Source organism: Notolabrus celidotus, chromosome 5 (genome assembly GCF_009762535.1).
Source record: "Notolabrus celidotus isolate fNotCel1 chromosome 5, fNotCel1.pri, whole genome shotgun sequence".
Taxonomy (NCBI): domain Eukaryota; kingdom Metazoa; phylum Chordata; class Actinopteri; order Labriformes; family Labridae; genus Notolabrus; species Notolabrus celidotus.
In genome coordinates this window covers 8,335,847-8,582,688 of record NC_048276.1, presented here as the reverse complement: position 1 = coordinate 8,582,688, position 246,842 = coordinate 8,335,847, and the positions used below count along the sequence as shown (strand labels likewise).

The 246,842-nt window shown below is 40.0% G+C and overlaps 6 protein-coding genes, 1 long non-coding RNA gene and 1 other non-coding gene across 22 annotated transcripts; 4 read left to right on the top strand and 4 right to left on the bottom strand.

Moving 5' to 3' along the window:
• Positions 1–5,218: 5,218 nt before the first annotated feature.
• Positions 5,219–27,258, top strand: arfip2b (ADP-ribosylation factor interacting protein 2b). 8 transcript variants are annotated; one of them, XM_034684088.1, is made up of 10 exons: positions 5,221–5,557; positions 11,504–11,614; positions 16,225–16,281; positions 18,773–18,881; positions 20,459–20,515; positions 22,082–22,197; positions 22,302–22,523; positions 22,623–22,780; positions 24,161–24,335; positions 24,435–27,258. In XM_034684088.1, exons 2-10 carry the CDS (start codon positions 11,516–11,518, stop codon positions 24,588–24,590), a joined length of 1,149 nt encoding a protein of 382 aa, XP_034539979.1. In that variant the 5' UTR covers positions 5,221–5,557; positions 11,504–11,515; the 3' UTR covers positions 24,591–27,258. The 8 variants fall into 8 exon arrangements, with proteins under 8 accessions (XP_034539982.1, XP_034539983.1, XP_034539979.1 ...); XM_034684087.1 differs by having other exon boundaries at positions 5,223–5,557; positions 16,225–16,257; XM_034684086.1 differs by having other exon boundaries at positions 5,224–5,557; positions 18,782–18,881.
• A 1,514-nt stretch (positions 27,259–28,772) lies between these two features.
• On the top strand, positions 28,773–38,657 carry fhdc3 (FH2 domain containing 3). 2 transcript variants are annotated; one of them, XM_034683099.1, is made up of 12 exons: positions 28,773–28,937; positions 30,467–30,995; positions 31,306–31,367; positions 34,760–34,862; positions 35,006–35,091; positions 35,183–35,283; positions 35,373–35,443; positions 35,579–35,686; positions 35,834–35,904; positions 36,003–36,120; positions 36,227–36,391; positions 37,398–38,657. In XM_034683099.1, exons 2-12 carry the CDS (start codon positions 30,525–30,527, stop codon positions 38,439–38,441), a joined length of 2,400 nt encoding a protein of 799 aa, XP_034538990.1. In that variant the 5' UTR covers positions 28,773–28,937; positions 30,467–30,524; the 3' UTR covers positions 38,442–38,657. The 2 variants fall into 2 exon arrangements, with proteins under 2 accessions (XP_034538990.1, XP_034538989.1); XM_034683098.1 differs by lacking the exon at positions 28,773–28,937 and adding an exon at positions 28,951–29,115 and having other exon boundaries at positions 37,398–38,656.
• Positions 38,658–38,777: 120 nt separating this feature from the next.
• On the top strand, positions 38,778–93,831 carry trim3b (tripartite motif containing 3b). 5 transcript variants are annotated; one of them, XM_034683100.1, is made up of 18 exons: positions 38,778–41,285; positions 43,592–43,676; positions 75,335–75,510; positions 80,257–80,386; positions 81,005–81,115; positions 81,274–81,425; positions 81,693–81,873; positions 82,026–82,127; positions 82,314–82,412; positions 83,585–83,737; positions 83,984–84,362; positions 85,939–86,042; positions 86,158–86,325; positions 86,417–86,585; positions 89,068–89,109; positions 89,728–89,798; positions 89,927–90,067; positions 91,655–93,831. In XM_034683100.1, exons 3-18 carry the CDS (start codon positions 75,365–75,367, stop codon positions 91,805–91,807), a joined length of 2,301 nt encoding a protein of 766 aa, XP_034538991.1. In that variant the 5' UTR covers positions 38,778–41,285; positions 43,592–43,676; positions 75,335–75,364; the 3' UTR covers positions 91,808–93,831. The 5 variants fall into 5 exon arrangements, with proteins under 5 accessions (XP_034538991.1, XP_034538993.1, XP_034538995.1 ...); XM_034683104.1 differs by lacking the exons at positions 38,778–41,285; positions 89,068–89,109 and adding exons at positions 43,125–43,165; positions 43,304–43,372; XM_034683102.1 differs by lacking the exon at positions 89,068–89,109.
• On the bottom strand, positions 42,920–42,991 carry trnaw-cca. The gene has a single exon. It is a non-coding gene; the product is annotated as a tRNA-Trp (tRNA).
• Positions 93,832–97,470: 3,639 nt separating the features above from the next.
• Positions 97,471–106,380, bottom strand: trim47 (tripartite motif containing 47). Of its 2 annotated transcripts, none has more exons than XM_034683227.1 (8): positions 106,138–106,380; positions 105,589–105,800; positions 104,300–104,345; positions 103,560–103,655; positions 103,192–103,416; positions 99,943–99,965; positions 99,719–99,840; positions 97,471–99,443 (listed from the first exon to the last, which is right to left on the bottom strand). In XM_034683227.1, exons 1-8 carry the CDS (start codon positions 106,318–106,320, stop codon positions 98,914–98,916), a joined length of 1,437 nt encoding a protein of 478 aa, XP_034539118.1. In that variant the 5' UTR covers positions 106,321–106,380; the 3' UTR covers positions 97,471–98,913. The 2 variants fall into 2 exon arrangements, with proteins under 2 accessions (XP_034539118.1, XP_034539119.1); XM_034683228.1 differs by lacking the exon at positions 106,138–106,380 and adding an exon at positions 105,932–106,036.
• A 2,116-nt stretch (positions 106,381–108,496) lies between these two features.
• Positions 108,497–198,753, bottom strand: frem2a (FRAS1 related extracellular matrix 2a). The gene is made up of 24 exons (XM_034682840.1): positions 193,588–198,753; positions 190,512–190,601; positions 166,019–166,165; positions 146,154–146,384; positions 140,082–140,207; positions 137,731–137,982; positions 129,350–129,499; positions 129,052–129,261; positions 126,613–126,810; positions 126,051–126,215; positions 125,592–125,774; positions 124,471–124,601; positions 123,860–124,018; positions 121,020–121,323; positions 116,975–117,106; positions 116,319–116,650; positions 113,729–113,921; positions 113,515–113,637; positions 113,302–113,429; positions 113,065–113,199; positions 112,829–112,955; positions 111,955–112,142; positions 111,690–111,836; positions 108,497–111,439 (listed from the first exon to the last, which is right to left on the bottom strand). Exons 1-24 carry the CDS (start codon positions 198,557–198,559, stop codon positions 110,891–110,893), a joined length of 9,372 nt encoding a protein of 3,123 aa, XP_034538731.1. The 5' UTR covers positions 198,560–198,753; the 3' UTR covers positions 108,497–110,890.
• Positions 119,184–124,130, top strand: LOC117812207. 2 transcript variants are annotated; one of them, XR_004631160.1, is made up of 3 exons: positions 119,184–119,306; positions 121,089–121,246; positions 123,850–124,130. It is a non-coding gene; the product is annotated as an uncharacterized LOC117812207 (long non-coding RNA). The 2 variants fall into 2 exon arrangements; XR_004631161.1 differs by having other exon boundaries at positions 119,190–119,306; positions 121,047–121,246.
• A 19,906-nt stretch (positions 198,754–218,659) lies between the features above and the next one.
• On the bottom strand, positions 218,660–235,301 carry ufm1 (ubiquitin-fold modifier 1). Its single transcript, XM_034684587.1, has 6 exons — positions 235,174–235,301; positions 235,016–235,072; positions 228,930–228,987; positions 225,979–226,018; positions 224,240–224,272; positions 218,660–219,143 (listed from the first exon to the last, which is right to left on the bottom strand). Coding segments are annotated over exons 1-6 (264 nt in total). The 5' UTR covers positions 235,176–235,301; the 3' UTR covers positions 218,660–219,069.
• Between the last annotated feature and the right edge of the window lie 11,541 nt (positions 235,302–246,842).

The window sequence follows — 246,842 nt, the reverse complement described above, 5'->3', positions numbered from 1 at the left end:
CTCTGCATATGTTAGTACCCAAGCTCTGCCACCTAAGTCTAAAAAGTCTGGCTTTACCCTTTATGTTATGTTCACACCAGACCCGAATACAATTATTTGCTCGCTTAATCAGTATTTGATTGCCTGAATATTCAAAAAGTCCATATTCAGCACCCACCTTGAAGTGTCTGTGTTTAGAACTCGATTGGTTGTTTTATTTAGATGATTTTCTATTTACTCATGGCTGATGTTGGAGCAGGTTTAGTACAAACAAAAAAAGCCATCACTTTTCTGTTGAAGTTTTGTTTTAGCTGGAGAAACTCTGTAACCAAGGCTTTGCTCGGCAAAATGGCTTTGAACAGGATTTGATGTTTATCCCGGTGTGTGTGGATGCTTCACTGCTCTTTGAGGACTGAAGAGTTACATCATGTGCATATTTTCATTATTTGGACATTCATTGGGACACCGGAGCACATATCATGACACTTGGCCTGTGACGGGTAACGCTAAACCAGCACATCTGATCGCCTTTTGTAAGCTTACTAACAGTTATTGATTTGGAGTTTGCAAAGTTTTGTTGTTATGTTACAGTTGATATTTTTATGTAGCTACAAATCAGTACATTATCTCATCACCCTGCATCCTGCAAAAAGTTGTATTGTGATAGGCAAGGCAAGGCAAGGCAGCTTTATTTGTATAGCGCATTTCATACACGAGGGCAACTCAATGTGCTTTACATTAAAACATTAAAAGCATTGGAGACATTCAGACAAGCATAAAAGAACACAATTAAAATGACAAATATGATAAAACAAAAAAGAAAAGGAAAATTAGAAATATAGTAAAAATGACATTAAATTTTTAATTTAAAGTGAGTTAAAATAAGCTAAGATAGGAAGGCAGTGGCAAATAAAAAAGTCTTAATCTTGGATTTAAAAGAGGTGAGAGTTGGAACAGACCTGCAGTTTTCAGGGAGTGTGTTCCAGATATGTGATGCATAATGACTAAATGCTGCTTCACCATGTTTCGTTCTGACTCTAGGGACTGAAAGCAGACCAGTACCTGATGACCTCAGAGGTCGAGGTGGTTCATAAAGTAGTAGCAGATCAGCAATGTATTTTGGGCCTAAACCATTCAATGCTTTAGAAACCATCAGCAGGATTTTAAAGTCTATTCTCTGACAGACAGGAAGCCAGTGTAGAGATCTAAGAACTGGAGGGATGTGGTCTACTTTTTTGGTCCTTGTTAGGACTCGAGCAGCAGCATTCTGTATGAGCTGCAGCCGTCTGATGGACTTTTTAGGGAGTCCTGTAAAGACCCCGTTACAGTAGTCTAGTCTGCTAAAGATAAATGCATGGACAAGTTTTTCTGCATCCTGCTGAGACATGATAGTCTAAAGTACTGTTAAAAAGAAGATCTTTATTCCATTTATTTGTCTCAATGAGAAATGCTCGCTTTGGCAAGAGCCACATTTTTAGACAGGGGTGATGGTCCTTATGGGAAATACAGTTTTCATCCCAGAAAAGCCCTACCAATTTCATCCAAAAGGGGTCACCAGAATCAACACAACATGAACGTTCCTCACAATGCCTGGAACCTTTAATTTTTAAGTAATATCCCCATTACCACCCCATAAAGTAGAAAAAAATATTTTTAGGCAATGTTATGCAAAATAGACACAGTGACTGATTTTAGTGACTTCTATGGATGGTATCTGTGGTATGACTGCAGCCGGCTAATCAGAGTGGACAGCCCTATACAAACACACATATCTGCAGTAGCAGCAGCTGTGGTTAATTATATTGAATTTGATTATGATGTCCATGTGTCCACAAGCTATAATCATTTCTTGAAAAAGTTGTACACATTGCAAAAAACTCTGCACAGTAAGAAAAAAAAGACTGGCACAGAAGAAACGCATCGACAGCTGGAAAATTTGTACAGCATGCACACACTTCCATTAGTAATAAAAAAAAAACTCCCATCAGGCATTTCACACTCCTTCCAAAAACTCTACCATGAGTTTCTTTTGGCTCTACACTTTTTCTGTGTCCAATCTGTCCATTAATAAAAATGTTCACTCTTTCCCCGGCTTCACTTCCCACCTCCTCTCTCAGACCCTGACAGACTACAGAAGCTGTTTGAGTTTCCTCAGCTTGTTAGTGAGTGTAGGAACTCATCCAGCACTGCAAACACTGCTCACAATGCTGCAGTGATTGCTTAAAGTATGAGAAGTTGATGCTTAAAAAGCTCATACTTTGCTCAAACATTTGTTCACTTGGGCGTATCTAATTTGGAGCCATTTAAATGCATGGTTTTCTGTTGGGATTACCATACTGTTACGGTGTATGTCTCATAGTCTGCCTATCAGCTGACATTGTACTTTCATTCAAATGTGACAAATTAATTCTAAAGCCAAATGAAATGTTGAAGTTGATACTCTTAAATGACATACTGCAGACTTTTCCTACTATTTGATATGCTTGTCATCTCCATCTCTATTTTTTGTGGTTTCTGCTTGTAAATTTCCAGATCCCAGACTGTGACAAAAGGCAAATAAGCACCTCAACACTGCCCTCTGTGGGTAACTTCAAGTATGTGATCTCATGAGAACTTAACTCACTTCAAATTTTCTAATTTCTATTTATATAGCACCTTTCTTACATTCAAGCATGCAGCCCAAAGTGCTTCACAAAAGAACAGAGACAGAAAATAACAGCAATAGGTAAAAGTGGAAAGGAAAGGGATATAAAATACTTAAAAATAAAATCAAGACGATCAAATCAATAAAATCAAATCAGAAGTATCAGGAAAAAAAAAGGAAAATAAAACATAATATTAAAAAATAAATATATAAATAAATACAAATAGATACATACCAGAAAAAAATACAAATAAAATAAAATAAAATAAAATAAGATAGAATAAAATAAAATAAATTAAAATTAAGGAGAGAGAAGAGTGTTATTGTCTTGAGGTTTTTCTTAGTGTAGGGAATATAAGGTTTCACAATGGGAACGTGTTAGAAACCTGAAAACACACTGGAGATGTGCAATCAAGGGAAAAGAAAATAGTTTTTACTTTACAGTAAAATAATGTCATGCATGTTTAGAATACCAAAAGATATGCAAAAGCATTTCTTGTGCAATTACACAAGAGCCCAATGGTGTCAAGTGTCTGTATGTGAATGAAAGCTTACTGTTTGGAATTAAGGTGGAGTGTTGACATGTTTGTTACCATACAGTAGATGTTCTTTTCTCACACACTACTAATTGTCCTCTGTTTAAAAGGACCATTGTTGCTTCTAACATGGATTTACGACTTTTTAAGACACCTGCAAATAAAGCATAAGTCTAACCTTCACATATTTGCATATTAATGACAAAAGAAAAAAGCAGTGTAGTTTATTTTCTCATGAAAACAACTGCAATTTGATGACAAATGGCATGGTTTTAAATTATCTTTTGCACTTTACAATATGTATTAAAGCTTCACAGTTAATTTGCAGTCTCAGCCACAGGAGGGCAGAGTTTCCTCTGATAATGGATTTTGACATCCAACCTTTGGATGCACAGCTGTCATTAGCTCCGGCATTCCTTAAAGCACAGGTAAAATCTACACATCATGAGTTAATGTGTAACCACCAGCAGATGCTTCGTGGAAGCTGTACAGCACATCACCTGCAGGATCCTTCCAGGGCTGAGCTGTGGATACTCAGATACAAATGTTAAGAACTCTCACTCCGTCACATTTTCTGGGTACAATTTAACCATACAAATTGTGTCAACTGTTTTGTATCTCTATAGTCTGTCAAACGCATTAAACAGTGATTATTAATTTAAATAAACACATTGCAATCATTTAAAACTACTATAGCTTGTATGCACATGAATCGTTATCACATAGAGAACTTGTGGATTCTTCTGAGAGGAGCTGGAGATATTGAGACTTTTAAAAGGAAACAAAAAACTTAATTCAGTCTTTTTTTAATGTAGGGTTTAAAAATTGTATTACTTTAATGTTTTATATTGATTTTAATGTTGTTTCATTAATTTTAACTATTTGTTTTTTTTTATTATTTATCTACTCAGTTTTATGCATATTTTTAGCCTTTATTCTTCTTCAACTCTTGTCCTTAACCTTTGTTTGTATTTATTTTGACTATTTTAAAATACATTTTTATTTTTTTATATTTCTTGCCATTATTTTATGTCTGCTTCTTTCTTGTTTTTAATCGCTGCCTGTAAAGCACTTTGAATTGCATTTGATTTGTATGAAATGTGCCATATAAATGAAGCTTGATTGATTGATTGAATGATTCTTTACATTGTTATCTGTGTTAGAAATCAGAAGTTAAATGCAGTTTTTGTTGAAACGTTTTTTTTTTATTAATAACCACATGTGAAATAATAAAAGTGAACACTATGTCAGTACAAGCAGTGATCAATTATTTATTGCAATACAGACTGAAATATCAATAAATCAATCAATCAAGCTTTTTGTATATAGCACCTTTCATACAAATCAAATGCAACACAACGTGCTTTACAGCGATTGAAAACAAGAAAGAAGCAAAATAATGGCAAGACATGTTAAAACAAACAAATAAAATAGAGACTAATGCACACCAACAACAATAAAATATGTGTAATTAAAATAAGTTAAAGCGTCAAATTAATTTTAAGAATATAAATAGTTAAAGTAAATACATTTAAAAAGGGGTAAGGATAAGAGATGAAAATAAAATTAAGGCTAAAAATGAGTAGATAAATTAAAATAAATAAATGAATGAATAAATGAAAAAAGAAAATAAGATAAACAGATAAAATTTGTGCAAATATTTTATATATGCTCATTCTAAATACACATGTAAATATACACTGTAACAATTCTCCAAGCAGAATTCACATAATTCTATTTATTTTATTATATAACTATCACCTATATATACTTTTTTTAATGTAAAAACTACCTCTGCACTATTATCATATTATTTTAGCCAACATATGAGTAATGCCTACTTGTTTTTCTTTTTGTGTTTACAGTTGTTGTTATTATTATTATTTTATTTTTATTTTTATTTTTATTTTTATTTTTATTTTTATTTTTCTTCTTGTACAAAGAGAGCACAGCTTACCTAGTCAAATTAACTAATCCATACTTCAACATTCTGCATCATTAAAGCAGTCCTGGTGTTTGTAACAAGAGATCCCTCATCCTCTTCGCCATAGACGATCTTTGAACTGAAGCGCGTCTGCAGGATGAATTGGTCGGTGTCGTCAGTTCCGTAACGCGTTGCTCCTCCTGTCTTCATTAAGAACAGGATAGAGGATTATTCACGCAGGGACAGACGGGACAGAAGGGACGCGCTGTTAGAACCAGTCTCTACCTGGATATGTCATTCAAACACACGTAGACAGGAGCGCTGCGTGGGTTCCTTCTCCTTCCTTCTCCTCGGACGGACGGACAGACTTCAGTCTCCTCTGCGGTGGGATCATTGGGATGCTCTGCCGCTAGCCTGTTATTAGCTCAGCTAGCTTCCCAAACACCTCTGTTTATACGACGGAACCAACACACTGTAAGTCTAACCTTCTTAAAACCACAGCAGAGGATTGTGTCTAGGGATAGGAATGCAGTTAAACACCATTGCACATCAGCTGTGTTACTACAGTGAACTTAGAATGCTGATATTGTACATTTTAAATACCTCAGAAGAGAATCTAGAAGCAGGCCTTTACTAAAGAATGAATATCTTTCCACTTGAAATAGTATTTAAAATCATTGCTTATGCTTTTATTATCTGCCCTGAATAAACCCCCAGTATGTTGGGCAGATTGAACCCACCACAGGCCTGCAGGGAGTCACACCCACTGAGGAGCGCACCTGTGCAGGTGCACCTGCTCTGACGACAGGGTCATTTTTCATAGAATATTTAAAGCTCCTTTGAGGAGTTTTTGAGTGGTCATGAAATGGACTGAAAAGAACAGTGATCAGGGTTCCCACGCGTCCTGGAAAACCTGGAAAACAGTTGACCAGTTTTCCAGTACTGGAAAACACCTGGAAAATGGGAGAACAAGTAAAATGTCCTGGAAAATTATTCCAACATGACTGCATGCGACCTGACAAGGTTAAAAAAAAAACACATCCCCATTCAACATTTGTGGTCATTTTTGTCATTCAGTTCTATTTAGGTCAATTTATGCACTGATCCTCTGATTATTATTATTATTATTATTATTATTATTATTATTATTTATTTATTTATTTATTTCAGTAAGGCAGCTTCCAGAGTCCTTTGCTGGCTCTTTTGTTTTTCACTTAGCTCATTTAATATTTTTTGAGAAAAGAGAAAGCTGAGATGAGAGTTGGCCATCATTGTTACTTGGTTGCACTAATAAAGTGAAGTGCTGGACATCTGTGGTTGCATTGTTCTGTAATTAATTTGCCACAATTTTTAAGAGATTCAAGATTCAAAGGTTTTTATTGTCAATTTTCACTGTATATATGAGACATACAGGAAAAACGAGATGCTGTTTCTCTCTTCCAGCTTTTAAATATTTAAAATTTAAATAGAAAATACAATTAAATATAACAAAATACAGTTATATAAAAACAGCCTATGTACACAGTGCAGGTAGTGCAATGACAGTTTAAAAATGGACAATGAAAATGAAAATAAGCATGTAAGAGATGATTTCATGGATAGCCATAGACTGCACATCTTTCAATGTTGACTCCCACTGAGAGGAACATATTAGACTATTTAGGAACTAAATTAGGAACTAAATTTAGAATGTCATACCAGCTTGATCATCACTGAAAATGTCCTGGAAAAGAGTGGGAACCCTGTACAGGGTCATTCTTTATAGAATATATAAAGCTCCTGTGAGGAGTTTTTGAGTGGTCATGAAATGGACTGAAAAGAACAGTGATGCCTCATTATGACCTAGAAAAGCAAACAAGATTGTTAGAAAGGGTATTGATAATTTCCGTTTTGTTATTTTAAAGCCTGAAATCACTGTGAGAGGGTAGGTGTCAGATGAGGTGATGGACAGCACGTCACGAAAAACCCTTTTTCTGCAGTGAAAATTCTTAATGAGTGAAATAGTTGACTGTTAGTTGAAAGCAGGAGGAGATAACATCATTTACACATGCACAGGACAAAATAAGCAAGATCACTTAGTGCACAGGGGGGGCACCAAAATCAACACAAACAGAAAGTTCCTCACAGGAGCTTTAACTGTACATTTTTAGTTTCTGACAACAAAACTACAACTTGTGTTTTAAGATCATACACTGATGACTTTAAATGATGCTAATGTATATTTTTTAAGTATCTAGAAGCTGCCTTACTCACTAATAGACCTTTAGTAACTTATATTTAACCAACCTCATGCTGTTTCCATTTCACATTTACACAGTTGTGCATGAGAGACAGTGGGATGCCAATATAAGCAGACTTTTTTAGTTGCATTGGATTCAATTTGTAATACTGTATAAACCAAAATTCAATGAAGGTGTGAAGCAGCTCTTCCAGTCACAAAGCTGTGACACAGGAGCTTTAAGAGCTGTTTCTGTGTTGATCTTTGTTGGATAAGAGAAGCCAAACTTCTCTTGCCCTAAGTCAACAGAGATGAGAGAGATGTGTCATTCCTCAGGAACAGGGCATGGCTAAGTGTGTATATAAAGTGTAAAAGCGCTCTCAGCAAATGTAAACAAGCAGTTCCTCCCATCAAATAAGACTGGTGATATTTGTGCCAGCAGGTGATCTGTCTGTGATACACCTGCTATGTCCAAGTTAAAAGAAACACATGGAAATGTATAATTATTTATGCATTTGTTTGTTTTGACAGGGACAGTGTTTACATGTGTAGTCCCTGGGGAGGTGACAGAGACAATGACTCTGTTAAAAACAAAGAGTACATGATTCAAACAGCTACACAATACACAACCACTCTACAACAACAAGGGTACCTTCACACTAAAATGATCATTACAATGTTAGAATATTAAAAATCAAGAGCACTACACTATAAAAACAACTACACAATAAAGCATAATCACTAAGAAGCACACATCTCTAATAATGACTTTACAATAGAGCTGGGCGATATTGAAAATATTGTTATCAGGATAAATATCAAATCATTAATCCATTTAAATTTAAAGGCAGATTTTTGGTCCTGAGTGAAAGTTGAAGAAACCAGACCGTTTGTTGGTTTGTGTCTGGATTTAGTTCTCTGATAAGCTTCCTGAATCCATCATTTCTGACAGTGCTAAGAGGAAGCAGGTCTTTTGTGTAAGTTGAGAATTATCGCCCAGCCCTACATTACAATATAAAAAGCTGAATGCACTTTGCTGTAGAAGCTACACCCCAGCGTCCCATAAGTCAGGAAATCAGGAAATGCTACCAAGTCTTAAGAAGCTTACATACAGATTTGAAAATGATTGATTTATACAGATTTTAAAATAGTCCCTTAGTTTTGATCGTTGGTAGCGCTTTCATTGCAAAGGTATTCATATCAGCCAGCTTATGGATCAATGTAACATTAGACATTTTGATTCCTGGTGAAGTCAAAACACTTTCCCATTGGCAGTCTTAACAGATTCAGAAGATAACAGCAGCACCTGTCGAGCCTCTTCCCTGTACCTCTTCTCACTCAACCAGTCCTGTAACATTGCCAAAGCCTGTTCTGAGTTGCAGTTTGTTTGGTCGACATCTTTCTGACATCGGATGTCATCAGCTCCACGTGTTCGTTAACACCCTTATCCCTATCATTTCTGCCCTGTTTCAACACTTCTTGCCTTATTGTCTCTGCTGGTGACTGGTCAGCCAATAACCAATAAGCTAAAGTTTGTTGTCTACCGAGGGGATAGGAAAGAAACGTTTTTATCAAGGTGCATCATTGTTTGAAATTATAAACACTACACTAGATGTGCCGTAACACCTTTCCATACATTGATTTCTTCCGACATTCGTGATCAGGTTATCCATAGCTTTGCCTTTGATATTTAACTGTACTCAATACAGTTTGATCAATCAGAATCCAGTATTTAACACAGCCGGTTGATCAAATAATCGAACTGTTGATCAAAACAGTTTTACGAACAGTTCTTCGGTTGATCTTTTTTTTTTTTTTTTTAACAAAGTTTATTTATGAATTTTTTAATACAACAGTAATAATTCACAGTGATGAAATATACTGATTAATAGAATCCCCCACCAACCCCACCCATGGTAACATTAGGTCGGTTGATCTTTTAGCAGCTATTATTTGAGCCCACTTCTTTTTAATGGAAACTCATTGATCCCTACCCTAAACTGTTGAAACAAATCAATATACCTTTCCTAAAAGTAGGGCTGGGCGATAAAACGATAACGGTAATTGTCGTGATATTATTTTTTTCAATATAGATATTACAAATGTACACAAACATTGGGTACGGTTACATGATGTTTTTTAATTCTGAATTAATAATTCCGAAGTATTCTCCTTCGTGTTTACATGGAAATAGTAATTCCGAATTGAGGTTTACATGGAAAACACGTTTAATTGTTTTTATTTAATTCCTCTTAACGTCTGGGGGTTGGGAAGGGTTCTGATTGGACAGGGTCGGGCGTGACGTATTTACGTTTACCGGAAGAGAACAGACTCCAGTTCCTGCTTCTTTCATTTTGGGTTACAACATGGAAGACCACACAATAAGGACAACTTTCACTTTGATTTTGATTATAGTTTTTAAAAAGCAGCTCGACACAAACGTACTGCTTCACTTTCGTCAGCTGAGGAGGAGAAGAGAGATAGACGACCGGAGAAGGGAGGCGGAAGACCGGACTGTGGCGATTCAAAGCCGGTTAGTGCAACGGCTGCTCTACCTCAGCCTGAAATATGTGCCCGCCAGCGCGGAGTATGTGCGTCATCGCGACAGGACAAGGGAACGAGCATGCGCAGAACGACCGGAATTAATTTAAAGCGGAATGAACGTATACATGATAGAGGAATTATTCAATTCGGATTTAAAATCAGAAAAAAACAGCTACTTGCATCGGATTTAACTTTAATTCGTAATTATCATTTTCATTCGGAATTAGGTGTTTACATGGTAATTTTAAATCTTTTTAAAGAGGATTTAATCTTAATTCGGAATTAAAGAGGAATTAAAAGTCTCATGTAAACGTAGCCATTGATGTATATTCAAACATGTAAGTACAACCCCCAACCACTGGACAGGAAGGGTTGCTAACGTGTCTTAAACGCTAGTTCCCACCCAACATTAAACAGAAGAAGAAGTCGGCATGAAACAGCCAATCATGTCGCAGGGTGAGAGGTAGGCGGGGCTTAAAGACGTTTGGAGCAGAATGTAAACACTGCTGAAAACTGAAGAAAATGCAAATGAACGACCTCAAAACAGTGAAAACAAGGCCACTAAACTTCATTAGTTAAGATATTTTTGCTTCTTACTAGACTACTAAATCCCAGAAACAAGCTATCAAACCGTCTGGTTTCTTCAACTTTCACTCAGGAGAAAAAAATCTGCCTTTAAAATGATATGGATGAATGATTCGATACTTGCTGTGAAAATTATCGATATGGACTGATGTGAAAAACGTTATTGTGATAACATCTTTTTCAATATCGCCCAGCTCTACCTCAAAGCACACTTTCCAGACCTATTTTTAAATTGGCTGAAAGAACAAAAAGGCCTCACCAGTCCTGAATCAGGAGCTGTGCTGTTGGCTTTGTATATCTCTTTGCATAGAGCTCATGCATAGGCTAAATCTTCCAGGTGTTTTGTTTACCTGGCAGGTGGATTGTCTGAACTGCAGAGTTAAAATCAAGCATTATGTGCTATAGACTCTCCAAGTGGTCTTAATTTTTCACCACCATCTGTGGCGATGTCTCTCACACACACCGTACACCCATTAGAGATTGTGGGAGTGAATTAAGTAGGATGTGAATTCATTATTTTTGTTGAAGCCAAAAATAGGAGCATCATTGCTGCTTGTCAGTGATAGTCTTTGTCTATGCGATCATAGATAGTGACTGTAAACATAGTGAACATGTGCAGCAGACTACATCACTCTGACCTATAACTCTGACTGGACAGTGATGATGTGGAACATGTTGCTGCCTCCTCTCTCGTCTGGGTTTTTCTAAAAGTGGGTGCTACCACAGTACAGTCCTGTAATCGAGCTGCAGAGCTGAGTGGCCACTTCAGCACGACAGCTCATTGTAGTGGCGGCTCTTGTGTGCGCGAGGCTTTCATACGTTTTTTTTTCCGTATCAATCCAGAGCGGTAGCCTTGCCCTTTGAAAATCACCTCCTCGCTTGTTTGTGGCAATTATACTCCCATCTGTGTAATGATCTGGCTGTTTGGACTATGCTCTTTGGTCTCTCCTGTTCAAAGCAGCGTTTAGACGACAGTGTTTTTCCATCAATGCCTTTTTTCACTTTATTTACCTGCAGCTGCTTCTGTTAAATCCATGCTCTCTCTCTCTTGGTGTCTTTGCTTTCTCTAACAGGCACGGTGCATTATGACAGACAGCATTATGAGTAAAGCTGCCACTATGGAGATTCCCATCAACAGTAATGGTGACACAGGAACACTACCAGAAGACGACAGCCTTGAACAGGTGGGTCAGTCTACAGCGTGTGATAATGTGAGACGACCTTGTGTAGTTGTTCTTCATTTATCTCAGGTGATTTCACAAGAGAACAAAGCTGCAGAGTGTGAAGTGTGTGAAGTGTGTGAACCCCTGACCCCTAAAGATAAGGGTCGTTTATAAAGAACAGCAGACTACAGAGAACAGTTTCTATCTTTTCTACAGTTTCTATACATTTTATGACTACCTCAGTAAAGAAAGGCTCTCTGTGCTGCTACACTTTAGTTTGCCCTTGCCATTTGTTTTTGAGCTCAGAGACTTTTCTTCTAAAGTCAGTGATGATATGATTTTCCCTCCATTCGTTTAAAGTTATACTCAATTTTGTAAAACTACAAATTTTCTATTACTTTTACAAATTAATTTTTCATCAGTTTTATTGAAAACTGATAAAAAATTGTGGTATTTAATTTGTCAGTTATTCAGCCACCTGCTTATTATTATTATTATTATTATTATTATTATTATTATTATTATCATTCTCATTATTGTTATACTTTGACTATTTTTTGTTATTATCATTATTATTTTACTATACATTTTATTATTATATTATTTTTTATTATCATTATACTTTTACTGTTAATATTATTATATTATTACTATTATTATTATTATTATTGTTACCATTTCAATTGTACTATTACTACTATTATTATTACTATTATTATTATTATTATTATTTTTTTTTTTTTATTATAATTTATGATCATTGTATTTGTATTATTTTTATTGTTATCATTTTACTATTATTATTATTATTATTATTATCAGCATTTCAAATCATTATCATTATTAATTATTATTATTATTATTATTATTATTATTATTTTAAATCATTATTATAATTATAATTATTTTAAATCATTAATATAATTAGTATTTTTTTTAATTTGCATTAGTTTCTCATTGGAAAATACTAATTGAAGTATGAGAATGAATTCAGCCTTGCAGTCTCATCATTGAAGGTCATATCATTCCCATGAGAGCCCACAAAGCAAACAAAACCTACAAACTTAAGCTAACTGATGCCTGAAGTGTTATTTATAAAGATTAACTAACGATGCTGTGTGTGTATTATGTTCTCAGCTTTACATTCTGTCTGTATTCACACTGTTTTAAGACCTTTAGCTGTAAAAGAAGGAATCACTATGTTTCTATCTGTCCTTTGAGTATCTCTGGAGCCAATCATCTGCTTGACTTCATACTTGGTGGTTGTTTTGCTGAGGACCTGAGGGTCTTACTGTGTCCAAGAAACAAGGCCTTCTCTTAACTGACACTCTCCTGTCAGCTGCTGCACTAGCTCTTCTTGTTTAGCTGACAGTCCTGGACACAGACTGTTTGACTGTAGCCACTTATTTTTAACCTCCTACCTCACTTTAGTCTGTCTGTTTTGATCTCTTTCTGTGGATTTTATTTTTTTTCTGCCTTGAGTGAACTTATCGTATTACTTGACTGTCAGAGGTCCTGTGTGTCTGCTTGGTTACAGCTGTGGGGAGATTTCCTCCTGGGAAATCAGGTGTCGGAAACCAGCTGTCTCCTTGGGAACCAGTTGTTCCCATTAACAGCCCCTGTGGCCTCGTGTTCACGGTTTCAGACCCCCCTCCAGAGTATTTCATTAACCTGAGCACCACTGTGTTTGGTTAAAAGGCTAAGCTCTTAGATTTAGTTATGCCCTTCTCATTTACAGAGGTTTTAAAGGCAGAAGAGTCTTCTTTCCATCACTTTCAGGAGTGTCTGAGTGAGAGACAGACAGAGCAACATTGTGTCTGCAGAGTAAACTAGGCGGAACAGGTTCCTATGTCCCAGAGGCACACCTTGTTGGACAAACAGACTGAAGATCCTGGAGGGAGTCTTGGCAGTTAAGGTCTTATTTGCTCACCAAACTATGAGTGGCTCTTTCACGGCAGTAAAGAAAACCCTGCCCTCTCACGAAGCTATCAAGGAGAAGCGAGCGTCTCTGCTTCCTCTGCTCAAAGTGATCATGTATGAGAAGTGTTTATCTGCACCGCGGAGAGCTGGATATTAACCAGTTGTCATAGCAACTCCACAATTAATCTAGAAACTGGCGGTGCTTTGTCCTTGGGTGAAAGCCCTGTGAATCAGATGAGATCTGCCGAGCAGTGCTCTGAGTTCAAGCTGCAGCAGTCTGTGGTTGTTGTAGGGATGAGGATTGGTAGGTGAAGGTAGAGCAGAGGAGCAGAAGTATTGTTCTAGATAGAGCTGGGCGATATTGAAAATTATGTTATCATGATAAAATGTTTCATATTGATAATTATCAGGTTAAATATCAAATCATTATTTCTAGGGATGCACCGAAATGAAAATTCTTGCCCGAAACCGAAAATGAGGAAACCAAGGCCGAAAACCGAAACACCGAAACAAATTATTATGCCAATTATTAGTAGGTAGACCGGAGACAGTTGTAACATTTCACTCCTTGGATTTGAGATTACGCCATACATTTTCTGTTTGTGTTGCACAGGCATTTTCTAGGCCATTTATTAGCAGATACTTGAAGCTAGTTTGTATAGCAGTTTCAACACACTGGGTTAAAGGAGCTCAAAGTTAGACAGAAATGTCAAAAATGTTACAACTGTCCCCGGTCTCCCCTACTATTGCATTTATGGCTAAGACCGTGTACTAACCTCACTAAAATCAAGGATCTCATTGAACCTATCAGACAACGAGGGTGCATGCCCCTCATCTGGTTCAGAGAGACGAGCCCTTTTTTCTGTGCTCTGTTATCCTTCTCCAAGCGGGTTCTCCTCATCCATCGCGGCCTGGATCATTTCTTGTGCGCGCTGCTTTATTCCCACATCCAAGTAATGATCTTTATAACGGGGATCAAGTACAGTTGTGATGAAGTGCAGAGGATCCGAATAGATCTCAGTGAAACGTGTGCTGACAGACTCTCCAGACAAGTGCGTACTGGCCACGTTTTATGCTTGCATCATCACAACATTCTGTTTTGGGCGTGTTGTGTCGGTGATAAAAGTCTTTCGGCCGAAAATGGCCCAAAAGTGCATTTTTCGTTTTTTGGCTGAAAATTTTCAGTGGCCAAATTTTTGGTACATCCCTAATTTTTCATTTAAATTTAAAGGCAGGTTTTTTTCTCCTGATTTGAAAGTTAAAGAAACCAGAAAGTTTATCATTTCTGACAGTGCTAACAGGAAGCAGGTCTTCAGTTTAAGATGAGATTTTTGTTAAGTTTTAGTTTGTTTCTTAATTTTCTCAGGTTGAGATTATTTGCATAATTTGATTTAAATTTACAACAAATATATATATAAAATTGAGTATCAGTTTATATAGTATTGTTTTGAGTTGTGCATTCCCCTTTAAGATTACTAAGGGTTAAATAAAATACAATATTATTATTATATTTATATTGAGAAATATGATTTCATGCTAATTATTGTTATCAAATTATTGCCCAGCCCTAGTTCTGGATGTTGCAGCATTGCTCTTGAGTCATAGCAGGGATGGTGAGTGACAGACGGAGCACTGACAGCTGGCAGGATCCTGGCAAAGACCACATGTATCACAGCGGCTTCCTCATGACTACTTAGTCATTCAGCAGCATTTTAAGATGCCTATGCTGTCATTCACAGTTCCTCAGAGGTGATTTAACCCCAGCTGTGTTTTAAAATGACAAAACTGCCCATGTATTTGGTAAAACAGTGTCTCTTTTTTTAACATTTTAAAGCCTCAGCTTCTGTTCCTGGTGTCATATCTCTGCATAGACAGACACAACTATTCCATAAGCTGCTTACACCTCACTGCAAAGATTTGACAGCCACGTTATTTAATGAAGACTTAAAGGTACTGTGGTTTGCAGTATCTCCGGGAACAGACACTGTGTCAACAAAGTATCTAAGGAGGGATCAGCGTCTGCGTCACTCTTCTCCCACTCTGAACAGATGCCACAACACAAGGCAGAAGTTATATATAGACCGACCGAAGGAAGGAAGAATTGAGTTAAACAGGCCGTGTCCTTTTCTTTTCAGCTCCTGTGCGGTCAAATGATCGTCTATGGGTGATGTCAGTAGCTGCAGAAACTAGCACTGCTGGGCTTTTACAAAGATGACCTGAAGTAACCGCTCATGTGGAGAGTTGTCTTCTATGGCTGATGTGTGTGTGTGTGTGTGTTCACAGTCCCTTCTTTATTTATTTTCTTTAATATTTATGCCACTTTTGATGTCTTGTAAAATAATCATTTTATTTTAGTTTTGAATGAGCATCAGTTATTTCTTTGTGCAGACAGTGTTGGAGTAATATCACAGCAAAGGTTCCCCAGATATGGACCAATTGATCCACTTGAAACTTAATATATACAACCAGGCCTGCTGTGATATCAGCCATCACTGCTCTCCATGCCACATCCCCGCTGTCTGCAGACATGAGGATGATGTCTCCGGGTTTTCTTTTGCATCATTCTGTCCTGTTTCATGATTTCCTGATTTCAGTCATGGATATTTTTTTGTTTCTTTTTTGTCTCCTTTCCCTTTTTTTCTTGTCTTTTTGTTCCTTTTTTGTCGTTGTTTTTGTGTTCGTCGATATCCCCCTCCTCCATCTCTGTGCAGGCTGCAAAACTGCAGTGGAGCTTAGATGAGAAGGTAGGGAGCTCCAGAGGCAACAGGGTGAGCAGGCCATTTGTGGATTTCTGTGTGTGTGTGGGTTAATGTTGGTGTGTAGTGCTGCTCAGTGTTTTGACTTTAAAATGCCTTGTTTCACTTTGTCATTTGCTACGATTAGTAGGGATGTAACGATACACTCAACCCACGATACGATTCACTTACGATTCTCCAACGATTTTCAAGAAAACTGGATTGAACTCAAAATTTGATTTACTATCATTTTATTTCAATTCTGAGATACAGACAGTTGCAATATATATTTTTTTCTCTTATATTCCTTTGTAAACAAAGTAATCCTTTGTCATTTTTAAGGTGTGTTGTAACTCAAATAAAACCACTGAACACTTTTTTTCAGTACCTTGCAAAAAATCTAAAAATGACCGTACAAAAATACCTTGTTGGAAAATTTTAGAACAATTATAGAGAAATGGAAAGTGAACGATTCCCAAATGAGGGTATTAAATATTAAAACAAATAAGTTAAATCTCTTTAAATTAAGGATGTAAATTTCAAGTATTTTCCGTGATCGATTTTTGAAAATGTTAACGATCAATTATCGATGCCCATGTCAAAACAATGCCAAATGCATTTTTTTCCCCTGAATCAGATTTTCCTTCTCGACACAATGTATATAACTAATGGTATTGAATAGCTAAAGATTGTATTGAGGTGTTCAAAACGTTAAGCACACTGAATATCAACATGTGGAGCAGGCTCATAATCTTCGTGGACGTACAGTCATAAAAGTGAAGGCTCAGACTTCAACAAGGGAACTGAACACAAACATATTTCAGACTCTCAGTGTCCAGTTTTCTGTCTGCTCGTTCTTATTGAGGAAAAATATGCATGTGAACGCGGTCAGGTGTCAGCCGGGAGCGCAACCGGGTCAGAATCAGTCCGGTAGCGGAGAAAAAAAGCGCTCATGGAGACCTGTCACTCAGCTGCAGCCCCCAGCTGAGCATCTCCACTGTGCAAAACACCTTTAGTCAGCTGATTCACATCAAAACATGCTTTAAACTTAAAACACCTCCCTGATAGCTGAGTGTAATATGAGACCACATGATGTTTGTTCCACGTGATATAAAAGCCAAACAAAAAAAATGTGTTCGAGTAAGTTCTTAACAATCAATTAATCTATACTCAATTCATTGTTGACATCCCTACTTGTATCACTTTGATATTTACTCCATGAAATGTCAGATATTTCTTTTTTTAATGGCAAACCACTGTGCAGCATGAGTCGTGCTCTCTGTTAACTCGCCTCCTACTAACTTTCGATGGAAGGAGTCTTTCAAACCTAAAATGTTTGGAGGATTTCCTTCAAAGAGAGTTCCCTTTGAGTCGTTTCAACAAATTAACAGATGGCTAACAATCAGGTCTTAACATTAGCGTCTGTTTCAACTGTATTAACAGATTCATAGCTTAGATTCTGTGTGCTCTTCTTAACATGTGAGTGTTTAATTGAAATACCAACACTGTCGTACTAATTGTCATCATCTAATACATCCACAGAGTTCTCCTCCTTAATGCTGTTTTACTCCTAAATCATACCAGATGTATTTTTACTTCCCTTTCTCTAAGTGTCACACACACTCTCTTTGTATTTGCTCTCACAAAGGAAACAGCTCCCTCCCTTCCATAGCTTTGACTTTCCTTATCACATCCTTAAAAAGAGTCCAAGCCCAAGCTTCCAGGAAGCTAAATATCATGCTGCTGTTTACATTTTACAACGGGCGATACGGATCTCTGCTCAGAGTTAAGTCACAGTGTGTGTGCAGCGTCTGAAATAAGAGGCTTTCTCACAGCACAGGCAGGAGTTGAATTTAAACTTGTTTGTCACGTAACACGTATTATTACACAGTAAAAAAAATAAGATATATATTCAGGCCAGAGTTTCCTTTTCCATGAATCCCTCCTGAATGTTTCTTTTCCTAACTTGCTGATACTTGAGAAGGAAAGCAAACAAAAGAAAACGGTGAGCTAAATTAAGGAAAAACACACAAGATGGATCGAGTGTCCCGTAGCACAGTTCCCCTCATGATTCAGAGCTCGACTTAAGCTTGTGATTATTTTGGCAGGAAAAAATAGTTTGCTTAAGCATTTCCTGCTGCATAGATCATTCAAAGTCACTGCTCAAGTTAGACTTCAGGTCGCTCACAGCTGTGCTGCTGCAGTCCTCCTGCCCTCTCCCAGTGGTGGCATTTAAAGTCATTAGTTTGGTTGTTGATTAACTGAGCTCTTAGGTTCTGTGTTTGCTGTATAGTCTCCCCCCCCTGTTGACTCCCAGATAAGAAGCTGTAGTTAGATGCTGCTTGAAGATTGTGTACACACTAACCTTCCTAACATAGTGGCGTTTGTCTCCCTCTTGTGCCTACACTTTAACCTACATTGTTTACATTGCAACACTCACTTATCCACACGTCTCCATCCAAACATCCTCTATGCTTTCCTTTGTTTGTTCTGTTTTATTATTTCTGCACTTTTAACTTTGCAGGATTTACAGCAGGTGATGGTATCGGGGCCCAATCTCAACGAGACGAGCATCGTATCTGGAGGATATGGAGGAACCGCAGAAGGTATCATCCCCACCAGCTCGATTAAAGGTACAGTCACATCTTCTCTGCAGTCACTGTGTTTCATTTTGACTTCTTCTGTGAGTTAATTCAAAGGATGATGAGGTATTTGACCTCTATTTTCTCTATCATTTTTTCCATGAGACTGCGGTGCAATTAATTTGCTGTGCTTTGGGGCTCTATTTGCTCTGATTAATACCTACCCTAGGCCCTTTGCTGTAAAATAAAAAGGTGCCTTAGTGGTCTGTATAACTCAGTGCTGATGGCTGTATCTGGAGACATGGAAGAAAGCAGGGTTGCAGGGTGAACTTGATTAGTTTACAAAGAACATTCATGGGCGGTTGAGTGTTTACTCTTGTAGAAATGCAACATCTGGATTAATTCCCAAACTGCATCTTAGAAAAAATCAGTCTTTAAGGACATTTCTTTCAATCAATCAATCAATCAATCAATCAATCTTTATTTATAAACGCCAAACCACCACAAACATTATCTCAAGACTCTTTACAAACAGATGAGCAGGTCTAGACCGTACTCTATGTTATATTATTAACAAAGACCCGACATCAAGACAGGATGAGATCCAGTCCCATCTTACAGACAGGACTCAGTCTGATCTCATCTTAATCCACCATGAGCAGAGCACTTTGCAGCATTTAGCAAGTTACAGCGGCAAGGACAAACTTCCTTTAACAGGCAGAAACCTCCAGCAGGACCAGACTCATGTTAGACACACATCTGCTGAGACCGAGTTGGGGTTTGAAAGAGGGATCTAGGAGATTAAGAGAGAGAGAGATGATAGTAGTGAGACGGATAGTAGTAGTTGTAGGAGCTGGAGTCTGTCTATGTCTACGGCAGCGACTCAGAGGAATCTACGAGACAAGGGAGCTCAGGGACTCCAGAAATCTATGGTTCTCAACTTTAATAAGACAGGGAGAATTAAAGTAAGATCTGGTCCAAGCCTGAGCCAGCTCTAACTATAAGCTTTATCACAAAGGAATGTTTTAAGCCTACTCTTAAAAGTAGAGAGCGTGTCTGCCTTTCTTAAACCTTGTGTGATGATGAAAGCAGACACAGTTGGGAGTTAGAGAGTGGATGACGTGCCATAAAGGACCTGTGTTGAAATCAAACCAGGGTCCCTGTGATAAAGACACCCTGGGGTGAGCCACCAGAGCACCCAAAAACATGATATAGAAAAGCAACAATGACAATAGCAATGACCAGACTTCATGGACTATTGAGTTCATTTTCAGTCCACTGGTCATTCAGACGTGTGGATGCATTACTGAGAGGACCTGGCTTTAATTGTCTCAGTGGTACAAGAAACAGCTCTCTCCAAACAATACGACCGTCTCTTTGTTTGAGCTCAGTGCTCCCAATTAATTCTCACAATACTTCTTGTAGCTCTTAAGGAGTAAACACTAAGCTGTTAAACCCTCTAAAACAACTTTATACTGCATAAGAAATAGAGTTTCTTCACATGATACTGACACTGATGGTGTACTAAGGTACTAACTCATTCCTGGTTCAAGGCGTTGACTTCAACCCTCTCCTCAGAATTGATGCTAATACTAACATCTTTGTCCCACTCCCTGTCTCTCTCCCAGGCCCTGCTGTGCGCTACAATGCAGAGTTTAACAAAAGGATCCCAGTTCAAGCATTAGGTGGATTATTAGACTTAAGTATTGTTAATACTGGAGAGCCTGTTTCCAAAATGTGATGTCATTATTTGTTTGTTTTTTTGTACTCCTGTACATCAAGTCTTTAAATGACATTAAGTAAGCAATCAGTAAGCAGTGGACTTTTTAAAGCTGGATAGTTGGTAATCTTCAGTTTTAAGTTCTCATCCTCTCATGATGGATATCACATTTTGTAAGGAAGCTTGTCACACTCAGTTTGTCTTTTTTTAGACACTTGGGAAGCAGCTTTTCTGTCCCCTTTTTATCAAATCTGTATTTAATCAGCAGAGAGATTCGCATTACTCTTATTTCTGGGTGCTTCTCTGCTTTTTTGGACATTTTGTGGCTTTTCTCTCTTTTAACAAGTGTTTCCGTCACACATCATTCCCTGGTTGGTGTCTCTCAGAGAGGGGTCTATGTTTCTTTTTCCTTGAATAACTATCTAAACTGAACTCTCAATGTATGTGCAGCAAAGCAGAAACCACCTTCATGCCTATCTGTGTGTGTATTTGTATAAAACCTGAGTAGCATTGATTCCAGAAGTGAAATATTACCTCTGTAAACTTGTTGTGTTTATGAATTTCTCTCTTGTTAATCATTCCCATTTATCATCTTTAATAAAAGCCTGATTTAGTTTATGTACTATAAATAAACTGCTGCAGTTCAGAAGCCCCCTGTCTTCATCATCATCACTCATTTGTCCGCATTGTTCACTAAATGTCATGCACTAAATCTTGTCTTTTCATCTTTGTCCTCCGCTGTCTTTTCACCATTCCCTCCCACACATTTCCGATCCCTCTCTCATCCATTTTAACGACCTGCTTTTCTGTTCTTTCTGCACCTCCAACAATCTTCCTCCTACTTTGGCATGAATTATAACTTCATGTTTGAATTATTTTGGAATCCTCAACCTGTTATAAAAAAAAAAAAATCCCATTATTCAAAAATAACACAACGCAAAAACCACCCAACACCCTTCCCTGTTTCATCACCACCCTGAACCATTGTTGATCCAAACCCTCCCATCCAAACCCCCATCCACTGTCACAGACCTGCGTATGAAGGCCAGGCGAAGTAGCGTACCCTCATCCAGTACTTTCCTCTGCCGCATATCAAGTGAATCAAATGAATACAAAGGTACTGGGGAGACGGGGTGTAGCTGATGCTCTAAAGTAGGGTTAGAGTTAGCAGTGACACAAAATATCTCTACAGTGTTGCAGCTTTTGTAACCGCTCAGTTTAAAGAAGTCTAAAACATTAAGGCTGTTTCACTTCATCTTTCTCACTTCCTGCTCTTTACTAACTCCTGAACTCTGTCTCACTCCTGTGCATATTTAACTGTGGTGTGTTGGCTCATGGTGCAAGGCATGGGTTAGAGTATAGACAGATTTTCTAACATGCTTAGTTCTGCAGCACAGATACAATGAAGTCTAGAATTCTTCATTTGGTCTAATCTTTGCTGGGGTTTATCTTTGGTGCACCTGAATGTCTGTTTGCTCATGTTTTTTCTTTGCCATGTTGTTTATTTATACGTTCTGGTAATATCTATCAGGTTCCAACATGCATCACAGCAGCAGCAGCTCGTCAGGGATGGCTGAAGAGGCAACCCGTGGTGTGGCCGTGGAGAAAATTGAAAATATGAAGAAGTGGGGTCTGAACACTTATAAGGTATGTCAAATTCTGCTACAATAAATAAGAAAACCTTTCCCCCCATGCCTTTATACAGTATAATAATCAATTACAAATGACTCTGTTGGCCTTCATCTCTCTAGTGCACAAAACAAATGATCTCAGAGCGTTTCGGGCGGGGTTCCCGGACTGTCGACCTGGAACTGGAGGCCCAGATCGAGGTCCTGAGAGACACTAAGAGGAAATATGAGAATGTGCTGCGATTGGCCAGAGCGCTGACCAACCACTTCTACAACATGGTGCAGACGCAGCACGCTCTGGGCGACACCTTCGCTGATCTCAGCCAGAAATCTCCAGAGCTAAGGGTGAGGCCTCGAGAGTCTTGAACTTCAGATCTCATTTTAAAAGCACCGATGCTGTCCCTGCTGTGATGTCAGCGTTAATCTCTTGGTTTGCCTCCACAGGATGAGTTTGGCTACAACGCAGAGACTCAGAAGTTGCTGTGCAAGAACGGGGAGACGCTTCTCGGTGCCGTGAACTTCTTCGTGTCGAGCATTAACACATTAGTCAACAAGACCATGGAGGACACCCTGATGACTATCAAGATGTATGAAAATGCAAGGTAAGGGCATGAGGCACATGTTATATTGTTTTCATCCAAGAGACTAAATGGAAGCTCTTTTAAAAGAGGGTTGGCTGAGGGATGTGGACAAAACTGAAATATGAATATTTTAATGATACACGCTTTGACACTTTTTAAATTAGGTGCTCTTATTGAACCAAAAGATGCAAGGAATTTAAAAACACTGATTTGAGACTAAGCAGTAGTTCAAAAAAGAAAGTAATTAATGCAAACATATGACAAGATCATTGAGCCTTGGGGCGCCGGTTTGACCTTGTGGTTTAATCACATGCCCCATGTCCAGAGGCTACATTCCTCAACAATTCCCAGGTTTAGACTTAGCCTGCAGACCTTTTCCACATATCGTTCTTTCTCCCAGTGTCCTGCTCCACTGTCCTTTCTCTCCTAATAAAGGCATAAAACAACAAAAACAAACTTAAAAAACAAACACAAACATGGATTCTCTTACATTAAAAGAGGTGCTAAAAACTATTCAGTTCACAATGTGCAAGAAGAAGAAGGTGTCATGGTAGTGTTCTTCTGAAAACATACTTTAATCGTAGAGCTTTTCCGGATTTAATCTAATTTTTATTTCTATTTAATTTTAACCGACTTAAGAAAATAATTTATTTTAGTTATTTTAGGGGAATTTTATGTCTTTTAAAAACGTTTTATTTCTTTATCTTGACTTGTGTTATTCTAGGAACTGCCTGTTTTATTTTGCTGCCCATGTGAAGCACTTTGTAACTTGGTTTTTGAAAAGTGCTCTACAAATAATTATTATTAGATTATTATTATTAGTGTTGATGTGCTCTACATGCACACATTTAATTCCGAAATTGAAAGGGTAAAGTTACAATTTTTTTATGTTGTGTTTTTGGGTCATTTTTGCCATTATTGATAGGAAAGCTGGAGAGAGACAGGGAATGTTGGGAGTAGAGAGAGGGGGAGGACATGCAGCAAATGGTAGAGGGCCAGGAGTCAAACATGTGACCGCTGGCACAAGAACTATAGCCTCTGTATATGGGGCTTAGACTGCTAGACCAACGGCACCCCATAAAGTTACTACTTATTAAGAGAAATATAAATCAAGCAGTTGTTTCTTAGAACTGTAAATACATCTAGAAATATATTTTAAAATCTTGAAATTTGTTAAAATACCAAAGGATGTTTAGAATAGCATAAGTGTTGATCCGTTAATTTGATTTAATTTGATCAGTTAATTGACAGTGATCAAGAAGTCTGAGCCTTTTGTTGATGCTGTATAAAATGAGTGATGGGAAGAAACTCAAGCAGTTACAAAAACTGTAATCTTTTGTGAAACCACAAACTGGATCTCCAGGGCCTTTAAACTCTATTTTTCATGTCCTTTGTGAACAGACTGGAGTTTGATGCCTACCGGTCAGACCTTGAGGAGTTGAGTTTGGGTCCGAGGGATGCCGTAGCCATGGCCCGCATAGACGCTGCTCAGCAAACATACCAGGTCCAGAAGGACAAGTATGAACGCCTCCGCTCAGATGTCATCATTAAACTCAAGTTCTTGGAGGAGAACAAGGTAAGTCAGCAGGGTGGGCCTGAATCCTCATGACCTCTAATTGGACTAACTCTGTGTCAAAGTTTGACTCTTTTTTTCCTTCCTCGTTCCCCCTCTAAGGTGAAGGTGATGCACAAGCAGCTCCTCCTCTTCCATAACGCCATCTCAGCATACTTTGCCGGCAACCAGCAGCAGCTGGAGCAGACGCTGAAGCAGTTCAACATAAAGCTGAGGCCTCCAGGGGCCGACAAGCCATCCTGGTTAGAGGAGCAGTGAGAGGGTCTGCTGCTGCCTCCTTCTCGACCACCTCCACCTGTTGAAACCCCCTAACTTACAGAGGACCACTACGGAGGGAAACACATGCAGATCAATGGGTGGATGAAGATAAAGATATAAGACGAACGTGTGGCTGGATGAATGGACAGTTGACGGAGGAACTGACTGATGAAAAGCAGGGTATTATTGATGAATGGGCGAGATGCAGCAGGAAACCAAGTGGCCAGTTTCATGAACAGTCTGGGGGCTTTTAGTGCCTCTCCCCAGCTTCCTTTTTTGTCACTCTAACCTCTTTGTGCTTTGTTCCCAGAGAAACTCTACCTTCCCTCCCCTCTTATTTGACATAACCCCCCTCCCTCTATCTTAACACTATTATGCTGTGTGAGCTTGTTTCAGTCATGTTCACAGCTATTACTGTACTCCTCAAGTGCTCCAAAACTCCAAATCTTCTTATTCCCACAGTTAGTCCAGAAAAAGGAAGAACGACATGATTAAAACATACTCAGATGTTCCCAAAACACTACATCAAACCTCTTCCAGACATTATCACTCTTTCTCGTGTGCCTCCTCATGTATGAGCTAGTCGACTTAAATTGCAGGAAGGAACGTTTTTTCCAGAAACCACAGATGAAGGGGATTTGTACGATACACTGGAAAGGAATCTCCAGTCATTACAAATCAATGTACATTTCAAATTCAGTACTGTTTCACTTTGAAATAACTATTACATGATTGTGTTTAATTACAAAGAACACAATGTTATGTTTTAACATGAGTTCTTTGTATGTTAGCTTGACTGTCATCTCTTTAGGTTTGTATTATAGCTCTAGTTAGCTGTATGTCCTCTGTGCTGAAGACTGAAGGACAGTTTACTGTGCCAGTGTTTAACACTACAAGTACTGCAGTGTTTAGTCTGTAACTATCAGAAATACAACAGTTACTAAACTGTCACCTGAAAACTCTTCAGCTCTATATGCAACGATCATATAGGAACACTGCCACGGCTCCCAAGGGTTACACTGGTTTGGGGTTTGTAGTAGATTTGTACTTCATTTACCCAAAGAATATCGAAGAAGATGTTCAAAAGGAAGATTAGTAGGAGGATGAGCTTAATTTCACTGTGGACTGAGACAGTTAATCTACTTAAGATGGGTTTTGTCTATCAGTTAAGATCCAACAAACTTGAATCGATTTCAAACCAATTCATTATATGATATAATCGCCGAGTGACAAAATCAACGTGTTGTTTGTCTTTTTAAAGCTAATAATGATAATCCACTGACATCCAGGCTCACATCTTTCAGTCCTCCTTAAAACAAAATGCTTGTCTAAGATTATCTTTCTTCACACTGAAGATTACCGTTGTTGTCTAATATTACTAATCTCAATAATTCAACATGAAATCTTGTAAATGAGTCGTTTGGAAATGGAGTAACACTACTGATATTTGTTTGGTCGTCTGAAATGTCATCTTGTTAAAAACTGGAAGTAAACAATCACTCATAGCTGACAATTACCACAAAATATCAGCATGGTACTACATATATATGTTAAATTGTATCATCACTGTATTTATTATGCTCATTCTGTGTGTGGAATCAATACATTGTTTACTGAAAATTCAAGTTTCACAAATTGCTAAATTAAGTATGACATTCATGGAGGTGCAGAAGACACTCTCAGGATGACTGAATCGGTGATACATACTTTACCCCCAAAAAGATAGATAAAAAATTAACTAGTTTTTGGTGCTTCAGTTTTCTAGTGAAGTCAAATGAAGATAAGTCAATGTACTGAGTGTTTGATTGTGCTGACATGAACTCACAGGAGCCTCTAGCATCACATGGTAGAGCTTTATCACTCTGTGAGTTAGTCCTCCAGCTTCTTGTCTCCTCTGTATTTGCATGGCAGGCAGCAATCCAAAGTAATGTGCAGATATGTTTGACAGCTGTTCGCCCGGCTCGCACTACAAGCTTAAAGGTTGTTGATTTAAATTTTAAGGCTGGCTGAAGCAAAATCCTTACATTTACTTTGCCATTTTGCTGCACTTTGAAAGACAATGAGGACAGAAAATAGATCTCCAATACTGAGTCTGATTCGTCTGACTTGTGTTTTCTGAACTCATGCATCAGTGTGTCAAATGGGTGTAGTTTTTTTCTAAATGGAAAAAGTCACTCAGCAAAACTTTGGGCTTTACATACAGAAAAACAGCAGTTATTCGCCAGTTTTTGGTCTGTTTGACTGTCACACAGCAATATTAAAAAAACAAATATGTGACTCCCCTTTTCCAAAACCTGACCCTCTGAAAATCCCGACCCAAGCACCAAATTGAATGGCAATAGGATTTTTTGTTCCATAGACGTGAACCCTCCAGTAAATGAAAAACGTGTGGTATTAAAAGCCACTCCTTCTAGCCTAGTCTTTACATTGTTGCCTAGAGAGAACTAAGATTTATAAAATGAGATATTTTATTTGTGTACAATCAATGTTTTCTAGGCTGAGCTGGTGTATTGTATCGTATGAATGATTGCACATAATGATATTTGAGATGATAAATGAAGTTGTGTCAAGGGTTGGTATGATTCTCTGCCTTCATTCCTCACTCAGACCTGAAAGTCCCACCCCGACCCCCAAGGGAACAAGATTAAAAGTACACATTTTCAAATGCTCTGGTTGTTTTTCTTCTTTTTGTCATTTCATCTCATTTATATATATATATATATATATCATTTATATTTCTATACATTTATGTAAGTTACACTTTAACTTTGGGAATACAACAGGTGTATTTAAGATGTAATTTGGTAGTATCGGTGTTGTCACTTCCTGGAGCTTGCATGTGCGGAGCATGAGTCTGTTGAACGTAGAAGTACTGTATGGGGTACTGTATATTAAATTGGAGTGTTCTGCTGGTGGATATGATGGACACTAGGAGATGGCACAGATGGGGGTCACTCTGGGACACCAGAGTTAACTGTTTAGCCTCTCTGAGGTGTCGTGGGCCTAACTAAATGAAACATCAGTGAATGGAGGAGCCCACTTGATAACCCCAGTGATGTGCTGCCTCTCGCAGCCCATCTGTACTTTCTATCTCAGGCTTTGGGGGGCATCAGGAGCCATGGGATAGGCTACTAAACTTATCAATAAAGGGCATAGTGGGGAAAACAGTCTGTTTCCTCAAGATCTCAACTTATTTTTCTCATTATCTCAAGACAACAAGCTGTGTTTTTTCAAGAGCTCGAGAAAATCAAAAGTGTTTAATCATATTCCTTTAGGGTTTCTGTACTAATCACACTTATACATATAGTTACCAAGTAACTTCGGGTAATAGGAATTTAATCGTTTTGTTTTTTGTTTCTTTCACAAACAATGTTTTGAGAATTTTGCCCCAGTAAAGAATGAACAGACATTTTGTTATGAGACGTTTATCTTATAGGTTGAAGTTCAAAACACAAAAAAAAGCGCTTCGTTCTCTTGATAAAAAGAGATAAATTATCCCATTATCAAGAGAAAAATAAGTCAAGATCACGAGCTTTGATTTCTCGAGATAATGACAAAATTAACTTGTTATCTCGAGAAAACTGAGAAAAATAAAATTAATTTAATCATGTCCTTTTAGGGCTTCCGTAGGTTTCTAGTTTCTAGTTCCTAGTTTCTAAATAAATTCTGTGCTATTTGATACTTGCTGCAGAGAAGTTTGAGAGAAAGATAATTTGACAACATACAGCATTATCTATTTATTTATTGTATTGCACATTTAAAAGAACAAAACAAAACATTGCTGCTCAATAACAAGCGCCAATTTTTTAGAGATTTCAAGTAGTGATTTCTAAATAAGCATAATGTAACAGAATTTACTCCTATGTATTCTTGCCTGCCATCATGCTTTGTGAAAATACAAAATTTTGAGATATTTTAAAAAGTACTTTGAATCCTTAAGTATTTTTAAAAACAAGTACTTCAGGACTTTAACTCAAGTAATAATTTGACAGAGCAACTTTTGAATTGTAATGGAGTAATATTTGACCAGGAGGATCTATACTTTGACTTAAGTAATGAAGCTGTGTACTTTGTCCACCACTAATTATAATTAATTTAACCTTCTCTTTTCTAAAGTAAAACTATCGATACCCACTTTAATTTGAAGAGTATTCACTCATGTTTTGGGGGCGTGGCCTCTCATCACGAGGGCGTCCCCCTTACCTGGAAGAGACTTTTGATTGGTGATGGCGCGCGCTGCACCTGTGCCTGCTGTTCGCGAGACACAGCAGTGACATTAGCACCCAGCTGGAGCACGAGGCAGAATCAGAGCGGGGATTTAAATGACAGCTTCAGTTTAAAAGCACGGTGAGTAGATTTAATGTGATACTGTTTGACATCTGTTAAGCCACCACAACCATCTATTTCTACTGAGTTTGATTCATCAAATGGGGAATATGTTTGAGTGTGTCAGCACTTTATGGAGAACTGACAGCGAAACTTGGTTTAAACTGTTTGAATTAAGTCCTAATGATGACTGTTTGAGGTAAGAGGAAATGATACAGAAACTAACAACACTTCTGTGTAGGGGCTTGTGTCAATTTTGATATTCGGGATGACAATATCTCACCAAACATGACATGTTTCAGGTCAATTACATCTGATAATTGTTGGTTCACCTGTTAATCTACCAGCTTCCTGTCTCTAAACTGAGCAGTGGACGCTGGGCGAATATATTCAGGTATAATTGAATTTGTGAGACTTGTAAATGATTAATTTCTCTAACCATATTTCGTTTTGCATTGATCAGTTATTTAAATAAATTCTGTGCTATTTGATACTTGCTGCAGAGAAGTTTAAGAGAAAGATAATTCGACAACATACAGCATTATTTATGTATTTATTTATTGTATTGCACATATATAAAAACAAAAAAATACTGCTCATTAACAAGAGCAAAGATATAACATGTAAATTGAATAATAAAACTTACCACTAACTTTAGTGGCATGTAATGTGCAGGAGGAGCCAAAAAAACCTTCACTAGTTTTTCTTTTCTTTTTCTTTTTCTTTTATATTATTATTTAGTCTGTTTTCTTTTAATTATGTTTTAATGATGAATGTTTTTTATTTTATTTTATGCCCTGTAAGGTGAGTTTGGGTGACTTGAAAGGCACCTCCAAATGAAATGTATTATTATTATTATTATTACAGGCTTGTGGAGTGGCCCTCCAAATAAAAACACTTAACATAAAGACAACGCATTAATGTAGTACAGAACCTCTAGATACAAATAAAAACAAAACCAAAAAGGATCAATATTTAAAACAATGGTAAAAAGGAAAAAAACAATATATATATGTTAGGAAAGTAGGGAGAGGAATCAGTATCTTGTTGTATTGCTTAACTCACCTAATAGGAAGTGTATGGTTTGTTTCTTGAAGGACATGAAGTTTGTGCTACTATATGACCCCATAAAATGTTCCAAAAGTAGGGTCCTCTGTATCTGATGGAAAACTGACAAAAGGTCATCCTAAAGGGTCAGCTGGATGACATTTGTTTGCAGACCTTGTTTGATGAAGACAGATCTGAGAGTTAAAGTGAAATACATTTTGAAAGATTGCTGGGAGAAGTTGTGAATATATTGGCAGACAAAGAGTATTATACTTCTTGGGTTTTCTACTTCACTGGGCACCCAAAATAGCTTAGAATAAACAAATGAAACTCTGACTCCAAATATGTTGAATTCACCATCAAACAATTGAGACAACTGGTCTGAAAGGCGGTCATTGAATAAGCAATTGCAGAAAAATTAACCCCACGATTTCTCTTATTTGATTGTTTTTGTCCATCTTACATCATTCAACTTTCATGTGTCTGTTTCTGTATCTCCTCAGATCCGAGTGGCCAACAGAAGGACTCTTCCTCCTGTCATCTTTGGATCTGACAGATCAGATGGAGGGGGTCCTGATTATAAGATCTGCCTCCGAACCAAACTGTCTCTCTCAACACGCTTCATCGTCCTTTTTACCCAATGCTCAAGAAGATTCAGACCTCCAATCATCTCCTTCAATCATGTGTGTGCCCTCTATACCTCCTGCTCCTCCTCCACCACCCCCACCACCACCACCACCACCACCTCCTCCTCCTCCTCCTCTTCTTCCTCCACCTCCTGGTCCTTTTGGCTCTCGTAATGTTGAGCGTCGTTCCATGAAGAAGCTGAACTGGGACACCATCCCAAGTCAGCGTGTGTTGGGTAAACGTAACGTCTGGACAACGAATGCGACGCAGAGGGACCTGGTGCTGGATATCCAGAGCATGGAGGAGCTGTTCAGTCATGTTGACAAACGGGCCTCGATACGCAAGTCAAGGGTCATGGGTTTGAAGAACAGTGATGGCTTGGACCTCTTTCCACAGGAGCCTCAGGTGAATACACTCAGGGGGAAACTATTGTAGCGTTCATTTCCAGTTAATGTTGCTACGTTTTTATTAGCATGTAAACACACCAAGAATGGGCTCGCTAGGGAAGTGATGAACAAAAAAATAGGAACTACTTTTTAAATGTTCCACGCTAGTTTACTCATGGATGAGGAACTGCTGTATTTAAACAGTATTTCTTCCTCAAAGTTTATGTGAGTTATTCTATTTGGTGTAGTCATCTCCTGTAGAAAGATGTGTTCCAAAGAAGAAAACTTTCATTCAACGCTAATAATAATTTCTGTTCTTCTTCCTTTAGGTCACAATCCTTGACTCTAAGAAGAGTATGAACATTGGGATCTTCTTGAGACAATTCAAGAGGTAAGGAAAGCTCCATCTGAGACAGAAAGAGAGTGGTATATCAGTGGAATACGTTCCTAAAACGGATCATTATGTGCGTAAGAGCACATCAGTGTCACAGATGGACAATGGACACACAATTACAACCACTGAGCTAATCATTACCCAGTCATCTGGCTCTTTATCCCAGCTGACGGCGCCGACCATATTCAAATAGAAGAAAGTGATCTGATGTATAATTCAAGAGGGAAGTCAGTATCACATTTAAAATAAGTCTCTTTAAACAATTATGACTCAAATTACTGATACTTGTAACAATAATAAATTATAGTGCTGACCTGACATAAGAGCCTGAGTCAAGTCAAGTGAAGCTTTATTTATAAAGCACATTTAAAACAATGTCAGTTGACCAAAGTGCTGTACAGTTGTTGAAATACAATATAATCATACACAAATATAACAATAAATAAAAACAATAAAAGAATAGTAAGAGCTCAATTTAGGAAATAAGAAGAGTAAAAAAGTAAAAAGCCAAGGATTCTTGTTTAGCTGGGACTGAACGCCAAGGAGAAAAGATGGGTTTTCAGCAGTGTTTTAAAGTGCTCAACAGACTGTGAAGCTCTAACCTGGAAAGGTAGGCTGTTCCACAGCTTTGGAGCCGCCACTAAGAAGGCTCTATCCCCACAAGTAGAGAGTCTGGACCGAGGTACTGCCAGGAGCAGCTGGTTTGATTGTGATGGAATTCAGCAACAAACTGGACACTGGACACAGAAGACTCAGGAGACTCGATGGCTTACGTTGAAATAGTTTATGTAGAACTTGGCCAAGGAGAAATAACATAACAGTACACAGGCAGGAGAGTGCAGTGCAATGCCAAGTCAGTTCTGCCAGACAAAACCCTTGGCATGGTATTTATTCCCTCTGAAGACGACACTAAAGTAAGATAACCATGTTTGGACAATAGGAACACAACAAGTGGGAAGAAGACCTGTGCTCTAGTTCTGGAGACAGTAAGTCGGCCATAACACATAGATAAAGACAGGAGCAGGGGGAGAGACCTTGACTACTACCCTGACACGATCTTGCCCGTCACAGACGACATAGGAAACAAGTTACTCTAAACATGACATTTAGACTGAAAGAATACAATAATTAAACATTCTTACATACACATATATAAGACTATGAAAATTCCACGACATTGATGACCTAAGTGCTCTGGAAGTACTGTGAGGCTGTACAAGGTCTGATAAATAGAGAGGATACATCCAGCAAGTTTGCTTAAAACTCTAATACTGCTGTGTATTTTATTCTCTATCTAACTGACCTTTTATCTATTTCAGTAGTTTTTGTGTTGCAACAGGGACCTGATAGCTTGTTGGCTCCACTCAATGGCAAATCACACTTGCATGGGCCCACAGTTATCCTAGCATTTCCTTTACATCTAACTTTTGCCTCTGTGTACTTATACGATATTCTAAGTGCTTCCAACAATTTTCACATCCAAGACTAACTGATGTTTCATTGGTCACATGTATTCCAGGGAAACAAGGCACACACACACAGAGTCTATGTCACTGAGTGAGGAAGGAAGTCAGTTTTGTTGGCTTACGTTAGAGTAATGTGACCCGAAATGAAACACATGGGTGAATTTATTGCCTGAGTCAGGTCAAAACAACTTCCATCTGCTATGGTTGTTTATGACAACAACTCACATGATCCTCTGCTTGTTATTTGAGTCTTCAAATTACATCTTTTGTCAATGTGTTTGATTGTTTATCTATTGCACAAAATATAACTCTATACTAATAACTGTAAATGTGATGAAGATGCAGAGAGATGTTTTAAAACTATTGTGAATTCAAAGAATGTCAGATTATTTGTCTTAAAACAAACTTTTGCCACTGTAAAAGTATTTTATTATTTGCAAAACTGTGATTTGGGTGGGGTTGCGGCCCGTTTTGTGCGTTGAAATTTAAATACCACAAAACATAGAGACGTGTAAACATGGGAGGAAACTTATTTCAGTGTTAAAAAGAGTGTTATTGTTTTTCTTAGCAACAGAAACAAGTCAAACAATTTGCCATTATTCCGCATACCACTATTTGGGAAAGTAATTAAACCTCATAATAATAAAATTAATATGATACAACATTTAAACATATATATATGTATTAAAAAATAAAAATAATGATAAAAATAACAATAGTAAAAGGAAAAAAAATCAACAAATAATGCAAAATAATAAAATAAAATAGATTAAAAAATGCCTTTCTTCAGTCTGAAATCCACCCTTCTCACTTAAGTATTGCCCACAGAAACTGGCCTACAAATAAGACACCATGGTGATCATTCTATATTATTGTCCCAACAACTTAACATTATAGTATTATACTCTCAGGAGTCTGAACTCCTTGTGATAACTATTTCCTTTATTTTTAAGATCTACCTCCACTTACATTTGACAGTTGAACAGACCGCACTGATAAATTGACTCTTCAGCACTTGATCCAGTGTCCGTGTCTGAGCCTTATCGAGATGATTTCACTTTCAGCCTAACGTTCACTCAGCGCTCACTTTGAATACCAAATTATCTCTAAATGACTGTCAGCAGCTAAGTGCTGCAATAATGTCTGCTTCGTGTCATCGAAGTCAAATTGCATAAACTTCAGTGTGTTCCTAACAAAAGTGCATTTGATGATCCTATTTGAGGTCATATAGTGTGTGCATAGTAAAATACCAGTGTTTCATACAGAGCTTTAAGATGCAGAGATGTTCACTCATCTACTGCAGCTGATCGAGGTAATGATATGTCATGTTTCCATCAATGTGTCTGAGCATGTCTTTGTCGGTGCACAGAAATGACATAAAGCAGATCAGGAAACTCACTGTGACTGACAACCTCAATCAGATTTCTGAAATATTTTTTACACACAGTTTTTTTCACAATTCATGAAAACCTATGTGGGTCTGAAAAGCAGAAAAAAAGTAGCATGACTCAGCAGAAAAGGCAAAGTGTAACTGCATTGAGCCAAGCACTTTTTATAGAAGGCCATATCTGACCATAACATTAGTCTTGTTTATGTCACTGCTTTTTACTCTTTCTCATCACTCTGAATATTTGAGAGCTTACATTTAGACATTTTTTTTCATTAAACTTGATGGCTGAAACTAACAATCATGTACAGCTGAAACTATTACTTGATGAATCAATAGTAGTGTGACTGTGACAGGCATCTTTTATCAATATTACAGTGCTCGGCTTGAACTTCAATATTTCAAAAGGATCTAAATACTTCCTCAGATACGACCTAGCAAGATTAGTTATGTACGATAAACCAGGTTGATACTGACAAGACTCAAGCCAGCACAAACACCTTTCCTTTGCTGTTGTTCGTTGTCTCCCTCTGCAGGCCAGTGGCAGACATGGTGCAGGACATTCGACAAGGGAACTGGCTCAGATTTGGAACAGGAAAACTGAAGGAGTTTTGTAAACTGCTGCCAGAAGACAGCGAGGTAACAACATTGCATCGTCCTTTTTTCATTCTCACTTTGGATGCATTTTCTGGTGCACTGCAATCTTATTTTTCTCTAATGTATCGGCATGATTAAGAGTCAGCTATATCATAAATGTCACACCTCTTTGTGTCCATGCACAGGTGAAGCAGCTTCTGTCATTCAGTGGGAACCTCTCTGTGTTACCTGAGGCGGACCAGTTCATGGTGCAGCTGGTTAAAGTTCCAGGGTGAGTCTGGAGGGTAGTTTTAGTTTGCATATGAAACATTTTAACAGCTGATGTATTAAACAGTAGTTTTGTTGATGTTTCCTATCTGCAGCTATGAGGAACGCCTGAAAGCGATGGTGCTGAGGGAGGAATTCTTCCCTCTCATGGAGGAGGTGAAAAACTCAGTTGTTGTCATGACAAAGGGAGCGAATGGTAACATTAAACAAATACACACATACTGAAGAAACCACTCTTTATTCATTCATTTATTAACTCATTGCTTCCATGTTTTTTGTCTGTAGAGCTGTTGGACTGTGATGACCTCCACTCAGTCATTCGGCTGGTATTAAAAGCTGGGAATTACATGAACGCTGTTGGTATTTTTCTTCAACAAATATAGCTTATTACCTACACTTTTGTAATATTTCCAACTTTAAGTCCTCCTTTGCCTCTACACTCAGCCCTAATTTCACTCCTGTATCGCCAATTCATATAATTTACTCCTCAGGGTGGGTACAGCGCCAATGCTATTGGCTTCAGGATGACATCTCTGCTCAAGCTGGCAGACACCAAGGCCAACAAGCCGGGGATGAACCTCATGCACTACGTTGCCAAGGTGAGAAGGGGCCCTGTGTTTGGACATGATCGATGAATAAAGTATCATTCTGTCATGCTTTTGTCTTTAACAGTTGTGTAACTGATTTACCCTCGTGTCCCCTCTCTTTACTCACCACTGCTCCCCTTCTTCACCCACAAACAACAGCAAGCAGAGGACATTGACGCAGAGTTGCTGACTTTTCCAAGCCAGCTTGAACATGTCAGCATGGCATCAAGGTGACGAAGCACACAGTTAGATCTGTTTAATTAGTTTTTTGTGTCATGAAGTTTAGCCTGTGTTACATTATGTTGGTGTTTTCATGTTGCTGGTGCAGAATTTGCAAAGAGGATGTAATCTCAGATTTTGAGAGAGAAGTCAAGAAGATCAAAGAAGTGAAATTGTACAGCAGCAGACATCCTGGTCTCTTACAGCAAATGGAGACATTTTTTCTGGTAACATTTCAGCTTATTTATTGACCTGTAGCAAAAGCTTTAAGAAATGACTTTACAAATGTTTGATTATTCATCTTTCTATCATTTTTATTTCATCATTTCTCAGAGGGTTGATGCCAAGCTGTCGGATGTGGAGTTCTGTCTCCAGGAGCTCAAAACTGTGAATGACCATGTTGCGGAGTATTACTGTGAGGACCCTGCTGCCTTCAAACTGGATGAGTGCTGCTCCATCTTTCATTCTTTTTGCAAGCGGTTTGAAGCAGCTGTACGGGTAAGAGAAAGAAAAAGCTAAGATGACCTGCATCACAGAGTAAAACAAAATAATTACTTTGGATTCAAGCAACACTTTTCAAAGAATAACACTTAAAGGTGACATATCATGCAAAATCGACTTTTTAATGGTTCTCTACCTGAAATATGTTTCCCTGGCATGTCTACAAACCCCCCGAAAAAAAAATCCATTCTGCCCCTGTTCTGATTTCTCCATCTTTCTGTAAATGTGTGCTGAAACAAGCCGTTTCAGTTTTCCATACGTCACAACGACATCCGGTCTGTAACGGAGTCAGAGCTCGGAGCTTGTTCAGCCCATAGACTGTATAAAATACAACTCAACTCCTCCTCCGTTTTTCCATTACCTGCACACGTGTGCTAACAAGGAGCTTAGGAGGGAGGCATGCTAGTTGTAGGCTGTCTTAATAAATACAAAGGTCGGTTTTACTCCCCACGTCTGCAGATTTGAACATCTAGTGGATGATTTTTATTTTTCATGGAAAAGTGCTCACGCTAGTTAGCATAGCCACATAGCTACATGTTCGTAGCTGTACACCAAGACACACGTCTACATACTGACAAATAAAACAACAAGAAACACTAAATCTGTGACCAATCCTTCAGAAAGGTCCTGCTGCAGGCGCCTCTCCGTCAGGATCAGATTCTGGATCAAATTCAGAGGGTTGAAGTAACGCGGGTCTGTGAGCAGCCGTGTATATTCAGCCAACATGTAAACATTAGATCAACGTGCTGGAGAGCCAAGGCCACATCCACTTCCTGAGGGGGCGTGGTCAGAGAGCTCATTCTCATTTAAAGGCACAGACACAGAAAACAGCTTGTTCTGAGCAGGGCTGAAAAAGAGGGCTTTACAGGCATGCCAAAATCTGATTTCAAAGTGTTTTTTTGAGCAATAAACTTTAAAGACATGTTTTGGGGACCTCTTAGACCAATATATTTTGATGAAAAAGAGCGTAATATGTCACCTTTAACTCCATGCATTGCTGTAGGAGAACCAAGAGCGCGAGGCAGCAGAGGAGAGGCGCAAGCGGCGGGAGAGCATACGTTTGTCAACCAAACGGCGCTCCACCGTGTCCTGTCCCAGACGTGAGCCTCATCAGGATGACGCCAGCCTGGAGTCGGTCTTACACAACTTCCTCTCAACTGTTCCAGAGGGTCTATCCAGATGCAAGAAGAACACGCTACCTACAATCAAAGGGTCCCCTTCTGTGTGTACTTTAAAAAAGGTTCCCTCAGCAGGAAAAATTGATGCTTCTCCTCGTACCCGACAAGATTGGCCCGAGAAGAAACAAGCTAAGCTTCAGAAAGAGGGGGAGGAGCCACTTCTGGAAAACAAGGATGAAGCTGAGAAGATGCGTGAGACGACTCGGAAGGTGCTTCAGTACCAAAACACCCGTGATGGGGACAAAGTTGATGGCACTCCTCAACAGCCAGGGAGGACCAAAGACAAACAAGTGTCCCCCAGAACCCCTCAGTCCAGAACCAGAGACTACTTCTTTGCCAACAACTCAAACTCCCCGTGGACTATCCTGAGCCCTTTGACCTGCCCCCAAGGAAGCCCAATCCTACGAAATAGAAGAGCACATCATTGCAGTCGACCCTTGTCATCAGCGGGAGAGGACCTGGACGATGGAGTCTGGGAGCATTTTCCCTCCAACCAGAGCACTCAAACATCTCCGTCTTGTGGTTCCTCGTCTCTTCCTGAGTGCCCCAGTAAGAGAGCTGCATCCCGGGGTCCGATCAACAGATCAGTTTCTGTAGATGAAGCCAGGCGATCTCCAGCGACCCTGTCCCGACTGGGAGAACTGTTCCACAGAAGCATTTCTCAGAGGTCGCACTCCTCTGGATCGAGGACAGAATTAGTGAAAGAAGCAGCAGAAAGGGACGGTCTGCTGCTCGGCAGTAAGCTGGAGAATCATGTGGAGGGGCAGGTTAGCACTTCAGGAGGGTTCAAGTCCTTTTTTAGACGCATCGGAGGCAGAAATAAGCCGGGAGACGTGGACGAAAAGCACTTCAAAGGATGTTATACTTGATTACGATTTTTTACCTAGAGACAGAGAGCAAGCTTTTTTTCCTCTAAACTATTTTGTCCGTCTTTTTTACTTTACACTTTTACCTTTCAGTGGAACCAAAGCAAATGGGAACTTGCTTTGGGTCTTGTGTGGGTCTTGATTTTGAACCAAAATCATAATATTTTTCTTCATTTTTTTGTCTTTTGTCTGTGTACAATAAAGGGTAATTACCTTTTTTTCCTTTTACTTGTTTATGAATCACGCACTAAACATTTCTTATTTGATGTTTAGTCACAAATCTCTTCTCTTTCATCCTTTTTGTGAGATCCTGGAAAGTCTGACTGTAGTGAACATCTCTTTAGGCCATGCTCAGACTGCAGGACGATTCTTTCTTTCTGACGAGTGGGAGAGGAATCCTGTTAAAACTCTTTCTTGGTTTCATTAATGGGACCTCCACCTCCTCCTGCCCTGCAAAACTGAAGCTAAAAAAACCCTGAGACAGGTGCTGATGTATTGTGCTGGTGATGTCATTTGAAGCCAATCTGCCCAGTAGAGCCATGACCTGCTACTTTCTCTAACCAAGACACTCATTCAATTTACAGACAAAACTGCAAAGAGTTTCACACAGTATGCAGCAGAAAAGATACATGAGTTGAAAGTTCAGTGACTCTTGAGTTACTGTTGGTTACATTTCCTCTCATCATTTCACTTCTACTCTGATAATCCAGAGCACACATTCCAGCATCAGTCTCTTTCATCGAGAGAGCTGTCAATCAAACCTCTCTTCCCTTTTTAACAGCATTCTATTTCCAATTAAAATTAACATTCTCAGCAGAAAGAATTTCTGGACATAAGAGCCAACTATTATGACGGAAACCATGTTTGAGAAAAATTAACTTGACACATGTTTTGATTTTACAGTTTTACTCATGTCCATTTTATTAGTATGGAGGAGGAGGCGGGCTTTATGATCTACACTACTGCCATTGCCGGGGGAACTCTTAGATGTTTTGGCCTTGCTTTCTGTGAGCTGTCATGCCATCCATATTGCTACAGTCTGAAGTTGGTAGGAAATCATCATTGGCCAGAATTTTAGATAATTACACAGCCAATTTAAAGGACTAATCTATGCTCTTCTGATAACTTTAAACAAACTTGATATCCAAAATTTTAAATCTGTCTGATTATGCGAAAACAAAACAGGGAAGTGATGAAAAAAGATGAAATAAAGGTCTGAAAATGCCAAAACTTTTAAAGCATGACTGTGAAAGCCAATGGGATAGAGAATGAGCCTGAGCTACTGATGTTTTTGATAAGGAACAGTAAACATTCTAGCTATGAGGCTAAAATTTGCTAGCATACTTCTCTTCATAGAGAGAGAGAGAACATGAACAATCTGACTCCCAGTTCTTACTAACGAATTGACAACCCTCACCTCTTTCAAAAAGCTGCTTGCAAATCATCATAGCAGGTTGTAGTCTGTGTCCATGTTATTTACGTCTGCTTCACCATGAGGTCACACAATGACATGAGATGGATCTTAATACTACCCTGAAGTGTGTAACTTGCCATTATTTTCCAATCTTGTAGTGTGTGTACATTTAAGATAAGAGGGAAGAAAATCTGTGAAGTTTCTTCTTCACAAGGACGATTTGAAAACTTCTGTAGTCTGAGCCTGGCCTTGGCAAAGACTGCTCAGTTTCCAGTTCTTGCATTTCACTTCATCTATTATTTCTTCTCCCCGTCAGTCTGCCTGGAAGGCATTTGTTCTGGTAACAGAGGGGTTACCTTTAAGGTCTTTTTCTACCTCTAAGATACTTGAACCAAGACAGGAACAGCCGGATTCGTCAGCTAAACCTTTGTTATATTCTTTCAAAATGTCAAATGCTCTGCCAGTTCTGATATCACCCCAAAACAATGTGAACTGAGCACATTGCTGTGAGGCAAAGCCAGCCCCGGAACCACCACTGTGCGCCACCCTCATGCCTCCGCTCAGCAGTCGCTTGGATTTGGGGCAGAAAGAGAGAAAGAGACATTCAGCTGTGTTACTTGGGCAACAGGATTTGTTTACAGCTATTTTATTTGAGCTCACAGTGTAATAATACTCCTCTTGAACAAACTGTTCAATACAGCCTCCTGTCTGACTGTTCTGTTGTCCTCCCACATCCATCCCTCCCACTGGCCAGCACTGAATGGGGACATTTTAGCCTGGCATTTAAAATCAAGAGGCACAAGAGGGAGTTTGGAAAAAATATGGTTGGCCTTTAAAAGAACTTCACTACTTTGCCACCCTGGAAATCAAGGCCTCTCTCTGTCTTTGTTTAAAGCATTCAAGCTCAAACAGAAACTTAAAGAAAGGCCTTGTACAAAAACAGAGATAACAATGTGATACGAGGAGCAGCAGCAGCCTGTTTGATGTAAAATGAGAGTGCCGGAGCACAATCAGGCCGTTGTTCTAGAAAGTAGAGTGCTGGTAAGGAGCATCACATGTGAGTCAGCTCCTGAGGACTCGACATGACCTGCTGTCTCTCACCAGGGTTGTGCTAATCAACTGTGTGTTCAGAGTTTCTGTGTGTACGTGTGTGTGGGTGTTTGTGTCAGTGAAAGATGAGAAACAGGCTTGAATAGGGAAGAGAAAGGAGGTGGGTTGGGGGGGAAACTTGGACTAAGGGAGAGAGGGAGGGTGGACTACAAGTTGTATTGTGAGGAGGCATTTAAGCAGAGAGGCGAGAGGAGGCAAACATCTTAAAGACAGCAAAAACAAGAAATGTGCAGGAGCAGAGTCAGAACTATTTACAGATGAAAGAAACCCTGCACTGTGAAAACCCTGGATTATTTTCTTACCTGGCTGCTGGACCAAAAAAGGTAGATACATATTCAACATGTCTCCAAAATGCATACTAACATATTGGTTATGCATATTTTGTTAGGTTATCTCAATGTTTGAAGCTTAACAGCATTAAGCACTGAGGCTAAATACCTTGCAGAGGTCATGTTTGAGGAGGAATTCTTCCTGAAATATGATTCCTCGCTCTAAACTATCATGACTGAAATTCACACTGTGGGAACTGAGGTGGCTGTTTGCTCTAAACTTAATCCACCATGGCAGCTCTGAGCATTAGACTGTTTACAAGTGTTGTAATAAGATTTGTATGGAAAGGAAAACTGAGATATACTTCTAAAGTTGCATGTCTAATAAAATTTTAGGGTATTAGCTGACACTTGTTGGTCCTTTTTTCTCTGGTACACCTGTTTAGGAAACTGAATGTGCATCCTGTAGACAACATCTGCTATGTCACAAGGCTTATGATAATAGATCACTATCTAGTTTTTTTCCAGCATTTCATAGTAATTGTGTTTCCTGCACTGGTAGGACATCATTTGGAAAACTGGGAAACCTTTCACAGAGAATCAGATTTAACTCTCAACTTATTTTTTATTAATATAGCGCCTTCAATACATTCAAGCATGCAGCCCAAAGTGCTTCATGAAAGAACAGAGACAGAAAACAACAGTGATAGGTAAACGTGGGAAGGAAAGGGATTTAAATATTTAAAAATAAAACAATGACGAAAAAATTAATTAAAAAAAATCAGAGATGTAACAGAAAATTAAATAAAATCATTATAATAAAATCAAATAAATAAAATCAGATAAATAACAGAAAAATAAATACAAAAATAATATATTATATAATAAGATAGATTGAAATGAAATAAAATAAATTAAAATTATGTTAAAAAAAAGGTCACAATGGTAATAATGCAGTCCAGGGGAAAGTAATTTGAAATGCTTGAAATAAAAATAAAATCAATAAAATAAAATCGATTAAGTAAAATTAGATACATACCAGAAAAATAAAATATAAATATGATAACATAAAATATTATAGAATAAAATAGAGATAAAAATGATGTTAAAAAAAACGGTAATGATGATAATAATCAGCCTGTATAAATAAATAACAATGCAGTCCAGGGCTAAGAAGAAAGGACTCCAAGTTAAAAACCAGATTAAAAAGCTAAGACTTAAGTTTACTTTTAAAACACTCAGAGAGCTCACCATTTTAATGTCTAGAGGACGAGTTCCAGAGTTTTGGTGCATACAAAACAGAAAGCTCTCTCTCTTTGTGAGGGACACATGAGGAACATTTGACCAGGGATTGTGGTGGAACATAAATGGCAGGAGATCAGTGATGTATGGAGGAACAAGGCTGTTAAGAGCTTTAAAATAAATTTAAAGAACTTTAAAATCAATTCTAAAAGAGACAGGTAACCAGTGCAGAGTTTTAAAAAGAGGAGTTTATGTGATCTAGTGTCTTTTTTTAAACTCTGGCAGTAGAATGAGTTGTAGTTTTTTTCAGAGACTTTGAAGGAAGTATTTGGACATACTGTTATAACTGCAGAAGCATTATCAAATCTTGTTATGACATATGAATTGATGCTATCAGGTTGCAGCTATACGATTCTTTAAATAACTAACGGGACAGCACCAAGAAATGACCCCGACGTGATTTGAACACGCAACCTTCTGATCTGGAGTCAGACGCGCTACCGTTGCGCCACGAGGTCCTATGAGATGTATCGCATGAAACATCACTCATGACTTTAAAAACAAACTTCACATGGCGCATTTGGTAACTCTCAGTTATAAATGTGTTGGCTGAAAGAGTTCTGGCTTTTTTCTTCCCCCTTGAGATATTGTTTGTGAGTCGCGCTCTCGCGGTAGCACGTGCGTCCCGAGAGGTGAGATGACAGTTATATTTAGTCATTTTATTCTGAATGATTTCAACTCTGTCTCATACAGTCTATGCTCTGTCTCTGTAGTAACATCCAGTAAATATCAGGCTGATGTAAGTTACTTTGTCCACAATCACCCACTAGATGGAGCAAGTAAACAGAGGTTAGTTTTCTGCAAGTTTCCAGAGACAGGAAGGCCTCTGAAACACACAGGTGAGCCTCCAAACCATGTAGGGAAGATAATACATTCAAACTTAAGTAATTGGTCTACAATTATACAAGAACGATTATTCTATGTTTAGTAAAAGTCTGCTGCTATATTGTAACAAAGGAGACAAACAGGAGTATCCCTGTGATTTCCTTCCATGTCCTAAATGTGATGTTGAGATGTGTTCAGGGGGTGTTTGTTAATCCCAGCTGTTTCCTTCACAGGAGGGAACAGAAGCATCTGGAGAATCTAGGACACTTACCTGCTGAACTGCATTAGTGACCAGCCGGTTCATTTCAAAATGGATGGGTAAGTGCACATTTAGCTGTATGAAATGTTACCCGGCTGTTCAAATCTTGATCCGTAAGGAAACTGGACTTGGTAGAAATTATGTTTCCTTTGTATTTATTTATTTATTTATTTTATTGCAAAACAGTGCACAGACAAACATAGTTATAGACAACAACAGACATTAACATAAAAGTGAGAGAATTACAAAGACTACAGGTCTCGAAATGGGTGTATCTTGTGTTTGCAGGGTGTTATAGATGTTAGTGAATGTATTGTGTGTGTGTGTGTGTGTGTGTGTGTGTGTGTGTGTGTGTGTGTGTGTGTGTGTGCGGGTTGACATTCTCAGTTACTCTCTGATGATGGGGCTTATAAGGTTGAAATATGGAGAGAAAGATGAAAGTGAGAAAAATAAAAGATAAGAAAAATAAATTAAAAATAAACAATTAATAAAACAATAACAGAAGTTTACTGGGAGGATTTGTTTTATCATTAGTATTAGTGTTATTTTTATTATTATTATTATTATTATTTTATTTGTATTATTATTATCCCAATTACTATTTATACAATTATTTATATTTATTGTTATTATTATTATTACTAATAATAATTTTTATTTTAGTGTTAATCTTTACAATCTTAATATTATTATTATTTTGTACATTTGTTTACTTATTTTTAATTGTGTACTATCTATTTATTTATTTATTCATTTATCTTTACTTTCGGACTACTTTACTTTGGACTAGGTGTTTTTTGCCTCTGAGCCTGATGGCTGCATTGCTGTTTTATGCTGTTGGCTGAGTCTTATAAAAACGTTAAAAAAATAATAATAAAACAATACTACTACTACTACTACTACTACTACTACTACTACTACTACTGCTGCTAATAATAATAATAATAATAATAATGATAATAATAATACCAAATAATAATACCAAATAAAAAATAAACCAAAGAAAAAGCCTAACAACCATACTTGGGACCCTTTGGGACCCAGGACAATTAGAGGCTCATATTTTCTAGTTCTGGTCAGAACTGAAGAATCCTTTCGGAGGAGAGATGAAACGTCTCCCAATAATTTCTACCCAGTCCAGTTGCCTCATGGATCAAGCTTTGAATTACCATGACCTGGATGACTGCGAACCTTCACAGACACGTTACTCAGCTGTACATCTCAATACTGTTACAGTATTCTTCAGTTCTCTCATGTAATCTGGCATTGTTGCCATGTCTGTAACACAAAACTGTGATTGTATTCAGCAGTCACCTTTAAATAGCATTGATCAGTGCTGATATTAATGTCCTTCCTGCTCACTCTGATTAGGATGCATGCTGTTTTCTCTCTGCACTGATGAGCTGGGCTTAAACATCAGGGAGCAGGAGCGGTGAGGGGCACATTGATTGGCTGGATAAATGTCACACAGTTGCCAGCAAGGTGAACAATGGCACTGCTGTCAGTAATTTTGTCCTTCTCATACATTTGATATATTATATGCCAAAGACATATTTCCCCCTCCTCCAAAATATTAAGTTTGACACAGACGTGACGGTCTGGGTTTAGTCTGAGCGATGACTCTCTGCGCTGAAGGCGGCCATCTTATTAGGTTTACAGGGGTCGGCCTGTGATGTTTGTGGTTTATCATCTGTGGTTCAGTCAACTGTTTAAGGTCACAGGAGCCTGACTGTAATAGCCTTACTTAGAAGGGACGTATGTGTGTGTATGTGTGTTTGTGCTCCTGTCAGTGTGTTTGTTTAGCTACAGGAGTACACGACACTAGCTTGAGAACACTGAGAATCGGGTGCTGTGCAGATGCTTTCGTCTTTTATTGAGTCTTCTGTTGCCCCAGTCTGTGTATATTTAGCCTCAGATTTACAGAGACAGCAGCTCATTACACAGTCAGCTCCCGAACTGAGTCTGGTACTGCCCTCCAGGCACACATTGCAAGTGAAGGTGAGCTCATGGGCACGGTCTGGAGGAAGGATTTTGAGAGATAATCAAACTTAGACTTGAAATACACCCAGGAATGTGTCTCTAAGTTTCAAGTAAACTACTCATTGCTATTTGTACCACTTTAGCAGGAAATTACACAATAAAATACACTTAAAATACTGTGAAAGAACAGCATCTCAATATTGAACTGTGATTGAAATACACAGCTACAGTCAGATAGCAGCGTTTTGCTGCAATGTTACTTTAATGAACTCTGACTTTATGGTAGAATACACAGAAGATTACTCTAGTATAGGAATACGTAGCTTTTGATTCACATGAGATGTTAACACTTATGACACAGAGGATATATAGGGGTGAGTCATGAGGGGTTGCCAGTGCTGGCTTGAAATCTGTTTGGTCACTCCTGTTGCCACTGCAAAATCCTTAACTGTGATTGGCTGCAGGTTGAGTGTTACAATCAACTAGTTTACTCTATGCAACCATACACTGTATTTTTAAAGTGATGTGTCAAGTGTTTACAGACTGTGAAGCCATAACATTGCGAGCTCCCACTACTAACTGACTGCAATATATAACTCACACTTTCTTCATGGTAACAGATGTAACATGGGTCTAACTATTCAAATACACATCAAATTAATTCCTAACAAACATGGTCTCTGTAATTATAGTTAGTTATTCTCATGCTGATTCATCATTTTTCTGAGAAGTGTATTTTTAAATAGTTATTTGTAGGGTCCTGCAGCTCCTTAACAACAACAACAATAATAATAATACTTTATATAGCACTTTTCCAGAAAAGTAACAAAGTGTTTTACAGTGGGCAATAAAAACAAGAAGAATTGCAAAGCAAAATGAAGCTTAAAAAACATACAAACTTATAAAACAGACCCTTAAAATCAGAGCTAAAATTAAATAAAATAACACAATAAAAGCTTTCCTGTAAAAATGTGTCTTGAGTGATCACATAAAACAAGGGACTGACTCTGCAAGTCTGATCTTCTCTGGCAGGCTGTTCCAAAAGCCCTGTCCCCTTTGGTTTTCAGTCGGGTCCTTTACTAGATTAGCAGAGTAGAGGAGAAACAGTCAGAGAAAGCATAGTGGACACTAACACAGGACTAATTTCTCTGTCTGTAGTCATACCTGTCTGTTTCAGACCAACACAAAAATCTGTTCTGCATTGGATTGAACACGCAGCAACCTCCAGCCGGGAGAATTGAAGCCAATACGGAAGTGTTAAAAACTGCAGTTCCTCGAGTGTCCACTTGAGGCTGGCTCCAGAAGTACCAGAAACCACATACACACTAATTCAAAAAAGACAATCTTTACAGCAGAGATAAACATGTTTACAGCCTGGTAAAAAAAAAAAGGTGTGTAATCTGGATAGCTCATTGCTCGATCGGCATTTTTTCAGCAGTTTTGAAGATGTTAATGTTTTGAGTTTTCCATTATGAGAGGCACAGCTGACTTGACTGACAGGCTGAAACACTGTAGCTGTTGGCAAGGAGGCTCAAAGCCAGCCTCTTTACCTCACACTCAATCAACAGCAGTTATGTTGAGTTCAGCATTTCCAATATGACTCACGCTGACGATTGGCGCTTCAGAAACAGATGTGTGATGTCACGGATACTACATCTATTATTCATACAGTCTATGGTATTGAACCAACCTGAGGGATCTTTAATGTTTTATGAGTAAGTTGAATGAGTGTTTCAGTTAGTGGAAAGTGTTTGATGTCAGTCCCCTGGGCTCCACTCACAAGATTGCTTCTATTCATGCTTTGGCTCCCCTCCAATATGACAGTGCCCATCAGATGATATTATGGCACCACAGAGGAGCATGGAGGCATAGTGTACATATCAATATATAGTCAATGGTTGCCACAGGCGTAGTATTCATTGCATTAGGGTAGCACGTTTCCTTCTGTTAGTGCTTAAGATTGTCCTCTTTCTGATTCCTGAAAAACAGGTTTAAAATGTTGCTTTGTTATTACACTTTTTAAAGACACAATATACACCAAAATAACATATATGATATTTTGGTGTAAGTAGTTCAAGGGAAAATAAATGTTATTAATTAATGTGCACACATACTTTATTCCATCTCTTGTAAGTCGGTGCCTGAGCTGGGGCACCCCAGTCAAAAAAGCCTGGATACGCCCCTGGTTATATAGTGGTTTAATGCTGAATCACTTTTTTTAAATGTAACTTTTAATGCACAGTACATAGAAGATTACTGTATTAAAGTGTTAGATTGTTGTTACAAATTGCCTCAACAATTATGTAACAGTTATTTTAGAATGAGAGGCAGAAGAGAAGTGTGATATGTGAGTAGATTTCTGTAGAGCTACTTTGACACATAATTGAAGAGTAAGCTTCATAGAAGATTACCGGGCTATGATAGTAGACTACTTACTGTTTTGAACTGTGATTTTAAAGTAATTACAATGCATTACTTTATTTAACTGCAATCACACAATAAAAACAGAGCAAATTACTGTGATGCAGCAGAGAAACAAAAGCCTTTGTGAATCCAGCCCTCAATTTGAAATGAGTCAAAACTTCCATTGTTGCTGTTTTTGAAGAGAGAATAAGAAGTGTATTACACCCAGCTTAAACAGCCTCCCCCACACACACACACACCTCACTGCTGTACTAACCAAAGCTCCATTACTGCCTAACTCTCTCTCTCTCTTTCTGCTAATACCCATCTGACCACATTCACAAGGGTTTAGCCCCATTTAAAAATCCATCTAAGACATGATCTACCAGTTAGCTGAAAGGGTGCGCTCATAAGTAGAGCAGCTAATGAAGGATTTTTGGAGCTGAGATTTTGGGACGGAGTGAAAGAACAGAGCAGTTTTATATGTATGATCACAAAGATGAGAGAGTGGAAGCAAGGTAATGACATACGAGTAACTGAAGTGCTGGTCTTTATTGTTATGACATCCCTGAGGATGATTTATTTATAGTAACACAGCTTTAGTCATATATTGTGCAGAGTAAAGCTGTTGAAAGAGCTGATGTGGGACAAGAGTGTACCGAAAAATAATCTGGATTCAGTTTAGGCCTCTCCTGCGTGTTAATATCGTGATATGCTGGTGTGAACTTAATCACTTAGACAGAACATTTCATCTGGGAAGAGAAGCTTTACAAAAAGGTGAACCAGCCAGTAAAGTGTTGAAATATTGATTGAACTACCAGTGTCTTCATCACCTTATCATCTCCAGCCATTGCATTATAAAGTCATCCACACAGTGTGTATTCAATTGCCCACCATGTACTCTTCACATGAGCTGTAATCTGAAAGAAGAAGCACGTGATGTGACTGTTCTGGGACAAAAATTACGTAATGTTCCTTTACTGAAACAGAACTTTGATGTGTAACAATCTTTTAAAATAACCTTGATGATACCCTTTTAGTTGAACAAACCCTCACATGCCATTTCCCGAAAACAGGCGATGGATCACTCCAACCCCGTCTTGTCAAAAACAGGTTGCATGCTGGGTGAAAAGCTTGTTTCTACCTGGAACAGTTTTTTGTTTTTTTTCAAACATGATCAGAGACCAGCTTTTATGATTTACCCATCAGGGATGAAGAGCTAACTGGACTGTCTCAGAGAGAGAGAGAGAGAGAGAGAGAGAGAGAGAGAGAGAGAGAGAGAGAGAGAGAGAGAGAGAGAGAGAGAGAGAGAGAGAGAGAGAGCAGCCATCTGTGTGTTCTGCTGCACTGGATGCAGTCTCCATGGCAACATGGTGCTCCCGCAGCAAAAAAAAAAAAAAATCCTGGGAAGATGGTTTCGGTCCCCACCCCCATGCGCATGCACACAAGCGCTGGACACATACACACACATGCATGAGGACACTGCTCGTGCATGTGCTGTCCTTCCAAACACACACATTGACACAGAGATCTTACAACCTTACAAACACCATCACAGTTTTCCACTCATTATATATTAATTCTCTTTCTACCACTTTATTCTAATCCTTTCCTCTCAGCTGTTCTGCGAAGACACAAACTTTAAAAAAAAAAGCAAAGTAATCCTTTGTAAGCACTTGAACCCTGCATCCTCTAACACTGTTTTATCTCCTAAAGTAATCATTATCTGTCACTCACTTCCTCCTCTTTGCCTCTGTTTATTTTTACACCATCCATCAGCCGTGACATCCCCCTTTTAACCTCCAAATTCCCTCCATCCCCAGCCATCAGTTGTTAAAGTTCCCAGCAGGATTTAGTCATATATCTCTATTGTTCCTCCTATCAGCTGTCTTGCATCCTCAACCTGTGTGTGCTCTGATGACAGAGAGAGTGGTAGACTTGTTCTCTTCACCACTCTGACACCCATTTTCTGTGTGATAGTTTTGCCTTTTTTTCCCCTTACACATGCAATCATAAAAAAAAAAGAAGAGAGTGATAGAGGAGGCAAGAGAGAGTGAGGACAGGAGTCATAAAAAAAAAGAAAAACCCTGTCTCTTTGTTGCCATCTCCTCTTCGCTCCGCTCATCTCACACACGATTGGTTCATCCAGCCCCCTCCCATTTTCACACCAGCCACTCAGGTTGTACAATCTCTCTGTATCTCTTGCCTCCAAAAAGCCCCCCCCTCTTTCTCTCTCTCTCTTTCTATTTCTCCCTCAGTGCTTTCCCTCCCACTAGCATACACATACATGCCAGATCCTGATCACACACACACACACACTCACACTCACGCCCTGCTCCTGCTCCTGCTCCTGCCTCCCTCTGACTGTGAGTGAGGTGCTTTTTTCGCTCTGGTGATGTCAGGTTTTGCCGACATGTTTCGCTCCATGTGGAGGAGGAGAGTGCGCTGAAACTTCCTTGTACCTCCCTCTCTTATCTGTCAGGATCCCGCTGTAAGTAAGTCTCTCTTCTCTCTCTCATCCTTTGCTTTTTCATGCCTTCCCTGCCTCATTCCTTCATCCTCCACTATCTTCATCTCACCCTGTTCTCCCCTTGGCAGAGGATCCTTCTGTCACGTCTCTCCCACTCCATCTCTCTCTCCTGGCTCCCCTCCCCTCCCCTCCTCTCCCACATACAGTCTATGTTGTCTGTATGCAAACTAATGCCGCAGGCCAATTGCTGGCCTATGATTGGTTTGGACTGTGCAGCATAACCTGTAAATATTTGCTGCCTGGGTACACGAGGCAGACCTGACTGTAATTATGAGTGTAGAGACAGGCTGCAGTTATCTTTGCTGGATGACATGATGATATTCTGTTGTGATTGCAGACTGTCTGACACTCAGAATCATGGTTTGAAGCTTGATGCATGATGTTTCTAAAAAGCTTTATTCCAATACTTCTTGCATGGATTCACTGTGAGCTTATTCATGGAACAGATTTTGCACATTTAACAGATGACTTGAACTGATGGACTATACTTTATTATGAAATTAACCGCATAATTACAGGCCGCACTAAAACCTCCAGAAGCTCATAGTTTTGGTAATTTTTACAGTTTCAGATCACATGCATTACAGAGTTTGAGTGAGCCTTTTAGTCTTGGAAAACCTCTTCAAACTCCTTGGATAGTATCAATAATGCAGCGACGTTAAGCTTTAAGGAACACTGGTTTAACTTAGTAGAGTTGCCTGAACTCAGGCAGAGAGGTCAGACAGATTAAACCAAACCTCATGTCGTAATGTACCAAGAAACAGTTGAGCAGTACTTAGAGCTCCTGTGAGAAGTTTTTGTGGTTTCATATCAGACTGAAATGTATTCAGATGTTTCTATATGACCTAAAGAAGCAAACAAGACCATCAGAATAGTTATTTCAAAGTCTGAAAGTGCTGTAGAGGGTAGGTGCCAGACCAAGTGGATGACAGCAGGTTGTGGAAACAGCTTATGTCTGCATTTTTCATGGCAGAAATGTCTTGATAAATGGTAAATGGACTGTGTTTATATAGTGCTTTCTATAGTTTTCTTACCACTCAGTGTGCTTTTACATTACTAGCCACATTCAACAATTATAGAGGCTGCTATGAAAAGCGCCATTCAGTATTAACTAATACCATTCACACACTGATGGCACAGCCCAGTTCGGGGTTAAGTGTCTTACCCAAGGGCCCTTTGGTGTGTGGACAGTGGGAATTGGGATCGAACCCCAAAACTTCCACTTGTGAGATGACCAAAGGCGTTTTTCGACCGCAGGAACTTTACCCCCCGAACTAGGGACTTAACCCCTGAACTACATGCATTTCAACCGCAGGAACCAGGGTCTAAGTTTAGTTCAGTGGTAGTTAATGTCCCCCTGAAAAGCCCCTGCTTTGGGGGTAGTACTTTTCAAAGATCCTGGTATGCAGTTGTTGAAACACAGAGGGAGTTCCTGGGAATGCATACTAGTTTAGTTTTTTTATTAAGATTTCAAAATATTGTTCAATTTTTTTTTCTTATCCATGTCACTGGCCTGATTTACACAATCTACCTGGGACTTCAGCCCGCGGTCGAAACACAGACAACAATGGGGGTACAGGAACCTTTTAGTTCCGGGAAGCATTTCTGGGGGCTAAAAGACCCAGGAACTCTCAGTTGAAATGCACCTCAACTTCACCACTGAGCTACAGCCGCCCCACAACTGATATATTTGACTCTTACAAGAAAGAAGAATGTTAACACTCTTTACATGTAAGACCAGCAAAGAAAGAAGACAGACTACTTTGTCTACAAGGGTCACCAACATTGACCCAAACTGCACGCTTCTCACAGGAGCTTTAACTTCATCCATAAGAGTCTGTTTTGAATAAACCACATTCTTGAGAGACCAGAACAGAAACTCTGTGTATGGACTGTATGTAAAAAAGTTGGGATGTTGTACCAGAGCATTTTCCTGACGTTGTGACAGCGATCCAGGGGCACCTCTGGGTGCTGTGGGGGGGGAACTGGAGGCTGGAATGTCAAGCTGGCATGAGAGGAATGTCACTGGAGCTGCAGGGAGGGAGTGAGTGTAAGGCGAGCAGAGATGTGAACCTGATCACATGCTATATGATTCAATGAACTGTCGTCAGTACTGTATTTGCAGCTCATTTGTAAATGCTGTCATATACGTCCTCGCTGCATTGTTCCCTTAAGGGTGATGATGTTTTGATTGTCAGGGGACTGTCACTGTGCTATGACAGTGAGATCATTTGACAGTTTGATGAAGCTGGTACACAAAGAGGGACATGGGGATCAAATGTTTCCTCATGTATACAATTTGCTGCAGTTTTCCTCTGACGTCAAGCTCTGGATGGGAAACTCAAATGGTGTAATAACGTCTTTCTATTGTGTTCCAGGTTCCTCATCATATAAACGTAGGAAATCTTGCTTCACTAACCATGAGTCAGCAATAAGTAAAAACGACAAAGGACATTTTGGCATGTTTCAGGCAAAAAACACTTTCAAAAAGTTAGCTACCTTCACTCAACAGCTCAATTAGCTTGTCATTAAGGGTTAGCATCATTTTTGAACAGACAGTTAAGTCACAACAGCTGACATTAGCATTGCATCCTGCTAGCTTACTTTGCATCACCTAGCTATCTTGATCCTGAGCTAGCTTAACTCCTTGTTAGCTAGTAATTTAAGCCCTTATATCAAGCAGTAATATTAGCTGGTAGGAGGTTGAATGCTAATGAAGCTGTCATCTGAAAGTAGCTAATGAATACAGTGTTTCTACTTGAAGTATGCTTAAATGTCCCTCATAACGTTCAGGTTTATCTTATTGTTTGTTGCTGAATCCAGTAGCAGCAAAATGACAGCGCTCTGTCAGATTTCTTCTTTTGGAACACAGTAGCTAGGGTTGCCAACTGTCCCGTATTAGCCGGGACATCCCATATATTGGGCTAAATTGGTTTGTTTCATACAGGACCTCAATTGTTCCGTATATTGACTATTAACTCTTGTAAATACAGCAGACTGCACTCTCCAGATCCTAGATCAGATAAAACAGCAGTGGCAGATCATGTGCCAATCACACCGCCTGTCATCCAATCACAGGCCCCCTCAAGGGCATCAGCTGTATACAGCGCAAATGTGCCAAGTCCTGCAAAAAAGTGTGGAGAGGATTTTCTCTCTGATGGCCATTAAATAGTCAGACTCAAGAAACAGATGCAGCACAGAGCTGATCAAAAATGAAATTCAAATATCTGTAAACTGTGACTTGTCATGTAGGGACTTCTCTCTGGTTGTGCAAAAGGACAAAAGACTGTTTGAGTCAGTCAAAGAGCAGCAAAAAGTATCCATGGAAAAAGTACATTTGGTGAGTCATACTTCTCTTTTGCATTTAATTTTTCTTTTGCCAAATTGGGGTTTCTTTGAGGTTTATTCATATGAGGTTATATAATGACACAGTAAGGATTAAAGGGAATATACACACTTTCTGCATTTCCAGTTGAATCAGAATATGAATATACGCTGAATTCACACATCATGCTTACACCACTATGGCACCATGCACCTGTCCCTTATTTAGTAGTGAGAAAGTTGGCAACCCTAACAGTAGCACAACATTATAACCGCACTTTAGCTTCTCACCCTGAGCATGAGGTCAGAGGTAAATAATACAGGGACTTAGCTTTGTTGTGTTTCTTGTACACACAAAGAGATAGTTAGCCTTTAAGTTGTTATTTTTGCATCGAGCACTGTAAGTAAAGACGTTGCACCAGCAGCAATAACTTAATCAGGCTAGAGTTATAACCTGTGTTCATGTTGGTCTGCTCTCACTTTAAGGTGATTTCTTTTGCCATGGTCTAACAAGTATTTCTGCGTATTGTCATAACCCGGCTCGGGAGCCATAACAAAAAGATAAGAATTAAAGAAACTAAGTTATTTATTTTAAAAGTAGGCTAAATGAAATAAACAGCAGATAACAACGGATACGGGGTGTGTAGAGTCTGTAACATCAGTAGTGTGCATGTGGGTGTGTGTGATTATGAGAGTAACAATGAGAGGTGTTGACGAGTGCACTAACACAAAAGTCTAACTAAAGCAAGTTGGTCTGGCATGGGGAGAGTGAGAGAGGGAGGTAGCAGGAAGCCAGCCTTTTATCAGGGAGGGCGCACTGGGCTCAGGTGTGCCAAATCTGAGGGGATGCAGCCAATCAGCATCACTCCAGGCACATAATGCAAATTAGTATAACCACCAGCAAAGCCAACCAACCCTAATGTTGTTTTTTTAAATGCTGCCTTGATGTAAGATCATTAACAACTACAGAACAGTCTTCATGACATACTTGAACTGTGGGTTAAAAATCATAAAGGAGAGAAAGCCCTCTGAGTGATGAAACAGCTCATCTGGGACCTTTGTAACAGCCTGGTCAGGTTGAATGTTATTACCCTCTACTTTGATGGCTAATAAAGCTTTAATGACTTTTTAAATTATGTTTTATTGATTCCCCCCAATACTCAAACCTCCTCTTTCCAACACCATCCAGTTTGATTAGGATAATAATTCTTTATTGTCTGACTCAGTCACATTTTTCTTGCTCCCTTTGCAACATAAGACCATCCAGAAAGATACCTCCATCTAATGTAACATTACAGTGACAGAAAAGCAGTAGTTAAGGTTCTTTACAGGATGTTTAAAGTTAGATAAAGCTCTATGTTTAATAGTAGGATCATCTTGTGTTCAAAAGAGTCTAACTTTAATAGAATGTGGAGCCCGGCCTTCTTGTTTGATGGTAACAACTTGTAGTTATTGTTCAGAGCCTTGTTTGCTGTTGAGCAGCCACAAGATGTTTTTATCACATGTTGTTGACGTTTCCCAAGCAGTTGACCTTCACGCTTTGAACAGATTTTTATTTAATGAAGAAGTTTCGACTTTGGAGTAGTGGCCACACACATTTCTTCTTTCCCCAAAGAATTTAGACGGTGGAGGAAATCAATGATTTGTTCTTTCTGTTTTCATTAAATGTCACTTAACTATTGCTTTGTCTCCAGATCTGCCAAACAGAGACCGCGTATAAAGCCAGTAGATCATTGTGTTTACCTGGCTGAAGTGACGAGGTAAAGGTCACGTAGGAGTCACTGTAATTATGACAGGCGTATTTGTTCTGTGCTACAATCTCACGCTGGTTTCTATTTGGATTAAATTTGTTTTTATGTCTAAGTAAACACAGTGTCCGCTGTATGTGTTCATATTTAGGTGTATCTGCATTCCTAATGTAGCATGCTAAACCTTGAGTTGAATTTAAGAACATGTCTTGAAGCCTGATAATAATAGACACCGCAGGCACAGCTGTTGTCTGTTCTTGTTTGATTAAAAAATATGTGTGTCTGCATTTGCACGCACATTTTTGTACTTGAGGAATAAACAGATTAATTTGTGATGGCATGGCTGTACTTTGGCTGTGGGCAGTGAGGTCTCCAAAGCATATTCAACTCTATTTACTGTGGATTGTTGGGAGGAGTGCCATGTGGTGAAAGCTCAGAGACAGAGCTGAGAGATGCCGTCATGTCATGTTGGATATATTTAGACGGATCCCTCAGGGGGGGGGGATTCAGTAATAGCACGGGCCATATTGTGCCATATTTTGAGCATTCAGCAACACATCTGCAATAAAGAAGCCTTGTTTTACACAACTTGATCAGCCTTGTAATTCAGTCTAATGTGCTCTTATCCCCTGAGAGATAAAACACTTTGGGAATTATTTAAAAAATACAAAAAAGACTAAATGCACTTACTGAATGAGACACAACATGTTTTTATTTGCAAACCCAAAGGTAGCTAGGTGTATTTTTTTTTAGTGTAGTGCATGTTTATCTGTCACATTAGTGTTACAGAGACTTAAGTGTTTCAAGTGTTGCAAGAAATGAGCATCAAAGGTCATTTAGGTGTAGCCTTTTCACTTCAAACTTTCCCTTTGCCATCAAGCTCTGCAGTTCTGACCTTTACAGTGATGCAGAGATTTGTGTTATGATGCTTCATCATAAGCTCTGATCCAAAGGTCCAGTGAAGAAGGTGTTCAGAATAACAATGGGTGCCATGTTAGGGTCAATGTAGAGTGAGCAGGTGGATCCTGACAGGGTGAGCAGGACCCCGACATGAAGTGGTATGCTAACAGAAAAGACAGTTTTGCCACAGTGTCAACAGAAAGAGGCTAGATGTTCTGGAACTGCCTCCTGCAGATTGATTTGATTTAATCTCTCTCTCTCTTCATCTCCTCTAACCGTCTTTCCAACCCCAACTCAGTCTCAGTAGATTTCTGTCTAACATGAGTCTGGTCCTGCTGGAGGTTTCTGCCTGTTAAAGGAAGTTTGTCCTTGCTGCTGTAACTTGCTAAATGCTGCAAAGTGTTCTGCTCATGGTGGCATAAGATGAGATCAGACTTACAGTCCTGTCTGTAAGACGGGACAGGATCTTATCCTGTCTTGATGTTGGGTCTTTGTTAATAATTTAACATAGAGTACTGTCTATCCCTGCTCTGTTTGTATAGAGTCTTGAGATAACATTTGCTGTGATTTGGCGCTATATAAATAAAGATTGATTTTCGACCAATCAGAATCAAGTATTCAACTCAGCCGTGTTATAAACGGCCCTTATAGATTTCCCTGGTTAAAAGAAGTAAACCTCTTGCTCTGCACAAACACAACAAAAGGATTAGTTACAGTCCCTGACCTGTGAAAACAATGCTCTATTGATGTTCCTGTGTTCACTGTCTTTGATTGTAATCCTTGAAGCAGTCATGCATCGGTTCATTACTTCTTCAAGGACGGATACTATCCCTCGGATGTGAGGTTGGAGTTACTCTACGGTAGTTAAAGCAACAGTGTAGTGTTGGAAGTTGGTCTTTTTTTTTCCCAGAATGAAAATACATTTTATATTTTTGGCCAAAATTGTGCTGAATACATTGTGTTCATCAAATGTAATGTAGCAGTGTGGTGATGTCGAAACAGAGAACATGTTATTTGGCTGGTAAATATGGATTTAGGTTGATGTGTGAGAGCACTTTGTGTTGGAATGCTGCTCTGGGATCAAATTAAAACCACTTCTAATCAGCTTTATTTGAACCTCAGTAAATAAAATTGCAAAATAAACCCTTTGCACCATGCTGTTAAAGTACAGATAAATAAAAGACAAGGGCAACATATTCAGTACCTCTGTGTTTGGAAGCATCCTGATTGTGTTTTCCCACCAACATGCTTCTACGCAGCTAGCTCTGTGTGCACCTGTGTGTCTCTGTGTGCTTGCGTGTCAGAGTGTGAGCCGTGTGTTAATATGTTGATTCAGGCGGTTCCTGTGACACATTCCTGCCCGGCTTGGCTCAGATCAGGCAAGCTGATAATTTTAGCCCTGCTTATGTCAGTCAGGCCTGCTGTGTGTGGACAGCAGAGAGAGGGTACCACTCCACGGACATTTGTCATCCACTACATCATCATCTCTGCCACAGGACTGTACAGGATCAACGTGTATTAGTCAGCAGGAAGGCCTCTTTGTTTTCCTGCAGCAGCAGCCTTGAAAAGTGGCATCATAAATATGTGAAGAGATCCTCCTGCCAAAATAAAAGCGTCTGCAAAACAGTGCTTTTATTCTGTCCGAGTGGAATGTGCTAAAGGTCGCACTACCAGCTCGCCTGCATGTGCAGAGGTCTGCAAATGTTGAAATCATAAATCTGCTGACCAATCAGCAGGAGCAACAGTTGATAGAATTTGTAATCCCCTTAAGTAAATGAATTTCCACCCCGAGCTGTAATGCTCATTGATGCTTCAATGCCATGTTTTTTTTAAGAAGAGGTCATGTTGCATAAAAAAAACATCTCTAGCATCCTACACTGTGTTTGATCTTCTGTGTTTTTGTGATATTAAGGGCATGTGAGCAAAGCGCCCATGGCTAAGTGCTTTTATTCCGCTGCTGTTGTGCTTATTTTCTGGATATTTGGCTCTTACATAACACACTTTTTGACCTTTTTTTTTTCTACAAGCACCCAAATGATAAAAAAACATCAAACTTCCCACGTACCTGGATGAATAAACACTCACACAAATCCATGGAAGAAGAACTCGCCATCGCTGTGGCCTGAGCTCTGTTACGCCATGTGTCATGGAGCTGTTTATGTTAATATATGTTTAGCTCCAGGCGTCTATTCGCTCAGTTATTTAAAGAAACAAATTATTTCAGGATCAGGTTGTCTACCCCGTGGCACATGCTCCTCTCTCACTGAAGTATTCTCACTGCTGGAGAGAGAGAGACAGTGAGAGAGAGAGAGAGGGTCGTTGAGGATAGAAAAGAAGGTGAGGAATCTGTGCATCATGTAATATTCCCTTTGAATTTACTTAGCTGAAAAATATTTAAATATAAGCTTTAAAATAAGGATCCATGTCTTCTGCTCAGACTGTTGTTTTGAAGGATTAGAACTGTCCATGCAAATTCTTTGATGTTCTGGTGATGCAAAAAGAATGGATGTCATTGTCAAGTGGGTTTGTTTGGTGTTCATGTAAATCCAGATGAGATTAAATAGAAAAAAAGGTTGCATTTTCTCCAAATGTCTTCAGACTTTAAGAGGTTGTGACAGGATGGGAGTGTTTGCTCACACAGGCTGTGCAGAGATGTGAAGGAATCTCTATCTGAGCTACTCATGAATCAGTATCTGAGGGCTCGCTGGAGCTGAGCTGCTGCTCTGATGTCTGCCTTGATGTTTGTCATGTCACGAATCTCTTGATGAAGTTGCGTCTGTAACGGAGTCGATGTGAGGCCGGGAAAGGGTTTGATGGCTGCACATGGTCACAGACACACATTGTTTGTCAGACCTGGGGGTAAAAAATCAGGTCTTGACATAGTTCTTGGTCTGTTGTGAGGCACTACTTAATAGTATTACTACTGCAGTTACAGCTAAGGAAGTAAGAACTTTCTACTGGATTGGATTAAAAAGTCTTTATAGTCCCTGATGAGAACTTTTGTTTTACAACAGAAATCCATGCATGCAATACAAAAAAATCACAGACATATACATACATATAATGTGCAAGGTGGTTATGCAAATTAGAGTCCGTACAGGGTGAGCAGGGCTTTGCATCATAGGGGTTCAAGCCAAGCAGCAACCTCGGGTCTCAAATGCAAATATGAAGCCCATGTGAAAGTGTTATAAACTGCAATTCATCAAGCATCCACTTGAGGCTGGCTGCAGAAACACCGGAAACCACATCCACACCCATTCAAAGAAGACGATCTTTGCAACAATAATAAACATGTTTACAGCCTGTTTCAAAAAACGGCTTGGGTCGAAGTAGCTCATTTCTCTATCGACACATACTTTACTGTGTGTGGATTGGACGGTTCAGAAGATATTAATATTCTGAGTTTTGCCCAAATAAGGACATGACTGACTTGACTGACAAGCGGGAACACATAGCTGTTGGCTAGGAGGCTCAAAGCCTGCCTCTTTACGTCACACTCTGCCTGGTTGAGTTCTGCATTTCCAATATGGCTACCGCCGCCGATTGGCTTCAGGAACAGATGGGTGACGTCACGGATGCTACGTCCATTATTTATACAGTCTATGGTTCAAGCAAATACATGAAGCTCTGCGTTAGTTCATGAAGGACACGGAAGTCATACGCCTCAGCTGCTGTCACGCAGTTTGAGTCATTGTTTCTTTTCCATATAACCAATCACAACTCATTCTAACGATAAGGCGGTCTATTTAAACACTCCTTCCCTCTCGCTTATCCCTGCAACACCTTTGTTGCCCACACTCTGCTGTTGGTTAAACTTTGCCTCCTCTTGTTTAGTCTAAATGTATGTTTTACCCTTTTTGGGGATTTTGCAATGCACTCCCAGGAAAGCCAAAGCAGGCTGACCCGGGGGAGCGCTAAAGCTGAGCCTATAGTGCCAAGCATAACTGTGTTTCCATTTGGCAATAAATGGTTAAACCTATGACGAGAGGGTTCCTGACTGAACTTTCATTATTTCCAGACTCTCAAGACCAGTCTGTGATGCAAACTAGTGTTTTGCCAGTGTCCACAGGCAGAGGTGAAACGTGTTGGACTGCTGTTCACAGATTGATTTGGTATGAAGTGTGGTCAGGTTTTCCTTGGTTGTCCCTTTTGCTGTTGAGATGTAAGAACTCTTATTGTGGGGTTTTAACCAATCAGAATCAAGTATTTCACACAGCCAGGTTTTATTTAAGATGAACAGCTGTGATTTGACAATGGCAGCACTTCTCTTGAGCACCATTCATACATTCAGGTTAACAAAGAACTAACACCTTAGTTCGTCAGGCCATGAGAGTTGTAGTAGTAGTGTATCAATGTTTAGACTTTGTAACAGACACAGGAGATCTGTCCAGGACAAATTTCTCGTTTAGTTTTGAATAATTTGAGTGTCCCCTGTCCCACTGTATTCATCCTGACCCTGGTAGTACGTGCATGCATTTGCAGTATCCTCCAAAGAAAGATTTACTTCTTTTTTCCTTCAAGTGTCTAAAGTACTTCTCACTTCACATTTTTGCCCAGGAAATTGTGAAGTGTGGCTTCTCCGGCCAGTGTGCAGTTTCATCTAATTTCACAGGAAATTGGACCGATGACAGGCATAAAGAGTAACCATATTGAAACTGCCAATCTGCACACTGAGGGGCTGCACTGCTTATCTCGGCCGCAGTATGAAAATGTGACTATTTCATTACCAGTCTAAAAGTTCCCCAACAGTTTCAGTTGAAAGTGATGGAAGGCCTTTTTTATATTTGTTGAAATTGATAAATCAAATTCTTTCACAAAAGATCTATTGTGTGTTGCTTTTGTAGTTAGTTCTTTGAATCCTTTCATGCACTGAATGAAGAGATTGGACGTCTATTGAAAAGGTACAATTCAGCTTGTAAGAAGAGAGCATTAAGTTCCACACTCAGCAGACTTCATTTTCCATTCTTACTTTATAAGTCCCTAGCAGGTGTAAATGAGAAATGACGTTGAGTAGTCTAAATAAATGACTAAAACGTTAAACCAAAAGTGAACACCAGATTTATTTCAAATATCTTGCATACATTTTACAGGAAATTAGAAAAAACTTGACTGAAATGTTAAACAGAGAGTTAAACCCAGTTTTATTTTGAAACTTTTTGTGTGTGTTTCCGGTCTTGAGTGTGGGGGTGCTTCACAGGGGAGGTCTGCAGAAGTAGAAGCCTGAGGTCTGCAGCTCCACCTGGGAACTAGCTTGTGAGCTTGCATAAGAAGGAAAGAGAAAGGAAGTTAGTGTCAGTGTGCCTCACTCTGTCAGTGCTCTCATAGACTCATCCTGCCCCACAAGTGAGCTAGTGCATGTTCATGTTAATGTGTGTGGAGGTGGCTCTGGTATTTTTACAAGGGGATACTTTCAAAATGTCAAACACACTCTGAAGTTTCTCCAAAGTTTCTTGGTTTTGCACTTATCTGCAGAGATGTTTGCATAGACGTTTTAATTTACGCTGGTCTTTCTGTTAATGTACAAGCTCAATTTGTAACAATCTTTTCTTTCAAAGATCTATTCATTTAAATTTTTTTCACAAGGATCAACTTGAAAAATTCAGGAAAGTGATGTTCTTTTTTTTAAAGAAAACAAGAAAATGTGATAAATCAGGGAGTAAAAATAAATTATAGAAGCAAAAATGTACATTAAGGCAATTGAGATTGTCCATACAATATTGCAAGGTTTAGATATGCAGATGTATATTTATTGTAGAAGGCAAACAATACTCAGACATATACAGAATTACTTGAAAGCAGAAATAAGTAAGTAGATAAGTGAATAAAAATTAAATGAATATATATAGAAAAATAAATAATAATAGTAATAATAATAATAATGATTTGATATTGAAAATAAAAAATAAAGAATAAAAAAGACAATAGTAAAAAAGGACCTAATAATAAAATAAATGAAATAAAATAAAGAGTAAAAAGCCAGTTCAGTGAGTAAGGATGACTTGATACCTGAATAATTTAACAGCGTGAGAACCATGTTTTTGCACAGCTCTGCTTCAACGTAAAAACCACAAGATATTAGTGTTGAAGTGTTCACTCTGCATGCAATTTAAAGCTCACACACCTGTGTTCCCTGAGGCCAACTGTGGTGTAAAGACAGCTGTGTGGCTTCCAGAGCATTTGAAAGGAAGCGTCAGTATTTTCATCTCAACCCATCAATCAACCGGTGATCTGCGTGCACAGTAGACCTATGTGTTTACTATGAACGGCTAACAGGAAGCCTCCATCTTTGAACAATACATGCAGCCTTAAACAGAGTGTGACGCGTCTGTATGATGCATCTACGACAGACTGAGCACATGCCAGTAATTCACCATTATACTAGTTATATTATGCCATACTTATGTGGGTTAAATTTCATGTTTTTCATCAGTGATTTTATTCCTAATCCAAAGCTGGCAAACATTAAAAGACACAGAATCTCCCTGAGGACATGCTGGCATTCTTTGGTGTGCTAATGCAGAAATAAACACATGAATGAGTGTACACAAAATCCCAGCATTATCCATCATATTGAGTATCTGATGTAGTTGGAGAGTCATGAAAAATGGTGAAGCATGTGGCTCCTTCTTGTGTGTTTCTGACTCATTACTATGCTGGTCATCTGAGGATGCCTGTGCTTCCTTTCGCAGTGTGTGCAGCGCGGAGCACGTGCCCGCCAGTGGTGTGAAGGGGATGAGAAGTGATAGCTCTATATATAGACGTATATGTATGTGCAGGCTTAAGGGTGGACTGTGCATGCAGGAGAATGGAGGCCTGCAGAGCATACTAACAAGGGTTATACAGGCTGCTCTGCACACGCTATGCATGCTGTGTGTTCTTAACTTTGGGTCTTTGTGGGGACTTTTTGAGGTTGGAACCTGCAGAGTGTTGCATGTTTGTGTTTCTACATGCTTGGTGAGCAGCTAAGGAGGTAGTGTGACTCATGTGACTACATGTGTATACATTGATGTGTATGTGAGTGAGTGTGTCATGCCTGAAGCGGACTCTAACACTATCATGGTCGCCCTAAGATACCAGGATAGCGCTCGGTTATGCAACAACCCTCTCATTTTATATCTTTGTGTATGCATGCGTGTGAATGTCTTGTTCTTTAGTCCTTTTTCTTCTCTCCCTCTCCACATTTTAACTTTTATATCACATCCATATCATATCATGCATCCATCGTTTGAAGTGACCAAGCACAAGATCCTGCAAAAGAGCTAACAAGGCATCAGGTGTGCAACAACACAGCTGCAAGCAAAAGCTGCAGCACCCTCACAGAAACTTTTCCCGTCACATTATTTGTCGTGTGACATCCACGAGTTGCAGAGTAAAAAATGTAACACCAGCCCGAGGAGCGTGTGGATTTTGTGCATAACATCACTATCATCACTATCATAATTGATAGTGTCCCGCCTCCTTTCAGGCCCCGGGGCAAAACAGTTACTTTAGGGTTGGTGTTGCACAAGATGCAGAGTGAATTGCTGCAGTGTTTGTAACATTATGCTCACACTTAAAGACTCTGGAAGTAGGGCTTGAAATTAAGTGTGAATTAGATATGATCATATTGGAATGGAGTGTTTCATTGAGCAGCCACAAAAAACTGACTGGAAACAAACTGTGGACTTAACACACATAGGGATGCACTGATCCGATCCTGATATCGGCTAGATCGGACTCAAAAAGCTAGATCGGATATCGGTGACAAAGGGCCGATATATAGCACTGATCCATATGGCAGATCTATTCATCTCAGTTCTATGCTTTTCTGTGTTTACAACAGCCATGTTCGTCTCCTACGCCATCACAGCCGGCCAGTCTGTGCATTTTTGCCCAGTGGAGCATGATGGAGGATAACAGAGGCTCCTTGGTTTAGGTGCATTTCATACTTCTTTTGCTAACAACTCCGCTGGAACCTTGCAACATGTGCAGCGCTAATGTTTCGACGGATGGCAGCCGTGCTGAATAAAATAATGGAAGCCCAAAGGAGGAAGTTTACGTCAGCTGTAGCTTACTGCAAAGAAGCAAATAAGCAAGAAACCTTCTTTAAATTGATTCAAAGTGTGAATAAACAGGTTATTGGATTTAATTTTTCCGGATACTTGAAGTAAAGGGATTCCAGCCTCTGGTTTAGCACTTGGAACCCAGGTACAGTTCACCAGCAAGTCAGAAAAGCCTGAAGTTGCCAAAACATGATTTTATCCTCACATTAAAGCTAGGGTTGGTAATCAGATTTAGATACACTTTTTGTTAAACTGGTTAAAATTATCTTTATGTCCTGATGGCAATCAATACATAATGTGTTCTTAAAAAAGAGTGAAAAAAGCTGCTATCTACAGCCAGAGTAAATCTAGGAAAACACCAACCAATCACCGTTTTTGTGTCCCAAAATTTTAAACCAATCAAATCCCGTCCTGCTGTTCTGCCCGCCTCCTGAGCGTACATTTCCCTGGCGTGCACTCCCTGTCCCCTGCTTCTATTTACTGCCCCTCTCGCTCGACCTCAGGCCTGTCCCCTCTGACCCGATGAGGTGCTTTGCTCAGGACTGTAGTCCGGATCAGAGTCTAAAAAGCTCTCACCATGGGGGCTCTTACAAGCAAAAGAATGAATGACATTTAGTAAGTCCTACAGAAAATGAAGATGTACTGTAGCGTCCGTCCGGACGATGGTCCAGACGCTGTAGTGATGACGAGCCGATTCGTGAACACGTTGATCTTTAATAACCGGTCACTGTCGGCTGTGATCACGCCAACCAACAAAGCAACAATCAATGTTTGAATGAATGAAAAACTTCTCCTCTTGTCTCTCCTCTCTCCCGCTCACACTCTCTAACACCCCCGCCCCCTTCTTGATGCCTTCACTGTCTGTCAACACTGTAGGAATTAATAACCTCTACACTGAACACATTTAACAAACAGTAGAGTTGTTACAGTTTTATATGTGTTATAACTTTTCTCCTGATATTGTGTCACCAGTACAACTGGATAATGCTAGCATGACAGTTGTGAGTACTAACAGAAGCCATGTTTGTTTGTGTTTTTAACTTTCACTTTGAGAATGTTTTGGTGAGGACCGGTTTTGAATCAGTCACGATCATATGGTAGTGAATCAGCAGCGCTCGTGCATGTGAGTGGGGGGGGTTGTTTTGGAGGAGCTCCGAGGGGAAGGGGGGGGGGGGGGGTTTAGACGAAGTCCCGAAGACATGCTACATTCAAATTCATGCTAGTTTTCCGAGACTACCAACCCCAGCTTTAAGGAATAGAGGTTGTTAAATCAATACCAGGATCGGATCGGCTAGTATCGGTATCAGAAGATACCAAAGCCCAGGTATCGAAATCGGTATCGGGACCTAAAAAGTAGGATCGGTGCATCCCTAAACACACACTCAGAAATTCATTTAGCAAACCCAGAAATATGCATCGTAACTCTTCCCTTGACTTTCCAATGTCTCCTACAATTCCTCCCAGATACTGTACTCCTGTATAATTGTCTTCACTGGTTCTGGAGACTCATTGCGGATGCCGCTGGTGTTTAATCTTCCTCTCGTTTAATAACTGCAGGAGTCGTATATTTTGATAAAACTGTTGTTTCAGCAGAAAGCGCAGCAGTTAACCAATAATGCTGTGGGGTGCTCTCTGCAGGGAAGACAAAAGCCAGTTTTGAAGGGCTTCCCACGCTGGAGAATTTCATTGGTGTGTAAATCATGTCAGATAACATCCCTTCTTATTAGTGCAGCATGAAAGAAGACATCCCATCAGACAGTTTTCTCTAAATGCACAGCGTTTATGACGATCTGGAAACTTAACCAGGCCTAACTTTTTGGGTTATCGTGTGTGAAATGTTTCATAGCTCCAGCAGTTTGCTGCAGCTGTTGATATTTTATTGTGTGACTGATATTTTCATCCTCTTATCTTTTACCTCCTGTTCCACCCACCACAGCAGTCTGGCCTGTGAATTTAGGATGATGTGATTTGGGAAAAGGTGTGCGTGGGTAGCGAGGAAACGGAGCCGGAAGCTGGGGTTCAATCTGCTCAGATTAACTGTAGATTGATGATTTTGTCAGAGAGTCGTCACCTCTTGCTCCAGATTAAACTCTTCAGTTGAAGGGATTGGGTTTAACATCAGTTTGTGACAAGATATTAGACTTGAAGTTGAAATGATATCCCATATTTTAGGGTTTAAGGGTCTTTCTAAGTCCCTACGTGTGTGTGTGATTGGAGACTGTAAAGCTCCATTTAGAGGAAAGGCCTAATTTTAACGTCTTCAAACGTGAAGTCATAACTTATGTAACTATGTTTTGTTTGGCTTCCCTGCATGGTGTGTGTGTGTGTGTGTGACCCTGTGTGTGTGTATTTGGCAGGCTAAATCATGACGTAACTCTTCATAACTGTAACTTGAGGCCAGATGATCCAAATGTTTAAAGCTCTTCTCTGTGGGCTGATAGATGCGTGGAGCTAATCATTGCAGTCGTTTTAATATTTCCCAGATTAAAGCCTCGAACGCAACATGTTCCAGGATCTGAGGTAAAAGTTAGTCTCACTTCTCTTCTTCTCTGTCTACTCTCTACTCCTTGTCCTTCTTCTCATTTCTTCTCTTCCATTCCCTATTCTTCTTCTGCCTGTCTTCTTGTCCTTGTTTCTTCTCCCTCTTCTTCTGTGCCTCTCCTTTCTATTCCTCTTGTTTTCTTCTTATCATTATTCTTCATCATTTGTATTTTACCTCCTCCTTTTTTCTTCTTCTCTTTGTGCTCCTTACTTCTCCCCCTCTTCTGCTGCACCTCTTCTTGTCATCCATTTTTCTACATCTTCTTCTTTTCCTTTTTCTTTTCTTCTACTCCTTCTCATACTATTCCTCTTTTGTTGCTTCTTCTCATCATTCTTCCTTATTTTTGTTTCCCTCCTCCTTATTTTCCTTCTTCTTCCTGTCCTCCTTTTTTCTTCCACTTCTTCTGCGCCTCTCCTTGTCTTCCATTTTTCTACATCTCCTTCTTTTTCTTCTTCTGCTTCTCATTTTATTCCCCTTTTGATTTCTTTCTCTCATCCTTCTTCCTTTTTTATTTTTCTCATAATTTTCTTGCTCTTCTTGTCCTCCTTTCTTCTCCCTCTTCTTCTGCACCTCTCCTTGTTATCCTTTCATCTTCACCTTCTTCTCCTTCTCATTCTATTCCTCTTTTTTTGCTTCTTCTCATCATTCTTCCCAAGTTTTATTCTCCTCCTCCTTTTTTCTTCTTCTTGTCCTCCTTTCTTCTCCTTCTTCTTTACCTCATCTTGTCACTGTCATTTTTCTACATCCTCTCCTTTTCTTCTACTCCTTCTCATTCTATTCCTCTTGTTTTCTTCTTCTCATTATTCTTCATCATTTGTTTTTTACCTCCTCCTTTTTTCATCTTCTCTTTGTCCTCCTTACTTCTCCCCCTCTTCTGCTGCACCTCTTCTTGTCATCCATTTTTCTATATCTTCTTCTTCTCCTTCTTTGTTCTTCTACTCCTTCTCATTCTATTCCTCTTTTGTTTTCTTCTTCTCATCCTTCTTCCTTATTTTTTGTTTCCCTCCTCCTTATTTTCCTTCTTCTTCTTGTCTACCTTTCTTCTTCCACATATTCTGCACCTCTCCTTGTCTTCCATTGTTCTACACCTCCTTCTTTTCTTTTACTCCTTCTCATTCTATACCTGTTCTCTTTTCTTCTTCTCATCCTTTTTCTTTAATTTTATTTTTCTCCATCTTTCTTCTTGCTCTTGTCCTCTTTTCTCCTCCCTCTTCTTCTGCACATTTCCTTATCATCCATTTTCCTTACTTCTTCTTCTCCTTCTTTTGTTCTTCTACTCCTTCTCATTCTATTCCTCTTTTTTCTTCTTCTCATCCTTCTTCCTTATTTTTATTGTCCTCTTTTTTCATCTTATTCTTGTCTTCCTTTCTTCTCCCTCTTCTTCTGCACCTCACCTTGTCATCAGTTTTATTTTCTTCATCCTTTCTTCTTCTTCATGTCCTCCTTTCTCCTCCCCCTTCTTCTGCAGATTTCCTTATCATCCACTTTTCCTTACTTCTTCTTCTACTTCTTTTGTTCTACTACTCCTTATTCTATTCTTCTTTTATTTTATTCTTCTCATCCTTTTTCCTAATTTCTATTTTCCTCCCCCTTTCTTTTTCTCGTTGTTCTTCTTCAATCTCTACCTCCATACTCTCTCTGTCCAGCACAAATTTTTGTCCCATGATGCAATCTCTGCAAGTGTAAGTTTCCCAGCCAATCAGAGCGTGGCAGTAGGAGGGCCATGCTTGTAAACAGCACTGACAGTAGGCGGGACTTTAAATTTGAAAGCTCCTCCCTCTGTTTTCATCACTGCTCTGCCTTTTTTCAGTGTGCGTGTTGCATGGGAAAGGGAAAAAGAGAGAGAGGGAGAGAAGGAAAAGGGAAGAGGAAGAGTGGGCAAAGGGGTGAAGGGGGGGAAGTGAAGTGGGCGTGTGTGAGTGTGAGTGTGAGTGTGAGTGAGTCAGGGCGTGTGCTGCTTTTTTAATGTAACACAGAGCAGCTATGGAGCCTGCTAGACTGATCTACTCCTCACTTCTGACAGTAGGTAGACTTTCTGTCAACTCTGCGTGTTTTTCCTTGTATACAAGTCTGTGTGTGTTTATGACCGTACAGTATGAGCTCAGCTGTTACCACAGAGGGCTTTTTTGTTTGTCCAAGCTGTCAGAGCACAATAATTGCTGCTGTACAGGTGCAGGAGGCTGCTACTTCTGAAGTATTCCCCTTGAAACTGTCTTCATGTACCTTCCTCTGCCCTCCTGCTGAACTTTGAAGAAGGCATTTAATTTCCTGCCTTACCTACGCACATTTTTCCTGCTTTACTTCTTTGTGTGTGTTATAAAAGATACACACTCAGCTGCGTATGAAGCAGAGGTTTCAGTCCTGAGCAAGACAAAGAAAACTGTTACTTTTGTGTTCAGTAAAGCCAGCTCTGAATAGACGCATTGTGTTAAATTCCACGCCTGTGAGCTTGTTGTCACACACAAACACGCTGCACACATGACTTAGACACACACACACACAAACAATTAGATGCACATTCAGGGGATTTAATCCTGAGATTTTGCGTGCTTAGCCAGGCTAAGGTCAACAGCACCATTACAGCTTTTATTACTGCGTATATGAGAGGCCAGAGGACTTATAGCACATTTCATTTTGATGGTATTAGCTGGCAGCGCTCTGCAGGATGTGTCCCCTCATACTTCATCCTCAGGAGCTTCCTGCAGTCTTGCCCAGGCTTGGCGTCATCCCATCCTGATGCTTTTCACTGCAGAGACTGAGCTATCTACATGTCTTCACTCACTTTTAAAAACTTTTCTAAACACTTAATTTAAGCTCCTCGCTTCACTGGTCATGCTTACTTTTCAGGCATCTAACTAAACATCATGGCCTACTTTAGGAGTTTAAGTGGACGTGAATAAAGTCAAAATACAGTCTGTATAATGAATTAGCTCTCTGACATACCCACCCACTCATGTGCATGCATGCATGACTGTTATTTGGTGTTGTATGCCTCTTATGTTTGCCTCCATCTGCTAAAATGAGCAACACGTCTCCACCTCCCTCTCCCATTGTACAAAAGTGAAGCCAAAATACCCTCCATGATGGGGGATGATATATTGCAGAGGTAACTGCTTACAAAAACACACATTCAACTAAAGCTGTTCACTTTTAGTCGACTAAACAACTAAACATTCTCCCCCTTGCTTTTTGGCACCAGAATAACGAGTCATTAATTTAACATTCTTATTATTGTAGACCTGAAATGTCACTCATATGTTGTGTTTCAAATGTATAGTAGCCTTTAGCAGGGCTGTAGCTGCAGTTTATAGCGACTTCCATAATGCTATAATGCTCTACTACCCGGATGTAAACAAACACAGATGATGGATGGCATCTGTATTGTGATCATAGACTGTATAAATAATGCACGTAGTATTCGTGACGTCACCCGTCTGTTCCTGAGCGCTGTTTTGAAGCCAATTGTCGGGGGGAGCCATATTGGTAATGCTGAACTCATCCAAAAGAGCGTGACGTAAAGAGGCGGAGTTCAACCCTCCTGGCTAACAGCTATATGTTCCCACCTGTCAATCATGTCAGTCATGTCCTTATTTGGGCGAAAACTCATAATCTTAATATCCTCTGAACTGTCGCGTCAGAAAAAAAACTAATCCCAGAGAAATTAGCGACGTAGACCAAAGACGTTTTTTGAACCAGGCTGTAAACATGTTTATTTCTGCTGCAAAGATCGGTATTTTTGAATGGGTGTGTATGTGGTTCCAGATGTTTCTGAAGCCAGCCTCAAGCGGATTCTTGATGAATTGCAGTTTATAACACTTCACTGGGCTTCATATTTTGAGACTGGAGGTTGCCGCTTGATTGTGATGTAGTTTTACAGTATTTAGGAGTACTGAAGGCTGGTGGTGCTAGCTCTGCTAACCTTAGCCACACTTGACAAGCCAATATGCCATTGATTACCGGAAGATTCAACGATCTCGTGTTTGCAGTGTTGAATAAATTGTGCTCAATTTGGGTTCTGAGTGTTTTCTAGCCGGTTAGTCAGAATTCAAATTTCTGGTCAAATGACTTGGAAATATGTCAGTTCTCTACATTTAACTTACCAAAAAGAACTACACAGATCCCTCAAGTTGGTGCAGTACAACAAGTTCTTGTGTCAGTATGAAGCAGACACTCACGTTTCAGTGACGCTTCAGTTAGCATTTGTCACCCCTCACCATTCCTCTTTAACTATGCTAATCCGCTGCACACAGAGCTGCAAGAGCCACATTTGTCAACAGAGCTGAGCAGGCAATAGAGTATTTATACCTCTTTTTAAAACATCATGTTAAAACTAAGATTCTTAAAAACAAAGAAAACTTGGAGATAAATCAGCATGGTAAGAACAAACTTTAATGACAGTCTGTTTGAGAAACATTTCTTTGATATGTTGGTTTGACCAACATCTCAATTTTTTTTCAATTCAATTTGCTTTATTGGCATGAACAAAGACATGTTGTTGCCAAAGCACATAAGATTTATACACATACATTACATATATATTTATTACATATTATATTCATTACATATTATATATATTACATATTCTATACGCATTAAAACAATGGTGTCACCCATACAGCATATCTCAATGTCCTCACTTGATGCGGTATGCTTATAAAACCTTCACCTAAAATAAAAAATTATGGGATGGTGCGTCCCTCAGGCTGTGACAGGCAGACATATTTATCTTATCTCATCTGTTAAAATAGAGGAGGTGGTTCCAATGACCTGTACAGCATCTAGTCAATGGGGGGCAGCTCTAAGTGTTTTGGCTTCACTTTTGGGGAGCTGTCTTGTCATCTATTTTCTTACATTGTCTAAAAGCTTGGGCAAGGAGGAGATTTCACACATTAATATTTTTATAACTCGTAACAAGCTGAAAAATCAACCAACAGCTACTTTATTCTATAACTACTGATTTTTATTGACTTTCCCTGAACTTGTCTAATATATTCTAGCTGCTGATGTGTGTGTGAGTGTGTGTTTCATTGTCCATGAACTGTGTTTTATGTCTTGGGTTGTATTCTAGCTAATTGTATGCCCCCTTAAAAATGTGAAAAGTAATGAATAAATTAGCTTTTTGGTGCATTTTGATCCATCGTAATGTTTTGAGAGAAACTTATTTGGGATATTTTTGGGGCCATATGTTCTTCTCTCTCAGTGGTCCATTACAGGGTAAACAAATGGACATAAGTCACTTCACTCTCCAGCAGTCCTTAGATCCCCGCTCTTATTTTAGTTTCCATGTCACTGCTTCCCTCACAAAACATGCGTCTAAATATAGACCGACGTCATTACAGATATATTAGTATCAGTGTGTTCCTGTACAGAACGATAATGACGGGGAAGTGTGACAACTGTAGTGGAGTAAACAGTACGTACTGTGGTTGATCGCTTGTTCTATTGAGGGAATCAGAGTCAACAGGATTCTCTTGAAATGCCAGTTTCCCATGCAGGATTATTAGAAACAATGTGTTTAGATTTAGACCAACAAAGGCTACTTATGGGTAATCATTTCCATCAGACACACTAGGCCTGTTTGTAACCAGAGTGTGAATGAGACGTGTCGTCCTCATGGTAGACAGCTTAAGAAATGACCTGTACCCTGCCAGTCTGGACACTTTGTCATTTGATCCTCTGTGTATGTGTGTGTGTATCTGTGTGTATCTGTGTATGTGTGGTCGTCAACAACTCACAATAGGGCCTGAGCAGAGATGGGACATGGAGGATTGAGTGCTGTATTAGATGCAGCAGTGACAGATGTGCAGACAGGGGCGGGGGTGGTGGGGTCTGGTGGGGGATGATGATTATCAGTGAGTGTGTGTGTGTGTCCATGTCTGCGAGTGTGTTATGTTCATAAGTACTGTATACGTGAGTTCAGGCCAGGCATGTTTGCTGCTTCTCCTTGCTCATCCCCGTGTATGTATGAGGCTGTGTGAGCGTGTGTCTGTGTCTGATGCATGAATTAAACATGTGTTGACCTACTGAGAACATGAGGCTGGAGCCAGTTAGCAACACAGAGATAAAATCGACAGCACAGGGTTCATCAGAGACATTAAGATTAAGCCATAGATCAGATCAGGTGAAACCGTTTTCACATATAATCACTGCTGAATGACAAAGAGCCATTGTTTATTAATGTGATGTAATCGCTGCCTTTAAATAGTCAAAACCTGATCTTTCCACTGCATTGACAGAATAATAACTACGTGCTACTCTCTCTTTAACACACCACTGTAATCATATGTGCTTGGGCTTGCACCGATGATTGTAAAAATGGGCCACATTGAAGCACTGGTGTGTGTTGCTAGGCAGACTTTGTCCATATCTTGCAGCTGTATTTCTGTAATGGATGACTTCATGCAAGGCTGTTGTCAACCAAACCTAGTTTTGGTCCTTTGTTTGAAATATTCAGAAAACCTCAACGCCTTGCTTACCCTGTCAGGATTCTGATTTGCATTACCGCCCGTTCTTGATACATTATCCTGCTCTACCTGTTAAAAAACATAATCAAGGTGACACAAAATACTGATTCAGGCTGCCCTCATGTTTGTGCTGTCTTTATTTTCTGACCTTCAAGACCAGCCTGAGATAGAAACTAACAGTTTTGCCACAGTGTCAACAGGCTGTGGTGAAATGTGCTGGACTCCTTTATGTGGATTGATTTGATATGATGTGTCAGGTTGTCCCTAGTGTTGCTTTTAACATTTTTAATTCATCACCTTTGTGATGGGCTCAGAATTTATCTTTAACGCAGCTAATGATACTTACAAATATTTGAAATATATACTAAACAATTTAATTAACTGAGAGAGATAAGTAGAAAGGTATTGTGTGTATTTTCCAAAATGATGCACGAAAATCTACGGGCTATAAGAACCTGCTTTCACTTTAAAGCTGCAGTGAGGAGTTTTAAGCTAGTAATCAAACGGGCTGAAATTGCTACGGATACCTCTATATGACCAACAAATGCAAGCAAGGCCATCAGAGGGAAGAATGATTATCATTTCAACAGCATATTACCCTTGTCGCCGGGTAGGTGTCTGAAAAGGATATTTTAAACAACCTTTTTCAAGTGTTTCCACCTTAAAGATTTATTGCAAGTTGCTCATTAGAATCTAAATAAAGAAGGGTGATTTTTTTTTGTCAGAAAACACTACTTACACGTGTACAGGACTTAATAAGCAAGGAGATCGATGGTCCCCTCTTTATGTGCAGGGGTTGCCAAAATCGACAGTACCTAAAAGTTCCTCCCAGGAGCTTTAAATTTACTTAACTAGATAAAACTGCTGCTTTGGTAAGAGACAGAGACAGGAAATGCAGGGAGGAGAGAATGGGGAAAAACATGCAGCAAAGGGTCGTGGCTGGGAGTGGAATCAGTGACCTCTAGGACAAGGACTATAGCCTCTGTATATAGGGTGCGTGCTCAAACTGCATGACCTGATATCAACTCTACATGTTCAAAAAGTCTATCTATTCGTTCTATAGAAAACACAGGATTCAATTTAAATGCTATTTATCTGTATGTTATGATAAAGAGACAATGGGACCATGGTTAATTACAGTATGCACTAAAACAAAGTTTAGCCACAGTGAAACCTCACGAGTGACTTAGAAAAGACAAATAGATGGAAATACAAACATTTACACTCACTCTGTTCCAGTCACGCTTTTGAGTGTGTAACTACCATAAAAGGTTCAGTGCACAGGAGTGTGTATTTTTAGTTTATTTAATTCTACCTCTGTGGCCTGAAGGCTAGTTTACATGCATTAGTATTGATTTGTTGTACACAACGTTCCTCTTTAACCATTCTGTACTTTTTGTTCTCTTTTGCACTTCTATCTTGTTTCTTTTATTTTTCTCTTTTTGCATCAGCTGAGAATCTAATCAAAAACCGAGCACATGGCCTCCCTGGTTTGTCTACGTCTGCTCCTGTCTGCACACTCAGGACTGCTGCAATGCTTCTATTTCATGCAGTTTTCTCTCAACCGGATTTTGCTGGGTATTAATCCAGAAATAACACAGAAACAATGGGCATGTTTTTTTATTATTAATCAAGGAATTAAACAGCTTTGTTCACTTTGGTTCCTGGTACCTCATGTGCAAGGTTTGATGAGCATTAGCAGCCCTGAAATGAAACTCCACAGAAAGCTTTTAACGGACAAATTAAAAGCAAATATTCATGCATGTATCTTTGTCTCTCTGCAGGATAACTGCTGTTGTCGTGCGTGGCTTTAGATGTCCTCTGCCATGGCGAAGCGGGAGGCAGGGAGCACCAGCCCTGTGGTGCGTCAGATAGACAAACAGTTCCTGGTCTGCAGCATCTGTCTGGATCACTACCGCAATCCCAAGGTCCTTCCCTGTCTGCACACCTTCTGTGAAAGGTAACTAACATTTGTCTCCTTGAGAATGTCATGATTAATAACTTCTTCTTTTTTTAAGCGTGGCCTATTCAACTAGTAACCTACAATCCTGAAACAGATGTTAATGATCCTCCTCTGGCCCTCAGGAGGCTGCCTACACATCAGGCTGCTGTGTCAGCAATATGACCAACATTATTTAGCTAACTTACATTCTGCTAAGCTAATGTGAGAACCTGGACCATAAGCTGCAACAGGATTAACCCCCCCACCCCTCTACGTCACCTGCCATTTCTTCAGTGAACTCTGTCCTGGTGCACAGAGAAAGCCAGGTTAGCTGACTTTTGGGGACATTTTGTCCTTTATTATGACAGAAGAGAGACAGGAAGTACGGGAGTTAAGAGTGGGGATGGACCCTGGAGCCGCTGTGGCGAGGACTGTAGCCTTTGTAAATAGGGCAGGCACCAACAGTTGCCCTCAGGTTAGGCAACTTTAAGGTAACGCCCAGCTTCAAAATGTCTCTCTTGAAGCTTAAAGAGACAGAAAGTTAAAAGTGAAAGTGTTTACCAACTTTGACATCCCCAAGGTGTTACAGCAAAGCTATTTATCATTTATTTACAGAGGTGTCAAAAGGTGTCACATTCATTACTCAGGTAGAAGTATAGATACTAGGGTTTAGAAAGACTTCTGTAGAAGTTGAAGTATAAAGTTAAGCTTTTTACTCAAGTAAAAGTGTAAAAGCACTGGTTTCAAAACTACTTAAAGTATAAAAGTAAAAGTAATGTAAGGGGGAAAAAATGCCTTTAGGGAGAAAAGCTTAGGCTGCGCCACAGGGGCCTACAGTGCAGGACCCCACCTCCCAACAAAAACATGCTTCTAAAGGCCATAATGACTATAATGTTATATTAATATGTTAATGTTGAAATATTTGTGTTGCACCTGTTTCAGCCGCATTCATGCCCATTGAAAAAGGAACGCATTTTCATACAATGCAAATACATTAAAGAACCATATATGTGTACTACTGTTTGTTATTAGTATGTTACTGGGTTACTGAGTTCTCTTGAGTCTCTGCCACGGACACCTTCGCACTAGGTTACATGCGCCTGATATTTGTGTGACGGGATTGGTTATATGTGACCTCCTCCATACTGCCACACCCGTCCGCACTCTCAGATCCTCCTCCTCCATCCACCTCACTGTCCCCCCTGCTTGCCTTGCTCTGGAACTCTCTCCCACCTGACCTCTGTAATACTGACTCACTCCCACATTTTAAATCCAAACTCAAAACTCATCTGTTTAAGCTGGCTTACTCCATCTGACCACAACTCCACTGTCCATTCACTTAAAACTTTTTAAATTGTATTTTATTTACTGTTTGTTATTTAAAATCTGTTTGTTTTAATGTTGTAAGGTGACCTTGAGTGTCAAGAAAGGCACCTATAAATAAAATGCATTATTATTATTATTATGTGCAGGTGCAATGAATCACGTACAAACCAATAGGGTGTCATAATGGCATCATGTTTATACTTCTCATCCAACCCCAATCAAATTCGCTCTATCCGGTTGGTGCGATTTATCTGGATATGTTTTTGTTTTTTTGTGTGTTTTTTTTTTTAATGATGACAAGCCAGAATGAAAACAAGCCAAAATTAAATAGGAGTAACGAGACTATCTTTAAAATGTAAGGAGTAGAAGCAAAAAGTCGGCTGAAAAATAATTACTCCAGTAAAGTATAGATACCTAAATTTTCTACTTAAGTAAGGTAATGAAGTATTTGTACTTTGTTACTTGACACCTCTGTTTATTTATCATAAAATCAAGTAAAAGAAAAAGGATATGCATGAAAAGTTTATTCCCTAATGGCTATCTCTTAACCACACTGTAAGTTCAGGAGCTTTTTGTAGTGTCTTACTGACAAAATATTCTGTGTGGACACAAATGTCCTGTAGTTTTCCTTTTTTGGCCCACTAGCTTTTGACACATGATGCACCTCATTGCTCCTTATACTATCTATCCTGGCAGCTTTGCTAGCCCTGCAAACAAGGTTAGAGAACACATTTTTTTCCAGTAATCATCCTGCCATCCTATTACTAAGGAATTCCTGTCTCATTCACATGTCCCCTACTAGAGGAGCCTCATCTATTGCAAATCCCTAACCACAATTAAACAGCTCAGCGCACGTCTCCACATCGTCTCCCTTGGGATAAGTGCATTCCTCGGCATCAGAGACCGTTAAAGAGTCTGAGAAAGGCTCATTGTAGTGGGACACAGCTACAATGTCTCAATCTACAGTCCCTCAGAAAGATGACACCCCCTCAGGCCGTACTTACTGCAATGCTTTTCGTGCAGAGCCACGCAGAGGAGGCTCGGGAAGAGCTTGTAGCTGGTCAGGGTGGGAGGATGGAGCTCTAAAAGGGACGTTAGTTGTTAGGTACCAATGATAACTGGAATCATGGTTCAAACTGGATTACTTCTAAACCTATGATCAGACAAATATTTATGGAGTAGTTTTGAATAGCCACACAGAGTGCAGGGTAAATCCTTTTTCCAAGCAATGAGGGGCATTTGCTCACCGCAGGGCAAGTTTAATCCCCCGGTTTAACCGGATGGCATGTGATCTGGAGCCCTGCTGAGGTGCACAGATTTTTGTCTGGAGCTGTGCATGATGTTGCCAGACAGATGTTATAATACCACATGGGTTGATGTAGTTTAAAGGGGGTTTTAGGGTTGAGCTGGGGAACCCATGCTGGGCTATCTGTGGTTATTGTATTTTTCTTAATTTTGCTCCCCCTTTCCCTTAAATGTCATTATGTTTCTTCAGGCACGCACCCTTTCAAATCCTATATGCCAAAATAAATTACCCCTCCCTTAAAATAAATGGATGGTGCTACTTGTGCTAACTTAAAAACCTGAATGTGGCAGTTTTTCATCATATTCACAGCAGTCATTTTCCTCACACATCACTCCCAGGATTGGAAGCTCACTGTTGTATGATATATTGTTCTAACACAGTTTTCCAGGTTACAAATAGAACAGAAATAGAGAATGTGGAAGTTTTTTTTAAATAATTTGATATCTTATTGATTGACCAGCAAGAGTGGATAGTGGCTATCTGGAGCAATATATTGTTTGATTTTAAGCAATGTAATTGATAACGGGTTAGCAACTTTTAGACAAAGGCAAATGTTTGCATAAACCAATTCCTAGCAAAAGATCATTTTGTTTTACGGTATAACACTATGCTAATTCATTGCTAACAGTGAAGTAAGCTAGCAATTTGGGGGCACTGGTGGCCTAGCGGTCTAAGCACCCCACATACAGAGGCTACAGTCCTCGTCGCAGAGGTCGCCAGTTTGACTCCTGGCCGTGACCATTTGCTGCATGTCTTTCCCTGCTCTCTACTCCCCACATTTCCTGTCTCCCTTCAGCTATCCTTTCAAAGAAGGCAAAATAAAAGCCCAAAAATGTAACTTAAAAAAATGAAGCTAGCAATTTGTTGTAGCCTACTTAATGCTACAATTAGCTCTTTTCTGGCTAGTGAGTTTTTATAGGTAATATACCTCGAAATATGGCTCAATAACAGTTAGCCAGTATTAACCATTTAGCTAGTGTTACAACAAATGATATTAGCATTAACAAACATCACTCTTTTGACTGTATTACACAATGGGAAGTCCTTGCTAACAGTCAAGTAAGCTAGCAGTTTGTTAAATGCTACTATTCACTTTTCAGAGAGGTTGCTATTGTACCATGAAACATGGCATGATATCTCTCATAGTTTTTCAGTTGCTTATCAATTTGGAAGACGGTAAATTATAATAATATGTCAGATTATTTACTCTCACAACCAGGTAGTGCAATGTTTGTACACCCTGATATTTGTAGATCAAACTGCTGATCTGATTTGTCCTAAAATTGTTTTCCACAGTGAATTATGAACAGAATTCTTTATCACTCTCTTTTTAGATCTTTAAACCTCATAACTGTTAGAGTTTGTGTTTCCCAGCTGGTTGTGTGTCTGACACAGCAGCAGTGATTTGCAGTTGTGTTGACAGAGGAGTCGTTTCTCTAAAGCCCTCTGTTGTTCTCGAAAGCTAACGACTGCAGTTTGCCCAGGCTTGTTTTTTACAGACCTGTGTATCTCAAATTAAACCCAATGCTGCCAGGGCTCCTCACGTACACCAACCGAGACCTCTTCACAACACTGACCTCGGGTTTCTTGCAACATTAGCAACCAATTTAAAGCTAAAGGAAGCTAAAGGAAACAGCCGTACATCACATACCGGGCTGTAGGCCAGGAGTGTGCCAGAATCTGCATAATTCAGCTGAACTCTGCTGACTGTGGGTTTGGTATTGGCTTGAAGGTGTTTAATGTTAAAGAGATTACCTCAAACACATCCTCAGCCTTTCCTCCTGAAGTTTTTCCTTTTGAGTCTCTGTTAGGTTAATTGGTTCCTTGAGATTCACTTATTTAAAGGGGAAGTGTGCGTGCTTCCTCCTGAGGCTGTTGTTTTGTGGTATTGACTCTGGTTCACACATTTGCTCTATTTGTTGTGACAGCTGCACTATTTAGGCAGAGTCGCTCAATTACAGTGATAAGGTGACAGCTCTCTCTCTCTCTCCTCTTCTGCTTTCCTCTTCCTCTATCTCTGCTGTGTTGTTAAATTGAAAACGACTGATATTTATGGAGGGAACAGTGTCTAAGAATTTCATGGTTACACTTCTACTGTAATTCAGATTTTCTCTACACTCTCTCTCTCCTAGTTGCCTCCAGAACTACATTCCTCCAGAGTCTCTGACGCTGTCGTGCCCGGTGTGTCGGCAGACGTCCATTCTGCCCGAGAAAGGCGTGTGTGCCCTGCAGAACAACTTCTTCATCACTAATCTAATGGAGGTTTGTTTTATTTCATGTCAGCCACAAAGGTGTTAAGACTAACAGGATTTAAAACTGCTACGAGGCCAAAGATGTGGTTAAAACCGAAGCAAAGATTTTTATAAAAGAAAATACAGACAAAAAATTGGGTGTGAGATCTGTGCTGATGTTTTTACAAGAGCCACTCTGGGTGTTAAACAAAGGGAGGACATTTTTGTAGACTGATGTCATTCTGGACAGTAAAAGGGGCTGCTTTAGGGTAAGTTAGAAACTAAAGTTTATAAGGCTTCATATTTAAGTTTCTATAGGGTATGGAGGAGAATAAAAGTGCACAATATGGATACAGGAAACTACAAAAATGTGTTTTCATGGAATGAGGTCAGAAAATGACTGAAAGGAAGTAAAGACAAAGAGAAGAAAGAGGTTCTAAAGGTCAGGAAACATTGCAGAAAAATCCCAGTTTCTACATGGTTCTTGAAGGTGACATTTGGTCCATGTTCTTCCCTCTGTTCTCTCTCTTTCTTTGTCTCCTGTCTCCTTCAATTAGCCAATATCAAGTAAAAATATGTTGAAAGGAAAAAGAAAGATGATCTTGTGTGTTCTTAAACTTTATATGATGAAGTCTTCACTGTGTTTTAGGTCCTTCAACGAGACCCAGAGTGCTCCCGGCCTGAGGCCTGCAGCGTCCTGGAGTCAGTCAGCGCCGCAGTCGCAGGGAAACCCCTCTGCTGCCCGAACCACGACGGAAAAGTTAGTGATCCCTCAATCCCTTCATCCCCTCATCAAATGTTTAAACTCTCTTGTATTCATTAATTATTCAAGTACAAGAACTAAATCTTACTCTACTCCTACAAAGCCCGTACAAGAGTGAGCTTGCACTTTTCACTCAAGTTTGTCTCCCCCTGCAGGTGATGGAGTTCTACTGCGAGTCGTGTGAGACGGCCATGTGTTTGGACTGCACAGAGGGGGAGCACCGGGAGCATGTGACCGTTCCTCTGCGGGACGTCGTAGAACAGCACAAAGCTGCTCTGAAGACACAGCTGGATGCCATTCACAGCAGGTCTGGACTAGGATTTTAAAAAGTATCACTCACATCAGGTGTTTGGGAGCTTACGTATTTGGCCCAGATTTGGCACCTGCTTTCAGAGACGGCCTATTCCATGCCAGGTTTATAGCTAAAGACTAATTCTTACCACCTTGATACATTTTATTTAGGATTCATGTTTATATCATAGTCCTTTTTTTAAATGTTTCTAACTTTTCTGCTCCTTTCTTTGTTTTGTTTGAGCAAATTTTGAAGAAAATGTCACATGTTGTCATCTCCCAGGCTCCCTCAGCTAACAGCAGCTATTGATCTGGTGAGTGAGATCTCTCGGCAGCTGAATGAAAGGAAGGCGGAGGCAGTTGCAGAGATCACCTGTACGTTTGAAGAGCTAGAGAGGGCGCTGCATCAGCGTAAGACGGCCCTCATCACAGACCTGGAGAACATCTGCAGCGCCAAACAGAAGGTTAGTGATGCTACACGTGTTCACTTGTTTCACATTAATCTTTGCATGCTCATTATGAGATGTAGACAAACATGTCACATGATTTGGACTTTTCCACCTTTCCTTCATCCCCTCTCTTCCTCCTCTTGTCCCCTCTAACTACCTGAACTCAGGTCCTGCAGGCCCAGCTCTCATCTCTCCTGCAGGGAAAAGAACATATCCAGAGCAGCTGCAGCTTTACAGAGCAGGCTCTCAGCCACGGGAGTGCCACAGAGGTGGGCTGGCAGGTTGTTACTGGAACAAAAAAAAAAGCTAACAAACAGGTTACATCACATGTGGAAAAACAGCTCTTACATGTGTTGCAGAAGTGTAGCAAGGTCACTGAGAGTCATTTAATATTTGGTGGAAAGAATAGACAGAAAAAGACTGAGGAGGATGTAATATATGTTTTGTGGGTACAGGTGCTGCTGGTTCAGAAGCAGATGAGTGAGCGGGTAACGGCGCTGGCAAGACATGACTTCCCAGAGAGACCGCATCAGAACGCACACCTGGACTGTCAGGTATCCACTGTTGTTTATTCAGATTCAACTGTTTCTCTTGTCTCAGGTTTCACACACGTGGTATCAGTTTTATACATTTATATACAGATGAACTTAAAGGTACAGTGAGTAGTAATTAGTAGCATTTCACAGAAAAGACTTGACAGTGATCAAATATAATATTCATAAGTATGTTTAAATGAGGGTATAACCACCTGAATATAAAAGTAGTTTTGTTTTTGTTAACTTAGAATGAGCCTTTTATTGCTCCTCTTCCATGGAGGCCACCATCTTGCATCACCATGTTTCTATAGTGGCACAGAACAGACAAACTAGTAACGGCATTCTGTGTTTTTGCATTTAGTGGGTGGCTTTTGAAAATGCAGTTGTTGGAAGACAAAGCAAAAGAAGAAGAGGAAACGTGTGGGGTTTTTTTTGTGAGAATTTTTGTTGATAGACATATTTGATACAAAAACTTGTCAATTTGAGAATTATAGGGGCGCTGGTGGCCTAGCGGTCTAAGAGCCCTACATACAGAGGCTACAGTCCTCGTTGCAGGGGTCACCTGTTCGATTTCCGGCCGTGACCATTTTCGCATGTCTTCCCCCACTCTCTACTCCCCATATTTCCTGTCTCTCTTCAGCTGTCCTATCGAATAAAGGCAAAAAAGACCCCAAAAATATAACTTTAAATTGAGGATTATACTGATCATATATCACAGCAGCTTTTTGTCCTCGAAGGCCACCATCCCTTGCAGATCTTCACCAACAGGGGGGTGAGCAAGGGAGTGTTTCAGTCGAGAATCTGACTGCTATATTTGGCTAAATATTCCCATTTCTACACACTACCTTGAAAATAAGACATCTATTGCACAGTTTGTTCCTCTCAAAGTTGTGGGATTTGTAGTTCTATAGTGGACAGCCAGACAACTTCAACTCCAATATTCACACTCTTTTTAAAGTCCAGCTTGTTCTCCACATATCAGTCCTTAAATCAGTCTTGAGCATTAGCTTAATATTTGCTCCACACTCTTCACAAGCAAATATTTTTCTAGGCAGCAGCTTTAGGGACTAAGTTGTGATTGTTCACCTCTGCACATCAGATGGAATCACAAATGAAATTTAGACTTTAAAAAGGTATTAGAAATACTGCTGTGGAAAATGATTAACACTTTGTGTGGTTTCTTTTTCCAGGTGGAGACTGAGGGTCTGCGACGCTCCATCCAGAACCTGGGTGTTCTCCTCACCACAGCCGCTGTGGCTCACACCTCCGTCGCCACAGGAGAGGGCCTCCGCCACGCAGCGACTGGGCAGCACCACACAATTACTGTGACAACAAAAGACAAAGTAGAGTCCTAGTTTCCCTTTGCAACATGTATTGAGTTTATTACATTTTTGTATTTACTTAAGATATACATAAGTATTTCGTTTTTCCATTAGTCGTCAGTTGTCAGTTATTTTATGGTCTCTGTGGTCACCAAGGGAATTAAAGGATGACTATTTTATTGTCTCTGAGGCTAACAATGAGCATATTGATTCAACAACGACAGATGTTTCGTGCTCTGATATTGAACTACTGACCTCTTTGTGCAGGATGGGGATTTGGTACGGACAGGAAACGCTGTTTTAAAAGCAGAGATAACGTCTGCAGACGGGAGCCGCGCTGCAGAGACAGAGATAACGGACAACAAGAACGGCACGTATGAGGTGGGCTACACGTTACGCTCTGAAGGAGAGTACTCCTTCTCTCTGATGCTGTACGGCCAGCCGGTACGCGGCAGCCCGTTCCGCCTGCGCGCAGTCAAACCCTCAGATGTGCCACAATCTCCAGATGATGTGAAGAGGAGGGTGAAGTCCCCCAGTGGGACCGGGGGCCACATACGGCAGAAAGCGGTGCGACGACCTTCCAGTATGTACAGCACCACCAAGAAGAAAGAGAACCCCATAGAGGACGAGCTCATCTACAGGATGGGTAAGACAGATCCAGGAGGAGAGAGTAAATACTGTGCCTTTAAATGTTGCCTTAAGTCTTAAGACAAAATATCGTTTAAGACAGACCTAACACTTCAAACTAGTGTTATGTTTCATCACCACAAAGAGGGTTCTTAACCCTTTGGTGTGACATCCTGCCCTCAGGGTAACTGCTTCAATTCTTACAGTTATACAACAGAGTGAGAGTGAACTTACTGTGACCTGATAGGGGAAGTGACATTTAGAGAACACATTGCATTCATAAGCAGCAGAATGTTCAAACACAGACGATTAATATTGATGTTGTTAAAAAGGGAGACAGAAAATCTGTTACTTACTTCTTTAAAACATGGATTTTGAAGCTTGGGTGCCAGAGTGTCCCTGCCATGAAGGGATTATGTGACTCCCACAAAGAAACAAAGCTACAGTATTCACAGTTTGAAAGATTACCTTTCAGAAGCAGGTCTGTCAAGTCTTTGCAATTTCAGTTTTTGAACTGTACATGAGCCCATGCCCAAACCTGCACTTGCCTGGAGGGTAGAAATCCAATCCTTAAAATGTAACTTTGGTTTGAAAAAAATGATCAGTACGAGAAATGTACAGTTCAAACCCCCCTCAAATGAGCAACTAACAGAAAATTGTAGATTAAAAGAGAAGACATCAAATAAAAACATATCTATTCAGTCTAGTTTCATAATTGTATTATTTTAATATTTTAGATTTGTTTAAATATTGTTTTATCATTTTATTTATTTTTAACTATTTGTCATTTTTATTATAATAATAATAAAAATGATTATTATTGTATTGTATGATTTGTGTGCGCAGTTTTATTGATACTTTTAGTACCTTTATTTTATCTTCAACTTTTATCCTTACCCTTTTTTAATTATTTGTTTTAACTATTCATATTCTGTTTTATTTTATTTCTTTAAGTTGTATTTTGGTGCTTTTTTGCCTTTATTAGATAGGATAGCTGAAGAGAGACAGGAAATGTGGGGAGAAGAGATTTGGGGAAGACATGCAGGAAATGGTTGACCGGCAGGGGGTCGAACCGGAGACCTCTGTGACGAGGACCATAGCCTCTATACGTGGAAAACTTAGACCACTAGTCCACCAGCGCCCCACTATTCATATTCTCATTGTTATTTTCATTCTTTAACTTATTTTAATTACATATATTTTATTGTTGTTTGTGTGCATTAGTCTCTACTTCGAAATCCATTTTTGTTTTTTAATATAGATTATGTTTTGCCAATATTTTATCTCTGCTCTTGTTTTCAATCGCTTTAAAGCACTTGGTATTGCATTTCATTTGTACGAAAGGTGCTATATAAATAAGACTTGAATGATTAATTGAAGACTAATGCAAGTTTATTTATAAAGCACTTTTCATTCACAAAGACCGCTCAATGTGCCGTACACAAATGAGGGAAACATCCAAGGGAAGATAAAAACAACATGCTTACACAAATAGAAGATTGAAAAAATAAGTCCTCACAATTACACTAAAAGTGAGAGAGAAAGGTAAACATCTAAAAGGAGCATTTGCTGAGAGTGTCATTTTTATTCACCAGGTACACGGGGCAGAGAAAAGGGGGAGTTCACAAACCTGCAGGGAATCTCAGCTACGAGTAACGGCAGAGTGGTCGTGGCTGACAGCAACAACCAGTGCATACAGGTGAGACACTCAGGGGTAAACGTTTGTACGCGCAACCATGCCTTTGCATTCATATAGAAAAGGAAACACTGTTCTAGGATTGTGATCTAATGAATTTCACTCATGTATTTTACAGATTTTCTCCAACGATGGCCAGTTCAAGATGCGTTTTGGAGTCAGAGGTCGTTCTCCAGGGCAGCTGCAAAGACCAACAGGTGTCACTGTGGACATGAATGGTGATATTGTGGTGGCCGACTATGACAATCGGTGGGTCAGCATCTTCTCCTCTGATGGGAAGTTTAAGGTGAGATTGAAAATAATGTTCATTTTCCCTTTTTACGGCGCTAACATCTTTGCGTTCCTCCTAAATCCCTCTTTGTTTTCCTCCCTCACAGAATAAAATCGGAGCAGGCCGCCTCATGGGTCCTAAAGGTGTGGCCGTGGACAAGAACGGACACATCATCATTGTGGACAACAAGGCCTGCTGTGTCTTCATCTTTCAATCCAACGGGAAGTTGGTGACTAAGTTTGGAGGCAGGGGGACGTCTGACAGACAGTTTGCAGGTAGGAAGGACGCTTTAATATGTAACAACAACAAACAGAAGGAGGCGTCTGTATCTGATGCAGTCTGCCAGTCACCCATGTAAACACAATGACTAATGTTTGTGCAGTTGAAGATGAAGATAGGGGAAGCCAATGGCATGCAGAACAGTCACCATTGTACAACTACATACTGGGAGGACTGAAGAATGACTGATCACAATCAATCAATATAGTGTTGTGTTTGCATGTTTACTGTGTTTACTGAATGAGTACACACTCTGTGTTTACTGAACAGATGAATAGACACAGGCACAGAGGCCCCAGGGTGTCGCACATGAGACCCAGCTTAGAGTTATAATTTAAATGCTGTTGGTCATACAGTAATACAAAAAGAAAGAATCAGAAAAATATACAGAAGGATCACAAAATGGAACATTTTACAAGAACGACAAAACTTCTAAGACACACAAACAACTACATAGACAAAATAAAGGTGATCCAAAACAACTCTAGAGGCACAACTGACTTAAAAAACACACAAACGACTCAGGAGACACATATGACTACTAAAAGACAAACAACTTCAAAGACATACAAATGACTGCAAATAGACACAATCAACATCAGAGAGACAATCGACTTCAAAGAGACACAAACAACTTAGAAATAACAAACAACTTCAAAGAGATACAAATCACTTCAAAGAGTTACAAACAACTTCAATAGTTACAAACAGCTTCAATAGTTACAAACAACTCTAAAGAGATACAAACAACTTCAAAGAGTTACAAACAACTCTAAAGAGTTACAAACAACTTCAATAGTTACCAACAACTTCAAAGAGTTACAAACAACTTCAAAGAGTTACAAACAACTCTAAAGAGTTACAAACAACTTCAATAGTTACCAACAACTTCAAAGAGATACAAACAGCTTCAAAGAGTTACAAACAACTTCAATAGTTACGAACAACTTCAAAGAGATACAAACAACTTCAATAGTTACAAACAGCTTCAATAGTTACCAACAACTTCAAAGAGTTACAAACAACTTCAATAGTTACCAACAACTTCAAAGAGTTACAAACAACTTCAATAGTTACCAACAACTTCAATAGTTACCAACAACTTCAAAGAGTTACAAACAACTTCAAAGAGTTACAAACAACTTCAAAGAGTTACAACCAACTTCAAAGAGTTACAAACAACTTCAATAGTTACAAACAACTTCAAAGAGATACAAACAACTTCAAAGAGTTACAAACAACTCTAAAGAGATACAAACAACTTCAAAGAGTTACAAACAACTCTAAAGAGTTACAAACAACTTCAATAGTTACAAACAACTTCAAAGAGATACAAACAACTTCAAAGAGTTACAAACAACTTCAAAGAGTTACAAACAACTCTAAAGAGCTGCAAACAACTTCAAAGAGTTACAAACAACTCTACAGAGTTACAAACAACTTCAAAGAGTTACAAACAACTCTAAAGAGTTACAAACAACTTCAAAGAGTTAAAAACAACTTCAAAGAGTTACAAACAACTCTAAAGAGCTACAAACAACTTCAAAGAGTTACAAACAACTCTAAAGAGTTACAAACAACTTCAAAGAGTTACAAACAACTCTAAAGAGTTACAAACAACTTCAAAGAGTTACAAACAACTTCAAAGAGTTTCAAACAACTTCAAAGAGTTACAAACAATTTCAAAGAGTTACAAACAACTTAAGCGATACAAACAAATTCAGAGACACATATGACTTTAGAGACAAAATGTCTTCAAAGAGTTTCAAACAACTTCAAAGAGTTACAAACAACTTCAGAGATACAAACAAATTTGGAGACAAAATGACTTAAAAGAGAAAAATGACCTCAGAGACACAAACAACTACGGAGAGATGAATGACTTCAAAGAGATATATTGTGTTTGTTTAGACTCGAAAATCATTGAGAGCAAAGCCCTCATTACAATGACGTTGAGCATATAAGAGATACAAACGACTTTAAAGAGTTACAAATTGATTACAAAGAGACAGACCACTAAAACAAACACTGAGTGTCAGAATTCCAACAACCAAAGCCCCTGCAAGTTGAGGAGCTTTTAAATGTCTATCAACCTTTGTCATCTACATGGATCTGACATGGAAATATGAGATGTTGTTCTCAATATAACATGCTATATTCTGGTACCATTGCAAGCTCTCGGCTCACTTTTTGTTTACCCTTCACTGACAGAAGAACGACAGCAGCTGCCTTTGTTTTCATTCTGTTGCCAAATACAGATCAATGCATTACATCACATGTTTTCTTTTGTTTGGAAATGTAAGACTGTACATACCTGCCGAGCGCCAGGCCATACCATGACCCCCCCTTTGCTCTCCCCCCAACAAACTACGCCTGCGCTGACCACCCATCTCTATTTTCTTCTTTGCTTGACCTTCACCTCTGACCACCATTTTTTCTTACTTTCTGTTCTTCCTCCTGTTTTTTTTTTCAATCCAGAAAAACTTGGCCCAAACTTTAATAAATCTGGCTCAGTTTTCAGTAAGTACTAAGTGTGGCCTTGCTGCAACCTTAATCCCACAGTGCAGTGACCCCCCCTCCTCTGTCTAACCCAACTCCCTGATTATGTGTCTGACTCCCTGAAACTCCAAAATGTGGATGAATTGTTGGATCACGGTGTGCAATAATCATCACGGATACAAGTCCATGCACATTGTAATAATCCCTTTCTATTACAATAATAAACCTTTTGTCACATGCATCGTGTAGTGTGTGTATAATACTATGAAAAGATCAGTGTGATTGATTTTACTGCTCTATTGTAGTGCGATGAAACTAACTGATGATCTGTGTTTACTGCAAACAATCAGTGTCACAATCAGAGCTGCAGAGCTCATTAATCGAGTGGATCAGCATTCAGCACACATACCTTAATTACCTATTAATGATCCTTTTTAATCATGAAAAACAACCGTGCAACTCAAGTGAAAGCATCTGCTGTGATGAATGACAAGAATGCAATCAAATTACTCCCAACAAAATCAACTTAATTAAAGGTTAAAATTTGTTTTAAAAGTCAACTAACAGTAAAAGAAGGAGCAAATTAAAGGAATCCAAAACCTGTGAATGTGACAATAACCCCTCTCTCTCCTCCCACAGGTCCGCACTTTGTCGCAGTGAACAACAAGAATGAAATCATTGTGACAGATTTCCACAATCACTCTGTAAAGGTGAGACATTCTTTCTGCTGCGCTCATTGTTACACAAGTACTTCTCTCTTATTCAGATACCTTTTCTGTACATCGCTGGGTTTACATATAAAGTTAGACATAATGTTTGTACCCACTTCCTGCCACAGGTGTACAGTGCAGATGGAGAGTTCCTGTTTAAATTTGGCTCTCATGGCGAAGGCAACGGACAGTTCAACGCTCCCACGGGTGTGGCTGTGGACGCAAACGGAAACATCATCGTAGCTGACTGGGGAAACAGCAGAATACAGGTGAGACAGGCGGTCCTTAATCAGTCTCCTTTCATATGGTTGATGTTACTCTATGTTGCCCCACGTCTCCTTCTGCTGCTATACCAAAGCATGACTCAATCCATCCTCCTGCACTGCTCCACCTGCTTCTTCAACATGTTATCTGTTAAAAACAAGGCCAAACTCACACGCATAACCACCACAGCTTCTAAAATAATCGGTCTTCCCACACCAAACCTCACAGACTTAAATCACAGGGCCATCATAAGCATCGCAACCTCAATAGAACAGGACATCACATATCCACTAAACACCCACGTCATCCCACTCCCCTCAGGACGCAGGTACAGAGCACTGAGGTGCAGAAGGGCTCGCCTTGGCAAGAGCCTGAACAAAAGGCCTCGCTGAATTACACAGCTCTGTCTGAGTGTTGATGTCTGGGTGGACAGTTTGTTGAGCCTACAGTGTATGTTCTTGTGTTTGTTTATGTCTGTGAAAATGCAGAAAGGTGCTGTGGAAAAGAATTTCCCCAAGGGGACAATAAAGTCTAAAGTGTAAAGTCTAAAACTTAATTTATTTGCATTATGTCAAAAAAAAGAAAAAAACTGAATAAGAGAAAAACATTGTGATGAGGCTTCTGTAAGGAAGGGTGGGTGTGTTGATTTTGGTGCCCCCTGTTGTCAAAGTCAGAGGATTTTTGTGTGTACTAATCTTGTCATGTTACTGTGTAAGTAAGTGAACTTAACCCTAGTTCAGTACAGAAATAAAGACAACAACAAAAAGAAGGCTTACTGAGCCACAAACCCAAAATTCCTCAACACCAACAATTCAATTAAGTAGTATTGTCTGACTATAAATCTCATCCTGCTTTATCTGGAATGTCTAACATGCAACTCACAATAGAGTGGATGTTTTTTTTAAAGTCTGTTCCGAGGCGCGACTTTAGTCTAATGGTTAAATGTCATGCCAATATGGCGGACGGCCGGGGTTTGATTCCTTCCTGCGGCCCCTTCCCCGCATGTCATTACCCCACTCTCTCCTAGTTTCCTGCTCTATCCAGTGTCCTCTCCTCTCTGAATAAAGGTGTAAAACCCTGAAAATATAACTTAAATAAAAAAGTCTGTTCCAGCAGTGTGCCGTCAATCTCCTTGATTGACACCAACTCCACAGCAGGAGTGAAAGGCATATCAAATATCTATGTAGAGGGGCGCTGTATATTTTGGTCTGGTGTTTGATGCGTGGTTGTGGTTTGTTGCATATCATCCCCCTCTCTCTACTCCCCACATATTCTGTCTATCTTCAGCTGTCCTATCAATAAAGTCTTATAAAATACCAATAGAATAACTTTAAAATGTATATACTCATATAGAAATAACCAATCTTTATGTGAGTGGTCTGGTTTGCTTTCATAGGTCATAAAGAGACATCAGTATTTATTTTAGTCTGTCTGTTTTAATAAACCTCACACAGGAGCTTTGATTATCATCGGTTGTAATGAGTACAAGACAATGAACTTCTCAGTCAGGTCACATCCACTTGAAACCTTCAGCTATAAACACCTTTGATTATTATCTTCTAAGTTTAACACCTTTGTTTTTCCTGTTTCAGGTGTTCGACAGCACAGGCTCCTTCTTATCTTACATCAACACATCAGCAGATCCTCTGTACGGCCCTCAGGGCCTCGCCCTCACCTCAGACGGAAACGTTGCTGTTGCTGACTCCGGCAACCATTGCTTTAAGGTTTACAGATACCTGCAGTAGGCTGAAGACGACATCACTGACACACAGCTCCTGATTATACAGGTTTGAATCACTTATTGCTTGTGGACATAGAGCTGCAACATGCCTGCACATTAACCGTGACCCCGGGTTTCATGAATGCATTTCCAAAAAATTGCTTTGATGGTTTTGATAGGTGTGTTTTAGAGCACTGTGAAGTCTGAAGCAAATTCCTATCTGGTAAACTAAAATTCTATCCTGAAAGTCATGAGGAATTAAATTCTTATAAAAGAATAAGTCATTAATATATCAGTTTCCTCTCTAAGAGAAAAACACCAAGAGACTGTCCTGATAAAGGATTTCTTAAAAAGAATAAATTCACTCAAATTATATCTGCCTCATAAGTCTTGGCCTGTCTTTGCAGAATGTTTATACTGAGTGTTATAAACCAAGTCCCTTAAGGGATAACATGAACTGGAAATGAACTCCTGAAACCGGGTGTTTCGGCTCTATATCTCACATGTTGGACCTCACCAGTGCATAGCCTTCTAGTCTGAAGTCGGTGCAATTTTTTTGGGGTGCAATGCAGATGAGCAATCCTCCCATTAACCAGCAAACAAAGCGACACACCGAAGCAGAAGCCTACTTCCTGTTTCCTGTCGAGAAGACCATGCTTTGTGATTGAAAAATGCTCAGGCGTCTCCTTGAACACTGTTGCATGCCTCCTAAAAAATATGTCACTGCCTTCGATTCCTCAGCAGTAAACACAACATGCAGACAGGAATGTGTTGTTTAGAGAAATTATTTCTTACTCTCTTTCTGCACCTTATTACTCCGACACGATACCTGCACACGGATATGAATTTGTTTTCAGTTTTAGTTTGACTTGTATGCAAAGTTTCTGTTTCAATACCCAAAGACAAGCATCAAAAAGCACAACAGCAAATTGAACAACACGGTCTTTGAACGCATCATAACCAGCTCCCTTTGGCTCGTCTTTCTCTTATATCAACCAAAACAAGCCCCCACGAGTTCTTGCACTTTTATGTATCATATCTACAACCTGTTGTAGTTGTACATATACATATTTAGGTGTATATATGGATTTGGTGTCCATGTTATTTCACTATATAACCAACTTATCAAGGATTTCAACACTGGAATATATACTCTTACATTAGACGGTCATGACAAGTAGCAGCCAACCAGAATAACATCAATGGAACAAAAGTTGTATGCGCATTATTTGCTGTGTTTTTATTTTTTCAAAGGACTTAATTTATTTTTTATTTTATTTTCTACATAATTTGTTCTACAAATTATTTTTCTAATTGGTGCATTTTTGCCAAACATTATTGTACATAGGCCTTGTGACTTGTAGCACTGAAAGCTGTTCTCTCTTTACCCGCCCCCAAAGCTCACATCTGGTTTAAAACAGTAACTTTTTTTCCTTCTGCCAAAAACCGTATCGTTGTAAGTTGATGTTGAACATTGCACAAAAACACAAATATTCTAAGAGTTATATTGTTTGCAAGAGTAATATATGCCTCTGTGTATAGTTATCATTTAACATAATCAGAAAGTGTACTGTATAATACAATCATATCCTTGTTGTAGCTGACGAGCACCTTTATCATGAGAGGGTTTTCTATTCATTTTCTTTGTAGTTCAGTGTTTGGAAGGTTTTCTGAGGAGGAACACAACACCAGCTAACATGCAGTGACACACTTTGTCACCATGATTAAATTACCATTCTGACAATTAATCTTTAATCCATTTTTGTCCTCCTCATCTACCTTTAGTTCTTATGGGAAACTCTGTAATGACAAACTAGGTTCTCTTTTCCCACCCACTCAGTGTGACTGTTTTTGTCTATTTGACTTGAACGTGACCTCCTCATGTCTGTGTGGAACAAAGGAAGCACATATAAATGAAACACTACATCAATCATCATGTGTAGCCTGCTGTATACTGCAAGAGGCCAGTTTAACAAACCTAATTACTGCATTTATGTAATCATGGCAAAGGTATAATTGTACATATTAAAGAATGACACTATGAACTGATGTGCTGGTTGTCTGCTTTGTTTCTAGAATTGCAATACATGAACTTATGCTCTGAGAATCAATCAATCAATCAATCAATCAATCAATCAATCAATCTATCTATCCTTATTTATATAGCGCCAAATCCCAACAAACATTATCTCAAGACTCTTTGCAAACAGAGCAGGGTTAGACCTCACTCTATGTTCTACAGACAGGATAAGATCCAATCCCACCTTACTGACAGGACTCAGTCTGATCTCATCTTAATCCATCATGAGCATTGCACCTCGCAGTATTTAGCTAGTTACAGTGGCAAGGACAAACCTCCTTTAACAGGCAGAAACCTCCAGCAGAACCAGACTCATGTTAGACAGACTCAACCGACTAAGGTTGAAGTCATATACCTCTGTCAAGTCTTTTTAGTTAAATGTTCCACACTGCTTCCTGGTGGCTGCTAGCAAAACAGTCAAATTAGCTGGAGTAATGGGAACTACAGTGAATCATGTTGCAATACAGCAACATTTAGAATACAACTGTAAATCACATGGGTTTGTGTAAGGCCTTTTTCTTTTTAGAATATTCGTTACATGAACATAAGGACCTCTCCCTTAATATGACTTGTGATGATTTTGTTACTTTTTTGCTTTTAAAAAGGCAATTCAGTCATGTTTGCCAGAAAAATGTCAAAATTAGTTTCTACCTTTAGCAATGAATACACAAGTTCATCTTAATAAATCAGCATATCGTGAAAAGTTTAGTATTTTCCATCAGTTGTTTAAGAAAGTGACAATTTCATATATTCTAGACCTGTTACATGTTTTAATTTTGTTAAGGTGCGGTGTCCACTAATGCCGCTTCTTTGCGCTGGAAAAAGTGATTCAGCGTTTCCAACACTCAGCATCCTTGGCACAAAAACGCCAGAAACAGTTACACTTTTGGAACACCGCCACACTCATCAATGTCACTTCTTGATCACTGACCAGTGACCAATCAGAATCAGGAAGGGGCAAGACTTCTGATACCAACAATGGCGGAAGTCCGTATGTAGGAGAAAAGCTATAATACTCGTTTTTAGGAGGTACGATTTTAAAGTTTAGAGCTGCATCAGTAAATGCTGGTGACAAGTGCTATGAAATTGAAGTCATGGGCGCCCCTAGTGCAAAAAATGCAGACACTGCACCTTAAGGCAAACGGCTCAACTCACAAAGTTTAAAAAACATACACTACTCACAAAATGTTAGGGATATTTGGATTTCAGATTAAATTTCAGAATGTACCAAAATGCAGTATAACCTTTACAGGTGAACTTAATTTCACCTTCTATAAACTTTTGAATACACATGTCCAAACGTTCAATGTTTCAGTAATTATTGCACAACACACTGTTCTCTAACAAGGTGATCAATCGCAAAGATTACAACAAGTGTCTGATCCATAAATGGACCTCTAAATGTTCTGGATTTTATTTAAACTGTTGTTGATGGATTCCATCAACAACAGTCCTAAATCGTCATGTAGAGGGTCGTAACCCTGAACCCCAGAACCTGAATGACCTGAGGTCAGCCTTTCAAGAAGAGAGGAATGCCTCAGCAGACAATAAGTGGACTTGTGAACAGCATGAGACGTCCTTGTGAAGTTGTACTTCTTGCTCAAGGAAACATAACAAGTTATTGAGACATTGACATTTTTATTGTGGAATACTAACCACTCTTTGTAAGCTTTTGTTTTGTTGGAGATGAAGAAATTACCATTGCATGCTTCTACTTAAACGCCCTACTTCCATGATATATCACTGTAGCATGAACTTTTACATTTTCCATTAATTTCACCCAAAAGTCAGATATCTTAAATTTTCTGTTAGTAGTGTATCTCAAAATATTCAAATATTTCATTTTGAATTTGAGTTAAATTCTGTTAAAACTTTACAAATACTGTATATCTCGGTCTTATTCTCAACTAGCAGGCACAGTCAGGGGGAGGACTGCTGACTTGACAGTTGTCCAGAAGATGATCAGCAGTGTTAAACTGTTTCACGTCCTGTCTTGAGGACTATTGCTATGGATACCAAGTTTCTCTCTTCAGTGCTGTTCATTCATGTTGAGATATTTGTATCACACCACACAGTGTGGTCAGCTATTAAGATGTCCCTTTTAAAAATGACATCTCTGCCAAGCAGAAGACTTTTAAAAAAAGGTTACCAATGAGTCATAATCATCAAAGCAAGAGAAGGAGGAGGAGGAGGAGGAGGAAGAGGAGGAGATGGAGCGAGCTGTTTTCTCACCTCCTCCTCAAATGTTCTGGCTGTATGAAAAGTGAGTCAGAGACACTAAACTGTCTCATTAGGATGTTAAATTAGGATTCTCAACCTGCATCGCAAAGAGGGAGCAACAGGCCTATTAAGAAATCTACTCCAGTCGGCTGCCTGGTCACAGAAAAGAGGGACGGTTTCCTTTGATATCTCTTCAAGTCCTTCAAGAAACACACATACCACAGCTGCAGCTCTAAGAGTAGAAATCTACAACAAGCCTGTACACTTATTAGACTTAATACAGGAAAGGAAAAGAGGAACAAGTTCTATTTTTGATGCTGCAGGGTAGCGTTATGCAGAAAATTAACATCTCTATAAAGGACTGTACCAAGACCGATGACAAGGTCTGATTCAGTCATTCAATAGGCTACTGAATCCTACATCTCTGGCTAGAAGTGTCCGCCGTGACTTGGTTGTGATGCTATCTTTGTAGTGCCATTGTAGGCCACGACAACAACAGAGAGGAAAATCACAGAGTATAGTCATTCCAATAATATGTTACATAATAACAGGTTGTTGTTCTGCAAAGAGAGGATATCAAACATGTAGACCATGTATTAGGGATGGGTCATGATTTTGAAATGCTCGAATGCATGTTCACTTATTAAAAATCTGAGAGTGAATGCGGATATTATCTCGTTTAAAATAACTTTTTCTTCTTTTTACCAGTGCCTGGTTGAAATACACTATCCCCGCCATACGGGGGCTATGATGAGTCTTAAAGCTGTTTGCTGACCACGTTAAGTTGACATGAGTCTGGTCCTGCTGGAGGTTTCTGCCTGTTAAAGGAAGTTTGTCCTTGCCACTGTAACTTGCTAAATGCTGCAAAGTGCTCTGCTCATGGTGGATTAAGATGAGATCAGACTGAGTCCAGTCAGTAAGAGGGGACTGGATCTTATCCTGTCCTGATGTTGGGTCTGATTAATAATCTAACAGAGGACTGTCTAGACCTGCTATGTTTGTTAAGAGTCTTGAGATAACATTTGTTGTGATTTGGCGCTATACAAATAAAGATTGATTGATTAACAGAAGAGGAATGCTAACTGCATTAAAACAGCAAAAAAAGAAGAAAGCAGTAGTGACAGTCACTGGAAATACGTGTGTAGTGGTGTGACATTATGAAATGGAATAAAAAACATAGAGCATGGCTGTAAAATGTAAACATACACTCCACGCTGCTGCGTCACTGAAACACCGGCATAAAGGTCGAGACAGACGTTGCCAGTGCCCGCTACTAAGGGGGCTTGGTTATGGAATAGTGTTGGATTGAATTGTCCATCCCTACCTTGTACCTTCAAAAGACAAAAGGTAAACACTCAGTAAAAATCGGGTACAGAAAATAAACCAAATGATTTTCTTCTTTTAATCTCATTTTAAGACCGAGAAACACTAAGCATATTTAGAGCAGGTGAAGGATCACGAAGTAGGACTACCGAGATTATTTTTTGTTACATTGTCAAGACACAGCTCAAAAACAGCAAAGCTTAACATGAGAATAAAAGTCAGCAAAAAATAAAAATAAAGTTAAAAAAAAAATAAAACTCTGGAGGCAGTTAAATGAAAAATCACAACTCAGACAAAACATGAAGCAAATACTCAAAGTTTGAGTTTTTAAGCGTAACATGGGAGCACACTTTGAACTTTTAAAAAAGGGACCTGACAAAAAGGAGCAATTTGGAATTCACCAGTCTCAAATCATACCGCTCATTTATCATGCTGTTAAAAGTGTTTCCTTTGCTCCTCATTAAGACCTTTTGAAAAGAAAGAAATGATCAACCCTGGAGGATTGTAAATACCCAAGAAGTTGCTCTGTAGTCCAAAAACAAAAAGTCCATGGAAGGAAAAAAATAGAGCAAGAGAGACATGTATTTGTACAACCAGAATCAATACAGACACATTACAGGTAGAAACTTAAAAACTACTCAGAGGGATGTTTGTTTAACAACTTCAATATGACAGGATAAAACGCTGCACTAAGACCAACAGTTTGTAACTTGTAATAAAATGCAGGAATCACTAAAAAAATATGCTGGGTGATCTTTAAAATGCCATCCTGTAGGTTTCATTTAAATCCATCAGGCTCCTGGCTATGAATCCTGAATGTTAGCTTTTAAAAACCAACATGGTGTCAACTGGTTGACCCATCACTGCTCACATAAAATAAGCTGCACAAAGTAAAGCAATATATAGAGGAATGTCCAAATATGTCAACAATGTACAAAAATGAACAAAAAGGATGAGTACAGGTGAGTTTAAAAAGCCGACCAAAAAACGAACACATCAAGCCACCCTGGAAGTTTGACCAACGCTCTTATTATCACTCTCTAAAGTATCAGCACTGACTGTTCTGCACACCTAAAGAGGGAGTCCTGACTGTCAATGTGATAGCATGGCAGCAGCATCCTTCCACCTTAAACTATGAGTTAAGATACAGTAGAATGGCAGCGCTGTTTCTAAGAGCTGTGTATGCTCTGATAAGAGCTGATGAAACCCTGCAGACACAGTGATACAGACAGCAAAAGCACCTCTCCAACCCCCTCCAGCCACTGCAGCCAGGGGTGTCAGCCTACAGTGTGTGTCTAGGAGAAAAAGATAGTTTCAAATTCTCAGTCACATGAAGTTCATCCTCACAACCACAGCTGTTTTTATCAACAAGAAACCAACAAGTAACAGCTCAAAATGCATACAGTACATGGCTAAGAGTCAACTCCAGCCTGATCTGTGAAATAAACCTCACTAAGAGGGAATCTGAAAACACCAGCATACAAGAGTTAACTACATTAAAACGACTCTCAGTAATAGTGGCATATCTGCAGCCTGCTGCCGGGATCATTCTTCCCCGGGCTGAAGAAAGGATAGACCGGCTCCTCAAAGCAGGTGTCAAACATGTACAGTCTCTTCATCGTGACGGCGTCATAAAAACTGAGACGCCCGTTGTCGTAGTCCAGGTACACGCCCACCCGAGGAGAGTTCCAGTAATCGGCAACAGGGATGCGACCATCTTCTCCGTTGGCGTACAGCCGGTCCTGCAGGCACAGGCTCCAGTACCCTGCAGAGGGAGTGAGGCTGACGAAGCCCTTCCTGTTGCTGCACTCGGTGGTGACTCCCAGGTACCACACACCTTTGTCCTTCACGTCCACCTCCCAGTAGTGCTGGCCGCTGGCGTACTGGGCCGTGGCGAGGACGCCACAGAAACGGGTGAAGCGGGCTGGCAGGTCCGGCTCCTGGCTACGGACTCGGCCCTCCTCAACCTTTGTGTCAAAGTCTGAGATGAACAGGTTTGGGTGAGCAGTGTCGGGGTCCAGGGTGAGGTTCTGAGGCACTGAACACAGAGAGAGAGACGGAGAGAGATTAGAACTCTTTGCTCTAACAGCAGGCGGAGCCAGGCTGCTACTTTAGAAAAGGAAGTAAATTTACATAAAACGTGTTTGTCTGAACAAACTGGGCAGCAATTATTTTTGGTTTCTGCATGTCACCATACGCCATATTTATCAAGAACTACCAAGGATCAGTCATTTTCTTTCTTTGAATGTACAAATAGGAAGGAAATAAACAGAATCCTGTAACATTGCATGTTTCTATGTAAGGGCAACTCACTTGTATGCAGCACATGCATCATTTTCTTCCACATGATGAGCTGGAAGGGTCCTGAGAAGTCAGTAAATTCAGTCGGACAGCTAACTGGCTCCAGAGATGTGAAAGACTTGCAGTGGATCACTCTGTAGAGAAGACACGTGACGGAAACACAAGATTACGCTTGAGTATATTTTTGAAAAGTCCCTGAAATGTTTGGTTTTTTTAAGCAAATGTAAGTTACTTACTCATTGAATGTCTCTGCCAGGCTCTGTTGAAAGAATAAGAAACATGATTATTATTAAAAAAAGACTTCATATCAATCGAACAGTCCCATTACAGCATTCAGTTCCGAATGGTATTGATGAGCGGTATAGATATGATCCTGATACTCTAAATCGGTACTCCTCTCCATTATTTAATGCAAAAAGTAAAAGACATGATGTGAAAAGATTGTAAGATTTAACTCTCTTGCATGACATGTTCTAGCAAGATTTATCTTCTATATTAGATTGTCATTTTAAAGCAATGTTTGTAACAAACACATCTCATGAGAAAATCCTGTTTACTGTTTTATCAACTGAATTAAATAAAGGTTTGCAACCCGAGTTTGAAGCGGCGGGGATGAGGATCAGCCCCTCCAAGTCTGAGGCCGTGGTTCTCAGCCGGAAAAGGATGGATTGCCCACTCCATGTCGGAGGAGAGTCTTTAAGTATCTCGGGGTCTTGTTCACGAGTGAGGGGGAAAAGGGAACGAGAGATTGACAGACCGATCTTGGCAGCGTCGGCAGGGATTTGGATGCTGTACCGGTCTGCTGTGGTGAAGAGAGAGCTGAGCCAGAAGGTAAAGCTCCCAATTTACCAGTCAATCTACGTTCCAACCCTCACCGATGGTCACAAGCTGTGGGTAGTGACCGAAAGAACGAGATCGCGAATACAAGCGGCCGAAATGAGCTTTCTCTGCAGGGTGTCTGGGCTCAGCTTCAGAGATAGAATCAGGAGCTCAGACATCCGGGAGAGGCTGCACCTCCGGATCGAGAGGGGCCAGATCAGGTGGTTCGGGCATCTGGTCAGGATGCCTCTGGGACGTCTCCCTTGGGAGGTGTTTTGGGCATGTTCGTCTGGGAGGAGGCCATGGGGCAGACCCAGGACACGCTGGCGAGATTACATCTCTCAGCTGGCCTGGGAACGCCTCGGTATCCTCCCAGAGGAGCTGGTGGAAGTGGCCGGGGAGAGGAGTGTCTGGGCTTCCCTGCTGAGACTGCTACCCCCACGACCCAGACTCAGATAAGCAGAGGAAGATGGATGGATGGATGGATGGATTAAAAAAAAAAAAAAAAAAGTTTCCAGAATATATTACACCTCACTCAATAACTTTACATTAAAGCCAAATACTAAATATGCAACGAGAGGTTTCACTACAGTAAGAGGATTAGTTTTATGTTAATGTTGGAAAGAAACATTTGTAATCTAAAGTTGATTTATTTTCAGTTTAAATAACCTCAGAGTTTTTAAACCACAGTCAGAGTTTCTAAAGGGTTTTAGAGTCTTAAAAAATAAAAGATCTAATGTTCCCTGTGATGCACATTATGCGACACGCAGCTCGTTGGCCCAGACAGACGAGAAAGAGAGAACAAAATGTCTCTGTTAAGAGTGACAGCTGTCTCAAATGAACAATCCTCTGCATGTTGAGGGACATTGAATGATCTCTGTATTATTCTAAATTCAATAACCTGCAGTGACTTCATGACTTTTTTGGAAACTGTTTACCTGTGGCAGCGACACGTTGCTGTCACTTGTCTTACCTGAGGCCTCATGTACAAAGACTTGCGTGGATTTCCTACTGAAACATGGCATGGCCCCTCTCTCACCCCTCACACCACTGCCATCCTGGTCCACAGTCTCGTCACTTCCCGTATCGATTATTGTAATTCACTCCTCTTCGGTGTCCCTCACAAATCCCTCCATAAACTTCAACTGGTCCAAAACTCTGCAGCCCGCATCATCACCAGAAGCCCCTCCTTTCACCACATCACCCCTGTCGTCCAGCAGCTCCACTGGCTCCCAGTCAAACTCAGAATCAATTTCAAAATCCTCCTTTACACATTCAAGGCCATCCACAACCTCTCCCCCCCCGTACCTGTCTGATCTCCTCCACATCGTCACCCCCTCTCGCTCCCTCAGGTCCTCCTCCTCCCTCCACCTCTCTGTGCCCCCTGCCCGTCTTAGCACCATGGGGAGCAGAGCTTTCAGTCGCTCTGCTCCCCAACTCTGGAACTCAAACTTTGACTCACTACCCCTCTTCAAATCAAAACTCAAAACCCCTCTGTTTCAAACTGTATTCCCTGATTAATTTCCACTGCTTCATTTTAACTTGGTGTTACTTTGCTTGTTATTTTTATTTATTTTATCGTGTTGTTTTATTTATTGTGTTTTAATCTGTCTGTAAAGCGACCTTGAGTGTTTTGAAAGGCGCTTCTAAATAAAATGTATTATTATTATTATTGTACACTCAAATCCAGAAAATGTTGCACGCACAAAAATATCCGGATGTATGAATCTATGCGCAAGGATCAACAGCTGTAGAAATGAGCGTACACCAGCCATGAAGTTGGCGTGAGGCACCACACATTTCCACGATCATTTCACTCTTGATACATCTTAACTTTGCTGTGAAAAAGAGCATACGGCACGTTTTTGTTGTCTGTTTTGCTAGTTTTTAACAAACACTAGCTGAGTGCTACCGTTTCAGCTGCTCTCACATATAAGGTGTAGGCACAGACAGACAGACACTGCTTATTTCTCATGCTCGTCTGAATAGGAGGTAAATCCTTCTAAATGAACAGAGTAAAGCCGGTTGCAACTTGTTGATGAAAGGGTTTCATTTGAGCCAATAATAGAAAAAATAAAGTAGCTGGCATGACTAGTCGGCTGTTTGGGAGACAGCCAGCTGATATGAGAAGCTCTGCATTAAATCAAATTGTGAATGTTGCATACTAATGGCAGCACTGTTTGTCCATCAGCAGGGAACGAAAAATACCAGGTTTTTAATACCCATCCCCAACACCCAGTGGTAGTTTTGAAGTGTGTTATGGAAATGCATACTCTTGCTGTTAAATGCAGGGTGTGATATTTTGTTTTCTTTGCTTGTGTGAAAATTTCAACTGCTGGGGAACAGGCATTAAGACTGTTTTTTAGTACAGATTGTACAGCATCTCTCACTTAAAGAGCAACAAGGATTCCTATGACTGATGTCATTTTGATATACATCACGACTGCAATGGATTTTAACTATAAGTGCAATACAAACACGTTTTGAATTATTGTTTAGTACGCAAGTTTCAGATAGAAAGTTATAGGCTGAGTCTGAAACAAGTATGAGACTTCTCATCTACAAATAATTCTTACTGCACATAGACAAACTAATCTAACTGAATCTGGCAGTTTCTTTGATTTTAAAAGTTAATCCACCTTTAAGTTTAACCATATTCGACTGACCTCAAAGCTGGTTTTCCCACTGATGTGGCTGTGGATATTAGCTATAGATTTGTCCACAGCTGCAGTCTCCTCCTCCACAATCTTCAAATTGTCGTCTATGACAGCCATCGTGGCCACCTCCTCGGCATCCAAGCTCTCCAGCAGGGAGTCTCTCTCATCCAGCAGGAATTGGACCAGGGCACCGACATCTGCCTCAATCTTCTCCTTCAGTCTCTGCTTCTTCAACTTGAGGACGGAAGAATGAACAGGAAACGCATCATCGTAATGAGAAGTGCACTTATGATGAACGTACGCAGATGTGCACAGCTACGCAAGCAACATATTTGTGTTCATAACAGTAAATTATTAAAAAAGGGGGCATTCCGTACCCTGACTTCACTTCTGGTGCGCTCGTCAGATGATATCACTTTTACACATTGAGACTTTTGCCAGTTGAGCTCCATTAGTCTCAGTTTCAGCTCCATCTGTAACAAATGTACACAAACACAAGGAAACAAGACACTGTGAATGATGATATCCCAGACTACACAGCAACATACACTACCAGTCAAAAGATTGGAAGCACCTTCTCATTCAAGGGTTTGTATTTATTTTAATTCATGTAAACACTGTAGATTAAAACTGAAGACACCAAAACTTTCAAAGAACATATATTGAATTATTTAATTAACAAAAAAGTGTTAAAAAAAACAGAATATGTATTATTTTTTAAGATTCTGTAAAGTAGCCCCCTTTTTCCTTCATGACAGCTTTGCACACTCTTGGTATTCTCTCAGTCTGCTTCATGAAGTGGTCTCCTGGAATGGTTTCTAATGAACATGAGCCTTGTCAAGAGTTCATTTGTGGAATGACTTGCCTTCTTAATGTGTTTGAGACCATCAGTTGTGTTGTTCAGAGGTAGGGTTAGTACACAATGTATAGCCCTATTTGACTACTGTTGTAATCCAGATTATTTCATAGCTTTGATGTCTTCAGTATTAATCTACAATGTCGAAAATAATTAAAATAAATACAAACCATTGAATAAGAAGGTGTGACCAAACTTTTGACTGGCCCAATTTTCATTCAATCAGACCAACACACAGCAAATGCTGGTGTTTGGACTCACCTTCATGTCATTCACAACTTCGGACACTGGTGCTACCTCGTGGTGTCTGGAGGGACATAAAAACAAGCAACAGGGAGTTAATGTTATACATCAGTTTGTCACACTAACCTCAGACTGGAACGGGCCTTGTGAAAAGTAAATGTTCACAGATTGTGGCCCTGAGGGGGGCGCTCACTGAAAATAGAACTGCTTCATTGCTGCTTGTTTTAAAAGCAGCAAAAGGAGGAGTTTAACCAAGATGAATTCTGACACTTTAGTTCTGTGACTACCCATCATGCCTCTTACTTCCATTCATGAAGTGCAAATAAACAGTCCATGTGCCCTGTTGCTTAGCAATGATTAACCCTAGACAAAATTTCAACAGCCCTGACATTTGCTAAAGCTCTTAGATTGTCCAAGTGAACGTGTGCAGAGAAATCAAATGTCCTCTACTCTGAAGGATGGCATTGGTTAGATCCTCGCTTATCCTCAGCAGCTTCTTTATCTCATTGCAGAAAAACAAGTGGCTGCCTGAGGACTCAACAGACTGTAGTCAAGGACGTGTTGTTTTTCCTCCAAGTAGTGATAAAGGTGCGCTTTTCATGTTTTTAAAAAGCAGAGTCTGTTTCATTTTCATTCTTGATTTTTAGAATTGGCTGCTACTGCATCTTTGTTTAATGGAAAATGTGTGGTTTTAAATAATCGCTTGTCTTGTTTTTGTTTTGTTGTGTGGACCCCAGGAAGACTGGCAACCACAATGTGGCAGCTAATGGGGATCCTAATAAAGAAAGAAAGAAAGAAAGAAAGTCACTTCACTATTAGTTCACTTTGTGTGATATGAACGCCACATTGGAAGGATTTCACCTGCTGTGGGCAGACAGGATACAGGAGAGCAAGACTGAACACACTGGTGAAGAAGGCCAGCTCAGTCCTGGACCCTGTGGAGGTGGTGGCTGACAGGAGGATTATGGCCAAGCTGTCGTCTCTGATGAACATTTTTTTTTTTAGATATATATTCTGATAGATCAGATATATATTGACATAGAGTGGTCTAGACCTCCTATGTTTGTAAAAGCGTCTTGAGATAACGTTTGTTGTGATTTGGCGCTATACAAATAAAGATTGATTGATTAACTATGAACCTTTTGGCTCAGTGAGGATGCATACACCCCCTTCACTTACAAGGCTAGCAAGACAGCACAATCCAACATAAAGCACATTTGGACATCACAATATATCTAATTATTTACATTTTTTTTGCATGCTCTTATCCCAAATAAGTACATCTTGTTCTTCAGAGGACAGCCTACCTGTGTGATCTAGACTCCCTGCAGACAACACAGATGGGCCTCTTATCAGTCTGGCAGTACAATTTGAGCTCCTCGCCATGTTGCTCACACTTCCCGTCCACTTTCAAGGGCTTAGAGGGAGGAGGACAAGACCCCAGGCAATCCAGATCATCCAGTTTGGAGACCAGGTTCTGCACAAGGTAGTTCTTAGTGAAAGTCCTCTTGTTGAACACCTGGAATATCAAAAGAGAGCAAAAGAAAAAACATGGAAAAATGATGTTTAGTTGTGGAAAATGACAGCCACATTATCCTGGAGGTGGTTTGATATCACACCAAATTGGTTATGCATTGCTAACAGTTGTACCTGGTGAGAATTCATCATTGTTAGCTCCAAATTTGCTATCATGGCAACAGTAGCTATAAAATGCACTGCGTAGCTAATGCTGTTCTTTAAATAACAACAGTCCAATTCGCTGCTAAACATTTGTATTTGAAGTAACAGTGTTTTAAATGTCACATTGCATCTCATGAGAATAAAAAACTCAGTAATAAAAAACCATGTTTCCTCACCGTGCGGCACTGAGGGCACTGGTACCCGTAGTCTCCGCCATTTTCATCCCAGTGCATGCAGATACAGAACCGGCAGAAATTATGTCCGCACTTCAAGATGACAGGGTCTTTGAAGAAGTCCAAACAAATTGCACACGTGAGCTCCTTTCTCAGGTCGTCTCCAGCTGCTCCAGCTGTAGCCATGTTCACACACACCAGCACAACAGTGCCACTGCAGGAAGTGAAGGGAGGGAGGGAGGGGAGAGGGACGACGCGCACATTTGTGGTGCGTCATCAGCTCGCTCAGCCAATCAGGTTCGTCCTCCTGCTCGCTCTAATAAATCTCAGGTCCAGTATCTGATGAAGGTAATGAAGGAATGCATAATGTAATCACACTTTTATTTTGGTAGAGCTACAGACGACATTTAATCATTAATATATTATCAATTTAATTTGCACAATCAACTCCTAATTTCAATTTCTGCTCTTCAGAATCCAACCAATGTTTTTGTTTTTAAAAATATGTGAGTTGTTAATCATGTTTTTCTGCATTGCTGACACCAAGCACCTCAACCTCAGGTTTTTTTAAACCTACAAGTTATGCAAGACCTGCCCTTTGCTTCAATCTTGATTAGGACCTGAACAACAATATCTAATCAGACCAACTAAAGCAATAGTTTAAAGCAGGGTTTCCCAAAATGTGGGTCGGGACCCCCTGGGTAGTCACGAAACACAAATGGGGGGGTCGTGAGATGTCTTCCAGAATGTTTTTTTTAAAACCCTCCTGTTACCACAACTCAGTGGAACACCTTATCGGAGGACATTAAGAACAGTGAGTCTCTCAGCAGCTTCAAAACTGAACTGAAAAGTCTGCTAAAGGACACTCAACACTGCAACCACTGATTTGATACTTTTAACTTGATATACAGTATTGTTTGTAGGATTGTTTGTTTGTTTGTTTGTTTGTTTGTTAGTGCGTGCATGCATGCGTGCGTGCGTGTGTGTGTGCATGCATGCGAGCGAGCAAGTGTTTTAACAATGTGATGTTTTTAATTGTGACCTGCCAAGGGACTGCAGATGTAAATTAGCTTTAAGCTAACTCTGGTTCAATGCATCAGATGGTGACATTTATGTTAAATATTGTACATGGTACCTTTATAAATAAATCGAATAAAAAAAAACATCTTTTATCCTTGGGGTCAATTTGACCCCAGCAATTTAAATCTCCAGAAACTGATTGTTACCTAGGTTTAAATGTCAGGTACTTTATGTTTCTTTGTTGACTATCTTAATAGCCCTTGAAATAAAATATATTTCTAGCATAAACATAATTTAAAGCATTCAGAAGGCCTTTATTTGTAAAACAGAACATCAAACTGCTGCGAGTCTGTCATGCTCTCGTCGGCCCTGCCTTCTTTCTATGTTATCAAAACGTACGACACAGGACATATCAATAAATCTCTTTAGAAACATGGTGACTGGAAATATTATATCTCAATCTGAAGGTTGGTGGTTCGATCCTAGCTCCTGCAGTCACATGCGGAAGTGTCCTTGGTTAAAGTGACCTCAATATCATCCAAAACAACTAAAACAAATGTGTGTAAAATGTTGATATTTCTTATGTTATATGCAGCTAAAACAGCCTGGGGTCAAATTGACCCCAAGGAACACCGATGCATACATTTTAATTTGACGTTTCCCAGTTGTCCCCATTAAATTAGGATAAGTCCTGAAATATGAAGCCACAAAAATGATGTCAGTCATTAATTTAGAGACGTTAAACGTTGAATGGCGTCCAATTGACCCACAAGGATTATAGGAGGGTTAAAAGTGATCTAAGATTTGTACATTTTACCCATTATAGTAAAAAATATAGACAAAAATAGCAGCTAAACTTGAATTAAAACCTTGAAAATAGAAAATTTAATGAGTTTTCTGCCTTTCTTTTTGCTAGATGACTCCTAAGTTTAGGGTTAGTGAACAGTTAAATATCAAAAGCATCAGTGGCAGTAGGTTAATTCATAACGGCACAGGAAACACAGCCACATGCTCAAGTAGGTAGGCTAATTTCCTGCAGACCAGCTAAATGAAGCCACATTAAATCATGTAAAGGGAGTTGCTCCCTGTTTTCTTTCTTGCAAAGATCTGAGCATATTGTCCGTATCTTTTATACCAACAAGTTTCCAGCCCATGCATTATTATTTTTTTGAGTTTATCTGGTCAAAACATGACCCTCTAAGTCCTGGTTCTCTCCCAAAATAAGCATGAAGTATGTCAAGTCTCAGAGTTGTTAATTTCATACAGTCCTTACTCACACTTGGGTCTAAAAATGCAACTCTACAGCCCTACATAAATACCAAACAACAGAAAAACAACGACCAATAAGCAACAATATTTATTCTTAAATACATATACATAAAAACCCATTCATAAAAAGACACAAACTGAATATCAAGTTTGATTGTTTGTGCTAAAATTGTCAAATACAGGGGGTTAACTGGCTGTGGGGTATACATTACATTGCATAGCTTGGCATGTGAGGGGTGTGATTAAAAAAGTGCATTTAATGTCAGATATGGAATTATTTCCATCGTATCAGGGCCCCCCAGAAAATCACAGCTGGGCTTTAGCAGACTTATACTTACATGAACCATCACACCCCTGGCTGAGTCACACCTCCGCTGATTTGTTCATCACATTAACAGCCCTGATAAACTCCGGAAACAATTATACAGTGATGACTGACGACACCATAATAAGACAACTATTCAGGAACACTGACCTCAGCGTGTTGTATATCCATAACAGAGTAAGACACAGGTTTAACAACACATGTAAACAAGAAATTTCACCAGTGATAGCGACAGAATAATGAGACAGCAGGTTAATGTGGATGTCTCAAACGTAACATTGGTCACGGTGACGTACTCGTTTGTAAGCAGCTATTTTGTTTGCATCCTTTTGTTAAAAAAAACATGACTCAGAACACTGAAATCCCACACAGCACTTGTGACAATAGAGCTCACAGGAACATAATGTGAGAAGGAGAAGGGTCAAACCATTGGATATGGATACAGCATTTGCATGTTCACAGCACCACACCGAGTAGCAGTGTAACACAGACGTGGAAAGTGGCTCTGCAGAGGTTCTCCCCAGTAGTAGATAGTGTTACAACACACGGTCCATTTTTGTGTAAAGCAAATTTAACTCCTGAGAGTGTCTTTTAACATACAAACTTTAACCAGTGTTATTAAAAAATATATGAAAAATTATGCCCAAAGTTAATAAATTGTATAAATATCACAGAAACATCACAGAAAAAAAGACACAGTGGGGCGAGGATGCGTAGCAGTAAGAAGGCAGAAACATTGTAACAGAAGCAGGTAATAAATGAGCTTACAAAAAACTAAAGTAAAAACAATCAACCCAGCAGCATATTTAATGCTTAATACATCTGTGGAAACATTCCTCATCATAGCGTTAAGAACATAAAGAAAAGAAGACATTGTGAATGGTTCAAATTGTAACAGCAGTGGTGTCTATCTCCTGTAAGAATGATGAGTAAGTTTATTTCACGCTCAAGAAACAAACAGTAGCATCTTGTGTTTGTATTTTCTGATATACAGTGTAATCCAAAATGAGTGTTGTAGGAAAAAAAATGTAGCACTGTTTTCCCAAAATTGAAAATAAATCAACCTGTAGCAGCATTTTTTTAAAGTTTTGTGGCCCAAATATGTAAAATAAGTCCAGTGCTGAATTTGAATCCCTAATACTAGATTCACTCATATTATCCTCTGGCAATGATAGGACATTCGACATTATAGTCAATATTGTAGTCTAACATGAAAATGCAATAACATTATGTTATTGGCGGTTCTGGGGAGGGGCCAACAGGGGCCAGTGCCCCTTTAAAACTGAACCTGGACCCCCCTGTGCCCCAACCCCCTCCACACCAAACAAATATTATTCAATAAATAAAGCTTCGGTATCGCGCCAATGTTACAGGCGGAACACATGCGTGTGGCACTTGGTTCCAGTCCCTAAGGGACTCATGACTCATGTTGAGTGTAAACAACCAAACAGCTGCTGTCAGTCTGCATTTTGACCTAGTACACAATAGTATATATGTCTAGTATATAGGGATGCACTGATGTTTTGCCAGTTTGATCTCAGCCAGTCCTCGCCCTTCTCAGTCTCTTTTGTCAGGGTTGAATGTGTCCCTCTGACAACAACCTTGGCCCCAGCCTGGCTCCCCCAGTAAAATTGGTCTAGAACCGCCACTGATAACATAGCTCCTTAAAGCTTAAATGAAACCGCACTATGACTTTACTGATAGCAAGCTACAGGAAACATGATGTTTTTGCTACTCTTATTATTTCAAACATAAGTTTTGGCTGACACAGGGACAGATCGTTCACATCTTATTGATCTTTTTTAAGTGGATTACTCCTTTAAGAATCAACATTTAATTTAGTCCGCTCTATCTGTTCTCTCTATAAATCGGACTGTCCTTAAGTGTCTAACTGCTCCAGGCACTTTAAAACCAGGAAGCCTGTGATGAAATGTGTGGTGCTGTTGCAGCTATCATGACACATAATGTAAAAAAAATCCCCCCACTAACATCATACACACACCCAACAACCCATATGATCAGTCTCAGTTTTTTGGTGTTATGAAAGTAATTTAATACCAGATAAAAAAAATCTGAAATTTTACAAAAGTCCCCTCACATCCTCTTCATCCCTTTGTCCATCTGTCTGCCCATGCATCCATCTCAGACCTCTGAGCTGTTGTGGCAGTCCTGCATCCTAACCACCAGCATGGGCTCCGTGCTCACAGACCCTTTCACCACCTCCTGCACCCCCTCCCTCCACCCCTCCTTCCCGTCCTTCTGTCGGGATCTCAGCACCAGCACGATGGTGACGACGATGAGGACAGTCAGCAGCAGCCCCACCAGCGCTCCCACCACAGTTACCACACCCTCCTCTTCCTCCTCCGCGTTGAGCTCGCTCGGCTCCAGCCCGTGTGCCAGCAGATTGTTGGACCCCCCTGCTCGACGCTTGGTACGGTCCAATGCGATGTGCATGATGTTGGTGCCTCTGTTGTTTTCTGAGCCAATATCCTCCACCACCTCTGGGACCTCATTGCCCACTGACCTCCTGGAGCGATGACCTTTGCCGACCGATGAGGTCAGGGCGAGATCGCTGCCAGTGGAAACAAAGGAGTGGTACTCCAGGCTGCGTTTTCCAATGCCTCTATTAGCATTCTCTTTGGAGCGGACTGTGTAGATGGTGTGGATGTACCACTCACGGCCTGCAGCAACCTGGCGAAAACACAAAGTTATCCATATTTATATCAACATTTAGAGTTTTATTCAAATAAAAAAATGCTGTTTTGCACATACAGAACTGATTATGAGTTTAAAAATGAGTACATCTTGCAAAAATGTCTATCTTTGTTTAGTTTTGACTCATTAGTAGCCCTACTAGTCTTAAATCTTATTGAAGTGTTATGCATGTGAATTGTGGCTGCAGGTTAAAAATGGAAATGACTCATTGTCTCTGTTAGAATACCTGGAACATGGCTGTAGAGTCCACCCTGAAGCCATCAGAGCCGGGCTGTTTGACAAGAGACAGGGCTGCTGGATCGTCCACTGCCAGCACCGCATTGAAACCCACATCACCAAACACACGCGCCTGAGTCTCTGGCTGAGCCTTGTCCTGTTAACGTGCCAGATTGGGAGAACAATTACAAAAGGTAGGAACTCATTTTTGTGTTAACTGTAAAATCTTACTCAACATAATAAAATCACATCAGTAGAAACATGAATCTACTCACAAGAATCTTGAATCTGTAGAGCAGTGACGGGGAGTCAGCCAGGCACCCGAATTCAAACTTAGTTGGGTTGTACTTTGGTACGTATCCATCAGCACCGGTGCAGAGGAACACCTTCTCAATGCTACAGAAGAAGGAGTCTCCAAGGTTCTGAACGGGGTCCACCATCACACGGCCGTAGATGGTATCACCTGAAATATAGAGAAAGCAATCACACTAAAGATTATGGAGTTGTTGTGATAATCTGTAGAAAGAAATAACAAGAAGGGTTAACAATTTATCAATACGTGAAAATGACTTTAAGGGAAGCAGTTCACAGCAATAGATGTGCTACTGCAGGTCAAGAAAGGTCGAGCATACAGCATTTCGAGTTGACTGAGAGGAATTCAAAGTAATGTCTCCTTAAAGAGGTAGACAACCTGCTGCTTTGGACCTGCCAGACTCCAGCTGCTACAACCTCTACTATCCACCCCACCACTATCATCGTTCTCTCTTCATCTCCCTCTATCCCTCTTTCCAACCCCAACACGGTCTCAGCAGATGTCTGTCTAACATGAGTCTGGTCTTGCTCGAGGTTTCTGCCTGTTAAAGGAAGTTTGTCCTTGCCACTGTAACTTGCTAAATGCTGCAAAGTGCTCTGCTCATGGTGGATTAAGATGAGATCAGACTGAGTCCTGTCTATAAGATGGGACGGGATCTAATCCTGTCTTGGTGTTGGGTCTTTGTTAATAATAGAACACAGAGTACGGTCTAGACCTGCTCTGTTTGTAAAGAGTCTTGAGATAACGTTTGTTGTGATTTGGCGCAATATAATTAAAGACTGATTGATTGAAACATAGAAAGTCCTTGTAGACATGCAGCATTGTTGCATACTAACCATTAGAAAAGGCTACATCACTCTCCTGACCGAAACCCATGGAGCCATCAGAGAGCCACAAGCTCCTCTTGGACAGCAGGAACATCTGAGTGTTCAAACTGAACTCCACTGCAACTGGGTCACTCACCTACAGGAGGGGTAAATGTGAAAGATTGTATTCAAAACATTGAAATAAAAAGGAAAACTTTTGGACAAAGAAACATGCCCCTTAAAGATAAAAAAAAAAATGTCCGTACTTGCTGGAATCTGATGTCTAAATCAAAGGTGATTGGTTCTCGAGGGCTGCACACAGGAGGAACAGCGTACTCCATATTCTGCGCTGTCGTACAAGGGATCAGCTTCACTGTGTAAGTCCCAGAGTAGTCCCTCACCTGTGCAGAACAGAGAGGACACAAACTCAAACATCAGTTTGGGGTTGTTCTCACAGATTCACACAGCAGGGGGACAAACTTATGACATGTGGTCACACTTACAGCAAAGTCTGAGGTGAAGGTCCACTGCTGGACCGGCTGGTTGTATGTGGGCTCACTTCTCACTAAGGAGAGGTTGAAGGTCAGGCCGGGGTGATCCACACTCATCACCATGGAGGACATGGAGGCTTCTGTGAACAGATATGGAGAATAAGAGATGGTTTTCGAGTGGTTTAAGTGGTTTTAGTGGTGTTGAAGCTAAACTGTCCGCCTCACCTCTTCTTATTCTGCCTCCAGAATGAGACTCCACAAACAGACCCCTGAATCGAGCCTTGGTGCGGAAGTTCACCACCAGACGTCCTTGCTCGTTGATGCGCATGCTGGTCGGATACAACGCGCCTGTCGGAAACCAACACAAACATTTTGGATCAGAAAAAAATGTGAAGTCCAGAAACACAAAAAGCAGTGATCTAGAGTCCTGAGATCTCACCCTGGAGCTCGGCCTGCGGGGGGCTGCCGATGCCATCTGTCCACAGGATGGCCGTGTCGTACACGAAGGTGAGGCGCAGCTCGGACTGCAGGTCAAAGTGCTGCCAGCCTCCCGTCCCGACTGGAGAGTGGAACACGTAGGACACATAGAGAGGCACACGCAGGGTCACGTAGGACTGGACCAGGTTCAGCACCTGTGAGGATGATTTAACAAATGAAGAGTGAAGACATGACTGATACGACTCTCTGTTTTTGTTTATGATTTGTGAAACTACAAGACAGAAAATCTCTTCATCTGTGACAACAAATGTTTTTGCTCTCTGGATTAGAGTTTGACTGTAGGTTGATAATCTATAATAAGTCTGAGAAGATGTAACAGGTTGTTTGGAAACATTACTCTCCTCCACAAGGTGCTTGAACTCTTTCACTCCTACTCAGTTTTGCCAAAGATGCAGAGAGGTAAAACTCTTGGTGTTTGTCGTGCACGAGAAACCAAAATGTGAAGTGATAAATGCTTGTATCGTTATTTTATATCTCCTGTTTGAAGTCTTTAAAAAGTTAATTTTGTTGAACATGATAGGAACACAAGAACAATCTTGAAAATATAAAAACAATAAATCAACATAAACAAAAGAAAAAAACCTTTGATGAAGTTAATTTAGATCTTTAAAGGTTAAGTAAAAGTCATTTCACATTTCTACACACCTGTTCTGAATGATAATTCACTTTATTCACTTATCATGTTATCTGAGGTGTAGTTCCATCTATCAGCCACTAGGTGTCTCTGCTAACCAACATTATAGAAGCATCTGTGCGACTTGAAAGATGTGAACTGCAGGTCGACACAAGTGTGACAAAGTAGATTTTTTCTGAAAAAATGTTTAAAGTGAACACAAATATCTTTGTTTGACTTCAAGTTGAGACATTCAACTTCTAACATAAAACACCAAACTTAACACATGGATAGAAAATGAAGTCAAAAGCATCAGAAACTGCAAAAAGAAATATGATAGATGATACTTGGTGACATTTCTCTGATCACCTTTCTTCAATTTTCATAACATCCAGTCTTATTTTGAAACAGCATTAAAACACAAAACAGCACCACGTTTGAGATTCAATTTGATTCCTTCCTTACTCAACAAGCAGAATCTCCCCACACAGACCTTTAATTCACTCTGCTGTGAGTCTCTGTAGAGAAAGCTATAAAAATCGCTGAATCATGTTTCAAATTAGAAATTAAATGACTGCATGCTGCGAGACAAACTAGCTCAGCCCTTGGGTTTTTATAAAGCAATAATTTTACTTCAACAACCTTCCTAAAATAAATTTATACTGACTGGAGCATAATTAAGCTAACAAATGTCACAGTGAGTCTTAAAATTGAGATTCATGGTCTTATCTCTTCTTGTTAGTTCAGCCTTTCAATTAGTGCGAGCACTTCCCAGGAAGAGGAAATAACTCAGCAGTTATGTAAACCAAAATAAGAGCTGTCATGGAAGTCTTAAATCACTGACAAAATCTCATGTTCCTGAAAAATTCATCTCCTCTTTTGAGAGCAATATTTAATTCTTTCTGTGCTCTTTGATTCCCAGCTAAGCTGCAAGGTTGTGACTGCTTCTTTTGTTCTTTTTTTTCATTCTCTGAAAAACCCCCCCAAAAAAACATAACCACAAGTGACAGTGTGACAGTGATCTCCCTTAACGAAGTGGACCTGAGGTCTTGTGGATGACGGGCGTCTTGTGTAACTGTGTACAAGCTGTGACTGGGGACAAGTAAATTAATTTCTTACTTCATCCCATCTCTCTCCCTCCCTCTTTCTCCAATACACAAACCGACGTGTGCACACACACACACACACACACACACACACACACACACACACACTCAGCAGTCTGATCAGCAACGAGAAGCTCACAGATCAAAGGCTGGAGGAACACAAAGGAGCAGCAGGACATGAGCGAAGGAGCAAAGGGTCTGTTTCCTAATCCACAATAACAACAAGAGCGGTGAGAGTGCTGCGGCTCTGAGCGGTACACAACACAAACATCGTCGGCACAATCAGCTGACACAGTGCTACAACAGGATCTAATTGGCAGGTGGCCATGAATGATGCCAAAATTAAACAGCAGTGCCTGACTTTCCAGGGAGATAGAAAGTCATATCACCGAGCAAGCATATAAAAATGAGCACATATTTCTGCTCTGAATCTTGACAGGGATGTTTGTGTACCAAAGCTATCACATAAAGTGACCGTCAATCCATGAATTCACAGATTAATCCAAGCTTAAGAGTTCATAGCAGCAGTGTGCATTAGGGAATGACTGACAGGTGTTTGGTGTGCATGTTTCCTGCACCCACACACACCAAACAGTGTCATTCACATGCCAGGGAACAGAGCTAGCAAACACACAAACACGCAGTGAATGAGACGTAAAATAAAGCAAACAGATACAACGCCATTCTGTAAACAAACTGAACACACACACAGGTGGACACACAAACACACAAATAATGCCTGATGGTGAACAGATGTACATACAAAACCCTAGATTGGAATTTACACATTGTTGACACACGCGCACACACACCTGTCCGTCAGTCCCTATGGTGCCTCCGCAGTCCGTGAGCAGCTCGGACATGTCGTAGTAGCTGCTGAACTCCCACAGGCAAGCCTCCAGGTTCAGGTTTCTGTAGAAGCGCAGCGAGCTGTTCCCCCGCAGAGAGTCGCTGAACTGGTAGGGCGCCGTGTCTCCCATGCTCTCAGGGCTGCGCGTCGAAGCGGTGATGAAGCCGTGACCTGTGGTGACCTCGTTGTAGTCGAGCAAGTTGGAGCAGCGGTGATTTCCGACCCGGGTTCCATCGGGACTGAGAGTCAGATCAAAGTTCATGAGGGGGCGAGTGGAGATTACCGGTAGCATGCCTGCGGGGCAAAGAAGACACAATGTGGTTTAGAATGTGTCCAAGTAGCTTTGATACAAGGAAGTATTATTTAAAAAACTTAAAAAAAGTTAAGGGAATAAAGTGGTAAGAAAGCAGGGAACCCGAAGCAGAAGGAGACTGATTAAAAATAAGGAAGAGAATGTTAAGTAGCGGCTCTGCTGGAGGGTTCCTACAGCAGGGTTCGATACAACTCTGCAAGATCTATATTCTGACTGTCACACTCCTGAGGATGCTCAGATGTGAATATTACACACACTACATTACACTCCACTTCATCTGAGCCCTGCCTCCAGCTCCTACCTACCATCTATGTGCGGCATGGTGACAGTGACTTTGATGAGGTTGGGGTGTTTGAGTTCGTCCGCTCCAGTGTAGCGTAGCTTGGCAGAGAAAGGCTCGGCGCCGACTGTCCCCATCTTGCGTGGTTGACACATGCCTGAAAATGACAGAGGGGGGAAAAAGGGACATTTTGAAGGACAAACTGCAACATCATGGAGAGAAGAAGGCAAAAATGTCTACAGTAAAGTAACCAATGCCAAAAATCCACCCTTAGTTATTTTTAAGCACTTGTATTTACTGCACAACACACCTGTAAACACTTTTTGTAACCTGTATGAACTGTAACTGAGTGAGGTTGTGATTTCAACATTTCTAAGAATACATTGTGACCACCCTTAGAGAGTGTGGCTGAACTTGTGACTTCTACTGATGCGTAGGCAGAGAGAGTGCAGCTGAAGTTACACCAAAGTAACAGAGAGAAAGTACATTTATTTTTCATTGAACAAAAAAAACAAGATTATGTTTTGATGGATCTGCTGGAGGCATCAAAAATGAAGGATTTTGTTTGTTTTTTCACACGATTTATTTGGTCTTTCACACCAAAGGTGTTAAATTACACATAACAAACATGGTAGAGGAATGTTTACAAGAGAACTAAACTTAAGTACATATTTGACATTCTGGTACTGGTTTTGTTCTGCTTCAGCTTCAGGAAAATATATTCTACCTTTTGCTCCTTCATATTTTTTGACAGATTAAGATTTGCAAAAAATGTGAAAATCTTTTTAGAGTTGTTCCAATGTGGAAACCATAGACTGTATAATAAATGGATGTAGCATCCGCGGGTGCCATATTGGAAATGTTGACCACAAAAACGAACTTCTGTCAAGCTAGTGTGAGGTAAGGAAGCGGGCCTATTGCCTCTTTGCTAACAGCTACAGGGTGCCGGCCTGCCAATCAAGTCAGCAATGTCCTTAAATGGGCAAAACTGGTAATCTTAATATCTTCTGAACTGCCCCGTTATAAAAAAAATTCATCCCCACACACTGTGTCGATCGTGTAATGAGCTATCAAGACTACACACATTTTTTTTAACCAGGCTGTAAACAAATTTATTCCTGCTGCAAAGATTGTCTTCTTTGGATGGGTGTGTATGTGGTTTCCGTTGTTTCTGCAGCCAGCCTCAAGCGGACGCTCAGTGAACTGCAGTTTTTAGCACTTCCGCATAAGCTTCATATTTTGAGACCGGAGGTTGCTGCTTGGTCAAAGCTAGCAGTGGAAAAAAGCTCCAGATACCAACTCTAAGTGCCTCTTCAAAATCATTATAATTTATTGGCACTGTAAAAAATCAACTTGTGACTACATAATTCAATTCTTCTCCCTCCATGCACTGTGTTTTCTCTATCCCTTGAGAATACTGAATAAGAGTGCTGAGAAGAACTGATAGTAGGTGATTTATCATGTGGATGTGAACAATAAGAAAGAGATCCTTGATTAAATTTAGCATGTTCCTTTTTTGTACTGTACTTTTCTTGTTTTATTTTGAAGGCTTCCCTTTTCGCTCCATGTATCGTTTCACTTCCTGTCTGTCATTAGTTAGGCTGTTTCCGAAACGGCCTGCTAAATACTACTTACTAATGTAGTAGGCAGTAGGTATTGCCTACTACATACTGCGTTTGAATTTAGTATGTAGTATGACTGTTCTGTCCGATCTGTCATGCAGCATGCTGAGCCAGACTTCGCTGGATTTCCGGTTTCGGAAAGCGGAAGTAAACAACGGCGAAGCCGATAAATAAAATGCATATTTAGCATCCTTTAATGATTTAAAGAGTTAGGAAGTGGTTTATATGTAATTTGATAACTTTCACAGCACCCAAAAACGGATTTCCTCCCGTCAAAAAATGAGGAAAAAGAAAAAGCAGAACGAGCGCTGTGCATTATGGGAAACAGTACGCGAGGCAGACTGGTCCGATGCACACTGAGATATTTTCCCGAATCAGTAGACATCCGGGGAGTTTTGGCTTACTGCAGATTTTGCTCTTGTTCACATACTACTTACTACATACTGAATTTTGGACATATCAGTACGTACTGCTAGTATAGTAGGCGATTTCGGAAACAGCCCATGTCTTGTATTTCATGTATGTCTGTTTTTTCTGTTCCTTTCTGCTAGTGTTTCCTGTTTTATTTTGCAGTCCTTGTGTTTGATTACCCTTATTAGTTGCACCTGTGTCTTGTGTCACACCTGTTATTGATTACCCTTTGGGTATTCTTTTGAGCACTTATCCGCATCTTACTTTCCTTGTTTTCATGGTGGATTTGGTGGATTTTTTTTTTACTTGGACATTAGTTTGGAAGTAAGTTTATGTTTTTACTTGTTTTGAACTTTTTGTTAATACATATGCTTTCGAGCTGTCTGCAAATTGGTCCTCTGTTTCACTAAATTCGTGAATCTTGACAGCAGATACTATCTTAACAGAAAAAAAAAACAACGGCAAAAGTCTTAATCTTATAAAATATGATGATAGATTGTAACTGATAAAAAAATCCCCATTGCATTAAGTAATCTAATTAATCCAAACCAATGATATATACTAAAATAAAAATTGCTGAGAACAATTTTCCCAGTACTTTTACATTTAGCTTCTCTACTGTTATGATACTTTTTCTTATAAAACGTATACTTTCATTTATGTCAATCCAATAATATTTTGAACGCACCAGTAGACCCTCATGATCTATTTCCAAATTGGTATATTGTAACTTAAAAATAAAATCATCGGTGTCGACCTGCCCTCCATCCAGGACTTGTACCAGTCCCGGGCCAGGAAAACGGGCAAGTAGCATCACCGCTGACCCCTCTCACCCTGGACACAAATTCTTCAAACTCCTCCCCTCCGGCAGGCGCTACAGATCACTGTGCGCCAAAACAACCCGCCATAAGAACAGTTTCTTCCCCCAGGCTGTCACTCTGATGAACACTAAACCATAACAGTGTCATACCTGTCAGATAAATACTCACTGTAAGTACACATGTAAATATACAATGCAACAATTCTCCAAGCAGAATTCCATATTTCTATTTTTTGTATTATTTAACTACTGTTTTTTAAATGTAAAAACTACCTCTGCTACTCACCACTGCACTTTATCATATTATTTTAGCCTGTACATATCAGTCATGTCTATTTGTTTTTCTTTTGTACTTAAAGGTGATGTTATTGTTATTATTTTCTTATTTTATTTGTAGGTCTTATTCTTATGCCTTGTACAAAGAGAGCACAGTTTACCAAAGTCAAATTCCTTGTGTGTTCAAGCATACCTGGCCAATAAAGCTGATTCTGATTCTGATTCTGATTAAAGCTCGCCTTAAAGCTCCAGTGAGTAACTTTCTGTGTATCTTGATTCTGGTGCCCACTGTGGACAAAGTGATCCATCTTATTTCTTTGATGATTTCGTCCATTATATCCAGAGGCAGTATTTCCTGTTGAGGGGATGTCATCCTGCTTCCTTTATACTGTCGTCACTCCACTCATTGTGAAATCTCAAACAAAGGCACTTCCACTATGTGTGCTGAAACAACTTAAAAGTAAAACTGCATGAAAAGTGTCCAAGCACGAGTAGTAAATATTCTCCTTGATGCTCTGCTTTGCTTGTGTAAGTCATATAGAGGCACCAGTTTCAGCCTGTTCCATATCCAGCTAATAAAACCGGCACACAGTAGACTTTCTATTAGGAGACAGGTTTGAACACTTGATCACCACTTTCTTTTCCACATTTCAATTCAGAAATCTTTGAAAGCTGGAAAAAGTGAAAACTACAGTGTGCGACCAAAAATCTGAATTGTTAATTTTTTTTTTTTTTTGTACTTTCCGTGAATGTGTCTGTTTTGCAGCTGTACTGCACAGAAGGTGCTGAATTCAAAAAGCACTGTTCCACAGCATTCATGATTCTTGGAAGGAAAAAGGCCCCTTTGTTCCTCACAGCTTCATGCAGCCAAAACCTGTTCATTTCCGCACAAATCTGGCAATGTTAGACACAGAAACAGATATTCATTGTTCTGTTCTCACCTTCCTTCTTGCTGATTGTGACAATAGGGCTGCTGAGCTCTAAACCCTCGTCCCCGTTTGAATTCACAGCCCTAGCTGCGCACTGGACCCTGGAGCCTGCCTGGAAGTAGACCGAGTCCAGTGTGATCATCTTTGAGGATGTAAAGAAGGTGTCAAAGTCCACCTCCCTCATGGGACTGGTGACACCATCGGGACCAGCTGGGGCACTGATGAGCCAGCGGTAGCGGGTGAGAGTGTTGTTGATGTGCTCACTGACACAGATCGAGCCCGTCTTGTCGTAGTCTGGGTATTTTGTGTTGCACGCCTGGAGGATGGATAAGGATGTTAGCAGGAGTGGGCGGGTGGGCAGGGACAGCAGAGATATGGGAGCGATACAGCAGATGCCACAGGACAAATGGAGAGAGAGAGAGAGAGAGAGAGAGGTGCAGAATTCAGACTAACAAGTGAGCGCAGCTAAGGAAATCCAGATGTTATAGCGTGTTATGTTTGCGTATTTAAGATTTGAAAATGTCTTATTTATAGTAAGTAAGATAGAGATGCAGGGCTGAGGGGTAAGCTTTGAAGTGCTGCAATGGATATCCTTTTAAACCTGTTGACACTGCGCCTCCTGATGCAGCACTCAATATTTCAGTTTTGACAAGACTACTTCATTTCCTCTCCCTGGCCACAACTCACACTGCACACACAAACACCAACACCCTGACGCACACACACACACACACACACACAGGAGCCACCTGAGAAGCAAATGTCTTAACACATCAGCAAAATCCATTGAAGTGTCTCTCTAAATCTGCATCCGTGAGCAGAAGTGATTCTCCTGAGTGAGAGCACAAGGACTGTGGCTGACTAAACTGTGTGATGTGTCTGTTAAGGACAGACTGGCCAACTCCAGAAGGACAGTTTAACTTTGACTGAAGAAAAGTACAGGTCTCTGGGTCCTGTTTCATGATTGTAGAAAAATCCTGCTGGTTTAGCTGAAGACATGAGTGAGGGCTGGGGATTACTGGGGCGGCTACAAGCGACACAGTGAAGGATTCTGCCTGTATTTATAATCTGAGAATGTGCTGAATAGACTTAAAACTTTGTTGGTCTTACTGTTACAAACTGTGGCGTTGAGTCTTAGAAGTGGAAGTACATTTACTCACACAGTACTTATACAAACACAGGTTATTGGTGCATGTAGTTTCTATTTGATGCTTCTTTATCTCAGATTATTTCAGAGTGAAACATTTTACTTTAACTCCACTGTGTTTATATTTACTTTTATTTATCGTCCAGCTGTAACAAACATCTGATTCTAATTGGTCAACAACCCTATAAACTGTAATGACTTCTCAAAAACAAGAATGACTCCATTGACAACTGATTCATGCACTTCATATCACATCAATCTGCTGAAAAATCTGGCACATTTCACCACTGCCTGTTGACACTGTGGCAAAAAAGGGAAGATTTGAAAACGATAGTTTCCTCAGCTTCCTCTGGATCCTGCTCACCTATTATAGCCACCCATTCACTATACACCCTATCGCTTACATACAAACATTCCCTGATTCATTTTTTTTACCATTTGCACTTACTTATTTTATAAATATTAACCTTTTTATCTTATTGTATTTTCACTATTATTTATTATCTTATTTACTTATTTATCTTTTATTTTAAATGATCAGTATTTATTATTATTGTATATTATTGTTCTCATTTATTCACTTAGAGTGTTTTCTTATGCAGAAAAAAATCACTTGCTTTAATTGGTTATTTTGATCTTATGTAGGTAATGTTTAAAAATTCAAATAAACAGACCTTTGAAAAAAAATAGCAAAAAAAAACAAACTACAGGACTTTTTAAATCTTATTACGCTGTATTATAACTTTATTTTCTAGAACTAGCGCCACCAGTGTTGCCAACTTATTGACTTTGTTGATATATTTAGTGAGTTTTCAGACCCCTCTAGCGACTCTTTTTAAAAAGAGTGACTAGCAATAAATCTAGCAACTTTATCTGGTGTTACATTGAGACTTTTGGAGACCGATGTAATAGCATGAATTGTTCTTACTCTTCTCAACAAGCAGCGGGAACTTCTGTGAGTCCCTCCTAACTGCATTCAGAGCAGGAGATGTTCACCCCCAACATTCAGACAACAAATGTATCACGCATAAGAAGACACTGCTGGCTCGCCAACTGTCTCTTTTTGGTCCATTTAGATTGTTAATGTAGATTGTATGCAATAAAAATGCTAAAAATGTTATGGTTGGAAAATTGTATGTTTTACTTTGATATGTTGTAGGTTTGTAAGTGTAGTGATAAACATATTTAGGGTGTTTTTTAACCTCTTTTTGTCTCTCCTGCAACTTTACACGTCTCTCCTGCAGCGTCCATCAAAATTGCAATTATGCAAATTAAGTGATGACGTCATTTAGCGACTTCTAGCAACTTTAAGGACAGCCAATAGCTACTTTCCTCACTGAGGAGTTGGCAACACTGAGCCCCACGTTTACCATAATAGTATACATACTTCAATCAAGTAATATTTCGTATGCAAGCCTTTTACTTTATGGATCTTTTAAGAAGAGGATCTGAGCATCTTTACCACCTTATATCATTCCACTCTTCATGTTTTTTTAACACAAAGTGAGAGCAACGAAGTAGAACAAAAGCTCACAGAAGAAGCTGACAAATTTAACGACCCCCTGTCAGAACACAGTTTGCTTTCTGTAACTAGTGTCACATTTTTGGTGGAGTGAACAGTTTAATTGGCATCCAAAGATATCTCAAGATAAAAAAAAAAACAGTTGTGACCCTGAGTGTGTTTTTTTTTTTCAGTTTGACTCACTGTGACACAGATGACGGGGTAGCCAGCTGGTGGGTGGAGGTTGTCTGGCGTTCTGGCGACGTCGTCGTAATGGAGCAGCGACACCACATGTGGCAGGGAGGGGAAGGTGACGTCAGCCATGCTGTTTGTCTCCTCGATGTACACTATCACTTTGGTCACCTGTGCCAGAAAAGAGGATTTGGACTGATGACAACAAATGACACCGCACTGTTTGTGAATCAGGACACTGAATTAAAATGACTAAACCCAACGCAGCGTTTACAATCTCACAGTCATGGCTTCCTTCTTTTTTTTCTCTACTCTCTCATTTCTCTCCCTCTGCCTCTTCTCTTCCGCTCGCTGCTTTTTTCAGGTAATCTATTATTTATGGCGAATGTTTTCATCGTTCTTTTGGCTGCGACTACGGCAGAGTGCTGCCGTTGTCCGAGCCAGGACCCGCTCGTAAAAGAGATGTCTGTTCTCAGGGGGACTAACCTGAGTGAATATGGGTCAAATCAGGGAAAGACAAGAAGTTTTCATCTCTTTACTTTTTCATCAGGCTGAAATTCCATAACTGTCAGTTTGGATTTTGTGTGATTGCTGTGTTGGTTCACCATCAACGTGCTTCTGACCTGAGTTTCAGCCACCATGTTTTCATCTGGCTTCAGGTGGAGGGTAAAGGCTTCCCTCATCTCTCTGACTCCATCGAACAGCACCTCAACATCCACCATGTGCTCCTTTTCCCCCTGTTTGAACTCAATGTCTGAGAACACACAAACACACAACACAGCACAAAGATATCATTAGAACAAGAGTAATGGATGGTGTTTCTAAAGGGGGAAAAAGTGAGGGAACAAAAAGTCAAAGTTTCTTTTATATCTTTTTGCTGAATTTACCTTTCCTGAATAAAATAGAAAGCCTCTCTGCTTAGCTAAAATCATGATGTAGTGCTTCAGAGGAATATACCACTTAGCTAAAAAGCATTGCAGGGTTTGTATTTGCATAGTGCTTAAAGTGACCCATCTTCTGTGTGAGATAAGTAACAGAGCTTTGCATTGGAAATGTGCTGCACTGAGAAAATACTGTGCAAAATGAGAAATTCAACGGTGTGTGATTCAAAACTGGTGGAAAATTGGCACTATGTGAACGGTGGCTGGGCAGGTATGATTTGAATAGACTAAAAGTATTCATATAAATATTTCAAGACTTGATTAAGCTAGGAAAGGTTCAGTGCGTTAAAAGCTGAGTGGATAGAGAGGAAGATTTCACCCTGCTGACAAAGCATGAAGAATGCTGAAATTCAATTTAAAATTACCTGACCCTCCACTGGACTATTGCAGAAAAATTACCTTTTCCCATTTGGGATGAAATTAGAAATCAATGACCCTCGCGGAAATAAATCCCCATGTCTTTTTATTTATTCCACATTCCTCTGAGGGGCCTTGTTTCAAACCCTCTCTTATTACAGTCACTGCCACCAATGCATTATGGAAATCTATCAGAGGGGGCTCTGCAGGCAAGAAAAGCCACACAGGTAATAAAGACTTTGATTATTCGTCATTTTGAGGCACTTTATGAGGAAGGACATTCATTTAACATGCACCTTTACATTTGCAAACTGAAAAGTTTTGAATGCATCCATTACTTTTCAATGCCACTCATCATTCAGCAAACTCACGATCGTTAACATTTTGAAAAGAGTTTATTTTCTATTTCCTTTCACCTCGACCACAAGACAATGTGTAAGGTTCACCTTGGGACACGGGGTAGTAGTCCTCTCCTGAGATAGCCGACCCGTCTTTGGTGTGAACACGGACCACAGACACCTTTGATGTGTCACCCACTCGCACCACAGGGATTCTCACAGTTGCAACTGAACCAGCTTCCTTCGGTTCACTGACACTGAACTTCGTCTCCAAAAATCGGATGATAGGTTCTGAGAGGCACAGAGAGAGGGGAAAAAAACATGACAAAATGCCAAGAGACCATGGGACAGACATTTTTAATTACCCCTGCAGATGATGATGAGAAATTAAAAACATGTGGTCATGTATATGCTTCATAAAGTCTTTGTTTCATATTCATCAGGCTAAAATATTCCACAAACCACAGAAATAAAAACTGGAAAAAGCTACCTCTCATCCTACTCTAGGTAAATCTGATTTCTGACTTTCCTCCTCCTCCTCTGTCTCCCTCTCTTCATCACACTTACTGTCAGCCGTGTCCTTGATTTTCAGCAGGGTCTCATTTGGAGCTCCCACTGACGCGCCAAACTGTGAGTCGCTCTTCGGGTTGCCTAAGACCAACCGCAGCTCCTCTCCTTCCTCGTACAGCATGTCATCAACCAGTGACAGAACACAAGGCTTCTCTGTCTCGCCTAGAGTGCACAGCGAGATGGTGATGACGGGACATGTCAAAAGACTTGAAATAAGAGAGGAGAGAATAAATTCTACAACATTTTTTACAGCATTCACGTGTTATTTATATAACTATTTCTCCCTTTGTTCAGCTTCTCCAGATTTCCTGGAAGCTGTTTGCACATATTGTATGAAACATCGCTAAAAGTAAGCACAGCAGGTAACGTGTTGGAACATTAAAGCTTTCAAGGTAGAACTGCGATGTCTGCAAGGCTCTGTTGATTTTTGCAGAAAACGTGTGACCAAAGGAAAAAAAGTGTTAACACTTAAAAGCTGCATTTGATTAGCAAGGTGTCAACTTTCAAGACTTGAGATAAATCTTGAGAGGAAACATGTGAGATGTGATTATGGAAGCACCTGGCAGGAAAGTGATGATGGACGCATCTGTGTTGGGTCGCTCATCAAAGTCAGTGGTGACCTCTGCGGAGCCCTGACGAGTGTAACAGCGAACAGTGGATTTGTGTCTGATGTCTCCGCTGCGGTACACCATCGCTGTGATGTGACCGTCGCTCTCCTCTCCGGTGTACAGGGGCTCACGGAACTGGACCTTTGGCACTGTCAATCAATGGAAAAAGTTCAACCAATAGGCATGACAAAGGAAGTGATAATGCCTCCCTTGGTGTCTGGCCTCACTGAATTTTTTTAAAATCAAATCACATTAGGAAGCTGTGACAAAGAGATTTATTCAGACTGGATATCTGTAATGATAATATTAAAACTATGAATACACATCAAAAGGAAAGAGTTATATTTAGTTAAACAGCTAAACAGAAGAGCAAAGATGTCATCATGAGACAGAAAAAAATGTCCCTAAAGCAGTACTTTTTAATGCTTTTATACAGTGGCACTTTGGGTATTCATATTTGGTATTTGCAAAAACTTTGTCTTTAGGACATTTGACATAAAAGTATATAATATAACACTCAGTTTAGAGCTGCTGTTGGTAGGAATGGTGTAAAAAACTTTACTTTTTTTCTGCTTGGTTTGGAGAAAAGGTCATAATACCCATCAGTACTCATCGGTAAGTGGAGTAATTTGAGACTATTGCGAAAATCTCTGCGTTTTCCAATGCCTTTGTATCAAACAATGTTTTTATTCCCCTCGTTCCCGTTATGACAGACCAATCATAGCTAATCTACAATCCTCTTTCCTGATTGGTTAAGGGGCGGCCCCTACTACGTCCTCCGATTGGTTATGAGTCTGGCACTATCATGACTGCACACGCCGATCTGTGTTGGGGGGCTAAGAGGAAATCTGGTTGGGAGGGATAGTGTTGACATTCGAAGTCTCTCTCTCTGAACAGATGTTTACTCTGTGACTACCAACAGCAGCTTTAAGCAATGCAACTTAAAATAAAATAATCTGGTGTTGCTAGCAGCTATGTGATGTGTGCTTTGGGCTAAATGCTGACTGTATGCTAGCATGGTCTTAATGAAAACTTTGCACATAGACAAACACATTAGGCATGCAACCATTATCATTCATTTATTTTTATTTTTTTTAATTGATAATAACTTTTTAATAATTGTTACTTTATAGGCTCTTGTTGCTTTATATCTTTCTTTTTGCACCGTCTACTGTTTTACTGTGACACTTGAATTTCCCCCGTTGTGGGACGAGTAAAGGACTATCTTATCTTATTAGCCTTTTCTGCATTTTAAAAAGGAAAATTAAAGAATGGTCACGTCTTCAAGCAAAAAGTACCGAAAAGTCGGCCACATTGAAATTTTACCCGGTGATGGAGCTAAATTGAACTTCAAAAATACATTAAACATCCAGTTTAGTATAACTGAGGACAAACAAGGGTTGTCCAGTATTTCTAGCAGCTCTGTGAGACTTTACTTTGAGTGAAATGCTAAAAAGCATTCTAGCCCGTTTCATATGAAAACAATAACAAGCACAGAACACAAGTGAAAGCAGCCATGCTAACATTTGCTCCTTAGCATGACCATAGACTATATATAAAATGGACATCATCTCGTTTGGCTTGAAGTGAGGCCGCCACAAAAACTGCTCCCCCTAGTGGCTGGCGGCAGTATAGGTCAAAAACTCTGTCTTCCCCATTCATTTGAATGGGGCTGCGGTCAAACTTTAAAAAATAAATACACGCTGTACGAATGTTACTCACATCTGTATGCTGTGGTGATATGTAGTTAGTATTTGACTGTTTTGTGTTCAAGGCCTCTTTTTTCTGAAAAGTTTCTCTTTCGTTAGTTATCAGAGGTTAGAAAACGGGGTTTTACATCCGGTTTTGCTTTGATTGACAGCTGCCGTCGAGAGAAACTCTGTAATTCCTTACCGCGCAGACTCTGGCTGCAGAAAATGTACAATGTGTCTCTGTTCTGGAACGGGATATTTTGGCTTCAAAACCATAAGATGGGAAAAGGCGGAGTGACGCTGTCCATTTTATATTCAGTCTATGAGCATAACATAGAAAGTACAGCAGAGAGTGGTAGGCCTGTTACCTTAAGACCTTAAGACACCAAAATGTTGGACAAATTAAATTATTTAACCTGTTGTTGACGGTTCTTAATCAAAGATTAAAATATGCAACTGAACATCAAGTTTAAACAACACAACTTACAGTATGCTAACATGGACCAAATAAAAACTCTAATGTACTCAGCGCACTATGCTTCTGCTTAATTCATAGTAACATAAAGTTATACATTAATGTAGGCATGCTTACATTTTTAATGAACACACTGTACCAAGAGTCATGCTGCTAAAGTAATGAATACTGAAGGAGACCAAAGACAGAAAGAGATTATAGGAAGAAATAATCTAATCACTTACAGTCAGAAACTGAGTCATTGATAAAGACTACAGCCTTCCCAGGTTCCCCCAGAATGCCGTTCACCGGCATACGTAGGACCAGCTCAAAGCTCTCCGTCCCCTCCAGCTCTGGTTGCCCCAGGTCATCTAGTATCGTGACCCTGAACGTCTGCATGCTGACACCCGGGGCAAAGTCTAGGTTACTACTGATGCCCACGTAGTCGATGCCGGCTGGTGGAAAAAGATCACATCATGAAAGGGGTGATTATCTTAGAGGTAAAAATTCAATTATTTCACATCAGTCACACTGAGCGCCTACCTTCTGCAGAGACAGGTTCTGCCTTCCGAGAGCGGACTGTGACGGTACCAGTCCTTGACAGATCTGTTCCTGTTCTCCACACTTTTACCTCCACGTATCCGTCACTTTCATCCACATGATACTCCACCTCTCCAAAGTAAAACACTGGAACTGGAGAACAAAGGAGATAAAGAAGAAAGTTAATCAAATTTAATGAGCAGTATTTCTTAACTCTTTTATAGCTTGTCCCTTTTGTTTCAACTTGCGGTCTTATCCTTGTTTATTGATGCAGTTTTACTTCACTTTGAAACCCTTTCTTATTTTTCCACACTGTTTTACATATTAACCTTGGGGGCATTTATTGATGGTTGCACATGTTGGCACGGTTGATTCGGCCTCTTTTAGTTCTCTGCTTTTTTTGTCTCCTGCTGTTTGAAACTTAACTAAAACTCCACATCAAAGCTTGATTGACACTTATTTACTTGACAAACTCTTTTTAATGGCTTTTAACCTCTAACTGTTTCTTTTTTAGTTACTTGTCTTCTCTCTTTATGCGTGCACCTGTGGTAACATTTGACCTGTCAGCCGCCACCCGCAGTCTGACATGATTCAATTGTAAAGCCAGCAGCCGGACACAGAGGTCAAACAGCAACAGCCCATTAGTTTCAAGTTAACCTGCAGGGGAGCACGACCTTTCACCTCTGCTGGCCTACCATCCAACCTCATTGTTACCATTTGTCTGACAGAAAATAACTAGTTTCAACCACAAAAGGATGCATTTAGCTCTGAAAAACAAGACACGTGTGTGTGCATGTATTTCTTTCTCTGAATGTGGCATAGTGAGATGGTGAGAGAGAGAGAGATAAAGAGAGATAGAGGCCCCCTAGACTGCTCAAAGGCTTGTTTGAACTGGCATTGTTTCCTGAGGCAGCAAAGTGGAGGCAGTCCAATGTGTATTTGACAGCTTCATCTCTCACAACCTCCCCTGTCAAGTCCAAAAAGACTGAAGGAATGAAAGTTTTTCCGTCTCTGTTTTAAGTCTCTCACTCGGCTTCTTTTCTTATATTCTGGCATGTAATCCAAAAATAGCAGGCGTATTATCATGTTTTTAGTGTCATGATCAAATACCTCAACAGTCCAGAGATTTTTTTTCCTGAATATTTCTTTTGCATACTGTCATATTTTATTTATATACTTTAACTGGGCCACATAACAAAAGCTAAGAATAGTTCACATAATGAAGGGAAAATATAAAAATTACCGTGGTTACATTTTGACTCTTATTTTCGCAAAATAAGTGACAGCCCAGGGCAACAATATCCACAAAGTCTCACAAATCAAGTGCAGGCTGTGTCCTCTCTCTCAACCTAAACATTCCCCCTCTCAATGCATCTGTTTCTTTTTTAACTCCTACATATTCTGCCTCACCTCGCAGATGAAGCAAAGGTTTATAATGCAAATGAGAGTTTGTGAATTTGCACAATAGCGGAGTAAACCAGAGACTGCAGATTGTGTAGGTGGGGAAAAAAAAAACTGATGGATAAAAACATCAGATCAGATACTCTGCTAACAGTTTGAATGCTGGCTGTTTTTTGTGTTGGATGATGATTACAGTGTTGGATGATGATTACAGTGTTGAAACATGTCACATATCTGTAAACACTGTGCTTCTTTTCTGGCACACATTCCTTTTGTGCTCACAGGGACGTCTGCTCCTGTGCTAATATACACGTCTGTATTTACACATGTCCCAACTTCGCCCGAGGGACGACAAATCCTTAACACCATGAGAGGGAGAGCGATGAGTGACGAGTGAAAACTACATCCTCTCGCCCCCTCTGGGTCCACGCCTGTGGTTTAGCACTCTGAAGTGTGTGTGAGGGCTGGGGCAGGTGTAAAACCCAAATTGTGATAATTATTATGTGTGAGTGTTTGTAGCCATTTGTGTGTCACTGCTCCTGTAAGTGTAGTTTATAGAGCATTCTCAGCTGTCCTCTGAGGCAGGACTCCTGCTTTAGGAAGGATGTGACTTATAGAATCTTAGAAACTTGTCTTTAAACATCACATGAGGGGATTTTTTATATTTTATAAACTGTACTTCAGTTTTTACAGTCAAAATTATGACAGCACATGGCTTATAAAACCAGGAACCAGTCTCTACTTATCATATCTTATCTATCATATCATACCATACTTTAGCTACTAACATACTGACATAAATGTATAATATTGGTGTTAAATTCCTGATTACACATTTTTAACTTTAAAAAGTAAATGTAGGGGCATTGTTGGCCTAGCAGTCTAGGCACACGCTCCATGTGCAGGGGCTCTAGTCCTCGTTGCAGCGGACTCCCTTCCTCTACCATTTGCTGCACGTCTTCCCCTGCTCTCTACACCCCACATTTCTTGTCTCTCTCCAGCTTTCCTATCCTATAAAGGCAAAAATGCCCAAAAACATAATTAAAACAATTAATAAAAATAGAGTAAATGTAAATACATGTATTTCTGACTGTTTTGGGACAGTGCACAGGACTCTGCTTGAGGGTCTGATTCCTCTCAGAAGCACCTGTCTTTTAAAATAAATTTTGGAGGTATATCTAAGAAAAACCAAGTACCAACAAAATAAAATGTGCTGCATTCAATTAGAAAGAAAGCTTCTCGCAGCCTGTTGTATCACAAACCATATTTTAACACGTGTCCCGCCTCTGATGAGGCCAATAGCCAATCCAGGTTTAGGATTCAAGGCTGCTACCTTGACCAGGTCTCTCTTGAAAAATAGATTTTAATCTCAATGGGACTTCCTGGTTGAATAAAAGTTAAATAAAAAAAATAAAAAAAGGAAAAGAAAAAAGAAAGGACTTCCAATTGCACTAAGGTTGGCCAGTCAGATTTCAAAGGGGCCCCCTCTGTGCCATCCTTGTGGAGACACCCCTTCTTAGGACAACCATGCTCAAACATATGAACACTACGGCCCAACTTTATGCCAGGGCCAACCAAAACTTTGATCCCACTCTGGTCAACACTTGGGAGTAGGATGTAGTTTACCAAATACATTTTTATTGCATGATCTGAAAATAAGAAAATAAAAAGGTAAATAAATAAATAAAAGTGAACGTTAGCCTTGGGCAATGTAGGGCAATTAAATAATTAATCAAAAATAATATTAAAGCAAGTGAAAATTGTTTATTTGTGGTGAACATCCCGATTTAGAGAAAAATTATATATAAACAGAAATTGTAGCACACATCTTGTTGATCTTTTTTGACTTTCCCTAATCTTTGCTTTTGAGTGTGTAAATCCAGACTATTCAACCTCTTAAAAATATTCAAGTCAAGCATCACTTATTATTAACTTGATTGATTAAGATATGCAACCTGTCAAAAAGTGTGTGCAAGTTAAAACTGCTTCAAAATCAAGAGATGCAATCCAAAAAAGCTCAGCACACAAAATCTAAAGTTGTAGTTACAGCTAAATTTAGATTTTTGCATAATTAAGCTAACTGAAGAGATGTTTTACTTGTTTTACTACGTGATCATTTGCAAAATGCCTACTTAAAATTCTATTTCTCATATTTGTTGTAATAATAATTCATCTTTTGGCTCTGCAGGCTAACAGGAGGCAAAATTAGAGGAAGGACCTGTCATAATTTGCTGCTTTTATGATGTATGATATTGAGGATGTGTGGAGCACATATGTATATTCCTGCAGCTTAGAATTTAAATAATTTGCTTTAGGAACGGGATGAGTGCCAACTTAATGCCAGCAGGTGAAACTAACTTCCCCCAGCTCCAGGCCAACATCACTTTACCTCCCAAAGTGGAAAAAGTATCCAAACTTTTTCCAAACTGTGCATGCAAGTGATGGGGGACCAAATCTGCCCCCTCTGGAGTGTGACCAACAGTGAGGCTGCCCCAATATTAAAATGAAGGAGTGGGGTTTCCAAGAACTTCTCTCAGCTAATCTACAATTCTACAAAGTCAGCTGTGGCCATATGCACCCAGCTGAGTGAGGCTGACAGTCGTCCCTCCTTGGCAGGGAACAAGGAGATGACAACACTCACTTCCAGTCAGAGTGTGCAGCCATGCGGAGCCCGACACTCAAGGAGACAGGTACTGTAGAGTTTAATCTGATAAAGTACTAAATCTAGCAGACACCCCTGGGTCTTTTTTTTTGCTGCTAAAGTGAGAGAAAGTATGAGTGAGAGAGAGACAGAGAGAAATAGATGGAAGGAGAGCAGCAGACTGAACTTGACTTTGACCTGGGGGAAGGAAAAATGGGGCGAGAAAGAGCGCCAGCATGCACACGAGCGCTTTTCCCTCCACTTATTTTTGTTGCTTTTGAGGTCTTGCACACATAAACACTCACTCACAGCACACAGGGATCACTGTACACACACAGCAGGCTGATGCTCTTGTATCATTATTATCCTTGCAGAGTAGAGTTTTGTGCTATTGTGCAGGAGCTGCAGTTTGACTGTCTGGGTGCAGGTATTAGAGCTCTGTCAGAAGGTGTGTTATCCTCTGGGAGGCTAAAAATGACACATCATCTCTCACCGGAGTTGGGTCTTCACAAACACATTTCCATTCCTTTGAACTCAGCAGCACGACTGAAGTCTTCTGACAATTTACGAACAATCAGACAGTGTGTCATGTTTCTTGTTAACTAGCCCCCAGATGCCTTCATACACACTGACACAAAAGCACACAGACACACACTCAGTTTGCACAATTGTTCAAATTCCTAAATGAGTTCTCGGTTGTAAGTCGTCACTCTTTTATTTATCCCAGTCTGCAGTCTGCCAATAGCATGACAAGTCCTCTGTGACACTAGTCTTCATGCTACAAATAATTTACGACGCGATAAAAGACCTATTAAAACGGATGAAAGGAGAGAATTGAAACGTCTGTGGAAGAAACCTGAAATTTCTCAGAATTTGTTGATTCTACAAAAAGGAAAAGCTTTCTGGCTCAAACAAAGTGAGTCGATGAAGACCAAAAACTTTTGGCAGTTTCAACCAAAAGGTCTGACAAAATAAAAGGCTTTGAAATAACCCATCTCATTGTTTTGCCTAAGAGTGCCTCAAGATTTTTTTTCTCTATTTGTTGTGGAAGGCGGCCAAAAGCTACTTGAGATAATGACTAACAATGAGGTTCATTTCTATTTAACAGTGAGTTTAAAATAAGAAGGGTTGGGGCATTTTCGTACAGAAGAGTCTTACTGGGACTTCATTATATTTATAAAGATGGGTGGGTGAGTTTTATAAGCCTGGACCATGAAAGCTACAGCGTACATATGGCCGCGTCCAGAACTCAGACTACAGTCTTGTGCAGTGATTTTCAAGACTAGTGTCACGACGTGGTCTTGAGCACCTAGGACTCAAACACACTCAAACAGCATGAGGACTGAAAAGATGAAGAGCAGGACTCAGAGCTATGTATTGCTGAAGAACATTTTGTAATTTTTGTTCATTTTTTTGTGTAAGGCTCTAAACATTTCTCCAGTTTGGAGTGAGGGCTGGTTCGCATGTTCCCCCTGCATGCATGTTCATGTGCCGCCTTGTTCAGCAACAGTTGTTGCCAAGATGCCAAAAGAGACACCATGAGTTTTGAGTTTTACTTTCAAAGATTTTACAGTAAATGTAAGCAAAAGTTGTGTATCATGATTAATGTGTAAAAGAACGAAGAAGACCAAGAAAAACTCACAGACATCTGTCTGGATCAGAGTAAAGCCTTGTTTATACTCTTCACTTCTTTAAATTGACGCCATAGCCTATGCTGTAGGTCTGTATAGCCCTTTTTCGACGCAGAAGTCTAGCCTGACGTGCACCTCCTCCAAAATGTAGCTACGTGTCTAAATGAGGCGGACTGCAAGCCCTGTGATTGGTCCGCTCAATGGCATTGTATTTCCTGTATTTACAGCACTTCCTGACTCGCCGTCCATTGGCTGTGAATTTCATGACCTTCGACGTCTCCTCTCTATTCCTCCTTGTAATAATTGCTGTATGATAAACAGCAAAATGCATCAGCTCTGATTTAATATAACACATTCGGAATTGCTGTAAAAAAGCAAGCAGGAAACATAGCAGGACTGGAAACATCTGACCTCACTATCAGAGTGACCACACTGCCCTGAGGTAGTTCGGCGGATTGCTGCAGTGCTGCGGAGTAACATGGACACGTCAACACACAAGTATGTAGTGCTCACATCCGTGTCAGCCAACGCGGACTATAAAACCAAGCTTAAGTGCTAAAGTTAGCCTACCTGGACTGTAGATGATGTTACTATTAGCTATCTTGCGGCAACATTAGTCTCTAAAGTGATTCAACCACCGGGTCCAAGATGTTTGCTAAGCTAAATTTCCGATGAATAGTGGGCAGTAGGGATGTACATTTTAAGTATTTTCCGTGATCGATTTTTGGAAATGTTAACGATCAATTATCGATTAATTGATAAAAAAAACATTATTATTCTTACGTCAAAAACATGGCCAAATAGGTTGTTTTCCCCCTAAATAATATTTTCTACAGCAACAAAACGCAAATAACTGACAGGATTGAATACGGGTACATGTTTGACACGCAGAATATCAACGATCAGGCTCATAAAAATATTCTACGCGGACATAATCTTATAAAGTGAAGGCTGAGAGTACTAACAGAAAATTACTTCAGACTCACAGTGTCCAGTTTTCTGTCTACTCGTTCTTATTGAGAAAAATAAACATGTGTATTCGGTCAGGTGTCAGTCGGGAGAGCAACCGGGTCATAATCAGTCCAGCTGCAGAAAAGCTCAGACGGCTCTGATGTTGCTGCTCTGCAAACATAGTGTACCTGAATTTCCCACCTGTCTGTTGCCTTCGTATCCAAAGGTGGGAAATGTCCTGTTTATAGTTGTGAACCTTCGTGTCCGTGTCGTTGTTGGCAGCAGTTTTGTATTGATCCTCTTTTTAAAAAGCGCACATGGAGACCTGACGCACAGCCGCAGCCGCCAGCAGAGCATCTCCGCTGTGCGCAACACCTTTAACAGCTGATTCACATCCAAACATGCTTTAAACTTAAAACACCTCCCTGATAGATGAGTGTAATATGAGACCACATGATGTTTGTTCCACGTGACGGAAAATTTATAACAAAAATGTGTGTTTCGAGTAATTTCTTATCAATCAATTAATCGATAATCGATTAATTGTGGTCATCCCTAGTGGGCATTTTTGAGTTTATTAGATGGTGGGACTTTCATCATTCAGAGAGTCGTGACCTGCGTTTGCACATGACGCACAACGCTGTGACTGCATTGTTTATTTAAATCTCCCCACATTCCCACAGGATCAGTCAGAGTCTAAGGTTAATAAATGAAATGTGCCTACACAGACAGTCAGCTTCATACAGTGAATTGCTTGGGCTGAAATATAATGCTTATAATAAAGGATGATATTAATAAAGACTCCACTGGGACTCAGACTGAGGTAATGGGTACTCCACTCAGACTCGTCTTTGATTCTTTTGTGGTGAATTGGACTCGACTCACTTTTAAACACTTGAAACTCGACTCAGACTCCAGGTTTGGTGACTACAACACTGATATAAGATCAGGAAAGGCTGAAATATGTAAAGTTGACCCTACATTGCTTGTATCTGACCTGAAAGTCTGATGCTGGTGCTTCATTTTAAGAAAAAGTGACTTTTTCTGTAAATATCTACAGTACAGTAAGACATATACCTTACAAACGTCAGCAGATACTTCCAGTCCCTTTATGTGTATAAAGTAAATCAATGTGGAAAGAAAGCTGGCAGGGATGACCGGTAGACCAGAATAGGTATTTCCCAGCAGGCTTGTTCTCCCCACGGTGAACCTCTATAACATTATCCTTCCTTTCAGGAGACATAATCTGCTTTATCCATAGGATGCTTTAACGGAATTAAAGCAAACCAGGAACAAACTGGTGTTTTAATGTACTCCCACTGGAATCCTAGGTGAGTCTCCACTGTAATTAAAACCTCTTCTGAACGACAGGGAGACAGGAGTTTGATTCCATCTGTCTGCAGCGAGTGTAAGGTACAAGTCAGGGTGTTTCCAGCAGTCTTCTCTTGTATTCATCAAGCCTCAGTTTTATTGTAAACAAGCTTAATTAAGAGGAGCTCTGTGTTGTGAAAGCCCCAATGACAGTTCAACAATCACAGTGTTGTCAATTTACACCCCCACAATGTGTTTACACACTGGTAGGTGTCTATATGAATGTGTTGTTGAAGTTTTAAAGCCTGGCACTAACACATCAAACGGAAGCAATCAAATCTTCTCCAGCTTTCCTGTAGAGCTGAAACACATTTTGCATGTTGCATCAAGACCTCTCATACAAGTAATACGGAAAAAGAAACTAGAGAGGACTGCAGAGAAGGTCTTACCGTCATCCATGTCCTCCAGGATGTTGACTTTGGAGGTCTGGTAGTGCATTCCCAGACGCCCTCCGACAGGCAGCGACAGAGTGACGTTGAAGCTCTCCTCTCCTTCGTACAGAGAGTCGTCGATGACCACCACGCGGCAGTGCTTCTCTCTCTCGCCCTTGTCAAAGCGTAGGATGCTGCCGTGCTCCTCTGGACGCGATATGTAGTCAGAGTATGAGAGGACGGTAGTAGGGATGGTGCCTATGGCTGAACCTTTGGAGGTGAAAATGAGATATAGAGTTTTTAAACTTTTAAAATCCTTAAACAGTTCAAAATTGAAACACATGTCCTTGTTCTCACGTTGGATATATAACATTTTTTCAGACTCTCATTTCATGACAGGAACGTGATCAGCGTCTGTTGCATGTTGTTGAATGGATCCACTCTCTTTCGCTTTAATAAAAGGCAGACAACGAACTGAGCCATCATAGCTGCTAAAGTTTGACCTTTAATTACAGAAAGCCCATCACGTGAGTTGGCAGCTTGTTTTTAATGCCACAACACAATGGGAGCGGACCACCCCCACAGGTTTACTCACATTCAAACCTGCGGTGGAGTGACTACAGAGTTCTGACATTTAACAATGGTGCCTTCATTAGGCTAATAAATGCAGGAGTTACTACTTCATGTTGCGTTTCAATTCATTCCATGACATTTAACAGCAAGAGGAGAAGATACAGGCCGAAATCTGTTTTTATTGAAACAAATCTAAATGATCAAAAAGACACTGAAGCTGGTGTAGAGGGTGTAGAAGCTTGTTAATGATTTTAATAGGTCACTCTAAATAGAAACTTGTAAAAAGCCAAAGATGAAAGCTAATTCCAATGCTATTTAGCGTGTGGTGCTGCACGTGTGAAGGTTAATTAATTGTGATCTGCATCTCTTCTAGTGTCTTCATTGGCTGCACAGGTGCATCGCATGCTTCCATGGGTGCTTGTTTATTAAGGGCCTGTGTCCACTAATAGGTTCTTGTTTATTAAGGGCCTGTGTACATTAGTAGATGTACATGAGTACCTAAGTGAATGCCTTAAACTGCTGCCTAAGATCCTCCGGCAGGTCCCTCTTGGAACTCCCAAAGGCGAAGTTAAAAACCAGAGGTGACCGGGCCTTTGCAGTCAGGGCCCCATCACTCTGGAATGACCTGCCGGAGGATATCAGGAGAGCCACATCCTTGTCCTCTTTTAAATCTCTTTTAAAAACGCACTTCTTTAAATGTGCTTTTATTTCTTAACTCATCACTGACTTTTTCATTTCTGCATGGTTTTTATTATTGTTTTTTACTGAACTCATTTTAGCTCTCCTTACCTTTGTCATGTGCTTTAGTGTTTTCACTCGCTGTCTTGCACTCTGTAAACCACTTTGTAAACATGTTGCTATATAAATAAAATGTATTATTATCACTATTATTATTATTAGTAGGCGCTTTTTACTTAAGGGTCTGTGTCAACTAGTAGGCGCTTGTTGATTAAGGACCTATGTCCACTAGTAGGTGCTTGTTTATTAGGGGCCTGTATCTACTAGCAGTTTTTTTTGAACCAGCAGCATAACCAAGCAAAATCTACACATAACCAGTACACTTCAGTGCTTTCAGCATGCCCATAAATGCCCTCAGTGACAGGTGTTTCTTTTGTCTCTGTCCTCATAGCACTACCAGTTAAATATTTAAAACTTTTTTGAACAGTGCAGTGCTTGGTAAAGTCACTTCTCAATCATCAAAATCAAGAGGAGGAAGGACTTCTGAAACCAGCTTTGTCAACAACAATTACAGAAAATAAATTAGACTTGTTTTTTCAAGGATATAGTTTGAGCTGCTGATAATGCCAGAAAGTAATTCCTTTCCCTGGTGTTTAAAATGTTTTCTTGCACAATATCCTTAAATAATGCGAAAAATAAGCATACCTAGTAATTTAAAACAGACCTTCTGGTCACTACTGAGAGCAGCAGAATTGCCATAAAACAACTTTCATAACTTTGCAACAGTAAGCAACGATAAGATTCAATCTTAAATTGAGTTCCTGGATGCTGCTAGTGGACACAGGCCCTAAAATCACATATAAGACCAGTTAAAAGGATCCAAATGGTAACGCAGCTTGAGCTCTCAGTGTTTTTGATTGGCAAAATGAAATGAAAACAACAAAAATCAACACTTCACAGATCAAAATGTTATGTGCAAACACACTGTAGGTGGTCAAAAGTCATTAAATGATGACATTTAGCATTTGTTATGAGCAGCCTGATCATGAATGCAGCAGGCAGGAGGGGTACAATGAGGCTAAGTGGGTGAGATGAGGTGAAAAAAGGCTAGTCCATACCCTGCTGTGTGTAGCAGACCACCATGAGCTCCTGGCTGATGTCTCCGCTGCGGTGCACCGGGATGAAAAGCTCCCCAACATCCTCCTCCACTGAGTGCATCTGCTCAGGGAAGAACACGGTCGACTCTGTGTGCAGGAGAAAGAGAGAACGAGCAGTGGGAGTCAGGGGGGTGGAAAAAGAAAAGGGTAATGATATGTATAACAATCTGCAAAATCCACAGTACATTAGGCCGTCAAGGATACAGGCTTTTGTTCTGCCTCTGCATTACCAACTTTTTTTTCCCCATTCTGATCTATTGAAGTGGTGCTCCTGTGGTGTGTTGATTCATATTCAAAAATAACTCTCCATCACAGTTTTTTTTGGTTTAATGCAACCAGAGGTGCTCTTCAAAGAGACCCCCTCTGGAAGTTTCTCTCCCCGCCTGGTGTGTCGCAGACAATTACACATGGAAGCTGCTCTGTTCATCCAGCAGAGTGAATCAGCTGGGAGTTTCACACATCTACTCCGCTATACTCAGAGGGGTCAGCCAAACTACCTCTCTTATTTTTTCTAACTCCCTATCTGCACTTTTTTTTCTGTCTCTGAGAAGAGTTTGTGATGGAGAGAGAGACTGAGAGCCAGTGAAAGCACCATCTATCAAAGAGAAGGACTTACAGGCATTACAGAAACAATAAATGTTGGAGCTATTTTCCACAGACGCACAGGGACCAATAAAAATATAAACAGAGTGGATTGAGCGTATTCTCGCCCCATATCTTTGCAGCTTTGCCCCTTCTCCAAGTCTGTTTTTCAATGAGTGAATGAATGATGGGAACTTCAAGACACTTGTGGTTTGCTTGTGCAACAAAAACTTGCAGTGAAAATGGGCAGCGAAAGAGCTGAAACATCAGAAAGAAAACAGATCGGGGGATTTGACACTGAGCATAAAAAGACATCAACACCTAACATGACTCTTTGAGTCATCAACATAAAACAATCTCACACACTGCGGGAGGTCAAACATTTCTCTCCTCTTACGGTAACTCTCTCTCTAAATCGTTCCAGCTCCTCTCAATCTTCTCCCCTCGCCTCCATTCCTCTTTTCTGTCACTGCCCACAATCTGTCACTCCCCAGGGGGGTACAGGGACTCATAGCAGGGGATTAGGGTCCATCGCTTACCTATTACACACACACATACACACCAAGACCCTTATTTTATCCTCACTTTCCACACATCTACACCTGTCTTTGTGGTTCCCTCACATTTTCACCCCTTCTCTTTTCTCTTCTTGTGCATCCAGGATTTAGAAAAAGCTAACATTTCAGCCAAGTGGGTCAAGTTCACGTCCTGGAGGAAAACACGCACAGTAACTTAAATCATTCATGGGGAGAAGAAAAACCCACAAGCTTTTACGTAGGGTGAACACTTGCACCTGATCCTGCTATTGTCCTGCCAACAAATAAAATAAAAATATGGCTCATGAATATTCTATGCTCTGCCTTTCTGCTGTTTTGTTGTTGTTTTGATAGTTACCACCTTGTAAAGCTGGCTTTGGCCATCAGCTAAACGCATAAAATGTGAGTATAAATTTAAAACAATAGAGTCACGGTTAATGTAGCTAAACCCTGAACAATAACATGTCACAATTTACTGCAACAGCAACAACATAGCTGCTCGTTTACTGCTTCATATATCAGTGGAGAGATTTTACATCCGAACAGAGACTTAGAATAACACAGGGATGTGCATGACAGCATCTGGCCATGAGATGCCACAGACAGACATCAGTTCTTCATCATTTAAGGGAATGGCCTTGGTGCCAAATGCAGGCGAGTAACAGCTCTACCGACGGATAGCGTCCTCGCTGCAGAGGAAGAAAGAAAGACATCACTAGAAACAACAAGAGGCTGGTACTGCTCGCAGCAAACAGCCAAACAGCAGGCTTTCACCTTCATCTGCAGTCAGCACTGTGCATGGATTATATATGAAAGAGCGTTATAAAGTTTTGCAGGAGGAAAGCTAAGCTATCAGACTCTGTAATTAAACAGAGTTTGTGTCTGCTGCGGCGCTAACAGGGGGTGAACCACAGGCAGAAAGTGCCACAGGACAAGCTAACTCCTTGTTACTAATCAAAGTAACGGCATGCTAACACAGAAGGGTGGCAGGGTGCACGCTTTCTTTCTACCAAAACAAACAAAAACAACAATAATGACGAGCCCCAGGCGCTCGAGCAGACAAACACAGATTCACGCCGTCAGGACCAACTGCACTTATTATTCTGGCCTTAATTTGGCTTGTGGTTAAAGCTTAGTGATCCCCTCTCCTCCTCTAAAGCTATTAGCTTAGCTGACACGTCCTCATGGGGGAGGGAATCTCCAGGCTAAAGCAGAAGACCAGACACAGCCAGTTTTCATCATTACACACAGAAGCTGGAGTACAGCTAATGCAACAGGCGTATAGCTGAAGCTTCACTGGCCCATTATAGCTGAGAGTGACATATCTCTGTCACGTTAGACAATCCCCAGGAGATGACAGAAAACAAAACAGCCCCTGTCCTCCACACACGCCATAATTAACCCACAGGGGAGGATAGATTGGGGGAGGGAGGGTGAGAGAGAGGGATCACAACACAGCGAAAGAGACTGAGCGAGGAGACAAATGAAGAGAGAGAGAGTGATGAGAGCGGCTGCTGTGTGTCACTGTAATTGAAGCTTCAGTGTTTCCATCTTTGTTGCGCATCTATAATTATTTAAAAGTTAAACCGAGGATGGTGATAATGCATACAGGGGGGGGGGATTTGAAAGCTGCAGAAGAGTAAATCAAGCCTTGATGGAGCAGAGCGGACAGTTTGTCGCACTACTCAATAATCCATTAACATTTGAGTTTGCAGGCGACGGCAGAAAGAACGAGGAGACGGAAAATATGGCAGATTAGAAACTATTTAGAGACAAAGCTTGACAGACTTGTGTATGTGTGAAAGACACTTTTTGTACTTAACAACAAGGGTTTGACTAACGCTCAACACTTAACAGCAATATCAATAGTTTAGAAGAAGATAGGTGCTTCGAATGAGGCCTGAGGGCTAAATTTCATCCTTTAACAGCCTGGAAAACAGACAATAAAACACACCTCTCCTTTTATTCTTCTTCTTTGGTGTAATTAGGTTTAAGGAAGTAAGCATCCCTTTCAGGTCTTCTGATAAGTCTACAAATCATCCCTAAATCTCTCTCCGTTGTCATGCCAAAACCGTCTCCCCCCTTGTTGCCTGAGGACGCATTTAACATGACTCAATATACTGTCGGCATTGTTGTTATTGACAATTCTTTGCCTTGTGTGTGCCGGGCTGACTGCTGCTTCTTCACACAGAAAATGTGAAATGCAGCAGAGGCTTGTGTACTTCCTTTCTAGTGTTGCAACAGGAATACTTGAGTGGCAGGTGGGGTTTTATGTGGTGAGCATTATAAATGTCACAAACTTTTACTGTTGCTGCTGTCACATTTGCGTGTTGTGCTGGGCAAAGAATACACCTCAGCTTTGTGTATAAAATAGCTTTGACTTCATTTTACATTCCACGCCTGCAGCTGATTTCTTGTACCACTTCACAGTCTTCTGCAAAGTATCATAGTTTCCGTGTGTCACCGTCTACAGGGTGTCAATCAAGATATCAGATGTTCCTTTCAACCGGGTAAATCTATCCAATTACACAGTCACACATCTTCAGTTTGGGGGATATATCTTGAAGCTCAGTGAGATATATCTACAAAATCCCCCCTGTAGGATCTGAGCGACAAAGACTTTCTGACAAGACATAATTACCACATCATCTGTCATAATAATTACTCAGCTGAACCTCATTTAACTGTCTTTCCTTATTTAAACGCTCCTCTCACATGCATTTCCACTTCCCTGTATGGTGTGTCCATAAGAACTGGGTTTGATGTTAAACTTATCCTGTTTGCAGGGGTTTGAACTTAACAGGCTTTACCGTACCCTAACCATAGACCTTTCTGTGGCCCCTGAGCTCCCTTGTCTCGTAGGTTCCTCCTAGTCTCTGCGGTAGACGGTCTGCTGCTGTGGACACTCAGACTCCAGCTGCTACAGCTACTACTATCCATCTCAACACTTTCATTTCTCTCTTCATCTCCTCTATCCCTATTTCCAACCCCAACTTGGTCTCAGCAGATGTCTGTCTAACATGAGTCTGGTTCTGCTCGAGGTTTCTGCCTGTTAAAGGAAGTTTGCTAAATACTGCAAAGTGCTCTGCTCATGGTGGATTAAGATGAGATCAGACTGAGTCCTGTCAGTAAGATTGGACTGGTTGTAGTTGATGTTGGGTTTTTGTTAATAATGTAACATAGAGTACAGTCTAAACCTGCTCTGTTCGTAATTTGTCTTAATATAGCATTTGTTGTGATTTGGCGCTATATAAATAAAGATTTAGTGATTGATTGATTGACAGGCTTCTATGGGCCGAAGCCAACGCCAAACACACCACCCACACACATATCCACCCACCTCTCTACCATATCATCCATTCACATGTGTGTTATCTTGTACAGATTGCTGTCATAGTTATCAGGGATGACTGACAGGTTTACAGCCTCTCATATAACACTGTTATCAATCTAACACTTTCACTGCCATTAACAGAAACTCAGTAACTGTCACAACATTAGTCTATTTTAACTTTGTCTTTCTTTAACTAAACATAACAGAAGCAAGCGCCATGTCGCCCAATCAGTTAGAATATATCTACATGATAAAAAACTGAGTGATTTTCTAGAATCAGTGCAAGGCCTGATTATCTGAGCTCACAGTCACAAATCCATCTTAATTTACTCACCTTGAGCTTCTACTGCTTCAGACAAATACTGTCAACACTTGATATCATTTGTGACTTTTTGTAACTTCTTTCAAGTGTCATGTCTGCAAGGTCATTGGATGAGCATGTGCACACATATCAGGCCTATAAAGCTGACTGAACTAACTGACTAAAGCCTGTCAGATAAACTAAGTGGAAACAATTAGCTGTGAGTTAAGAATAGATAATTGATATCAGTTTGAATTAACTTTATACCACCGTTGTTTGATTGCTGTTTGCTGTGTTCGATGTATGTTGGGTGTTTCCATTGTTTTTGTATGTTTTTACTGTTTAAAAAAATGTTTTTATGTTTTTAATTCTCAATGTAAAGCACATTGAGCTTTGGTGTAATGAAATGTGCTTCATACAGTCAATTAAATTGCAATTGCTATCAATATGGTACATACTGTGTGAGTTTAACAACCTGGTACAATTTTCCCTGTGCAATAATTAAACTATACACAAGTAGAAAGTGTCCATAGTGTATATATGTATGTATTTATTAGATGTAATCTTACATTATTCTTATTTTTGACCTTTAATTATTCTATGTTAACTTTGTAAGTATATTGTCATATTCTCCTGGCTCTTGCTGAAATCAGCTGTCACAAAAAGATTTCCTCCAATGGGGATCAATAAAGTCTATCTTATCTTATCTTATCTTATCTTATCCTATCTTATAGGCATGATTGGGGGTGTGGCTTAATTGCCAGACAAGTAGGCAGGATGTAGCTGTGAGCCAGGAGGTTAGAGCCTGCCTCAGCTCCACTTTTTACCTCTGTCTAGGATGACCAAAAGTCACAAACATGGGGAATGTCATTGTTGGGCTTCCTAACACCTCTTCAGAATTAATGGCTGATGTCACTGAGACTGTTTTGTTTAGTCTAAGGAAAAAATCTCAAGTCAAGTCCAAGTACCTAAATATCTGAACCTGTTTTCCATCCCTGATATTCTAATAAAGATAATGAATATTTAATAGTCGAACCCTTGAAGTCTCTGCTTGTTAAGTACAGTTTAAAATGTTTTAATGGGGCACCACTGGCCTAGCAGTTGAAGTGTGAGTCCCATATACAGAGGGTATAGTCCTCATTGAATTGACTCCCGGCCTTGACCATTAGCTGTCTTCCCCATCTCTCTACTTCACATTCCACATGTCCAATTTCTCTTCAGCTCTCCTTTCTAATAATGCCCCAAAATATAACTTAAATATTTGTATGCGCCGCACTGACCATCATTAGGGTCCAGGATCTCAACTGTTGCTGCAGCAGGGAACTCCATCACCCCCATCACCGGCTCTGAAAGCAAAATCTGGAAGGTCTCAGCCTGCTCATACTTCCCGTCAGTGAGGATCCGAACCCTCCACGCGGCTGTGGTTTGCCCTGGGTTGAATTGGACTTGCCTCTGGGACTTTCCCTTGAAATCCTCATCCTTCTTTGCACTGCCATCCTGGGTGCCAATTCCTGGAAGATGCAGAAAGTGATAGAGGTTTATAAAAAAAAAAAAAAAAAAGACAAGTGAAAAGGAAAGGAGGGCAGGCCAGATGAGGAGACAGTCAGGAAGGAAAAAAAAACAAAGAAAGCGACCATGAAAGGGTGATAGACAGGAGAGAGAAGCAGATGAAAAACAGATTAGATATTCACACCCTTTAATGTGCGCAGAGAGCGGTGAGAAAAGAGCGTTGTGCCTATTTTCTTCGCTGATCACTTGCAGAGCCTCAGGAATGTGTGAAATGAAATTGTGACTGAAGCATTTAAATAAGCAGATTGCACTTTACTGAGATGGATTAGCTACCGTGATTATTTCCAAAGACCAGGTATGCATGCGAGTGTCACCTCCTTTCTTTTTCTAAATGTCTCTTATTTCATTAATAATAGCTTCTTTATGTGAATCCTCCTCACAAAGATCCATGTAACTCTCATTCTCAAGGATGCACCTTCCTCAAAGCAGGAGAGCTTACTGGCTCGGCTGGGTTTCGCATCAAATGCACATCAAGGAAATCCAGGTGGCATAAGCCGTACAAAGATGTATTACACTTGGAGAAAGGCTGTTTGTTTTCTTTGTCTACATTCAGAGTTCCTCTGGAGAACAAGGTGAGCAGAGTCAGGCTGATGATGCATGTGCCTGCAAATACAAAGGATTTGTTACCTTCTCTCAGACAGCCAAAAGCCCCGCACAAACAAGATTGTGAAAAATACATGCAGATGAGACTGGATACATTAGATCATAGTACGACCACAGAGAGGGGTATTGTGTGCAAAAATTGAAGATGAAATTCACAGATGCACGCTTTCATCTAAATTATTTTTTGTGATTATATTCTTTTAGGATGACAGAGAACCAGAGCCAGGATGCAGAAGAAAAAGAAGAGGATGCTGGAAATTCATGAGAATAAAGTCGAATATATAGTAGTTCTACATTTATGAGACAAAGTCTTAATTTTGGGGCTACTGTTTGCCCATATATGTTATTTAAGAGGGATGATCAGCCAGCCATCTGCACCAAAATGAGAAACGTGGAGCATCTCATAAAGTTACACTTTAGGTTTCATAAATAACTGAGAACTTAATCTTTAAGCACATCAGCAACACATTGTCAGAAGTATCAGGAATCTGAGTCTGAGTCTAGATCAAAGAAGGACATGCAGCCTGTGCACACTTCTGCTGTCTGTCCTCAGCTGTTGAGTATAACTGCAGGCGGCTGGCTGCTCCTCTGATATCCCATATATGTAGATTTACATATAGATTAAACCTGTAATTATGATTCCTTGCAGATAAAATCATGACTGTATTTTCATAAATTTACAACTAGGGCCAAGTGTAAAAAAAATTGATTTTCTAATTCTTATCTGTTTTATTCTAATGATAAGATATTGATTCATAAAACCCTGCGATTCATCTTTTAATATATCCTTTTCAGTGGGTGGCCCTCATCTTGCGAGACCAAGTTCTGGCCACCTGAGAGGCTGGTGCTTCAAGACCAACATGGCAGGATATGGAGCTGTTCAAGTAAAGGCACTGACAAACCTTAAAGAGCTGAACAAAAGCAAATCCATATGCAACATGGAGGTAAAATGCTGTGGAAATACATGTGCATTCAAGTTAAAATAATAACATAGGCTGTCACAACTTTCATATGCTAGAGTATACGTCTGTACAGGCTTCCAAAGCCTCATTAATACACTCCAACCATGCTACATTTTACCCATACACAAACATCTGAGTGAAGTCGCCTTCCTAAAACTGTACACACAAGTGAAACACAGTGTTGCAACTACAAAGCCCAAGGCTTGTTCTTCTGACAATGCATTATGCCTCAGTGTAAAATGATCAGTTAATCCTTTGCACCAGAGCTCAAAGGAACGGACATGAAGGGAGGTAATGATTTACATTGAACATATAGTATAGTGTACTGTATGTCTAGGCTTTACTATTCTACGACACAGTATAGCCGCTTGAATAAATTAATGGTGTAACATCATAGACATATAGCCAGTAAACAACACAGGGAATGAAGGGAAGCATGTGCACGGCCGAAAGTCCAGAACAATGTTTACTAGTATGTGTTTAAGGGAAGACATGACATGCAGTCTAAAGCATTCTCATCGTATGAATGTTCACAGTGTTACTGAACGGATTGCATGAGATTGCTTGAGAAATTAGACTATGGTAGCGGTCAAGGCAGATGGCTATCTAACATGGCATTACCGTACTCTAACCATAGACCTTTATGGAGTCTCTGAGCTCCCTTGTCTTGTAGGTTCCTCTGACTCGCTGCCATAGATGACCTGCTGCTGTGGACACTCAGACTCCAGCAGCAACAACTACTACTATCCATCTCGAAACTATCATCTCTCTCTCTCTCTTCATCTCCTCTATCCCTCTCTCCAACCCCCCAATTCCGTCTCAGCAGATGTGTGTCTAACACGAGTCTGGTTCTAATCAAGGTTTGTCCCTGTTTAAAAGGAAGTTTGTTCTTGCCACTGTAACTTGCTAAATGCTGCAAAGTGCTCTGCTCATGGTGGATTAAAATGAGATCAGACTGAGTTCTGTCTGTAAGATGGGACTAGATCTTATCCTGTCTTGACGTTGGGTCTTTGTTAATAATATAAATAGAGTACAGTCTAGACCTGCTCTGTTTGTAAAGCATCTTGAGATAAGATTTGTTGAAGATTGATCGATTCAGATTGATAGTGAGCTTGTCAGTAATTTCTTGAATAATGCATCTGGTTGGAGGTTACAGTTAACTGTTTTAGTTTTATGAGTATCTCTTTCATTTTGAAACAAAACTGAACTTGCAACTGAATTATCCTATAAAGTATGAATTTCAAATGAGTTGAATTTAATCAAATTGGAATTTGAATCAAATCAGGGCCTTGTGAATCTGCATCAAATGAATTCAGGCAATCAGTGGCGATACTCTGTTCCATTTGCAACTTTAATCTCTTTAGTTTCCAACTTTATTCATACTAATGTGTGCTGTTTTCTCTTATTATTGCGTCTTTTTCCTCTCACAACTTTATCCTTATGAAAATGACAACGTAACTCTCAAATATTAGGACTTTATTTTTATAATATAACAACTTTAATCTTTTTAGATTTGATATTTTCCTTTTAAGCTGTATTCTTGTAAATGTATGCCTTTTTCATTTTATAACTTTATCCTTGTGAAATTGTGATGTTATTCTTAAAATATTACAATGTTAAAATATCAGTTTTTACCCCATCCGTAATAGGTCCCTAATCTCCTTCCTGGTACAACAATTTCACAAACCCAAATACAAGACCCTAAGGATTTCCTGAATCATTTTGTTTTGCAGGATGACATTTCGAAGTATTTACTTGTGCTGTTTACCACAGACTATTTTCACTTTCCTTTTGTGTTGGCTTCATTTGGGCAACTTTTGCAGATAGCATTTAAAGTCCAACAAATACAAACATCCCAGAGACCCAGAGATATCAATCGATTTACTTGTGGTCACCTCAAAGAACCATAATGCAATAATTTAAAACCTTGCCCTGGCCTCAAGCCAAGCAGCGTATTTAATAGAACACGCTTGTTCAATTCATTTTGTCGACAACCCCACGTTGTTATCTCTGAACTTCCTCTCCTCTCGTCCACAGTTGAAGATAGTGAGGCTGCTATTTCTCACTGCAGCTGCACAAAAATATCTCCCTCTCTGGGGGCTGTGGAAAGCTTTTCTGGGAAATCTACAACACGTCTAATGGAAGTTCAGACAGGACAGCTCTTGGTTCATTTGCTGAGTGGTCCTGTCAGCTTAACCTGGGTCAAGTGTTCACTGACGGGGGCTATACTACGCTGCCTGCTACAAGAAGATATGAATTAATCAACAGCACTGACTTCATCATTAAATAATGACATTCTTATCATAAAGATGGAACAATAATAGTGTTGGATGGAGAATACTGCACGAGTGGACTGAAACTCAAAATTTGATTGTTACACAAGCTTAAAACTGAAATAAAATTAGAGACCTTTTGCTGAACCTGATTCTGATTCAAAGGACTCATCCTCTGAATAGCATAACTGTGATTAAGTAGCACGACATACTGCCAGGAGATTTTGCAGCTCCTCTTGTAGGGGTATAATTTAAAAGCTACATTGTGGTGCCTGAAAAAGGCCAGCAAGGTCCCCAACAGACAAAAACAGACAAGAAACTAAACTTTCTTGGGGTGCTGTTGGCCTAGCGGTCTAAGCATGCGCCCCACATACAGAGGCTATAGCCCCTCGTCACAGAGGTTGCAGGTTTGATTTCAGTCTCAACCATTTACTGCATGTCCTCCCCCACTCTCTGCTCCCCACATTTCCTGTCTCTCTTCAGCTGTCCTATCCATTAAAGGCAAAAATGCCAGAAAATATAACTTAAAAAAAAAAAGAAACTAAACTTCTTCAGCAGATTCAACAATTCCTGCTGTGCATTATCAAGTAGAAAAACAGCAACAACAAATGTATCTGTTTATAAAAAAGCACAGGACAAACTGTAGATAAAGGGGCGTATTGAGAGGGTTGGTAACATGGCCTTCCCTTGAAATTTGATTGCCCTACCCACATGCCACTCCTAGATCCTGGTCGATTAGCTTCGTGCCTTGCCTGAGGGGGGATTTATGTTGGAAGCAACCATCAGGGCCATGTTGCTGCAGACTGCTAGAACCTTTCTTTGCATTTTAATGTAGTACATTTTCTGCTGTTGGTACTTTTAATTATTACTTTGGTTACATATTTTCTTTGGGATCCTTACAGAATAAAGCTTGGGGGTTTGAATGTCACCACTCCACTGTGTTACTTGTTAGTTAAATTATGCACAGGGATGTGACAGCTTTATAATACTGTTTGAGGTTAATTTGAGGCCATGTATGCCACTGCATATGCAGGCACAGTTCATAATCAAACCCAGGCCATCGACTTTGAGGACTAGAACCTCTCTACCTGGGGTGTGCGGTGCAATCTCTGAGCAGATGCAGTAGGAGCCACTCACTGTGGCAAAGGCTAGCTAGCTGGTTACTGAGTCTTCTTCTTCTGCTTCATACTGCCTACAGAATGCAGCAGCCAGAGTACTAACACGGTCAAACAAACGGTCTCACATCAACCGGGTTCTTAAATCACTTCACTGGCTCCCCGTCACCTATAGAATCCAGTACAAAATTCTCACACTTATTTACAGATCCCTACATGGTCAGCCTCCAGAATACTTGTCACCCCTACCAGCCACCTCGCCCACTCAGGTCCAACATGTTACACTGTTTTAACTGCTCCACGTACACACCTCAGCACTCGCGGTGACAGAGCCTTCCAGGCTGTAGCCCCTAAGCTCTGGAACGCTCTGCCGTTGTCCCTGCGCTCTGCAGAATCTGCAGATGTTTTTAAGTCTACATTAAAGACCCACTTATTTAGGATTTAGGGAGGCTTTTAGTTGATTCTCATAGAACTTTTAATGATTTTAAGATTTTAATAAGGATCATGTAACCTCTGTAATTGTTATGTTGCCTATTGGTTTTATCTTTCTTTCTGCATGTCTTGTCGTTGTAAAGCACTTTGTGACTGTTGTCTGTGAAAAGCGTGATATAAATAAAGTTGAATTACTTACTTACTTACCCTCTGTTTATTGCAGGTGGCAACCAGATTATAGAACCACTACTGCCCCTTACTATGAACCAATAAGTTACACAGTATTTCCATATGCATGTTTTAAGCATATTATCAATATTTCATGTTTTAAAAACAAAGTTTATCGTCAATACCGGTATTCTGCAACAGCCCCATATGAAACTTTAATGTAAGTAGCTTCAGTAGATATGATTAGTGGAGACAGAAAAGGGACATAGATTATATTCATTTGTGTGTGCACATACTACATGCCATCCTTGCATAAGTCAGTGCACCAGTTGGGAGACCCTAAGTCCAAAAATGTCAGGACATGCCCCTGTGTGGGCCGAGAGCATTCATTGTTCACGTTTTGAAAGAGGAAGACCAATGAAGTGTTGTCTCGTATGGAAATCTTGAAACCCTGAGTATGCCCATGGAAGCAATGGTCAATTTTCCCAACCAGCAACTTCTCCAGAAGCAAGGACTGAGTTGGATTTAAGAGATAAATATGCCAGACTTTCACACTAAAAATGGAAATGGGAATGCCTCCAACATCCTAAATCTTCTCCCTCACCCACAGATCCTGTAATCACACGCAGATTCTATTAATAGAGATTATCTCACACAGTAACGCTAGAGTGATGATTGGTTGTCTTCTGTAATTCAACTTGTTTTAAATGTGTGCGATTACAGGTTTAGTATTTATCAAGTGATCCATGCCCACCATGTGCGTGTATCATTTTCTATAAGTGCCTCGTTATTGATTTGAAAAGCTGCAAGAGAAAAATGATCTCTACCACCAACAAAAATTAAATGTACTCTCAATACAGTTACAGAATGCAATGGGTTGTATAAGACATGCTGATATGATAAATCAGAAGTCTAGAGAAAAAGATGGTTCCTATCAATCCTTTCTTTCTCATGTTTTCTTTCCTGATGATCAGTCAACAAACATCAAACAAAACAGAAAAATGTCTTCAGCAGACAGGAAGTGTTGATCTTAAAAGGGAGGAGCCTCATTGGTGGACTCCCTGGAGGGAGAAGACACGCCTCGCCTCGGGTCGAATCACGGTTCCTTCACAGCAGGTGGAGATAAACCCAACAGAGGGCTTTTGATCTCTGCTGCTCAGAGCTATAGGCCCTTGTGTTTATGTCTTCATAATACTGACACAGACACACACTCACAAAGATACAGTAGCTCACAAAGACACATTTCTGTTTTTAGTTGCAAACTTTCCTTGCCTTTCATTCTGTTTTGTAGTTTACATCAAACTGAAGAGCAAATGCTGCAATAAGCTGCGTTTGGCTGGCAGTGAAATATGCACTTCTTCATAAACTTCATGATTTCAAGCCACTTTCATTCTCATATACATAAAGGTCATTTCACACCGAGGAAGCTGATGTAGAAACAAAAAGGTTGAGGGGGGCAACAGTTTCGATTCTCTCCTGGTGAAATTACATTATCTCTCCATCCACCCTGCATGGACACAATAATGAGGCAGAGAAAGATCCCAAAGGAGATGATTAACCTGGCGAATGCAACACCTTGTTAACTACCCTCCATTTATCTCGCAGAGCAAGGGCAGTCCAGCAAAAGGACAGTGCCGAAAGGAGAGAACGAAAGAGACTTCAAGGAATGAGAAGTTACGCAACAAGAAAAAAGAAGAAAAATGAGAATTCAATTCCATCTAGTTTCCTCATGGGGTTTGTCACATTAAAGCAAAGAAGATAAAGAGAGAGAAAGGGAAAGGAAGGGAAATATGTGGAGAGGGGGAACTTATGAGAGGAGGTCGGAAAAACAGAAGACAAGACTTGGAACAAATAGAACAAGGTTTCAGTGGAGCAGAACAGAGAGAAGAATGTCGAGAGAGAGGAGGAATGTGATGAATTAGGAGTGGGTGGAAGGAGAAAATAAGACACAGCCTATATGGCACTCACTCAGGGTTATAAGTCAGGAAGAGGGCAGGAAGACAAAAGGAGGGGTCTTTGATGAAAATGTGTTAGATGGAAAATACGGTGGCCTAAAGGAGAAAATGTGGATGGATTTGCATCAGGAGAAAGCAGCTACAAATTCTGAAATGATACAGCTTCAAACACATGACAGCTCAAAACAAATACGACGAAAACATGCAGATGAAAATGTGCTGCGAAAAAAACAACATGCATTTACATAAAATGTGCAAAGTCGGATCCAGAAAACTAACTTCTGCAGCTTAAGTCACGACAATAGAATTGCTCCAGGCCTGCAGGGGGCGATCTGTAGATATTGTTTTAATGTTTTCTAAAGGAGAAAGTTATTCACAGCGGGGATTTAGATATGTGGGTTTTGTAAAGTATCCAATACATTGGGTACAAATCACTGAATTCAGTGAGTAGTCCAAAAAGTTACCCCCCATGGCTTTCCCTAAACCCTTTTCCTTTACCTCAATTGTCAACGTCATGGTGTCATAGAACGGTGCAGAGAAGGAAGTTAGGAAAAGACAACCGCAATGTTTAGATAATCTGACTGCACAGATGATGCTACTGATGTCATGTGAATCTGCTGTGAAAAGACTACATTTTATCATATATGGACTACAAAAGGAAACTCAGTGATAACTGTGACATCATTGAGGTTATTATAGATTATACATGCTTTTATTTCATCAAGGTTGAATTATTGTAATGTTCTTTTTGAGTCTGCGAGGTCTGCAGATGGTGCAGAATGCAGCAGCTCACCTTCTGACCGGGTCTAACAGGTATGAGCACATTACTCCAGTGCTCTCCTCTCTTCACTGGTTGCCTGTTCACGCCAGAGCAGATTTTAAAGTGTTATTGTTGACTTTTAAAATCGCAAATGGTTTGGCACCCTCTTACCTCACCGACCTGGTGGATCCATACGTGCCTGCTCCGGCACTTCGTTCTCAGGGGACTGGCCTTTTAAGTGTCCCTAAGGTCCATAAAAAGACTATTGGTGAGCGGGCCTTTTCATTCGGTGCTCCCACTCTATGGAACAATCTCCCTGTCCACCTGTTTACTGCTGTTTATGGCTGATGTGTCTTATGTTGTGTTGTGTCTTTGTTTGTTATTTGTTTTTAAGCTTTGTAAAGCACTTTGATTGAAAGCGCTCTATCAATAAATTATTATTATTATAAACCTGGACAGCTCCTCAGGACGATGTTGCCTTCAGCTGCTGTGACAGTCTTCAGATCTGAAAACACCTGTGAGGTTTCATATCTCTAGATGTAAACTTGATATGATTGTAGGATAGATTTTTTTCATCCCTTATTTTGTATTATTTACCTATTGAGATTGTCCTCTGTTATGTAGCGTATTGCAGCTATTTCCTCTTATTTTTTATTCATTTGGTATCTTTGAATATGAATATTATTGTAGTCTACACTCTCTCTTTTTGCAGCACTCTGAACTGCTCATAAACCCACCTCACTGTCACAGATGAATATTTATTGATTTATTTAACCTATGATCTGCAATCGATCCTGTTTTGTCTGCAAGCATCATTAACGCCCCCAAAACAGCAGAAATAACACTTCATCCTGGCCGTGGTTCAACTTTTACTGCATTCGTTTGCATAAAATGAAGGTAATGACACAAAATTAGACTAATACAAGTTTGACACTCAAACACTTTCAGGTCTTTTGATTCAATTGGGAGCCTTTCTAACCGAAAAGGACTACTTGACCCGATCCAAGGGCAGCTTCTCTTTCCATTCATTGTCCTGAAGTAGACGAGGACCAAGGAGAGAGGAGGAGCTCAGAGTGAGGATACACTGGTGTAAATGTCTTTTGATTGAATTCGCAACATGATTGGTGAACATGCAGCATACCGCACCTCTGCATGGATCATTTATCTCTTGTATATTCGTTACAGGGATGATCTGAGGATCATATAACAGTTTAGACACTGAAAGTGCAACACATTGATGCGCCTAACAACTACACACAGAATATTTTAATCACAAAATGTGGTGCCGTCATACGAAGCAGCCTTTTTTGTTCTGTTTTGTTTTGACTTTAACAAAATCAACATAAATTTCCACCGCCCTGAGGTGTTTCATTGTGCTGATCACATTAATCAAGAATAAAAGACACAAGAATCATACCGAGTAACACTGATGTGTTCATCCATTAGAAGATTTTGAAGGGAGATTAAATGAACAACGTGGTAATATCACTAATGATCAGCCAGGTTTAACAATTTACATATCTCAGTAATCAAAGATTTCCCTGTGAGACTTCTATACAACTAAGAAATCCATCTACATGTAAATTACACTAAAAGGTTTGGAAATAGTATTTTAATGAGGGGTTCCCTGGATGTTTGTACCTGTTAGTTTAATGTGAAACAGCTGTGCAGCTCGTCACCATTTCCTGACATCGCCTCAGTCTGACACTGAGGGAGGAAGGATTTCTCATTTGGCAAAAATATGCCTCCTCTGTCCTTGTGTCTCTTCTTCACGTGTCTCTTTCAATTCCTTGACGGAAGGAGTGGAGACGTGAGGAAAGAGTGCAAGTAAAGGACGCGAGGAGACTAACTCATTAAGAAGCAGCCTTTGTTTCTTAACTTCTGTCTTATGAAATATAAAACTACCCCACTAAGCGCCCTCTGTAGGCCTGGAACATTTACATTGTAATGACTGGATTTGCATTGTTTCTGTGTGGGCAGCAACATTTTTCATGCCTCTTGCAGTACTTTTTAAAATTTGCAATACGTTTCTGTTTCTGTAAATATTTGGGGACTTTTTTACATTTTTTTGAATCTGCATTATTCCTGAGTTTGCAGCTTGTAACTCCAAATGGAAACCTTGGTTGTTGTAGTGTGTTTCTCTTGTTAGCCGCTGTTGGAAAAGCAGATCAGATGCAGCTCTCCATGATGGTATATATAGAGGTTGAGAAATAGAAGCAGGTGATATGGGTTAAGTGGACTACATCGCACATTGAAGTCAAGAAAAATTGACAGAACTCAATTAGAAAAAGACACAGTAGGAGGAGAAGGGCAAACACCCATGAAGAAATAAGCTGGGGTATGGTATTGTAGCTGTGCCTTGACTGTGTTGTGAAGAAGTGAGGTGTAATTCTTGAAAACAGTAGTGGAGCATCCAACCTGATCCCCCCATGCTTTCCATCCCCGTTCAGCCGGAGCTCTGCTCTGCGGGGGCGTCTTTGAACCTTGATCTTATCTCTGTGTTCCTCCTTCACTGATCCTCTCTACCTGTACTTCCTGTTGTGATGGACATGGATAACAGCTCTCCTCCAGCATGGCCTCGCACCATAGCAGCTTTCATTAGCTAACCTTTTGCAATGGCAGCAGACCTCTGCCAAAAACCACTGGGTGTCTATCCCACTGCCTGCCCATCCCTTACACACTTCCTTTCCAATCTAATGTAATCCTTAAATCTATCTTTCTGCATGAACAGAGTTTACTTCAGCCAGGAATACCAGGAGGGTTAGTTTGTTCCTTTGACTTTTCTTCACCTCCTTTCCCTTTCATATTTACTGGTTGTTGTTTTTTTCTCATTAATTGTCTTTTTGACTACAGCTCAGTTTCCTATTATTCATTGATCTTTGTTACCACCGGCACATAACCTCCATTAGCCCCTCACACTCACTGTGGCACATTGAAAGGAAATGCATTAGTAAAACAATGCTGTTAATTGTTTGGTTCATTTTGAGGGCATGACTAACAATGAAACAATAACTCTGAAGATTAAGTGCTGAATTTTGAATGTAGGGCTACTTGAGGGTTTTTATACTGGCTGGACTGAGTTGTAGTCCTTGTTAAACTTGATTCAAAGTGATGGAGATGGCTGTAATGATGTAGAATATGTATGGTGTGCCCGTTGGTAGTTGTGATTGGTATGTGTTTGTCTGTATAGTACTGTTGATCCGGCTAGTGCAGCATTGTGCTGTATCATACCATCTCATATCACACTGTGGTATGCATTGTAATGCCTCATATCTTCTAGTATCATATTTTTTAGAGTTTTATATCAGTTCTATCTTTATCTTAGTGGGTCTATACTCCTCTCAAATTGATTGTCTAACTGAGGCTAGGAGTATTGACTGTGGAATCACCATAGGCTTTGTGTGCGGCCACATTAGCCAATCAATACCTTCTTTCAAATCACTCCTCAAAACCTTCTTTGAAAGAAAGGCCTTTTTAGAGTGCATTTTCTGATTTCCTGTTTTTAATCTTATTGTTATTTTAGATTTAAATTAGTTTTATTGTGAATCCAGTTTAACTTTTTGATTGTTTTATTGTCTCAAGTGTTTTACTTATTTGTATTCCAGCACAACCTGACTGTATTATATCTTGCACTTTTAATATTTCTGGTCCTACACCTAATGTTTTTTTCTATGCTTTTAATCTGAATGTGTGCATTTGTACCTTTGGTGTAAAGCACTTTGTAACTGTGTTATGAAAGGTGCTATATATATTAAATGTATTATTACTATTATATATTGTGATACATCATATCTGATCCTATCCAATCCTATCCTATTAAACTGTATGGTCCTAACATGTAGTAATGCATTGAATATTAATGCATCATCCTGTATCATATCCTGACATGTCCCATATCATCATATAACTGTGATGTCTCTTATCCTTTTGCATCATGTTATGTTTTATCATATTCTACTATATCATATTCTTATTTTCAGGGCTGTCAAAAGTTTTTAAGTCTATTTTAATGATGTAAAGCAACTCTGAAGAGTGCCTTCATTTGGGAATCCAATGCAATGAAAAATACTTCATGATCTCAACTTTTAGATTTATTATTCAATAAATTCTGCACTGCTACATCAAGGCGGCCCAAAACCATGGCTTAAAGGTGGGAGACAACTTCAAGGTGCATAATCTATGAAACACAGTTTTATTTTTGTATATATCTTTAAATGATAACTCTGTTACACAGGATGAGGATCCCTTAGATTCAAGCCACAGGTCTGTGCTGATTCACACACTAAGAATAGAGCTCTGCTGGCTTCTGGTATGTGGTTACCTGCTGACATCAGCTGCACCTGTATGCTTCACTGATCGGTGGCATCTCAAACTCAAAGTGCTTTAGCTGATATTTTTACAAAGTGCATTTATTATTATTGACTTATTATTGGCTTTAGGTGTGCAGAAAGGGACACAAATAGGAACAGGATTCCTAAAAAAATGTAGTACATTTATTTCTAACTTACACTACATTTTGATGAATGCGTTCAGGCTGACAGCTCTACTTATTTTAGTAGGCAGAAGACAATTGCAGAGCTAGCTGTCTTAAATATGAGAGTATGATTTTAGTTTTTCAGTTTCTCTGAACTTTTGACAGTAGATTTTTTTAAATGCTGTGATGGGCATTTCTAACTTCTTCAGATTTTCTTGAATACACATTTTTGTGCATATTTGCCTTTATTTGATAGGACAGCTGAAGCGAGAAGGGAAATTGGGGAGTAGAGAGAGGGGGAAGACATGCAGCAAATGAGCGAAGCCTGGAGTCAAACCTGTGATTGCTGCAACAAGGACTGTGTCTCTGTATATGGGGTGCACGCTTAAACCACTATGCCAACAGTACCCCTTCTTCTGATATCTTATAAACGTTTCAATTATCTAATACAATCTTGACACAGACAGCCTTGACAGCCAACAATATTTTACGGTTAAAAAAACAGTTAAATGTGACAAACAAGCCGGTACCGACCGTATTTCACAGCTGAAGACCTGGCTGAGGTCCTAAAACCCTCAAAACAAGCAAGAGTGAAAAGCTTCTGTGGATCCTGCAGGGCATCAAGATATTGAGTGTACGGTGACATCACTGTTGATGAATTCAGACATTTTTTGAAAGTCATATGATATCATATTATCTGTTTGTTGAAAGTTGCCTTTGTAGCTTATCTTCCTCTGAGATAATAGCAGAGATGAGAGATGTTTGTCTTCCCAGCGATCCAAGCTAAATCCTTTAAATGACTTTATTTTAACTTTGACATCAGTCAAAGCCATCATTGTTGTTGTGGCGATCCAATACATTGGATTGCATTCCATCGTGTGATGTTGCTGCTTTTATGATGTCCACCTTGAGCGTGTCGCCACACTTATTATTGGTTCATTCGCTCCATTCTTCTGTGCACCCGCCCAGCAAATTGAAATCTATGAAAGTTATTAGACTTTGATCAGTTTCTGTTTTTCAATCCATGTTGCTCTAAACTAGACCATATTTCATCATCAAGGTCTGAGCACAGTCACGCTGGACTTATAGACATGGATGCACAGAAATGCGTTCATGGAAGCATGTAGCAAATACCTGTACAGATATAAGTGTTCAAGACATTTAGTCCTTTTTGTACAAGATACAATTTTTTTGGGGTAAATGTTTCTTCTCTTTGATCTTTTTAAATCCCTGCTCCTTTGCATTAAGCTGCCTCATTAACATGTTGTCCCTATGTCAGCCTTTAGGATCAGAAGCACCTTCATTTTATGCATTATAAGTGCAGCATCAACATACCATGTTTGGCGTTCAGTCAAAAAGAGGACTTGAAAGTGTCTGCGTGTGTGTGTCATGCTGGTGGTCAGAGATAATCAGGTGCTCACACACCAACTGTGCAAAGAGATGAGAGTCAGAACGCAAGCTTTCATGTGTGCCCGAGAGATCCACTCAAAAGCTTCCAGAGAGGAATCACACACAAACTCACATGCACACATACAGGCACACACATACACACACACACACACACACACACACACACACACACACACACACACACACACAGGTAGATAAGTCTTAAAGCTTTCATAAACTGTTTCACTGTGATGACAACACCTGACCCAGCGATTAACAAGGATCAGAATAATGATGAGAGGTGGAAGAGAGCAAAAGCTGCTTACGGCTGCTCGCCTGTCCCACAGCGAACAAGCTGAAGCATGACAAAGTCAGGGCTAAGAGGAGCGTTCAGGGACAACATCATCATCCTTTTAACCTTAAAACCTGCACAACCACTCAGACATGAGCACAAAAAACACGCCGGGTTGTTGTTTGCAACACAAAATCTCCTCCATCTGCTGGTCAGAGAGCTATTAAAAAAACCCAGGCCAAGATGTTGGTGTAGCTGGATAGAATTGAAATTGGATCAGCACAGAGCATGCAACGTGTTCTTTTCCAGCTCTATGGTTTTTAAAACGGATCATGGGTGTTGCAACTAAAATTATGCTTGATTAATTTTAATATTTGTTGATGATTCACTTGTTTTAAGTTTACTAGGCCAAGGCAACTATAATCTGCTGTGATGAGGCATTTTAAAGCCTAATTTAGCTTGAGAGCTATAAGATTAGGTATTCATGAGCGACCTTAAGCCTATGATTAATGACGAGCTGAATTTCAGCTCTAACTTTCTATTCTTTAAAAAAAATCCCAAAATGAGACCACAGTCTGATGTTTTAACTCACTTTGTTTCTGTCAGTTGTCTAAAATGTGCTCCACGCTGCAGACACATCTGTGAAAACCACAACAACAACCTTGGTGTAGTCATAGTCTAGGACCTTAATTTCAGCAGCCACATTAAGACAATTACAAAGTCAGCCTACTATCACCTTAAGATTATATCAAGGATTAAAGGACTTATGTCTCAGCAGGATGCAGAAAAACTGGTCCATGCATTTATCTTTAGCAGACTAGACTACTGTAACGGGGTCTTTACAGGACTCCCTAAAAAGTCCATCAGACGGCTGCAGCTCATACAGAATGCTGCTGCTCGAGTCCTAACAAGGACCAAAAAAGTAGACCACATCACTCCAGTTCTTAGATCTCTACACTGGCTTCCTGTCTGTCAGAGAATAGACTTTAAAATCATGCTGATGGTTTATAAAGCACTGAATGGTTTATGGTCTGATCTGCTGCTACTGTATGAACCATCTGAACCTCTGAGGTCATCAGGTACTGGTCTGCTTTCAGTCCTGAGAGTCAGAACGAAAAAATGGTGAAGCAGAGTTTAGTCAATATGCACCACATATCTGGAACACACTCTGTGAAAGCTGCAGGTCCGCTCCAACTCTCACCTCTTTTAAATCAAAGATAAAGACTTTTTTTATTTGCCACTGCCTTCCTATCTTAGCTTATTTTAACTTGCTTTAACCCTCTGTAAGCCTAAGCCCATTTTTGGTCATTCTCAATATTCACCTGTTGTGTTTTGGTGGTTTTTTCTAATCTTGAGGCATGATATTAAAGACAGTGAATTTGTTTTGGTCATCTTGAAGCCTTCAACGTGACTTTTTTAAACATATGACATTGCATGAAAATAAATGCAGTCAGAAAATAAGTGTTGGTGTGAGTCATCAACAAATGTCAAAATGTTTTGACTAAAAAAAAAATCCAGTTTTCATTACATTATGCAGGAGCTAATCCATTTTTTATTTATTTCTTTTTTAAACTTATATTTTTAGGGGCTTTTACACCTTCATTTTATAGAGGAGAGGACAGTGGATAGTGTAGGAAACTGGGAGAGAGTGGGGGAATGACATGCAGGAAAGAGGTTGCAGGCTGGATACAAACCCGGGCCACCCACTATATGGGCGTGCAACTTAACCATTAGGCTAAGTCCACGCCCAAGCTAATCCATTTTTAGTGTTTTTTCATCCCCTAAATTCCCCTCTCTGGCACTGTAACACGTGGTAAATAAAGGGTTAATTATAATATTAGTGAATATTCAGCATATCACATTAATACTGAAGTTAATTAAAAGATTTTAAAAAAATTTGAATGATCCATCAGTGTATGACATATCTATATCAGTTTAAAGCAATGCCCATTTTTGGACGCCTTAAGGCCTTCAATGTGACTTTTTTAAACATATGACATCGCATGAAAATTAATGCAGTCATAAAATAAGTGTTGTTGTAAGTCATCAACAAATGTCAAAATGTGTTGACTAAAAGAAAATCCAGTTTTCATTGTATTATGCAGGAGCTAATCCATTTTTAGTGTTTTTTCATCCCCTAAATTCCCCTGTCTGGCACTGTAACACGTGATAAATAAAGGGTTAATTATAATATTAGTGAATATTCAGTATGTCACATTAATCCTGAAGTTAATTAAAAGATAAAAAAAAAAATTGAATGATCCATCAATATATGACATATTTATATCAATTTAAAGCAACGCCCCTCTTTTGGCTGCCTTAAGGCCTTCAATGTGACTTTTTCTTAGGGCTTACAGAGTTAAATTCAAATTTTAATGTCATTTTTAATATATTCTAATTTTCCTTTTCTTTTCTGTTTTATTATATTTTTCATTTTAATTGTGCTCTTTCATGCTTGTCTGAATATTTCCAATGCTTTTAATGTTTTAATGTAAAGCACATTGAGTTATTGAGTTGCCCTCGTGTGTGAAATGCACGATACATATGAAGTTGCCTTGCCTTGCCTTGCCTTGCCTTGCCTTGCCTTGCCTTGCCTTGCCTTGCCTTGCCTTGCCTTGCCTTGCCTTGCCTTGCCTTGCCTTGCCTTGCCTTGCCTTGCCTTGCCTTGCCTTGCCTTGGAAGGAACAACTAGAGAAACTCAAACAGGTAACACATGCAGTCAAAGCATATGGCAGCAGACTGCTGAATGACTGACTGTCTGCTCGATGCGTCACAGCCTCCAAATCAAACAGGAGCAGAATGATCAGGATTCATTCAGAGACAGCTTTGCTTTATGGAGACCAGCAGATGATGGATGTCTGACAAGTCAGGTAATTGGGACGCTTGTGATTTCATTGATGTTATTTTATAACCGTCTTTATCCAACCTCAGTTGCTGAAGCAGTATTTACGCTCTCAGTGTTTGTGAATATTTTATGACCCAGATTATTGATATGCCGCTTCATTGCCTTTTACATACTTGTATGTATATATCATGTCTTCACTGTGATAAATAAAGCTGTACGGTAAACATCAGGAGGGAGAGGAATGTTGCTTCACAAGGATTCTTGCAGCACAAACACTTCTCTGGATATTTTACTCATCTCTGTGCTTGTAAATAAAGAGTTAAATCCCCTGCACAAAACTCTACACTGACCTTCCAGCCATCTCATCTACTCTCCTCAAGCTCTAAAAAAATAAAAAACTTTTACGAATTCTAAAATTGCTCAAGGCCAAACAAAATTACTTCAGCTTAGAGGATAAATCTGTTTAAAGAGAAGCTGAGAGAAAATGTTGCAACTGCTTTTGGCTAGGACTTTCAAAGACTGTGTTTGGTTGACATTTGTGTATTGAAAGCAGCACTACACATAAATGGAAAGCATATAAAGCTCTGCAGAGGGATGGCAATACCATGTTAACTATAACAGAATAGGCACCTACAAAAAAAGAGGGTTATGTTACCTGAATTCAACAACATGGTGGTGTTATTTTCTGATGTGCAGGTTTTCCTTTATGCTTGTTTTGCACAGAAAGTAAAATGTAGATCTTAAAAAAATATATTTGCAAGGTAAAGTAAGATGTAAGATTCAATGAATACTGATATAAAGCACACACTATGAGACGTTTTGGTCTAAGAGACAAAAGCAAGACTAGATTGCAGCATGCTCACAGCGCTTCTTCCTTGAGCTAATTGCTAGCATGGACTATGCTTCTTCCACCTAAGAAACATAGCTAAAATTAAATCCCTTGTCTCACACAGAGTTAGAGATGCTGGTTCATGCTTTTATTTCCTCACAGCTCGACTACTGCAATTCTCTTTTCACCAGCCTCAATAAATCTGATAACCAAGTCCAGTAAAATAACCCACATCACCCCCATCCTATTCTCCTTACATCGGCTGCCAATCAAATTCAGAACACAGTTTAAGATCTTCATATTAACATGTAAAGCTATCCATCATCAAGCACCCTCATATATCTCCGACCTGCTCCACCCTTGCATCCTCAGTAGACCCCTCAGATCCTCAGACCAGGATCTGCTTGCTGAGGCTAAAAACTCAAGGTGACCTTGCCTTTCAGCATTTGGGCTCAAACTCTGTGGAACAATCTTCCGCCCCAAGTGTGCTGAGCTATTTCCATTGAGACTTTTAAAAAGCATCTTAGGACTAATTTGTTTGTCATGGCTTTTGACCATCTTTTGTATCTTAATAAACACAAAGGTCGGTTTTACTCCCCACGTCTGCAGATTTGAAGATCTAGTGGATGATGTAACCTGTAACCAATCCTTCAGAAAGGTCCTGCTGCAGGCGCCTCTCCGTCAGGATCAGATTCTGGATCAAATTCAGAGGGTTGAAGTAATGCGGGTCTGTGATACATATTCAGCCAACATGTAAACATTAGATCAACGTGCTGAACAGCCGAGGCCACATCCACTTCCTGAGGGGGCGTGGTCAGAGAGAAAACAGACTGTTCTGAACAGGGCTGAAGAAGAGTGTTTTTCCAGCATGCCAAAATCTGATTTCAAAGTGTTTTTTTGAGCATAAACTTTAAAGACATGTTTTGGGGACCTCTTAGACCAATATATATTGATGAAAAAAGCGTGATATGTCACCTTTAATGTGTGTTCTATGATTACAAGATATCTGGTAGGTTTATGCTTTAATACTAATGTGTGAAGTTAGAGATTTCACCACGGTAAACATGTTCTTTTAGCTCATTAGCATGCTAACATGTGCAAGTTATCCTAATACAAAGTGCAGGCTATAGCTGTGACTGATTGGCTTGTAAAAAGTTTTTCAAGTATCTGGTCCAGAAAGTAAACTGTGCACAAATTCCTCATTTGACAAAACAACAAAGCTGGATAAGAATTAAGGATAGTTTCAGGCTAATCCATCATCATTTACTGTTTAGGAAGGCTTCAAAGAGTCCCGCTGACAACAGAAAAAAAGTGACCTTCACTGTGGCACCAGAGGAGAAGTCAAAATAACTTAGGATCTATCAAGTCTCTATTGTTTTGGGGAATCCTTCATCCAGTAGTTGCCTCCCAGTGTTGCTGAAGACACAAAGTATGTCCTCTTTGATCAGAGAGTAGAAACAGAAGAAATAACAGACTCACCGATGAAGGATGTTTCTCCCAGGTAGCCTCTCCGTCTGAGCACCACTTCCAAGAACTTATCGTCTTCGTCTACAACAAAGTACTCTTTCTCCAGAGAGATCCAGGCCCAGTCCAGACGGAACTGCTGTCCCTTCAGCTTGTTACCACCTGCAGAAATGGATGATAACACAAACATGTTTTTATTCCTGAATGCAAACCCTCTCATTGGCAGTTATAAGTAGCTGAACTTATTGAGTGTCCTGCTAATTAAATAATTGTGTGAAGATAACAACTTATGGAAATCTCTGTGGAAACACGACTGTTATTGGATTTATCTGCACCTGTGTATTCATGTGATGTAGCGTCTCCTAAGATCAATTCTCCATAGGGACTAAAAAGTAAAGGATTTGATGCAAGTCTGAGACCAAAGAGGGCAATTACTGTTAAACTGTAATAATGCAAAAGTGTTTTAATTATATTTCATTGTGCAAACTTTATGTTAGCTTCACATTCATTATAGAATATCTACAGAATCCTCTAGAAAATAATACACAAGGTACCTTTCTATGTCTAATCTGTCGTCTACTCTGTAGCTCAGGTTTCCCTTTATAGAACTTATTTCCTTCCATCTTTATTTAAAGAAGCACATCATACAGACAATGTAGCATGGAAGCTAATGAGTGTTAATAAGGGAAGGTTTGCAGAGTAAATGGTCTTGTTAGCACCAGGCTAATAGAGCTACTTAATTGCTCCCACTTTAACAAGCAGACAGGGAGGATGCTGCTTTGTGTGGCTGATTTGCCCACCTGCACAGTAAAAAAACAAAACCATTGTGATAATGAAAGGAAATGATGAGGGAACATTGTACAACTCAAATAAAAGGACAGGAGGATATTTTTTTGTCTCTGTCTTTCTGTGTTGGAACAATGCACAAATATGCATGGCAATCCTGTGAGTGCTAAACTAATTGTGTGAGTGTTTGTGCTGTACTTGTTGGAGGAAATGCAGAGGTGGAGGACTACATAAGCAAACACTGTGTGTAGGCTGTGGGAAAGGAAATCTCAATTAGCTCTTCTGAGAATGACTTTAAAGCGGTTTGTTCTCTAGAGTCATGTAAATGCTGGAGAAATAAAGGCTTTTTATAAGCGCAAATAAGGTAGCACTTCACCTCTGTCATTATGGGGGTCAAACTCAGCAGGAATGCTTATTTAAATCACTTTGTAAGTAAATAAAGGAGATGCTAATCCGTGATTTAACGCTTAAAGCTTGGGTTGGTAGTCGGTGAAAACTAGCATGAATTTGAGTGTAGCATGTCCTCAGGACTCCGTCTAACCCAGAGGCCCTCAATAGGGCCGTCTATTTGTGGCCCCCGAACTGTTATTCCTTCACTCTGTGTTTTGGTCGGGTCACCGCGTGTTTACCTGGACTTGTCTCCATGTTAACGATTCACAGACAGGCTGTCACTGAGTTCACTGCTGCGAGTGCAATTTTTAACTTTCACTTTTGTTTTTGGAGCAGTTCACATATTGGCACTTTGCCAGCTGTAGGACCCTAGAATGCACGAAAACAGTGTGTTCAAAGTTTGCTGCTCAAAGAAAAGTGGGCGGTGAAAATCAGCGACTGAAAGAAAAATGGAGTGAAACTTTTGCATTCACTCACCCTCCAAACACCACAAGACCCATGTGCTTAATATGCCAGGAGACAATAGCTGTGCTGAAGATTTCATATTTGAAACGGCATTATAAGATGCAGCATAGGAATTTTGAAGAGGCATTTCCTCAGAATTCAGAGGTAAGAACTACAAAATAAATGCACTGAAATCATCATATCAAGCTGCAAGCAGGACTCTTGACACATCTATGACACCAAAACACACAACAACATTTACAGTTGTGCTCATAAGTACACACACCCTGGCAGAATGTATGATTTCTTGGGTAGGTTCTGTTGTCATTATGGTATAAAAAGAGTAAACACTGTTGTTTGATAATAATTTGCTTCACCCAACCACTAACCATGAGTGAATTTTTTTTTTCTCTTATCTTTCATATTCTCTGAAAAATGGCCAAAACAATCACAAATTCTGCCAGGGTATGTAAACTTATGAGCACAACTGTAGTGATTTTTGTTGTTATTTTGAACGGAAGGGACATTTTGTTTTGAATATTACAGTATTATTGCATATGGTCTGGCTGACCTCATTAAATGGACCTTTGGATCATTGAAAAAAATATTTTTGGCCCTTTAAGATCTGTATTTGAGTACCCCTGGTCTGACTACCAACCCCAGCTTTAAATAAGAGATAAAATAAAAATGTCTCCTTTCCAGATCAATTAAAGAATCATATATAGTATCATAAACAGTGGAGCTGTTGCCCTCCACCTACACAGCAAAGCAAATTCTCAGCTTCACCTCTCTTGGTGTTAGCATGGTACACTAGCATGGTGTCAAAATGCAGCAGAGGTGAAAAGTTCAGCACTTTCTGGTTTGGCAGACACAGCTACAACATGCTGAGGTGAGGAGACAGCTAATATAATCAGAGCTCATGTAGCCTCCAAAAAGCCTGCAGGCCAAGTTTGGGCTCCATTTAGCTGGTGCAAATACAGAGTCGCACATATACACCCACGCAAACATACACACACACACACACACATTTTCTATGCCAACTTCACTGCAACCTTGGCTTTTATCCCCTTGATAGTAAATACAGCATAAGCTGCCTTAAATCTTAGTGTGTGTGTGTGTGTGTGTGTGTGTGTGTGTGTGTGTGTGTGTGTGTGTGTGTGTGTGTGTGTGTGTGTGTGTGTGTGTGTGTGTGTGTGTTTGTTTGTTTGTGCATGGTTTCGTGCGTGTACCAGTGCGTCAGTGTGACCTCGGTGAGGAGCTGTGCACAAACAATGGGGTTTGGAGTCAGTGGGCTTCAGACTGTCTCATTCCTCCAGCCTTTGAGAAGGATAAAAGACCTCTCACATGTGCTGACCACACGGAAAAAAAGCAGCTTTGAAATCATCCTCAATAGAGCTAAATTCACTTTACACCCTCTTTCAAAGGCTTTCCCAACAAAAACTCACCACAAGGGTTTTTTTGAACCAATTAGGGATCAGAGTTTCTCTGCAAAAAATGTTCAAGGATCAGGACACTCTGAGAAATCTGGAGAGAGAAACTTTGATGCCAGAGTTTTGATGCTGGCTTGTGATGTAGGATCTTTGTGGAATAATCACCGACAGCTGTCCAGGAAGACGGGGTTATTTTTGTAATCACAAAGGGTTAAAATCAAAGTGCATGTAACTTTTAATGCAGAGTAAGAAGGTGTGTGTTGTTGGTCTATGTCACACTGTTTTTTAAGTTTCATGCCAGTGAATAACATGCTGCACTTTGTTCACTGTTTTGGTTTCATGGCCATGAAATCACTGTGTGACATCATCTTGTAGCTCTTCTTCACTCTTCCTTGACTCTCGCAGCAGGCCTCCTCTTTTAATAAAAATAGCGTACAAGCTAAACTCTTTAAAAAGATTCTATTTTGGACAACATAATCTGCAGGCGATCGTGTTGTCGTGGTTTCAGTTTGTGCTGCAAGTCATGATATCAAGAAGCATTTTGAGAGGCTCTTTTAGTGTGTGGGAAAGAAGTCCAGGAAAATAAACGAGGCAGAATGTATCCACTTTAAGGAAATTCTAGAGTGAATTGGCTTCTTTCTGAAGACATTTTCTAACTTTTCATTTATCTCTAAAAACATACATCTGCATATATGTCAAAGCTGCAGCCGAATCCCTAAACCTGTCTCAAATCCCCTGTGATCAAGTCACCAGAGAAGAATCCAAGTCAAGTCCAAGGATTTCTTAAGAGGACTGCTGTTTAACTCCACTGTGGGATCTTTTGGATGTGCAGAAAATGCATATACTAACCCTAGACCTTCCTGGAGTCCCTGAGCTCCCTTGTCTCATAGGTTCCTCTGATTCGTTGCCGTAGACGGCCTGCTCCTGTGGAACCTGCCAGACTCAAGATGCTGCAACTACTATCCGTCTCATTCCTATCATGTCTCTCTCTCTCTTCATCTCCTCTATCCCTCTTTCCCACCCCAACTCAGTCTCAGCAGATGTGTGTCTAACATGAGTCTGGTTGTGCTCAAGGTTTCTGCCTGTTAAATGAAGTTTGCTGCTGTAACTTGCTAAAAGCTGCAAAGTGCTCTGCTCATGGTGGATGAAGATGAGATCAGACTTAGTCCTATCTGTAAGATGGGACTGGATCTTATCCTGTCTTGATGTTGGGTCTTTGTTAATAATAAGATTCAAGAATCAAGATTCAAAGGTTTTTATTGTCAATTTTCACTGTATATACGAGACATACAGGAAAAACAAGATGCTGTTTCTCTCTTCCAGCCTTTAAATATCTAAAATTTAAATATAAAATACAATAAAATATAATAAAATACAGTTTTATAAAAATATTCATATCTTGTGAACTCTCTTTAGGTCTGTTCTCTGCACTTTACTTTACCACTGTGACTGCATGCACACGTAGTGCTTTCCCGCTGGTTTTAAACTACATTTTTATATTTACTTACTGTATGCTTGATTGGTTATGTATTTATTTCTTTATTTGTAGAGTCTACTTTTAGCTAGTTATCTATTCTGTATGCTGCTGGACCTGAGTAATGTGTTTCGTTCCTTCATGTTTTTAAATGTGACCGAATGACAATAAAATGAACCTTGAACATAGAGTATGGTCTAGACCTGCTCTGTTTGTAAAGAGTCTTCAGAGAATGTGTGTTGTGATTTGGCGCTATATAAATAAAGATTGATTGATTGATTTCATTCATGAACATCAGTCTGACTGATCCTGGAGAGTTAAATTATCAATGATGTTACAGACTGGGATTTTTGCATAAATGTGCACCTCAGATCTCTTGATGTGCAGACAGACTCATTGTTTCTGCTGCAGTGGGAACACTCAACGTGTCTGACAAACTTATATAAATTACTAAGTCGCAGGGTGATGTGATTGAGTCTGTGTCTCCTAAATACCTGGGGTTCTTAATCGATGATTAATCGTCTTTTAAGCTTCTCATTCAGCAACTCATAAAGAAGTAGAAGTTTCTGCCGGGATTTTATGCCAGAAATTAGTGTTTTCTTTTGCTTCAAATAAAAGCGCCTGATTGATTATGGTACTGTTTTACATATGCATGCATCATCTCAACATCTTCACTCTCTGGAAAGTGTTCACCATCAAGCTTTGAGGTTCATTACAAATCTTAAGTTTCTAACTCATTACTGCTCCGTGTGTGCTCGAGTTGGCTAGCCTGCATCCTTCAACCGTAGACTAAATCAGCATATCCTTATTTGGAGGAACTTACTTTGTTTCTAACTTGCTTCCTTTAATCTATGTAATATTGTAAATATGAAAAATGCTGGAAGATACAGTCTCCACTCTGTGACCCAGTCACAAAACTTATTTTTGCTTTCTGTCCCTAGAGTGCGTCTTGAGAAAGAGAGAAAGAGTTTCAGGTACACTGCTCCTGCAGCCTGGAATCTGCTGCAGGAGGATTTGGGTCTAAAACAGCTGGGCTCTTTTTAAAAGTAGATTGAAGGCATTGGGAGGAAGGTTGTAGATGCATTGACCAATGACTTCCTGTTATGTGGATATGTTGATCTATGTTTGAAAATGTGTTGTATGTCTGTAACTTTGTGGAATTTGCTGCTGCTGATCTTAGCAAGGACACTCTTGTAAAAGAGATTTTTAATCTCAATGAGGCTGTTCTGGCTAAAAAAAAAAAAAAAAAACTCCAAAAAGTACTTGCATAAGTTATTTAGAATTTTAACTAAACAACTTGGCTAGAAACTTTCTAAATTTTCAAGTAATTTCAGCATCTCACTGACTTCCCCAAGTTCATCCTGAACAGATGTCTGTTTGAAGTTATCTCTGTGTTCTCCTCAGTGTTCCTTTTACATATCCAACATACTGCTATGCTCTTAGTTGCATTTGTAGTAAAATCTTTGAAAGCAAAATACACTGCTTGTGGCACTTTTGAAGCATCCTGGCAGGAACTGTTAGTTAATATGCATGTGAATGTGCATGCAAACACACAAGCCAGCCATTGCTCGAAAAAGACAAAAACATTAGGATCTTATACCAAAAGCCAAATTATTATAATTATAATAATAATTATTGTTGTTATTCTAATAATTATTATTATTGTTATTACTATTATACTAGTAGTATTATTATTAGAAGTAGTAGTAATTAAAAATAAATAAATCAAATAATAATAATAATAATGCTACTACTACTACTACTACTACTTCTACTACTACTACTACTACTACTACTACTAATAATAATAATATAGTAATAATAAAAGTCCCTCCTGAGTCCAAATGCATCATTTCTATTCCAGTGACATATTAGGACTCAAGTTTGACTCAAGCTTGGGCAGCTAACAGTCTTGGAAGCAGTCTCATAGGCTCAACTTTTTCCCAAAATTGCTGTTGGGACTGTACATAATGACCGGTGAGCGTAAAATAAATTCTTGAAACCCTTTATTGCTAACGGCTGGTTAAACTGGACGCCCTCCAAAATTAGTCACCGCTTCCAGAGGCTTTGTCATTGTGGGACGATAACCGGTAGATTGCTTATCCTCAAGCTGGTGAACTGATTTAAACATGCATCGTAAACATCTGAATGTTTTTCTGAGGAGTGCTACAAAGAAAGTGTAAAATGGATTATTCATCTGCAGTTTCAAAAGACATGACTTTGTTAAGATATCTGTTTGTTTATTTGGTGCTTTCCTTCCGCATGAAACAGACAATTGGCACTTGAAACGAAAATGATCTCTTCAAATTACTTTGAGAAAAACTGCTAAATTGAAATGTTTCATTAACCTTGAGAGAAAAAATAAAATGCAGTGCTTTAAAAACTGCATAAGGAGCATTCTGTGTTCAAGAATAAATAAAGGAAGTTCCTCTGTTGGTTCACACCGAGTAGAAATTCTTCTTATACAAAGAGAAAAGGAAAGCTCTCATCCTATAGTCCCAGGCCTCTCTTTTAACTCCAACCTTCTCTTTCTGAAGATATATAGATTCTCGACCCCTTACAGAAACCTTTCATGAAGGTACAATCATTCATTCAAAAGTGCTATGGACCTTCATATACTCCAGAGTATCCACTGCTGCGTACGCTGCCAGGCAACAGCCAAGATTCTCACACTTTGGGCTTAGGGAAAGGATTGAGTGTTTAAAGTCATAAAACCTGAGGCTATGTAAAGTCAGGAGGCATTAGTTTTAAAGTCAGAGAGGAGTTTGATGTTACTTCAGATATGTAAGGAATAATCAGCTGTCAAATTCATGCTCTGATTAGGATGAAAGACATAATAACCATCATCTCTTGTTTGGATCTTAACTGTATAAGCTGATTGTGAAAAATGTTATAATTTTAACTTGATAAATGTATTTCTGTTGAGTCAACCAGACGTCAATGTTTGAGTCAGCTTGAGGACAAACTGAAAAGTTAGGATTGGAAAAAAGACAAAAATAAGGTATGAAGGATGGAAATATCTCTCAACATGAGCATTACAGGATGCAACATGTAATGTTTCTTCTGACACTGAAACAAAGTGTAACTATAACAAACCATTACTTATTTAATTGGTTGTCACATCTGATGATTATGTGCAACTAGCAGAACGTCATGCCTTTTAAAGCATGCAGCAATATCCAATATTAACCAACCAATAGACCATTTACACACGGCAGACATTTTCACACTCAAGGTGGTAAGTTTGAGCAATGTCTAGTGAAGTCTGTGTGAAAATGGTAAAATGAATGAGAAACCTAACTTATGTACCTGCACTGTCCTTCAACAATGCAACAAATGGGATGAGATTTTCAGGAACCCCCCCAATGATTAAAAAGAAAAAAGATGCAGCAACTGGATTAAGGTTTATCCCCAATGATGAAAGCTGTGCCACTGAAGAGCTGTTGGCCTAGCGTCTTAAGCGCGCCTCATATAAGGTGCATTTCTACCAAGAGTTCAGGGTTCTTTTAGCCCCCAGAACTACTTTCCCTGGAACTAAAAGGTTCCCTTGCCCCCATTTTTGTCTGCGTTTCGACCACGGGCTGAAGTCCCAGGTTGATTGTGCAAATCAGGCCAGAGACGTATGGGAAAAAAAAAAAAATTAAATAATATTTTGAAATCTTAATAAAAAACTAAACTAGTATGCATTCCCAGGAACTCCCTCTGTGTTTCAACAACTGTGTTAAATCCACAAACACTGTTACATTTAACCGAAAGTCCCAGGACCTTTGAAAAGTACTACCCCCCCAAGCAGGGGCTTTTCAGGGGGGTGATTAACTACCCCTGGACTAAATTTAGACCCTGGTTCCTCCAGTCGAAACGCATGAAGTTCAGGGGTAAAGTCCCTAGTTCAGGGGTAAAGTTCCTGTCGAAAAACGCCTATAGAGGCTGTAGTCCTAGTTGCAGTGGTCGCTGATTCCTCCCGGCCATGACCCTTTGCTGCATGTCTTCCTGTACTCTCTGTTTCCCACATTTCCTATCTCTCTTCAGCTGTCCAATCTAATAAAGGTGAAAAATGCCCCAAAACATCACTTGACAAAAACAAAAAATATAAAAAGCTGTGCTTACATGAAGTTAAAATAATCTTTAAAAAATCAATTCAAGCTCTACAGAAATAGTCAGCTTATAAATTTTTGAATTAGCTTGTGTAGATGTTAAAGAAACTAACATTATTGATAAAAATGTAATAAGAGAGCTGCAGTCAATGTTATGTTGCAAGCTTAAAAACATCCCCAGAGTTTCACCTAAGGCTTACTTACATGTGTTAAAGATGAGGGTAAATATCTAGAGTTACCAAAAACCCTTTTTTACAACCCGCCTATTTATGTGAAGCTCAAAACTAAATATTAGCTAGTGGTTGGATTCTAACATTAGCTGTGTTAGCTAACTAATGAGACATCAAACATGTCTTTCGACTTGAACTGTGGACAGATATTTACACTCTCTGGATTTTCACTCTCTATCGTCTTTGTGACTTGAACCAGGAAGCAGTGAAATGATCATTTGCAGATTCTCAACATGATGATAATATTTGATCTACCTGCCAAGCTTGGCATCACAGGGAATCTGGCCACCATGTTCATTTGATCTCACAATCAAGACCACTATACTAGTTTTTGCACCACTTCAATGACTGCATGTAGCAAAATGAAGGATGTGCATGTGATCTTTCACACCACATAAGTTATTTTACAGCACCGTGTCACACATTTGATTTTCTTCTTAATTGGGACAATAATAAAATCAGTCTGAAATTTCTAGGCTCAGGTTTCTAGGCTACCTGGGAGAGACGTCTTTATTTGTTTATTTCACAATAAAATAGCCAAAAATAAACTTTAGATCAGTTTCCCTGAAAATAAAAATGCTTTCTCTAACCCAGATTCCTACTGGTCCAAAAAACATCATCCATATTTCTATGTAGCACATGAATAGAAATGTGAAACTATCATTCACAGGTTTTGTGGTTGTGTGCAATGAGTGTTGAAGTGTGTGTGAGTGTATCTGTGTGTGGCTGTGAAGTGTGGACAGAGGGTGCTTATCCTGTAGGAGGTCGACTCTCTTTCAGCTGGACTGTTATGCTTCTGATAAGAGACTGCTACAACAACCATTACTGCTTGTTAAAATGGCATGCCCAACAGAAACACCACTACCAAACACATGAGTGTAGATTTTTACTGAGTTTATTTCTCAAGTTAAAATAAGCGTGACAATACGCTCTTGGTTCCTGGTCTTAACTCTGTTAACTGTGTGTTTGTGTGTGTGAGTGACACTTAGAAACCAGAATCAAAGGAAATTTTTCACAGCAAGACGGTGCCGTCTGCCTCTCAGTACATCTATTCTGCTGCTGGCGGCGCGGCCCTCTTCTCACTGTTACTTCTCCATCTGCCGTCTGTACTCCTTTGTACACGAGTCCCCAACTCCCTGTGCTACCGCCAACCTAACAGCTACATTCAACCAACAAAAATGAGCTCCCTTTCCATTGAAAAACCTTTCTAGAAACACTGAACTAGGAATTAATCTCTAAATATGCTGTTTATCCAGTTGGCAGCATGCTTCTTTTCTCGCACAGCATGTACCATGTGAAGCACTGCAACACTTGTTCTGCTAAAATAGAGTAACAGTTGTATTTCTGTGGTAAAAAGAGCCCACGCACCATTCATCCAAAAAAAAAAAACAGGAGTGACTCTCTACATGAATTCTCATTGTTGACCAAATGCAAAAAAATCTTAGCTCCCCTCAGGATGGTTTAATACCTTTAGTGAAACCTTTAACTGGAAACACCTAGCAGAGATGTGGACTCAACTTTCAGTCTTGGACTTGAGTTACACTTAAGATGCATACAAATAGGACTTTAGACTTGACTTGACTTAGATCTGAGATTTCAGACTTGTTCACTGTCTTTCTATTTTCTTTTTGTCACATTAACATAGCATAACTTTTTGCACACAACACAGATGACACCATCGCTAGCCCACCACCTGCTGCTGCTACAGTGCCATTGCCATTTGGCTTTTATAACTTCACACAGAGCCTGAACAGAAGAAACACTGATTGTAACGTCTGCTGTATGAAAATAAAAGATGTTGGATTGACAAAACCAAAACTCTATCTGGCATGAAAACGCACCCAGAAAGTCAGTCAAGTTAGCAAACATGTTTAGCTTTGTCTCACGTTAACTTACCACTAACACTCTGCTGCTTTAGCTATCTAATGTTAGCTTGCTACATGAAAAGGTGAGTGTTTGCTTAGGAGTGTTTGATTGGCTTTGCTTTGACCAGTGTTGAGAGTAACCTGCTACAAGCATAGACTGTATATATAATGGACAGCGTCGCTCCGCCTTTTCCCATTGTGTGGTTTTGAAGCCAAAATATCCCGTTCCAGAACGCTGACATCATGTACATTTTCTGCAGCCAGAGTCTGCGCAGTAGGGAATTTGTGTGTTTCCACGATAACAAGCTCCGCCCTACAGCTTAGCATCCCGAGGTTCTACGGAGTTTCTCGCTACAAGCTGGCAGCTGTCAATCAAAGTAAAACCGGTTGTAAAACCCAGTTTTTTAACCTCTAATAACTAACGAAAAAGAAACTTTTCAGAAAAAAAGAGGCCTTGGATACAAAACAGTCAAATAGTAACTACATATTACCACAGCATACGGATGTGAGAAACATTCGTACCATGTGTATTTATTTTTTAAAGTTTGACCGCAGCCCCAATCAAATGAATGGGGGAGACAGAATTTTTGACATATACTGCAGCCAGCCACTAGGGGGAGCAGTTTCTGTGCTAGCCCCACTTCAAGCTGAGCAAGATGATGTCCATTGTATATACAGTCTATGCTACCAAGTAACAGGTTTCTATAACTCCATTACAATTTCAGAATCTCAAAAGAAGTCAATACTCATTACTTTACATCAAATAGTTGAGAACTACATAACATTAATCGGCCAACTCTGCTGCAAGGTCATGCCTGCATCAGCACAGTAGCATCCTAGAAGAAAGACTAGCATGCACAGTAAACACACACAATAGCTGATGATCATTCAGGTGTAAGCTTTCTGTTTACGAAATACCAGCAATATTTTTACCTAACCGAGGTACAGGACAAAAATAGTCATTCTAATCTAATTGGTTGTGGGTGTGGGTGTGTGTATGTGTTTTATAAGTGATGTTTTTTGTTGCTTTCATTGGATAGGACCGCTGGAGAGAGAAGGGAAATGTGGGAAGAAGAGAGTGGGGGAAGACATGCAGCAACTGGTAGAGGCTTTGAGTTGAACCTGGGACCACATCAATGAGGACAATAGACTCTGTACATGGGGCGCGCTCTTAGACTGCTGGGCCAAAGGCGCCCCAATAACGTGATGTTTTAATTGTGACCTACCAAGGGACTGCAGATGTAAATTCCCTTTAAGCTAATTCTGGTACACTTAATCAATGACACTTAAGTTCAATATTGTACATGGTTCCTTTATAAATTAATACATTTAAAAAAACAATCTCTGTGTCTCTTATAAACTCCTCCTCCTGACCTACAAATCCCTGCATGCCCTTACCCCCCAATACCTGGCTGACCTCCTCCACCAACACACTCCATCCCGGAGTGCCGGTCTTTGGACCTGGGTATCTCCACTCTGTGGAACTCTCTCCCTCACGACATCCGCAGCGCCCAAACCCTGGACAGTTTTTAAAAAGCTGTCAAAACGCACCTGTTCGCCTTTCCCCATTAGATAGTGTTATCCCCACCTACCCCCCAGACTCCCTACCTGACCCTGTGAAGCTACCTTGGGTTTCTTGAAAGGCGCTTTATAAATACCAGTTATTATTGTTTATTATTAATCTCCCAAGGCATCTAGCCAAACAACATGCTTCCACTAAGCTAGCTTGGCATGATTGGCACCATCCTACTTGGCTGATCTTCTCCATTCTCACAACCCAACCCGAGCACTGAGGTCAACAAACCAGCTGCTCCTGGATGTGCCTAAAAGTCGCCTTAAAACCCGGGGAGACCGAGCCTTTGCAGCAGCGGCCCCCAAGCTCTGGAATGGCTTGCCACTCCAATTAAGATCGGCCCCAACTGTTGAATGTTTTAAATCTTTGTTGAAGACCCATCTCTTCTCTTTGGCCTTCTACTCGTGAAGAGGACATTAATATCCTGTTATGTTGTTGTTTATTGTTGTCTTCATGTAATTTGTACTTTTTACCTTGTAAAGCACTTTGGCCAACACTGGTTGTTTTAAATGTGCTATATAAATAAAGTTGACTTGACTAGCTGTCAGAGAGCTGAAAACACTGGTGACCCAAGTGCAGCTCATGTTAGCTTATCAGACCAAGGAGGAGACACAACATCCAAACAGCCAAGGCTTGATTTTAAATTACCACCAGCTCCACAATCTGTTAGCCAGGAATGATTAATGATGTGATGTGGTGTAAGATATGTTGTAGAAAAAGTGCTTCCCTTATCAACTGTTGAGTTATTTGCTTTCAGAGAACTAATCGGGAAATGCCGGCGAGCCGTGAAGCAGGGTGAATTAACAAGTACTGAAGCAAAAGAAGTATTGCTTCAGTTATTTTCCCTGATTACTTTTATAATGCAGTGATTCAGTAATTCAGATACTTTTTAAAGTAGTAACTAGCCACTAGGCTGTTGGCTAACATCGTTAAGAACTACTACACTGATGATTAAAGTTAGCTAAAGGAAGGTTTAGGTTAAAAGTTTGTGGGCGTTGACAATTCTGGCTCATTAAGTAACTATTAAACTGCCTTTAAGAGGCTGGAAAGATTTCTTCATTTACAGTGTAACATATTTCAGTGTTATTATGATATAATTGAATTTTTATATCATCCATCAGAATTAGAAACCATGAGAGACTTGACTTTGACATGCAAAAAGTGACGTGTGACCATCTCTGCCACTTATATCTCACTTCAGTTCACACTGTGCTGTTATATATGTGTGTCCATGCATATATTCCACTGAAATAAGGTCATTGTACTGTCTTAAACAGAGAGCTGTGGGCTTATCTGTTTTGTATCCAACTAGCGATCATTTACATTTAGCCCAAGGCGATCAGCGTGATAGTGGCTATCTCCTGAGGTGTCCTGAGATATCAGCCGGCTGACCAGGAATTCATGGCTCTAGGCAAACAAGCCCACATTTTTTAGATGCGACCACAGGGGGGCACGTTGCATGTGATGCGTGTAAGGTTCTTTTTCCTGCTTATTTAGCAGAGCCAAGCACAACGTCGATGTGTTTCTTTTAGAATTGATTTTCTAAATAGTCTTACTTGTTTGTACGGCTTTAAAATGACAGCGTGTGTCCATAAAACTTTAATTAATGTTTCAGTCAGAGCAAAGAGGTCCTCTGCCGCCTCTCTTTTGATTGTTCTTCATGTGTCTCACACAAGCACCGACAAGAGAGTCATCTGTTTTTATGCCCCTAAACTGTGGAGTTCATTGTCACTGGATATAAAAATGGCAGGCTCTGTCTGTATTACTACGGGTAATTAAAGACATATCTTCTTAATCATGCTTTTCATTTAGAGTGATTGCAAAACCTCAGGTCCAGTTTTATGATTGTTTTGGTAGCTTTATTATTTTGTCTAATTAAACTTTTTACTGTTATTTTTTAACATGTAATGTTTTCTACTGTCGTTATCATGCAGAACTAAAACTATTTTTGTCATTATTGTTCTTATTTTCTGTCTTTTTAAGCACTACAGGCTGCATTCATGCTTTAAGGGTGCTACTTAACCCTCCTTTTGTGTTGCGGGTCAAATTGACCCTTTTTAATGTCTATTTTGGGCAATATATGTCTTCCAAACCAGCTAAATGCAGCATAAAAATCTGGACAGCATGTTAATTTATCAACATCACTTCATAAAAATAAATAAATTCAAAATGTAAAATAAAATATACAGAAATCTATGTCATGTAAAACTATTGTATTTATATTTAGGGCTTTCCAATGTACATTCAAAAAAAGTTTTAACATTAATTTAAATGAAAAACGAGAGTTATCTTCATTGAACCATGATCTGTGAGAATTAAAGAACACCAATGGACTACATCTTGATTTAACTGGTTAAAGGTGACATATCACGCTTTTTTCATCAATATATATTGGTCTAAGAGGTCCCCAAAACATGTCTTTAAAGTTTATGCTCAAAAAAACACTTTGAAATCAGATTTCTGCATGCCTGAAAAGTCCTCTTCTTCAGCCCTCCTCAGAACACTCTGTTTTCTCTCTGACCACGCCCTCTCAGGAAGTGGATGTGCCCTCAGCTGTCCAGCACGTTGATCTAATGTTTACATGTTGGCTGAATATACACGGCTGCTCAGAGATCACGTTACTTCAACATTCTGAATCTGATCCAGAATCTGATCCTGACGGAGAGGCGCCTGTAGCAGGACCTTTCTGAAGGATTGGTCACAGATTATGTGTTTCTTGTTGTTTTATTTATCAGTATGTAGACGTGTGTCTTGGTACACAGCTACGAACATGTAGCTATGTGGCTATGCTAACTAGCACTAGCACTTATCCATGGTAAATAAAAATCATCCACTAGATCTTCAAATCTGCAGACGTGGGGAGTAAAACCGACCTCTACCAGAAAGGCAGCAGGACCTTTCTGAAGGATTGGTCACAGATTTAGTGTTTCTTGTTGTTTTATTTGTCAGTATGTCGACGTGTGTCTTGGTAAACAACTACAGCTACGACATGTAGCTATGTAGCTATGCTAACTAGCGCTAGCACTTTTCCATGACAAATAAAAATCATCCACTAGATCTTCAAATCTGCAGACGTGGGGAGTAAAACCGACCTTTGTGTTTATTAAGACAGCCTACAACTAGCATGCCTCCCTCCTAAGCTCCTTGTTAGCACACATTTGTGCAGGTAATGAAAAACGGAGGGGGGATCAGTATTATTTTATACAGTCTATGGGCTGAACAAGCTCCGAGCTCTGACTCCGTGACAGACCGGATATTGTTGTTACGTAACAAAAACACGGAAGTCTGAAACGGCTCGTTTCACACACATTTACAGAACGGTGGAGAAATCAAAACAGGGGCAGAATGGATTTTTTTTCATTCTCGGGGGGTTTGTAGACATGCCAGGGACACATATTTCAGGTAGAGAACCATTAAAAAGTCCATTTTGCATGATATGTCACCTTTAATAATGGAGTTAAAAATTAGATTTTAAAAAATGTGTTTTGGGATATTTTGGGTTCTGACACTTTTGGATAATTGAATACACCCCGGGTCAAATTGACCCAGGAACATTATTGCTGTTCCAGAGAAACGAACATAACAGGAGGGTTAAATCAAGTTGAGTTTGGATGATAGCTGTACATGTATGTAGGTTTCCTCTCATGACAAACAAAGCATGATAATTAAATCTGCTGGTGCTTGAAATATGTTATAAAGTCAGCATGTGTGCCTGAAGGCAACACAGGAAGTGAAGACAGCGCATACAGTCACCTGAAGAGATAAAAGTTGCTGCGGTAGTATAATGTTTCCTCCCTGAAGCAAAGCGCCATCAGGCATGTCCTCCAGAAACACCTTCAGCGACCTCACGCATGAAACCTCATGAAACTGACATCAAGGCCACGCAATCCTCTCTGCTTTGAAGTTCTTGTGATACCAATAATAGGCATGAGCTTTTTTCACTGATGTCTACAAAGCGAGCTGTACTCAACCCTGGGCGTAGCTCAAAGGGAGAAGGCTTAAGGACAAGGAAAATGGTGGCTTCCTCGAGGTGTTTGTGCGTGCAGTTCTGCGTGTGTCAGATGAATGATAGCAGCTAAAATCTGTTTCTCTCCTGGAGGAGTTGTTTGTGCCGAGCTACACCACGCCTATCACTCCAGCTTGTCCCCTTGCCACAGATATAATATTTAACAGAAGGACGAGTTTGATGTATCTCAAGACGTTTTAGTGGCGCTCCTGAGAACAAACTGTGTCAGAGCACGGAGAAGATAAACAAGTTGCTGAAGTCGCCTTCCCTCCTTTTCCGATGTTTTCATTGCCTTCCATTATCTTCTCTGTCTGATTTTACTTTGCCTGCCCTCCTAAGATTTATGTTTTCACTTGAAGGCTTAAAATACAAATAACAAATCAAAGCTTACAACAGCTCCCCTTCGCTGAGAACTGCTCTATTGCAAATTGAAAAGAAGAATGCACTTCATACGGCGAAGCTTATTGGATTTAAATAAAAACTAAAGGTCCATTCAGACCCATTAAAAATGATATAGCAGCAAACACAGATGTCAAGGATGAGACAAAAGGGAGTGGAGGAGATAGAGAGATATGATGTGAGCTGGAATTGTCACTCCTTTAAAGTTTAGGTTTGTATTTCATTCGCCGCATAGGGAGAAGAAATGAAAAAGAAAAGTATGAGTGTGGAAGGTGAGAGAGAAATCTGAGAAAGAGAGAAAATTCAGCACCAATAATGTATTCCTGCGGTCCCCAAAGTAGATCATAACACTTTAGAGACAAACAAATGTTGAAATGAGCCAGCGTTTTGTTTACTCGCCAGATTAGTTTGGTGTTTGGCTTTGCTCATGTGTTTGCATGTCGAGCCATGGCTGTCAAGCGCGTTGAGACGCACGACTCAAAAATGATTAACGTGATGAAAAATCCCTTCAACAAGTCTCACGCGCTCGTCTCGGCGCCCTAATGAGATGCAGATCATGGTGCGGGCGTTCGCGGCTGCAGAACGTGCTGTAATCCTCCAACAGAGAGATCCATCAGCACCGAGGCTGACAGACAAACACGTCAGGCGGGGGGAAAGACAGCGAGGGTGTGACAGTGAAGCCAAAATCGTGAGACAGAGCTGACACTTGGCACAATAGACCTCAGCATACTTTGAGATGAAACAAGGCGAGACAGGAGGGCAAAATATGAAGAGCCTACCTCGAGAGGGAGGGAAAAAAAAGGACATTGATAGGCGGTGAGACGGACAAAAATAGCAGGAAATATATAATGAACATGCAGGATGAGCGGGGTAAAAAAGAACGGGAAATGAATAAAACACAGCCAACAAGATCTAAGACTAACAGTGTGAGGAGGGAGAGATGAAGAGGATAAAGACAGGAGAGTCGGGCCTCAGGAGAAGTGAGTGACAGTAAATTCCTAAATGCAGACAGATAAAGAGAATCCTCTCCTAAAGCCGGGGGACGTGTAGGTGTGTGTGCTGCATGCTGATGTGCCACGCTGCCCTAAATCACTAAACTTTGCTGGACGGGTTAACAGCAACACAAAAAAAGGTCAAGGGATTAACCTGCTCCATTTGTAGGCAAGGACACCGCAGGTTGGAGCCTGTAATTCTTTGGTGTGTTAGGTTCTTCCACATCTTTAACCCACCATCAAAAGCAGGTGACATATTTTAGAGAGGTATGGTGAGAGATACATTTCAACGATTCTCAAACCAAATTAAAGGCAGCTTTGTCATTCCAGTGACTCCCCGAAATCCTGACATCCAAAAACTGGATTATCTCATTAAAATTCACCACGTGCACGGGCGGCTTCAAACTTTTTAAGCCGAGACATAATCAGACCGAGAGTTACTCTCAGAGTTTAAAAGTTATTACCAAAGCTGTTTAAGTTTCACTCGTTTCTGTCTGAATTCTTCAGTCCATTAGAAAGAAAGTCTGTACATAAATAATTGTCTTCACTTATCATTTAACAGAGAGAGAGAGAGAAAGCAACGAGAGGAGGACGTTTCATCACATGCTTTTAAGAATAAAAGGCCTTTTGAAGTGAGAACAAAAGTCACAGTGGCTCCACAGATCCACAATCACGCACAAACAAGACTGATGATAAAGAACTGGTGCCCTTGCTGGATAGTCTGTGCCGTAATTGGTCTTCTATCACTAACAAGGAAAACTTCACTAACACAAAGAATGCTGTTATATTTTTGTTGCAGAGTTAACAAAATGCATATTGTGTGCAGTAAAATTAGGATATACTGTTGCTGTTGTGTCTTCGGATAAAGCAGAGGCATGTCAGCGTTGCTCACAGGCAAAGACATGAAATAATTCTGCTGTAACGATCGATACGGTGCGCAGTCTGACGTGACACGGGATGAAAAGAGAGGTCAAGAAGAAACATGTTGGTTGTCTTCTGAGGAAAGACCTTCCTATAGGAGAGTTTGAGGTATGAAGTCATGCAGAGAGCTTTGGTTGCAGTTGCCCAGGTTCTGACCGGCTCTGGGATTGCCGACCCGAGCTCAGAGGAGGAAAATGAAGCTGTGATTTTAAGTGGAAATACAAACAATCAAAAGAGAATGCGCAGCATCACATATCAATGATTGCTTTTTACCGGGTCTGCAACCTTGGTTGGAAAGATCAACAGTTAGATCTGTGTTTTCCAAAGTGACTTCAATGTGGATACTTCAAATATGGATATGAATAGATTCAGCGTCTCACTGTTATTTTTATGGATGCACTTTTTAAATTAATTTCCATTCAGCTCCTATGAAAAAATATGGTTTGTGTTGATTCTCGTGAGCAGTGTTTTCTGATGAGATGTTTCCTCTTGTCTTCTTTTGCAGACTGAAATATTTCATTGTGAATCTTTGCCATAGAAAATGAAATCAAGACTGTTTTGGTGCTGTGAAGTATTCCTCTAATCTGACATGAGCAACTAATAAAAAGCATTAAAAAGAGCTATATAAGGCGTTTTTCCACCGCAGGAACTTTACCCCGGAACTAGGGACTTTACCCCTGAACAACGTGTGTTTTGACCGAAGGAACCAGGGTCTAAATTTAGTTCAGGGGTAGAAAATTTCCCCCCTGAAATGCCCCCTGCTTGGGGGGGTAGTGCTTTTTAAAGGTCCTGGGACTTTTGGTTGAACGTAACAGTGTTTGTGGATTTAACACAGTTGTTAAAACACAAAGGGAGTTCCTGGGAATGCATACTAGTTTAGTTTTTATTAAGATTTCAAAATCTTATTTAATATAATTTTTTTTCTCCATATGTCACTGGCCTGATTTGCACAATCTACCCAGGACTTCAGCCCGAAACGCAGACAACAATGGGGGGCACAGGAACCTTTTAGCTCCGGGGAAAGTAGTTCTGGGGGCTAAAAGACCCCGGAACTCTTGGTCGAATTGCACCTATAGAAAATAATCATCTTATCACTGATAATCTCTCAGCGTAAGGAAGCGTCCGTGTCAGTCTGCTTCATGACCACCTGTAAGCCAAAACACCAAACATCCTCCAGCTCCCTCAGAATTTCAGGATTTGTCATCAATGATCTTCACATGTGCATCAAGGTAATTCGTGTTGTTCTTCCTGCTCTATTACAACTGTGTGAACATGTGTCAGTCAAAGAGAAGCCTGGGAAAGAGCCCATGTTCCAGCCCATTACAGTTAACCATAGTGATCCCAGCTGGTGTTAACCTGAGACACAGGCAGCTTCCTGACACTCTTCCTCTGTAGATGAGCCTTTAATAGGGCCACGTAATTACCAGTGGCTGCCTCAGAGCTCTGCCCAGCTCAAACGCCCAGGGCTCTCATTACCCACAATGCTGCCTGGGCTCTTAAATATCAAACACGTCTTTGTGCTGGAGGCCAGACTGCACCTTAGCCCACGGCTACGCCTCTGAGCTCTGCCGTGCATGCATGTGTGGGAGTGTTGCGTGAGGGTTTACAAGTGCACACCTGGACCACTATTTTAACACTCATTTTAAGTGTATAGACGACATATATAGGTGTTCCTGCTTACAGGTACATTAATACGAGACATGATGCTCACTTCCTGTAAAACACAGGCTTGTAGACTTCAGGGCATTTTTTTGGAAGACGCTTGGGGCTTTGTTTTACCTGCAGACATGATTCTCTGTAGTTCTGCCTTTAAACAGCATGTTAACAGTGTGTTTTTCAGACTTTTATCCATCCTTTGCAGATTTTATAACCAGTTTGCAGAAACACTGACTCTCTTGAGAGGGACTTGAAGCCCGAGTGGATCCAGTTAACTTATGGATTGCTGTCATAAACTCCTTTAAGAGCCTGAGGCGCTTTCTATGGAGAAGAAGAAGAGCAGAAAATAAAGAACTTAAGAGCAGCATGGACAATCTATTAGTCAATGTGTCTCTTTTCATGTGCACAGAGTTATTCTTCAACACATTAGCACTTTCTTCTAAGTGCTTATAAGTGCCATAATAATAAAAAGACTGCAGGGAAGTGAGTCTAGGGTTGACTCACAGATGTTTTTGTTGTTCATGTATGTAGACACAAAGAGGACAATTCATGGTTTTCTTCCTGTGTGAGCAAACAGAAGGTTTGATATCTGAATGTGGATGATTAAAGTGAAAGGAAGTTCTAAAATTGAAAAAGAGGATCACCATCTGAAGAGGTCTGTTATACCCATTCTTACTAAGGACAACTGGTTCTTGTGATAAGTAAAGTAACCTTGGAAAGAGAGCCATGATCTCAACATTTTCTCATAACAAGACTCTTGATGATTCATTATATTTTCATCTAGTGGTTTATTGAAAAGCATTCTGTTATTTGGCAGAGTTTGAGGATGTGAGTCTTAGATTTTCTCAGCCAAGTCCATTAAATTCAAACCCTCCCAAATAGATGGAGGCTTACAGGGTTGTGCATCAATCGTTTTGTGAGTGCTTAGTCTGTATACGGCACCATTACATCTGATGATACAGGGGGAAATGAACAAGCAGAGAGAACTAAGAGTCTGCTGCAGCTGATTCCAAATGCATTCAGTTACTAAACACATGAACGCTGTTATAAAACAAGTTCTATTTACCATCTATTTAAGGGAGCGTTGCATAAAAACGATGGGTGTGAGTGACGAGCATTGCTTTTTCAAGCTCACACTGAAAAGTAGATGCACATTTGTACATTTCTGAAAGGGTTGTGGTGGATTTGAGTTGCTACATGTGTCTCTTTCACCTTAGCGATGTCAGGTTTAGTTAAAAGAGAAGAAAGCAGAAGTCAGTATCATCTGAACCCATAAATCCCTGTAAATCTGACTGCTGTAGAACATCTCCAGTGTGTGCTGTGAGCTCTGACACTAAAGCCACATCATGAAGGTTGAATGGGAAAAAAAGCATTTACAGTGGGTGGTTAAATATTTAAAATGTAATCTGGACAAGTTGTTGTTTATGTTTGATTAAGAATGTTCCCTACAGATGATTTATACTTGGGTTTGTCTGTTACGGTGGCCCCAAATGGCCAAACACAGAAACAAACCACACACAGACAAATAAATAAGACAACCAGCCTGTTGTCTGTGTTTTAGTATCTGCACTGTGTCCCACTTTTTTAATGCTTCCACTCTACTAGGTGTTTGCAGCATTTATGAATGTGGAGTGCATTGCCCTCGATGCTCACGCTTGTCTCCTTGCGTTTGTTTGTGTTATATAATGTTGCTTCATTGAAAGTCTTTCCCGTATGGTGCTCAAACATTTGGATTTCCTTCTGATGAATCCTGACAGACATTTTCTGTTCCAGACTCTCATCTACTGATTGCTCAATCAGCTGCTGTCTTGGTAAAGTGATGCCAATTTCAGAAGCGCTGTGTGTGCAGGCATATGGAATGAAATGCAAGGAATTCAAAAATAGCTGCTTCAAAAAGGCACTAATCAGGAAGTGAAAGCCTCAGCCTACTTCAGGTTAAAGACAACACGGCTCATAAAAATGAAAGTATGATGTTATTTTCTTTAAAGTGAAAGCACTCAAAGCTCTGTGTGAGAGATTCTCTAATGTGACAGCAAACAAGTAATAACACAAACATGAATATGCACGGTATCAAATGTTTCCTCCCTTTCTGACGAGGTGAGAAATCAGCTATGCATCTCCACTACTTGACATATCCTGGCATCATACTCACAAACAGGTCGTCTCATTAAATCCCTGAAGTGTGAAAGCAATATGAGTTCATATCAGCACGACAGAAATATGTTTTTTATCTCTGATCAACCTGGTAGCCAAAGAATTTAGAGAAAATATGAAGAAGAGAAAAAAAAAGGGCTTCATTTGCATTCAAACATCTTTCTCAGAAATTGAAACTCTGACCTTCAAATGCAAAGCTGCTCTAAATGGAGGTTCACTGAAGACAAATCCTAGATGAATCAGAATCAAGGCGAATATCAGTCAGCTCATGCATCTGAAGCTGACGGAAAGAAGTCTTAATTCAGCTGGTGATAAGGAAGGAAAAATAGAGATAGACAGGATTACTTTTTCTCTCTGTTTGGCAGCACTTATTAAGTTCCTCATGAGCTGGAAAATGACCCCTGACAGCTGACTTTATGACCTTTCCAGTGAGCACTAATCAGGATATTAACTCTGAACTTTGGTTTAAAAACAGGGTCAAATCAGGTCTGAGTATCTTAGACTTATTCTCAGCTATTTTCCAAGCAGCTGAAATACTCAGAAATCATAAACATGTCAGAGAACGCTACTTTGTTTGGGTCTTTTTTTTATTAATCGCTCATTGTAGCACTAAAAGGGAGACGAAAATGATGAATGTAATGGCGTTTCTGCAGAATGGTTTTGCAGCATCAGGTCAAATCATGTCCATGCAAAGACATAGCGCCAACCGTTTTATATTTTCATACAAAAATCATAAGTGTATTGATTTATGTGCTAAGACAGTTCAGAGAAATCACAAGAAGAGCTGTTTTAAACATTTACCACAGAAGACTGAAAAAGCAAACTACACATGAGCTGGTCCTGACGGCCAAATTCTACCAGATCCGCGTCCGGTCCCTCTCTGATCCGTCACGGCACCAAATCTAATTTTCTATTCTAGTCAATGTGTTAACTTCCGCTGGATCCGCTCCGTTGTGTTCTGGCTGCGTCTCTCATCCGGCAGGTCGGAACGCAACAGATCAGATACGCAAGACTTCTATTTTTGACAGATGCCGGAGCATGAAGCATCAACCTCAACAGAGCAGACGGAGCAGGACAGGAAGTCAGGCACCAAAACAGAATGAAAACACCCGGTTAATTTTCAGAATGAAACACTCTGTGTTATGGCTAGATCGTTTTTCACTTAACTATGACAACAAAGTGGCAGGCCTGGAGTCAACAGGTCAGAGGTTTACAGAGGACAATAAAGACAATATGGATGAGGAGAGGAGGAGGAGAATCCTTGATTCAGTGATTGCCTTGGGAAAACCTTGGTCACATGACCCTGCTGCGTTCCAAAAACGCAACCGGTGGGTGTTGACAGACGAGAGAGCACAGAACCGGACCGCAGCGAATCAGAGTCGGACTGGACACCGATCTGATGGAAGTCCCATGTGAGACTGTGCAGCTCTTGTTACTAAGACAGGAAGACCCTGGATGCTGATGTAGTCAACTGATACCTGATTGGCTACTGAGGGAACAAACTGTGGTGGATGGAGGGTCAGTATGCTGACGGTTGTGTTGTCAGCTCTAGCATCAGGGATTTTATTTAATCACTGGTGACTCTGATGCACTTCTAGCTGCATTATAAACATGATGCAACTTGAAAACTGTTGTCAACATCTGTGTGAATGTGTGATGTGTCTTTACCTGGTCCAAACATGGACATTTAATTATAGCGTCTTAAAGAAGACAATAAAAAATGTTCACTTTTCAGACAGTTTTCAACACCGACGTCTTCCATACATCTTTTTAACAGACCGGTGCTCGCCGGGTTCACAGTCAAAAGTTTGAGTTTCAGTCTGAGTAATGAGAGATTCTCCTGAAAAACTCAGGAGAGGAGAGCAGAGATACAGATTTTCCCAAAAGGATGAGTCTAAAGGTTACAGAGACCACACAACTCCTAAAATAGTGACAGGTCTGATCTTCACCCGAGACTATTTGTCTCTATCAACATTTTGTTGAAATGTCATTTGGCTACACACTCAGGACCTTTCAGCTCACGGTGTTTAAGAGTCTGTGCGTAAAAAGTGGTCCAAACTCTGCAGTGAAAAAGAAAAAAGAGTAAATTCTTACCGTTATCTTCAACGGAGAAATGGAAGACATCAGTTGTGGCGTTTTCGTCATTTCGTAGCACGTAGCAGATGTTAAGGTCATTGATATCAGCTGCAACAGAGAAGAATATGTGGTTTTATACAGGTTTGGAAAAAGCTTTAAAACACTTCTTGTTATTCAAACGTGGTTCAAACTGTCACCTCGAGAACACCAATGGAAAAAAAAGAAATGACAAGCAAACATTTTGATGTAATTAATGCTAATGAGGGCCAGTGTACTCTGCATTTTAAGAGGAAGGGTAACACTGTCATATTAGTGTGACACACTGCATGATGGGAATTTTAATAATCACCTCAGATTCAATGCAAGGTGATGTGTGAGTTATAAATTGTATATCAGAGAGATTTGCCCTTGTTAAGATAAAAAAATGTATTTATGGAACAATTTACATTTTAAGATTAAAAAAACCTTCATGTGAAGTTCCATGCTGGCTGCAGAGATTGCCTCAAACCCACTTTGAAGCTGTATTATGGATTGTTCAAACACTCTCTCTGTCAAATAATTGTTCAAAGATGGAAGCTGTCCCGCTTCAGCCCCCTATCAACTACAGAAACAGCAGGTCTCTAGTATCACACTGATTCTGCTCCTTATCAGCACTCAGCATGAACAATTTTCTACCAGAGAAAACATTCTGAAAGTCATGCATCCGTAATCCAGGACGATAAAGCCACAACCTCGAATCCAAGAGACAGCGAGAGCTAAACCAACACAAAACGTTTAAATCCCCGATCCTGACAGTTCTCTGTGTCAACAGCCCTGAAAACCAGGTGACGCTGGATTTTCTAATGACAGACAAGCGTAAGAATGTTAAAAACAGGCTTTTTAGTGGTCACCTCCACTTCCACAGCTGTTTTCCTAACTTCTCAGAATTACAGGGTTCCCTACACTATATTTTTTTCCACCATTCTGCAGAAACATCTATTACAGTGTAGAAAAATCATCAAGACTGTGAAAGGGCTTGGCCCCTGCAAACCACCTCCTTCAATAATAGATGTCGGAGGACGGAGCTTCATAAAAGTATAAACCACGACAACTGGCTGGGGCGCATCCTAAACCTTTTAGGTGACTTCCTGTCATGGTTGCCTGTCCTTCATTTCGAAGAAGCAGATGTGTTACAAATTTCCACTTTACATTAAAGGATAATTTTTGTGCAAGTATTGTTCTACTTTCTGAGAAGAGGTCAGGTTTTCAGGTTGTTGGAATTCCATTTAAACCGCTCGGGGGAGGCGGCAAGAAATGGATGTTCTCTGGAGTGTGGTGACGCAGCCTTGAACCCCAGGACCTTGCAAATTTAAAGTCAACACTGTGAACCGGGGGCACCATGTTCATCAAATATTTAAAGAGAAAGCCTCATGAGATGTGCCCTGGAAATAGGAACAGTAAATAAAGAGTGAGGGATTGTCTCTTTCACCTGACTGATTCTTCTGACGAGCCTGTTTGCTCTCTCTCAGTCACTCTCTCACGCCCCTCGCCTCATTCTTTATTTCTCTCATGCCACCTACACCTCCCCCTCCCTCGCAGCCTCCTTTGCACTCTCTCCCACTTTACTTGCTCTCTTCTGCCCCTTTGCCTCTCTCTCTCGCCGCTGCCGCTCGTCTCATCTGTGCCCTTTTTTTCTTTCAAAGACTGCAGCCGCACAGCGTTTGTCAGAAGTGTCCGTCCCCCTGCAAACTGAAGAGCTGTTTTTCCTCTCTGTGTTCTTAGCCCGTCTGTGCTCACACCAAGCTGTGGCACGAGCAGGTGAATTTGCGTACTTGTTTGTTTAATTGCCTCAGCGTGGCATGAAATACTGCAGTGATTGCATCGCTTTAAACCTCAATCAGAGGCATTGTTATCTTGATTCGGGCTTCATTATGGACCAACAGACTTGAACACATGCAAAACAGATTACAAATTTATAGCTCCAACTGATTATCTCACAGAAACATATTTTGTAAAGAGGTTTCATTTTTCTATATGAATTTTAAAGATGCAAAAAAAAATCCATAAATTGTTTCGAATCCGGCCAAGCCATGAAAATGTGCTCCCACTCAAATGCCATCCTGTCACTAAAAGGTCTGCACTGACCTTTTCACACGATCCTCTACTTCTGTCCCGCTTCACTTAACAAACCACTGTAGGGAACATCAGATGTGAACCTTTCCCCGGAGATGCAGAAATAATAAATTATTCATCTCAAACCGTCTACAAGACGTTTGCGTGAAACATCAGCCTCTAACTTCAGTCTGCTAATTATGATTTGATGAGCGAGGCACGTCTAAATCAGGCCCACAAATTAACTATTGAAATCCCCAAGCCTGCACTTGTCACACATCCGAATAATTATTACTCCATAAATTAAAACCTTTAGTATGCAGCGTGGAGCGTTAATCAAAACTTGCCGATTTGAGGTTTTGAGTTTTACCTTCAACTTTTCCCTGAGGTTGAAAAAATATCACATAACACAACTGGGGATTGTGATTCTTTGATTATTAAAGTTATGATAAAACCTGGTTCTGAGCATTTAAAGCAATGTGAACGCCACATTGGGAGGATTTCACCTGCTGTGGGCGGACAGGATACAGGAGAGCAAGACTGAACTAACTGGTGAAGAAGGCCGGCTCAGTCCTGGACCCTGTGGAGGTGGTGGCTGACAGGAGAACTATGGCCAAGCTGTCGTCTCTGATGGACATTTTTTTTCTATATATATTCTTGTTGAAATTCTTGTACGTTACACCTTCTTGTTTGCTGCTGTAACTCCATGAATTTTCCCATTGTGGGACGAATAAAGGAGTATCTTATCTTATCTTATTCATTTTTAAAGATGTATGAGTAAAAAGGGTCTTTGTTTTTACCCTGCCTGGACACTTGTGTTTTTTTGCCTTTAACTAATTAATTTTTTTCAAGTGTTTGCATGGTAGTCAGAGGATTTTTTTTCAAGTAATTTGCTCAATTAACCATCACTCAACCACAGACCACTATTTTCCTTTCTAAAAGACACACAAATGCAACACAGGGGTCAAAGGTCATACTCTGCTTCATGTTTTTCAGCGCTTACCTTGACTAAAGGTGTCGATGGAGTTGTTTCCTTGTCCCAGGTTGACGATGTAACCATGTTTGGGCTGGGTGGTGATGTGGAAAACCAGTGAGCTTGGGCTGCTGTCTCTGTCCTCGGCCCTCAGCGCTTTGGAGCTTATGGGGAACCCCAGGTGACCGGTTGCCAAGATCTTCAAAGTAGGGGCGCCTTTATTCACGACGATCTGGGGGACGCCGTTGTCTATGGACACGATGGTGATCTTCATAGTCTGGGGTCGTCTCGTTTCGAACACAGTGTCCGGGAAGACATAAAAGTCAGTGTGTGTGCCGTCAGAGAGCGTAAAGGAGAAAGAGTCTTCTGATGATTCGGTTCCGTCGTGTTTGTAGCTAATGAGGTTTTCATTGAGGTCTTGTTTGGTGAAGCTGGTAACGGGTGAGGACTTGTTGTAGAGGAGTTTACCATGAACAGGAAGCTGGGTGATAGTGAATTTCAGCATCCTCTCGGCCGTGTCCTGGTCCTCAGCAGTGAGCTCAAACGGTGTAATCAGCTTGTTCTGCCCCTCTGTGACGATTAAACCGTTTACAGTGAGCACAGGTTTCTTATTATCCACATCCACGATTGAGACTCTGAAGGTTCTGAAGATAGGATTGTAGCCGTCAGTTACCTCAAACTCAAAGCTGTCCATTTTCACCTCATCATCTGAGGTGTGGATGTAGTAAATCTTACTGCCAGCCAGCTGAAGTTGGGTGAAAGACACAATGGGCATCCCAGGAGTATCTGTGCACTCCAAGTGGCCTCTGACAGGGGCCCTTGTGATGGTGAAGACTAAGTTCTCATCAGGGCTGTTGAGGTCTGTGGTGCTGAGGAGATCTGTGGTCAAAGTCACTCTGCCACCTTCCCTCAGAGACACGCCTTTACTGACCACATCAGGGAACACCATGTCAATACTGCCGATAGTGATGTAGAAGTAACGATCAATAAGTGGGTTCATCCCGTCTGTGACATCGAACTTGACCAAGTCTCTTATGCCCTCCTGACCGTCGTGGGAATAAAGAATAAGCCCAGCATCAATTTCAGCTTGGGTGAAATTCATGCCGAGTGTGATGTTCTCAAGAGAGCCTGATGAGCTTCTCCTCTGCAGCAGACCCTGACCCGGCCCGAACCGGATTACATATGTGAGCTCGCTGTCATCAGAGTCTAAATCTGTTGCTTTAAGCACTTTGTTGTTGATCTCTTTGGTCTCCCCGATTTCAACCTCCAGGCCGTTGTTGATGAGCATTCTGGGGGTCTCGTCGTCGACAGCGATGATCAAAACCATGGCTGTTTGCTGCACCGAGAACTTTCCGTCAGTCAGAGTGACATCAAAGCTGTCCTCTGTTGTCTCTGAGTCATCATGCTCATAAATAATACTTGATGCCTCCCTAATCTGCTCTAAAGTGAAATTAGTCACCAGAACTGAGCCTGTGGGAAGCTGGTTCAGAATGGCACCATGTTTTGGAGGTTTGGAAATGATGAATGTCAGATCTTCAGGTGGAATGTCAGCGTCAGCCCCGTTCAGAATTGGAGTGTCTATGACAATGTTCATCCCCTCCATCACCACTATCTCTCTCAGATAAATTTCAGGCTTTTCATCGTTTGCTGGGATGATGATGATGGGGAAGAAAAGGTTCTCTGAGAAATTGATGCCATCAGAGCACCTAAATGTGAACCTGTCCTCCACCGGTTCTACCCCTTTGTGAATGCTCTGAACAAAGTAGATATTCCCCTCCCTGATATCTCTGATGGTGAAAGCACTGATAGCTGTTCCTGACCTGGTCTTTTCTGAGCCTGGGGCTGGCGATATATTCTCAACATAGCCGGCAGTCGGCTGGACAATGATGGTGCAAAGGATATCATCTGTTGGAGTGTCATTATCATCAGCGTCCAAGTGCTGGGGGCCGATGGCGTATTTCTCTCCTTCAATGACACTGAATTGAATCCCAACTCCGACCTCAGGGGCCTGGCTGTCAACAGGAAGGATTGTGACTCGAACGTGGACTCCGTTGACCTTATTGCCTCCCACCGTCCACTCATCGGACATATCTGTGAGGGTCAAATTGAAGCCATCCTGCTGAGCTGCAAGACCTATTTCACCGCCGGTGTGTGCGTACACAACAACACCATTAATAATGTCAGCCTGCGTGAACCTGGACGCAGGCACTCCTTTCACCAATATCTCCCCCATGAGTGGAGGATCCTCCAGAATAAAGGTCAGCTGGAGGTCATCTGTGTCATCATCATGGCCTTCGATGACATTAGTAGTGATTTCTGTGGCTCCGTTTTCCAGCACATCCATATGAGAGCCGATTGTTCCAGCGGGGAGGTTGATGGTCGGAGTTTCATCATCGACAGGTTTTACATTAACTTTGACTGTCACGGTTACAACATGAAACCCATCGCTGACGTCCAGTTGGAATTCATCGCTCACTGTCTCCTCCCCGCTATGAGTGTATGAAATCTTCCCCTCTGTTATATCCTCAAGTCTGAAAACCCCTTTTTTTTCTAGGTCAGTAAAAGCAACCTGGACTTGGCCATGTTTAGGGAGCTGGCTTAACGTGAATGTAATCCTATCCTTTTCTGTGTCTTGATCTGTGGCTTCTAACTCAGCAATACTCATGATGTGAATACCACGTTCAGGCACAGTGAAGCCTGTGTTAGTGATCTGAGGGGGCTTATTATTGACGGGCTGGAGGTAGATAGTAAAAGCCCCTTCCACGCTGTTCCCAGCTGTGTCTTCAACGGTGTAACGAAACTGCACGACGTGGGCTGTGATTCCCAGCTCTACATCCGGAGGGCCGTAGGAGATCTTATGGTGGTTAATTTGAGCTTGTGTGAACTCTGTGACTTCAGTGTCAGGGCTGTCTGTCAAAACAAGAGAACCAAATATAACTGGGTTGTTTTCATCTGTATCTATAGGGGGCTGGATTACTGTAAATTTAAGGTCACGGTCTTCTGAGTCCAAATCAGTGTAGCGCAGAACCTCTTTGCTAAAGTGTGTGAGCTTGTACTCCTGCACGGTCATCTGCAGGGTGGTGCCGGGGAACAGCTCAGGGGGTACGTCATCTATGGGTAAAACTCGAACAATGAAAGCGCTCTCCCCTGACTCATTAGGGGGGTCGTTGTCATCCTGGACTGTGAACACAAACTGATCCATGATGGTGTCTATGTTGTGAGGGCCTGTGTGCTTATAAAACAGCTTGCCGTCTGTGATATCTTTTTGAAGCCACTCTGTTACCTCCTTCTCATACACCTCATCCTCAGCGTTGAACTTCCAAGAGGAGGGATCCTCTGGGGCGTCTGACTGCCTCAAGAGAACTGTGCCGATGGTAGAAAAAGGAGGTACAATGGTGAATTTAATAGTTGAGTCTTCAGAGTCAATATCAGCAGCACTGAGCATGAGGGGAGATATTTGCATCATCTGATTTTTGAACAGAACAAGGCCAGTGTTTGCATTTATAATCGGCGGCTCGTCATCAGTGGGAACGATTGTAATGGGGAACAGGAATTCAACTTCATTTTTCCCGTCTGACATCTTAAACACAATGTTGTCACTATATGTGTCGCTCCCATCATGTTGGTACACAACAATCCCTGTCATAAGGTCAGCAGGCGTGAAGACTTTCCTCTGAGAGCCCAGCACCATGAGGTCCCCGTGGCGCAGCCCGTCCACCACTGTGACAGTGACGGCGTCCAGGTTGTCCTCGTCGCTGATCTCCAAGTTGTGGGTGCTAAAGAGAGGCCGAGACTGACCCTCGTACAGCAGCTGACCCGTGTTTCGTGTCACAACGGGGGCCAGAGAGTTCATCGGCTTCACGACTATCATAAAAGCAAAGGGGTCTGAGACAGCGCCGTCTGTGTCCACCACCTCAAACTCAAGCTGGAAAATCCTCTCAGTGTCTGAGTCCAGGGAGGGGGGCTTGTAGGCTATTTTCAAATCTCGCAGGTCTCTCTGGTAGAAAGATGTGATGGGGAGATTTCTGTCATCTGTGCTGACTATGTAGCCCTCCTCATATGACAAGGGAGAGGTGATGTTGAAAATAAGCTCATCTGAGTCTGACTCTGCGTCCTCAGCAGCGAGCATATCAGAAGTGAGGGCAGTCATGACAAACTGGCTGACCTCCATCATCATCATGGACACAAAGCTGGGTTTGGGGGGAGTGTTTTCCTCCCCCTCTTTGATGCGTATCATGAGGTGGAAATACTCCTGTTTCACTAGGTTGCCTTCTTTATCATGCAGCTCCACAACCATGGGCACATAGTCTCTGTTTGGTGACTTCCGATCAAAGGTGTGCTCATAGCGGATGTCAGCTTGAGTGAACTCATCACAGTCCATCATTTTGGAAAGTTTACCAGTGTCAATGAGTCTTCCATATCTAGGAAGGGAGCTGCCACTGGACAGGGATGTCACCTCACATTTATGAGAGTCTCTATCAAAAGTAAACTCTAGAATCTTCTTATCAATAGGATTACTGGTCCCCTTGAGACCATCCACAGTCAAAGGCATGTTTTTGGTGAGTAACTCTAGCTGCGTAAAAACAACTTCAACCTCCATCATAAATGGGATGATAACAGTTTCTGTTTGCGCGTCATACCTGAGCTGCAGCCTCACTCTGTCTTTAGCTGGACTTCTCGAGCCGTAGTGGGAGTATGTCACGTCATTGGGACCGAAATCACACGGAAACTTTTTGGGAGAGAGATGCCCGGGTCTCTGTGAGAGCGGATCATTATCCAGCACGGTGATGCTGCACCGGTCTCCCGGCTGCGTCTGAATCACCAAATCATTGATGGGATCGATGAAGACTGCTCTCCCGAAAGGCACGCGTATTCCGTTATTTGCAACCAGGATTGCATCCTCTGACAGTTCAGATCTCAGCGCGTAAAATAATCCATCGCTGTCAGGCTGCGAGAAAACAATACCTGTGAGTGAAAAGCACAGGAGAAGTCTGTGGAGCATCTTGGCAGAGGGTGAGATCCAAACCACCAGAATACAGCCACTCTGCAAACAGGGGGGAAAAACGTTCCAATCTGTATCTTCCTCCGGATGGTAAAAAAAATCCCCTAAGTGGTGGGAGTCAGCTGTGTGCTTACACGGTGGTCCCCATGCATCTATCCTCCCGGACCCTCGACATGCTCAGTGAGAATAGCGCGCAGGATTTTTAACTTCAGACACTTGAGAGGCTGCGTAAAAGTGCCACCGCCCATCTCTGCGTATATTGGAGGGATTTTAGGGCTTGTTACCTCAGAGGTACCGCCAGTGGACAGAGCAGCTGACAATCACAGGTGGGCGTGGACTGGAAGATGGGCTGAATTACACAGATGTGATTCATTACACTTAGTGCTGGGCAGGAGTTTTCCCTGTCCGGACGCTTCTCTCTGAGAAGCTGAGGGGTTTTCAAGACAGCACTGCCCTGAAGTAAAGAGGGCTGTTTCAGTATTCCAGATGAACACTTTATGTTTATGTTTATTTATTTGCACAATTAAAAGAAAATACATACAAAAAAAATATAGCAATGATACATAATATAATGTGCAGGACGAGGCAGAAAACTCAGAGAGCTTATTTGAAGCCTCCACCCAAATAGTGTTCTAATATCAAAAATGATTAAAAAAAAATACTAGATTGACACATATAAAGACAATAGTTGACACTAAAAACAAAATAACATAAGAATATACAAAATTAACAATTAATATAATTACAGTTATTACATCAACAGAATTCAAAAGTACAAAATCTGAATATGATGTGCATGGACACCTACTCTATGAGTATTTGGTTGAGCATGATGAGTATATTAAGTAACAGTAGTTAAAAGTTTTTTCTTTTAAAGATAAACAGTTTTTTGCCACATTGGAATAAATATTCAAGAATTTGGAGCCTTCACTTCATATAACATAGACTATATAATCTGTGGACATAAAAACACTGATGAAATTGAGAGAAACTTCCAAATTTTAATCCAGAGGGAAGATCCACAATGTTTTTTCAAGCTATGTCAGAGAGAGAAAGTTTGATAACTTACTTTGTCATGTTGCTGCTTTAGTCATGGAGGCAGATTTCACTTACCAATGGTTCAAAAATTAATGAATAATTTTGATAATAACAAGTGTTTGGAAAACATAACAATTTCCAAGAACGGAATCATTTTTTGCTTGCACATTAATACAGATGATTTACAGATAATGATATTTTACATCTTAAACAATAAAGCTCAGGGTCATCCCATTTGCAACATCCCTTTTCCTCTCAGATGCCCCCACTCTCTCTCTCTCTCTCTCTCTCTCTCTCTCTCTCTCTCTCTCTCCTTCTCTACAGAAGTTCCTGTCACCATTGTCAAAACTAAAAGTAGCTCATTTATGCATATCCAGTGAGCACAAATGATTTTGCACATCATGGTGTATCCTTGAACTCCTGACAGTCTTGCACACTTCCAAAAAATCCACTGAGACTTGGACTTAATTTGACAGAGCGCTTGAACACAGGAAACTTATTTTTGCTCGAGTTTAAAGTTTCAAATTTTGACCACAGCGGTGACAAGGTCATAAGAATTAATTCCAAAAGTAAAATGTGGGTTGACTGTTTTCAGTGCATGGCCAAAATGGGAATAACATGTGATACAGATGAGAAAACTTTTGGCTGTGTGTTTTATTCCCTACATAAGGGAGCATTGTTATTAGTCTGCTTGTTGCTGGCTCAGTAATCCTCTCTAATGCTCCTCCTCAGTTGCTCAAACCCCACACTTCCTGCACAAGGCTTAAGTAGAAATAAGCTGACAGAAGTAAAAGCTAGGTTGTATAGTTCCTATTCATTATCTATTTAGCTGTTTATTTTGTGTTAAAAAACACATTATCGTGGGCCTCCTCTTAACTTTCCCTACAAAGGAAGAAAATGTAAGAAGCCTCCATCGTCGAGTAGATTTAAGAACACATAGACATGTCCTTGTCAGCCAAGATCAAGATAAGATAAGATAAAATTAAATTAGAAAAGATAAGATAAGATCAGATGAGATGGTCGCAGGCTTGGCCTAATGGTTCCATCGCTCACCCATACAGCGGACGGCCCTGGCTAGATTCCAACCTGTGGCCCTTTCTCCCACTCTCTCCCCTTTCCTCCTCTATCCACTGTCCTGTCCTCTACAAATAAAGGTGTAAAAGCCCAAAAATACAACAACAAAGAAAAAAGATAAGATAAGATGATTCAAGTCAACACAAGACAAGATAGATAAGATTAGATAAGATAGGGTACAATAACACTTGATCCCATAAGTTACCATGCAATCCATATAATAACACAAAATGTTATACATTACAAAAAATAAGAAACAACAAGATAAAAATACTATACAATGTTGTAAAAAAAAGTATGATGCAATAAGAAAAAAATAGATAACAACATTGTTTTATAATGAGCTATGATGAGATGAGATTAAATACGATGAGATGAGATACAAAAAGGTGATATGAGATTAGATATGATGAGATAAGATACAAAAAGATGAGATCAGATCAGATACAATGAGAACAGACATGAAAAGATGAGATGAGATGAGGTACGAAAAGATGAGATGAGATATGATACCATGAGATGAGAAACAAAAGATGAGATGAGATGAGATACGATATGAAACAATGAGATGAAATGAGATACAAAAAGATAATATGAGATGAGATATGATGAAATTAGATACGAAAAGATGAGATAGGATATGAAAAGAGGAGATGAGATTAAATACGATGAGATGAGATCCAATATCATGAGATGAGATACAATACCATGAGATGAGGGATGCAAAGAGGAGATGAGGTACGAAAAGATGAGAGATGAAAAGATACGCTGAGATGATGAGATACATTGTGATACTTTACGCTCTATAGAATATATACAGTATATATAAAATAAGGGGTTGATTTGTGAGTGAACTATTTATTTGGAAGGATTTTCTAGTGCCTGCTTGCTCAAAAACTGCAGTACAACATTAAGAGGTACAACAACAGAGCATTAATAATTAACTATGATTAAAGTATTTAAAGTCTCAAATATCACTGAGTAGCTTTGCTGGCATTTGAAATTCACTTTCTTCTGTCTGGGTCAAAAATGACAAATGAATAGTTTACTCTTACTAGAGCTGGTATCAGACTGACCCGATGATTTCAGGAGCAAGTTGAAATGACTGTCAAGGATAAGTAAATGTGTTCTGTAATTTTGTTTCCTCAATTTAATATTGCTGCATGGTTTTTAAATAAGCTTGAATCAGCTTGAGGTACTGTTGCAGTCACTTAAAAAAACATGGCTGCAATTCATTACACAACATTCAGATCAACTAATATGATGAAATATAGGCCCAAAGTTTGTGTAAAAATGTAAGTAACTGCAGGGATATAGTGGACCTTTAAGGAACTTAGAGGAGGTTATCAGAGAGAGTTAGAGCGTAATGGAAGTGAACATGCAGCAATTCATGTAAATGCATTACGAGGCAAATTCATAGGGCAGGTATAAATCTATTGAAAGCTCTTTTTCCCATGAAACTGGCTACAAGTTGTAAAAAGTTTCACACTCTTCCCACAAACCTGACAGCCTGCGGTCTTTTAAATCCTCACACATAAGCCTAAACCTTAGAAGTTCTACTGCTTGTCGCTACATTTTCTCCCTGCCTCACCACCACCCATGTTTAAAATGCCAGGTGATTAAAGGGCTTCTGGTGCCTTGTTATTTCAAAGTACATGGCACTCTGAGCTTTTCCAGCTGTCATACTCTTTATATGTGCTGGAGCATTCTTCTTCTGCTTTTAAGTGAGAGAAAGCATCCATATACAGGTACATTTGTGATAATACTTAAAGGTTATACTCTGTACTGGGGACAAAGCATGGAGGAGATGATGGGAAAAAGGATGGATGTAAAGATGGTTATTAAGTCAGGAAAAGAATAGACTATTAAACATTCCCACCTCTAATTTGTCTGAGGAAACGGCTGCAAAAAAGTCAATACTAAGGTATGACAAGCTCCTGTTAACAAGTGTTTCTCATTATTTGACTCAAAAATATGTCTGCTCCCCCTTTGACTAATTATCCCTGAAAATCTGGCTCCGTCTTGCAGCTCCTTGCTCCCACCTCCTAAGCATGCAGAAACTTTTGGAGAGTCCAGCGTCGGATTGATGACATATTCATGTGAGGGGATGTGGGGCTCCTTCTGCGCAGCAGCTGCTCAGCTGTGATAAGGCCCCTCATGGAGATTCTGAGGTTTGAGCCTGTATGTGAATATGGAAGATACAAAACTGTGAGGTAATGAGACAGTACGAGGGTTAGGTACCATCAGGATTGGAGCATTAGCATAACATCTTTGCATGCATGCTGAAAGAGCAAAAAAATATCCCCTACTTTTAAAAGAAGCTCATTTATTGTAATATAAATTTCATGTAGAGATGGACTCAAATCTACAATATAAGCCAAATGATGATTAAAATAATCTGTATTTAAGCTGCAGAAGCAAGCCAGAGCAGGTTTATCGAATTATACACATTTATTTAGTTCTCTTAAGAAACATAAGAATACTTTTGATGAGGGTTGTTCGGCATGTGAATTGATAAAGCAGCTTTTGTGATGCTTGGTCAAACGATTTTTTTCTTGTTACCGGGAGGTGAAATTATTAAATATCCATCAAATAGTCCCAAAAAATAACAGTGAGCAAAACAATTGTTCTCCCTGCATAGCTGAATAGCCAAAAATGTGACTGTTCTGCTCTGAGGAAATTAGATTTTTTTCTTCTAAACCCACACCCACACACACACACACACACACACACACACACACACACACACACACACACACACACACACACCACCCACACACTTTTGTCCCCACTAGAAAAAAGGGGTTGGAATTTTTAATGTGTGGTGCTGAGACGGAGCTTGGGAAGTGTTTTGTGCCTTTAATTTCTTCTCGTACTTCTTAAATATGCTTAAGGGATGTCCAGCAGGGTCTGAGGCTGTGAATGAAATCAGCTCAGTCCAAGGAGAAGCTCCATGTTGTGCATCCTGATTGCATTAGGTTGGTTGTACCCCTCTGGGCAGGCATCTCTTTTGGCCACATTTTTCCAACACATGATCGATAGTCCTGATTAAAGCTAGAGTTAGGAGTTTTTTGGCGGTCATAAAAAATTAACATTGATGCCCGCCAATGACCTTAAAAAAGTAAACATGACCCCCAACATGACGAGTGACCGTCTCTACATAGTTATCTTTAATTTCAGGACTCACTGGTGGTGTTACACCAAGTGATTGTTTGCACTCTTTTCCAAGCAGCAACCTCCGGTCTAAAAATATGAGTCCAATGCGGAAGTGTTAAAAGCTGCAGTTCATCGAGGATCCACTTCAGGCTGGCTCTGGAAGTACCGGAAGTCACATACACATGAATTGGGAAAAAGACGATCTTTACAGCAGAAATAAACATGTTTACCGCCTGGTACAAAAGACGAGTGTAGTCTGGATAGCTTATTTCTTGATCGGCTCACACTTTGAGGGGGAGAATTTTTTTCTAATGCAGCAATTTTGAAGATATTGAGATTATGAGTCTTCCAATGAGAGGCAAAGCTGACTTGATTGACAGGCGGGAACACTGTAGCTGTTGGCTAGGAGGCTCCAACTCCACCTCTTTACGTCACACTGGCTCCACAGCAGCAATATGGCTGCCGCCGACGATTGGCCTCAAAACAGCTCTTCAGAAACAGATGGGTGACGTCACGGATACTACGTCCATATTGTATACAGTCTATGCTCTTTTCCCAGTTTTTAAAATGTTGTCCACAGCAAAAGTCTAAATGAGTGATACATTTGGCTTGCATATGTATAAGACAGGATCAATGAGGAGACAGGAGGTATCACTTTGTCCACAGGGGGCGCCAAATCAACACCAATGGAAAGTTCCTCACAAGAGCCATAAATAAAAATGACTCTTGTTTGTGACGCATTTGTTTTCATACATTTTGGTATAAGTGCTTTTTTTAAATAAGGGCCTATGTCCATTTTTGGGATGGGTTTTTTTTGGCCCATGACCTCAATTTCAGGGTACTTCTCACCTGTGCTTTCTGGCGCTCGTATCCAAGGTGAACGACCTGGCAAAGGTAGCCTCAAAAAATGAATGTGGTTAGTTTCTCCTCATTATAGACATCTCCCATTGTTGTTGAAGAACTTGAGAAGTCAGAAGTCCCGCCCCTTATTGATTTTGATGGTCAGTGATGGAGACGTGACATTAACCTGAAAGTTGAACTATTTTCAACAGAGAGCTCTCTGAGTGCATCAACAAAAAAAACCTAATTCTGAGTGTCTTCAACTGCTGGTTTGATATAGGATATACTGTAGATGCAGTTAGTGGACACAGGCCCTTAAGAATCTGAATACCTCCAGCGTTTCCTCCAGCGGACACATCACACAGCTGTGCCTCTCATTCTTTCAGCACTGAGCATCAATGAAAGGGGCCTTTCTCCTGCACTCTCCACTCTGTCCTCACTATCTCCCACACAGCACACAACCTGTTGCTTCTTCAGCCCACACATAAAATCAAGAGCTCCGCACTCAAACCCACTGATTTTACCCCTCTGCAATGCCACCCTGCAATTACTTCCTGTCTGGGTCAGTGTAAAATGTTTAACAGGATGCCCCCCTCCCATTGAGCGCGCACACACACATGCACACACTCAGACAAAGACATACGAAAAGGGTACACATTCACATCTGGTCCAGCTTTGTTCCCATGTTACAGTTTGTGCATTCAGAGGACACACCAGGAACTCTTTCTCCAAACAGGCTTCTGAGCACCGCCACCGCTCTGTAATCATCAACACAATGACCGTGTGAGTTTACACAAAGTGGCGTTCTGGTAAACGTTTACTGTCTGGTGAAACTGCCAATTTGTTGCTGCGACTCACACACTCATTTGCATCACAAATGACAACGCTGCTGTGGGTTTTTGCCTTTCAGTTAAAGGAACAAGGTTATTATTATGAGTAGAGGGGAATTGGGTAAATATCTGTTGTTTCTGTGAATCTGTTTCTGCATTAATTGCACAGAAAATTGTGAGAAAAGACTGACCTCCAAACAACTTCTCTGCCCTTTTGTAGCGTTTGAAAAAGCGTCCTTGTTTGCACCCTTTTTGAGGCCCATCGGCTACACTGAACTTATCTGAAATCTCACATCTATTTTGGCATTCACTGACTTTTAACTTCTTTTATCTTCCTCCATACATACATAATGACTTGTTTACAGCTCGTGTGTGGAACTTTTATCCCGGCTGGTGGTGGGCTTTGCGACATGCCCCCTTACAGAGCAACTTCTCTCTATTTCATGTGATTTCACAGGGCTGATGAGTCTAATAAGGGACATGCCTGCCACACTCCATCACACATCAGACAAAGCTCTCAGGCCCTGCAGGCTGTGTCAATTTGCAGCCATGGATGCCAGCTGTGTTGTAGCGTCTTGGACGTGAACATTCGTTACAGTACTTTTACAGCATTTTTTTTTGATACTGAGATTGATGTTATGGAGAAAAGCTTAAAAAAAGACGACCTTTCTGAACTATTTCCAGTAGCCTTCCTCTTTACATGTTGTCTATTTTTGTTTCAACCTTTGAAAAGAAGGCGGATAGTGAAGAATAATTGATGCTTATCGACTTCAGAGAAAATAATCCAGTAGTGAAAAAAACATACCCTACAGTGAGTTAAACGGTGTTATGATTTATATGATGGTGATGGTGATGTGATTTAGGATTCTGAAACTCAATCAGATCACATTGCTAATTATTTTCTGTGCTAATGCGTAACCAAAGATTTAATTTGTGTGAAACAGAGTAAAAGCAACACCTCTGATCCTCTGAATCTCAATAAGGCAGAACAATCATTCAAATGCAGACAGGATTTTTCCTCTTAATCATCAGGGGAGATATTTTGATTTAAATTTTTATAGGCTACTGCTCTCTGGTGGTGGACTCTAGCAGCAGCAGCAGCATTTGAAGGAACCAGCTCCAGAGTCTAATGCTAAGGCCTGCCAAGTGTTAATGCATGGCAAAATGTGTGGCCTTCATAGCTATGTGAGAGTCACAAATCCAGAATCAGATCTGGATACAACTTAAAGCATGTGTTGTGTTGCAGTGATGTGTTTTTAATGATTATGACACTGAGGCTATTTAGAAGAGGCTCAGGGCTAAATGTGGAATCAAAGGGCTTCTGTTGAAGATACACTACCAGTCAAAAGTTTGGACACACCATCTCATGCAATTGTTTTAATTTATTTTGATTATTTCAACATTGTAGATTCATACTGAAGACATCAAAACTATGAAATAATCTGGTTTTACCATAATCTGGATTACAACAGTAGTCAAATAGGGCAATCCATTGTGTACTAACCCTGCCTCTGAACAACACAACTGATGGTCTCAAACACATTAAGAAGGCAAGTAATTCTAAAAAAGGAACTCTTGACAAGGCTCATGTTAATTAGAAACCATTCCAGGAGACCACTTCATGAAGCAGACTGAGAGAATACCAAGAGTGTGCAAAGCTGTCATGAAGGAAAAAGGGGGCTACTTTACAGAATCTAAAATATAAAACATATTCTGCTTTGTTTAACACTTTTTTTGTTTATTTAAATAATTCCATTTATGTTCTTTCATAGTTTTGATGTCTTCAGTATTAATGTCAAATGTTTCAAATGATTGAAATGAATACAAACCCTTGAATGGGAAGGTGTTTCCAAACTTTTGACTGGTAGTGTAATAAAAGAGAAACAGAGAACACAGAATCAAAAATCTTGTTAAATCTGCAAAGAATCCACAACCATTCAGTATTTACTTTATGTTTTCATTTATTTTATTCCATATCAACAAATTAACTTGTACTGTAAAGTCAAGTATTTAGAAACATCACACAGGCACACGTGATTTACGGACAGTTGATGGCATCCTTACAATGTTCATGTTAAGTTCCTAGGAACAGGAATGGATAAAGTCCTTTGCCAACCAACAGACAGTTACAGTTTACAGCTTAATGGTAACTATGTAAATCATCTTGCTTGACTTTTGTTTTGACTGGAAAAATCCAAATCATGATGTTGTTTTAAACACTGAGCTGTTAGCATGCTTCACTTATGACACACTTTGTACATATTTCCATTTAAATGCTAAGCAGCATTGCCAGACTGCTGTTGCATTGCACTTTATGTAATGAAGGTGTTTACGAATCCAAACAACCTGGTTTGAGATTCATGTCCTCTTGAATATTTTTTCTGCATTACACAGAAAGGAGAAGTTGTCCTACCTGGTTCAAAAGCAAGAAATCAGTATTCAGACCCCGGCCAGAGAGCTTTCTGATTTCATGCACCAAAACTGTGGAACTCTCTGCCTCTGGACATCAGGATGGGCAGCCCTCTGGGTGTTTTTAAAAGTAAACTAAAGACAAACCTCTTTAATCTGGCTTTTAATTTGGAGTCAATTACTTTTAACCTTGGACTGCATAATTATAATCATTATTTTAAAAACATTCATTTATCTTATTTATGCAGTAATCTATTTATTTCTTGTATTTTTTTGAATATTTTTTAACTTTGAATATTTTTATTTTATTTTCTACCCTTACTTATTTTATTAATTTGACTGTTTTAATTTTATTTTACTTTTGAAGTATTTTTATGATTATGTCTTTTATTATTTTACCTATTTCAGTTGTTTTCTATCACTCAGTTCTTTTGTGAAGCACTCTGGGCTGCATGCTTGTATGTATGAAAGGTGCTTTTACTTCTGTTGAAGTACAATTTAATCAAATTAACTATACTTTTAGTGGAGCATAGTACTCCAGTAGTATTTCCACCCCTGAAAATATATGCTATTTTTAATTGAAATGATAATAATGACTGGGGGATGAAAGAAAATGATGCTCAACAAACAAGAAAACAAAAAGGGAGATAGAAAAAGTAACTAAGCCAAATAATGAGGATTAAAAAGTGACTCCCAAGAGTGGTATCTTATATTTATCTTCAAAATTCTTTAAAAGTGTTTCCAATATAAAGTATGTTTTAAAGGCAAAATGTTTTGCAAGCACTGTCATAAATTATGGACATCCCTGGAATAAGTTGGTGTGGTCTTCTACCCATGTCATATTTTAACTCCTGAGAGATATCTTAAAAGACAAAAAAGAAAAGGTCAGTTAAATAATATAACAACCAAGGGAAAAAGAAAAGCAACTCGTATACTGAGTTAAAAAAGAAAGGAATCAAAATTTTGGCACAGAAATTGTAAAGACAAGGGAATGTGAAGGCTAACCTAACATGCACTCTCCTCTGTGCTTCAACAAATCTTTGGACAGCCAGAAGGAGCAGGTCAGCCCCTCTGTGACCTGGATGATGATTGTAGGTATGTATTTGCTCTCTGTGTGTGTTTTTCTCCCTGCAGAGATAAATCCTATGCAACGACTGAGTAATTCTTTAAAGACAGGCCACCAGGACAAGATGAAGTTCCAGCCTCCCAGCTGACCCCAGGGTCACTGAGATCAGAGAGGGCAGCTGCTTTCAAGGTCAACTGCCATCTGTGTTTCCCTGTTTACCTTTACTCCAGCTCTGTTCTTTACTCTGCCAATCAGCTGTTCCTCATCCGCTAACACCTGTAAACACACACACACACACACACACACACACACACACACACACACACACACACACACACACACACACACACACACACACACACACACACACACATACACGAAACACCAAACACACACAGACATTAGAGGTTTGTTTAACAGTGACATTTTCACTGCTAAGGGAGTGCTTCTCAGGTCAACTCACTAAAATTGAGGATGAGGAAAAAGAGGGTTTGGCCAACTAAAAGTTTCAAAGGACGAAACTTTGATATAAGGGACGTAAAGAAACAACTTTAAAGAAGTACTCCAGATATTACTGCATTTCAGTGAAGTTGGAGACTCACAAAAAGTCATCAGAAAACAGTTTTATAAAGAAAAATTAACTTACAGCAGCCCTGATATAATGACTCTTATGGTTTCTAATAACAGGCAGGATACTAATGTGCTACATCCTGCAAATCCCATAATGCAACACAGTGTTATCCTTAGATATACCATCTGCCTTTACCACTCTTCCAGTTTGTATGCTGACTTTCTGTTCAAATATATTAAGCCCAAGAAAAAAATACCCTAAACCTTAAAAGCTTCATCCAGGTCCATACAGGAAATCACAGACATCACTGTTTTCACAGGCTGAAGTAAAGAAGCTGAATTTAAAATGTTAAACTGCTGCAGTGACACTCCAACAGACCTAGTTGTGTTTACTGATCAGTGCTAGAAAAGCACAGCATCAAGTGAGAGAATTATTTATAAACTCCACTGAATTACATTTTCTAGTGATACATTGGGAAAGACTCCATAACTCCTGCTGGGTGAACACATCTTCAATCCATCCGTCTCATTTCAATGTAAATGCTGCCAGGAGATACTAGGATCAGATTTACTAACTACTGAAACTAAGAAGTAAAAATAATAATTATTGATAGGACTTATAAAGCGCTTTTTTGGGTACTCAGACGCTTTACATAAAGTGTGAAAAAATGAAATAGCAAATAAATAAATAAAACAAAACAAAGACAGAGGTGGGGAGGGAGTAGAGGTCATGTATTGTATGTAGGTGGTTTTTAAATGAGTGAAGTGAGTCAGAGTTCAAGTGCCTCAAAATAATGTATGCCTGGAAGAAGAAGTCTGACATTGTATTACAATTATTATTATTATCATGAGTTGTCGTAGCTGGGGCGCAGAAAGTATCAAGTTGCATGATTGACCTGAAGTACATAACAAACTATGAGTAGTTTTGATGATGACTGCTGCAATAATCACTGTAGTTAGTGACATTCGGTCCTCTCTGCCTGCATTGGTTTGGTTTGACTTCCTGATTCAGGAGCCAATAGGCAGAGTGTAGCATCCCTGGTTAATTGATGATTTGATATATATGGGAACAAAGTGAACACACCGTAAGAGCTAGAAGAAAACACAGAAAAATACTAATACCTTTGTACAGATACAATAATTATTTTACCCTTTATAATTAAGTGTTCAGTTACATCCATAAAATAAAATAAGATTTATAAATTATGTATTTTTTAACCTTGAAATTATGAATTAAGCTTTAGCTTTTAACATAACTGACCTTAACTGTTGTAGCATCTTTGCTAGCTTGAACACTTAAACATTATACCTATACAAAACGTATGACTCTATTAACATTATTTACATTATGCCGTTTCACAGCTTCTACAGTACGTCAATATAACTTTTCAAAATAAAAGCATCAATCTTTATACTAATACTTAATAAGGACAAAAATCATGAGTTTAAGAATTATAGCTTCAAAGTAAAATTAACATCAACAGGAAGGTATTTGGATCATTTACACAGAGTCTTCACAAAACTGTTTACTTCTGAGTTTATAAGGCCTTAGCTGATTTAACTGGCTTCTGTTGGGCTCCTCAATATGCTGAGGCACTCATCAATAACTCATTTTCATTCACAACATTTGTGACTGACCTATTTAACTATCATAGATACGTTTACCTTTATGAAATGTGGGAGTAGGGAGAGATATAGCATACAGCTTAGGCTCTCCCCTCCCTGTCCTCTTTCTAAGACCTCCCCCTTCACTCTTTTTTCTCCCCACATATGGATATGATGGTCGATGAGAGCTACAGCATGGAGGGGGATGGTCCTTGGATGTGGAAGCTATCTGTTAAGCCTCCCTGAGGTGTTGTGGGCCTAACTTGATAAAGCACAGGTGAAGGGAGGTGACACATTGAAAACCCTAATGATGCTTATCTAGCTCCACAGTCAGGGTGTGGGGGCCATTAGAGCCGAGTAGTGGAGTAGATAGTATCAGCACTGTCAACACCTGGAGCAGCCTCAGACAGAGCCTGGGTCTTTTAAAGGGGGCAGTGCTGCTTGAGTTGTGGTTGCTACTTAAGGGGTCAGGGTTGTAACTTAACAGTGATGCAGAAGTTAGAGATGAGGGCACATGTATCCTTTTCATTGAGTATCTTGTGTTTATGTCCAAAGGGCTTTGAGCTAGCTTAACATGCTATTCTAGCGTACTTTTGTCAAAAGTCTCTGTCTTTTATCAGGTAGAAATCAAAAATCCATCAATCGATTCCAGTTAGTACAAGATTCAGCAGCAAGACTCTGAACAAGAACTAAGAAGAGAGCACATCACTCCAGTTTTATCTCCTTACACTGGCTGCCCTTTGCTTTTAGAATTGATTTTTAGGTTTTATTTATTACTTTTAAAGCACTTCATGGCCTGGACCCAGACTATATATCTGAATTGCTATCACGCTACCAACACGGGCACAGCACCTCATAGTTTAAGATTAAAGGGGACTGAGTGTTGACTTGTTGGGCTCCTTGACTGTGGATCAACCTCCCTGAGGGTCTCAGCTGAGCCACATCGGTATGTTCTTTAAAAATCACGTCTGAAAACACATTTTATTCAAAGCTTTGCAATTTTTACATTTTATCCATGATGCTATATTTATTTTTTTTTACTTATTTTCATTAATGATTTATTCTATTCAACCTTGTTTTTAATTGTTTACTGCCTTTAATTGTAGTTCTTCTTGTGATGAACTGTACATTTGTAGTAGTAGCAGTAGATTCATGGTCAACACATTTTGACCTCCTGGTGGCAACTGAAGAAAAGTCATAGGATATCAAAATCCACAGGGATTGACTTTCATAAGAACAATGCATTTCTAAACCAAACTATCTTCTATCAGTGGATCATCAAATTCAGTATGATTAATCCTCTGGAGACCTTGAATGTACAATTCCTTCAACACTTGTGGAGATATGTTATTCACTCTGTTTTTGGTCAGACAGATGGTGACTGTTAAACCATGCATGTGTGAGCAGCAGGGTTAAAAACAACAACAACAACAACACACAGAGAGAAAGTCGTTATACAGCTCTACAGAGCAGCCTCCTCCCTGGGTGCACCCACCGTGTTACCACAGGGACAAAATGAGCTGATGTTAGAAAACTACTCTGGCTAAAACTTCTTTGCTCTTTCTGTTTTTTGACCAAGCTTCATGGGTATCGTGCAAACGAGCTAAACTCAGCCTGTGGCTGCTGTGTCCTTAAAACACACTCTCTGAGCGGTTTATTAATACTCCCACAAGCCCTTAATACACCCAAAGTTGGTGCAGAGAGAGAAGAGATACAAAGAAAGAGGGGATTATAAAAGATTAGCCTGAGGACTGCCTCAATGCATTTAGGAGACCATTTAACTCAAAGTCCAGAATCAGTTGAGGGAGGCAACTTTCAAATGCTTTTAAACTTATATCTTCTCCTCTGCGCTGGAAACTAGGTACAAGTTCTGTAAACTATAGCACATGGTTGTCATAGATCTAATGTACAGTATACTTAAGATAAATCCGCTCTAAGTTTGAATGCAATCAAAGATTTTAATTGGATCAGACGCTTTGATCTCAAATCAAAAGAATAAAGGCTACTTGGATACTGTTCTATAGTAGATTAGCCTACATGTGTCACACGGTGTACAACAAGATCACACAGAGAAGCTGTCATGATTTGTCCTGTGGAGTGAAGGGCGCTTGTATCCAAGGTGAACAGTCCAATCACAGGCAGAAGGTTGGCCCACTTATACAGCTGTAAAAGGCCCTTCAGCTTCATAAAGGACTGAGTCAGATCAGATTTCATGGATGACATTCAGAGATTTGAATGGGCCGGTAAGAGGCAGACAGTGTGTTTTTCCATGAACTCCTGACAATGTTTAGTCATCCATTGGATCTGAAGTAGATGCATCATGTTGGATCTGAAAAGAGGGCTATTTTTTCTACAGTCTGTGGAACAAATGTTGAAATGTTTTTTCCTATTTCTGCAGCCTGCACTCCTCTGAGTCTCTGTGGTGGAGAGGAGGTGCTGCAGCTCAGGTCTTGCTGGTTGAAAATGCTCCATGTTCTCTCACATATATATAATAAAAATAATAATCAATCATAATACTAATAACTGGTATTATATAGAGCCTCTCAAGAAACCCAAGGTCACTTCACAGGGTCAGGTAGGGAGTCTGGGGGGTAGGTGGGGATATCACTATCCAATGGGGAAAGGCCTTGAGGAAAAGGTGACTGCTTTTTTAAAACTGTCCAGGGTTGGGGTGCTGCGGATGTCGGGAGGGAGAGAGTTCCACAGAGTAGGAGCTGCCACACTGAAGGCTCTGTCTCCAAAAGTCTGCAGCTTAGTTCGGGGGATGGAGAGTAGACCCAGGTCCGAAGACCGTAGGTTCCGGGATGGAGTGTGTTGGTGGAGGAGGTTAGCCAGGTATTGGGAGGCAAGTGCATGCAGGGATTTGTAAGTGAGGAGGAGGAGCTTATAGGAGATACGGTACTTAAAAGGGGGCCAGTGGAGGTGCATGAGAGTGGGGGTGATGTGCTGCCAGGGCTTAGTGTGCGTGAGAACACTATATGTTTTTTCTTATAGTTTCATCCTGGTCTTTCACGCTATTTAATATGTGGATTTTCTCTGAACACAAAATCAGAATGAATGTTCATCTTAAGTAAGGAACCCCTACGATTGCAGATCTTTTATGCACGTTTATATACATTCTCAGTGGAGGTGTTTCCTTCTCCAAACTAAGGGGATGTTATTTATCCTAACATGTGGTTGCTCCCCTCAATCACGAATGCATTTGCATTTCAATCGAGTATGGAAGCAGAAACTGTGATAAGTATCCTACTATAAATATATATATTTGGTATTTTTATTTCAAAGGATATCTGATTTTGAAACTATGCACCACATTTGAATGAAAACATATACTGGCTATAAAGAAAAACAGGGTTCAGGGCATTTCAGTGTTGAAAAATTAGGACACAGTGCAAACATAGCTGCTTTAAAGCCATATTATCTGTCTCAATGTAGCCCAGAGAAGATTTCGTCATGTCTAATGTGCATTAATATACTCTGTGCATCAATATCTGTATTCCCTTAAGCTTAATAAAAGGGATTTAATGAGAGGCAAGACCAGAGCAGTCAAACCATGTCAGCACTCCTCCAGCTGTCGTTCTGATTTTCAGACAGAAGGGGGCAGAGTCAGGTCAGTCTTCTAATTAAATAACCCTGATGTGATGCCACGCATGGCTTCTCCACACTTATCAATTTCCCAGAGGTGTGATATCACCCGGCTGTGTGTGCATGCACTGATTGAGGTTCCTGCTCATTTGGGACCCCCCTTGCGCACACACACACCTGCATTTGCACCTGCGCTGCATGGGTTTGAGTGACAGGTGTGTGAGGATGAGGTGAAACCGAGCAGGATGGGCTGTCAGAGGGGGGCTGTTTCTATTCCCCGGTTCCCTATTTCTTTGTCTGGCTCACTGACCTGTTGCTACATAGCTGGTTTTATCTGTGCTGCACGGCTGGAGGAAGACCAGATCTCATTTTAGATCCGCTGCCTTTAATAGGAGGCCGAGAAGCAGGTTCAACATGTCATTTATAAAGAAGTGGGGGCACGAATGATTTGAGAAAGGAAGACGAGGGGAGTGAAACCCATTTTCTAACAAGTGGATATTGATTCCTTTTTATTTTTATCTCACACACAGATTCATGCACAACAGCAGCTATCAGCAAATACTACTTTTTCCTGCCTGTGTAATCATCCTGATTCCTGATTCTTCTCATGTCTGCCATCTTCAAACTGAAAGACTGACACACAATGCTGAAATCTTGGCACTTCTTTCTCACATATTATGAGCTGAATGTGGAGCAATAGAACTGCAGAACTAATCAATCAAACAATCAATGGGACAAAAAAACTCATTCTACTTTCTTTTAACAGTCTGAAGTACAACACATTGTGAATATTTGACATTGAAAATGCAAAGAAAGGCTGTCACTGTGCTGTCAATCATCTGGTCTATACTAATAATGACTGTATTTATATAGCAACTTTAAAAACAATGGTCTACAAAGTGCTTGACAGACAGCAGGGCATGCATAAGAACAAAGCATAAGAACCAAACAGCAAAAAGAGCTCTGCAAGGGGTAGGTCTGACAGCCACCCCCTTGCAGAGGTTTCAGGCATTAGAAATCGTGATGTGAAAATCATCAGTATTGTTGCAAATGGTCTTGTTTGCTCATGAAGGGCAAAGAGAGGCATTAGTATAATTACTTATGGTCTCTTTCCCAACCAGAGAAAAACTTGTCTCTATGTCTAAATTCATACTTTTTAGTCATGTGACTAGCACGGAAGCCTGGAGGGTAAAAAAAGAGCTAGGAAAATGATGGCCTTGAACACTATGGCCCAATCTAAATGTCCTCCCTAAGCCCAGAGCCCTGAACCCTGAGCCCTGAGCCCCTCTTGACTTAATTGACGTCAGCTGGAAAGTGATTGAGGGCAGGAGGCTGTAAGGGCTCACAACTGTAGAACTGGAATGGGACAGCACTTTGCAACTTCTCACGTGACCTGCATGACGCCACCAGCTCATCTTAGTGGTTTTAGGATTTTTTATTGCACAATTTTTACTTTCCTCAAATTTAAGGCGCTTAAGGGACGGACTGACTGCCATGTGATCCAGGCTCTTACCGTACGAACTACTTAACCACAACATTTAAAATATATAAATAGGCAATATAACTATAAATATATAAATTATACTGTATAAACATTTATGTGAAGATGAAAAGATTAAGGCTGTTTTCTATATTTATACTTACAGGCAAACTTTTTTGCCTGTAAATTTCATTGCAACTGTCATGCTTTTTTTTTTCAGTCGCACTTTTTTTAATTTCATGTTACATCGTTCGTTTACCTTTCCATGCTCACGGGCTTCCCCTGGTAATCCCGTGTTTCACGTCACAATACTATGAACTCTGGGTAATTCCCTTACGCTAAGTCTGCAAAAATGCCCCCTTACGGAAAGGGGGCATAAAGGGCTCAAAAAGTCAGTGAGAGATCCCTCACACACTCGATGATTTGGCAGTGGGACAGCCCTCCGCCCTCACGGACTTAGCGGGAACGTGCCTCAAAGTCTCAAAGATTGAGACTGGGTTTGAGAGATTGAGACTGATAAAGATCAAAGACAAGATTGTTACATACAATTTAATATAGTGATATATGAGTTTTTTTTAATGCCTGTGCATTTTAGAGTCCATTTTAAGATTATTTTATTTGTTTTTAAATCTTTAAATGGTCTCGCCCCGCCCTACCTCTCTGAGCTGATCCATCTCTATGCCCCTGCTCGGTGCCTCAGGTCAGCTGATCAGCTGCTCCTGGAGGTACCGAGGTCCAAGCGGAAGCTCAGGGGGGATAGGGCTTTTTCTGTCGCTGCTCCCAAACTGTGGAACGATCTTCCTTTAGCCGTCAGACAAGCCCCCTCACTGTCCACTTTTAAAACTCGTCTTAAAACCCATTTTTATTCCCTGGCTTTCGACTCAGCATGAGACCCTGCTCTTGTTTTAGTGCCTTTTTATTTTTATTTTTATTTTTCAACTTTATTTTATCTTATTGTTCTTTTTGATTTTATGATTTTATTGTTTGTTTTCATCCATTATGTTTCTGTACAGCACTTTGTGTCCAACTGCTGTTGTTCTTAAAGTGCTTTATAAATAAAGTTGATTTGCTTAACGAGCGCAAAATTGGGAGTGGTGATGAAATAAGCTGATTTCCCACTTTTTAACGAGTTCACCTTGTCACTCTGTCCTGAACACACTCAGCATGTTAAAATGTCAAATATTTATACAGACTAAAAACCCATCCTAAAGCAAAAGGCAAACCTTTGTTTCTTAGACGTTTAAGATTCTGTGATTTTAACAAGGTACAACTGATGTGTCAGGCCATCACTGCACAAAAACAAGCAGCATCTGGAGCACTCTGAAGCCTTTTCCTATTTCAGATGTAATTTCTGTTAAATGTGCCCAGCAGTGACTTTGATTAAAACAAATGAGAAAATCCATTTGTGAGGGCATTCCTGCTCCCCTCCCCTCCGTCTGCCTCTGCCTCCTAATGGCTGAGACACAGCGCTGTGCTCTCTGTTGTGTATTACAGCACGCACACTTCATTTTTTCTCCCCGGCCCATTTTTCTTTACCGGGGCGTGCATTTTTCTGTTTCTCAAGTGTGAAGAAAGAACCACTTAGGAACAAATGGATCAGACCTTCTCTGATGAGAATGATTAATGAGGAGGGGATAATAAACTGGTTTCCCCCATTAATCAGTCAGAGTCAGAGAACAATGGAGCACGATTCAGAAACGACTGCACTGGTCTTGGGATGAGTCATGTTTTTTGTGTTTGTGCTTTGGACAAATACATTGAAAATTGAAATGGAGGCAGATCTTTTAATTCAGTTATTATTTATTTGAATTGCCAGCAGATCCTGCTGAAAGAAAAAAAAAAAAAACAAGACTGCAAGAAAATCAAACAATGAATTTGCTTCACAGATGGAAAGAAGTGTTTGCCATTGTGACACTTTGAGGCTTTTGTAAGTAAAGTCAATCCTGGATGTTGGATGCATGCCTTGATTCCTTATTACATGCTTTAAATTAAGCTAGAAGTTCAAACTTATAAGTTTATAATACTTGATATTTCCATTTTATATTTATATTTAATATGTGAAGATGGGGCATACAGAGGAACCCAGAGGTAAGGCATTTGGTTGAGTAACAACTGATGTTTATGTGAAATCTGACAGAGGGCAGCAAAGATCCACATCCTGCAGAGGTTCAGAGATTTAAAGTCAAATTTAAATCTCTTTAAATGTCCTTACAATATAGATTTATATGACTTAATACTGTCTATATATGTTATACTTAGTTTTAAAAGGATCAACACACAAGCTCAGCCCATTTCATGATGCAAATTAATCCTTTTATTTGAAGAATGTGTCAGTAATAAAAAAACAACTCAAAACTGTCCCTTTAAAGCACATTGTACACAATCAGAAACTAATCATTCTCATGATGCTAATAGAGACAAATACAAACTCTGCAAATAGACCATTATTTTGTTTGACATACTGATGGTTTATTTTCATTTACAAAGATACAAAAGCTCCAGCTGACTCATTTGTTTGTTAATCTTAGCTAAAATCTTTCCCATGGTGCAGTTCTGTTTGTGTATTAATTAATCAGGGCTTTGGGGAACTCTTGATGTCACTCCAATCTTTTGAAGCAACTACACTGACTGTGGGAAAAAAAGACTGACTGACTGACTGAGGAAGAAGAAGAAGCAGGGAGCATGCAAGTGTGAGTGCATGTCCTCATCAAGTTTAAATATACACACTCTCATGTGAGTCAGTGTGAGCTATCTGCCAGAAAATAAATATGAAACACACTGAGGTGTTTCCCCGGTCTCAAGAGTTATATGATCCTGCTGGGTGAGTCATTATGCCGTCCACGTGAAAAAAGCAGCGTCAGTCTCCTTGTCCTCCCACTCTGTCTCTGGGAATGATGCGAAGCTCTGAACCGTGTTTTAGAAACACGTTCCCTGCAAGACAGCAAAGAACAGCGCAGTGAGATCACAGTTTATCACCTGGGTTCTCTAATGAGGGATGTTAGTGTCAATAAGGCGGACGCCATGGGAACTCAGCATCTGGAAGACAAACTTGTTCTATTCTCTGTGGTGAGACAGTTTATACTCTGAGAAAAAGGTGGTTTGCTCAAGAAAGTGGGGACCAACACAGGAGACTTTTTATATTAGATTCAGATTTTCCTTAAACTTAACATACAGGACAAGAGTTGGGATTTAATAAACAAACTATGTAACCAGGTAATAACCCAATGAGATCAAGATTTCTTTCACAAAGAGCAATGATGAAGAACAGACAACTGGATCACATGATAAGGTTTTAAGTATAGGTTAAAGAGATGCTATACGGAAGCCCTAAAAGACCAATACAAAATTTTTTTTTAAAGTTCCAAAGTTTGACTGGAAAAATATTCTGTTTAAAATTTAGCATTTTTTTTTTTTTTTACTGTTAAACTGATGGGAAAAAATATATACAGGCCCCAAGGGGCAAGTAGAGAAAACAGCGTTGCATTAATTTTGTATTAATTTCGACTCTGATTTAAAAAAAATTCTGCTGTTAAAAATCTGGTAATGATTCAGAATAATTAAAAAATAATTATGAGAACATTTAAAAAAAATAAACTGATAAAATAAAAAATAATATAGAAAAAAAATAATAATTCCAAATAAATAAATAACTTTTTTTCCTGGGTTAGTTTTTTCCTTTTTTTTCAACTGCCAAAAAAAAGTGAAAAAAAAATCACCACAATCATGATCAAGAGTTACTTACTATCAACTTGGAAAAACAGGTGAATAAAAGAGTTTGGGCTAATGAAAGACTTTTTTTTGAGTGTGCATTGTTGTAATACTCTTCTTTACCACTAGAGGCTGTAGTACATAACTATTCTACATGCATGCCTGAGAGGTTGGGGCTGTTTGTCACCCCACGACACAAAATAAGGAGCTTCAAAATAGAAAGAAAAATAGTTTTAATTGTCCTTTATTAAACTATATGATAATAATGGCTAAAAAAATGTTTTATTGCACTAAAAAATGTTTATTTCCCTCTTCATGTTTTGTACTTGCTATAACTGCTGTCGTTTAAGGTAGTTTTTGTGTTGCATGTTTTCTACTTCCCTAAAAAATACCTTGTTTATTCAACATATCACTAGCTATAAATACACAGCATTAGCAATGTTACTCTAAAGCTTATTGATAGCAGAAAATATGTCCCTTGGAGTGTATGGACAATCGGATAAATAAAACTCTCTTGGGAGTAAACTAGAAAGCTTTTTGTGCTGTTCAAATAAGGAAGTGGTGTTAAACTTAACCATCTTGTAGCCAAAGAGTATCAAATTAACACTGTTAAGATCAAAATCCCAACCTTTTTTTCCACATATGAAAGTCTGAAGAGAAAAAAAAAATGTTAAAGATTAAAAGCTTCGCCTCTTAGGGCTTCTATACACCTAAACTGAAGAACAAATTCACCTCCTGTTTTCTTAATTTGTATTTATGTCCTTCTTTGTTTGCCACTTATTCAGATATGAAATGCATTCAAGTGTTCACACACATAGCCATTTCCTTCATTAATTTGTTCCCTCAGCCTGCAATCATGCTTAGACTACACAACTCATTACCAGAACCATCAGTGGGAGTGCACCGCAGGAAACGTACAACACTGGCCTTCTAAAGACGTGTAAAAAAAGGAGTGTCTAAAGTGACATGGGATCAATTTTCACAGTGTGTTCAATCATGTGAACACGGAGGAGATTGGCTCCATTGGGTGAAAAAAGGCAATCTTACAGAGGTGTCTGAACTGAGGCTATTCTTGGCCGCACACAGCATGGATGTTGCAGAGATAAAAGGCGAGTATGAATGTCTGCCATTCTTTGCTTTCTTAGCAGAAAAAACCCAATCCTGCCTTTAGTCAGAGGGGTCATTACCTCACCCGGCTTGATGCAGACAAAGCTCTCAAGCGTAACGCCTTTCTTTGGGAAGAATGATGACTTACATAGGGAGAGGTGGGCCACGCATTAAATAAGAACCTCAGGGAAACACGAAGCGAAATGATTCACCAGGGCTCCTCAACAATGTGCTGATCTAACGTCAAATGGGTTCTGACTTAACAACTTGCTTGCCTCTAGTCAATTTTTTCTTCAAATCTAACACTACATGCTGTGATTCAGGGAGCTGCATTTAGAGTCATGACTCAGTAAACATGACTAACGTTGACACAACTTTCAGGGAACGTGAGATGTTTGGATTTATTTCTAGAAAGTTCCCTTTAACCTTTATATCCTCACACACTGAACACTGCTCTGATATACCTCAGTAGATTATCTCTGGGAACATTTACGCCCTGTGCTCCACAGACTAAACACTCTGAACAATATGGGAATCTTGCTACATATTTTAGAATGCCTCAAGGTGATGTAACTTTCACTAAACAGGAAAAAGTCAGCATGCCGTATGTCCTTTTTAAAGTATTTAATCTGGCCAAAAGCACAGACCAGTCACAGCAACAGAAGCGTTACAGGTAATTTCCAGACATGCCCCTTAAGGAAGGGGAAGTGATTCTCACATTTACACAACAAAACATTCAGGTGAAAATCCCATAGAATCACATATCCAAGGAAGGGGGTCAGTGACACATCCTAAACAGACCATGACCATGTATTTTGTGAAACTTTTTATGCTGCTGTCTTGGCCAGGACTCCCTTGTAAAAGAGACTTTGTATCTCAATGGGACTATTCCTGGTAAAATAAAAGTTAAATAAAATAGATAAAAAATGGTGGGGCATTTCCGGCTATTACCTGCAATGCTGAGGAAGGCTTTGTGCAGAAACACGCCCGATGCTGTGACTGGATTATGCTGGATTAAATACCTTAAAATGACATTAAGTGTGCTGACTTTTTCCTTTTTAGCAATATTAGCCTTGGGTAACAAGCATGCACTGTAAAAAAACATGTACACAGTCTCTCCTCTTGGTTCTTAAAGGGGTGTTGTGAAGCCAAAAGATGGTGGTCGCCATATTGGAAATGCTGACTCTGACTAACAACAGACTACTCTCAAAACTTGCAAAAAGTTTGAGTTGAAGCCATAACATTACTGCCTGTCAAGGAGACACAACTCACCCACCTGTTAACCAAATGAGCCAAACCCCTGATTGTGCCTCACTCTCAGCTTCACTAAAATCAAACAGGTGAGTTTTGAAACTTGGTACAGAGACTAAAACTGCTTTATGTACCAGGCTGTAAACATGTTTGACTGGATGGTTCGCATGGGCATTGTAATATGGGGATTCACTGGTTTTGGGGTCCTGCCTCAAGTGGACATTTGGGGAACTGCAGTTTCCAACATTGGCTATATATTTCAGCACCTGAGGTTGCAGCTTGGTAACAAGGAGTCTTTGACAAATCAACATTTGGTATCTATAACACACATCTTTTGTATGCAACACCTGCCTAGACGCAAAGTGCTGTATTTATTATGTTTTCTCCTTAAAGCTGGGGTTGGTAATCAGATTTAGATACACTTTTTGTTATACTGGTTAAAATGATCTTTATGTCCTGATGGCAATCAATACATAATGTGTTCTTAAAAAAGAGCGAAGAAAAGCTGCTATTTACAGCCGGAGTAAACCTGGGAAAACACCAACCAATCACTGTTTTTGGTGCCAAAATATTAAACCATTCAAATCCCGTCCTGCCGTTCTGCCCGCCTCCTGCGCGTACATTTCCCCGGCGTGCACTCCGAGTCCCCGTCTCCTGCCGCTGCTTCCCCTGACTCTACTGACTGCCCCTCTCGCTCGACCTCAGGCCTGTCCCCTCTGACCCGATGAGGTGCTTTGCTCAGGACTGTAGTCCAGATCAGAGTCTAAAAAGCTCTCACCACGGGGGCTCTGACAAGCAGAAGAATGAATGACATTTAGTAAGTCCTACAGAAAATGTAGATGTACTGTAGCGTCTGTCCGGACGCTGTAGGGATGACGAGCCGATTCGTGAACATGTTGACCTTTAATAACCGGTCACTGTCGGCCGTGATCACGCCAACCAACAAAACAACAACCAATGTTTGAATGAATGAAAAACTTCTCCTCTTGTCTCTCCTCTCTCCAGCTCACACACTCTACACCTCTCCTGATGCCTTCACTGACTGTCAACACTGTAGGAATTAAGAGCATCTACACTGAACACGTTTAACAAACAGTAGATCTGTTACAGTATTATATGTGTTATAACTTTACTCCTGATATCGTGTCACCAGTACAACTGGATAATGCTAGCATGACAGTTGTGAGTGCTAACAGCAGCCCTGTTTGTTTGTGTTTTTAACTTTCACTATGAGAATGTTTTGGTGAGGACCGGTTTTGAATCAGTCACCATCATATGGTCGCAAGTCAGCGGCGCTCGTGCATGTGAGCGGGGGGGGGGGGCGTCGTTTTGGAGGAGCTCTGAGGGAGGAGGGGAGGGGTTAGACGGAGTCCTGAGGACATGCTACATTCAAATTCATGCTAGTTTTCCGAGACTGCCAACCCTAGCTTTAACTGTGTAACTTCATCGTTCAAGCTTCACATGTCTGGCCTTTTAAATCCTCAAACCTGACCAAAATAACCTTGTTTATTTTAGTGGAACTGCTCGACACCCGATTGATTTGTTATATTCCCTGAAGTACGGCTTTTCATGTTAAGCCTTGTTAACATTTCTGTGCCTTCTTCACTCAGCCTCCCACTGAAGTCACGGCCTCTAGGGCCCGTATCAAATTCACCTTTTTAACTATTTACAAAATGCCACCAGCAGTTTCTTAATGAATTATGAATCATGATTTAGTTTACCCTGTATTACTGCCCGAGGTTATAAATGCTTTTATGAGAGCGCACTGACAAATGTCTAAGTGCTTGAAAGTAGACCCAGAGGTTAATAATGCTTCCACACACAGTAATACATTTGACTGAGAGGAAAATCAACATCTTGTTGATTCATAGAGGGGACACAACAACCATTGTGTTTGTGTGTTTGTAGAGAGAATGAAAGCTAATCTAAGACACTGGCTTTAAAACAAAATGAAAACTCACCTGCTGTCTGCGCAGGGTTGATTCCTATTCCGTCTGCAAAGCAAAGCAGAGAATGGAGAAAAATAAGTTATGTACAGCAGAAAATTTTTCATGAAGATAAGCAGAACAGAAATGGCCAACGTAAATTTACTCAACAGTGTGTTTCTACAAAAATGAGAGAGCCTCAGTGAAAGGAAAAATCATTTGTATTGATAATCAATGATAACAGATTAGAGATTTATTCTGCACTGTGTGACATACCTGTCATATCTCAGGTATTTTAACACAAGTCTCATCTCTGAAAAATATAGTGTTCAATACTCTCTCTTGCCACCATAAATTTTCCCTTTTATGACCAAGCTGCATTGTGGCAAAAGAACACCAAGCATACAGCTTGTGGCCATCATTTAAATATTCCTTCTAAGAAGCCAAATACTGCCAGTAAAGGACAGAGGTAAACATCATGAACCTTTATGTGGCGCTACACAGTTAAAATGATTGTAAATTGTGAACGAAGCCATGATTCTCTCTCTTACAAGAACAAAAAACTATTAACTAAACATTTGTTCTTAACGTTTCTACAACAAATGTTCTGCGAAGGATTAATGTATCGACTTCAGAGGCTTTGAGACAGGCTCTGCTGGGCACTTCAATTACCCCTTTTCGACCAACGTGATACTGGTTCTAGTTCTGGGCTCGTGCTGGTTCGGAGCTGGTTCAACTTGCGAACCAAATCGGCACCAGTTTGTTTTTCCACCTGCTCGAGGCCCTTGAAGAGCCACGTAATGACGTCACTTCTACGTGACCGCTTTTCCCAGCAGCCCTAGCACAAACTTTCCCTCACAATAAAAATCGGATCTCTTCTAAAATGGATTTAGTCCTGGTCGATCCGTCAAGCTTGTTTTGGATCCCCTGCGAGGACCAAACCGTAAGGAGGCAGCTTGTGTCCTCGACCGATCACTGCTTAGCCTTGGAATCCATTAGTGTTGTCTTCGTTATGTTTTCCCTGCAGGAAATTGGCGGAAACTCATTTGGTTTGTCTTTTTGGTCACGGCAACTCCGCCCCTCGCCCCTGACATAAGTGGTTCCTGTTTCTAGGCCAGCAAAGAGTTGGTGCTGCTTTGGAACCTCTTTTCCTGGCCGGGAGCTGTTTCTCTTCCAGTCCAATGGTTCACAAATGAGCACTGGCTCTGAACCGGCCCCGAAACTGCCTCGGTGGAAAAGGGGTAGTAAGGATCCTAACACATAAGTGATTTATTTGTCACGACAGTGTAAAAAGCTTTAACTTCGTTTCTTTTGCGGACACTTGGAGCAGTGTGTCACACAAGATGTGATGCTGTATGTTGGCTCTGATTAGCCAGTGTTCTTCTGTCTCTGTCTGTGAGAACAAAACTCTGGATCGATAAACACCAATGTTTGTTAGTAACGTCTGAGGCTGGAGAGAAGTGGCATTAGTGTTCATGCATTTCCTTCTGGGAGCAAACAAAGATCAATACAGGCCACAGATTAGTTAATGCCTCCTAAACAGAATTAGAGAAAAAAATTGAACTCAAAGTGCATCAATAAAATCAGAATTATTCGTTCATTGTTAAGAGCGTCTTGTTGAGACTGTGAAGGTCAGCCGAGTCTCAAAAGTGAAACTCAACGTTTCCAAAAAACTAAGCCTCTTTATGAAGTAAGAGTTTGTGTCAATGAGAGACAAACATCACTTTTAAAAGGAGAAGAAGAAATGAGTTGAAACAGTTTAACACCAAACTCACCATTTGTGATAATTGCACTGGTTGCTGAGGGCACTTTGAACTGTTAAAAAAGACAAAGAAAATGAAGCGCAGAAAAATGATCACACTCAAATCTTCAACAAAAAGCCACTGTTTGACATTTCAGAGATTTGAGCAGTGCTGAAATACTCTTGTTTAATAACCACAGATATCTCCAGTCAAATCCATTCAGCCTGAAAAACACTGTGAATAAATCATCAGAAAGGAAGCTACTTCCACTGAGTCAGCGAGCACGCTGAGATTTAAAGACTTTGTTCAGTGACATTTTCAAAAAAAGAGCTTTAAAAAAGTAAGTGGTGAAACTCTTTAGTGGGTTTTGTTTTCTGTCTTTTCAAGGACACTCGTGTTTCTCGCGAAAGCTCGGGCCCTCCGTATTTACAGACACACACACCGCAGTCAGGGGACAGCTTGAGGGAATGATAGCAACGCATGCATTTCTGGAAGAAAATCACTCGGCATGGGTCACAATACGTGTCCTACTTTAGGTTACGACCAGAGAGGATGTGGGCTGGTGAAGGGTGCAGGGGAGAAGGCTGCCGTCGAGGAGATAAGGTTAGCAAATAGCTGCTCTGCAAACTACTGCCAGGTAGCATGGGAAGCATATAGAGAAGTAGAGGTTGAGAATGAAGGTTGTGTTTTATGCGGCATAAAAGTGGAGAAGAAAATGTAGTTTTAAAAAGGATGGTGGTTAAGACCTGAGCCGTCAAATCAATACCTGTGTGATCTTTTAATCTTGTAATTTCTCTCTTTTAAGGTCGAACAGATAGAGACACAAATCTCTAAAAGGACGGGCTGAAATGTAAAATGTTGTCGGGCTGATTTAATCAAAAACAGACTTTCAACAAATGATTAATGAAAACTCAATGTGTTGTTGCTGAAAAGACCAACGACTGTCTACAGATCCAGTCAGATGTGAAAATGATCTGTAATCATGCTGCTTTATAATAAAAGCAAATTAACACCTCCATCTGCATCTGTCAATAAAATGGAAGAGGGGAGAATGAAAGCAGAAAATGAGGCTGTGAAAGGAGTGTGTGGCACTTCAGTGGTAAGACGGCCTCTTCACCAGCTGTTAAGATTCAAACACTCAAACACTCAAACACTCAAACACAGCCTTGTCTATATTCATTTGATTTATTTAAAGCTCCAGTAAGGAGATTTTGTCTGGCTATGAAACAGACTGGAATTAACAGTAATGTCTCTTTATGACCTACAAAAGCAAACAAGAACATCAATTTCTATATTCCAATCTTGACTGAAAGTTTCTCACAGGAGCTTTAATTAAAAAGGACAATAAACATGAATAATCTTGATATTTTTAGTGCATTTATTTTATCTTCAATTTTTATCCTTACCCTTTTTATGTATTTAATATAAGATAAGATAAGATAAGATATTACACTATTGATCCCCTGGGGGGGGGGGGAATTCAGTTGTTATACCAACCAAGACATAAGTACAATCAAGAAGAAGTTTCAATAAGTAAAATGAAATGAAATGAAATAAAATAAAAATAGATAAATAAAGATAAAATACAATTTAGATATATACATTGTTAGAATTTATTTTGTTTTTGTTTAGTTTCTTAATGTTTTTTTGATATTTTAGATTTTTTAATTAAATGTTTTGTTGTTGTTGGTGTGCATCAGTCTCTATTTCAAACTCCCTTATTGTTTTTTAATATCCAGCATGTTTTGCCAATATTTTATTTCTGCTTTTTTTCTTGTTTTAAATCGCTGTAAAGCACTTGGAATTTTATTTGATTTGTATTAACGGTTTTATATCAATAAAGCTTGATTGAAAACTTCTCTAAACAAACTTGGGATTATTTGACACCAAGCGGCAACCTCCAGTCTCAAAATATGAAGCCCATGCGGAAGTGTTATGAACTGCAATTCAATTAAAAAAAGACGATATTTGCCAAATAAATAAACATTTTTACAGCCTGGTTCAAATAACGGCTTGGGTCTACATAGCTAATTTCTCTATCAGACAGTGGGGTGAATTTTTTTCTAACATGATGATTCAGAAGATATTAAGATGAGGACATGACTGACTTGACTGACAGGCAGGAACACTGTAGCTGTTGGCGACGAGGCTCAAACTCCGCCTCTTTACCTCACACTAAGCTTGGTTGAGTCTAGCATTACCAATATGTCTCCCGCTGACGATTGGCTTCAAAACAGCGCTCAGGAACAGATGGGTAACGTCATGGATACTACGTCCGTTATTTATACAGTCTATGTTTGGCGCTAGACAAAATATAGAGGGCTAATTATATTTAAATTTGATACAATCTTGACTTTGATAATCTGGTGGATCGTGAGAAAGTTTCAATGACAGACAAAGAGCGTCCTCATGACCATAGCAATGCACTCACACCTGCCTGCATGCGCCACAGAGAGGGACAGAGAGGGAGGGAGTCAGTTGCTCCTGATCACTCGTAGCAGCATGCAGGGAAAATGTGAAAACAGTGCTGGGTTTTTAAATTTGGATACAGCTGCAGAGTTCTGGACCTCAATGACATCAAAGCTGGTTACTTTAACGTGAAAACAAAGCACTGAATAAAACAGGAGCATACTTTGTTTGTACTTTGTTGTAAGCTGTGCTGTCAGCTAGTTGTTTATAAATGTGTATCATATTTTGAAGTATGTACAGCTTGCAAATACAGCTGACATGGCTCACCACAGCCAATAACAACACAGCAGCTTGAGTTGTTCAACAGAAACACTAGCATTGATACTTTAAAATGAAATGTAGGATTTCAAGTTTAAGCCTGTGGATGTCCTTAGGTTTCTCATAGCTTCACTTAACAGCTTCTTTAAAATGTCTTTTTTTTTTTACAGTTATCCATAAATCACCGGACACAGATCTGGTGGAATTTGGCCGTGAATGTCTGCATTTTTATATCAGAGTACCAACAGTAGGCTTACCTCCTCAGCTGCAAACTTTAACACCGCTGTGAACGGCGTGCTCTCTGGGACACTTAATCTGTGACAAAGAAACACATTGAACAAGGTCATTAAAACGCCATCAAATCCGACGTTACCTCACTCCCCTTGTTCGACAATTTGCTTCTAAAAGCAGCAATGACACGTAATCAAATACATCTCTCAACCTGGTGACCTGAGCGGTCGATCAGCGGCTGCTTTAATGGTGTAGAGGCAAGCCAATTACTCTTTAAAAGCGGCTCTGTAGCTCTGCGGCTGGTTATTTACTTTGACTTTGAAAAGAACAAATGTAACCGTTTCTTTTTAGGGTTCAGAAGACTGAAACCACATTTGTCAGAGTTGATTCTGAGGATGTAGGATTGGAAGTAGTAACAGGCTCTCACATGGGAGCTTCTGCAACATCCTCCACATTCATTTTCACAAACAGATACCAACCAAAGTGTGTTGTTAGGATGTGAGAGAAGGAATATGAATCATAAGGAGATGTAACTGCATTGTAATTTGAACGTGAAGGAAGAAGTCAGAGAGGAGATGAAGAGCCAGAGGGGGAAATTGGGAAGAGGCGGGCAGTAATGCAACGAGTAATGAAAACAAAACTACCTGTTTAAAGTGAAGTGATGGTGACTAAAAGTGAAGTCCTCTGCCAGGAGTGATATGACGTCTCATTTACCATCATTATCATCTCCTCTGTTCAAACTCACACATGATCAGCTGCAGCCAGGCCTTGTCTGACCTCATTAGAGAGCTGACACCCTGTCAACACTCTAAGGTGAGAATAGAGTGCATTGGCTCATTATTCGGCAGATATTTAATTGGGATTAGTAAAGCCAAAATTCAATGTGAGGGTCTGTTGGGAAATTTGACTCTTCATTATGCAGAACACACGTCTGTGGGAGAGAAAGAGGCTCCCATCAGTGGATATCTGAGACTGACTTTTAACCTTCTTTTCTACATTTGTTTCACCTGGTTCTCATACATTAGCTAGATAATGGAGAATGTGTACTCTTGTAAATAAGGAACAAAAAGGTGCTTTAGTGTAAGACATTTCCCAAACAGCAACAGGTTGCACTAATGCAGCGCACTGTGACCTCCGCCTGCTTCTCCAGGTTTTCGATGTTCTCTTTTTCCGGATGATGTGCGTCAACAAATTTCAGGGGGTAAGAGTTTAACTGTCTGGCTCTTGAGTTCAACTTCAGAAACGCTTAATTCAGCTTCATAAAGGTATCCAAAATGTGAATCTTAACACATTATAAAATATAACAATCAACCGATCAATCAATCATGACAAACTTATCCAAAGACGCTTTTTCAAACAGAGCAGGTCTAGACCGTACTCTGTTATATTATTAATAAAGACCCAACATCAAGACAGGATAAGATCCAGTCCCATCTTACAGACAGGACTCAGTCTGATCTCATCTTAATCCACCATGAGCAGAGCTCTTTGCAGCATTTAGCAAGTTACAGTGGCAAGGACAAACTTCCTTTAACAGGCAGAGACCTCCAGCAGGACCAGACTCATGTCTCAGGACCCAGCTTTTGTCATGCTGCTATAGGCCTAGACTGCCGGGGGAACTGGCACACTGACACACTGGGATCCCAGCTCACCCTCTTCCCCCCAACCCCCTCATCACTTACTTTAACTCTGCCTGTCCCATTAAAGTTACTAACCATAGACCTTTCTGGAGTCCCTGAGCTCCATTGTCTCGTAGATTCCTCTGAGCTGCCGTAGACGTCCTTCTGCTGCGGACGATCTGGACTCCAGCTGATACGGACGTGCCGCACTCCAGAGGCAACAGCTTCTACGACTCGTCTCATCACTATCACCTCTCTCTCTTACTCCCCTCTATCTGTCTTTCCAGACCCAACTCGGTCGAGGCATGATGGCTGTCTAACATGAGTCTGGTTCTGCCTGAGGTTTCTGCCTGTTAAAAGGAAGTTTTTCCTCACCACTGTAACTAGCTAAATACTGCGATGTGCAATGCTCATGATGGATTAAGGTGGGGTCAGACTGAGTCTTACCCTGTCTTGAAGTTGGGTCTCTGTTCATAATTTGACATAGTGTGGTCAAGACCTCCTATGTTTGTAAAAGCGTCTTGAGATAACGTTTGTTGTGATTTGGCGCTATACAAATAAAGATTGATTGATGATTGATTGATGTTAGACACACATCTGCTGAGACCGTGTTGGGGTTGGAAAGAGGGATAGAGGAGATGGAGAGAGAGCGCAATGATGGATAGTAGTAGTAATAGTATTTATATGTTATCATATTTTCATTTTATATTTAAATATAGTCTATTGCTGTGATTAAAAATAGTATCATGTAGTTTGTGTTTCACCAGAACAGTTCTCTTCTCATTGAAATATAAAGCTTTTAATAAACATACTCCTCTAGCTGGCTGAAAAAATGTCAGGGTAAGGATGTTTTGTGCTGCATCATCAAAGCTACTCACACTATTCAATAGCATCAGAAGTCTTTCTTTAAGTACATACATTGTGAAACAACAATCTACATTTGGCACTCTTACAGGTCATCCTTCATTAAAACACTGCCACTTCAGGGGTTTCTTAAGATCAAGACTAAGAAGTCAAATTTAATGTTGAAAGACTGTTTACTGCAGCCATCTCCTCGCCTTGTACACACAATCAGTGCATCTATTCCTCTTGTCTTATGCACAACAATGATTTAAATGGTCTTTTAAAGTTTGCTCTCTGTGCACTCAAAAGTAAAATTACTTAATCTGGGGTGACAGTGAAAAAATGAAAGCAATCAAAAAAGCACTTTAGTGTTACAGAAAAAAATTAAATCCCAAACCATTCAAACATTCATTATCATGATGAATGTGCCGTGTAACAGATTGTAATTGAAAAGATACAGAAAAGTAGCACATATTAATTGTGCACTGCCATTTTCTTGTTTATTCCATTATTGTTAAAAATACTCCCGTACACAAATCACAGTACAACACTAGTTCCCAAAAGTTGGTACGCTGAGTAAAATGTTGATAAAAACAGACTCTGAAGGTTTACAAATTCATTATAACCCTTATTTAATTAAGATAGTTCAAATACAATACATCAAATGTTGAAACTGAAAATGATAGGTATATTTTCAACAGGTTAGAAACATGAGTGGGTATAAAAAGTGCATCCAAAGAGGAGAGGGACCACCTGGCTTATAATCAGCATTCAAAAGCCAGGATCTACAGTCATGGCCAAAGGTTTTGAGAATGACACAACTATTAATTTTCACAAAGTCTGCTGTTTCAGTTTTTATAATGGCAATTTGCATATACTCCAGAATGTTATGAGGAGTGATCAGCTCAACTGCAATTAATTGCAAAGTCCCTCTTTGCCTTGAAAATGAACTTTATCACCAAAAACACATTTCCACTGCATTTCAGCCCTGCCACAAAAGGACCAGCTAACATCATTTCAATGACACACAGGTGTCACACACATTAACACAGGTGTGGGTGTTGATGAGGACAAGGCTGGCGATCAATCTGTCATGATTGAGTGACTGGACACTTTAAAAGGAAGATGGTGCATGACACCATTGTTCCTCATCTGTTAGCCATGGTTACCTGCAAGGAAACACGTGCAGCCATCATTGCATTGCACAAAAAGGGCCTAACAGGGAAGTTTATAGCAGCGAGTAAGATTGCACCTCAGTCAACCGTCTATTGAATTATCAAGAACTTCAAGGAGAGAGGTTCAATTGTTGCCAAACAGGCTCCAGGGCGCCCAAGAAAGTCCAGCAAGCGCCAGGACAGTCTCCTGAAGGTGTTAAAGCTGCGGGATCGGGCCAGCACCAGTGCAGAGCTTGCTCAGGAATGGCAGCAGGCAGGTGTGAGTGCATCTGCACGCACAGTGAGGCGAAGACTTTTGGAGGAAGGCCTGGTGTCAAGGAGGGCAGCAAAGAAGCCACTTCTCTCCAGTAAAAACATCAGGGACAGACTGATATTCTGCAGAAGGTACAGGGACTGGACTGCTGAGGACTGGGGTAAAGTCATTTTCTCTGATGAATCCCCTTTCCGATTGTTTGGGGCATCTGGAGGAAGGCTTGTTCGGAGAAGACGAGGTGAGCGCTACCATCAGTCCTGTCTCTTGCCAACAGTGAAGCATCCTGAGACCATTCATGTGTGGGGTTGCTTTTCGGTCAAGGGAGTGGGCTCTCTCACAATCTTGCCTAAAAACACAGCCATGAATAAAGAATGGTACCAGAACGTCCTCCGAGAGCAACTTCTCCCAACCATCCAAGGGCAGTTTGGTGATTTAGAATGCCTTTTCCAGCATGATGGAGCACCTTGCCATAAAGCAAAAGTCATAACAAAATGGCTCGGGGAACAAAACATTAAGATTTTGGGCCCTTGGCCAGGAAACTCCCCAGATCTTAATCCCATTGAGAACTTGTGGTCAATCCTCAAGAGGCGGGTGGACAATCAGAAACCCACAAATTCTGACAAACTCCAAGCATTGATTATGCAAGAATGGACTGCCGTCAGTCAGGATTTGGTCCAGAGGTTGATTGACAGCATGCCAGGGAGAATTGCAGAGGTCTTGAAAAAGAAGGGTCAACACTGCAAATATTGACTTATTGCATGAATTCTGTGTAATTCTCAATAAAAGCTTTTGATACTTATGAAATGCTTCTAATTGTATTTCATTATACCATAGAAACATCTGACAAAAACACCTAAAAACCCTGAAGCAGCAGACTTTGTGAAAATGTAATATTTGTGTCATTCTCAAAACTTTTGGCCATGACTGTACAGAATGATGATATGGGGCTTGCTATAATGCTGAACAACACAGGTTTCAGAGGAACATCTGCTGCCATCCAGATTTTTTTAGTAGAAGACCTTGCATATTTCAGCAAGACTATGCCAAATCACATGCTGCTTGTATTACTACACCATGGCTCTGAAGTAGAGGAGTCTGGGTGCGAAACTGGCCTGGCTGCAGTCCCAAATAGTCACCCACTGAAAACACTCACCCCATCATGAAATGAAAAATAAGACTAAGAAGACCCCAAACTGTTGAGCAGCTGATATCCTAAATAAAGCAAGGCTGCAACAAAATGTCACTTTCAAAACTCCAGAAACTGATCTCCATGATTCCCAAACATTACTGTTGTGTTGTTAAAGAAGAGGTGATGCAAAACAACGGTAAACATGCCCCTGTCCCAACATTTTTGAAACAAGTTGCTGGCATCAAATTTCTAATTTGTTCGTTTTCAACATTTGTTATGCTATCTTTACATCCTATTTCTGATTGAATAGGGTTTCAATGATATGCAAACCATCAAATTGTGTTTCTATCAACATTATACACAGCGTCCCAGCTTTATTCACATTGGGGTTATAGTAGTAGTAGTAGTAGTTGTGTATGTCTCAAAACAGGCCTGTGTTCAGATGTGATAAGGCACTGTAAACATGGATTATGCTGTACAAACAGTGGCACTTGTGTGTGTGTGTGTGTGTCTGTGTGTGTGTCTGTGTGTGTGTGTGTGTGTGTGTGTGTGTGTGTGTGTGTGTGTGTGTTTCCCACTCGTCTAATCTTGTCAAATCATTGACACAACAGTAGCTTAAATCAATAAAAGTATACAGCTCACTTGCCTTAGATTGTAAATTTGCAAGGTTGACATTAACATTTAAAAAAAGAGTCAAAATAAATCTTGTTACTTCTGGAATATCTGCCCTGATCACAGCAGACAAATCCCTCTGACTTATTAATTTCATCCACTGTACAATCACACATTTAGTTTGTGCTCATTGTGGTTTATAGGTTTATAATTATAAGTCCTAAAAACAGAAGTTAAATGTAAAGCAGTGGTCACTGGTGTGATCAGTGTCAGCACGTGAATCACAGCTGTAGCTAACAGATGTTCTCTCACCATGGTTAAAACGTGTCACTTCAGACACATTATCACGGCATTCAGCTGCTACATCATTAATTAAATCTACAGCGTCGATAAGTTAAATTAGTGACTAACTTGAACTGAAATGTCTTTAAATGTGACAGTGCAGCTGAGACTGCTGAGACTGCTGAGTGTGTGTACTCACACTTTGTATGGAAGCCGGGGGTCCGACGTCAGGGTGATTTTAAACGTTACTTTAGACCTGACGAAGAAAATGACACGAGTATTATTAACATGCTGATGAATTCTAACTATTATGAACACATTCAGGTGAAGTTACAGATAAATAAGGCAGAAACTTGCATCTTTTGAGCGAGGTAACTCCCTTTGCTGTCTGTTTATACACACCCGGAAGTCCGAAGGACCCAGACATACACGTCATCCTTCATGCTCTGTTTTTAAATCACGTTTATGTGTGAATGTTTAGTATTATTTATATGTTAACAGTTTGTTATTGAATCATGGATTGTTTCGTGCTAAAATATAGTTTCATCAAAAATGGAAGGTATGATTTATGCCAATACCTAACAGGCATTCATACCGGACGACTATTCTTTACCGTATATGACAACAAAAAAGCGCACGGCGCAATATTTTTTGATTTTACTATTTTTTATTGAACATTTAGTTATATACAAAACATCTCAATGAGGATGTACACATGATACACAATAAAAAGAGTCTATCCTTAATAACCATGAAATAATATAATCTAAATAAACAAAATAAAATATGCATATATATTTGGGGGAATCAATTGCCAACAGTATTTAATCAGCCTGTGCTTTCAGCCGCTTGCACTTGTAAAAGAGATACACATTTAGAGAAACCCTCATACTGTTTAAGATTTTGTTTTGTAAGAGGATATGCCTACATGATTGGTGGAGTTGAAATACCAAGACATGAGCTTCTTTCAAAGGTGACATATCATGCAAAATTGACTTTTTAATGGTTCTCTACCTGAAATATGTTTCCCTGGCATGTCTACAAACCCCCCGAGAATGAAAAAAAATAATTCTGCCCCTGTTTTGATTTCTACATCTTTCTGTAAATGTGTGTGAAACGAGCCGTTTCAGACTTCCGTGTTTTTGTTACGTAACAACAATATCCGGTCTGTCACGGAGTCAGAGCTCGGAGCTTGTTCAGCCCATAGACTGTCGTAGCTGTAGCTGTGTACCAAGACACACATCAACATACTGACAAATAAAACAACAATAAACACAGAATCTGTGACCAATCCTTCAGAAAAGGTCCCGCTGCCTTTCTGGCAGAGGTCGGTTTTACTCCACATGCCTGCAGATTTGAAGATCTAGTGGATGATTTTTATTTATCATGGATAAGTGCTAGCGCTAGTTAGCATAGCCACATAGCTACATGTTCGTAGCTGTGTACCAAGACACACATCTACATACTGATAAATAAAACAACAAGAAACACTAAATCTGTGACCCATCGTTCAGAAAGGTCCTGCTACAGGCGCCTCTCAGTCAGGATCAGATTCTAGATCAGATTCAGAGGGTTGAAGTAACGTGATCTCTGAGCAGCCGTGTATATTCAGCCAACATGTAAACATTAGATCAACGTGCTGGACAGCCGAGGCACATCCACTTCCTGAGGGGGCGTGGTCAGAGGGAAAACAGAGTGTTCTGAGGAGGACTGAAGAAGAGGGCTTTTCAGGCATGCCAAAATCTGATTTCAAAGTGTTTTTTTGAGCATAAACTTTAAAGACATGTTTTGGGGACCTCTTAGATCAATATATATTGATGAAAAAAGCGTGATATGTCACCTTTAAATGTTCCTCATGTGTCCCTCATAAGTGCCGGCCAGAGAGCTCTCTGTGTGATTTTAAAAGTGAACTTAAGACTTACCTTTTTAATCTGGCTTTTAATTTTGAGTAATTTCCTATTAGCACTGGACTGCATGATTACCATTATGACAATTGTTTAAGCATCATTTGTATTTATTTTATTTTTATTCTATCTTGTTCTTTTTTAAATTATTTTGTTTTGTTTTATTTTCTGGTATTTATTTAATTTAATTTAATGATTATATTTTAATTTATTTTTATTTTTATGTTAAAGTATTTCATATCACACTCCTCTATCTTGTTTCAGTCTTGTAACATTTTACCTCTTGCTGTTATTTTCTGTCTCTGTTCTTTTGTAAAGCACTTTGGGCTGCAGGCTTAAATGTATGAAAGGTGCTGTATAAATAAAAATGAGTTGAGTTGAGTTTAGTTTAATCAAATTTAATCAAATTAATGCAAAATTACCAATTAAAAAGTTGTCATTTTTATGTTAGATAATGAATGTAAAAAGCAAAAATGAGTCCTGATCATAGTGTTTGATCTCGGTTAATGCTGAACCAAAACCAGTGAGTGTATCAATTGTTTAGTTTGTTGTTGTCTGACCACACTGACTGAATTTCAGCCTTCTGCAATCAAAGCATGTGTCATTGTTGGAGGCACTATTTTAGTTGAAGAATGACAATCCTTAATGTCAAGCTTAGTCATTGGATGCTGTTCAGATTGCTCACCAACCAAGTCCAGTTACAGTGTAGAAGAAAATTGGAATCGTGGTCCATAACAATTATTCAGAAACCTTTGGGACACCATATCAGTGAAACAAAGAAAGCTCTACTAACTATAAAAGACCACCAGAAGCAGAAAGCAAGCTTTTAACTTTGGTTATTTGTTGCATCGTAGTGTGAAATTAGAAAATGACAGTTCAAGAAAAAATATGATTAATTTAAAACATATTCGGTTGTTCATATGTCTGTGTTTCAGAGATACCATGCAAATGAAGCCCTCGCTGCTGCACAGAAAGAGCAAGGGAGAGAATGAGAGTGAGAAACATGAAAAGAGAGAGAGTGGTGCAGTGGAAGATAGTGAAACGACAGACGGCAAAGAGAATAGGAGCAGACTCATTATGATGACTCAGAGTTACAGTGCAGACACTTAGGTTCACACCTCTGGGATTTCAGTGGTGGGTGTTCCCCAGAAAGACATGTAATTCAGAGGAAGATGTGGTAAGGCTGGAAGAATAACAAAGGACGACAGCTTTAACAATGACATAAGTTTTAAACAGAAGGATATGTGGTGTCACGTTAGGTCTAGACGCTGAAATTTCACCTTTAATGTTGCCGTCTTTGATGTTATGTAAATTTGCTTGAGAAAAGTAACTTGCATCGGCAATGTCAGGATGCAGAACATTATAATGAAGTTGTCAGATGAAGTGTCTCGCCTGGTTTTACTCTCCTAGATCAAAAAGAGGACTCGGATCCATACAGACACAGATTTTCACTCAGAGTCTATCATGGTGATAGAGACAGAATATTTGCTTTGAAGCAGAAAGAATGGACCAAATATGACAGTTGTCCATCATTCCCTCTGAGGATGCTTGAAACTGCATTCATAATGTGAAACAGAGGCAGCCACTGCATTCAGTCTAGCAGCCTGCCCTGGAAAGCTTATTAACATACCAAAGGCAGGTCCCATAGTGAGACAAAAATGCCAATTACCTGCAGGAATATAACAGTAATCAATGCTGATCCTGCTGCTGTTTATGCTTGCAGGCATGCACACACACACACACACACACACACACACACACACACACACACACACACACACACACACACACACACACACACACACACACACACACACACACACACACAGATACACAGACCTGCACACAGAAGTAGAATGCATGCATTATACATGTGCCTGTGAGGGTGCAACAGTCTTTTTTTTACTGATCCCAAAGGTCACTGTGCAACTGTTTGTATTATTTTCCCTGGCTCAACAGAAGTATTGACCTGGCCTGCAGGTAAAGGGCACACACTCTCCAGCTATCAAGTGAGAAAAAAATCAACCAGCAGGAGTATTGTTGGTAAGATGTGCATGGTGAGCAAATGATATCAGTGTCTACAACAACAGTTTGAGAACTCTGTGACTTACAAACACATATCTCTATTTATATGTAGGACATTCTGTTGCCACAAATACTCCACAACTCCCCCTCAGTAATCCCTCTGAGTTCCAAGTTGTTTGATTTTTCTGTGCTGCGTTTGAATCCAAGGTTTTGTATTCCTCTTGAAGAACATATCTGTAAAGGGTAAAGCACTTCTCTCATCAAGACTACTTGTGCACCACGTGTCACGGTCACCTTTTCCCACTCAAAGAAAAGCTTTAAAGGCTGTGTGGTTGACTTGAGAGATGAAGAAGTTTGGAAGCAATTCTCACTTTACAGTGACATTAAAAGTCACAGTGTTGCTTTCATTGATTTCCTGACTTCACCTCTGCCTGCACTGTTAATGCCAGAAGATCAGACGATGACTTGCTTGATAAACTGCATACCGCTGCCAGCTTTTATTGGTTCTTAGAATTTTCAGTTCCTTTGTTTTTCTTCAATAAAAAAAAGAAGTATAGGCTGGGTAAAGTCTGCTGCTCCAAACATGGAAGCTGTTCATAATTAATGCTTTAATAAGAAGCTCCTAACCTTTTGGCACCCTGCTTTTTTTTTAAATTGCAAGAAGTTAAGATTGGATTTAAAGAATGGGCTCAGCTTATCAAAGAGCACCTGCAATGCTAGAGTCAAGGGTCATCAGGAGGGTAAACTGTTTAATAATGTATAGACTTTATCTAAAAAAAAGGAGTAAGTAGTTTCTTTTTCATAAATGTTAGGAAGTAGAAAAGCAATAATGCAAGAAGTGTCTTTTCATTTCAACTGAGCAACAAGTACTTCATGTATTGTATCAACACATTGCTCAATAGCAGTGTAATAACGTAACAGTATTAGTCATGTTAATTCACCTTTGACTATAAGCTCACAACAAGTCTATTCTCCTTGCAGTGTCATGCTTCAACCGCATTTTAAAGCTGGATTAATTAGCCAAACATGGTTCGGTTAGTGAAAACATGGCTTCAGAATGGAATTCCTGAACCATCAACCTGCAGTTAATCAATGTCATACTCCCGTCTGTGTTTCTATTGCTCTTTCCAGTTCAACCGATAATATCCATAAACAATTTCCTTCAGTGCAAAACATGTTTCTTGGAGTTCCTGTCTCTGAAATGTGTATGGTGCTAATACATCAATTTAGCCCATGTATGGCTAAGCTGGTGTCTGAGAAGCTGCGTAACCATTATTAAAAGGGATTATCTTTTCACAGTCATTATAATGCAAGTCTTCTTCAGCTGATGCTAGTTTAACCCGTAGCTCGCTGAGTTAAATGTGTGATTGGCTGATTCTGATTTGAGTAATGCATACTTGTGTGTGCCAGTGCTGTAGTAGAGTCATCAAACCTCAACTGTGAGTCAAGTCCCCAGTGTTAGAGTAAGAGTGTGAGTCAAGTCCCCAGTGTTAGAGTAAGAGTCTGCGTCAAGTCCCCAGTGTTATACCCTCAATTTATACAGGAAACGTGTGCCGCATTCCGCCAGTGTCGCGGGTTTGCTACACAGGACAAGTGTTCGAAGTCCAGAGCAACCAGGATCTGCTGGGTCTGGTATACAGAGAACAACAGGTTACAGAGCCTTTCTCTGGATGAATTACTGCTCATTTGGATGGCATTTGTTACTTTTGTGCTTTTATCATACAGTGCATACCTATAAAGTTTAGTTTTTGCAGGTTTAGGTGAGTTTAATATTAATAATTCTGCTATACTTTGTTGTCCTGTTACCTTCTGACACAGTTATCATCTTAAAGTCCTGTTGTGGTTGACATGGATCACGGATATGTGGCTGTTAACAATGATATCCGTAATCTATGAGTATTTCTGATCTATACGATCTTTTAAATGGTTGAGGGTCCATATATGGTGTTTTATTTTAAAATTGAGCAGATGTTGCATGCGATCCACATGCCTGACTTCCTGTCAAGGTCAACCTGGTGATCAAGTCCCCATCACCATAGGTCACTTCTCAGGGATCCTGGCAGGAACAGTTGTTCAAAAAGAACGTTAAAGATGTCAGCGTGCAGGTGAACACGTGCTGGCATTCGCATGCTAGTGAATAAGTTATACTGAAAAAGTAACAAAAAGAAAAAAGAAATAATCTTTATCAGTGAATAAGTCTGTTTCCTCTCCACCTTCTTCCGAATCTAGTAAATGCCCAAGTCCAGTTCTGATTAATCTTGAGCTTGAGTCCAAGTTCAGTAATGAGTCCTGAAAATCCGGATTGGGGTCAGACTAAAGATTAAGTCCTGGACTCTAATGCTTCATCACTGACTTGACTGCATCAGTCCATGTCTGAGACCGACAAAAAGTGCAGTGTAGAAAATGTGAAGTACATTTCTTTGATTTAGTTCCATCCATAGGTCTGTGGCAGTTTGCACACGTCAACAAAGTGCTCTGCCGGCTTTTGTAATGCAGTTATCCACTGACATCTGTCTTATTAGCTGCACCTGTATGCTTAGCTTGAAGGTGGAAGCTCAGAATCAAAGTGCATACTACTTTTTTCCTCTCAACTGAGCCGTCAGGGAGTTGTTAGTTTGAAGTGAAATGTGCTCTTCAGAAGCGTAGTGGTGTTGTTATCTTATATCATGGCAGCAGCAGGAAAGAGGAAGTCACTGCTGAGACTTGCTGAACCAAGGTGCACTGTAAGAGGCAAAATAGCACAATTTAAAAACAACAGCAAAGGATTAATCTTGGACCACGATTAATGCATTGATGCTGAAAGGTCTAGTTGAACATAATCATTCTTTTTTTTTAAAGAACTGGGTAAAATTTAGGGGAGAACTTTTGTATGACTTGTGATACATTTACAGACAGTTTAAAATATCCAGAATCCTGGTATTTCTCAAACCTATTGCACAGATTGACACATTCATCCGCTCTGAAAAGATTTCCAATTTTGAAAAGTTTGGCCTAGAATTTATGATTAAACATGGTGATGAATAATCATTTGTGGAAACAACTGCAAAAAAGGCCTCAGGTGACAAACCCTCTAGTGTTTAATCACTTTGCATAATCCTCGGCGCACTAAGTTGTAATTAAATTTCAGCTTTTGAAAGGTTGCTCAGGCTGTGCAAACACAAAGGAGACTTGATAAGCAAATGCACCAAAATATTAGTGAAAGTTTCTCAGAAGTACATTCTGCACATATACACCTTCAGGATATTGTTTTATACATATAGTAAACATCACCTTGATGTACCCTACTGCTGTACAGCCTCCGAAAGCCATTAATATTATTGATAGATATGCTTAACCTTCATGTTGTTAATGCAGTCCCCTGACGCTCTTCAGGAGACAAGTCATTATCCCGGCGATGCACTGAGACCAGACAAAATGAATCAAAGAAGCAAGTGAGAAGCAAAATACATATATCATTAAATTGCACTCTCTCTAGCAAACACACACACACTCACACACACTGACACGCACACACACACACACACACACACAAACACACAAACACACAGTTACCCAAAACTAATGATGCATGACAGAATAATTGAGTTAGGTGAACGGGCTGTGGATTTAGGAAATGAAAAGCAACCGAAGAAAAAAACATTTTTTGAATTATTCAATAACATCATCCAAACATATTACATAAGTAATGTACTTTAATCTCCTTGTTGGCAGATGATTCTTCTCCCTGAAAAATGTGTCTTATCTCACAGCATGACCCCATCAACTCACATGCAGAGAGCATATTTCTAATCTACAGTCAGCAGCATATCAATTCTGCAGACAGACTCTAGCTCAGGTAGCAGAGGAGTAAAGAGGTTGTCAATGAGATGTCAGGACAGAGGAGCATTAAAGGGCAACAGCCGAGAGCAGACAGGCATTCATTTTAATCACATGCTTCATTCAAAATGGGCCGGATGCTGCGAGGAAGAGATGCAGACTGGTGTGAAAAGGATGCATGAAGATCGAAAAGTATGTGGAAGATTGATGGAAACAATGTGAGGGTTATGAAGCGTAAACTGGGGATAAGTATTAGCACAGGAGAGTAAAGAGGCAGGGAAACAGAAGGTGGCAGACAGACTAAAAGAAGAGTGTTTGAATGTGGTAAGCTTTTGTGAAATGTGTGTGTGTGTGTGTGTGTGTGTGTGTGTGTGTGTGTGTGTGTGTGTGTGTGTGATCCTGGAAACAAATTAGCAAGTCAGACTGCTGGTAATTAGCAGCAGCCTCTAATTTAGCTCACTGCGGTGTGCTTTCTCAGAAAAAGTGCTATTTTCCATCAATTGAAATTATTCACGTTTGTATACATCATAAACTACTAAAACATGGTTTATTCATGATGTTTTATATATTTATGGTCATGCACAGCTGTTTTTATTTGTATATTTAGAACAATTATTTAGTGCAGGGACCATTCTGAACTGGGCCTAGTCTTACTTAAAGATTCAAACATTTTTTGTCACTCATGGTTGTTAGGAGTCAGATGGAGTAGCTTTGACATGTGGAGTCCCCCAGGGTTCCATTCTTGGACCCTTTCTTTTTCATCTTTAAATGCTGCCTCTGGTTCAAATTTAGCAGAAAAGCAATATTGACAGCCCCAGGTATGCAGATGACACTCAGATATTCAGTATGTGACTCGTTCATTGAATGGTATCAGTCCTAAAGTCTTATTAAGCCACTGTTTAGAGACAGTTGGATGAACCCAAACTTCCCTCCGCTAAATGGAGACAAAGCAGAGATAATTTTGTACAGCAACAAAGAAAAAATACTCAGCATCAGTAAACATCTCGAGTCCAGGGCTTCAATGACTAATGATCAAGTCTGTAATCTTGTTGTGCTAATGGACTCTGACCTAATCTTTGTAAGCCACATCAAAGCTACGTCAAAAACCACTTCTATCTACTCAAAAATATTCCTAGAATAAGGGAGTTTGTGACTGAAAAAGACCAAGAAAGGCTCATCTACGATTTTTATTTCCAGTAGGGTCTATTACTTTAATTGTCTTATAACAAGACTTAAAAAGACCATAAAACAGCTGCAGCTTATTCAGAATGCAGCTGCTAGAATTTTGACCAGGGCCAAATAAATGGAGCACAATACTCCAGTTTTAAAACCTCTGCACTGGCATCAAGTTAACTACAGAATCAATTTGTAAGTGTCTTAATAGTTCAAAAGTCAGAGAACATTATATGCCCAGAATATATATCTGACATCTTTAAAATGTGAAGTTGTGGTTTAAGTGTTTAAGATTTACCCAAAACAGGACAAACTACAGATATGGATGGATCTATTTGTAAACAGACCTTGGTTATTTTGGCGACACTGGTCCCTTATACAGTCAGACACGCAAAGAATCCTTAACATATACACACCTCCTCATTATGGCATGAACAGACCCAAGCCATCCTTTGGGTAATGATCTGTCTGGAACAAGAAATGTGTTCACTTCTTGTCAGGTCAGTATAGTCTCCCTACTAAAGTTTGTAAGTCCTGGATCTCAAACAGTAGAATACCAAACAAATACCAAACATGTTTTGATGGAACACTAACAGTGACACATATTGCTCCTACTTATGTACCATTTACAGAACTAACACTCTGACTAGTCAAGGCCTACATATATGACAGTACATACATGACTTTAACTCAACATATTCCCTCCTCTAGGGGTTGACAAACCGCCAAATGATCAACAGTGATCTTAAATAGCGAATTGCAAGAAAAACCTGCAGTATCAATAATCAACCAAACAGGACACAGGGACACATTAGATCTGTTGACTCAGGTCAGCTGGTACGGCCCAGAGTACACACTAAACATGCATGGTGGGGCAGCATTTAGTCACTCCACTGCCTGTAACTGGAACAAACTGTCTTTAGAGATAAGATGTGCTCCAAATGTAAACATTTTTACATCCGGGTTACAAGCATTTCTATTCATGTGCCTTTGAATTAACTATAAAACCTGCAGTTTATGTTTTACTTCACTGTAGTCTCACTGTTACTTGCTCTTACTGCACAGCTCAGATATTAAAGTAATTTGAAATCTCTTTAAATTGTTTGTGATGCTTTTGAAAGAATGTTATTCTCTTTCAGTATGAATTCTATACTGAACATTACATCTTCAAGTTGTTTGAGCATGTTGTTTTTTTCTTCCTTTGATGTTTCTTTTGTGTGAAGCTCATTGAGTTGCCTTTGTGTATGAAATGTGCTGCTTACCTTGCCAACAGTATTCTTATGTTACCTTTCTTTACTCTTTTGGAATGTGCATTTTTTTTGCCAAAAATGTTATCCAAAATATCCTCAATCATATGATACGTTACAAAAATATTGGACTGTATTTCGTCATAAAAAGATTGACTTTTTAAACCTCCAAGTAATTGTAACCGGCTGATAAGCGCTCATGCCCCACAGCTGGGTGGGAACCAATCACCTGCGGTTACCTGGTTGGTTGCGGGGATAAAATTGAGTGACGGAGCTCCCTTCAGTCTCTGCAGAGCTCCGGGTTGAGAGCAGGTACGAGTCGCGTGTGTTAAATGTTTTCAATGTCAGTACATGTGAGTAACTTTCACTTTTATTCCAGGACGGTGTTCCTTTCGGGTTGGCGGATCGTTGTGTGCCGGCAACGCATATAGTACGCGATACGAGCGTGAGGTGGTGATGTGATAGGGTTGCGGACGGCCGAGGTAAACCTCAACTGGGTTTTGTTTATCTTAATGTGCCATGTGTTGTTGTTGTATGTAAGTGGTTAACGTTCATGTATTTTGTTGCAGATTGCCACTTTTGCCTTGTCTTTTTGTCTCTTTTTGCTCAGTAACAGTGTGATTTAAAGACTCTACTCAGTAACAGTGTTAAAGTATCCCCGTCCAGGCTGTGTAAGCAGCCGTGGCTGTAGATACAGATAAGCCTGGCTGCAGTTAGCGGTGTCCCAACACTGATTTCTGGTGGCTGTTTATGGTTGAAGTAGTAATAGCTTGTATATATATTTTTCCTAAACCATGCCTTTTGTATTCGTTTGTGAACTAACCTGTGGATCGTTAAAGGGGAAACCCTCTGTTAAAGGGTCGGTAACTAAAAATAAGTATATTGTTAAAACTCTTTGGGTGAAAGTCCCAAGGTGGCGTTGTTGGTATTTTATCTTCTAAACCCAGAAATCCCTTTCCAGCCCTAGCTTGGTTACATAATATTTGTATATTGTTCTTTCCTCTTAATTTTTCCCACAGTATCTTCCCTTTTTAGCTTCTCTCCTTATTCCCTTCCCATTTTGTCACGTTTCCTTATAAATAAAATCCCTCGCTGACGTGCTGCCACGGCTTTCCAGATTTAGCAACCCTCTCCTCTCCGTTTCTCTGTTCATCTTCACATTTCTGCCTCCAATTTGTCATGAGCCATCTCCCTGTCACCCCTGTCCTTCCTCAAAGATCGGGATCCAATGTTCTGCTGACAGCTAAAGCAGCCTCCTGTTGCAGTCATGCATAACAGCATTAAGGTGGCTTTACTGGTGGCTCCCTCCTCCGTAAGATTCTGAAAAGGTCAACCAAAACCATCAACAGTTGGAAAATCAATATGAACGGTACCATTATATGAGGCAGATTGCTCCCAGAGGGTTTGAGATGCAACCCACAAACTGATCATCTTTATTACCAACCTTTGAAACTGTAAACCCCGACATATCTAGACTTCTGTGCAGCTGCCTACTCATGCTGGTTATTCCTACCAAATATGTGTGTAGCTAACATGCTTGCATGTGTGTGTGCGTGTTGGCATGAGAAGTGCAGCTTTTTTTTTGCCTCAGCTGCCTACACTGCAGAAGATAAGGCCTGAAGCACTAATTAGAGAATCTATGATTACTGCCCAATCCCCTTCTCTTGCCATCACACACACACAAACCCACACACTCACACGCACACACTTTGAATCATAGCCAGCTATATTTAATCGAGGAAAATCAGGGATCCAGCCTGTACCAAAATCAGTCTAGGTTGTGCATGATTGGCATCTCAAACAAGCTTAGTATGGATTTCAAAGTCAAAGATGTAAAGTTGTCCAGATTCATCACAGGGTT

Coding starts and splice junctions, on each gene's coding strand:
- arfip2b (XM_034684088.1), top strand. CDS start 11,516: ATGACAGACAGCATTATGAGTAAAGCTGCCACTATGGAGATTCCCATC. Junction 16,282..18,772: donor GGAGCTCCAGAGGCAACAGG/GTGAGCAGGCCA, acceptor TTAACTTTGCAG/GATTTACAGCAGGTGATGGT. Junction 22,524..22,622: donor AGAAATCTCCAGAGCTAAGG/GTGAGGCCTCGA, acceptor TTGCCTCCACAG/GATGAGTTTGGCTACAACGC.
- fhdc3 (XM_034683098.1), top strand. CDS start 29,018: ATGGGGAATATGTTTGAGTGTGTCAGCACTTTATGGAGAACTGACAGC. Junction 29,116..30,466: donor CCTAATGATGACTGTTTGAG/GTAAGAGGAAAT, acceptor GTATCTCCTCAG/ATCCGAGTGGCCAACAGAAG. Junction 35,444..35,578: donor CTGGGAATTACATGAACGCT/GTTGGTATTTTT, acceptor TTTACTCCTCAG/GGTGGGTACAGCGCCAATGC.
- ufm1 (XM_034684587.1), bottom strand. Junction 228,988..235,015: donor CCCCGGCTTCCATACAAAGT/GTGAGTACACAC, acceptor TCTTTGTCACAG/ATTAAGTGTCCCAGAGAGCA. Junction 219,144..224,239: donor CAACCCTGCGCAGACAGCAG/GTGAGTTTTCAT, acceptor GCTGTCTTGCAG/GGAACGTGTTTCTAAAACAC.
- trim47 (XM_034683227.1), bottom strand. CDS start 106,320: ATGGCTACAGCTGGAGCAGCTGGAGACGACCTGAGAAAGGAGCTCACG. Junction 105,801..106,137: donor AGTGCCCTCAGTGCCGCACG/GTGAGGAAACAT, acceptor TTGATATTCCAG/GTGTTCAACAAGAGGACTTT. Junction 99,444..99,718: donor GATGCATGTGCTGCATACAA/GTGAGTTGCCCT, acceptor CTCTGTGTTCAG/TGCCTCAGAACCTCACCCTG.
- trim3b (XM_034683100.1), top strand. CDS start 75,365: ATGTCCTCTGCCATGGCGAAGCGGGAGGCAGGGAGCACCAGCCCTGTG. Junction 81,874..82,025: donor TCTGCAGCGCCAAACAGAAG/GTTAGTGATGCT, acceptor ACCTGAACTCAG/GTCCTGCAGGCCCAGCTCTC. Junction 82,128..82,313: donor GCCACGGGAGTGCCACAGAG/GTGGGCTGGCAG, acceptor TTGTGGGTACAG/GTGCTGCTGGTTCAGAAGCA.
- frem2a (XM_034682840.1), bottom strand. CDS start 198,559: ATGCTCCACAGACTTCTCCTGTGCTTTTCACTCACAGGTATTGTTTTC. Junction 129,500..137,730: donor CCTGGAGGACATGGATGACG/GTAAGACCTTCT, acceptor TTTGTTCTCCAG/TTCCAGTGTTTTACTTTGGA. Junction 112,143..112,828: donor TGATGTAGCCTTTTCTAATG/GTTAGTATGCAA, acceptor TCTATATTTCAG/GTGATACCATCTACGGCCGT.